The 225,022-nt window shown below is 52.0% G+C and overlaps 83 protein-coding genes across 83 annotated transcripts; 44 read left to right on the forward strand and 39 right to left on the reverse strand.

Moving 5' to 3' along the window:
• Window positions 1-247: 247 nt before the first annotated feature.
• On the forward strand, window positions 248-1,334 carry PSV08DRAFT_359641 (uncharacterized protein; the record flags this gene model as incomplete). The annotated part of the gene is made up of 2 exons (XM_014221187.1): window positions 248-363; window positions 422-1,334. 2 exons carry the CDS (start codon window positions 248-250, stop codon window positions 1,332-1,334), a joined length of 1,029 nt encoding a protein of 342 aa, XP_014076662.1.
• Window positions 1,335-2,389: 1,055 nt separating this feature from the next.
• Window positions 2,390-3,941, reverse strand: PSV08DRAFT_174389 (peptidase M24, structural domain-containing protein; the record flags this gene model as incomplete). The annotated part of the gene is made up of 2 exons (XM_014221188.1): window positions 2,390-3,690; window positions 3,740-3,941. 2 exons carry the CDS (start codon window positions 3,939-3,941, stop codon window positions 2,390-2,392), a joined length of 1,503 nt encoding a protein of 500 aa, XP_014076663.1.
• Window positions 3,942-4,207: 266 nt separating this feature from the next.
• On the forward strand, window positions 4,208-5,483 carry PSV08DRAFT_272383 (DHS-like NAD/FAD-binding domain-containing protein). Its single transcript, XM_014221189.2, has 2 exons — window positions 4,208-4,633; window positions 4,690-5,483. Exons 1-2 carry the CDS (start codon window positions 4,288-4,290, stop codon window positions 5,304-5,306), a joined length of 963 nt encoding a protein of 320 aa, XP_014076664.1. The 5' UTR covers window positions 4,208-4,287; the 3' UTR covers window positions 5,307-5,483.
• A 463-nt stretch (window positions 5,484-5,946) lies between these two features.
• Window positions 5,947-8,733, reverse strand: PSV08DRAFT_385628 (uncharacterized protein; the record flags this gene model as incomplete). Its single annotated transcript, XM_066093447.1, has 6 exons — window positions 5,947-6,314; window positions 6,371-7,077; window positions 7,173-7,222; window positions 7,272-8,096; window positions 8,151-8,250; window positions 8,306-8,733. 6 exons carry the CDS (start codon window positions 8,731-8,733, stop codon window positions 5,947-5,949), a joined length of 2,478 nt encoding a protein of 825 aa, XP_065949515.1.
• On the reverse strand, window positions 8,714-9,966 carry PSV08DRAFT_272393 (glyoxalase-like domain-containing protein). Its single transcript, XM_014221191.1, has one exon. It carries the CDS (start codon window positions 9,842-9,844, stop codon window positions 8,969-8,971), a length of 876 nt encoding a protein of 291 aa, XP_014076666.1. The 5' UTR covers window positions 9,845-9,966; the 3' UTR covers window positions 8,714-8,968.
• A 1,602-nt stretch (window positions 9,967-11,568) lies between these two features.
• PSV08DRAFT_244449 (uncharacterized protein) lies at window positions 11,569-12,726 on the forward strand (the record flags this gene model as incomplete). The annotated part of the gene is made up of 1 exon (XM_066092314.1): window positions 11,569-12,726. One exon carries the CDS (start codon window positions 11,569-11,571, stop codon window positions 12,724-12,726), a length of 1,158 nt encoding a protein of 385 aa, XP_065949516.1.
• Window positions 12,727-13,195: 469 nt separating this feature from the next.
• Window positions 13,196-15,820, forward strand: PSV08DRAFT_368740 (uncharacterized protein; the record flags this gene model as incomplete). Its single annotated transcript, XM_014221194.1, has 1 exon — window positions 13,196-15,820. One exon carries the CDS (start codon window positions 13,196-13,198, stop codon window positions 15,818-15,820), a length of 2,625 nt encoding a protein of 874 aa, XP_014076669.1.
• Window positions 15,821-16,218: 398 nt separating this feature from the next.
• PSV08DRAFT_28539 (putative amidotransferase-domain-containing protein) lies at window positions 16,219-17,583 on the reverse strand. Its single transcript, XM_014221195.2, has 2 exons — window positions 17,116-17,583; window positions 16,219-16,774 (listed from the first exon to the last, which is right to left on the reverse strand). Exons 1-2 carry the CDS (start codon window positions 17,455-17,457, stop codon window positions 16,346-16,348), a joined length of 771 nt encoding a protein of 256 aa, XP_014076670.1. The 5' UTR covers window positions 17,458-17,583; the 3' UTR covers window positions 16,219-16,345.
• A 973-nt stretch (window positions 17,584-18,556) lies between these two features.
• On the reverse strand, window positions 18,557-19,056 carry PSV08DRAFT_272410 (heavy metal-associated domain-containing protein). The gene is made up of 2 exons (XM_014221197.2): window positions 18,870-19,056; window positions 18,557-18,814 (listed from the first exon to the last, which is right to left on the reverse strand). The coding sequence occupies exons 1-2, from the start codon at window positions 18,952-18,954 to the stop codon at window positions 18,663-18,665; spliced, it is 237 nt and encodes a 78-aa protein (XP_014076672.1). The 5' UTR covers window positions 18,955-19,056; the 3' UTR covers window positions 18,557-18,662.
• A 783-nt stretch (window positions 19,057-19,839) lies between these two features.
• Window positions 19,840-26,440, forward strand: PSV08DRAFT_407746 (bro1-domain-containing protein; the record flags this gene model as incomplete). Its single annotated transcript, XM_014221198.2, has 6 exons — window positions 19,840-19,847; window positions 19,898-21,660; window positions 21,710-22,112; window positions 22,170-22,433; window positions 23,874-25,114; window positions 25,163-26,440. 6 exons carry the CDS (start codon window positions 19,840-19,842, stop codon window positions 26,122-26,124), a joined length of 4,641 nt encoding a protein of 1,546 aa, XP_014076673.2. The 3' UTR covers window positions 26,125-26,440.
• Window positions 26,441-28,352: 1,912 nt separating this feature from the next.
• On the forward strand, window positions 28,353-29,433 carry PSV08DRAFT_272434 (uncharacterized protein). Its single transcript, XM_014221200.2, has 2 exons — window positions 28,353-28,860; window positions 28,919-29,433. Exons 1-2 carry the CDS (start codon window positions 28,459-28,461, stop codon window positions 29,138-29,140), a joined length of 624 nt encoding a protein of 207 aa, XP_014076675.1. The 5' UTR covers window positions 28,353-28,458; the 3' UTR covers window positions 29,141-29,433.
• Window positions 29,434-30,968: 1,535 nt separating this feature from the next.
• Window positions 30,969-32,205, forward strand: PSV08DRAFT_359651 (uncharacterized protein). Its single transcript, XM_014221201.1, has 2 exons — window positions 30,969-31,396; window positions 31,492-32,205. Exons 1-2 carry the CDS (start codon window positions 31,282-31,284, stop codon window positions 32,082-32,084), a joined length of 708 nt encoding a protein of 235 aa, XP_014076676.1. The 5' UTR covers window positions 30,969-31,281; the 3' UTR covers window positions 32,085-32,205.
• A 229-nt stretch (window positions 32,206-32,434) lies between these two features.
• Window positions 32,435-34,763, reverse strand: PSV08DRAFT_217216 (uncharacterized protein). The gene is made up of 3 exons (XM_014221202.2): window positions 34,278-34,763; window positions 33,783-34,228; window positions 32,435-33,737 (listed from the first exon to the last, which is right to left on the reverse strand). The coding sequence occupies exons 1-3, from the start codon at window positions 34,754-34,756 to the stop codon at window positions 32,455-32,457; spliced, it is 2,208 nt and encodes a 735-aa protein (XP_014076677.1). The 5' UTR covers window positions 34,757-34,763; the 3' UTR covers window positions 32,435-32,454.
• Window positions 34,764-35,124: 361 nt separating this feature from the next.
• Window positions 35,125-35,836, forward strand: PSV08DRAFT_272476 (DASH complex subunit Dad2-domain-containing protein). Its single transcript, XM_014221203.2, has 3 exons — window positions 35,125-35,394; window positions 35,481-35,540; window positions 35,592-35,836. The coding sequence occupies exons 1-3, from the start codon at window positions 35,184-35,186 to the stop codon at window positions 35,735-35,737; spliced, it is 417 nt and encodes a 138-aa protein (XP_014076678.1). The 5' UTR covers window positions 35,125-35,183; the 3' UTR covers window positions 35,738-35,836.
• A 401-nt stretch (window positions 35,837-36,237) lies between these two features.
• On the reverse strand, window positions 36,238-36,966 carry PSV08DRAFT_272486 (phosphatase inhibitor-domain-containing protein). The gene is made up of 2 exons (XM_014221204.2): window positions 36,732-36,966; window positions 36,238-36,675 (listed from the first exon to the last, which is right to left on the reverse strand). The coding sequence occupies exons 1-2, from the start codon at window positions 36,937-36,939 to the stop codon at window positions 36,386-36,388; spliced, it is 498 nt and encodes a 165-aa protein (XP_014076679.1). The 5' UTR covers window positions 36,940-36,966; the 3' UTR covers window positions 36,238-36,385.
• Window positions 36,967-40,152: 3,186 nt separating this feature from the next.
• PSV08DRAFT_28581 (uncharacterized protein) lies at window positions 40,153-42,511 on the forward strand. Its single transcript, XM_014221205.2, has 2 exons — window positions 40,153-40,460; window positions 40,507-42,511. Exons 1-2 carry the CDS (start codon window positions 40,243-40,245, stop codon window positions 42,353-42,355), a joined length of 2,067 nt encoding a protein of 688 aa, XP_014076680.1. The 5' UTR covers window positions 40,153-40,242; the 3' UTR covers window positions 42,356-42,511.
• A 958-nt stretch (window positions 42,512-43,469) lies between these two features.
• On the forward strand, window positions 43,470-45,049 carry PSV08DRAFT_196492 (SUR7/PalI family-domain-containing protein). The gene is made up of 2 exons (XM_014221206.2): window positions 43,470-44,091; window positions 44,146-45,049. The coding sequence occupies exons 1-2, from the start codon at window positions 43,656-43,658 to the stop codon at window positions 44,631-44,633; spliced, it is 924 nt and encodes a 307-aa protein (XP_014076681.1). The 5' UTR covers window positions 43,470-43,655; the 3' UTR covers window positions 44,634-45,049.
• Window positions 45,050-45,269: 220 nt separating this feature from the next.
• PSV08DRAFT_399500 (uncharacterized protein) lies at window positions 45,270-46,030 on the reverse strand (the record flags this gene model as incomplete). Its single annotated transcript, XM_014221207.1, has 1 exon — window positions 45,270-46,030. Exon 1 carries the CDS (start codon window positions 45,978-45,980, stop codon window positions 45,270-45,272), a length of 711 nt encoding a protein of 236 aa, XP_014076682.1. The 5' UTR covers window positions 45,981-46,030.
• A 785-nt stretch (window positions 46,031-46,815) lies between these two features.
• PSV08DRAFT_217227 (centromere protein Chl4/mis15/CENP-N) lies at window positions 46,816-48,545 on the reverse strand. Its single transcript, XM_014221208.1, has one exon. It carries the CDS (start codon window positions 48,466-48,468, stop codon window positions 46,966-46,968), a length of 1,503 nt encoding a protein of 500 aa, XP_014076683.1. The 5' UTR covers window positions 48,469-48,545; the 3' UTR covers window positions 46,816-46,965.
• Window positions 48,546-49,616: 1,071 nt separating this feature from the next.
• PSV08DRAFT_272537 (uncharacterized protein) lies at window positions 49,617-51,536 on the forward strand. The gene is made up of 2 exons (XM_066092522.1): window positions 49,617-50,346; window positions 50,711-51,536. Exons 1-2 carry the CDS (start codon window positions 50,067-50,069, stop codon window positions 51,262-51,264), a joined length of 834 nt encoding a protein of 277 aa, XP_065949517.1. The 5' UTR covers window positions 49,617-50,066; the 3' UTR covers window positions 51,265-51,536.
• Window positions 51,537-51,706: 170 nt separating this feature from the next.
• On the reverse strand, window positions 51,707-52,640 carry PSV08DRAFT_359660 (Tctex-1). The gene is made up of 4 exons (XM_066092986.1): window positions 52,548-52,640; window positions 52,441-52,488; window positions 52,299-52,373; window positions 51,707-52,235 (listed from the first exon to the last, which is right to left on the reverse strand). Exons 1-4 carry the CDS (start codon window positions 52,551-52,553, stop codon window positions 51,951-51,953), a joined length of 414 nt encoding a protein of 137 aa, XP_065949518.1. The 5' UTR covers window positions 52,554-52,640; the 3' UTR covers window positions 51,707-51,950.
• A 238-nt stretch (window positions 52,641-52,878) lies between these two features.
• On the forward strand, window positions 52,879-53,848 carry PSV08DRAFT_399504 (uncharacterized protein). The gene is made up of 2 exons (XM_014221211.1): window positions 52,879-53,147; window positions 53,212-53,848. The coding sequence occupies exons 1-2, from the start codon at window positions 53,114-53,116 to the stop codon at window positions 53,568-53,570; spliced, it is 393 nt and encodes a 130-aa protein (XP_014076686.1). The 5' UTR covers window positions 52,879-53,113; the 3' UTR covers window positions 53,571-53,848.
• Window positions 53,849-54,128: 280 nt separating this feature from the next.
• PSV08DRAFT_217228 (glycosyltransferase) lies at window positions 54,129-55,991 on the reverse strand (the record flags this gene model as incomplete). The annotated part of the gene is made up of 5 exons (XM_014221212.1): window positions 54,129-54,913; window positions 54,961-55,098; window positions 55,152-55,696; window positions 55,750-55,835; window positions 55,881-55,991. The coding sequence occupies 5 exons, from the start codon at window positions 55,989-55,991 to the stop codon at window positions 54,129-54,131; spliced, it is 1,665 nt and encodes a 554-aa protein (XP_014076687.1).
• A 162-nt stretch (window positions 55,992-56,153) lies between these two features.
• PSV08DRAFT_28618 (uncharacterized protein) lies at window positions 56,154-57,175 on the forward strand. Its single transcript, XM_066092580.1, has 3 exons — window positions 56,154-56,284; window positions 56,367-56,866; window positions 56,917-57,175. The coding sequence occupies exons 1-3, from the start codon at window positions 56,171-56,173 to the stop codon at window positions 57,026-57,028; spliced, it is 726 nt and encodes a 241-aa protein (XP_065949519.1). The 5' UTR covers window positions 56,154-56,170; the 3' UTR covers window positions 57,029-57,175.
• Window positions 57,176-65,423: 8,248 nt separating this feature from the next.
• On the forward strand, window positions 65,424-66,604 carry PSV08DRAFT_385665 (uncharacterized protein; the record flags this gene model as incomplete). The annotated part of the gene is made up of 3 exons (XM_066093448.1): window positions 65,424-65,785; window positions 65,870-66,270; window positions 66,312-66,604. 3 exons carry the CDS (start codon window positions 65,424-65,426, stop codon window positions 66,602-66,604), a joined length of 1,056 nt encoding a protein of 351 aa, XP_065949520.1.
• Window positions 66,605-67,585: 981 nt separating this feature from the next.
• Window positions 67,586-71,381, forward strand: PSV08DRAFT_385667 (ras guanine nucleotide exchange factor domain-containing protein; the record flags this gene model as incomplete). The annotated part of the gene is made up of 3 exons (XM_066093449.1): window positions 67,586-68,182; window positions 68,247-69,935; window positions 70,005-71,381. The coding sequence occupies 3 exons, from the start codon at window positions 67,586-67,588 to the stop codon at window positions 71,379-71,381; spliced, it is 3,663 nt and encodes a 1,220-aa protein (XP_065949521.1).
• Window positions 71,226-71,909, forward strand: PSV08DRAFT_272590 (uncharacterized protein). The gene has a single exon (XM_014221218.2). The coding sequence runs from the start codon at window positions 71,465-71,467 to the stop codon at window positions 71,714-71,716; it is 252 nt and encodes an 83-aa protein (XP_014076693.2). The 5' UTR covers window positions 71,226-71,464; the 3' UTR covers window positions 71,717-71,909.
• A 547-nt stretch (window positions 71,910-72,456) lies between these two features.
• On the forward strand, window positions 72,457-72,867 carry PSV08DRAFT_399507 (uncharacterized protein; the record flags this gene model as incomplete). Its single annotated transcript, XM_014221219.2, has 1 exon — window positions 72,457-72,867. The coding sequence occupies one exon, from the start codon at window positions 72,457-72,459 to the stop codon at window positions 72,865-72,867; it is 411 nt and encodes a 136-aa protein (XP_014076694.2).
• Window positions 72,868-73,387: 520 nt separating this feature from the next.
• Window positions 73,388-74,899, reverse strand: PSV08DRAFT_173462 (ammonium transporter AmtB-like domain-containing protein; the record flags this gene model as incomplete). Its single annotated transcript, XM_014221220.1, has 4 exons — window positions 73,388-73,499; window positions 73,547-74,379; window positions 74,432-74,766; window positions 74,815-74,899. 4 exons carry the CDS (start codon window positions 74,897-74,899, stop codon window positions 73,388-73,390), a joined length of 1,365 nt encoding a protein of 454 aa, XP_014076695.1.
• A 597-nt stretch (window positions 74,900-75,496) lies between these two features.
• On the forward strand, window positions 75,497-76,404 carry PSV08DRAFT_217234 (putative methyltransferase-domain-containing protein). Its single transcript, XM_014221221.1, has 2 exons — window positions 75,497-76,169; window positions 76,217-76,404. The coding sequence occupies exons 1-2, from the start codon at window positions 75,517-75,519 to the stop codon at window positions 76,242-76,244; spliced, it is 681 nt and encodes a 226-aa protein (XP_014076696.1). The 5' UTR covers window positions 75,497-75,516; the 3' UTR covers window positions 76,245-76,404.
• A 151-nt stretch (window positions 76,405-76,555) lies between these two features.
• Window positions 76,556-77,963, forward strand: PSV08DRAFT_196505 (uncharacterized protein; the record flags this gene model as incomplete). The annotated part of the gene is made up of 2 exons (XM_014221222.2): window positions 76,556-77,283; window positions 77,374-77,963. 2 exons carry the CDS (start codon window positions 76,556-76,558, stop codon window positions 77,951-77,953), a joined length of 1,308 nt encoding a protein of 435 aa, XP_014076697.1. The 3' UTR covers window positions 77,954-77,963.
• Window positions 77,964-78,225: 262 nt separating this feature from the next.
• Window positions 78,226-80,041, reverse strand: PSV08DRAFT_217237 (peptidase M24, structural domain-containing protein). The gene is made up of 4 exons (XM_014221223.2): window positions 79,952-80,041; window positions 78,881-79,890; window positions 78,574-78,822; window positions 78,226-78,517 (listed from the first exon to the last, which is right to left on the reverse strand). Exons 1-4 carry the CDS (start codon window positions 79,989-79,991, stop codon window positions 78,461-78,463), a joined length of 1,356 nt encoding a protein of 451 aa, XP_014076698.1. The 5' UTR covers window positions 79,992-80,041; the 3' UTR covers window positions 78,226-78,460.
• A 160-nt stretch (window positions 80,042-80,201) lies between these two features.
• PSV08DRAFT_272667 (uncharacterized protein) lies at window positions 80,202-81,236 on the forward strand. The gene has a single exon (XM_014221224.2). The coding sequence runs from the start codon at window positions 80,218-80,220 to the stop codon at window positions 81,136-81,138; it is 921 nt and encodes a 306-aa protein (XP_014076699.1). The 5' UTR covers window positions 80,202-80,217; the 3' UTR covers window positions 81,139-81,236.
• Window positions 81,237-81,504: 268 nt separating this feature from the next.
• Window positions 81,505-83,046, reverse strand: PSV08DRAFT_399511 (eukaryotic porin/Tom40). Its single transcript, XM_014221225.1, has 6 exons — window positions 82,907-83,046; window positions 82,808-82,841; window positions 82,669-82,757; window positions 82,586-82,613; window positions 81,909-82,417; window positions 81,505-81,856 (listed from the first exon to the last, which is right to left on the reverse strand). The coding sequence occupies exons 1-6, from the start codon at window positions 82,988-82,990 to the stop codon at window positions 81,707-81,709; spliced, it is 894 nt and encodes a 297-aa protein (XP_014076700.1). The 5' UTR covers window positions 82,991-83,046; the 3' UTR covers window positions 81,505-81,706.
• Window positions 83,047-83,939: 893 nt separating this feature from the next.
• On the forward strand, window positions 83,940-85,706 carry PSV08DRAFT_359670 (chorismate synthase). Its single transcript, XM_014221226.1, has 3 exons — window positions 83,940-84,136; window positions 84,187-84,548; window positions 84,599-85,706. The coding sequence occupies exons 1-3, from the start codon at window positions 84,102-84,104 to the stop codon at window positions 85,447-85,449; spliced, it is 1,248 nt and encodes a 415-aa protein (XP_014076701.1). The 5' UTR covers window positions 83,940-84,101; the 3' UTR covers window positions 85,450-85,706.
• A 1,055-nt stretch (window positions 85,707-86,761) lies between these two features.
• Window positions 86,762-90,113, forward strand: PSV08DRAFT_217247 (fungal-specific transcription factor domain-containing protein; the record flags this gene model as incomplete). Its single annotated transcript, XM_014221227.1, has 5 exons — window positions 86,762-86,893; window positions 87,063-88,069; window positions 88,120-88,461; window positions 88,531-89,303; window positions 89,358-90,113. The coding sequence occupies 5 exons, from the start codon at window positions 86,762-86,764 to the stop codon at window positions 89,810-89,812; spliced, it is 2,709 nt and encodes a 902-aa protein (XP_014076702.1). The 3' UTR covers window positions 89,813-90,113.
• Window positions 90,114-90,411: 298 nt separating this feature from the next.
• On the reverse strand, window positions 90,412-95,648 carry PSV08DRAFT_368754 (transcription factor 25; the record flags this gene model as incomplete). Its single annotated transcript, XM_014221228.2, has 5 exons — window positions 90,412-92,492; window positions 92,542-93,035; window positions 93,440-93,441; window positions 93,595-94,718; window positions 94,769-95,648. The coding sequence occupies 5 exons, from the start codon at window positions 95,646-95,648 to the stop codon at window positions 90,412-90,414; spliced, it is 4,581 nt and encodes a 1,526-aa protein (XP_014076703.2).
• Window positions 95,649-95,837: 189 nt separating this feature from the next.
• Window positions 95,838-98,074, forward strand: PSV08DRAFT_196521 (phosphatase 2C-like domain-containing protein). Its single transcript, XM_014221230.2, has 2 exons — window positions 95,838-96,521; window positions 96,570-98,074. Exons 1-2 carry the CDS (start codon window positions 95,878-95,880, stop codon window positions 97,699-97,701), a joined length of 1,776 nt encoding a protein of 591 aa, XP_014076705.2. The 5' UTR covers window positions 95,838-95,877; the 3' UTR covers window positions 97,702-98,074.
• Window positions 98,075-98,212: 138 nt separating this feature from the next.
• On the forward strand, window positions 98,213-98,966 carry PSV08DRAFT_399516 (uncharacterized protein; the record flags this gene model as incomplete). Its single annotated transcript, XM_014221231.2, has 2 exons — window positions 98,213-98,292; window positions 98,350-98,966. The coding sequence occupies 2 exons, from the start codon at window positions 98,213-98,215 to the stop codon at window positions 98,831-98,833; spliced, it is 564 nt and encodes a 187-aa protein (XP_014076706.1). The 3' UTR covers window positions 98,834-98,966.
• A 392-nt stretch (window positions 98,967-99,358) lies between these two features.
• PSV08DRAFT_407759 (PLC-like phosphodiesterase) lies at window positions 99,359-101,285 on the forward strand. The gene is made up of 2 exons (XM_014221232.1): window positions 99,359-100,770; window positions 100,839-101,285. Exons 1-2 carry the CDS (start codon window positions 99,663-99,665, stop codon window positions 101,045-101,047), a joined length of 1,317 nt encoding a protein of 438 aa, XP_014076707.1. The 5' UTR covers window positions 99,359-99,662; the 3' UTR covers window positions 101,048-101,285.
• Window positions 101,286-101,663: 378 nt separating this feature from the next.
• Window positions 101,664-104,660, reverse strand: PSV08DRAFT_407760 (major facilitator superfamily domain-containing protein; the record flags this gene model as incomplete). Its single annotated transcript, XM_014221233.2, has 2 exons — window positions 101,664-104,307; window positions 104,358-104,660. The coding sequence occupies 2 exons, from the start codon at window positions 104,658-104,660 to the stop codon at window positions 101,899-101,901; spliced, it is 2,712 nt and encodes a 903-aa protein (XP_014076708.1). The 3' UTR covers window positions 101,664-101,898.
• A 1,950-nt stretch (window positions 104,661-106,610) lies between these two features.
• Window positions 106,611-107,535, reverse strand: PSV08DRAFT_272769 (CHD5-like protein-domain-containing protein). The gene is made up of 3 exons (XM_014221234.2): window positions 107,384-107,535; window positions 107,141-107,327; window positions 106,611-107,068 (listed from the first exon to the last, which is right to left on the reverse strand). Exons 1-3 carry the CDS (start codon window positions 107,468-107,470, stop codon window positions 106,692-106,694), a joined length of 651 nt encoding a protein of 216 aa, XP_014076709.1. The 5' UTR covers window positions 107,471-107,535; the 3' UTR covers window positions 106,611-106,691.
• A 116-nt stretch (window positions 107,536-107,651) lies between these two features.
• PSV08DRAFT_399520 (uncharacterized protein) lies at window positions 107,652-108,732 on the forward strand (the record flags this gene model as incomplete). The annotated part of the gene is made up of 1 exon (XM_014221235.2): window positions 107,652-108,732. Exon 1 carries the CDS (start codon window positions 107,722-107,724, stop codon window positions 108,730-108,732), a length of 1,011 nt encoding a protein of 336 aa, XP_014076710.1. The 5' UTR covers window positions 107,652-107,721.
• Window positions 108,733-108,769: 37 nt separating this feature from the next.
• On the reverse strand, window positions 108,770-109,868 carry PSV08DRAFT_385678 (uncharacterized protein; the record flags this gene model as incomplete). Its single annotated transcript, XM_014221236.2, has 2 exons — window positions 108,770-109,585; window positions 109,638-109,868. The coding sequence occupies 2 exons, from the start codon at window positions 109,866-109,868 to the stop codon at window positions 108,770-108,772; spliced, it is 1,047 nt and encodes a 348-aa protein (XP_014076711.2).
• Window positions 109,869-110,686: 818 nt separating this feature from the next.
• PSV08DRAFT_359681 (heterokaryon incompatibility protein-domain-containing protein) lies at window positions 110,687-111,664 on the forward strand (the record flags this gene model as incomplete). Its single annotated transcript, XM_014221237.2, has 1 exon — window positions 110,687-111,664. One exon carries the CDS (start codon window positions 110,687-110,689, stop codon window positions 111,662-111,664), a length of 978 nt encoding a protein of 325 aa, XP_014076712.2.
• Window positions 111,665-111,706: 42 nt separating this feature from the next.
• PSV08DRAFT_348270 (uncharacterized protein) lies at window positions 111,707-112,567 on the forward strand (the record flags this gene model as incomplete). Its single annotated transcript, XM_066092806.1, has 1 exon — window positions 111,707-112,567. One exon carries the CDS (start codon window positions 111,707-111,709, stop codon window positions 112,565-112,567), a length of 861 nt encoding a protein of 286 aa, XP_065949522.1.
• A 527-nt stretch (window positions 112,568-113,094) lies between these two features.
• Window positions 113,095-113,934, forward strand: PSV08DRAFT_244485 (Alpha/Beta hydrolase protein; the record flags this gene model as incomplete). Its single annotated transcript, XM_014221238.1, has 1 exon — window positions 113,095-113,934. The coding sequence occupies one exon, from the start codon at window positions 113,095-113,097 to the stop codon at window positions 113,932-113,934; it is 840 nt and encodes a 279-aa protein (XP_014076713.1).
• Window positions 113,935-114,018: 84 nt separating this feature from the next.
• PSV08DRAFT_217262 (general substrate transporter) lies at window positions 114,019-115,902 on the reverse strand (the record flags this gene model as incomplete). The annotated part of the gene is made up of 3 exons (XM_014221239.1): window positions 114,019-114,731; window positions 114,785-115,586; window positions 115,676-115,902. The coding sequence occupies 3 exons, from the start codon at window positions 115,900-115,902 to the stop codon at window positions 114,066-114,068; spliced, it is 1,695 nt and encodes a 564-aa protein (XP_014076714.1). The 3' UTR covers window positions 114,019-114,065.
• Window positions 115,903-116,134: 232 nt separating this feature from the next.
• Window positions 116,135-120,314, reverse strand: PSV08DRAFT_196531 (uncharacterized protein; the record flags this gene model as incomplete). Its single annotated transcript, XM_014221240.1, has 5 exons — window positions 116,135-116,842; window positions 116,893-119,304; window positions 119,354-119,627; window positions 119,687-119,873; window positions 120,166-120,314. The coding sequence occupies 5 exons, from the start codon at window positions 120,312-120,314 to the stop codon at window positions 116,634-116,636; spliced, it is 3,231 nt and encodes a 1,076-aa protein (XP_014076715.1). The 3' UTR covers window positions 116,135-116,633.
• A 1,325-nt stretch (window positions 120,315-121,639) lies between these two features.
• On the forward strand, window positions 121,640-124,786 carry PSV08DRAFT_174271 (actin interacting protein 3-domain-containing protein; the record flags this gene model as incomplete). Its single annotated transcript, XM_014221241.1, has 3 exons — window positions 121,640-121,708; window positions 121,781-121,850; window positions 121,914-124,786. 3 exons carry the CDS (start codon window positions 121,640-121,642, stop codon window positions 124,784-124,786), a joined length of 3,012 nt encoding a protein of 1,003 aa, XP_014076716.1.
• A 1,028-nt stretch (window positions 124,787-125,814) lies between these two features.
• PSV08DRAFT_244489 (WD40 repeat-like protein) lies at window positions 125,815-129,404 on the reverse strand (the record flags this gene model as incomplete). Its single annotated transcript, XM_014221244.2, has 8 exons — window positions 125,815-125,927; window positions 126,328-126,345; window positions 126,381-126,792; window positions 126,854-127,360; window positions 127,481-127,548; window positions 127,989-128,267; window positions 128,321-129,235; window positions 129,293-129,404. 8 exons carry the CDS (start codon window positions 129,402-129,404, stop codon window positions 125,815-125,817), a joined length of 2,424 nt encoding a protein of 807 aa, XP_014076719.2.
• Window positions 129,405-130,067: 663 nt separating this feature from the next.
• PSV08DRAFT_272827 (phosphatase 2C-domain-containing protein) lies at window positions 130,068-132,456 on the reverse strand. Its single transcript, XM_014221245.2, has 7 exons — window positions 132,055-132,456; window positions 131,591-131,897; window positions 131,458-131,531; window positions 131,326-131,410; window positions 131,068-131,274; window positions 130,757-131,017; window positions 130,068-130,688 (listed from the first exon to the last, which is right to left on the reverse strand). Exons 1-7 carry the CDS (start codon window positions 132,088-132,090, stop codon window positions 130,303-130,305), a joined length of 1,356 nt encoding a protein of 451 aa, XP_014076720.1. The 5' UTR covers window positions 132,091-132,456; the 3' UTR covers window positions 130,068-130,302.
• A 1,106-nt stretch (window positions 132,457-133,562) lies between these two features.
• On the forward strand, window positions 133,563-135,925 carry PSV08DRAFT_399528 (uncharacterized protein). The gene is made up of 3 exons (XM_014221246.2): window positions 133,563-133,995; window positions 134,044-135,087; window positions 135,140-135,925. The coding sequence occupies exons 1-3, from the start codon at window positions 133,633-133,635 to the stop codon at window positions 135,815-135,817; spliced, it is 2,085 nt and encodes a 694-aa protein (XP_014076721.1). The 5' UTR covers window positions 133,563-133,632; the 3' UTR covers window positions 135,818-135,925.
• A 176-nt stretch (window positions 135,926-136,101) lies between these two features.
• PSV08DRAFT_272866 (uncharacterized protein) lies at window positions 136,102-137,123 on the forward strand. The gene is made up of 2 exons (XM_014221247.2): window positions 136,102-136,549; window positions 136,721-137,123. Exons 1-2 carry the CDS (start codon window positions 136,195-136,197, stop codon window positions 137,041-137,043), a joined length of 678 nt encoding a protein of 225 aa, XP_014076722.1. The 5' UTR covers window positions 136,102-136,194; the 3' UTR covers window positions 137,044-137,123.
• Window positions 137,124-137,170: 47 nt separating this feature from the next.
• Window positions 137,171-137,947, reverse strand: PSV08DRAFT_399530 (uncharacterized protein; the record flags this gene model as incomplete). The annotated part of the gene is made up of 3 exons (XM_014221248.2): window positions 137,807-137,947; window positions 137,318-137,731; window positions 137,171-137,183 (listed from the first exon to the last, which is right to left on the reverse strand). The coding sequence occupies exons 1-3, from the start codon at window positions 137,878-137,880 to the stop codon at window positions 137,171-137,173; spliced, it is 501 nt and encodes a 166-aa protein (XP_014076723.2). The 5' UTR covers window positions 137,881-137,947.
• Window positions 137,948-138,083: 136 nt separating this feature from the next.
• On the forward strand, window positions 138,084-139,134 carry PSV08DRAFT_399531 (uncharacterized protein). Its single transcript, XM_014221249.2, has one exon. It carries the CDS (start codon window positions 138,173-138,175, stop codon window positions 139,022-139,024), a length of 852 nt encoding a protein of 283 aa, XP_014076724.1. The 5' UTR covers window positions 138,084-138,172; the 3' UTR covers window positions 139,025-139,134.
• Window positions 139,135-139,535: 401 nt separating this feature from the next.
• PSV08DRAFT_359692 (uncharacterized protein) lies at window positions 139,536-141,532 on the reverse strand. The gene is made up of 4 exons (XM_014221250.1): window positions 140,954-141,532; window positions 140,630-140,903; window positions 139,769-140,576; window positions 139,536-139,707 (listed from the first exon to the last, which is right to left on the reverse strand). The coding sequence occupies exons 1-4, from the start codon at window positions 141,155-141,157 to the stop codon at window positions 139,575-139,577; spliced, it is 1,419 nt and encodes a 472-aa protein (XP_014076725.1). The 5' UTR covers window positions 141,158-141,532; the 3' UTR covers window positions 139,536-139,574.
• A 527-nt stretch (window positions 141,533-142,059) lies between these two features.
• Window positions 142,060-143,523, reverse strand: PSV08DRAFT_348282 (uncharacterized protein; the record flags this gene model as incomplete). The annotated part of the gene is made up of 5 exons (XM_066092807.1): window positions 142,060-142,175; window positions 142,233-142,561; window positions 142,616-142,734; window positions 142,838-143,092; window positions 143,377-143,523. 5 exons carry the CDS (start codon window positions 143,521-143,523, stop codon window positions 142,060-142,062), a joined length of 966 nt encoding a protein of 321 aa, XP_065949523.1.
• A 1,603-nt stretch (window positions 143,524-145,126) lies between these two features.
• On the reverse strand, window positions 145,127-147,293 carry PSV08DRAFT_217277 (Mur ligase). Its single transcript, XM_014221253.2, has 3 exons — window positions 147,071-147,293; window positions 145,513-147,026; window positions 145,127-145,464 (listed from the first exon to the last, which is right to left on the reverse strand). Exons 1-3 carry the CDS (start codon window positions 147,247-147,249, stop codon window positions 145,397-145,399), a joined length of 1,761 nt encoding a protein of 586 aa, XP_014076728.1. The 5' UTR covers window positions 147,250-147,293; the 3' UTR covers window positions 145,127-145,396.
• A 435-nt stretch (window positions 147,294-147,728) lies between these two features.
• On the forward strand, window positions 147,729-149,342 carry PSV08DRAFT_359694 (uncharacterized protein). The gene has a single exon (XM_014221254.2). It carries the CDS (start codon window positions 147,744-147,746, stop codon window positions 149,268-149,270), a length of 1,527 nt encoding a protein of 508 aa, XP_014076729.1. The 5' UTR covers window positions 147,729-147,743; the 3' UTR covers window positions 149,271-149,342.
• On the forward strand, window positions 149,343-149,771 carry PSV08DRAFT_272915 (uncharacterized protein; the record flags this gene model as incomplete). The annotated part of the gene is made up of 1 exon (XM_066092523.1): window positions 149,343-149,771. One exon carries the CDS (start codon window positions 149,346-149,348, stop codon window positions 149,577-149,579), a length of 234 nt encoding a protein of 77 aa, XP_065949524.1. The 3' UTR covers window positions 149,580-149,771.
• A 37-nt stretch (window positions 149,772-149,808) lies between these two features.
• PSV08DRAFT_407771 (glycosyltransferase) lies at window positions 149,809-151,869 on the reverse strand. The gene is made up of 3 exons (XM_014221255.2): window positions 151,490-151,869; window positions 150,305-151,431; window positions 149,809-150,233 (listed from the first exon to the last, which is right to left on the reverse strand). Exons 1-3 carry the CDS (start codon window positions 151,798-151,800, stop codon window positions 150,037-150,039), a joined length of 1,635 nt encoding a protein of 544 aa, XP_014076730.1. The 5' UTR covers window positions 151,801-151,869; the 3' UTR covers window positions 149,809-150,036.
• A 105-nt stretch (window positions 151,870-151,974) lies between these two features.
• Window positions 151,975-153,280, forward strand: PSV08DRAFT_28742 (60Kd inner membrane protein-domain-containing protein). The gene has a single exon (XM_014221256.2). It carries the CDS (start codon window positions 151,991-151,993, stop codon window positions 152,993-152,995), a length of 1,005 nt encoding a protein of 334 aa, XP_014076731.1. The 5' UTR covers window positions 151,975-151,990; the 3' UTR covers window positions 152,996-153,280.
• A 1,260-nt stretch (window positions 153,281-154,540) lies between these two features.
• On the reverse strand, window positions 154,541-157,572 carry PSV08DRAFT_385721 (RAM signaling pathway protein-domain-containing protein; the record flags this gene model as incomplete). Its single annotated transcript, XM_014221258.2, has 4 exons — window positions 154,541-155,152; window positions 155,218-157,119; window positions 157,180-157,291; window positions 157,355-157,572. The coding sequence occupies 4 exons, from the start codon at window positions 157,570-157,572 to the stop codon at window positions 154,625-154,627; spliced, it is 2,760 nt and encodes a 919-aa protein (XP_014076733.1). The 3' UTR covers window positions 154,541-154,624.
• A 930-nt stretch (window positions 157,573-158,502) lies between these two features.
• On the forward strand, window positions 158,503-159,701 carry PSV08DRAFT_359698 (uncharacterized protein; the record flags this gene model as incomplete). The annotated part of the gene is made up of 1 exon (XM_014221259.2): window positions 158,503-159,701. The coding sequence occupies one exon, from the start codon at window positions 158,503-158,505 to the stop codon at window positions 159,589-159,591; it is 1,089 nt and encodes a 362-aa protein (XP_014076734.1). The 3' UTR covers window positions 159,592-159,701.
• An 8,409-nt stretch (window positions 159,702-168,110) lies between these two features.
• Window positions 168,111-169,436, reverse strand: PSV08DRAFT_174421 (RGS domain-containing protein; the record flags this gene model as incomplete). The annotated part of the gene is made up of 2 exons (XM_014221403.2): window positions 168,111-168,833; window positions 168,897-169,436. Coding segments are annotated over 2 exons (1,263 nt in total), but the record flags the coding sequence as incomplete, so codon positions are not given.
• A 3,718-nt stretch (window positions 169,437-173,154) lies between these two features.
• Window positions 173,155-175,132, reverse strand: PSV08DRAFT_359700 (vitamin B6 photo-protection and homoeostasis-domain-containing protein). The gene is made up of 4 exons (XM_066092987.1): window positions 175,057-175,132; window positions 174,866-174,929; window positions 174,444-174,781; window positions 173,155-173,993 (listed from the first exon to the last, which is right to left on the reverse strand). Exons 1-4 carry the CDS (start codon window positions 175,126-175,128, stop codon window positions 173,190-173,192), a joined length of 1,278 nt encoding a protein of 425 aa, XP_065949525.1. The 5' UTR covers window positions 175,129-175,132; the 3' UTR covers window positions 173,155-173,189.
• A 1,962-nt stretch (window positions 175,133-177,094) lies between these two features.
• Window positions 177,095-178,607, forward strand: PSV08DRAFT_368772 (uncharacterized protein; the record flags this gene model as incomplete). The annotated part of the gene is made up of 2 exons (XM_014221262.2): window positions 177,095-178,167; window positions 178,217-178,607. 2 exons carry the CDS (start codon window positions 177,095-177,097, stop codon window positions 178,605-178,607), a joined length of 1,464 nt encoding a protein of 487 aa, XP_014076737.2.
• A 974-nt stretch (window positions 178,608-179,581) lies between these two features.
• PSV08DRAFT_385742 (uncharacterized protein) lies at window positions 179,582-180,518 on the reverse strand (the record flags this gene model as incomplete). Its single annotated transcript, XM_014221263.2, has 1 exon — window positions 179,582-180,518. One exon carries the CDS (start codon window positions 180,516-180,518, stop codon window positions 179,628-179,630), a length of 891 nt encoding a protein of 296 aa, XP_014076738.1. The 3' UTR covers window positions 179,582-179,627.
• Window positions 180,519-182,395: 1,877 nt separating this feature from the next.
• On the reverse strand, window positions 182,396-185,548 carry PSV08DRAFT_359701 (uncharacterized protein; the record flags this gene model as incomplete). The annotated part of the gene is made up of 3 exons (XM_014221264.2): window positions 182,396-183,189; window positions 183,243-183,590; window positions 183,658-185,548. The coding sequence occupies 3 exons, from the start codon at window positions 185,546-185,548 to the stop codon at window positions 182,657-182,659; spliced, it is 2,772 nt and encodes a 923-aa protein (XP_014076739.2). The 3' UTR covers window positions 182,396-182,656.
• Window positions 185,549-185,821: 273 nt separating this feature from the next.
• PSV08DRAFT_217293 (Aspartate/ornithine carbamoyltransferase) lies at window positions 185,822-187,204 on the forward strand. Its single transcript, XM_014221265.2, has 2 exons — window positions 185,822-186,251; window positions 186,313-187,204. The coding sequence occupies exons 1-2, from the start codon at window positions 185,901-185,903 to the stop codon at window positions 187,036-187,038; spliced, it is 1,077 nt and encodes a 358-aa protein (XP_014076740.1). The 5' UTR covers window positions 185,822-185,900; the 3' UTR covers window positions 187,039-187,204.
• On the reverse strand, window positions 187,151-189,895 carry PSV08DRAFT_385748 (AFG1-like ATPase-domain-containing protein; the record flags this gene model as incomplete). Its single annotated transcript, XM_066093450.1, has 3 exons — window positions 189,382-189,895; window positions 189,010-189,318; window positions 187,151-188,958 (listed from the first exon to the last, which is right to left on the reverse strand). The coding sequence occupies exons 1-3, from the start codon at window positions 189,479-189,481 to the stop codon at window positions 187,151-187,153; spliced, it is 2,217 nt and encodes a 738-aa protein (XP_065949526.1). The 5' UTR covers window positions 189,482-189,895.
• On the reverse strand, window positions 189,677-190,544 carry PSV08DRAFT_359704 (Sedlin). The gene is made up of 5 exons (XM_014221267.2): window positions 190,477-190,544; window positions 190,388-190,426; window positions 190,039-190,329; window positions 189,946-189,992; window positions 189,677-189,890 (listed from the first exon to the last, which is right to left on the reverse strand). The coding sequence occupies exons 1-5, from the start codon at window positions 190,486-190,488 to the stop codon at window positions 189,749-189,751; spliced, it is 531 nt and encodes a 176-aa protein (XP_014076742.2). The 5' UTR covers window positions 190,489-190,544; the 3' UTR covers window positions 189,677-189,748.
• Window positions 190,545-190,700: 156 nt separating this feature from the next.
• Window positions 190,701-191,695, forward strand: PSV08DRAFT_273012 (uncharacterized protein). Its single transcript, XM_014221268.2, has 3 exons — window positions 190,701-190,803; window positions 190,862-191,063; window positions 191,152-191,695. Exons 1-3 carry the CDS (start codon window positions 190,761-190,763, stop codon window positions 191,600-191,602), a joined length of 696 nt encoding a protein of 231 aa, XP_014076743.1. The 5' UTR covers window positions 190,701-190,760; the 3' UTR covers window positions 191,603-191,695.
• Window positions 191,696-191,739: 44 nt separating this feature from the next.
• Window positions 191,740-194,457, reverse strand: PSV08DRAFT_368777 (deoxyribonuclease tatd; the record flags this gene model as incomplete). Its single annotated transcript, XM_066093150.1, has 4 exons — window positions 191,740-191,788; window positions 191,843-192,104; window positions 192,169-192,766; window positions 194,371-194,457. The coding sequence occupies 4 exons, from the start codon at window positions 194,455-194,457 to the stop codon at window positions 191,740-191,742; spliced, it is 996 nt and encodes a 331-aa protein (XP_065949527.1).
• Window positions 194,458-200,063: 5,606 nt separating this feature from the next.
• Window positions 200,064-200,378, reverse strand: PSV08DRAFT_273031 (uncharacterized protein; the record flags this gene model as incomplete). The annotated part of the gene is made up of 1 exon (XM_014221272.1): window positions 200,064-200,378. Exon 1 carries the CDS (start codon window positions 200,367-200,369, stop codon window positions 200,064-200,066), a length of 306 nt encoding a protein of 101 aa, XP_014076747.1. The 5' UTR covers window positions 200,370-200,378.
• Window positions 200,379-200,773: 395 nt separating this feature from the next.
• Window positions 200,774-202,977, reverse strand: PSV08DRAFT_196566 (uncharacterized protein; the record flags this gene model as incomplete). The annotated part of the gene is made up of 3 exons (XM_014221273.1): window positions 200,774-201,278; window positions 201,361-202,691; window positions 202,870-202,977. The coding sequence occupies 3 exons, from the start codon at window positions 202,975-202,977 to the stop codon at window positions 200,786-200,788; spliced, it is 1,932 nt and encodes a 643-aa protein (XP_014076748.1). The 3' UTR covers window positions 200,774-200,785.
• Window positions 202,978-204,232: 1,255 nt separating this feature from the next.
• PSV08DRAFT_244515 (uncharacterized protein) lies at window positions 204,233-205,338 on the reverse strand (the record flags this gene model as incomplete). Its single annotated transcript, XM_066092315.1, has 7 exons — window positions 204,233-204,484; window positions 204,572-204,654; window positions 204,714-204,775; window positions 204,828-204,845; window positions 204,894-204,960; window positions 205,038-205,163; window positions 205,293-205,338. 7 exons carry the CDS (start codon window positions 205,336-205,338, stop codon window positions 204,233-204,235), a joined length of 654 nt encoding a protein of 217 aa, XP_065949528.1.
• A 763-nt stretch (window positions 205,339-206,101) lies between these two features.
• On the forward strand, window positions 206,102-208,425 carry PSV08DRAFT_217303 (protein-tyrosine phosphatase-like protein). Its single transcript, XM_014221275.2, has 4 exons — window positions 206,102-206,511; window positions 206,678-206,899; window positions 207,245-207,577; window positions 207,666-208,425. The coding sequence occupies exons 1-4, from the start codon at window positions 206,462-206,464 to the stop codon at window positions 208,033-208,035; spliced, it is 975 nt and encodes a 324-aa protein (XP_014076750.2). The 5' UTR covers window positions 206,102-206,461; the 3' UTR covers window positions 208,036-208,425.
• A 945-nt stretch (window positions 208,426-209,370) lies between these two features.
• On the reverse strand, window positions 209,371-212,319 carry PSV08DRAFT_359711 (T-complex protein 11-domain-containing protein; the record flags this gene model as incomplete). The annotated part of the gene is made up of 1 exon (XM_014221276.1): window positions 209,371-212,319. The coding sequence occupies one exon, from the start codon at window positions 212,317-212,319 to the stop codon at window positions 209,371-209,373; it is 2,949 nt and encodes a 982-aa protein (XP_014076751.1).
• A 2,443-nt stretch (window positions 212,320-214,762) lies between these two features.
• On the forward strand, window positions 214,763-216,722 carry PSV08DRAFT_385758 (uncharacterized protein; the record flags this gene model as incomplete). The annotated part of the gene is made up of 3 exons (XM_066093451.1): window positions 214,763-215,242; window positions 215,359-215,534; window positions 215,594-216,722. The coding sequence occupies 3 exons, from the start codon at window positions 214,763-214,765 to the stop codon at window positions 216,720-216,722; spliced, it is 1,785 nt and encodes a 594-aa protein (XP_065949529.1).
• A 2,212-nt stretch (window positions 216,723-218,934) lies between these two features.
• PSV08DRAFT_244519 (uncharacterized protein) lies at window positions 218,935-219,285 on the forward strand (the record flags this gene model as incomplete). The annotated part of the gene is made up of 1 exon (XM_066092316.1): window positions 218,935-219,285. The coding sequence occupies one exon, from the start codon at window positions 218,935-218,937 to the stop codon at window positions 219,283-219,285; it is 351 nt and encodes a 116-aa protein (XP_065949530.1).
• A 556-nt stretch (window positions 219,286-219,841) lies between these two features.
• Window positions 219,842-221,373, forward strand: PSV08DRAFT_273080 (uncharacterized protein). Its single transcript, XM_066092524.1, has one exon. It carries the CDS (start codon window positions 220,120-220,122, stop codon window positions 221,044-221,046), a length of 927 nt encoding a protein of 308 aa, XP_065949531.1. The 5' UTR covers window positions 219,842-220,119; the 3' UTR covers window positions 221,047-221,373.
• Window positions 221,374-225,022: the final 3,649 nt, after the last annotated feature.

Consider the following 225,022-nt stretch of genomic DNA (forward strand, 5'->3'; position numbering starts at 1 on the left):
TCTCGCTAGAATGTAAGACGCCTTGCATTTGGCAACTGCATGCCTATCTCCCATTAAGGTAGCATACCGTATACGCTTCCTACTTCCGTGCCTCAAGCAGATGGTAGAATTCATGGTGGACTCAACGACCATGTCAGCAAGTGGCGTATATAAAAGGAGAGGCATCGCCTTTGCCTGGATGGACAGACGTGCTCGTTTCTCGTCTCATTCAAATCGTTGACGGTAACTCGTAATACCATCGCCCATTATGGTCAAGCTACAAGTCATCACTTCTGCTCTGAGCCTTGCCTCCTTGGCATTTGCAGCAGCACTGCCTGCTCCTAATGTCCCTACTTGCAAGAAGCCTGCAAAGCGGCTCGAATGGTGAGAAGAAACTCGTAGATAACACCCAAGAGTCATCTGCTAACAGTAATTTCTCTAGGAGACAGATGTCCAACAGCGAAAAACGCAGCTACCTCAACGCCGTCCTCTGCCTACAAAAGATCCCCTCAATCACCAGCTTCCAGTATGCTAAAAACCGCTACGACGACTTCCAAGCCATCCACAACGACCAGGGCGACTACATCCACTGGGTCGGCTTCTTCCTCCCCTGGCACCGCTACTTTGTCTGGGCCTACGAGCAAACCCTCCGCAACGAATGTGGCTACAAAGGTGCCCAGCCCTACTGGGACTACACGCTCGACGCCGACCCGCAGAACCTAAACTCGACCCGCATCTACGAAACCGAAATTTTCTCCCCAACACTCGGCTTTGGCGGCAACGGCCCTAGAGTCGTGCCCACACCCGAGCAAAACCCGCTCGGCGTCAACAGCACCGGCGGCGGCTGCATCCAAGACGGCCCCTTTGTCCCCGCGAACTTCATGCTCAACTTCCCGGGCCCCGAACCACAGTGTCTCCGCCGCGACTTCAGCCCCAACCTGCTCAACCGCGGCGCAGACCCAAAGGTCGCCGAGGACATCCTCTCCAAGCAAACCTACATCGCATTCGACCGCGCGCTCCAGGGTGCAAAGAACTTCATCAACCCCAACATCCACGCCGCAGGCCACTTTGGCGTCGGCGGCGTCTTTGGACAGGCCGGTGACGTGAAGAATTCGCCTGGGGAGCCCTTGTTCTGGCTGCACCACGCCTCGATTGATCGGCTCTGGTGGCTCTGGCAGCAAGGAGATCTTGCGACGAGGAATCTTGAAGTCGGCGGCAATCTGGTGCCCGAAGTTTACGACGATGAGACAGAGGTTACGCCCGAGTTTGAGATCAATTTGGGGGCTGTTGCGGGGTCCGTCAAGTTGGCGAAGCTGCTGAATACGAAGGGAGACCTGTTTTGTTATAATTATTAGGTACGACTAGTAGCTTAGGCGTAGTGTAAGAAAAAAAATGGAATGGTTGTATGGGATGTAATCATGGGCACATCTTTCTTGTCTATTCACTTTTTCCTCGGTTCGCCCCCCTTTTTTTTCATATGCCTGCTTTCAATTGTGTGATATCTAATCCTTTTTTTTCTCGTTGCCCAATTGTCACTTGCTATCCAAGCAAAAAAAAAAGTAGAGAGCGACAAGAAACGTATAGCTTGTACTTCAAACTAATCAGCACGACCTGATTCCATATCCAGCGCGATCAAACGTTGGCAGCTATACACTTCTCAGACGCAGCTGAGATTGATCACCGCTCATCATGTCAATGTCTTACTCCAGTGCCCACGACTCGTAGTTTTTCAGGCGACCCGGTAGCGGGGACTCTCAGCATTGCATTTATCCAAAGGCCCGGAATGAAAACATGCAACGCGGCTCTAGAGCCAGAGAGATCTATTCCGTATATAGTAGCGTTTTGCGCGGCTCAATCCTCGCCACTAGATCCTACCTCTTTTTTTTTCTCCCACTTACCGACTGCGGCTGGATATTGAGGTCGCCAATATCCTTGTCGTTGCATGCATGATGCATGGGCTTTTTGGGGTCGGGGGCGGAAATCGGGTGCGCGTTCCGTTTTGTAAAGTCGCTCGAAGATAGCGGGTAAAGCCGCTGTGAGTAATCTTGATTCACCAATAGGCTTTGCATGACCAATATTCTGATATGGTGAGCATCAGCGCTTCTATCATCCTCCTAATTGCATCGACAAACATTCGCCCCACAGAATGGCCATGGTCAATTTTTCTCGTCTTCTCGCTAACTGTGGCATTTTCAGACAGCACTCGCTCTCCTCATGCAAACAGTCGTTACAAAAGCGTGTAAGAGCACAGTCGAGCTATAGAAACGGTAGGACAAGTGCATACACACATACCTTTCAAGTGATGTAGATACACGACAACGAAACGTTCGAGAATTTGTTCATACTCTTTTCTTCATACAATTTTACAAGACTAATATTCATCTATTCTTACACTCATCCACTTTTCTCCTCACCCCTTCAACGCCTCAATATCCACAACCTCCTTGACCGCCTCAGTAGTAAGAACATAAGGCCCCTCTTCATCCACACAAACACTATCCTCAATCCTCATTCCAATGCCGCGCGCCCAACTAGGCCACCGCTCATCATCCGGGACGTAAATCCCTGGCTCAACCGTAACACACATGCCCGTTTCCAGTTTTCTGTCTCTACTAAGACCAGGACTATCATGTACGTCTAGACCGACGTAGTGGCCGACGTGGTGGGGGAAGAGTGTTTGGATGCTATTTGGTTTCATGTCAAGGCCAAGGTCTTTGAGACCAGCGGCAAGGGCGTTGGTAGCTGTGTGATGGAGCTGATCGAGAGTGAAGTTTGACGAGGAGCGGCAGAGCGAAACACATGTTCTTTGAACGGCGAGGAGTAAGTTGTATAGATCTTTTTGGGCGGGGCTGAATTTCCCGGATACAGGCCAAGTGCGCGTGATGTCGGTTACGTAGCCACCGTATTGCGCGCCGGCGTCTACGAGAACGAGGTCGTTGGGTTTTAGCAACATATCATTTGATACGTAGTGTATTGTGTTTGCGTTTATGCCGCCGGCTACAACGGGAACGTAGGCTGGGCCGTCGCAGTTGTCTTGTTTGAACCAGTAGTCGAGGAAGGAATCAAGATCCTTTTCTGCGGTGAAGGATTGCCGCATTGCGTCAGTGATGGCGCGGCCAGAGTGCTGACCTGCGTGACGCATGTTCTTGATTTCAGCCTCGCTCTTTATGACCCTAAGCTCATTCATAAGAGGACGAAGGGGTTTGATGTTTGCTGGAGAATCGCGAAGGGGACTGTATATACCACCAGTCCTCGAGGGTTCTGCACCAGCAAGATAGCGGGAAAGAAAGTTCTTCGAAACCCGCGACTGTGGGAGATCAGTGTATATGGTCTGCACGCGGTTCACGATCTCCGGGAGAAGACGGGGCAGATCATAGACGCTGCCACTAACATCAGCGTTAAAGACGTCTTCTGCAGCATCAACACCCGACCGCGGGCCTTCCCACGCCTCCGCACTGGGGTCCTTGGGCCTGACATATAGATGAAATGTATGCTCTCCACCCTCGTGTTTCTCTATAATAGCCACAGCATCCTGCTCCTTGAAGCCTGTCAGATACAGAAAGTCTGGATCCTGGTGGAACTTGTAAAAGACGGCACCCGAAGCAAACTTGAGTTCGTTGGCGGCGAGAATCGCAACAGAGTTGGGTGCAAGGTCTTTGGCGAGGGCGACGCGACGCTGGTAGTACTCCAATGCGGAGATTCCGGGAGTGACTGTGGAATGTGTTAGTAGCAGTACAATGGATTAAAGGGTGGTCATCACCTTCCCCAGCCTTGAGTAGATGTGGATGTGTCTCGTGCAGCGGCTGTCCGAATCGAAGCTGGGCAGCGGGCACTGCCTTTACGGCAGTGTACGACCTCGTGCTAGCAACGGACTGGCCATTGCGTAACTCCACAAAAGGTCTCGTGTTGCATCGGCAGCGCAGTCGCGTGGTGGGCCGTAGTAATCTGGAGACCAGAGTCATTGTGATATTAATGCAAAAGTCGGAGGCTCGGTGGTTCTTACTGTTTGCCGGCGAATCAAAGTCTCGGGCGGCAGTGCCCCGAGCCCCGGTTGAACGTCGAGCGGGCTGGAGCAGATCGGGATGGCCGCTAGCGGGCGTATTCAGTGGGGCACAAAGCTTGGCTCGGTCTGACGTACTGCCCTGCATGCCACTTTTCCGCCTTCCCCGCAAACACGTCTGCCTTGCACGACTACGCCGCCTACATGATACGCCTACAAACCCCACGCCATCTGCGTGCATACAAAGAAGCTCCTTGGAAGCCTCCATAACCGCCGCCATCGTGTTACTCTCCCACATCTTCCGAAGAATGGCCTTTTCGGCCACCAGACCGAGCCTGGTCCCACAGGAGGAGCTCGAGAGCTTCCAACAGCACTTGGCCAAGTCGACACGCATTCTCGCACTGCTGGGTGCGGGGCTATCAGCTTCATCAGGGTTACCAACATTCAGAGGTGCAGGTGGACTGTGGAGGACACATGATGCAACGTCGTTGGCCACACCAGAGGCATTTGAGCGGGACCCAGCACTGGTATGGCAGTTCTACAGTTACCGGCGGCACATGGCGCTCAAGGCAAAGCCCAACGCCGCTCACTATGCTCTTGCCGAGCTGGCGCGCAAGAAGGACGAGTTCATCACGCTGAGCCAGAACGTCGATGGTGTGTGGTGTCCCTACATCCCCTCACATCTTCATAGCTCACAGTAATTCTAACAGGCCTCTCTCCCCGTGCCCAGCACCCACCCGAGAAACTCAAGCTTCTCCATGGCTCACTATTCGACTTAAAGTGCTCCGACTTCTTCTGCAAGCACTTTGAGCGTAACAACTTCACCGATCCCATTGTGCCCGCCCTCGCCATCCCTAGCGACGAGTCCGACCCCACGACTGACTCGGCCATCGCTGCCCGCGAACTCGACATCTCAGACATCAACGTGGATCTCCCTGAGCTCGACTACTCACACCTCCCCCGCTGCCCTGATTGCAAGCGCGGCCTGCTGCGGCCCGGCGTCGTCTGGTTCGGCGAGGCATTACCGAGATCCGTTATCGATGATGTGGACGCTTTTATGTCAGACAAGCGAGGTATAGATCTCATAATGGTGATTGGTACATCTGCTAGGGTCTACCCCGCTGCGGGTTACGTCGATCTTGCGCGAACAAAGGGCGCAAGGGTTGCCATCATCAACATGGACCTAAATGATGTGCCCGCTAGTGGCCTGCATGAAGGCGATTGGTTCTTTCAGGGTGACGCAGCGCAGATTGTGCCTGATTTGCTGAGGAGCGAGATTGGGGATATTGATCCAGAAAAAATGGGCGACGCGGCTAGAGAAACTTGAATAGGAGGGGATACCCAGCTCGACATGGTGCAAAAGGCACACCTATGTTCAGGAGTTTTGGCTGCAAAGCGGTATTTTGTTGTTGTCCTTTGGCACGAGACGCACACATGTGCTTGCGATGGGTTATTTAGGTATTAGTAGTAATATCACAATAGGAATAAAAGACGGCCAATTCTCAAACAGCATGTGTTTCCATGCCAGTAAATAGCTCAGGTGATGAGAATCTTCTTTTTCTTTGTTACTGATCATTCCATATATCCATTGAATCTTAATCATTCAGGAGTAAGAGCAGCCTGAAGCGTCTCCCCAAATGCCCGTATCATGACGGCCTACTCTTACACAAAGGCGATTGGTGCTCGTAGGTATCATCTTGCTCTGACCTTTTCGCTGTTCCCAAGGAAATAGAAACGCCCGGTTCTTGTCTATCCACTAGCCATCGTAATCGTCTTAATAGTCTTTTTTATGCGCGTCCAACCCTTATACTTTCATCAGACATGATCTTCTCAGATATTATACTCTAAGTCGAAATACTGTCACATGTTACTCTACTACCAGGTTGGCACGAACGTAGCGCCGTCAACCCTTTGCAAGTCCTTTGCCGTCTGAATCTACACCGAATATTCAAAACTTGGCCATGCCCTCACGTCGAAGTAGGGTGATTGTAAACAAAGAAGTCGTTCAGATCATATTCAAACAACGCATCAATTGGCGATTCTTTGGCCGGCCACGGCACGTACTTTGGGTCGACAAGGACGGGAGAAGGCTGCAGAAGCACCATGCTAACATCGTCTGGAAAAACATCTGCTATGCTTTCCCAGACCTGCGGGTTTGATGTCTTGACGAGAGAATACACAAGTTGGTGTGCCCTCGCCGCAATGACATTGGTCGCACGCATGGCAAGCAGCCAGCCAACGAGCTGTCGTACACCGTGTGCCGACACCGAATATGAGTCAGCGAAATGGTCTGGGCATGCAATTGCGTTCATCAAGATAGCGAGCGCTTGCATCACTGTATGGGCCTTTACGTCAGCATTAGGAAGCTGTACACAGATAAGGAAGACTTACCGTTATGAACAATGGTCCACCATGGCCCCTTTTCGTACAGAGTCGCTATGTCAGGAACTGTCCCCAAAAGTGCCACCACATCGCTAGCTGCTTGAATGCAGGCCTCGGCCATGGATTGGTCCAAGCTGGTGAATTCACCCGACCCAGATTCCGTGGAGCGCTCGATGCGACGAAGCGAAGGGCGTGTCATTAGGATCTTGACGCGGTAGTACTGGAATTTAAGTAGAGAGTTATCACGCTGTTGGTTGTAATCCATGGCCGAATTTTCCGAATGCAAGTGGGGAACGCAATCCACAACCCATTTGTCCAAATCCCCTACCAACGCAACCATTGTCTGCTGGACGCGAGACCATGGGGGAACCAGTTTTCGTTGGGTATACAGACTGTATATTACCTGCTGCGTTAGCATGTGTAAGCTAGAGTCAGCGTCTAGGAACGCCATGTTTGTTATTTTGGGAGCACCTTGTCCATAGGCGCTGGATATTGTGTCAAAAAAAGTTTTTGATGAAGGAGTCGTGATTTCATCACCTGGCAGAGTATTTGGGCGGCCCGTGATTGAGCCCAAGAGGCTCTCTAGTGCATGTAGACTCCACCATGTGTCTATTCGACTTTGCTGTCTGGCTGCAGACATGGAAAGGTCCTCCTGTTGAACATGGAGTCCCAGGGAAAGTGCAGATTGCATGGCTCTACGGGCCATCATCCAGGCTCTATCGATGCATAGTCAGTAGGCGAAGATTTTAGATGTGAGGATATGACAAAGTGAAGCATTGGTCCAGTGCAGACTATGCATAGTGGCACGTACCTGTTGAAATGGCCAACACTCATGTAGTAAATACTAAAAAGACCAGCTGCCTGTAGGCGATTAGCGATATTATAATTACCTCAAGGAAAAGCGAGCTACCTGAGTAGAAGACAGATCTGGAGTTGAGAAGCCAAAGGCAGAATCATTCATTGCGAACAACTGATAAGCACGTGATATGTATGTGACATGATCGAGAGTAGCGGCGCGCCAGTCATTTTGGATAAGATGGGAGAATTTGGCTCCAATGGCGAAGACGAGGTTGACCAAGGCAAACCAGTTCTGTGGATAATGAACTTCCTTGTGGCTGTAGCTCAGGCTGTAATACTGGTGCAGCTGTGCCTCAAGCATGGCTGGTAGGATTGGAAAAGATTTCTGAACAGTGCGTTTGAAATAATGGAAGAGAAAGCTTGCGATTTGTTCTGAGGGCAGCTCAAAAGGATTGCCGCCATGGATAATCTTGTCACCTTCGTCATCCATATAATAGGTGATGGGGGCAATATAGGAGGGAACCTGGCTGGCCGTAGTGAAAGCTGACGATGAGATAGGGGCCGGAGGTGTCTGGAATGCCATGGGCACTGAAGCACTTGTTGGTTCTAGGCCGAGGGGGCCGACAACCTGGACCCTGTTTCTGAGGCTCTGCAGCCATTGAACTTCAGATACCTGGCTTGGGAACCCTACTTCAACTACATCGAAGAGATCTGCCACTGCTTCTTCACCTTCATCGTCTGACTCGTCGGGGAGGATACCGTCTAACCGGGGCAGTGATGATTGGTTGCAGTCGATTGATGATCCTAGAACCTGGGTCGAGGAAGAAGTAGTAGTAGGCTGTAAGTGCGAATGCTCTTGCTTTTGGTACAAGGAGGCGACGGATAGCTGAGAAGAGGAAGAGGGTGTGAAGGCTGGCGGGGTGGATTCGTCGTCGGACTAGGCCAAGTTAGTTTTGGCTTGATATTGGGATATGGAGGGTTGGAGACTTGCATTCTGGAGAGCATCTATAACTCTTTGCCTGTCATCGCCTTCGAGACGCAGACTAAGGTCCTTGAGGATGGAGACTAGCGCATCATTGCGTGCATTGGCACTGCGTGCGAGTCAGGGCATGCACAGCAGGGCAAAAAGGGTCCGGGGGTACTCACAGAGCCAGGCGGTCTCTCCGTGGACGCTCATAAACACAGGGCTTGTCAGTCTTGTCGCAATGGTTGCACCGGGGAAGACCGCCACTGCATTTGATTTCTGGAAATGTCTGGTTAGCTGGGGGTGAAGGGTGTAGATGCCACGACCCACTTCTTTTGTGACAGTTGCGGCATGCTAGTTGGACCCGGTCTCTCGGACGTGACTTGGAAGTGGTTGTTGGCAGAGCGCGTCGCGAAGAAAGACGCGGAATAGCCACCTTGAACTGTACTGGGTAGGGTCCGGTCAAGGCTGAGCCTATGGGCCGCTGGTCGTCTTGCATCAGAACCGGCCACTGGCAATCTGTAGGTTGCAGTGGGTGATGTGGCGAGAGCAAGAAACCATGGGGCGCGGAGCTTGGATGGTTAGGTATTCTCTTTCCTGCCTGCGTCATGGCAATCTACTGCACGTACGAGGGAAGGTCGGGCTCTATGTGTGCCTGCCCTGTGATTGGCTGCGGTGTTCTGACCCGACGCAGCACTACGTCCTATCCGCGTCCCCTGCTCACGCCTTCGCACTACTTGACCGCAAGAAACAGCCATTGACACCTCAACGAACACTGAAAAACAGACCATATCAACACGGCGTACAGTCAAAGGTTCCTACATGTTTGCAATACGGCCACAAAGTCACAGCCCTGCCACTTCCTCCAACCACAACCCGCCCACTCCCTCCTCCCTGTCCTTGGCATCCATTCTCTCTCTTATCTTGTCCGTGTCACCACCTTCTGCCGTTCTGTAAAGGACAACGTCGCCATACCAGAATCCTCCTTCTGCAACACGCGCTTCCTCGTCTTCATTTCTCGGGAGCCGCAGCACAACTTCTGCGCCCTCGTTGAGCCCTGCCACGCCTTGGACACGACCAAGCCTGAATCTCGATACGCACTTCTCTTTTTGGCCTTCGTCGCCGATCATGGCTCGGTACACCTTGCTTGTCTGCTCCAGCATATCTTGATCCTTCACGATGACCGTCAGCTCTTTGACACCCACTGCCCCACATGCATGCTTCGTCTTCTCCTTGCTCATCGGCACTCTCACACTCCTTTCCGTCTCGTCGTGGCAGAAAAACGGTATCCGCCCCCTTACGTCTTGTCCGCCCTTGTCTCCTCTCGGGAAAGTGACACTCCACTTGACTTGGACACCATCCGCCCTCTTCCTCCCTCCATGAATCGGCTCCCCATGGCTTTCCCTCACGTTGTTGTAGTTCTCTGACGGAGGCAGACTGTTTGTCAGGCACCAATCTTTCCAGCCAACAAATGTAGAAGAAGGGCCCCACCAGTGGCTAGACACGAGTGATGCCGGGGCAGTGGGAACAAAGGAGATAAGCTCGATGTAACAGCCATCCGAGAGGATGATCAGAACATTAGATGTTGCACCATCGGCATGAAAGCCACCAGGAGTCAGAGTGAAATTCTCCGACAAGTACGAGGGAACGCGGGGGAGTAGCGTCTGCGGGTCTGCGGGCACAAAGAGAATCAAGTGGTCCAAACACTGGTTTGGCGGCATGTTGAAATCTGGAGCTGATTGTATCTTCTCTGGGTGCTGTGCCCAGGTACCATGATGTTAGGTAGTTTCTGCGCATCATACATGCGGGGTTGTAATAATACTTTGCCAAATATGGAAAGGAGCTATGCCGTGGGGGGAATGTGGGGTGGGGGTAGTAGTAGCACTGTCGGATTTCTTCCCTTCCTTGAGAACTTCACTTTCGCACACTCAAACTCCGGTCACTGATTTGATTGTCGATTTCGCATTCGGCGCCTCAGCAACACCTCTACCGTGAATGCACGCCTCCGAAATAACATAGTGCACAGCTCTGGGCAATCCTACTCTTAGTCAGACGACAATGCCTTCGATAGCACCATTGCCAGTCCAAAAATCGATCCGGGCCGATCCTCTCGCGCCCTGACTTGCATCTTTTGTGGATTCATGAACTACGTCATTTGCTGCGCGTCACAGCGTTTCTGGTCCCATTATCTTGTACATGTATACCTTGACAGGTGTGTCAGACGTTACGCAACGCCCTTCCGGCCCAATAACAAAGCGTACGGCACATCATTGCCGTCGCGCTTGACGGAACGAGCCGCTAGCACCAGGAACTGCACGGAAACTTTCTTGCGCCCCTACATATGCCCCACATTCATGCTCTGCCGACAGACCGTTGTTGCATTATCGGTATAACTTGATGCTGCTAGTTCGACGGTCCACATGGGCAATAGATATTTTCTGTTTCCGCTATCCTGACACATACGACCATCGGCAAAGTAATTCACTGGCTCTCGTTTGCTCGCCGCACGTTAAGCCTTTGACCGGCGGACTAGTAGTCAGGTGGGTGACCACTGGCGAATCCCCGCTGTTGTATGTTTTTTGGATTTCTTTTGACTTTTTTGCATGGGTCACGTGGTCGTGTAATACCTGGGAATGCTTGGATTATTGCGCATTTCTTGGCAGAAAATGATACAAGGTAGGCTTTTGGGAGTGTCTGGGGATGCCCATCGGCCTTTGAAAATGACAGTTACGTGTTCAAGTACTGAAACACATGAGACCGAGAAATCAATATTCACAGATTTTGAGAAGCCACCTTCGTATTGTTGTAATGATATTTGAACGCGACTGTAATCTGAAAGTGATTTTGCGGTTCGAGAACGAGAGGGTAAGAGTATTCGTAAAGCGACGCAATCACCAGCAGATCAATCACTTTGAAAATCAGTTCCCGAACAATCGAATGACAACTCTCATGGCACTTTGTCCAATCGCAGGTACATCTTCGCCATCACCTAGCGGAGAGACATGCGCCTCGAAACAGAAAAGCTTAATACTGTGCTCGTGGTCATGGTCATGTCAACATAAAGATCGCTAGTATTGAAACCATGAAAGTAATTACTTTTGAGTTCAAGGCACAAGCGTCCCAGACCATGAACATGTAAATTCTTGTTCACTTGGTAAACTCAACGAAACTAAATGTGGTGATGAATCCCAAAAGTGGCCATACTCCTGACCACCAAACTGTTTCGCTACAGCCCCCTTTTCGGCCCTGTTGTATGTCATTACGTGGAAAAATATCGAAGCAGCAAACATCTTTCTAATTATCTTTCATGGAATTGTTTTCCTTGAAATTTTTGTACGTACAAACTCACTCATACTTCAACTGGACACTTCGTCACTACAGCACCTTTTACAGGCCACACTACAGTCTCGTAGTACCGTTAGGAGAGCTCAACCCAACTGTCAATATGTCAGCTCCTCTTAGTTACAGTACTGGTAAGAAAGAAGACACCGAAGAACATGACTCCAATGACAAGACTTCCCCCCAGCGCGGAACATCAACACCAATCGATGGAAAGTTGGCGAGGCTTCAAGGGATCTCTAACAACGTCGATACTGACAACACACCAGCCGATGGAGAACAAAGTACAGGTCAGTCGTTCAATACCAGCAGCGACTCATTAACCCAGTCGGTCGAGGGCAGTGAGGGCGAATTGTCGGACGATCCAGCGCCTTACATTGACCGTGAGCTCATTAACAAACCACGATGGCCAGAAGAAAATTTTGAGCCCCACGAAACGGATGTAACCAAAATCAGAGCAGTGTTTCATCTCAAATTGACCGATGGTAGCGGATGGTACACGCAAAGAGACATATTGCCTGAGCAGCGCCAGTCAGCCGAAGAAGACGAGGACAATGACCACAATACTTTTTTCGTTCCTGAGCTCACAGCATACAAGGTTCCCCAGAGGCCCAAAGCTGAAAATGGTGCCACCTATTCCCCTTGGACCAGGGTCTCCACATGGCGATGGAAGCGAACTGCAGATGACGAAACAGAGTTCTGGACTCCGAAATTTGCCTTCCGTCGATTTCACGCTCGCACCCATAAATACGAAGGGATTTATGTCGGCGAGACGCGGATCAAAAACATCGAGCCCAATAACAAGGCCTGGGTCTCCGCATACCACAAATGGATCGACCAAATCAAACGCCGTTCAGATAGCAGTTGGGTGCACGAAAAACGACGGGATCACTGGACCGTACCCGAGATTTGCGCCATGTACAATGGCATCAACGAGTTTGTAAACACCAATGGTATCGACGCTTACCACGGGATATCGAATGTTAGTCTGCAGCCGACACTCGATGCAATCAATGCGGCGGGGAACAAGAATCGCGGGATGGATGCACTGCGCGGGCAGATGAGTTCTGCGCACGAGTTGAAAAATACAAGTATGGCTTATCTGCGTGAAAATGTGCGGGATCTGGTCAAGTATTTGGAGGATGGGGGGATACTGGATGATGAGGAAAGGTTTCCTGAGAAGTTTATTCCAGAGGAGGAATTTCCGACAGCTCCTAGGGGGAATGCGCGGAGACTTGGGAACAAAAACACGTCTTCAGGTTAGAAGGTGAAGGATTTGGTGGTTAGTCTAGAGGGTGATGCTCCCAGTAACATTACACTGGAAGATAGGGTATAGGTTTGTATTTGCTGAAGAAAGAGTTGGGAATCTTGCCTACAGCTGATGCCTCAGAAATGACTTCTTGTGGCGGACGAGGATCATCGAATACCTAGTTTTGCTATAAAAAAAATCGATGTTTGCATTTCCTATCCTATCCTATTATGCTAGCGTACCTTCCTCACGACCCAGGTGACTTCTTCCGCGGAATCACATGAGACCTCACCCCCTATCAATCCGTAGTCATTCATGGAACGACGCAGCATATCAGATGACGCTACAAACAATGCATTCAGAAGCTGTAAACATGGCTGACAACCTTTCATCTTCTGTTTTGCAAGGCCCATTTGAGGGAACCAGTTGTGCGCTGGCGGACACCCCGCAGAAATTGCCCGGAGAAGCCTGTGAGCGAAAGGAAATGTGCAGCAATCAAGACTCAGAACCTCAGGAGGCCTGGGATGAGATCAGTGCAATATGTTCTAAGAGAAGGCTGAATCGCAGTGAGGAAGAGGACAGCCTGGATGATCCTCCGAAGAGCACGACTGGATTCGAAGTGAACTTCTCTAGCGATCTTCCAGAGCCACTGGATCCAGAGCCATTGGTATCAGACTTGGCGGCTTTCAGTGAAAGCAATCGGGATATGTCAGAAGATTGTGTTGCGGTGAGCAACGAGAATGTCGAGCAATCGAGCCACACCATTACAGAACTGAGCAATCGCTATGGCGCAACCTCCACAGTCAATGCAATCGGATTGGGTCTCGCTAACGACTCTTCACCGTCATTTCCTTGTCGTAGCGAAAACGTGACTACCAAAGTATCTGACTGGCTTGATTATGGATTCTTGAACCCTTCATCCCCTATGACTGACTATTTGAGGCCGGACAACAGGGGCACTGATCGCCCCTTCCCCTCTAGGCGTGTTGCGCTATCAATGTTTCCACCTAGATCGCCATTTACAGGGAATCGCGAGTATACACCACCTAACAGCCCATTTCTTCAGTCATTCAGCCCGATTTCGCCGTTGAACAATGGGAGAGACGTTTATGGCAATTACATCCCTTCGAACACACGTGATTACTTCACTACACAGCTACTGTCTTCTTCGCCAAACTCTCAACCAATCAACAAGCACAAGACTCCATCTGTGAGCGGGAAGTCATCATCAACAAGTCGGCTACATGGCTTTCGCTGGGACAAGCTGAAATCGCTTTGGAAAGTAGCTGATACTCAGGTATTCGGCCCACGAACCAATCCTCATCCTCTGCAACTCATCCCCAACGAAGACTTCATACCGCAGGAAACACCCATAGTCACATATGCAAGATGGCCTATCAATCAAGCTCCACTCAGTATCTGTTCGCGGTTGCTTGCAAGTCAGCCTAGAACAGACTTGCAGGCGGTGGACAGTGTGAAAAGCAGACCCTCTACCTGTACTAGCAGAAGTGATGCAAAAGAAACTAACTCACAAACGAGAGCACAACAATTGGCCGACACAAACTGCACTCCAACTCACAATATTCACTCTAATGCCATAACAGGCAATGGCAAAATTACCCCCAGAGACGAGAAGAGATGGCACAAAGACAATCTTCCGCCACCACCTAGATTTCTACCAGCGCCGCCTCCCCAAAGCGTTCGAGCTCAACAGCGAAATGTCAACTTGTCTCTGTATGCAGAAATGCAGAGTCATGGAGTTAAATCGCTTGCATGTAACAAGAAGGACTGTAAACCTAACAACGGACCTAGAAATGAATCACCTGGTGCTTGTCGAAAAGACGAAAGCATTCGAGAAATGCGATTTACAGAGAGGCAGGAGCGGCCATCGAGAAAAACAAACGGCGAACGCCAGGAGAACCTCGGGTACCGAGAAGAAGCACACAAACAAAAGCATGATCTGATCACAGCTGGATGTGAAGATGGCACCACCAAGACAATAACAGAACGCGATTTGGATAGCCGCTTCGAGTTAAATCTCATAGTAGACTCGGATCCACAATCTTCCAAGGTTCCAGCCGCATCATCACGATACTTGCCTCTTCATAGCCCCATTCCTGTTTCTCCTCAGTACTCGAACGAACAGATGAGCCACACGGGAACATTTGGCCATGCCGCTGCTATCCCATCACCAAAACCTGTCGCGTCGGCTACTATCCAAAAACATCAAACTTCGCTTCATTCTGCGCTTTCGAAAGCAGGAAAACTCTCACGCTCTGTCCTGAATTTACCTTTTGTAACTGGATCGAAATCTGGTTCACAGTACCATCGACTGGTAGACTTGAACGAGAATGAGCCGACAAGAATTAGTATGAGTGCAGATAGCAATGGGTGGCCTCGCACGTGTGATTCGGGCCCAAGAAAAGAAATGAAGAGATGCAGCAGGGAGAAGGAAAATGGAACGAGAAAGATTGAAGGCCTAGATCCCGAGAGTTACTTTGATACAAAAGGCTCTGGAGGAAACGAGTACTTAATTGCACCAGCAGTAAGTAATGATGCTGATGGGTCTCAATCAGCTGGTTTTACGAAGCGACAGAATGTACCTACTCCCGGTGTCGAACTTGCTCCTACCTCCAACCTGAACGATACACCGGATCAATTCCAAGCAGACTTCGCTACGCGGTACAAGGCGAACGGCGCTATGCATTCTCATCAAACGACTCAAGAATGGCTTGATAGCATCGTTCTCAGAGCCAGTACTACGACACAACCCAGACTCAACAGAAGCAGCGACTCCAACGATAAAATTGATCACCCATCTCACCCTCCATCCACCCCGATATTGTCTACTCACAACAGTCACGCAAGTCTCGACAGTGCCACACAAGAAGCTCTTTTCGTCGCTGAACGTATCCGCCAACACGATGCAAGATTTAGCGCCGACGGCGAGGGAACTATGATCCGATCGAGTTTCAGCTCTGATTCTTCAGACGAGTTTACACAGCAAGAGGAAGAGGAAGAGAAGCAGAAGCAGAAGCGGGAAAAGCAGAATTTTTGGGGAAGGCAGGATCTTGCTAGGGTTATGGCGTCGATGCGTTCGTATGAGTAGATTCTATGCTATGCTCTCTTACTACGAGGCAGGGAGTAGCTTTTATAGGATCTCAATGGAAGGTGAATAAGGGAATGAAGGTGTGGTATATGATTTGGAAATATCAGAAAATATATGCATTTTTTGAGAAACTTGTTCTAGGCAATGGAGATGAAATAGTCCAAGATGATTTACAAGAGTTCCCGACTCAAACTTGCTCCACGGAAGTATCTTCGTGTAGTGCCACTACAGCAATGCGTAATATATGAACCAACACGTTGGGGGGAAAGGCGTGGAAAAAAGGAAAAAAAATTGATAATTTACATCCCTTTCTCCTAGCAAATCTACAATAATGTTACATCTCCTCTAGAGAGCAGCCAAAAAAAACCGGCGCTACGATCCAGTGAAGCCCCCCCCCCCTCCCCCGCAAAAAAAAAGAGATACAAAATACAAACCCAAAAGTCTCGCAAAGAGTAGAATTTGCCTCTTGCACCAAAGAAGAAGAAAAAAAAGACTCGCAAGCCCCAGCCATCCGCAATCCAACCCTCAATAATCACAATGACTATACTCATACAAGCTGCCCACCCCGGCAACCGCGACCACACACGCCAGGGCGTCGTGGCGATCCCAAAAATATTCCTTCATCCACTCTACGACCATATGCAGGGCGGAGACGGGTGAATTGCAGGTCCAAACCTTGCCATGCCTGGTCCAAGGCGCAGACTGCCACTCGGTTTCGGGAAAGCGGTGCTGCAGGCAGGGCAGCAGCGAGCGAGGCGCGGCAACGCGGGTGCCGTGCAGACTCCCTGCTTGGACTAGGTGGGCGATGCCTGAGGAGATGGTCATGATGGCCAGGAGGTTTGTGTTGAGGCATTGGGCGGTAAGGAAGGCAGAGGCCGGGGGAGGGAGGTTGGTTAGGGTGGAGGTGCCGGGGATAAGGAGGATGTCGAATTGGGGGGCGTTGATGAAGGAGTTCTGTGGTTGGGAAATCGTCAGTTATTTTGTTGTTGTTGTTGTTGTTGTTGTTGTTGTTGTTGTTGTTGTTAGAATTTTTTAATTTTTCGAGGGAGAAGAAGGGGTGTGGGAGAGAGGATATGAGGAGGGGGGAGGGGATCGTGTTAACCTTTGTCTCCCGTGCCAGACTTGTCAGAGATGACTACTTTTGATACGGAAAAAGAGCAGCCAAGACCGGGCGAATCCAGCGGGGCCAAAAAGGAGGCTTCTTCTTGGCTGGGAGAATGGGCGGTAACGGGAGGATGGATGGAAAAGGCATGTCGGTGTTGGTTTGTGGGAGCGAATTCAAAGGTTTAGCTCACCGTCACCGGCATTCGCGAACCAGCTGTGACGGGGAAACTTCCTTCTCCCGTCATGCTAACGTATCGAATGTCGATCTCGTCCACGGCTTGATCCAGTGCTGCAGCCGTGGGGTTGAATTTGCTGACCCGATTTTTGCTAATCATTGCGAGAAGGTCGAGAGCAGCCAAGTCGAGTAGTTGGACTTGACCCAAAATAATGACGCCAATTTTGAGTGAGGATCTTGAGGGAGCTGCATAGTGGAGGTTGAGATTTTCTTGGGAGGTCGATGATGTAGTGCAGTAATAGAAGAGGTCTGCTTGACTCGGAAAGGAAATACTAGAATTTCCTGTAGGAGACGACATGAAGGTGTCAGGAAGGACCGAAAAGAGACTTGAATATAAATTTGGCTAGACTGAAATTTCTGAATCTGTAGAGCTCGGTGTGAATAATGTATTCTCGCCTTGCGGCCTGAGAAACAGCTTTATATCACACATTACATACATATGTGATGAGCCATCCTGCATCACTCAAATCCACGTAACGTCGCCAAGGATAGCAGGCGCCACGCCCAAGCGTCATACGGGGATAAATGCCGCGCTTACATGGCGCTCCTGCGCTATACTGATGATGTACATAGGTGAATTGCGATGCGGCTGAGCCCCTGGAAAGGTTGATGACTTTCCGGTTAGGGCCCGCTCGCGAACCGACAGTTCCCGACCCTCAGCATTAACTCTGGACATGACGTTGTATGATGGACTTGCAGTGATTCATGTGGTGATTTTTTTAATGTCAAAACCCGCGCATTCAATGCATCTCTGGTGTACATTTCATTGTTTGTTTTGGGCGACTGGAGCGTAAAGTTGTTGCCTATGTGCCGTCCTGATGCTGCACAGATTGAGGATGCTAGGCATCACTATTTGCGACCATGTCAATGGACCATGACTCTGGGTAGACGGCACAAGCAGCGGCAGCGCCGAACCGTAATCGCGTATTAAGTAACCATGGACAAAGTCGAGTCTGGTCCGAAGGGGCCTAAAAACGGAGGTGAAGGGAAGAGTCGGAGGTGAGTGTGGTCAGCTGCCATGCAAGGACGAGCGTGGCAGATGCCATGGCGACAAGTATAGCACTGGGCGTTGCGAGGGGCCAGGCAGGGACGGCGACCCGGCTTCAACTCGTGGCATGTGACCTCGACGGGCCGCTTGGGGCAGAAGCAATCTGGTGGAACACCGAGATGCCGCGAGCAGGCGGTGCGCAATACGACGTCAAGCCCACACTACAGCTCTGACGTATGTATAGCATACGGGGTTGCATCTGCTACAGTCTCTGCAAAACGTGATGCGTTGCACTTCATAGGCCATCATGTGTATGTACGCATGTTATGGTGCGGGGTATCCTTATTCAATTGCAACATCTAGGTATACGTTGCTCGAGGTGTACAGGGCCGTCGCGGCAGCACAAAGGCTTACTCACAATGCGACCGTAGTAATGTTCACCGCGTCTTGTCCAAAAAAACAAACAAACAAATGTACTAGAAAAACCAATGCCCGTTGGCGGTGTATGTTCTGCCCTAGACCTCCTTGGCCTCACCGTCGGCCTCGCCCGACTTGACCGTCTTTCCGGTCTTCTTGATCTTCTCCAGGACGGTGTCGTAGTCGAGCGAGTCGGCAGCGGTAATCTCAGCAGTCTGGTTCTCGAGAGAGACATTGTATGACTCGACACCTGCACGCTTGTTAGAGTCTGTCGTGGCGCAACTGCTGCTGAGCACGGTACTGACCATCAAGCTTCTTAAGCACGCGCTCAATGGCGCCAGAGCAGCCGCCGCAGCTCATGGCAACGTTGAACTTGTATGTGTGGGTCATTGTGTAGGTTGTAGGTGTGTGATATCGGCTTGGTCGGAGGGTTGGTGGTGGTGGTCTTGAGGGTTAACGTGGATTTGGCGAGATTTTGTGTTCAATGTTAGCAATCATTAAAGCGGTCACGCAAGAGGTACTTATATACAATCGACTACATCGCGCGCTAGCGTATGTAGGAACTTTGACCAAGGGATATGAGCAAGTTTCAAGACAATGGTGCAATTCGGCTAGATTGCAATAGATTGTGGTCGTGCTCCGCTGACATATCCAGCCTTTGCCATGACAGTCCGGCAGGTGGAACCCGTTGCGCCTCAGCAAGGCGCATTTCTCATCTAAGGTTTGAGGGTCGGACAATTTAGTGGGGTGAAACTTGCTCACGGAGAACGTCCTTTGGCCCAGAATGGAAATTATGCCATCGCTGATCTTGTGGACAACACCGTGTCCCCTGCCGTGCCTTTGTAGATCAAACTGTCGCTCCGCATCTTCCGCATGGTGAGCATCAGCAACGAGTGTGATGGTGATGCGATGCTCCATATCGTCCGGACAGACTCGAGATGGCAACAGTAGTACTGAATACCGGTCCGATCAGAAATGCCCAATGACCAAGCTGCGGAAACATAGCCCATGAGGTACCAAACGGTTTCTTGCGCTGCTCGCATGTTGCAAAGATCTAGTTGTTTCCTCTATAGCCAAGCAGAGAAACGCAGAGTCGCCCGGCATCATCGGGCCCATGTCGCGTGCTAATCTTGTCTTGTTCCTGATGCTGAACCCTGAGACTGAGCGGCCCCACGTTGGCTAGCGCGGGGACCTGGGCTGGCCTGCGACTGCGGCGGTGACGTCTTTGGGCAGAGCTTGTGCTGTCCATGCCAGCCAAAAAAACATTCCTCTACCATGGCTTCGTAGGTACAACGCAGGTCTCGACATGCCCCTCCACTTACCAAATGGCCAGCAATATCCTCTTCCTTCCCTTCCGACGCTCGCACTCGGTCAACCTCAGCGATGCCGTCAAGCAGTACATCTCGTCCAAATATGACCAGCACCCGGACATGTTCACCAAGGACATCGAGACGTTCGAGAGGCTCCGCTCCGTCGCCACACATGCTCAGGAAGCCCACCCGAGCAACATCCCCAAGTTGCAGCAATACGCCGCGCAGCTGATATGGCTGAGCGGCAAGTTCCCCATCGACATCGGTGTCGAGTTCCCCTGGTATCCTGCGCTGGGATACAACACAAGCCGCCCGACATCGCGCAACAATCTCCGGTTCGAGCTCGCCAACATCATGTTCAATCTCGCTGCCATGTACTCGCAACTGGCAATGTCGTCCAACCGAAGCACGCCAGACGGGCTGAAAGCGGCCGCCAACAACTTCTGTCTCGGCGCCGGCGTTTTGTCCCACCTGAGAAACAACATCTTGCCCGATCTTCGGACCGAACCTCCAGAAGATATGGATCTCATGACACTCGAGTGCCTGGAGAAGCTTCTGCTGGCTCAAGCCCAAGAGTGCTTCTGGCAGAAGGCGGTCAAAGATGGGCTGAAAGATGCCACGATTGCAAAACTAGCCGCACGTGTGTCGGATCTCTACAATGAAGCGGGGGACGCAGGTATACAATCGGACGCAATCAGCAGTGAGTGGATACACCACATGACAGCAAAGCATCATCACTTTGCTGCTGCTGCCCAGTACCGTGCAGCTTGCGACTCCCTCGAGAAGCGCAAGTATGGCGAAGAGGTTGCAAGACTACGCGACAGTCTCACATGCGTCAATGAAGCCCTCAAAGAACAGCGTTACATCAATAAGGCCGTGTTGGCTGACTTGAACGGCTTGAAGAATCGCATAACCGAAGACCTAAAGCGTGCCGAAAAGGACAATGACATGATTTATCTGCTGCCCGTTCCACCAAAGGCAGAACTCAAGATACTGGATAGAGCAAACATGGTGGTAGCAAGGGTTCCAAAGGAGATTGCAGAGTCCAACTCAATGCTAGGGGAGCACGGCGAGCTTGGCCCAGCACTCTTTTCCAAATTGGTACCATACTCGGTACACCTGGCAGCAAGTATTTACGTCGATCGCCGCGATCGATTGGTCAACGGTCAGATCGTTGAGCAGTTGGAAGCGTTGACGGACAAGATCCACGAGGTACTCCGTAGCTTGAACCTGCCGGGGTCGCTCCAGGCTCTCGAGAAACCACTAGGCCTGCCGCCAGGTCTGGTTGCCCACGCTGATGAGATACGCCAACAAGACGGCATCAACCGACTTCTACGCTCCATGGAAGACACCAAGAAGCTCATGTATACCGACCAAGCCATCTACCAGGAAGGTGTCGACATCCTGCGCTCAGAAGCTGCAGAGGATGAAGGCGCACGTCGGAAATTCGGCACTGAGCAATGGACCCGACCACCTGCCGCGCAGGCTGCGCCCAAACTACACGCTCAGATTGCTGAAATTGATGGCTACTTCAAGGCTGCAACAAACAGCGACAACATTGTAAAGACCAAGCTCAAGGAAAACGAATACTTCATCAAGCTACTTAGTGGACCAGACCATGAACTGGAGAACTATGTGCCCAGTGGTCGTAGACCTGCCATTACTGGAGATGTAGAACGTGAAGCCGTCAAGTTACGGGGCAGCTTCAATGAAGTGAGCCGACTTGAGAGCAGACGGCGGCGAAAGATTGAAGCGCTGAGGACCAAGGCGAAACAGGATGACATCAGTAGGTGTTGCACTGCCATGTCGCTGACCAAACCCTGACAAGACATTAGACCCGGAGCTGCTACGCGAAGCCGCTCGCTTAGAGCGGGAGTATCCTATGCAGACGATCGAGGCTGTACAGTTTGAGAGCTTGTTTGATAAGCGACTACAGATGTACGATGCTGACTTGGACATGGTTCAAGAAGAGGAGAAGGAACAGGCCGAGGCGATCAAACGGCTACAAGACGCAAACGCTGCCTTTTTGATTGCTCGTCGCGGAGACCAGTCTACTAAGAAACGTGAACAGGCATTGCAAAACTTGGAGAACGCGTACTTCAAGTACAAGGAAATCATCTCCAACCTTGATGTCGGCCGCAAGTTCTACAACGACCTTGCCAAGATTGTGAATCGGTTTAGGGATGAAGCGCGGACTTTTGCCTACAACCGCAAGTCGGAAGCATCCCATCTGGAAAGGTATGTGTGTGTGTTGGGGCAGTTGGTGGTTTATTGCTCTATACTGATGACAAATAGCGATCTTACGACCCGGATGAGCTCGCTCGGTCTTCAGCAAGCAGCGTCAAGCTCGCTGCAGCAGCAGAAGCAAGCCGACGCACAGGATCCCCACTATGGCGCAAGTGCACATGCTGAAGAGCCACTGACTGCACCAACGCCTACGAGGGCAAGTATGCCTCCGGCTGCAGGCATGTGGACTCCAGAAGTAGGAATACGGTTTGGTGGTCCCCCAACAGCGTCTGGCAATGCTCGACCTTCGGGCGGACCTCCGCAAGACGGGAGGTGGGATCCTGCCCAAGGACTGAAATTTGGTTAAACACGCCAAGGGCGCCATCAGCATTGGTCCATTTTTCACGGACGACTATATTGGATCATAGCCATGACCGACAGGAAGACATTTGTTTTGGACCAAGCCAATGCATGTAGCCCTTCTGATCACACGAAGAGAAGGCGGGGGGTCAGGCCATGGCAGCGTCGTAATCCAAGGTAGGGTGGTGGGTTGTGAAGTAAACAGCAGTGCTGCCGAGACGTTGGGTCATTGGGCCCTGGCGGGTTGTGGGCGTGTAATTGTGTAGTCGATGCAGCACATGAAGAGGACATTACGTGTGCATGCGCATCATCCCAAGAAGTAATGGGCCGAAGGACAAATGCTATAAATATCGCTGCAGAAGGCATGTTATGCTGCACTGCACATAGTTTGCCGAAAAGGGCATAAGGGCTTGGTGTATGTACGTATGTACGTAGAATGGCGGGGACGTGGTCATCAGCCCTGAGGGAGTGTGCCTTGCGACATGTGTGGAAGCGAGGCAGTGCACAAAGGGACCGCCCACCGGCCTTGGACGCCCTCTGCCAAGAAGTAGCGCGACCCGTGAAATCAAATCTGCGGTTTTGCACGTGCAGCTTTGCCGCCGGTCAGCTTGATGCCGACCGTTTCATGGCCGTTCGGCGATACTGGTCTTCTGCAATCCTGACGGCGACCACTCGTTGCAGCTGGTGGGAGCGTGGGCCAAGTGAGGAGCCTGCCCCAATTCACACCTGTCATTTGCAGTACACGGTCGACCAGAAGCCGTCTGGGTGTATAAGATTGGGGCGGTCGGAGCATCGAGCACAATGATTCTGCAAAACGTCACAGCTGTCGGGTAGCGGTCAGCTCAGCTCCCATTCCAACGGCGCTGCCAGATTAGCCCGCCGCCGTTCGCGCAACACCAGTCATCTCCTGCCGGCGTGTCTTGTCCTTGTGTGTGTGTGTGCGCGCGCGCACAGTCTCTCCCTGCTTCGCTCTCTCGCTCTCTCGCTCTCTTGAGTTGCTCGTACCGGCACAAGGCCACGGCAAGCAAACCACCTCTCCTCCAGGGTCGAGGACAACGCATAACTCTTCGCTCAGCCTGGCCGTTTCACTGCTCGAGCGACTGAAACGCGGGAACTCACGAGAGAACTCTTGCAGTGGGATTCCCATCGCGGGGCTAATAATAGCAGGCTAGACCGCTTCGAGCGACATTGCTCTTCGTGAGGTGGGCTGTGTCTGCGACCGACGACGACACTGCGCCTCCTTCACACTCACCAGCCCCAGCCGTCAAGCCAGTCAAGAGAATACATTGCGCGTTCCTGGCGGGCTTTGGACCATTCAGCGTTCGTGCCTGTTTCTTGGTGTCGTTGACTTCTCCACGCGGGCCCAAGCGCGGCTCTCAGGGCTCACTCCCTCCACATCCCACCTATTGTTAGGAACGCGAATACCTACATCATGGACATCCAGCAACGGGGGCGCTCCCCCTCGGCTGGCCAGCATGCTCATAAAGACCACTCCCCCTCGCCCACCTCACACCCGCCATTCCAGCACCAGCCCAACGCCGTCTTGGGCTTCGACGCCATCCAGGGCCCTTCCTCCTACGCCGTCACAAGCGCGGGGTTGAGCAACCCACAGTTCCTCACTGCAAGTCAGGGCCAGTCCTTCGGCCAGCAAACCGCCTTTTCCGACTCAAGCTACCTGCAGGCCTCGCAGAGCCTCTCGCAAAACAACACGCCGCATTTTGGCCCCCAAGGCAACAATAACAACATCTCGCCTGACCCCCTCGATCTAGCTGCCCCAAACAACGCCGACTTCAACAACTTCTTCCAGACAAACGACCTTGGGCAAAACCAGCCCTTGTCTTCGTACCTTGGCCAGACGCTTGATCCCCACATACTCGACACGCAGTCGCAACAGAACCAGTCCGTCAACCCGTCAGATCTCATGCATCAGATGGCAGCCGCACCTCACAACGCGCCGACACCACCCCACCTTCTTCCCAACATGAACAACCACCAGGGCTCAAGTCCGCACGCTTCGCCCAACATGGCTCACGGCGCATTCCGGTCCCCAGGTCACTCGCGACACACGTCGCTTGACCCTAGTGCGGCTTACGGACAAAGTTCAGAATGGGGTCAAATGGCGAGTGCAAGCTTCGGAGGACCCAGGTCCAGAGGAGGCAGTGACGCTGGCTATTCAGACGTCGCATCCTCGGCGCACAACTCGCCGTACTTGCACCAGCATGATAGCTTCGACAATGACCAGCCATCACCTCTCCTTCACGCGCAACACGACCCGCAGCTATTCCAGGACCCCGTGCCTGGGTTTGACCGATTCAACTTGAACAACAGCAATGCGCACATCAGCGCCTCAAACACCCCCAACATCTCACCTCGCCTGTTGCCCCAGAATCAGCAGGCTCTGCCACAGTTCCAGCCTGATACATTTGGCCTCAACCAGAGCATGAACCCCTATGCGCCTCAAGGTGTGAATGGCTTCTCTAACCAGAACTCGGAGCCATTTCCATCGCTGAACCAGCCTATGCCTGAATTTGGCCACGCAGATGCAATGTCACCACCAGAAATCAACATTGACTTCGCACCGCCCTCGCGACAAGCAAGCTTCGAGCCACCAAAGACCGAACCCCAGTTGGATGCATTGAGCCCGCCCGACCGATGTAAGCAGCTTAAATTGCATTGTATGAGTTATGCTGACAACAAGACAGCACGCAGTCGAAACAGGTCTCGTGCCAAATCTGACCCTTTTAGCAGTGTCAGCTCGCGCGCTTCTACTCCTGGCTCGGGCGTCCATCGGTCACTTTCTCCCAATGCTGCAAAGTCTCGTTCCCCCTCACCCTCTGGAAAATCGTCCCGCCGATCGTCCACATCCAGCATGCCTAATCGCGACTACATCCTAGACCTCGCAGACCCCACGCGGCCCGCGCCTGCCGACGGGTCAAACCCAAAGCGTACGCAAAAGCACCCAGCGACCTTTCAGTGCACTCTGTGCCCAAAGCGCTTCACACGAGCGTACAATCTCCGATCGCATCTACGCACACATACAGACGAGCGCCCTTTCGTTTGCAGTGTTTGTGGCAAGGCGTTTGCACGCCAACATGACCGAAAGAGACATGAGGGTCTCCACTCTGGAGAGAAGAAGTTTGTGTGCCGTGGTAACCTCAAGGACGGCAACAGCTGGGGCTGCGGCAGGCGCTTCGCCCGCGCAGACGCTCTCGGTCGGCACTTCCGGTCCGAAGCAGGTCGTGTTTGTATTCGACCTTTGCTGGAAGAAGAAGCACGTGAGAAGGGTGAATGGAACGGCCAGAATCAGCAGATGAACAATGGCAATGGCATGTTTGCATCGATGCCTGCTCAGAACTTCAACAGTATGATGCCTGGACAGCCTGGCTTTGAGCCGTTCGCCCAGGCTGGTAGCATGCAGGCGCCACAGCCATTCTTGCCTGCCGCTCTTCTGGCGCAGTACCCTGCGCTTGCAGGTATTCAGTGGGATCAGCTTCCTGCTGGGCCGCCTGATGAAGATGGTGACATTAGCGGGCGCAGCAGCTTCGATGCTTCGAGTGGAGGAGAATATTTCGAGGAAGAAAACGACTATCAGCAGAGTAACCAACAGCCCATGTATGCCGGTAACAACAATGGGTGGGTGAGCGACTCTTATGACGGCCGATGATGTTTTCCAACTCTGCGGCTTGTTTACACTTTCCTCCTTTCAGGGTGGATATCTGGACAACATTTCTCACGCGTTTATGACCTGGGTTTTCTTGCTGCGTTGCCGCTTGTTCTGTCGCTTCCTTGTATGTACTGCGCTTATATACCACTTTCATTGCTTCATGGCGCGAAAGCAGGGTTCACTTATACCCCCTTTGGGCTTGGGATTGAACAATATCTGGGAGTTTTACCTAAGGCGATGTGGAGAGCACTGTTTTTTTTCTTTCATCTAGATGATTGCAGATACCACACACGAAATGCACCTTTGGGAGTTTGCACTGTGCCTGTAGTAAAATGTGACGTCTCAGCCGCAACAGTCAGACACGATGAACGCCCAAAGGAAATTTCTCGTGGCTTGCTGAGGCGTACCAAAAAAAAAAGTTGAAAAAAACATGCCCTTCATCTCGACTTGTCATTTTGCTTCTCCTCGATGTGACTACAACAAAAAAGATGCTGGCTTGTGACATTAACAGGGCTCCGTAGGCCGAGCAAAATGAAAGGCAGTGCCGCCCATCCCTTCACCACCCGAAGCCACGCAAAAGAAGATGCCAACCATGTACGCGAAGTCATAGGTAGCAGAAGCATCATCATTTTCTTTTTTCAAAAAAGGCAAAAAGGATGCAAAGGGCCTGACCGGGATTCGAACCCGGGGCCTGTCACATAACAGATACACTGTATCCAGGTAGAGAAACCCCTAGATGGTTGTTAGGACGGTGTTGGTTGGGTGTTGGTGGCGGCGGCGGGGCAAGCTTACGAAGCGACAATCATACCACTAGACCATCAGGCCGATGCTCTTCGTCTGATTTGATGGCAAATTTTGGGGCAGCACCATTGTTGATGTTGGTGAAATGCCATCACGAATACATGCAGCTTGGCGGGGTTGATGGTGGGCAGGGGCTTGTGGTGGGGCATCCGTATGTTAGTCAGGGCAGTGGGACGTGCTATTCATGTTGACCAGCCTCACTTTACTTGTTTGGGCAGACCTTGCGACGTTGCAAGAATCCAGAAGAATCTTGGTCGACAGGAACAAAGTCTGTGCAGACGCCTTGTCCAACGCGGTGCGGCCGGAGTAGAAGCTTTGGATCCCACGGTCCCAACAAGCACCAATGGGGCAGCAGGCAACGCACCAGTAAGTACACGTACAGAAAGACGACGACACGCAGGCATGCAAGACACCATCATGCTGCCGTCATGATTAGGGCAGGTTAGAGGCGCCGAAAGAAGGACCGCTGTCTAACGTCTGGGTGGGGTGCTGCCATAGGCTGGTGGTGAGGGTGCAACTGCACGCCTCATTCGCGCCCCAAAGTGTCACGCAAGGCTTGTGTCGACTAGGTGGAGAGCCGATCGAAGAGGCACAAGTCCAAGTCGTACTACTTATGTAGACTGTGCATGGTTGCGGGAAGGAGCCGACATCGCTAGGCCTATGGCGATCCCCCCTGTTGACTGCGCGTCCAGCAAGGCCCTACACCGACATTTTCGGAGCGCCATGATGAGGCGACAAGACAGACGGCAGTGCGGACGCAGGTCCGCGTCTTGGGCGTTTTGGAGCGTTTGGCCACCCCTCACCTTTGATGCGAAACGCAGACGACATGCCGGTGACCTGAGATGGTTCGTGAGGTGAGCAGCACGCGTTCGCTGCAAGCCCAAAAAAGTGCGGGGAGACGAGCGGCGCATATGCTATAGTGGGGCGCGCCCATTGGCTCGGGAGCGCCCTTATGCCCCTTCCTCTCTAGCCCGGACCGCCCAGCTCCACTCGACCATGCAGCCCATACAACACGCGCCTCGGAGTCCGTCGCTGCATCCCCGAACACTCCGCTCGTTATGAAGTGAACACACTGGAGGGGGGAGGGGCTGTACTGAGTCACCCGACAACACACTGACCGCCTTGTGCAAAGCAATCCAGGGCCTCTGGGCCGAGAAAATCCGACCAGGCGAGGCGGTTTGGGCGAGGCTGCGCGGGGGGGTTAAAGGGCCAGCTTCCCCTCCCCCATCGCGACCACCCTCTCAGCTGTCACTGTCATCCTGCCTGTCAACGCCTACCTGTACCCTACTGCTGGATAGCCTGATAGCACTTGCATACTCCGAGAAACTCCGGGACGTGCTGACGTTTACCAATCCCCCCAACCTTATCTCTTCCCAATCTAGTCTCTGGGCTACGACCAAACCGTCTTGTTTCCGTTCTTACCAATCACCATATCTGCTGCTTCACCCTCGATTGCGCTGCCCCTCCTGCTCTCTTCTTCCTCTCTTACACTACCATACCACACCACACCACACCACACCACATCTGCTCACAATGGCCGCATCAAAACCTAGCATTCGCGCCCTCAGCGCTCTTGCTGCGGGTCCCCGCCTTCTCGGACCCCGCCTTACCGTCCGACAATTGTCCATGACTGGCTCGACATCATCTTCCTCCCTTCTCACAACCGACAAGCCATACGGCTCAAATCGCTCTCGTGGCCCAATTCGTCTCTCTGGCGAGCACTCGTCCGCTGTCTCTGAAGCCCCGGAGACGGGCAACAACGTCCGCCGCTTCAACACTTCCAGGAGTAGGAAGGCAGTTGGCGACAGCAGCACCCTGGACTTTGCCTACATTCCCGGCTTCGACCCGGAAACCAGGAGCGCCCCTCTGGGAATCAGGGTCCCCATCTTGCCATGGGCTGACGTCCAAGGTCACTCTGCCGAGAGCGAGGGTGTAGTACGTTGACTCCATTTTCTCCACCCATAAACATGTGACTGACTTGAGATATGTGTAGGTACCCATGCAGCCCACCATCTACGCCGTCGGCAGTGACGGCACACATATCCACTCTCCCTCGGCCATGTCCGACACCGCCGACAAAAGCTCATTCGGCTACCAGAGCATCGCCAGCAAATTCTCCTCTACCCGCCAGGAGGGTGAGGGCATGGCAAGGCAAATTTGGAATGACCTTGTAGACGACATCATGGGTCCTAAACGTGGTTCCACCAGGGCCTAAGCCGGACTGGGAATGGGGTTTGACATGCACATAAAAATTGCTTCCTTTTTTTGTTTACTTGATACTACTACGACATTTCAAAAAACAACAATGTATGTGTATGTGTGTGCATGACACGCTTCATGTTCTCCACAGGTGACAAATGAACGGAACGGAGAATGCCCTTTTTGGGGGGAGGCAGGCGGAGAGTGGGCAAGTTTTTTCCAAACGGATCTGGCGCGAAGTGCTCGGGCATATGAGATCACGACATTACAATTAACTACTTTAATTGAATTTTTTTCTTCTTTTTTTTCAATACTGGAAGAATATGCATGACTTTCTAACGTGTTCGTACGTGACGTGTCGACTGTAGGTCTAATTGACTAATGCATCGTCTGCTTGTGTAGTCCTTGTTTGTTGTCTCATACAGGGAATACTCCTGGAGTAAGTAGACGCAAACATGATCTTGACCGATAACCACAAAACAGGGGACTCCCGTGTCCTTGGACGAGTGAGTTGTTCACAGTCCGGCAGGATTAAGGATTCAAGAATTCGGACTCCGAAACACAACGAAATGCCAAGTTTGCAAGTCTTTTTTTTTCTTCTTCTTCTGGGATCAGAGGGGGGGGGCTGCTGCTGTTGTTGTTGCGTTGGTCTCTCTCCCACGTCAAGTGTACTATTCAAGTCAATTTTGCAACCTCAAGTGAATGGATATGCCGATTGGTGTTGATCAATCGGTCTTTTATCGGGGTAAAACAGCACACTGATTTACGAAAGAGAAAAACATGCACGTATTCGTATCCATATCACCGTCTTCATCTTCAACGGAGCTTTCCCTTTCCACTTTCCTTCTCTCTCTCTCTCCTTACGGCCCTTCCTACACCGTCACTAGGCGTATTCTCCCCGAATGACATGAAACCAACGCTATAGGGATTGCGGGTATTCGTCCTTATTCGGCCCAATTCCGAGTTTCACGGTGCTAGAATGGGCAGTGTTGGGTGTGTGTAGTAGTACGGAGAACTTGCCGATGGCGAGATTATCGGGATAATGGCAGAAACGTGCCGATGGCGGAGCCCGATGTGGGTATCCTTTTTCTTTATCAAAGAAGAAACAGGCCGAAGGGGGAGGTGGCTGTTTTGGGTATGTGGGTAAGTGGGTGGATTGGAGGGGTGTGAGAGGGAAAGGGGAGTGGTAGGGAGAGATGCATGTAGTATCAAAGCATGCAAGTGGAGGTTGCAAGTTGAAGTGATAGTAGCAAATAGTATTACGTATCTAGTGTTCAATAGGAAAAAAACGCATCGCAAAGAGTGAGTGGAGTTGAGTGACTTGGGTCGGTGTTCGCTGGAAGGAGTAATTCAGTTTGTGGTATGTGGTCGGACCAAAACAAGGATGAGAATGGTCCGTGTGTGACATGTATAAGAAGCCATTGACTTGTACAACGATACATTACTCTTCTGCTGTCTTCAGCGCCTCTGGGTACTACGAATTGTGGAGTCAGAGCATTTCATAGTGTGCTTAAGAGTAGGAAAGAAATTTGTGCCAAGTACTAGTAGTAACTGAACTCATTCACTCTGACACAGCACGGCAGTAGCACAAGAAAAGATACAGTAGAGAGGAGCGAGATTTGGACTTTGTGTACATGAAGCGGACACCACAAGTCAGTATCTCTCATCGCAACTCGACAATGATGAATACCCTGCCTTGCACTAAAGATGGGCGCGGCTATGGTGGGGCATCATGGTAGTCGGAGCATTGCGTCTGTAAGAGCTAGCTTCGGACGAAAAGGGTCTTACTAGCCAACAACCTATCATATAATTCGATCGTGGAACGCAAGATCAACAATCCCATAAAATAACCTTCTCAACCCCGCAAAGAAAAAAAGGTACCGCTAATCTTACTGCGGTTCTCAATAGCCGCCTGGCGCTAATTGTAGGGTCTGGAATCCCCAGTTTCCATCCCCCCACACACACAAACGTCATTCGCTTCGTCCGAGGCCAAACAAACAACTGGTGCCTTGCGCATAACTGCCACATTTCACATTCCGCTTCGCACTCCACAATCGCATTCCTGCATGCAGAGTATTTAAAGCGCCACTTGCTTCCTCTCCTCTCTCACCCTCAAACCCCGCTACATAACAACGTACATGCCACGATAAAAAAAAGATGGAAAAGCTGCGAGGCGCCGAAACCGCCGCGACACAACGTCTCCGCAAAACATTCAAGTACCCCTCCGAATCCGACGATGAAGATGCTGTAGAAGCAGGAATGGATGAACAAGGCACATATCCCCTTCCTATCCATTCATACATTTTAACTTTCCCCCCCCCAAAAAAAAAAACCCCCCATGTACTAACCACCAAACCAAACAAACAGACCGCGCAGCCCTCCTCCAAACCCTAAGTGCACACGATACATCCACAACCCACAAATACACACTCTTCCTGCTCGTCCTCCCCTTACTCCCCATCCTCCTCTACATCCCCCGCCTATTTTCCCTTTCCACATTCCTCCCCAGTCTCGCTGCGATAGCAAGTTTCCTCGCCTCGGCATACACCCTGTACTTCCTCCCACTCCCACCCACAAAGGGCGCGCCAATCGACGACAACGCCGCGTCTGCGCGCAAAACGAAGAATAAAACCCGGATCGGCATTTACAACAAGACGCCTAGTTGGGAGAAGACGACGGAAAAGAGCGTGAGGAGGCCTGTGCCGTATCTTTCTGAGAGCACCGCCGATGCCATTGCCGACAACATCGTGACAGTTAATCGGGCGCTGTGTGGAATCCTCGCTCTGTCCGAGGTCTGGATAGAACGAGAATGGAGCCAGGGATTCATGGTGGGCGGAGGTTTCTTGCCCGGCCTTATTTGCTTCGTGGTATTATGGGCGAGAACAGAGTTACGCATCATTGACATGGATGCCCTCGAGGAAATGAATAACAAAGCTGCCGGACAATCAAAAGCCAAGTAAAGTAAAAAAAAATTCCGAATAATCTGATCACTTTTTCATCATGATAAAATAGAGATAACTACCCCATAACGCAATGTATTTTTCATGACAAAGATGCCCAAATAGAGAGACTCTTTGGTAGCTTCTTGAAGAGAACCAAATAAAAAAAATGATATACACGCTACAAAGAACGAGCGACCATCATCTCGACATACAGGAGGGGAGGTCTAGGTATCATATGCGCAAGGAGAAGAAGAAGAAGAAGAAGAAGAAGAAGAAGAAACAACGCCATCATCCAAGTCTAAGATCAGACCGTATCAACGCCCATTATGTTAACCAAATAACACACGTTGATGCCCGCAAATTACATGCTGACTTTTTTTTTTGGTCATTAAAGCATCATACTCTTCCTTCTGCTGGCAGCTCTCTCGGCCCGTAATGCGCTCATCTCCCTTTCCTTGTCACGCACTTTTGACTCGCCTGCATCATCGCCCCTTGCCTTGGGGCCATTAATGCCAGCGCTATCGGCGAGTCCTCCTGCAACGCCGAGCTTCTTATCCTTGATTTCTATCATTCGAGCACTCGATGTACTCCTGGCCACACCGTTAGTACTGGAACTCCTAGCCAAGCTGGAAGTGCTGCTACTTTTTGTAGTCCCGCTCCCAGTACGCTTGTGGAGCGAAGGAAGTGCACCCTCCGTCTTTTCCCTCTCTGCTCTGCGCTCCTCAGACGTGGATGACGCTCCTGGTGCGGGCATAGCAGAATGGCGGCGTGCATTTCGGGCTGCTTTGGCGGCTTCGTTGACGCGTGTGCGCTGACTGGTAGCAGCTTCAGCAGGTGGAGAGTCCGTAAAGTCGAAAACAGCCAGACTGTCCTTCTGCTCTGACTCTACCTTTACCGCAATCGTGTCTTCTGAAGCAGGAACATCTTCGGCTTTCGCTGCAGTTGACTCGGTGGCAGATTTTGAAGCTGTAGAAGCCATCTTTCTTTTAGCAGTGCTTGTTTCGTTGATGAGTGCGGATATCGCTTTCGAGGTAGCTGATTGTTCTTCTGGATCAGCTGATGCTTTCGAATCCTGGTCTCTTCTATCCAGTTTTTGTCTTAGAGGACTCCCCGCCTCAGCCTCTTCCTCGGCTGCTCTTCCAGATACTGCAGACACGGGCTTCCAGGCAATCTCCCCGTTGGCTTCTCGCTTGACAACCGTCGAAGGTGGGTTGTGAGATTCGACACTTGTCCGCCGATCAACCACTGCATCAACAAGCTTTGCATCTGGGCGTCGCATCTTTACATTGAGGCTGGGCTCTTTGTAGCTAACTTGGGGACGTGCTCGTCGCCCCGGTCGCCCAGCTTGCCCAGTTTGATCGGCTGAAGATAGATCGCCAGGTGGTGGCGTATCTTTGTTTTCTGGCCTTTGGCTCGAGGGTTCGGTTGATGGTGGGGAAATGATGGCATCTGCAGCTGGCGTCTTAGGGGGTAGGGAGTCCAGAACGATATCAGCGGTAGGGACGGGCTCCGGTATGGGTATAGAAGGAAGGTCTGGCGTGGTATTCCGCGTTATATTCAGCCGAGGGCGGCTGCGAGCTTTTGCGGTTGGCTTCTCCAACTTTCCTGGTTTTTCTTGCGCCGAAGAGCGTTGTTTTTTTGGTGATACAACTGGATCGGTGTTGACAGGTTCTACGACATTAGCTTTGCTCATAAAAAGGTTAGCATCATGCTTACTGGCTGAAAGGACTGGAAGGCGATCCAAAACGGGGAGTCTTGGTTCTTCGTTGGATGTCTCAGTTTCTGCGGTGTTCCGACGAGAAAACCTAAAGGCATCGCCCTTGGCTTGATTTGTATCCTCATCTTCCTGAACACTGAACTTGCGCTTAGCACCTGTACGCAAAGGCTTCGCAGGTGCCTCTTCAATTTCTTCTGGAGACTCAAATACGGATACACGGCGTATGCTGAGCTTTGGCCCACTCTCTCGTCGCTTCTTACGCGTCTCGAGATTGACCGAAAGCGACGGCTCGCCATCATCGGCTGTCTCTTCTTGCGGCTCTTCTGCAACCGGACTGGGATCAAACCCAATGGGATCCTCGTTCTCGAACCGTGATATGGGGGGTGGGCCAATATCTGGCGATTGGCTATCAGGGTCTTCCAGTACTTGCTGAAGCTCGTCCGCACTACATACGTTAGTAAAACTCAGTGTGCAGATACATAACATCTACATACCCCATGGTCCTTCGAGGATAAAACTTGTCCTCCGTGATTGTAGGCAGCATAGCATTCTCAACTTCTTGGAGTCCCAAACCACTCCTCCACTGTCTTTCCTCTCCGCTTCTCCTCTTCGCTAGCAACTGGCTTTTCCGCCTGCCTGCATCTTTTTCGCGTCCGTTCTTGGTCTGCGTTAGGCTTGCTACCAAGCCTCCAAGTTCTTGTAGCTTCGATTCAAGCTGCAGCTTGACAGCATCGATGTGGTCAAAAGCTGGACGCGACTCGACGGTATTATGAAGGCTGAGCACTTGCTCGCGCAGTGCCAAGTTTTCAGCGAGAAGTCGCGAGCAATCATTTTCGAGGCTGCGGATGCGTATGGATTGGGTCGAGTTTGTCTTTGCCAGTTCGCGGTTCTGTCTGAGAAAGCGTCGTTTCACGGCTTCGATGGTTTCCGCCGATGGCTGATTTGCTATCGGCGGCTCGTTGAGTCGCGCCATTTGCGCAGATAGGTATTTCGATGGTAATTATACTATTAAGAGACAATCGCGTCGTCGTGGTGGGCGGGATCCTGTACGTCGTGAGTCGTGGCTGCCGGTTCGTCATACTGTTTGTTGACAACTCGAGCGGCGGGCCCACGGCAACAGGAGCTAACCCAGAATGGGCAAGACGACAACACAATCACATGACTAGAGGGGCAACGGCGCCTCTACATACAAGCAACGCATCGTCGACTGCAGTGAGTCTTGTGAAAGAGTCCAGACATACTCTTATAGAAGTTTCGCCATTACCTGCAATCGAAGAAGAAAAGCCCGTATATCTACACATCAGAAACTCAACATTGTAAAAACATCTGCATACTTTTCGCAACAACAATATCGTCAAAACACCCACCGAACAAAGAATTGAACCCAATTCACTGCTAAAATGTCGAATTTTGGACGTCCTCTCCCTTCGCATCTGCGTAATCAGTCTTTGGGCGGCTCACAACAACAATCGCCGGTCTTACTCGCACGTATCGCGGAAAAGAAAGCTGAACTTGCGAACCTAAAAGACCTGCAAGCTCTTAGTGGAGGGCTTGCGGACCAAATGCAAATGCTAGCTGACAAGCTCTCGACATTGTCTGATGGCACAGAAGGTATGTTCGAATTGACCTTGAACGGATTTGCACATGCAGATAAGGGAAAAGCATCATGGAGATGTCAGGCTGACATTGAGGCGCAGCGGTTGCAGCAGTACTGTCGAATTGGCACAACGTATTGAGGGCTATCAACATGGCGTCGAGTGAGTTATCAAGCCGTATACGTGATGCTATCTTGATCTAACCAGTGACAGCAAAACTGCCAAAGCCAAAGGATGAGGGGGAAGTAGAAAAGAAATTGGACGATGGACCACCTCTGCCGCAGACACTTGTTCGCATTCCCACTCAGCACGCGCCCACGGTAATTGAGCAAGCCAACGCAGCAAATGCAGAAGAGTGAATCCGCGTACGGGATGTAGACATGTGCTGGCACGGCGTCTCTTCTGCGCTAAAGAATGTGGTGTGAAGGATGTGAAAGGAGGTGTGGTGAGGCATGAGTGCACGATCGAACTCGAGATGAGACTGATGTCCGATTCGCGGAACACGGCATATGAGGGTGGCCGAGCAATGTTCCAATACGTGCATATGCAGTCGAGCCCAACATCATTGAGATTGCTTTTCCCGCTGGTATGCTGGAAGCGAGCTAAGTCACGGGACCTGACATGCGTAAAGGGCCAAAAAGGACGTCACCGCCAAGGTAGGAAAAGGAAGAAGCAGGAATGGAGGAGGCCTGAAACACAAGCTACTGTGAATTGTTTGCGAGCTTACATGTGAGATTCTAAAGTGCTTGAAATTCATTGGCAAGTATAGGCCTTGTTACATAACGCCGTGATGCGTCTACAATCTAGCATCCAAGTTTTACAGACTTCCAAGTCCAGTGTCCCATGCTATGCAAAATAACGCAGTCTCAATCAAATTGTGCCGATCGGACATGCCAAAACTCCGCGCGAAAACAAACCCCACAGAAACAATGAAAATCGTGTTCACTTCGTATGCGCCAAAGCCAGGTGCAGCAGCTTGAGCGCATCAATTGAGGCGCTGTAACAGTCTACTTCTTCTGCTTCGGCATCTTCTCGTAAGCATTTGGGCTGGGCTTCCTCCGCTGCCTCTTTGTTTTTTGTGACTGGCCCGAGCCCTCATGACAGCCGTGATTTTCTGCGCATCCGTCGTGGTCGTGCTGGTGCGGCCGCCTTCCCCGCGCGGCACCAATCCTGCCGGCGGGCCTTGCGGTACTGTTGTCAGGTTCGGAATCTGAGTCCGAGTCCGATGAAGAGGAATCCGAAGAGTCGTCGTCGGAAGACTCATCCACAGCGCGAGGTTTGTGATAGATGCAGCAGACTTGTTCAGAGGTTAGCGGGTCTAGTAGCAAAATGACGTGGCGCAGCTTGCAGTACCTTTGGACGACTTCTTGCCCATGCCTTCGTTGTCAACCACGTCCTCTGCCCACTGGATATGTCGTCGCTCGGTAGGCTCTGCCCGCAGACGGAGCACGCCTGATGGAGCAGACAGGCGCAGGACGGGCTGAGGACTGATCTGTATTGTCCTGCTTCCAGCGCTTGGTGTCACAGTACGCGGTGACGCAGTACGTTGGTGGGCGGCCATGTTGTTTGAAGTGCGCAATGTTGGGTTGGAAGTGAATACGAGGAACGGGACCTCCGAAGAAGCGGTGTTGCGGGCAGCAGGCGGGGTGATTGTTATGGAGCTACGCAGGGACCAAAAGGAATCGCGAATTGCCGTGTTGAGGATGAAAGAAGGCTGACGGGGTCCAACGTTGATATTTGAGCAAAGAATCGGCGATGGGATCCAGGGATGAGGCGACGAGTAAAGAAGGAAGGGGTGTGGTTTGGTATTATCGGTACCAGGGCAAGGTCGTGTGCATGTACGTCTTCGCTGGCTGACGATGATTTGCCTCGTGATGGTAGAAAGCTGGTTGGTGCGTCATTAGCAATCGGCACCTTTCTCGGCTCATCCTTCCCTCTGCGCATCCGGGGATTGGCCCACGATCGCCCGCGTCACCCTCCCATCGTCTTCTCCACGAGAGTGCAGCATGCACGCCAACCGGAGCCCACACGAGCCCACACCTTCATCTAGGTCACGTTGCATATTCATGGCAGCAGCGCATCTCCTAGCCTGCGCACTTGGCACGCTTGCGCTGCACGCAATAGCGCTGCGAGAACACCTTGCCGAAGCGCTGTCAGGGCCAAAAAGACCCATCGCTGCGCTGCTATCGTGGCCGCTGCCCACGCAAAGCATTCGGGCCAATGCGAAGCAGGGCTGGTCGCAGGGTCTGGCTCAAAGTCACCGGAACCGTTGACTGTCGACATGGCCCAGAACGTCAGTCTGGAAACGTCACAATGGAAAGGTGCTGGCGGGGTTCCACCTGTCTTCGACCGAGTATAAGTAAGAAGCAGCACCAATCATTCCAAATGGATTTTGCTCCCTTCCCCTTGCAACATGACGATGCACATTGCCAGGCCTCTGACTTCGCAACGCCACCAATGCCACTCGGTACCGGATGGCCGGATGACCGGACATTCACCCCACAGTATGCCACATGAACACCGGCATACCTACGTATTCGGCTGGGACGAGACCTTTGCACCGAAATCTGTAACCGAGACCTCGGAATGTCGAGTGCTCTGTGTTGGCGATGCAAGTAGACCTTCACAAGTAGGTCAGTGCCAATGAGGCTGCTATACACACGTACGCATAAAACCAATCTTCGTACATGCGCACAATGGATACAAGAGCTAGTGCCATCAAAGTTCATATTCCACCGCATTGGCTCGTATATGTAAAGACTCGGTGTTTGCCAAGCCGACTCGCACAGTGCAGCCGGTGAGCATCTCCACCTACTGTGTACAACCAGAGCGACGTCTTGGCCGCGAAGCCTTTGGACACTCAGGAGGTGGCTTTGCTTCATTTCGTGGCACCCTAGGGCCTGGATGCCTATGAAGATACAAAGACCTGTCCTGTTGGCCGTATAGACCTTGAACGTTGGGTGTACAGATACGTAGAAGCGGGAAACCCGCGCAATGCCTGGGATTATCACACCCACGAGCTATCGAAAAGAGCCAAACGCACGGCAGTATAGCACCGAGAAGCAATGGCGGCCTAGTGGTGAGGGGAGAGAAAAATCAGATTGAAAAGTCCGGGGGGGGGCATAAACGGACAATGGCGAGAGTCCCCCAGCATCAACAATGACCTCAGCCCATGGGAAAGGCTCTGTGCAAGCGAAGAATCGCACCATGATGAAGGAAGCCTCGTCATGCTAGGAACCATGAGCGGATCAAACGGGAGGAGCCTAAGTAAGTATGCGAGCTGTCAAAGAACAAGTAATTTCACAGATATGAAGGGATGCTGCAGGGTGATCATGGGTGGCGGTGAGCGAGATGAGCGACTCCTTGGGCAGCTCACCAGCCTCAACAGTCGTCTGGCGCAGGCGAGTAGTGCAAAAGGCGCCATGAGTCGTTGACAGTACATAAGCTTCTGGACGGTAGGGCTTGGACGCGTCATTGTGAACGGGCAGAAGGGGGTGGCATTGCAATATACTACATAGGCGGGTGGAATAGCAGGCACAATCTTGATGGGCAGACTACTGATAAGCGGCATCGGGGGTAGCCCGAAAGCAGCGGACGACTCCGCCACATGTCGTGCAGTACGTATCTGTGCGCCCGGCCGCTTTCTGCGCGGAAATGAAGAAAGCGTGGAGCGCCGTAGGCTAGGCCGGCGTGGACTCTGCCGGGCCGTGGGAAAAGGAGTGGACCGGATTTCCACGGAGGCGGCGGGTGGTGGTGATGGTGGTGGTGTTGGTGGTGGTGGTGGTGTTGGTGGCGGAGAGGCTGGCAGAAATGAAACGGCAGAGCGGACCAAAGCAGAGAGAAGGAAGGAGAAGGCAACAAGCACTTGGTCCGCTGCTGGGTGCCAACGATGACAGTGCTATTCACAGCGAGGGCGGATCCAGAATTGGGGTTCAGGGGGCTGTGGACGGGTCGAGTGGTGCTGTATGGCCTGGAGCGGACAAGGCCAGTCCTAGTCGCCAATCTGCTGTTCTCGGATGCGGGCGAATCAACACGGGCGTCTAAAAGGGTTCCTGCATTAGCAGCACCGCATCGGGCGTAGAGGCGCCGCAAGGAGCGATCAGCACGCAGGCAGCGCAAACGGTCGCCGCGGTTTTCTCCTGGATGCGCCTAGGGGTGTGCGGTGCGAGAAGGCCGCATGCCACCCGTACGACGACAGCTTCTATCGATTGCGACGGGGCGGCCATGACAGAGGCAGCACAGGCAGTGGCCGTGCCGCGCGACAGCGGTTGTGTACTTACTGAGCATGCAATTAGCAACATCAAACAGCTTGGCCCGCGCTAGAACAGGAACCCTGCGCTGTGCCTCTTGTTGTTCGGCTTAACAGGTCCTGTCCCCTGCACGGCTTGGGCCATGGGCCAATGAGGCTCCCTGTATGCCACCGCCCGCCATTGAGCTCCTGTGCGGCGCCTCATCTACCCTTCGCGCCCATCCGCCTTCTTTCCTTCAACCTCACCTCTCCGTGGGCCAGTCACTCTTTCAGTCCTCGTACCCCCCCTCTACACCAACGCTCTCTGCTCCGTTGCATCTTACCCCAGTCATTCTTTTTTTCTTTTTTGGGCTCGAGATCGTTTGGTCGTGTCGCTACGCTACCGCCTTCGCCTACTGCCGTGCTTTCGCTCCCTACCCGCACCCGCACCCGCATTACATGTACACTCCGTTGATCAGCAGTCACGACTGACTTACGACCTTACGTTGTTAATACATACATCTTGAATCTCAAAAACTCCCTCGCATCCGCGACCCCGTTACCCATCGCCATCCGCTCGGGTACATCATTACCATTCCTGGTTACGATATTGTATGAGACAGGGGTTTTGCAACCATGCCACACTCACATCACCAACACATGCTCCACCATGTGCGCGACAACGTACGCCATTTGGGCTCTCCCGCCAGCGCCGCCACCCGAACTCTCAAACTCGTTGAAAGAGCGAGCCCCGTTCTTCTCGCACGCGACACCCTCGAATGCACAAGCAACAGCGAGCCCGGCTGCACAAAGCCAACCCAAGTGCCTATGCTGGCTATCGCACTAGCTATCGTGTATGTGATACGCTGTCATTCCGCCGACTCCACTAACCATGCCTAGTGTTCCTGTTGTTGGTATCGCTGTTGTACTCGCCTTCTTACATCGTCGCAACAAGCAAAAGCTTAGGGAGGAGGATCAGAGAGACAAATACAAGTCGAACGATTGGGGTATGGAAGGCGTCATACCCAAGACGAGTAAAAAGGGTGGTCCTGAAATGAGCATCTCTGAGAAGGAAATCTCTGGAGGTCACGACCGCGGTCTGTCAATCGAAACTGGAAGCCCCTACATCCTGCCCCCTGGTCTACACGGCTCTCGTGAGTCGTTCCACTCGCTTTCGCGCTCGACACACGACCCCCATGACCCCTACGGACCAGTCGCTTTCTTGAGGGATGACCAGAGCCTCCGCAGCCATGGACCATACAAGGGCGAAACCAACTCCGTGTACACTGCGTCCAGCTCAGGAACAAAGAAGGAAGGTCTTCAGGCTGGTCTCCTCCAGAACGCGCAAAGAATGTCGACGTCTGCCCCAGTCCGCGGCGAGTCTCTGTCTCCTGACAGCACCAGGTCACCGGATAGCAAGTTTGCCGAGGCAGGAATTCCCCTGAGCCCGTTGAACCCGCGATATGAACCTGAGGCCCCGGCTGCCGCTCCTGCTCCTGCCCCTGCCCCTGCCCACGCTGCTCCCGTCGCCTCCAAGCCTACCGACGTCCCGACCATTTCTATCCCTGAACCCCAAGTCACCGAAAAGCAAGTCAACAAGTCGCCTGTTCAGACCACGAACGAGATTCCCTCATTGCCCCGTATCCAGTCGCAAGCTGTTGTACTAGAAACCGCCAATACGCACCACAGCATCATCAGCACCTCCAGCTACGGCGATGGTTTCGAGGTCACACCGCCTTCTCCTCGCAACAGCGACCAGCCAACGATTGCAGCGCCCAAGCCCCGATACTCAACTGGCCCACAGAACCTTGGTCTCGGAGTCGATGACTTTGGCCACAGCAACAACCGTCTGTCAATGAGCCTGCGTCCTATGCCTTCCGAAGACCCCATGGAGAACCCAGAAGAGCGTGCCAACCGTATCCGATCTTTCTACAAGGAATACTTTGACGACTCCAAGCCCGAACCCATTGGCGGACACCAATACACTGACTATGTCGAGGACTATGGTTCTGAATACCAGGATGGTACTGTCTTTGACCCACGCACTGGTAACTTCGTCGTTGCTCAGCCCAACGCACCCTTTGCTGAGCCGATTACTCGTCGTGCCATGACTCCTCCACCTCGCGCACCTCCTCGATTCCGAAGCAACACAGCTACCGGTCCACGTGGTGCTCACATGTCCAACGGCTCCATGGCTTCATCGCACTACCAACCCCCTCGTGGCATGTCGTCGATGAGCGGCCGTCTACCCCCACCAATGAAGAAGCCTCTGCCGCCACCTGCCGCTCTCTCATCACTGCCAACACCTGCCAAGCTCAACGAGAACTCGATGGTATTTGATGCTGCGGACTTTGCGCCTCCAGTTTCTTTCCGTGATAGGCAAAACGGTATGCGACCAGACAGTCCTCTTGGCAACGCTAGGCCGTATAGCCCTTCTGTTCGCCCCCACACGCCACTTGTCGGTTCCTATGATGAACTCCCAGTGCTGCCCAGTCCCCATCTGATGCGCAAGTCTGGTACCTTTACTGCCCTTGACTTTGCTCCACCTGGCCGTATCCGTGACCCTGCCGGTGCCGGCTCAGATGCCGGATCTATCCGCTCAAACCGCTCTGGCATCTCTGCGGCTGGTCGATTTGCAGTCCGCAGTGGAGCCAACCGGGTCAGCAGGATACCGCGAGAAATCATGGGTACCAAAGATGACATTGCTCTGCAACTAAGGCCCAGGATGAACTTGGTCGAGAGTGCCTAAAGACGTGGTGACCTTGCCGCAGGGCATTGTTGATGACTGACATTGAGCAGCTCGCTGGAAGAGCTTTGGGCCCCGTTGCCTGTACCAAACGCCAAAAGCTTGTGACGTCAAGTTTCTTTTTTGCTTGGACAGTATGCCATTTTGGGCGTACATGACAATTCTTATCGGTATCGTGGGACAAATATAGCGTGCGCTGGCTATACACACAGTGTCGTCTCCCAGTCTTTGTTGCTACAAGGGACATGCAAGCCTCTTTTGTCTACTATTTCTCCATCGCGGTCATTGCCAGACCGGCAGATTATACTCATTTTCTAGGGCAATTCAGCGAGGGAACCGGCGTTACCAATGTCTAATTTATATTCTTGTAAGCAGCAGTTGGGGAGGAGAGAGTTGGAGCAAGTGGTGGCTTGGTGATTGACAGCACGGAGGCCACGGCCGTGTGTCGACGTGTGAAATATTCGAGCAAAACATATAGAGGAATGGAAAGGAAGAGGTATTTGAAAAAAGAAAACAAGCATGCACACCTGGTTTGCCTGCTATTGAGTGATGTTATTGTGCTGGCTGCGCGGATGGCATGCTGGGCTGTTAGCGGGGCCAAGGTCGGCAGCGTTTCTGGCCCCTGCCGGAGCACTCTCGGCGGCCTTGACGAGGCTGACGATCAACGCGGCTCTGCGACAGTGGCAGTCTTACTACATGGCACCTGCAAGCGTCTATCTGCACTGCACCTTGTTTGCATGTGGCTGCAGACACAGCCACAAAGGAGCCGCCTTCGTTTTATTGTCTGCTCGCATGTTTAGTTAGTACGTTACTCGGGGCCAAAACCAGGGCAACCGGACGAGCCAGCCGCGTGTGCACACCGTACTTGCATACGCGGCCAGGGAAGGCCACGACAGTGCTAGACCAGTGTCGACGCCGGTGCTTCAGGCCAGACGTCGTGTCGTGTCGAGACCAGTGCATCCATTCTCTTGTCGAGCCCCCAACCATGACGCCTGTGTGGCTCGCGCCTGCGTCTACTTAGTTCTGTTTTTGGCGCCTGGTACGTCATGGCTTCAGATCTTCGGAAAGGGTCCATAAAACTCGCCAGTGCTGCTGCAGCACGCGCGTATGAGGTTGCGTCTGGTCTTCTTATTGGGCTTCGCTATACTTGACCACTGGGTTTCACCATTTTTCCCCCATCCTCATCTTTGGGCTTTGCATTTGTTTCGTCGTGCGTCTGCTTCTCCCTTTTGCAATCAACCAACCACCCTCCCACTACTCGCGCCACACCCGTCCGCCACATCTGCTGCACCCTTCCACCATCATGCCATTCTTCTCTCGCAAACGCCAGTCGGACAACACAGCGGCCACGCCTGCGCCCGAACTAACCAAAGAGCAAATCAAGCTCGCAACCCGCAGGCGCAAAAGATGGGCGCTGGCAACCTCCTTTTTCCTCTTCCTCACCTTCATCTTTCTGATCCTTGTCAACATCGCCGGCGTGCGCAACAAGCCCGTGATCAGAAACTGGTACTTTCTTCGCCTCGACCTGAGTAAAATCGTACCTGCTAGCGTCCCCAATTTCGCCCTCATCAACACTATCGCCCAAACGCTGGGTCTTCATGATTTCTACCAGGTCGGGTTATGGGGCTTCTGCTCGGGGTACAAGGGCCAGGGCGTAACCTCTTGCAGCAAGCCCACGACGCTGTATTGGTTCAACCCCGTCGAGATTCTGCGTAACGAGCTGCTTGCGGGAGCGTCGAGTAAGCTGGCCTAGGTCGTTGCGAGTCCGGCTGCGAGCTAACCATGTCCACTAGTCAATCTTCCTGCAAACATCAACGACATCTTGGACCTGATCCACCTCGTCTCCAACTGGATGTTTGGTCTCTTCCTTACCGCTACTGTTCTGTCTTTCGTCCTCATCTTCGTCATGCCCATCTCCGTCTACACACGCTGGCTCACCCTCCCTGTCGCCATTCTCGCCTTCCTCAACGCCCTCTTCGTCACCGTCGCGTCCGTCATCGCTACCGTCATGTTTGTCATCTTTCACAACACTATCACTGGCGTGTCAGAGCTCAACATTGGGGCGCAGATTGGGACAACGCTATTTGCCTTCATGTGGGTGGCCAGCGCCTTTGCCATTTTCGCATGGCTTGTGCAGACGGGGCTTTGCTGCTGTTGTGCGTCGCGACGAGACGTCAAGAACGGCAGGAAGAGAGGTAACGAAGAAGCATACCAGATGGACGCTGTCCCGGTAACCGAAAAAGCACCAAAGAAGAAATATGAGTTCTGGAAGCGTGGATAGAGTCCTCTTCTCGACTCAACCATCATTGTACATGACCGTTCTCCTACCAACATTACTATCATACAAATAGATACACGGACAAAAGGATTATTGCCACCGAAACAAAAACAAAAAGATCAGGCATAGATGACAGCTATTTTTTTCAACTGGGTCATTGATGACCAGAAATTTGGGCCCCTAAAAGATTGATTTTCCTTTGTTTTGTTTTCATAGCGAGCGCGGCGTTGAATTTTCTTCAAGCAAAATCTTTCCGACATGGCAATGCATAGTGCGGCGCAACATGGGCGATTTGGCATATGAGCACGACACACATACACACACATACACACCAGCATGAACATATCTCTACTGTAGACATATATGGACCTATATATATGCCCAAAAAAAGGCATAATGATATTTTTTTTAGTTCAACAGTCTTCGTCCCGATCATTTCTTCCACCCGTCTTTGGATTTTCCGGTTGAAGTCGCTGAGAAAACGGCAATCAATCATTGAAATTTCGACACATGACTCAGCCTAAGCCGTCGACAATCACTGCAAGTGCAAAAAAGAAGCCTTGTTGTTTATATTCCATTCTGCCCCATTGTCTATATATTCCCATCTCCCCCTTTCCCTTATCAAACTCGCTCCCTTGTCTACCTCTCCCTCTCCTCATACCAATCCCTCCCCTCCTTATTGCCGCCAAACACCCTCCTAAACCCCTTGGCCACGGCGCCACTAACGCTGAAATCATTGAAAAGCCACTGGTTTCCATGGCGCCCATAGTACTTGAACTGCGCCGGCTCCTCTCTTTCCTTCCTTCCGCCGCCGCCGCCGCTGCGGATGCTGGTGCTGCTCTCCATGGTGTGTCTGCGGCTCCGCTTGGGGACCCGCGGCTTGCTGAAGTCGCCGGGCGCAATGCCCACGCTTTCCGCGTGCAGTCGGCTGCTGGGCAAGGCGTGCAGGCGCGACGAGGTGCTCCAAGTGTGCGAGTCCAAGGTGGAGATTGTTGAAGATTTGGTAAAAGGACGTGTGTTGGTGCTATCAATGGAGGGTCGGGGACGTCCCTGGGTGGCTCCATGTTCGATGCTTGAAGTGTTGTTGTCGTTTGCAATGACAGCAAGGCGGGAGTGCAGGGCTCGCGCGTCGATGGGTTGGCGGTACGAGGAGTCTGTCATCGGCAGGGATGTTGGAGATTTGGTAGAAAATGTGGTTGCGGTGTTGAACTGGGGGATGAGAGTGTGTGGTTGATTGGTGTCCCAGTAGTAGTAGTGGTGGTGGTGTTGGTCTCGAGAAGGTACGTAGTATTCTTCTTCTTCTGATGTCAAGGTAGAGTAGATGCTAGTAGTAGTTGGATAGTATGGCATAGATTGTTTGTGTGTGTGAGAGAGAGAGTTCGCTCGGAAAGCAATCTTCTAATATCAGGGCATCACTCAACCTATATATGCTCCATCCATCCCCATCCGCCAAGCCGCGGTATCGTCCTTCGTCGTACGCAAGAAGCACAAACCCTACCATATCCAAGCGTCTTGGGGTGGGGAAATGCAAGCCAAAAAAGGGCTTAACTCACCGGGTTTCCGCACAGCGTACATGACTTACATGTAATCGTTCATTGCTCCTTGTCTAGTCCAACCACACGCGGTTTCCCGCACCCACCATCCACTTCAACCCCTGCCCACGGGTTCAGCAGACGTAGCCGCAAACGCTTTGATCAAGTCGGGTAGAGCACAACACGAGACCACATGACCATGTTTTCGCCCTCAGTATGCAATGCAATACTGTAAATCTGCCTTACTGGGTCGAGTCGGAAAACCGGCAGCGCAATCCTTGCTCGGGACGATAGCCCGTGCACCAGCCACAAGTACGCCACACCCAATCCGGGGCAGCGAACGGGCCTGATGGATGCAAGGCCGCGAGGCGTCAACGGCAGCAATGACATCAACCCGCCGCTTTGCCTTTACGCGCGTATCATACAGACTTTTGTGCCTTCCGTCTTTGCCGGCTAGACCGCCAACAAGACTAGCTGTGGCTTGTGAGCGTATACGCCAAGATACGCTCGGCGGGCCTGAATGACGTGGCTTGAACGCGGGAAACAAGAGGCTCGGGGTCGGATGCGCAAAGCCACATGAGGCTCACCTGCAGAGGGTGGGTACGTGAGAAGAAATCTACACAAAGTCCAGGGACATGGTGGAGGCAAGTTATAGTGGAGACGGCCGATGCCTTGTAGGTAGCTATAAGGAAAAAAAACATCGCTGCGTTGGTCTCTACACGGAGAAAGCAAAAAAAGCCGGATGGGTATACCGATATCAAAACACCTTTGAGCGCCGCGCATTGAACTTTTTTACGACTCAATCAAACACCTGGGACACCATCCTTACTTCGTATCCGTCCATCTTTAACTGATCCTATCGTGATGCCTGCCTCACCAGTCATCCAGCCTGGCATCTTTTCGCCATCTACAATGCCTTCTTCGACTAGTTGCCTCATGCCGGCAAAGACATGGGTGCCTTGAAACGTAATTCGCACATTAGGCACCCATCCTTCTTCATTCCCAATCTCCTCTAGATCTTCTTCGCTTCTCTCAAGGAGCGAACGGCGACCCCGCCGTGTGCGATTTGTTATTTGAACCCCGCGATTAGGTGTTTCGCCGTCAACTTGTACACTGCTGTCAGTGTCTGAAGTAGCTGGGAACGGATCGTCAATTCGAACTTCGACTCGTTCAAGACCTTGTCCGTCGTCTGGTTGGGCAGAGGTACCGAACCTGCCAGCAGCCACCTCTTTCCGTCGTTTGGATTCTGGAGGCTCTTTTTCGTCTAATGGCCTTTTGGGTCTTCCTGGGACCGCCTTATCCGCACTGGCCTTGTCGCCTAGAGACTTGTCTTGCTTGTCGCCTTTTTGCGTTGTGATAAAGTCTAGAGCATTCTGACTGAAACTATGATCCTGAAAGATGCTCCAGCCACCTGCTGCGGCATTGCTTTTACCCGGCCCACGATATGTCAATAGTGCGTCTAGCGACTTGGTTGTGAAGTTGGTGCCGGTTAATTGGTAGCGTGCAGAAGGTCTCGAAAAGGCTTTGGGTATTGCCTGCTGTACAATCTCTCTAAGATGCCGCCCATCGTCTCCAACAACCTGACCAGTAAGCGTTGCCAGTGACGAGTATACAAAAGGCGAGCCATTGGGCCAGACGAAGAAGACGGCTTTGGCATGGTCGGTATTACTCGATTCAACTGCCAGTGATGCCTCGCTGCTATACGGCGAATCGTGTATATAGACCCGAAGTATAGTCATGGGTGAAGTCTTTATTCGTGTGATAAGGTAGTGGGCTTTCATCAGCGGAGTCAGTTCTCTCGCGAGATTCGACATGAAAGTTTGTGCTTGGAACCGGGGAAGGTGGTCAGAGTCGTTTGTGACCTCCATGTCCGTCACTGGCGATCGCGCATTCGGTATCTTTGTGAGGCGCTTCGCTGTCCAACGTAGGGCATTGGGGTGGTCGAGCAGGTACTGTATCTCTGCTGTGGCCAGTTGGTACATGGATATACCGTGTCTCCAATCTCCCTCGAGTATGCGATCCAGAACTTCTCTCCTGCCACCTTTGCGTGCAGCCAACTGCTTGTAGATTTCCTGGAGCACCTCATAGCTTTGCGCTGGCTCATATATCTCCTCCTCATCTTCTTCTGCCCGATCGTCGAGAAGAAAAGGCTTGCAAAAGTCACGGTTCTTTTTACTGAGCCATTGTAGTGCGAGCGATATGAGCGATTGGCGGGAGAGCTTGGTGAAGGTGCGCTGGACTTCGCGGTGGTTTACGGGCAGACGGTGCGAGTGCGGGATATTCTTGTAGTCCGGGGCGGCAGCCATTGCATCTGTGCTTTTCTCGTCGGCATGGGAGGGGCCAGGATTGTTGTTGATGGTGAAAGCGTTTATCGATAATATCCAGTGAGGGAGTCGCGCTCAGGCGGTCAGACGCGTTAACCCTGCTGCCACGTGACGCCCTCGGTTGTGTGTAAGAACGTACGCAAGTAACGCCATGCTTACACCAACACACTTTGAAGAGAACAAGCGTCTGTAACTGTTTGAAGGTCCGAGCTAAGATGTAAACAAATACTTTGTTTATCCGTAAACGCCCCCATGCTGCAAGAACACATCATGAAGCGTATAAAGCAGCTCTCAAGTATGTGGTTTTGACTACAACCAGAATGATCAAACTACATACTCACTCTACAATCTCTTTGCTACTACGCACTGTATGTCTGAAACGTTGCTAGGCTCAAGTGCTTTTGCCAAGGTTTGTACCTCGCTGATTTTTGATAACCATGTAGCGTAACAGCTGTGTGGCAAGCGCTTTGTTCTAACACGCAACGTACTACTACAAAAGCAGTATGTATATACGACGTCAGCCCCGCATCAACTCCAAGCTGACCAATACGTTTTGTTACTGCAGAACAATGGGTTACCTTCCAGAAGTGTGAGTGGAAACAAGCCTAACGCATTACCTAGCCGTCATAATGACCCGATCCACACCGCGAGTATGGCTATGGACATGTGAAATTCGAAAAGTCCCACCATCTTGACTCCCCTGCGATATGTGGGTGCAGCATATGCTCCTAAGTAATGTGCTCAAACTTTGTCACTTATCCGGTAGTTCTTCGGTGTGGCGGGCATATAAGTGATCATTTCTACCCTTTTCTTACTACTTACAACAATGTGTGCAAGAGTCCAGGGTGATGCCGCTACTGCATGTGAATCTGCCGATGGATTACGGCCGCGAATCGATGGAGAAAAATCGGGCGGAACTGAGTGGCCGCCTGATCAGTAGGCGGTTAGCGCGATGGTCTTGATTACAAACTAACAGCTCTGAGTAATCCAAAAGTCAACGAAAGGGCGCAAAGGACAGCGTAAGCCCGTTGGTATGAGAATATGAGATTACCTCGCAAAGTGTGAGAAGAGAGTGTTGCTCCGTTACATACATGTGTCTTTTAGGTTTGGATATACGAGCGTTGCGATTAATTCGAGGTGTGGTGCTCCTACCCGCACGTGGGGAGATTCTCTCGGCCATACTCCGGCTGCGCCCATTTTTCCAACCGCCGAACACAGTAACCTGAAATTCCTCCGCGGGGGGTGTGGAGGCTCTCTAACGCCCTGCGTATTTCGGCAATCATCAAACGTCACCACTACTCTCTCTCACTCACCCACACACACAAAGCTCTTTTTGCGCATCTCTCAGAGTCTCTACAAGAAACTCTTGCATCCACCGAGCACCAGCGGGTCACATCATCCCAAGGCCGTACAATTTCACTCAAAGCGGAGCCAAAAGCGCACTCGGACCCGCTATCCCTCAACACGGGTTTGGCCGTCGAAAACCCCCTCCGAAGCCCACCCCCAGTTACTCCGATCATAGACTCTAGCAGCTTCATCCTCCCCATCTCCATTTCGACTGGAAACACCACAAAACGCTCATGTCATCCTACAAGGGGCAGCGAGGGCCCAACGTGTCCCAGTACATCGCGACGCTCAACCAGCCATCGCCCCAGCAGGACCTGCTCGCCGATCCGGCGCCAGCGGAGGACTTCTCCGACTTCCTCAACGCCGACTTCTTCGACGTCAGCAACGCCAGCATCGACTTCGGAAACTCAGGCAGTTTCGATATCAATTTCGACAACCAGCCATCACAGCCGTTGAAGAGTCCCGAGGGATTCCAGCCCGCCACGAGCGCAAACATGGATTTCAACTTGAATGGTAAGTGTGTGTCTTGTTGCTATTGTTCACATTGTCATTTTCTGTCGCAATGGGCTGGACCCTCGTCGAGGAAGAGTCGCTGCAGCTGCCATATAGTGGTCTGCAACACGCCGTCCAATGGCAGGCTGAAGAGACGCAAGCCGACCCCAACCCCGCCATGCTGTGTTGCCTGCATTTGTTACCCCCACACTATGCAAATCAACCAGTTAGCGGACGCCGTCGCTATGCAGCCCTGTTGCTAAGCATGGTCTGAAGCACGCAACACTGCCTGGGCTGCGTGAGACGGATCATTTACATGGCGCCCTCCACACACCGCCTTGTGGTCTGTCTTGTTGAGCCATGACTGACCTTGATCTGCTTGTAGGCGACTTCCCCTTCACCGACTTCAACAGCTTCCCTACCAATGCCGCCTTTGATCCAGCCCTGCCGCTGGCACACGCTCAGCCCAACCAATACCCGCTGGCCCCCGACTTCGCCTCGCCCAACTCATCACTGTCACCAATCACACCAGGCTATGATCAAGCATCTAAGAAGCGCAAACTCGATAATATCCCGCCCGTGATGCCGCATTCGCTCGACGAGAACGCCCGCATCGCCGCAGAGGAAGACAAGCGTCGCCGCAACACAGCCGCAAGCGCCCGCTTCCGCATCAAGAAGAAGCAACGTGAGCAGGCTCTCGAGCAGTCGCAGAAGGAGGCACAGGAGAAGGTGGCCAAGCTCGAAGCCACTATTGAGCAGCTGCAGACGGAGAATGCGTGGTTGAAGAGCCTTATTACGGAGAAGAGCGGCGGCAAGAGCACAACGGAAGAGATCAAGGCGCTCATGAACAAGCGAGAGCAGGCGGCAACTGGACGGAGTAGCTCGGCGCACACAGACGGTGTGGGAACACAGGCCAAGAGCCCAAAGGCGGAGGCCTAACCTATTCGATGATACCTAGTTGGCCGTGCTTGCTTTTTTGTTTCCTTTATCGTTGATCTTGTTTGGTACGAGAGTGCTTTGATATACCTCTTTGATTGTGGCCTGGGTGGCTGATGTTATTGTGTGTGTATGGGTTGCACTGTGCTTCCATAGGCTGGTGTGGGGGTGGGGACGATGGATTTGGGTTGCGGGATGCATGTGGCCATGATGATGTTGATGCAGACGAAGGAACGAGAAGATGACTATTTTACACACAAATACATACCATGTTCAAACACAGCGCACGTCATTCATGCAGGTGCCCGCTGGGCTCCACTTGAACACGCACGGTATGACACGACACGACACGGTACGAGGGGATCGGTACGAGAGGGGTCTGTCGTTGGACTGTGCAATACGACGAGGTAGAGCCACGGACTGTTCACTGGTAAGGCACGGACAATCAAAAGGTAATAGGTATCAATTTCGCTGCCTTGAGCTTTTCAACGCCACTAGCCATGAAGAAAAGCAGAAGTAGAAGGAAACAGCACTCGGACAGCGTATCCAAGTCAGGCAGGCAGCCAGCAACTTCATCCACGCCCTGTTTTTTTTGCGACAGCCGGTGACTCGAGCAAGGTTCATCTTCGGCTGGGAAAATGCAACCTCGCCCACCGATTCCTGCCATGACGCTTTCTACGGGTTGCCTTCTAGATGGCAATCCAGGTAATGGTGATGACAATGTCCATGCCCTTGCTGTCGGCAGCCTCCCACTTGTACGTGTACGTTCCGTCCTTCTCGTTGTTCCAGAAGGCACCAACAGCGCTGTGCATGCCACGGCGGCCCTGCTTCTCAATTTCTGCGGGCGAGTTGCCGTGGTGTTGGATCACTGTGCTGTTGGCAATGTACTTGTAGGCGGGTTGCGAAGGAGCGTCTGGGTTTGACGAGTCTGCGGCGGGCGTAGTTTTGCTGATGAGGGTCTTGAGAATGTATTGCTGAAGAGGCAAGTGAGTCAGCCATTGCGTGTTGAGGGCTGCATTGGCTGCGGATGAACCTACAATGATCTCGCTGTTCCAGTCTCCTACTTTGGTGTGGTCGTATGATGTTGCGGCTCCAACAGCTTGCTCACAAGCCTAGGGGTCATTGTCAGTCCGTGATGTCTGAGATGCCTGGGATGGCAGGTTTGGAGACAGTGCTTACTGTTTTGGCAATCTGCTGGAGGTCGTCGGTGGGGAGCGGTGAATGAGACTGTCTCTGTCAGTTAGCAGGCTGCTCTATGCTGTGTTCTTGTGCCAGGGGAGACCGACAGCCATGGTGGTGATGGTGATGTTATTGGTAGGAATGCAGGTAGGGGATGCGCAGAAGGGCAGAATTGGCCGGGCTTGAGGCTATAGCAGAGTGGTGCGTGGGGAGGCTGCGATAAGTGAGTGTTTACGTGTTTGGCAGAGCTAGCGTCGAGGTCAGTGCCCGTATGCCGACGTGGTTGCTTTCTGGCGGCCTGCCCTTGCAGCTGCCGCACCACCCCAGGCATGCCCCGACACCGACGGCGACAGCCAATCAGCAGCGCGCATTCCGTCGCTATCACATGGGCACATGCCGGCTCGCCATTGGCTGCAGTGCCGTGCTTTGCTTCGAGGCATGGGTCTGTTATTGGGTTCATCGCGACCCGCAACCAAAGACAAGCTCTGATGCCTTCTGACGCACGTTTCCACTCCTCTCGCCTCTTTCTTCTTCTCGACTGAAACGGTGCGAGCTGCGCAGACTTTTGCTTTGTGCAACACCCGCCCATTGACACCCAGACCGCGTACACGAAACCCTCGAGCAGCTCTCAGTTGCGATACACCAGTAGCGCACTACATCATCCACTTTCGTCATGTCTACCCAACCACTCCTCCAGACCGCGCCGGGTAAGCTCGCGTCCTCGCCAACGGCCTTTTGACCCATAGCGCCTCTCTAACCCTCTTCCCCCAGGCAAGCGCATCGCGCTCCCCACCCGCGTCGAGCCCAAGGTCTTCTTCGCCAACGAGCGTACCTTCCTCTCATGGCTCAACTTCACCGTCATCCTCGGCGGCCTCGCAATCGGCCTCCTTAACTTTGGCGACAAGATTGGAAAAATCTCCGCCGGCCTCTTCACCCTTGTTGCCATGATGGCCATGATTTACGCCCTCTTTACCTTCCACTGGCGCGCGAGGAGTATAAGGATGAGGGGCCAGGGCGGCTTCGATGACAGGCTGGGTCCCACCATCCTCACCATCGCTCTGTTTGCTGCCGTCATTGTCAACTTTGTCCTGAGATTGACCATGGGAGGCGATGAGCACAGCAAGCACTAGATTTGTGTAACTAAACCATCGAGCATACAAGCCATCTTGGGCGGAAGCATGCGGGCGCACCGAGAATATCGTGCCAGAAAATGAATGACGCGTCAGAGAATGAAGAAAAACGTGGCCGGCTCGTTGTAACACGCACTGTTCTGTAAGATTTGTCGGAGACGAAGGGAGTTTGGACCAAAAAAAAAAGAGATGGGCGTTTCTTTTGGTTGTTCAAATGGAGTTTGAGTTGTTGCTGTGGATTTTTTGTATTAATATGCATCAATGCGAGTGTACTTCGTCATATCTCTAGGTGCACATGGCGGGCCATATTTTCCTTTGTCCCAAATATATGTTTACCCATTACTTCAAGTTAACTGGTCACAAAATATGGGTTTCTCTAGTACCTCAACACATCGTTCGTATGAGCAAGCATGGTCGAGATCGAGATCGAATGCTGTGCAGCAATGATGTTCGATAGATACAACCAAAACACGATAATAAAGAACTACATGTACAAGTTCTAGTACGTTCTGTTGTTCCCGTAACAACAAGTATTTGGTACGATAACACATACCAAATCTACCAAATGAAGCGCTGCAAGTTTCCAGGCTCGTTGGGCCATGTAAATGTCCAGTTCAAGAAGACATACGATACGGCCAAGTTGATGGCAAGCAGCCAGATGGTTTCCAAAACCAGACGTACATCGAGTACCGATTTCCAAGTCGATGATGACGATGATGCTTCAGTGTTTGGTGTTGTGTGACGTGCAACATGCAACCGCCAAATAACCCAGGGAATGATAAAATATCGTGGTTCGACCAAAGGAGCTGTGATCACGGATAAAGTAGTCGCAGCTATCCATATAACGATGAAGCTGACGCGACATGATTGATCATCTACCAATATTGGGGGAGAACCAGTTTTGCCTTTATCCTTTAACGTGCCTTCACTGCCTGAACGAATAGTCCTTCTCGGTGTCGCGAGAGCGCTGGTGATGGACCATGCGCAGATGAAGTAGACCGGCACTGCAATATATCTCAATGCTGGGTATAGACGGAGGATTTTGAACACATAAAATACGTAGTGTCGGTTGTCGGCCAAGGTATACGGGTGAATGATGGTGTTGAAGTGGACTGCGAGTAAGGCCCAGGTAATAAACATGCCGGATGCGAGGAGAGATGGCAGTCTATAAGTAGAAGTGTTCAAGGCTTTATCGCAAGTAGCCTGGACCTGCTTTGGTAGCACTAGGATGACGAGCCTAAGAAATGGTCCTACCAGAAGTGGGATTGAGAAGAACACAAAGTATGGCCAGATGTACAGCATTTGCGGCATGTTTATCGTTGCTGTATGTGCGGATTTATCGCCTATTTATGTGAGCTTTATTTATATCCGGCATGTATCGAGAACTTACCTAGAACAACACTGCCGTTCCAAACAACGAAGCCCGCGAAGAGGGCCAGAATAATTGCGTACGGCAAAGCGACCTTGACTACAAGTAAAGGCTTGCCGAGAGCGGCGACTACAACGGATGCCAGAAATATGATGACATCTATCAATCATTAGCTGCTATCGTATGTCTCGAGCGAGTACAGGTCTGCTCACCTTGAACATCAGCATCCTGCACTGGGGGGTCAACGATCCTTCCTGTAGCCCAACTATCTTGTAGAATCTCTGTAACGTCTTTGGACTTCGAGGCAGACGAGGGCCCATCAGCCTTCAAAGCGTTTACAACGGCAAGGCCGGCCGGAAAGACAGCAACCCAGAAAACATTTGTTTGTCGAAAAAAAAGGGCGACGATTCCAGACAAAAGAACACCGACGGCAGGCAAAGGGCTCAAAGATGATGATGGGCTGACCAGGTGTGTAGTGTATGCGAATAATACGACCAGAGTAGACATTACATCAGTGTAGTAAAGTCCAGAGAAGAAGAAGAGTGGAGGAAAGAGGGCGATGTTGACGGCAGAGTGAACATCGGTAAAGATAGTCGAGTCCCTAGCGGAAGGTTTATCTGGATTGTTGCGAGCCCGTAGTATGCGTAGGATGAGGTAGCTCATGGGAAGAATAGCGCATAGAGCAACGGCATTTTGCATACGTAAAAACCGTGTTTCACAGCCTAAAAAAAGTTGAAAGAGTTTTGATACCAAATATCTAGGCCAACGGTAAGTTCATATGTCCGTTATGGCTGCGCAAGTTGATCGTACAGGCCTGGTGGGGTGGTAATCTTCGGGTCCCATGAGTAGTCTCCCTCACAATACTTCTGGGCCTGCGGAACATGAAAAAACTCATCCTGATATCATTAGTAGTATATCGTCACACCTGAATGCAGACTTACGAGGTAGGGCTTTGGCACTCGACTTGACACATATTCGGTCCAATTGACAGTGAGACAAATGATGAACACGAAAGCACCCGGCAGGGACCACACTTCAAATAAAGAAGCCATTGGTGGTCACTCTACTTAAGGTGCAAAAAAAGAAGGTCACAGGGAGAAGTGAAAGTATCGGTGAGATCAATTGGAATGGAGATGTTCCTGAGCGAGCTAGTCCCAAGACGGCGAGTTTCCGCGGCGCGTCTTCACTCAGCCTGGACAACAATTCAAGGTGCAAGGCAACGCGTCGCAACATGGCATTGCCCCTCCCACCGGGGCTGACGCCCCCAGAGATTGCATTTCTGTGTGAAATGGAGCTCGTCACCATCATACCCCGCCAAAGACTCGAGGGTCTTGAGCTTCTTGGGGTGCGTATGCCCCTCCAACACCCCACCACTAACCCTCTCACACTGCGTCCCGTATGGTGCCATGGTGTTGATCAATCCATAGGGACCTATAAGACCTCTGAATCCACCTCATAGAGCCAATGTGCCTCTCTGGCTCGCCCTGTTGCTCAAACGCCAACGACGCGCAAATATCCTTCCTCCACCATGGCTGAATACCCACTCTCTTACCGCAATTCTCGAACACGAAACAGACCATGCAGAGACCTTCTCTCCACCTCCACGACTACCTCCGCAGCCCTCGAATAATACTCTCCCCATCTCCCCACCCTTCTTGTCCAACTCGACAGCAGATGGAGCACCAGATGCTTTGCCTTACCACTGGCTCGAGCTAGGCGAGATGTTGTTGGAGACAGCCTCGGATGACTTTGAAGACCCAGACAACGTACGAAAACTATTGCGGGGGCTCAGGGAAGTACGTATGGCAAAGCTAAGAAGCGGAGTGGACGTGCTAGATGCAGGAGGTGGCTTCAAGATGAATGGTGTCGGGGGTATGGAGATAGGAGAAGGCAGATCATTCATTACTGGGGTGATTGATGGGTTAAGGTTTGTACACCATTGTGTCTCGATAGTGCTGTTTTGCTGATCTGGAGCAGGAAAATTGCAGCTTCACGGGAACAACAGCGCAAAGACCGAGATCGAGAAGAACTTGAGAATGGGTACTCGGGCGCGGCCGACTATGACGACGACGAAATGGATATGCAATGAAGGCCGATTCAACAGACACTTGAGGAGCCATAGAGCAAAATAACGCCATAATGAGCAACGGCCTACACAAACGCTCGTAGGCCTTGCTGATGCGCTATCAAGGTTGAATATCTTCGGCGATTCCGTCCGATATCTGACATGAATCCCTCGACATCGGCGAGGCGACGGAATGTGGAACGCTCAACAATGCATTCATACAAGATGCATAGCAAATAGCTCGAAGAAGACAAGATGGCTCAGATAACAGAAAAGGTCACATGGGGGAGCGCTATGTCTTTGGTCGAATGACTGGATTCAAAGCACGAAGTCGCGGCCATTGATGATCTGCAGCGAAAAATCTCTGCCCTCGCACCAGAAAGAGCTACGCTGGATGTTGCACATACGTACAAATATCGTATGACCAAGCAACTTGTTCCATGAGAAACGTCGTAATCCCCTGAATGTATGTAACACACGCCGGAGCGGAAAGCACGGAACGAGCGTAGTCTTCATAGCAATCAAAATAAAAAATAAAAATGAGGCCAATGGCCCCGTGAATTCATAGCCAACGGACCCCTCACAACCAAAGCGTAATTATCCAACATCCCACCAAGGGACCCGTGTCTGACACGCAGCACGTCAATGCCCCCCCCAGCAGCGTTAAACTGAGCAGCATTTCCGCTGACGAGACCCACAACGACGCGGGCACAGCACTGACCGAGGGCCAACGCCAAAACGGCTGAAAACGCACACCCGATTATCCACATGGCATGACCCATCTCCCTCTCTGCCTCTCTCCCCCAATTAAGGGACCCTGATACCCAGACAAGAACAAGCCCATAATATCCTGCGACTCATGCAAGTTAAATACCGCCGAACCGGGGCAGTTTGGCGACAAAAAGGTGGGTCCTTTTCGTGCGTGCTTAGCCCCTCCAAGATAAAAAAGGTCCCCCTACCCCCCCCCCCCCCTACCCCCATCGATCTGACGGACCAACGCACCGGACAACGGAGAAGGAGGAGGAGGAGGAGGAGGAGGAGGAGGATGGGAGGGTCTGTTGACGCGAGCAGCGCAAAGAGCAAAAATTATGAGTATTTGATATACTTGTCATCCAACACCCAGACACGGGGAAAAAAAGGGTTTATTTACCATACTCTCGATAATGAGTAAATGTGAATGTGTGTCTGTGTATGATGTGCGCGCATCCATCACCCTGCTTCCCCCCCTCCCCTTCTCCCACCCCCAAGTTCCTTAGTCCAACACCTTCCGAGGTTGACAAAGCTCGGAATTTCTCAGGAACAAGGATACGACCAGTTTCCGGGTTTCCCGCATCCTTACAACCCCCCTCCCCCCTTCTCCCCTTCCCCGTGGATCAGCGTTTTGTTCGGGTGTGCTTCCTTGTGTTCGCGTCATCTGCTGGGAAGGGATGATGGTTGATGAGGGGGGGGGGAAGTTAGGGAAGGAAGGACAAGCGCGTTTTGGATATACATGCATCCGTGGACTTGTCAGCACTACTACTAGTAGTGCTCTAGTAAACTCGAGTGCTGGTTTTTTGGGTATTTGGGGCCGAGAGATGGGGTTTTCTGTGCTCCGTATTAGCAGGTTGGATTTCCGCATTCAGGTGGCGTATCCGTGGCGTATATTTTGAGTCTAGATTTTTTTCTTTCTTAACAATCTTTTGTCTTTCTTCGAGTCCTTTAAAACTTGTATTGGGAATGCGTGGGAGATGGCATGCTGGGTTGGGGCTGGGTTGTGAGATTGCCAAGAGCGTGATACGAGGGCTGCCGCGCATGTACGGCGGCATGTTCGTATAAACACATGAACTAAACACCAAATCGTTGCACTACCATTGCTTTCTTTCTTTTTTCTGAGCAAGACTATTGAAAGTCGATTTCATCTACGAGGTGCGAGGCGTTAACATTTCCCGTCCCTGAATTTCTCTAAAAATAAACGGTCAATAATGTCGAGTCTACGGTAACGACATGTCGCCTCGAACAGGAAGAGATATTAACAATCTATTTAACTTTATTAACTTTGGTCTTCTTCAGCCCTGTAGGGAGGGGTGATTTCCGCCTTGCACACAAGCTTACGGAATACAGTACCACTTTATCCTGTTTCAATCTATATCTTCATATCATATAGACAGGCAGACGGGCTTGCTGGCAGAGTGGACGAAGTGTGTTTTGCATGTTTACGTCTCTCGTGAACTTTCTTGTCAACACCTATGCCTGATACGATGCGGAAGTGTGTTGCAAAATATCAATACGTCAATGGTCGCTTTAGGTTCGCATGTATCCTGTGATCAGTCGGATAAGTGATACGAGGGGCATCGATGACGGTAACGATGATAGTAATGATGGCTGAAGTGGTGACGGAATCGATTCCAGCCGAATGAAAAGGTCAAGCATCGACTATGGTACATCGCAGCATTGCCGAGTTTGCCATCCTATCCAAAATGAAATGGGTAAGAAGAAAAATATCATGACATAGACTTTGTCTCTATGGGTTTGGCGTTGCAGTGGCGGATGTGGCGGCGATAGTGCAAACATCGTTTTACGTACCTTCCCACGCTGGGAACACGAGTAGCCATAATCTAACCCCTTTTCTTCTTAGCGAGACGTAGAGAGCAAGCGTGTGCGTGTAATGTATACGTGTACTGCAATCTCGAATTGTAACGGAAAGTGAGGAATGAAGGCACAATCGCTCAAGTACAGGCCAAGCAATGGCATGGCAAACTTTACGCACACACATACTATATATATGTGTGTCTATATACACAGACATGTACATGCCCAGCGCGGCAAAGTTCTCGAACCATGTGTGCGCAAGAATTAAAGTTCATATATGGTATTGCCTATAGCTGAGTTGCAGGGTTAAGGCGGCTGAGTCGTAACAAGGCCAAAGTGCTCGGGGAGGGTTAGGGGACGCGAGGCGAGACCGAGGCGAGACGAGGCGCGGCGCGAGGGGCCAGTGGGCGAAGAAATCCACGTGGATGTGGATGTGCATGCGGACCAGGAGGCCTGCCGATCCCAAAAAGTTTCCAGCCAACAATCAATGTGCAGAGTGGGAGCCAACGAGCGAAAACAATGCCATGTGGATGAATGGGACGCCATCGGTGATATTTCGGTGTGTTTGTGATTGATCCTGCCGCGAGTATTGAGGAGAGAAGCAGGAGGTGGGGGGAATGTGATGATGGACATGAACAATGAAAAAAATCAGGCAAGTATTGTACAAAATAGGTATGCAGGGTGCGAGGATAAAATGGTGTGTTGGAAGGATGTTGGTATTAGTGGGTAGTCATGATACATACTGGTAGTTGAGTGTCGTAGATACACTACCTAGTATCATGTCACCAAGTCACTCAAGAACCTGCCTATTCACTCTATTGCTCACTCATTTCCTTACCTACTCGATAGCAACCCAGCATGATAGTCTACCCTTATCGATATATCGCACGGTCAGCTTCCAACAAGGTAAGTAACCCAACATATCCCTTGTCAGGCCAGAGGCGGACTGACTCGCCACCATGTACGAACCCTTGACCACTGTGCAAACAGCGGCAATCCCATCAACGATTCCGTCTGACGCGTGGCTAAGGCCATGGTCTATGGTCTGATACCGACGATCAAGGTTTGAATAAGCATCCAACACGGTAACTTTGTTGGGGCCGCCGGTGACAAAAGTACGGTAACTCGTAACGGGCGAAGGCGCTCATTCTCTTTCCGCCTCACTCCCACTTTTCCGCTCTCCCTGGTTGGATGGCAGTCATGTCCGGTTATCCCAGCTGCGAGCTGGGCACACGAACGTGGAAAGGAAGATCCCAGGGAGGGATTGAAAAATCATATGCTTGCGTTGGAAAGTAGCCTTGATTTTATTTAATATTTGGGAGGATTTTTTATTGGTCCACCGTGGGTTCGCATTTTACTACGGTTCTGTTGCCTCTTGTGGTAGTCATGTGCCGAGGGATGGGGAACGCGAAGCTACTACATCAGCGTAGTTAGTCATGTGAAAGATTGGCAATGCGGGACGCTGAATCTTCTATGACAAGTACATACACATCTTTCCCGTTGCATATGACAGGAAGGCAAGTGAGTCGTGTGGGTTTGCGGAAGCCGGGATTGTGAGTCGAGATAGGTAAGACAGCGTCATTGTCTTTCCTAAGCGACGAGGCTGCAGATTTGAATATAGTGAAGGGGGGATATAGGGACCTAGTTCAAGATGCAAGCGACATAGTCGGTAGATCGCAAACGCAAATGCATTGTGATGCTATACTGGCTGTATATTGGCATTTGGGATTTGAAAACAAGAAGCTGTCATGGCGAGGGTAGCTGTGTGTCTCGAGTCAAGGACAGAACACGAGACTGGGATACCCTAGAAAGAGAGCCATTTGCGCGGCAGTTGAGTTGAATGTAACTAGTACACATGCGCGGGAGGAGCATGGTTGTCAAGGTTGTAGTATGTTGTGCGGAAGATCATTCTAGGGCTGTGGTGTGAAAGTCGGCGAGATACCATAGCGCCTTTGTCATGGGAGCCGATTGGTGGTATTGTGTGCTGATCTAAAGAGGGTAGGTACGGTAGCTAATCAGGCAAGTAGTTGCGGTTCCTTAACCGGTAATTGAGTTGTTACAGCCCTACTCTGATAAACAGTGAAGGTCCTGGTATGTCTAAGACAACTGCTGCAGTGCGTGTATGAGGACAACTGCCGTGAAGAGAATTGTCATGAGTTTCTTGTCCCTGCATTCTTAATTCCAAGCCTGCAGACGAGTCATACCGCAGGAATGATGCAATATCCTTTATATACCGACTTTTTGTCGTCGACTTGAAGAATTGATACAGAAGGCTTAAACTTTGGAATGCAGTGTGTTATGGTGGGGCCGGATGAACTCAAGATTGCTTTTGTACTGCGTTTCTGAAACTTGACCGATGGTGCAATCAAAGTTACATCGCGTTGGGCAGGACGCAACGAAGAATCGAGAGATCTGGACAAAACAAAATCAATCGTTCAGGTGGTACTGTGGAGTCGAGAATACCTTTGCAGCGGCTCTTGCATATCGGCCCGGCATTGCGACGTATTGCTTCTTTCCAAAAGCAGATTGCTGCGCATGGCCAAGCTCCGAAAGAAAAAAAAAGATATGCATGCACCTACGACCAAAAAAAACAACCCTTGACCGTTTACCCAGCAGATCACATGTTTGCTTTTGTCGCAACCAATTACCCATGATACCGTGCGGTGAAGTGTGCTCTTTCTTCCTCCCTCGCAAGCGGCTCAACTAAAGGAAATGCTTCAACAACAAAAGTGCAATCCCCACCGCAGATCAGGACTTAGCTTCCCCATCCCATGCTCTTGCACTTTCTCCATCTGCAATAACCTACCAGGGTGGCAATAGCAGCCATCGACGTTATCCAGCCATCTTGCCATTTTGAGCAGGTTTAGTCCAGGAAAAGGAAGAATGTGAGACAGATCCCATACGCCTTGAGAATGATCTGATACCAGCTACATACGCCGCGTTCGAACATGTGGGTAGGCCCCGAAATTTGAGGTTGCTTCGTCGTCTATTCGAAAGGTGTTGGCAGCAATAATGATTTTCCGCGAATGGCGGAGAGACGGAGGGAATCCTCATTGCCGGCTCGATTGGGAATGGTGAAACGTGGACCTGGTAAACGGATGACATGGGAAGCAGGGAATCATCAGAGCCATGAGTATGTACCTACGGGCGACTCTGAATGCAACGTGAAGAGAGAAAAACACGCCTCTCGTAACTTCATTAAATCTATGATGAAGAGCAATAGCTCTCGTATTAATTGGCAAGATAGTTCCAAGTATAGACAGAGCCGGGTGCTTTTCCGAGATGTGGAGTAGAGATCAGCCATGTTCAGCAGGGGCCGGGCACTGCAGCCGAAGATCGACTTTAACGCCATCGTTGTAGCAGGGAAGAAAAGCGGCACGCAGAGGCCGGGAGGCTCGATGAGATGCAAGACAGAGCTTGAGTGATGCGAGAAGAGGTTGAATGCTAAGCACATGCGTAGTATGAGTAGCGTCTTGAGAGTCGCTTAGGAGGATCCGTTGGAGCGCGATAAAGAATCGGAATTGGCCTGGACCCTTGAATTAGTCGCCTATGGAGCCAGTGGAACGTTGCGAAAATAGCACCTTGGCTTTGATTACCACTTAACACCTCAGCGAGGATGACACATATATCTCAAACCCGAGATTCTCGCCGTATACATATATAGAGTATTGATTTGTTGCTGCTGGGGTCTATATTGCCCACAAAGCTTTTTGTCTTGGAGACGGGCGCCAGTGAAGCATGTCGTGCAATGACAGACTCTTCATGACACTGCAACAGGAAAACTCTACCATCAGCACTGATTTGGGGATGAAGGCCTCGTCATGCAACTGAGAGCATAAGAGCTGGGGATCAGCAAATCCTGCGACGCATGGAATACTCCTCGGAGAAAAGACATCTGACTGTGCCGCCCTTGCTGTGCCGCAAACATGCATTCAAAGTCGTTCACATGACGCTCTGTCACCATGGGCAGGAGGATATCAGTGCCCAAGCCTCGGCAATATTGCGTCGGAGTAGAGTAGGATCCGTTCATTGGAAGACCCACAATCCGGCCCGCGCCCTCGGGTCGTCGTCGGTCTTGCATGCACACGGGATGTGGCTCAGCTACACACCGGAGATCGAGGTCTTACAGAAGTGCAACTCGGCCGACGAAGAGTCTTGGTTCTAGCACGTTGTGTTCGGCTGGTAAGACCCCTGGGCCGGATGAGAAAAACTTAAATGTACATAATTTGATTGGCGGACGGCAGCAAAGTAAGTAGGATATGTGGATAAATTTAGAGTGATAACCTGGCTCACACAAATTGTGCAGCCATCGGCAATGAAGTCGGCGATGCGAATACCGGCAGCTAACGTGTGCCCGCGGCTGGTAGCTTTCATAGCAGTCGCGCTACGGGTCTCTAGCTTCGGCCAATGAGACACCCGAACGATGAGTTCGCAATGAGTTCGCAATAGGAGGTCAAGTTGCCTAGTGGTTGGTTCATTGAAAGAGAGGTTTATGATGGCAAAATGCTGTTACTGGTAAACGATGAGCGGGAGTGGGTTGCCACCTTGTGCCATGCGTCTCAAAAGTAGGTCGATCAAAGCCCTTCAGAGAGATAGGGGGCACTTGGACTAGCCCCGATATCCACAGAGGGGTGAGATCAGCGCGCTTCGACGACGATCTTTGTCTACACGGAAACTGGACCTCTTATGTGGCGCACTACGATACAATACTACTTTGGTCCCTGATTATCAACCGGGCCATGTCGGGTGTCAAGATCGCCAGCATGCCATTTGAAATGTGCTTGACGCCACAAGTCTACTATGCCTGACTGTCATGCGCTACCAGCGTCAAGAAGCGCCAGCAGGCCAATAAGGCATTTGGGCCATGATCTAGGAAAGACACCTCAAGTGACACCAAATGTCATTTGTTTTACCTAGGCGGGCAGAGTATGTAAAGACATACTGCTGCATATCTGCCGATCCAAAGCCATGGCGTTTGAATGGCATATTGGCTGCCAAGTAGGGTAGTGGGGCAATTGTTGAACGACTGGCTAGTGCCGTACTTACGTTGTAGAGATCGGATACGGATTACGATAGCGAGGTGTAGAATGAGGCTGGGGTGTAGCTGTGAGTACCTGCATTGCGAATAGCGCTAGCATGCACTGTTGATCAAGTTTGCAGCTCGTAAAAGCAAGTCGGGTTGCACGTAGATTCCCCACGGGCTGTGGGGGAAGCAAGATAGAGAGGCATCTGACGATGTCGGAACGGAGATGAGTCCGACGAATGCAGATTTTTACGCGGAGATGAACGCGAGGAGCATAGCGTCGTCATGATGATGCCGAGAGAGTTGCCAACACTTTTTTTGGTCGGCCATGTCGCAGGTTATTTGCAGGCGCAGCCTATGGCACATATGTATTGTAGTGTGAATTTAGGTCAAATCCCACACCTCCGGCGGTCGGAAGGTTTCTGGATGGCGACGCGATTGTGCAGTATATACTGTGGGTGGTGCAAAATTAAGTTATTGCCGGCATGTTGAGTGGATTGAACAGGGCTGAGGCATACGAGAGTTTACTTGTTGGGCCTGTTAGCATGGTATGGATACGACAGCAAAATGGGTTGATTCTTGGCAGGATAGTTTTGAGAGCCAGCATGAAGCGTAATACAGGGAAATGCTGTCCAATGGGCGTTGTGGACTGCAGCATGGCCAGCGTCGTCACTGTACTACATTGCCCCAAGTAGTGCGAGAAGACGCATTAATGCTAGTCGGGTACCGGGATCTGGAGCATAGGGTGCCGAGTCGAGCATGACGTGTGCGCGGGCGGCATTATATATCGTGTGGCAGTTTGGAAGCAGGACCAAGAGCAGTAAGAGAATGGGTAGCACTGCAGTAGCAGTTACAGCAGTTGCAGTAGTAGCAAGGCGCATGGTGCAGACGCCATGCGGTCGGTCAGTTGGTGTGCTCGCGTGCCATCGGGCCGGCCGGGGAATCGATGACAGCAGCAGTAGTATTAGCAGTAGTAGCAGTACTAGCAGTACTAGCAGTAGCAGCAGCAGCAGGATGCAGCAGCAGTGCTATGCCAGAGAGAGCACTATGTACAGGACAGCCATGTGGTCGAGACGAACGTGTATGGGATGGAGCAACGGCCGTGGCAACCGGGGAGCGTGGGCCGCCGGAAATTGCCCTCTCGGGCATAGAGGGGCGCATTCGGCGCGGGATGATCTTAGCTCTGGGCTGTAAGTGCAGCCATTCCAGGCCCTCGAGTCTGCGACTGGGGGAGTGGATTCGCAGTGGGGCTTTGGGCAGGCCTGTTGCTGCAGGCCGTCGGTCGCGTCTGCACATGTGCCCTGCGCTAAGCGGGGCCTTGATGCAAGCCACCGCACCGCACCCGATTGTGCGCTTGGTGTGCGCGTTGCACGTCGAGGGCTGGGCACGTCACAGCACCGCACCGCACCGCACCACGCACGGGGGGACGAGGGCGGAGGTGACGCCAGACGCGTAGTGCCGTTGCTGGCGGAGATTTGGTCCATACGACGGCCACCAGCGATGCTAGCGGGCGGCAGCAGTGCATTTGGGCCTCTTGGGCTATTGCACGCCGCCCACTCAAGCCTGTCACTGCCGCGGGTGGTGAAGGCGGGCGTGGGCGTGGGCGCTGGGCGCGGGAGTGGACGTCGATGTGGATGCGGTCGTCGAGGTAGTGGTGATAATGATGGGTGGGTGGGTGAGTGTGTGCGTGCGTGTGCAGGGGTGCGGCTATCCCAGCCGGGGGTCGTCGGCTGGGTGAATGGGGGTGTGTGTGTGGTGGTGGTGGTGGTGGTGGTGGTGGTGGTGGATGCATAGTAGCAGAGCGCAGTGTCCCCCAACGTCGACGGCCAAAGCACAGCAGCGCCAGGGCCAGGGAGAAATGCCGGGGACAACCCACGGGCTGCTCCCCTAGCACTGCACGGCCGCCGCGCCGCGAATCAGCGTCACGCCGCGCGCTCGCAGGCCATGGAGAGCAACGCCGCCGCCCGCCAACGCTCCTTGACCCTGGCCAAGCACCCCTGCACCACTGACAGTCGACCCCTGTCCGACTATTCATGAATCTTTTTGCACAGCAGCACCCGCCTGGCCCAAGGATTGCATCGTGATGTGATAATAACACACGTCCAGCCAGTCTGTCCAGCCTCGACGACTCTCCGCCTCGCCGCCTCTGCAGCCTCTCCCTCGCCGCCGTGCCAATTGCCCGCCGCCCGTGCTCTTGCTTTCTTTTCCAGTCGCTCCTTCCCTGGCCTGCAGTGCGCCTGCCTCGCAAACGAACCGTTGGAAGGAGCCGCCGCCGCCCCAGCCCTCCCCTGCAAACATCCTCGACAGCCAGGCCGACCCTTGCAATCCTAATCCTCTGCTTCTTTCCTGCTCCGCGCCGCAATCGCCATTACAAGATAGAGCCCTACACCCTCTCTCCCAGCACTGGCTCCTGCCCCTCCACAGCAACCACCCCCCTCTCAAACGCCTGCACGCCTCGACGAGAGACAGACCGTGTCTGAGCTTCTTCTTCTACTCGCTCCTTGCACAAGTCTACCCACAATTGCCCTGTGCCATCTTCTGTGTCCCGGAAACACACCCCGTCCCAGCTTTCTACCCGCCCGCCTAATTCACTGTTGCCATTTTCCCGGCAAACACAAACACCACTGGCCTATTCGCCCATCCATTTCTTTCACTGCAGCATCTGTCACGCTCCGCTTCATCCTCACCCACTTTGCCTTCACAGCGCGCTAGTCGCTGTCACATCGGGTATGTCACTTTCCGTTTGCTCCCTCCATCTCCTGCTCCACTTGCCTGCTTGGGCTCTCCTCGCACCATTGTCGTCGTCCCTCCCTCCTGCATCTATCACACAACATCATAGTAACCAGTCAACAAGAAGCACACTATACCACGATTCCACAGCTCTCATTTTACATACACCAGGCCCGTCTACCAAATGCTAGCTATACATGTATGCTCGTACAGCGCCTAGTTAGCGACTTTTCCTAGGACCATTTCGCCTCGCTTTTAACATGGCGTCGCCCAACCACGAGCAAGAAGACATGGACAAGCGATCCAGTGCACTCGTAGCACCCTTAAACATTCACAAGTCACCTAGCAGGTCATGCTCTCGTACAGCCATCCGCGGCCATAGTCGACAGTCATCCTCAAGGGGTACTCTTGGAAGCCACTCGCAAAAGCACATGTCGCCTCCATTGACCCCAAAGTGTTCGACTGAGGCCATGGCTCCACAGCAATCACAGCAACAACAACAACCCCAATTCCACAACTATCTCCGCGCCTTTTATCACTACAACCCGACCTCGACTGTTTCATCATCGTCGACAGACGAGTCTTCCATCACCGTAGCCATTAAACAAGGCGATGTCATCCTCGTCCATTCCGTTCATCCAAATGGATGGGCCGATGGCACATTGTTGGCCTCAGGTGCTCGTGGATGGCTCCCGACCAACTACTGCGAGCCTTATGACCATCCCATTATTCGAAATCTGCTAACTGCTCTCACATACATCTGGGATCTTGTCCGCGACGGAGAGAATGGCGACCTGGTCGCCTTTTCGAGGCAAGACTACGTCCGAGGCATGATCGTCGGCGTACGACTTTTCCTTGTAAGTTCGGCTCATTCAGTACATCCACATTTTCATCTTTTACCCTCCTGCTAACTCTTATCAGGAAAGAACCGAGTGTCTACAGAAGGACTCGCCGCTCGTTCTGGCCCATGTAGGTTTGCGTCGTATGCGCAAAGCCCTGTTGGGCGATCTCTCTACCCTCGTAAAGACGGCAAAGTCCTTCCAGGAAGCCTTGCAATCAGACGAGCTACCCCTCCCCGTATTTGAGCACATGGATGAGCTTGTGTTCAAATCGTTCAAGCTCGTCACCAGGGCAGTTCGTTTTCTTGACATCTGGACAACAGATGCCGTCTCTCTGTCACTGTTTGAGCTAGATGATGTGGACAACCGCCCACTCACCCCGCCTTCGGACGCTGCAGTGGAACCCATTACAACATCGGCCCCATCGACCGACGATAGTGTCTCGGCGAATGCTTGCGATTCTCCAGTCACACAGGCCAGCGGATCGACCCAGGACGACTGGTACACTGGATCCGCCCAATCGTCGCGAAACTTCAACCGCCTGTCCGTCGCCTTCTCCTTACCGTCCGAAGCAGACTCTGTCCAGTCATCAATACTACATTCTCAATCCGGATTCCAATCGAAACGCACCTCTATGACGCATCGCTTGTCATACACGGGCAAGTCTTTTTGTGCGCACAGGGGAAACCTCGCTTCCGAGAAGCTCAACACTGCTCACGACGCTTTTCTGGGCTTCATCGGCTCTTTTATCGGTTTGCACCTGCAATCGCGCTCTTCTGATGAGCTAGCTCAGACGACAAAAAACTCTGTCGTCGCTTGTAAACAGCTCCTCACAGTTGTTGAGGAGGTATGGGAACGCGACTCTCGAAGGTCTAACCCGCTCGAGGAAGCACGAGACGCCATGTACGCCCGTCTGACCGAACTTGTGCAAGCTACCAAGGACATGTTCATCCAGGCAGATGCAGAGGGCGAAGAAGTCGTGGCGCCAGATGCTGGGAAGCAGATTGTCAAGGCTGCCACAAGCTGTGTACGGGCCGCTGGTGACTGTGTCACCAAGGCTAGGGTTGTGATTGAGAGGATTGGTGACTTTGAGTTTGAAGCTGAGGCTGCTGGTTTGGGACTAGAGAAATCAATATTCCAGGAACCCAGCCCCAGCGAGCAGCAACAACAACCAACAGTTGAGAGGCCTGCCTCACCTAAGCCTAACGAAACTGCCATGGAGACCAACAAGCCACTGCCAGCACCGCCAGCTGAGGAGCCTGAGAAGCCCCTCCCACCTGTCGTCTCCGAATCGAAGCCTTTGCCCGAAGTGCCACTTCCTTCGCCCATTGAAAAACAAAGGATTAGTCTACAGCCGACTCCTCAGCCAGTCATCGTCGAAAGTCCGACTGCCGCATCCTTCAGATCGTCGCGTGCATCTCTGCCGCCTCTCGATGCTGTGCCTACCCCGGTACTGAATCCGTCCACTCTGTCTGAGTCGGCCGAGAGTCCTGCAAGCGCTACTCAAGAAAGCCTCGCTGGCTCTTTGAACGCTGAAAGCGTCATCGCATCTGTCACCGACAGCGCCAGTACCTATCGCTCCAGTGCGCGAGACGGCTCTGTGAGTGTCGAGTCTCTTGTCTCGACTCGTGCCACTACCCCAGACCACTCGCCCTCGAAGAAGCAAAGCTGTCAAACCTTGGTCAGCAGCGTTGGTAGTTGCTCTGAGCTTCAGCAGTTGGCCAATGAGGATGTTGCTGCTGGCGAGGAGCACTTGTTGGAGACAACATACGTGCACGAGCTAGTTTACAACAAGGATGGCCAGATCTCTGGCGGTTCGCTCCCAGCCCTTGTAGAGCAGCTGACGACGTACGAGTCCACACCAGACATTGTCTTTGTCAACGCCTTCTATCTCACCTTCCGCCTTTTCACCACACCGACTGAGCTTGCACAATGCCTGATTGACCGTTTCGACTACATTGGCAGCAGCCAAACCGTGGGTGTACCGGTCCGTCTCCGAGTTTATAACGTTTTCAAGGGCTGGCTTGAAAGCCACTGGTCAAGCGACACGGATTGTGCCGCCTTGGGGGTCATCTTGGCATTTGCGACTGGAAAACTCCGAGCTGCCATGCCCGGTGCCGGTAAGCGACTAGCCGAATTGACATCCAAGGTAACCGAAGTGAGGGCCGGAGCCCTTGTGCCTCGTTTGGTGTCGTCGATTGGCAAGACTGGTGCCTCAAATGCTACATTTACACCCGCAGACAGCAACGTCCCAACGCCACTCGTCAGCAAGAGCCAACTCAATGCTCTCCGGGCCAGCAAAGACGGAAAAGCGCAATGCAGCATCATGGACTTTGATCCTCTGGAGCTTGCCAGACAGTTTACCATTATTGAATCGAAGCTCTTTTGCGCTATTCAACCAGAAGAGCTTCTTGCTCTCGAGTGGACCAAGAAGAAGGATTCCAAGGCACACAACGTCAAGGCAATGTCAACTCTTTCGACCGACCTTGCAAATCTGGTTGCTGATACCATTTTGCAACTTGAGGATGCTAAGAAGCGAGCAGTCATTATCAAGCAGTGGGTTAAGATCGCAGCCAAGTGCTTGGAGCTGCACAACTATGACTCACTCATGGCCATCATCTGCTCCCTCAACTCTTCCATGATCATGCGTCTCAAGCGGACGTGGGACCTCGTGTCAACGAAGACCAAGGCTCGCTTGGACGAATTGAAAGCAATCACCGATGTTGGACGTAACTACGCCGTACTGCGACAGCGTCTTCAAGACCATATTGCGCCATGCATTCCTTTTGTTGGCATCTACCTCACAGATCTCACATTCATCGATGTTGGTAACGGTACTACACGACAGCTCCCTGGTGACTCTGGGTCTGGTAGTGTCTCTGTTATCAATTTCGACAAGCACATGAAGACTGCGAAGATTATCTGCCAACTGCAGTCGTTCCAAGTTCCCTACCGGTTAGCCGCCGTCCCAGAAATGCAAGACTGGATGGATAGCCAAATACAACGGATGCGTGCGAGCGACCAAGCCAACGTTCAAAACTACTACCGTCGTTCATTGCTTCTCGAACCGCGCGACACACAGCATTCCACAAGGGGTTCGCCATCCATCGACAACAGTGCTCAGAGCATCTTGTCAACTGAAAGCCGAACCACCTCGAAGGACAAATTCGAGTTTCTCAATTTCAACTTCTCGACCTCGAACCTCAAGGGTTCCTAGACTTGTTTACCTTGCTTCATTGCGCGTTTTCTTTTCTGAGCCGTACTCTCTGGTCTCCCCTCCCAGATCGATTCGATGCTCACATGTATACCGGCTGGCACTTTTGGTTCATATACGTTAATTCTTTTTGCGTTTATTTTTGTTTCTTTTATTCTCGTCCGTCATGCTTCGGGCACTTACGATACCAATGCCGCAGTCTCTTTTGTTTGTTTTATACCACTTCAGCGATTTTCCTTTTGGGTGGCAACTGTCTTTTTTTTTGGTGGCAGACTACAATCATCTGTCCAATATCTCTTACATTTTGCATAACCATTTGGACTTGGAAAAGCCTGTAATAACTTGGGTTTTTTTTGGCGTTAGAAAGAGAGAAGATTCCGCTATCGTAGCAAACGGCCTATCAGTGTGATGGCAAGGGAAAAGCATCACAGTAGGAGATGCAGGAAGAGAAAAAGGGTTTTCCTATAGCTGTGTAGTGTCTGGTATCAGAAGTCAATCTGGCCAGTACTTTTGCAAATGAAAGAAATCATCAAAGAGTGTTTCATTTTGAAAAGTGATGGATGCACACGTGATGGCAACGGCGTTAAGGTTGATACAAAAGGATTGTGGAGATACGGATGTGGTTCCAGTACTGCTATGCATACCTTGGCTGCTAGATAGTCGCCGATCATACATTTATTCGGGGTCTTTTGCACTCACGATGGTTTATCCGAACCAGGGCATACGAGTCCTAAACACCGCAATCTATACCTGCAACTTCCTAGCGCTTATTTTCTTCTTTTTGAAATGGGGGTCTTTGTAGAGCATGACGAGGCATAAGGACGTGGTGGTGTATGTACACACTGGCTACAAAACTAGCGCGCTCCGAGTACGGCGAAGTCTCTCTCTCTCTCGGGGTTCCGCAAATTCCCCGCGCCGATGACGAGCATCAGTCACCCGTTTAAGAGAAAGCACAACGAACATTTCTATTCCCTTCAACCACAAACATAACACACAGGCTCAAAATATATATAAGTAATATCATATTCAACAAGAAGGGACCAAAAAAGAAAAGAAAAGAAAAGAAAAACAACCAACCATGGCCCCCCAAAACCTCCTCATCGACGTCCGCACCCCAAGCGAATTCTCTACGGGCTACCTGACCTCGGACCTGGCCCCCACCATAAACATCGAATACCAGCTCATCTCCACTCTGCCCGCCGTGTGCGCTGAAAAGGGGATCCAAGTCGCCAAAGACGACCACATCACGCTCTACTGCCGCAGCGGGCGCCGCTCCAACCTCGCGCTGCAGACGCTGAGGGACATGGGGTTTACGAATGCGCGCGATATCGGGGGCTACGACGAGGCGCGCAGCGTGTTGGATCGGGAGCAGGTGGAGAGGCAGTTGGAGGAGGGGTTTGGGGAGGCGGGACAGGAGCAGGAGAAGGGGCAGGAGAGGGTCAAGAGTTTTGGGGTTTTGGTCGAGGGGTTGAAGGAGTTGGAGGGGTGATTTGTTGGGTTGTTGTTTTTTTTCCTCTTGTTTTTTTGGGTGGAGGAACTCTTCGGGGGGGTTTTTTTTTATTGAGGAGTGCTGTTTTTTTTTTCTCCGACTTTCTGTAAATGGTGTTGGGGGTTTATGTTTTGGCGGGGTACAAAGGAATTTGGTTCTGGGTGTATAAGTTGATGGGTTTGTGTACGCATATATATACGGGTTGGAATATTGAAACCTTGCCAATTCAGCAAAGACGATGCCCCTGTCTTCTTGTTGATCTAATTGTGAAAGGGAGATTTGCAGGAGGGGATTGGGACCGAGTAGTTGGTACGCGCACGTGTCCTCGTATTCTTCTAGTATCATCTCTAATTTCCACTACCTTGGGACAAACATAGTGTTTTTCGTACCCAGCAATGAACATGGGAATTTAACTTCGGCGCTTGGTGATCTCGGTTACTCTTGTCGAGTTTCCCCAACATGGCATGTTGTTTTCCTTTTTCATAACTCATATTCACACATTCGAAATTCTCCCGCTATATCAATCGAGATGTAGCTCGCCCTCGAGTTCAGCATAAGGGTAGTATTTCTGCGTCTCCGTCCACAGCGTTTCCTCATCTAATTGACTTGCGTCTAGGCCTGCGATGATGTCCCTAGTATATGTCAGTAATGTAGTCTCTTGCTCCGTGATACTACTCACTTGTCCTCGGCCAACACCTCGAAGCCAGGAACGCAATCAATCAGTGCATAAATGATGTAGCTTCCGATGAATGACCACATGAATCCAACAAGAGCCTCCACAATCTGAATACCCAGCTGTCGTGCGTTGCCATCGAAGAAGACGCCCCCAACAATCTCAGTCACTCCATCATAACCTGCGACTTCTTTTCGAGCGAAGCAACCGGTTGATATGGTAGCCAGAACACCGCCGATACAGTGTGTTGCAAAAGTGTCGCCATGGTCTACCCAGCGCCAGCGCCGAGCAAAGTCAGTGAACTTGATTCGGAGTGCCTGGCGGCAGACAAGTGCGCCTAGAATACCAAAGAAAAAAGAGGTTGGTAGATCGATAAAGCCAGCTGAGGGCGTAATCATAATAAGCCCTGAGACGGCGCCCATAAAGCACGAATCCAAACTCCAACGACCAACTTCCATGTACGTGTACAACATCCACGTCAGCGCACCGGAAGCGGCACAGAGGTTTGTAACGCAAAGTGCCATGACTGACTTGAAGTTGAATGCCAGAGTCGTACCAGCGTCGAAAGCGAGCCATGAGCCCCAGATACTAATCATAGCCAGTAGCTGACAGAGCGAGTTGACGGGACGATGGATAACCAGGTGTGCTGGTGTTCTTGTAGATGATTTGCGTGAGCGGAACAGAGGATAAGAAAGGTAAACAGACATGGCAGTTGCTGTTGCTCCAGAGTTGATGTGTACCGGTGTTCCGCCGGCGAAGTCCAGGACGCCCAGATCCATGAGGAAGCCTCCGCCCCAGACCATGTGTGCTAGGGGGTTGTATATGAATGTTGACCACAACTACTCAAATCAGGATATGGACCGAATTCCCAAAAAATATTACTCAGCTTACGAAAACAAAAGGTATCAGTGGCAGTATGCGGCCTCTCTCACAGGCACCCCCAACGGCAATTGCGCACACTGTAGCCTGGAAGACGAGTTGAAAGAAGCTGAAGAGGACTGCAGGTATAGTTCCCACAGGCTCTGCCAAAACACCCTTGTGCAATGCATATTTGAAATCTCCGAAGACGGCGCCTCCTTCTCCGTACGTTAATGTGTATCCGATCAGAAACCACTGTATTGAGCAAACAATGACGGAGAGAATTGCAGGCATAATTGCCGCAAGAGAGTTGGAGCGCGTAGTGTAACCACTGTAGGCAATGCCTACTGCCGGAATGATTCCCCAGCCTTGCGCAGTTAGCAAATACCATCTACTGCTATGAGATGCAAACGTACAAAAGACGGAGCAGACCAGTACGAAAAGAGTGTCAGTACGGTCGCAAGCAGCCCAGGCCTGCAAGACCTCTGTTGGAAGACCCATGGTAGGCTTCTGGGTTCGGGAATGACGTTAACCACGAACTATCTGCGAGGTTTCTTGTGGAAATGTCGTGACGATGTGGCTTTGAGGAAGGCGGGAGACAGGAATTTAAATAAAACCGATGCGAGCAAGCCACTTTGGCTGAGCGCATCGTGCTATTGGTATCCGCTCCACCCACAAGAAATGCCTCGCATTGTGGCTTTCCTTGTGCAATGGAGTTCGCTAGGACTTGCCTTCAATTGGTAGAGCCGAAGCGCGAGGTAGATCTTACCCGTGCTTACAAGATAAGCAATGGGATCGTGACGGGTGCAGATAGCCGGCCGGAGGCGTATCACTAATCGATGCTAAGTACGGATGGCTGCATCTCGGGGGTTTGCGACAAGGTGCATCATCGCCATTCTGGAACGGCATGTATAAGATCCAGTTCCCTGAACGGTCCAATGACCGTAATGATGGGACAGGATGGTATACTACATAAGGCCACAACGGGCCTTGAACGCCCCCGCATGTCCCGCCACTGCGGGCCGCACCAACGCACTAATTTGTTTTGAGCCTCCACAAAGATAGGCAACCTCACCTCTCCATTGCTAAACATTCCTTACCCCCAGGCTTCCCAAAAAATGCTTGAACTTGACGGTTTCGCGGTAAGTCAGGACTTAGTGCCTGCCGCACCCATCAAATCTGCTGGGGTCTCCAAAGTCGATTTTGACGGCCTGTTATCACCCCCACTAAGCCTGCATGAAGATCTGAAGAACGGTTGTGGTGGGCAGCTATGGCCCGCAGGCATGGTACTGAGCAAGTACATGCTGCGGAAACACCGCGATGACGTCGCTGGAAAAGAAATCGTCGAACTCGGTGCAGGAGGAGGGCTAGTTGGCCTGGCTGTCGCAATAGGTTGTAACGTGGACAAGCCAGTACACATTACCGATCAGATACCCATGTTTGACCTCATGGAACGCAATATCGCTCTCAATGGCCTGGAGTCACGTGTCAAGGCATCAGTGTACGACTGGGGTGAACCAACGCCATCGCAACTACCATCTCACCCGGACATCATCCTCGCAGCCGACTGTGTGTACTTTGAACCGGCTTTCCCTCTCTTGCAGCAAACACTCAGGGATCTGATTGGCGAAAATACCGTGTGCTACTTTTGCTTCAAGCGAAGAAGGCGAGCAGACCTTACCTTCATGAAGACAGCGCGGAAAATGTTCGATGTGCAGGAGGTCGACGACGATCCAGACAAAGATGTCTACTCAAGAGAAAAGCTATTCCTGTAAGCATTGCGAGTGATACGGGACGCGCTTTCACTAATTAAAACAGGTATCGTATAACGAAGAAGAAGGCTTGACGAACTATGGTTGGGCAGTCCGCAAGGCCAATGAGTGGAGAGGTGTTGATGCACAACCATTGCACTGGATCGCAAACCTCAATAAGAAAGACATCTTTTGGCAAACGCCCTTTTGTATTTCCAATGTAGTACTTTAGAAAACTGACGTACTGGCGACCAGACTTGTGGACTTCCCTCTTCTCATTCTCTCCAGTACCCGAGACGCAGTAACTTTCGCACCTCCCAGGCCTCCCTTGAGCCTTCCCACAGCGAACTCGCCAGAAAAAGAAGCCCTCAATTCTTCTTCCGAGAAACTAGTTGTTATCACAAACATGTCTTCCCGTAGCACATGCCTGAGAAATCTGAATGCAGATCCAGGGGCTGATTTGGATTACTTACAAGTGCTTCAAAGCCCTATAATCACTTCAGGAACTATACCATATGGCTGGCGACCAAAACTAAGCAAGGCTATCAGCCTCCCACAGATATCCCTTGATACTAAAATCCACCCGCTTTTCCAGAGGCCCAGATGGCCAGAACTCAAACCAGAAGACTACACCCTACTACTTCCTGCCCTCCGAATCGCCACAAAATTCATGACCGAGCCCGTAATTCTAAAATGGTGGAAGCACACTCTATTCGGCCGAGTAGAACTCGACAGAAACCGCAGACGATACTTAGCAAACACACCCTACGAAACCAGCGATTATGCAGACAGCGAACTGCACGTCTTCCTCACGAAAAAACTGCCTCATGTACTTGAACTCAAATTCGAAAACCTCGACAAGAACATGACACGGATAGATGGCTGCGCATTCAGCAGCAACTCAGCATACATAAAATTCCGCCACGACCTCGCAATGGCGCCTGCATACCCCTTCTTCGACACTCCACGCATCATACTACACACCCAATACTGGCTCGGTCTCAAGTACCTCTTGAGCCACAGCGGCTCGGCCCACGAACTCAAAAACTTCTATCTGCGAATTGCCATCACACTATGTCACGAACTCGCGCACATCGTATGGCACTACCGTATTAGTAGGCAAGTCATGCCTTGGTAAGTTTTGAACCCCCTCCCTACCCCTACCCCTACCCCCTATCGCGTCTCTTTCTCGAAGCAAATAATCTAACTATTTCAATCACGAAGGGCCCCTGCGATTGACTTCACCGAGCCCCTGCACCAAGCCTCTGAGCATCTCGCCGAACTAGGCCATTCCTGGGAACTCTACGTCTTCGGCGGCAGCATCTGGACCTTGGATCGCCCGGGCTTCTTCACAACGCTCTACAAACCACACCATCTCGGCGCTGCAGCGTCGTCGTTTTCGAGAGTATGCATTGTGGTGCCGCACTGGTGGGTTGATATGTGGTCGTCGACTCGAGTGTGGAGTCAGTTTGACGACTTGTACCGGCGGGGCGAGTTGCGATTGCCTGGTATGTGGGAGAGCAGGTATGCTTTGTGTCAGAGTAACATTGGCAATGGGGAATCGGGTTGGACGCTGTATAAGCGGAGTGTAGCTTTGTTGGGCGAGTGCCGGACGCCGGAGTCGAGTATCTTTTATCTTTGGCATGCGGTTAGGCCGATGCTGCAGATTATGCTTGCAAATCAGCAGAAGATGGGCGGTTCGGGGGCGGTGCAGAGGCTTCGTGGAGAGTTTTATGAATTGCTTGTGCAGTCTGAGTATGTTGATGAGGCTAGCCCGGAGATTCTTCGTCGGAAGGGGAGATGATAGTTTGCTTGAAACACAGCATTGGAAATTAGGTAGATCAAACAAAGAAGATTTCTCTGAATAGCCGTGTATATACGGGATGATGGACACGATGATCTTTTCTGTCTAGTGTACTTTACACATGAACTTGGAATCATAGGATGACCAGGAAATGGAGCATGTTCTGCAAACTTGCGTCTTCTCGCCACAACCAATCAGTTGCCGAAAAAGCAAAAATAAAAACATGACGTCTCGCATTTAACACACACACACACACACACCATTCGCCATCTTTGATATTCATGAATGTTCTTCTTTCATTTTCACTTTATTCTTAATCGAGTATGTACACATAATCTTCATAATGCTGTTTTTCCTTTTCTTTGGAGAAGACAAAATGAAAACATGCCTAGTAATGATATTTCGTCGTTGGCTTCACTTTCCAATGTAGCTCTCTGCTATTTCTCAAAACCTGATATGCCCACCCTCCCTTTGGACTTTTTGTTTTTGTTTTTAAGGACGAATGGCCTAGTAGTCATCACCACGGCTCAGCACCTCCTTGCATGTTGGCCTTAGCACAAAAGTCTACCATAAAGTTAGCAGGTGTAATCCAATTTACATTATTCATTATAGGAACTTACATGTTCACTCTGCGCGGTATAACTTCCCTTGATGTCGCACAGCGGCGGATATGCCTCTACAATACCTGCGCTAACCAAGTTGTTCAAACCCAAGAGATACTTGTCGTGGCCCAGACGATCAAGATATCTCCTGCAGAAAGGCAGGGTGCCAAAGTTCTTGGTAATGGAGTTGAGTAGTGTCTTTGCTGACGAGACACGAAGGGCGACTTTGGGTGCATCTGCTATCTTGGCATAATGCGAGGTTTCCATCTGCAGAGAGGGGGGATTGTTAGTGAAATAGTAGGAAATAGAGTGAGAGAAACCTTACGTCGTCCCGAACATAACCCTTTCCTGTGCTACCAAAGGTCTCGATGGCAAAAGTTTCACCTTCTTCCATCTTAGTCTGGTCGCCTCCCTTGACGATAGGTACCGTTTTTCCACCGTGAATGGTAAAGTGGCCGATGGAGTGTCCGTTCAAGTTCCTGATACACTTTACGGGCAGCATCTGGCCTTTGATTTCTACCTCGTAACTCTCCATGACTTCCTGAATAGCAGCACCAATATCGCTCATGCGGACATCGATACCGGCCTCCTTGATACCGGCATTTGTAGCAGCCTTGCACGCGTTGATGAGGTTATCGTAGACGGGATCAAACGTCAGGGTGAAGGCACTGTCGACAATACGACCATTGATGTGGACACCAAAATCGACCTTCATGACATCCTCGTAGTTGAGAACCATCTTGTTGCCTGCGTTTGGCGTGTAGTGGGCAGCGCAGTGGTTTATGCTGAGACCAGTGGGGAAGCCCATGCCCGCTTTCAACGCATCTCCGTCCTCGAGGCCTTGATGTCCCGTCAGAGCGCGGACTGAGTCTTCGATGCCCTCGGCAATTTCAGTCAGCGACATGCCAGGCTTGATCCAGCCCTGCGCCCACTGTCGTACTTGACGGTGAATCTCTGCACCCTTGCGGTATTCGGTAAGGAAGTCATTGTTCATGCGGTCGAGGTGGCGCTTCTCTTCGTTGGTGGTTCGATACGAGTTCTCGTTGACGTATTCCTGGATTTCACCCTCTGGATATGAGTCGTTGGGGAAGAGCTCGTCGACACGGACTCGAGGTGGTGCCGTCTGGACTTTGGGTCCGCCCGCACCTGCAGCACCAGCCTTCTTCTTCTTTCTAGGCTTTCTCTTCTTCTTCTTTTTGGCTGCCCCTTCACCGGCCTCTGGTGCACCATCCTCGGCTTCATTGTCGTCATCTGAGTCTTCGTGTTCTGCGTCGGCTGTGGGCTTGTCGCTATTTGGCGCCGCGCCGTTGGCTGGCTTGCTCTGAGAGTCGTCCACTGCACGTCATCAGTCGCTGTGGCGATGTATAGTCATAATCTCTGCAAAAAAAAAACATACACTTCAGGTTGGCGACATCGTCTGCTACCTTTGCGGCCATGTTGACTGTGCGACGAGAAGAGTGGTGCTGGGATTGCGGGTGATCTTGAAATTTACGAGGGCCTTGTAACGCCCCCCGCTAAGTTGCCCGATGGCTCGGAGTTGAGCTGCAGACTAATCCGACCTGGTGCTAGCCTCGTGACGGGCGATGACGTTCTCTATGCACTGCAGACATTCACTCAACCACCAACCTTTCATGTAACCCTTTTTTATGCTGTTTTCGGGCAATGCCATCCCGCCCATATATTCTCCTGCGACCATTCGCTTCATCCTCGACTCCTCGGCCGGCGACCTTGAACGCGCCATACGTCTGCCACTCATGTCTCCGTCGCACAGTACCTGCACCTCCGCGGCGCACACAACAAGTCTCCCACTTCCATGATTCGACCCCACGATGTGCAGATTCGCTGAAAAACCATTATGAAACGCTGCACTTGACATCGAGTGCTTCTGCGTCCGAGATTAAGCGCCAGTTCTACACATTGTCCAAGAAAAACCACCCAGACCATAACCGCAATGATCCCGACGCCTCCACACGCTTTGTCGCAATAAGTGAAGCATACCATGTCCTTTCTGTCCCCGAAAAGCGTGCACAATACGATGCGCAGCTGGAGTCTGCGCAGCGACAATCGCGCTGGGGCAAGGGTGGCGACAACATTCCCCAAGGGAGTTATAGCTCGGCCGCATTCGGGTCCCGCCCAGCAAGCGGGCTCAACAAGAAACGCAGCACCTTCCGGGGCCCTCCACCATCGTTTTACAAATCAGGTGGTTACGGGAGGCATGGCGCGAAGAGAGCTGAATACGCATATTCGAACCCACATTCAGAAGGGGCAAATACCAAGGATGCCGGCCAGGAAAGCTACGGCGACTATGGTGGCTTTGGGCCCGGCCAGCAAAGCCAAGGTAATGCGGTACCGCACTTTAACGACCAACAGCATAGAGAGATGCACGAAAACGTGCAAGAACACATATGGGCCCGACGGAGAAAGATGCATGGGTCAGTCAAAGTGGAACAGGAGTGGGAAAAGGGCAACATGCTCGTCAACTTCCTCATGGTATCGGGCGTCATTGCGCTCGCGGGGCTAACGGCAAATATTTTTGGTGATCGCCACCATGGGCATACTACCAAGAGGAAAGAAACTACCTGATTGATACATGTATAGATTTCGTTTACTCCATCTTAGAAATCAAAGCACACTAGACCCATTCTGTAAAGGCTCTTCGCGTCTTTAACGGAGATCGACTCAGGCAAGAGTAAAAGCCCTGCATTATGTACCCCTGACCTCTTGCAATAGGCCAAGACCAGGTGGCTGGTAACTTTTATGTGTGGTGCCATGTCATGCCATGCCCTGCAGGTGCATCGGCATCTCCACAAGCCTTGTTTCCCAGCATACGGGGAACTACTAGCAGCGGTGCCTCCCGTCTCTACTAGTAAGGGATCCGGTTCTAGAAACTTTCCGGAAATCAATCGAAGCATGCATATCTACAAAATCACATCTCACAATGTCCACATTTAAGCATTCGGAATATATGTGAATAGTCTTGAAAGGCTCGCGTTGAAGAAGATTATCCTACTGCATAACGCACAAGACTACTAGTCTTCTTTCTAGACTATATTCATATGATAGCGCTTCGCGAGAACCAAAGTAAGTCAGAGGCTCTGCTCATTTTTTTCTCCATCCTGTCATCTAATACAGGTGCATCTCCAAGAGACGCTTAACCCTCAAAGGTGAAGCTGGTGCCGAGCTTGTGGCCGGCCTCGTTGAGCTTCTGGGTATCGAAAGAGCCACCGATGCCAAAGGTCAGGCCGCTGTTGACCTTGGTGTTGTAGGCGAGGGAAGCAATACCGAGGTTGTTGATCTTGGCCTAGAAGGGTTTAGCATACATATCCATGTGCATGTCAGGGACCAAGGCGTACCTTAGCGAAAGACAGAGGGTCAAGCTTGTACTTGGCAGCAAGCTCAAGGCCGACGTTGTTGCCGGACTTTGAGTCCCAGACGGCGCGAGCACCGGCCTCGACAGCGGGGTTGACGCGCTGGTAGTAAGAGGCAGTGAAGACGCTCAGGGAGTTGGTGGCAGTGACAGCGGCGTTGTAGAGAGGAGTGGTGTATCCAACGGCAGCCGAGTACTTGGTGATGGCAGCCTTCTGGACGTCGTAGCCAACCTCACCACCAACAACCATGCCCTCGTGGCTAACGACAGCGTCAGCCGTGGTGCCAATGGCACCAGCAGCAGAGTAGTCGACGAAAGCACGGCCGTGAAAGGCAGGCTGCTTGAAGTGAAGGTTGACCTTTTGGCCCTTGTTACCAGCCGCGGGGCTGAAGTTGGAGAGGACCTCAGTCTTCAAGCCGCTAGCGAAGGTGTCGTTGAGCTCAACCTTGGTAGCCAACAGGTTGGCAGTGTTCCACGACTGGGTGATGCTGATGCCTGCGCGGTTTGTCGTCAGCCATTTGAGTCCGTAGCCTGTGATGGACGTGCCCCAGATGCCTGGAGGCTGCGCCGAGTGAAACATATACGAGTGCAAACCGGGTGATGAATGAAAAGGTATTGTTAGGCTGACAGAGCGGGGGAAAAATGCACGAGTTATTGCCGTACCGTTGGAGAGCGACTTTTTTCCCTCGAGCTGGAGTGTCTGTCAGCGAATTGTATCTTTTAGCGACTGATGGCAGTGTACTGACAGAGGAGGTGACGGGGCCATCATGGGCAGAGGTTCCCTTGGCAGTGAAGTTGACACCGTTAGGGGCCTTGAGCTTGACCTCGAGGGCAGCTGGTGGGGGGTTAGCAGACGGGTGCGCAAAGTCAATGGGAGCGTCTGACCTGCGGCAGTGTGGTAGAAGTCCTTGTTGATGAGCTAGAGGGGGCGCGGGTTAGCAATGGCGCTATTGTGAAGGTCGTCGCGGGGGAACCAAAACATACGTCGTTGGAGGCCTTTGCGATGTCGCTGAAGGCCGGCGGTGGGACCTTGGGGACGATGCTCTCAACCTTGACGTACTCGGGCATGATGGCGGCTTGTTTGGGATGCAATTGGAAGAATAGAGGGGTGTTTTGGGGGTGGTGTTGCTGGCCAGGCGCAAAACTTCTTGAGAGGTCACGGCAAGGGTCCGCGCTAACATCCCGGGCGATCTTCGTGCCTGCCACAGCCTGCCACTTGGTCGCCAACGTGCGCGCATCTGAGGCTCATTGTCGGTCTGGCTCACGGCATTGGGACTCGGCAGCGTCTTTGGCAGCTTCACCCGTTGCTGTCATGGCGCTGTACCTTGCATGGTGGGCATTCCGCCTTTCAATGAGCAATGAGTACTGTAGCAACGGGAGGTATCTGACGCCATTCTATCAGCCATGCACAGCTGCACGATTGGCCCCTTATGGCATCACCCTTCCATTTGCTGGACCCCCACCTGATTACTCACCAACCACGTCCTGCCCACAGGCAAAGAACAATGCAAGAACAACGCATGCGTACTTGCGTACTAGTTGTGTCCACAAGTACATACTCATGTATGTTGATTAACCGATCACGTGACCATGGCGACATTCGGCATCCATGACTCCACGTTGTCGCTCATGTCAGAGATGGAGACACGGCATTTGCCATGTCTTGTGTTACTGTATGCAGCTATTGACAGAAGACGTTATTGCCTGCTTCTGGCTTGAGCACATGCTTACAGCCATGTATAATGCACCTGTCGCGAACCCATCCAATGGCATTGCAGCAGGTTGTCAAATCACACAACCGGCGCTCCTTTCAAGCATGTCTCCATCATTTATCCCATCTTCTCTTAAACCTGGCTGACTTGTGTTGTTGTGTCTCAAGGCGTCCGATGGGGAAGCAACATGGCTCTAGTCAGAGCAGCCTTGCCATCGGCGGCCGACTTCGGAAACCCAGACGACCCTGCTCCAAGCTCCACTAAAATAAAACTCCTAGAGTGACTCTGACGTTGGTCGTTCTAGCCCACGCGTTTGGCCCGACTTGCAATATACTCTACACGCACACAACCCTTATAGACTCCCCAGGCAGCTTCTGTGGACGTTGATCACAGCTTCTCCTTGTTTTCCCATATCAAGTCCCGTCCGCACCCGGCAGTCGAATCGGTACCCCTCCGCTGAAGCCACCATGTCCACGTTCGGAACACATTTCCGGGTCACCACGTACGCATCCACTCTACATACACAAGGCGCACATACTGAATTCACGATAGCTATGGCGAATCCCACTGCCTGTCGGTCGGTGCCATTATCGACGGCTGCCCGCCTGGTATGGCGCTCACAGAGGCGGACATCCAACCCCAGATGACGCGCCGCCGACCGGGCCAGTCAGCCATCACCACCCCACGCAATGAAAAGGACCGGGTTGAGATACAGTCTGGCACAGAGTTTGGCATAACATTAGGCACGCCGATTGGCATAAGGGTTATGAACGAGAACCAGCGCAAGCAAGACTACGGCAACCAGACCATGGACAAGTACCCGCGACCGAGCCATGCCGACTGGACGTACCTGGAGAAGTACGGAGTAAAGGCTAGCTCTGGAGGCGGCCGGAGTAGTGCTCGTGAGACTATTGGTACGTCGTCGATTGCACGTTCAAGGCGCATTGCGGCTGACATAATCCAGGACGAGTAGCGGCTGGCGCGATTGCCGAAAAGTACCTGCGTGAAGCCTACGGTATCGAAATTGTTGCATTCACAAACTCGATTGGAAACGAGTTCCTATTCCCCCCTACGCCCGAGCATCCAACTGCATCCACAAACCCAGAGTTCCTGAAACTCGTCGACACCATTACGCGGGAGAAGGTAGATGGGTACCTACCAGTGCGCTGCCCGAGCGACGAGGTTACCAGGCGCATGGAAGACTTGATTGCCAAATATAGAGATGCGCAGGACAGCATTGGCGGCACAGTGGCCTGTGTCATCAGGAACTGCCCAACAGGTCTGGGGGAGCCATGTTTTGACAAGCTCGAGGCCAAGCTGGGGCACGCCATGCTGTCGATTCCAGCGACCAAGGGATTTGAAATTGGATCTGGCTTTGGAGGGGCACAGGTGCCCGGGTCGATCCACAACGACCCATTCATCAAGGCGCCCGCAGTGCCCGCGGGGGAGAACCCGTCTGCAAAGGTGTTCCGCTCAAAACCCAAGCTCACCACCAAGACCAACAACTCGGGAGGCATCCAAGGAGGCATCAGCAATGGGGCACCCATCTACTTTAATGTGGCATTCAAGCCTGCGGCGACTATTGGGCAAGCCCAGTCGACGGTGACATACGACCAAGAGGACGGGATACTGGAGGCCAAGGGCAGACACGATCCGTGTGTGGTGCCCCGTGCCGTACCCATTGTAGAGAGCATGGCGGCATTGGTGATCATGGATGCAGTGTTGGCTCAACAGGCGCGACAGGGCGCTCGGAGCCTGCTGCCGGTGATCAAGGGTGTGGTGCCGGTCCCGACGCAGGGCGGGGGTGACGAGTAGGCGTGGCAGAGGGGCGGCTGCATGTACTCTAGACAGGAGTTTTGGGCGTTGAGATTACCAATCGAAGGCATTACATCGACCGTGTGCGGGTGCGGATGCGGATGCAGCTGGGGCTGGGGCTGGGGCTGGACGTAGCGGTGCACGCAACCACGGTAATGGGTGGGCAGGCTAGCTAGCGGCCGCGACGTCTCAGTCTAGGGCGGGTGGAGGGCAGCTAGGCGGCTGCGATTGTAGAGGTTGGGATGGAGTCGGAGTCGCGGTCGCGGCCGAGGAGCGGAGGAGCAGGCACTACGAGCACTTACTATGTAGACCAGTACTTGCCGGCACTCAGCCACCGGGTGGCGGTCCACCAATCAGAGACAGGCAGCGGGCTCGCTTGTAGTCGCCCACCAACATGGCCGTCGCACATCTGCCCTCATCATCTTTCGTCTCAAACAAGCTACCCGTCCACACATAGTTTTGCTGCCACCGATGCTGCCACCGCGGTGCTGTCCTCGCAGGTCGGCGGTGACACCGCGGCAGCAGATCCAGGTTGTCTGGTGCCGCGGCATGGCGAGGCCTTGATTCCCACGGAGCGCATTCGCTCGGTCTAGTGTGCCGGAGCTAGCAGCAGCAGCAGCAGCAGCAGCAGCAGTTCACGCCTGAGTGCGGAGGAGCAGCGACCACGACGCTCAGAAAATCTCTGCTCGTCCAGGACCTGAGGCTGTTCTGTGTAGAGGCAAAACCGCCCAGGCACCCCCACTCGATGGCCCGATGTGGCTCCCCTGCCTGGGCCCGCGACGTCGATTCCGGTATCGCGTCGCTCCCATATCCGCGAAAGGCTGGCGACGGGCTCGGGCTCCAAGGGCGCGCCAACGGGGCGATCAGCTGACGGGGGGGCTCATGGGATTCTAGCCTCTCGATTCGAATTCCCACTTGCGTGCCACTTTGCCATGTTCCTTGCCCTGTCCGCCGCTTGGCTACTGCACAACATCCTGTCCATACCTGTCTGGCCATGCTGCTAGCCTCAGCGACCCTCTTCGCCGCCCGCCCGGTGCTGGCCCATCCCTGCTCGCCACCCGGCCATAAAATCCATACATGTAACTGTATCTTATATCCAACCCGCCAAGGCACGCCCCAGGGCAGGCACATTGGATGCCGCAACAGGCTTCCAACGTCACAACTACCTAATTGGTCATCGCCTTTCTCTCTCCCTCCAAGTGGCTGATCTCCCGTGCTACATACTTCTCCACCTTAAATCAGACAATGTCATAACCAGATTCGCCCTCGGAGCCTCGTGTGGTCTGACATTCCTCCTGCTCGCTGACCAACAATGCCTCGCGGACCTGCTGCCGCTTCCTCTGCCAGAGACAGCCAAGACCACGCTCCCCCTCAAGACGCAAAGACAACCAAGCGTCGCTGCGTGCAATCTGCCTGTGTCCCATGTCGTAAACGCAAGTCCAAAGTAAGTAACCTCTCGGTGCACAACCTCGTAACAATAAACAGGGGCATAGCTTCATCTGTCAATATTCGCCTCCGCGGACTGCTCCACGCATCGTGATACTGACAAGATTATGTCTGGCCACCTGTCAGAGCCTTGTGGGTTGCTCCCTTGCTGACGTCTTTGTCCACAGTGTGACGGCGGCACGCCCGTCTGCGCAACCTGCACAGCCGTTTACAAGACTGAATGCTACTATGACGCTGAAAGCGAGAGCCGGCGTACCAAGGCCGGACAGGCAACCTCTAACAACGCAGGTACCAAGCGCGATGCTTCCTCTGTCACCAGCCTTGCCCTTGGAGGCCCGTCCAATGCCGATTTCATCCTCAACTGCCTCCGGGAGCTGCCAGAGGACCACGTCACCGAGCTCATCCAGCTCGTTCGAGGCAACCCTGACCTTGACAATGCCGCCCTGGCAGAGACATGGCGTAAGAACGTAACCCTGGCCCCCAACACGCCCACAGAGGGCCAAAGCCTCGAGTCTGATTTCAGCGTAATACTCGGCAAGCCCGCTGTAACACTCTCTGGCCAAAGCCGACATTTTGGACACTCTGCCAGCCTGAGCCTCGTCCATGAAGAAGAAAACTTCAGTGGCGGTCAGCTTCGTATCAGCAGTGTCCAACCAGAGCGTCAGGGATCAACGTGGACAAATGTTACTGACGACCTAGCCTTTGTCGAGAGACTACTCGACATCTACTTTACATGGAGCCATCCATTCTACGTCCTCCTTAGCCGAGAGTGCTTTTACAAAGACTTCAGAGCTGGCCGCGACAAGTACTGCTGCTCTCTGCTCGTCAATGCCATATGCGCATATGCTTGCCACATGACAGACGACCCCGCTGGTCGTACTGATCCATCCAACTTCCGCACAGCAGGAGATCATTTCTTCGAAGAAGCCAGGCGGTTGTTGTTCGAGGATGAAACCCCGAGTCTCACGACAGTACAAGCGCTTTGTATAATGTCACTTCGTGAGCCCAGCACAGGAAGAGACAGCTCTGGTTTCTCCTACATCGGGCGATGCATACGCATGTGTGTCGAACTCGGTTTACATTTGGATTATGGTGTAGAAAATGCGCTTGGTTTGACACCCAGCGAAATCGAGGTCCGGAAAGTTACTTTCTGGGGCTGCTTTACCGTAGAAAAGTACGTATATTTTCACAGACACCATTATAATGTTGGCTAATGCAAGAAAGTGTGTGGACAATCGCCACAGGACGAATCACCCAAATCCCCCGATCTGCAATCACACTAGAAAAGCCTATTCTTGACGAGATAACAAGCGGCCCAGAAGCGTTTCCTGGTACTTCACACACCGGTAGCGGTGTTGTAACCTCTCGCATGTTCCTACAAGAGCTCTCAACGCTTTCAGAACTCATTAACGACAACAACCACATGTTCTTTGCTCCAAAAGAGCGATTTACTAGCACAAGACTTCTCGACTGTTACTACAAATATCAAGCCTGGTACAGAAAATTGCCAATCTCGTTGGGAATCGAGGGCAACAAAGAACCCCAACCGCACATTCTAGCATTACAGTATGTCCAACAGCCCTCTGTTCCTCTCTCTCTCTCTTGGAATTGTAAGAAAGCTCACAAAGCACATAGCATGTTCTACTATACAAATATTATTCATCTCTTTCGACCCTTACTCAAGGTCGATCTCATTCAATCCGACATCCGCCCACGCGACATCTGCATTGACGCAGCCAACAATGTGTCCAGAATTATCAGGATCCACCGGAAATTTTACACTTTCCGTCAAGCGCATTTGGTCGTCGTACATGTGCTGCTCACTGTCTGTACAATACATCTGCTCTATTCCAAAGAAAACCAGGTGGCTCGGCAAAATCTCATCGAAGGATTACAAGGTCTTGAAGATATTCACGAATGCCATTACTTTGGCGCAAGGGCCTTTCGAATCATCCACAACTTGGCAAAGACTTGGAATCTGCCGTTTCCGGAGGAATTCAGTAATTCAACATTGCTACCGAAGAACGACTCAGAAAATTCACATCGGCATATGAGTCCTCCGGAAGATGCTCGTCTGATGATGCCGAACTCCACGGCCAGTAGTGTTAATCATACAGGGCCTAGGACAGTCCATTCCGCTCAGTCTCAACGGCGAGAGAGTTTGTCGATGTTTGCCCCTCAAAACATGATGCATTTGGCTACACACCCCGCACACTCGAGACCAAGCAGTGTGGTAGCTACCCAACGCCACGCATCTCCCGCAGTCAGGCACGAGCCTATCCAAAGCAACTATAACTCCAACATGTCGCTTCCGTACCAGTACGCGCAGCCCATGTCGTCAGCCACCAACATGTCCGCCTCAATAACATCACCCACTGCAGACACGGCAGAATCCATGTTCTGGAATCGTAAGTAGACCACCTCAAACCCTAGTTTGAGCATATTCTGACACTACACGCCAGCCATGCCCAGTATGCCTGGCCCCATCCTGCCCCGCCACAATTATCAGCAAATAGGTCCCATGGGCCTTGAAAGTGTCCTACATGGTGGCACCAATCTAGATGACCGTCTAGTACGAGATGGCTTCAGGATAAACGAAGACTGGCGTTCCAGCCACGTCAACGGCTTCAACACGGGCGTTGCATCAAACGTGTATTCTGCTCCAAACAGCCAGCACGAGCACTCGTATGCACCCCGACAAACGTATGCCGCGCCAACAGATGGCGTGGGGTACCCTTCAGATGCACACGATGGACATCATGGGCACCGCGGGCATCATGGACAGGATGAATATAATAGCACATGGTGGCAGAATGCGGACGCAGCGCCTGGGCACATGGGCTGGCAGACATCGAGATCCAAGGCTGAGGGAGAGGAAGAGCATACTACGACCACTGTCTTCGGAACTCATGGGTAGTTTCCATCTTGTCGGGCTGGTGTAGCTGAAGAGGGAGGGAACACTTTTCTTTTCTGCAAGGCATACGGAAGTATGGACATGATTGTACCGTACGTATGGCATAAATCTTTTGTGCCCTCGTGCTTGCAAGAGCGAGTCTTTTTGTATCAAGGCCTGTTATGCTTTTTTTTCGGTATTTGTGTACGATGTGTTTGCTTTGAGATACGAAATGCATGGTGCAAGTCAAGCATGGGGTGGCATAGTGTGTACTGCATACGTAGACAGCTTAAAGTACTAAAGCATTGGATTTATGTTTGTCGTTGATCAACGTGTTCCATGTTTTTTTTTTCTTACGTCTTGTGATTTTCTCACTACGTACTATTACACCAAAGTCATGTCAAGAAACACGAGGCAAATTCAATGGAATGAAAAGTAATACATGAATACTAACATTATGTGTATGTTCCTAACTCAGATATAACAAGTATACATTATACACCACCCAGACACGTCCCCCTTCTCCCTCTGGCCCCCGAATAGAAGAAGCATATCCCATTATGTACAAGCGAATGGAAAAAGAGAATAAGAAAAAACAAGAAAGAAGAAACTAAACGCCTTAATCATCCATTTTTCTGCTTGCCCGCCTGCACAAGCGCATTCGCTGTCCCAGCACGCTCCTCATACAACCGCCTCAAGTCCTCCACAGACTGTTTCTTGAGAGTGATCTTGGTGGGCCTCAGTGTCGTTGGCGGCGTCGCCCTGCCCCTTGACACGCTTCCATCCGACAACTCGGCAGCGTCATCTTTGGGCGATGACGCAGAGTTCTTATTAAACTTTTCGAAGCTGGGCATGCGCTGCATGAGGCTCGGGCTCGGGGTGCGGAGACGTGGTGTGGCAGATGGGACGGGGAGAGTGGATGTCGACGTCTTGTTGTGCGGCACGGGGTGGCTTATTATGGGGACTTGAGGGGTAGTTGGAAACACGGGGCGCGCGAGGGAGTTGATACTTGGACTACGGCTTATTTTGGAAGGAGTTGCAGTGAAAGGGACGCTTGGACGGCGGAATTCTGATGCTGGTGCTGACACAGCACTTTGAGGTGACGGCAGCTGCGGCGAGGTGGCTGTGTCATCTTTGACAGATGGGGTTATAGAAGACGGACTGCGCTTCGTGTCTGCTTTGTTATTGTTGTTATAGTTACCCGTGAGCCCAGGAAGCGCCATGCCGCCTACAGGCTGTGCTCGGTGGGCTTCATTGTTCGCGACGACGGCCTTCTCGACATTGTCAATCTGCGTCGCAGTCAGGGTCTTCCTCTTAGGAATATTGAATTGAGACACTGGAGAAGTAGCAGAAACTGGTGAGCGCGCATCTTGTTTTGTGCGTTCAGAAGCGGACATAGGAAGAACTGGAACTGGGTTGTTCATACCAGACTTCTTCTCATCTGATTCGGCATCCCGTCGTGGTGGGAGCTTTGGAGGCTGATCGGCGCTGTTATTATCATTACGGGGAGCGAAACCATCGGTAGTAGCGGCGAAGGTGACGGGCGACTCGGCAACATCGTCGGGGGCATCTGATACGACAGTAGAGTAACGTGGAGGCACTGTGAGTGGCGGTGCAGGCTTCCGCTGAATGGAATCTATAGAAGACCTGGCAGATGGCATGTGAGATCGAGGTGGAAGAGGGGGTGGCTTCTCGTCTTGTTGACCTCGACGCGGATCGTGTGAAGCCGACGGTTTCTCGTTGTCAAGTAAGGTGATGCCCTTTATCTGGTCAGGTAAAGACACTTCACTGTCTGTTGAGTCTCTTCTATCCTCGACAGGATCGTCCCAGTCATTCTGATCACTGGGTAGCTTCAGCTCTGCATAAAATGCTTCTTCTTTCTGACCACATGCTTCCCTTAATCCATCAGTCCACATTTCAATTGCTTGAGTGAGGACCCTCCTTATGATGGAAGACACTTTGGCGTCTTCAAGCTGATCAGGACCGCAGAGTAGCCCTGGAGCGAAACAGACAGCCAAGTTTTCAGCAGTCATTTTGTTTTCTTCTTGCCGTGCCGCTATTGCACTCGTGAGGGGCAGAAGGTGACGGCAAAGGATTTCACGGGATATTCCAGGCAACAAAGACCATTCAGACTTTGGCGAGAAGAGATCGGTCAGCTTTTCAAGCTCAAAAACCTCCTTGCCGTTTCCATATAGCCGACGTAAGTCCCGGTAGGATTCCGTGGGGAAGATTGGTTGGCGCAAAGCAGCATACCAGGCCTTGATGAGTGCGGCTGCCATGTAGACTGAGTATGCATCGGTGGGAGGCAGCTCGGCTAGTATCTCATCCTGATGTTCTGCATGAGGGTAGGGAGGCACTGGCAGCATAATATCGTTGTCTTTCCAGATGATGTACTTTTGACCTCTATCATATGCTTCTTTGAGCGAATCGCGCAATCTGGAGTGGGGAGGCACGCGAAACAAGCCTTCCGAAGTGATGTTCTTTTCCATGAGAACGAAGCTGGTCGTCTCTCTCAAAACACGTGGAAAGCGGGTCTTGCCATTGCTGGTCGCAGGGAAGGGATTACGGGTCCCAAAAGCGCGCCTACCGCTGCTATTGAATGCGGAAATGTTTTCAGTTACACGGCGATCGGCGAGATAAGTGGAAGGGGGAATCAGAAGGTTCTCGATAGGAATTTCACGGGCAAGTTGAGTGAGACTGGACACTGCATCTAGTCAGTACGGAGATGCGCAGAATGGTATGGGCAAGCGTACAATGGTATATCTTCCTCCTGAACTTGGGGCTGACAATGGTCGAGAATATTTCAGTCAGGATTCTCACCCATGCTTTTTCGTGCACGATGTATAGTCGCTGAAGTCTCTTGCGCATGGCCCTCGACAGGACGTGATAGGCCTGCAGAAACCAGCCCCAGCCCGGCCTGTGCTTCTTGCTGGTTGCGGAGCCATCGCCGTCTCCGGCAAAGAAGACGACTTCATATTCATAGCCTTTTAGCAATTCGTCTTCCTCGGGCAGACGGGCAAGGACATAGGGCAGCAGCTGGTCGTAATCGGCGTCGTGGGAGTCCGGGAGGGCAGCAGCGTTGAGGATGAAAACAGGCCTCCCTTCTTCCGAAGGCAGCGGCGAGCGATAGAGGATGGAAGACGCAATCTTGGCCAGGTCGTGAGAGTAGTTGGAACTGTGCTGTGGAGGGGGGACTGCGGACAGGGAGGAGCTGCGGAGCCGGCTGGCGAGGTGAGCACGCACGCCGCTCATGGCGACAGGTGAGATGGGCGGGGAACTGGAGCGATGAGGGGGGAGGACAAGTGGCGGCGATGTGTGAGTACAAGAGGGGATGCAGGGCGATGAGAGTATGTTCGCACGTGCAGACGCGGGCGTGTGGGTTGGAGAGCGGGCCCCCAAGGCGATATGGAAAGGCGGCTATCAGCAATCCCTGGGTACGTCACAGTCGTGAGCGCCATCAGGGTCTCTCGGCCTTCTTAGCGAGCCGAGCACAGACATGGCCGTCTCTCATTTGGCTCGACAGCGCCACACTCGCCATGTCTCGAGACTTGCCAGCGGCGCAGCGAGGCTGCACAATTACTTAGTCATGTCTGCTATACATAGCACTACTACATGCAAACTACATACGTACATAAGTACGCACATGTATACGTCTACATGTACGTGCAATGCCATGTCACGGCACCACCATGCTGGCGTCATGTCTCGCCAGAGTGCCTGTGCTCGTGCCCATTTGCTTATTGCTCGTCCTCATCTGTCTCCGATCCAGGCTCATCCCCCCGGTCCGCAGCACGCTCGTCGAATACCACTTGCACGCCCTCCTGTGCGAGCCTCATGCGCACCAGCTGAAAGCCCTCAGTGTTGGCCCTAAATTCCTCGACGTTGCTGTTTGCCTCCTCCAGTGCTTCTATCAAGTCGTGCTCATTTAGCCCTTGTTGCATCAACCGGTCGATGCCTATCCTCTCAAAGTATTCCCGGTACCGCTCCAACTCAGCCACCAGCTGCTGTCGCACGGCCGGGTCTCGTGGACGCCCCGCCGCAATACCGTTTATTGAAGCGTCATAAGACTCCAAATTGTCGTCTGGAGGCAGTGGATCGGACACAGAGGTATATTTGGACTTGACACGTACGTCTAGAAGTGAGATGAGTGCTTGGTTGTCTGATAATATCACATGCCTCGCGAGATCGTTTTCTGGTATTTGAGCAAGCAAGTACGGATTTTCGCCTGCCCCTAGTTCCCCTTCGGATGCAGATGCAAAACACATCTCCACCAGTAACGTGGTGCCTTCTGTCGTGTTCCACAAGTCTTTTGCTTTTGGCACGTACATTTGACAGAGCAGCTCTTGGTAGTCGTCGTTGGGTTCCTTGCCCCACACAGGCTTAGGTATTGGCGATATATCGAGCTCCTTGCACAGCCTCGCTGCTAGCCATGGGTACTGTTTGATGGCAGTGCGGAGTGCGGACCGCGCCTTCTGTGGTTCCTTCATGCGATCGTGAGCGAGCGCAACACTATAGGCCAGGTTTGGTGGAATCTTCCATTGCCGCTGTAAATGGTCTGATTCAACGATGCTGACCAGCCCTTCAGCATCCCGACCTCTTAGAGCTAGTTGGTCAATTAGAAGTCGGAGACAGTAAGGGTCTTGCTCGGGGTCCATGGCGAGCAGCAATTTAGCCCACTCAAATGACGTCCGCCATGTTGCACGTGTGCTCAATGCACCGAGATAACGCCAAACAGCAAGCCAGAATTCACGATTTTCTGGACGGCGAAAATCTAGCCGTGCTTTGCCAGCCGCGAGATTAGCAGCAAAGGTTGAGTGCACAGAGCGACCAAACGTAAAGAGAGCACGTTCCAACATATCAGACGCAGCTGCATTCTCGCGTTGCTGCTTCGCAATTTCAGAGACCTGAAGCAATGTCGAGATATGGAATGCTGCAGGGAGGGTTAATATTGCACATAGTCAGGGTAACGGGCCAGCTTACGGTTGTGCTGGAGGAGTGAAATCATGCGCTCGGGATCCATGCTTGCAACGCATGTCTGAAACTGTCGCTGAACATCTTGGTACATGCGATTGTGCACAAACTTGTACTCAACAGTACCATCTGCCCGCTTCTCAACAATCTCCATTCCAAGACCACCGGATGTAGCACGCGGCCACTCTTCCTTGCCTTGAATGAAAATGTTTCTACGCAGACTCAGAGATGCAAGGTTGCGGCCACCGGGAGCGTTGCGTCCTGCAATGGCAGCTGCAATCCCACCCTGATGGCCCCGCTGTCTGGGGCGCGCTTCGTCGTCAATGTTCTGCAGAGCAGCTCGACCAAAGAGTTTCTTCATCTCGTTGGCTGAGTGCAGATGTTGAGTGTCAACACTCAATGCGGAAAACAACTGCTTCTTCTCTTCACTGACCACGGCACCCTGGTGGTCCGACTCAGCACCTACTTGGCCGTTCGCAGTCAAATTGAGCGCAAGTAGAGCTTCATCAATCTCATCCAAATCCGACCTTCTCTTAACTGGGGCAGCATTCTGGGCTGTGCTGGCAGCCTTGCCCTTTGCTTTTGCCTTCTTTTTCTTCTTTTTGCTCTTTTTGGATGGTTTTGGAGCAAGTACAGACTCGGCTTTTTCTTGATGATCGGGACCGCCGGTATCGGACTCGACGTTACGCTCTGCATCTTCATCGTCCTCATCTTCGTCGTTGCCGTCGTCAGCGTCACCTAACATAGCAAACAAACTCGGTTTTGCGCCGGTCCTTGCCACCACCTCGGGCTCTGACTCTTCTTCATCCTGGCTGTCCTGCGCTAACTTTTCCCGAATCTGGTTCTCTTCGAGTTCTCGCTGGGCTCTGCGCAGCGCTCGCGAAGACATCTTGTTGTCCGGAGAATTGTGTGTCAAAGGCAAGGTTATGACGTACTCGGGAGTGTGGCTTCAGTGTTAGTCGCCATTTGTACGGTTAGGGCGTGATTGGGCCCACGGCGGGTAAGCGCTTGGACTAAGCGTTCATCCCACGCTGCACCATGATTTCACTGCTCGCAGCCTACCCTCGCTGTCAACCTCACCTACCCTTCCAGTAACGCCTATCCACGCTATCAGCCAGATGCGGGCTGCCTTTCAAGCGCTTCGCTCTGCACGCCGCCCGTGCCTGCGTAAGCTCGCTCGCACCCGTGTCGGCGTCTTTGTGCCAAGCAATGGCCTAGCCCACCGGGCTCACCATGCCTCCCGACAGCGTGCCACTCCCCTCCTTACTTCGTCCATGCAGTTCCGCGCCTTGACGGGTGCCCTGGTGGCTGCAGCCGTTGCCTCTGGGGCCTTCTTTGCGTACAACGGCAACGACTCCACGGGCCATTCGCATTCTCCCGCCGACCAAGCCAGAAATCTTACCAGTGCTGCCAATAGCGAGACTACGCGGAAGGCGCTCGTCGTGGGGCCTGGAGAGCTGTACACGGGCACAATCACTGGAACTGGGCCCATCTCAAAAGAGACAGATGACTATGGCAGGAAAGTGCTCGAGATGCTGGACCCGGACCAAGCCACAGCCAAGCTGAGGAAGAACGAAGAATCATGGTTGGTGGGAAGGGGTCAGGGCGTAGTGCGATACGACGTTGTGCAAATACCCAGCAATGATCCTATTGAAGACGACCACGCCGAGAAGATTATCGAAGTCCCGTCCAATCTGGCTGCTACCGACAATGGCGCATCTGCCAGCGACTGGATGTTCTGGGGCGTATTCGACGGTCACAGGTATGCCGAAAGCCAACAAAATACGAATGCTGTGCTAACTAGATGTAGTGGCTGGGTCACTTCAGCCAAACTCCGTCAAACGCTGATTTCTTACGTTGCACGCGAGCTCAACACGACTTACAAATCCGCCCTTGCGGACCCTTCGCTGCACTTTCCAAGTCCCGAAGCAATCGACAAAGCAATCAAGACCGGGTTCACCAAGCTAGACAACGAAATAGTCCACGAGTCTGTCAAGAAAGTACGAAAGGCTCAGTCTAAGGTCGCCGCCGCCGAGCTACTTGCCCCTGCACTATCCGGATCATGCGCTCTCCTGTCCTTCTATGACAGCCGGTCGAAGCTTTTGAGGGTTGCCTGCACAGGTGACTCTCGTGCTATTCTTGGTCGACGAGGCGAAAATGGTAAATGGACAGCAACCCCTCTATCAGAGGATCAGACTGGTGGAACGACAAGTGAAGCAGAGCGATTACGCCGAGAACACCCCGGCGAGCCCAATGTAGTCCGGAATGGCCGTGTTCTAGGTGGATTGGAGCCCTCTCGCGCTTTTGGGGATGCCTACTACAAATGGTCGCTCGAGACAAATGCTGAACTGAAGAAGTCCTATTTTGCACGAACGCCATCAGCGCTACTCAAGACCCCACCTTATGTTACTGCTGAACCCATTATCACTACCACCAAGATTGAGCCTGAAAAGGGTGACTTCGTCGTCATGGCTACAGATGGATTATGGGAAATGCTTACCAACGAGGAAGTTGTTGGTTTAGTTGGCCAGTGGCTCGATGCGCAGAGCAACTCAGGGGGCCAAGGTTCTCAGACCCAATCATGGCTAAAGAGCTGGTGGTCTACCCAGAAGCAACTGCCTGTCGAACAAAAAGCAGGAGACACGGCAGAAGGTCAACGTGCACCCATCCGCCAACAACAGTGGGGCACTAAGACCAGCCTGAACGAGCGCTTCGTAGTTGAGGACAAGAATGCCGCGACCCATCTTGTGCGAAACGCACTTGGAGGAAAGGACCAAGATCAGCTGAGCGCTCTGCTCACACTTCCAAGCCCCTTCTCTCGACGATACAGGGATGACCTGACGGTAGAAGTCATTTTCTTTGGTGAAGGTACCGGCACGGGTAACGTGACTCGAAACCAAGAGGCTAGCGCAGCAGAGCCTGAGGCTCAAGCCAAGCTGTAGGACATATTGGTTTCCGTCTTGTGGTTTTTTGGGGTAGGATTGCGCTCAGTCATATTTCGACTGTTGGCAGCTTAGCATGTATCGCGGCGTTGAAAGGCTCTGAATGGATATGGCGTTTGAGGGGAATGTGACACGCACGGTGGAAATCTTGTTTTAATCAGATCATAGCATACCTAGGTTTAGCATCTGGAGCTCAAGCCAATCGATTCTGTTTTGAACCATGTACCCCGCTTACATTTGCTAAAGAGCATGACAGCGGGTTTCATATGCTCGAGCAAGCTCGATGATGGCGTGGTTCGGTTCGGTTCCGTCAAGTCCGCATGATGTCATGGTTGCGAACTAGAAGCATCTTGAACTTTTCGACCATTATATAACAAAACTACGTGCAAATTTGGTCACTGTTCAATAGCATATATGTATATGGCAGCTGTCATCTGAGAATCATCAAGACCTGTCGATCAGTCAACCAACCACAAAGAAAAAGGTGCATCCATAACTATACACACACACCATGGCCGAATCACTAGCAGCATTCCGCGACCGCCAGTCCAAAGACCTGCAGAAATTGGCTGAAGAGCACTTGCAGCATGAGTAAGTAAAAAAGACTGTTGGTTTCCTGGAGAAGAGGATCAGACTAACTCAGAACAGCCTCCAACAGCAAGATCGCGACACGCTCAAAAGTGCGGCCGGAAAGGTGACGAGAAACGCGACCATCGGGTCAGCACTAGGCCTTGGTCTTGGCATCTATACGGCATTCCGTCTACGGGCAATGCGGCTGGCTTACTTCAAAGCGTTCCGGGCCATGGAGAAGCCTGTAGAAGTGCGTTTTGCTGACGGGCGCACCGAGAAGATTCCCGACATCACGGCGCAAGTCAGCGGCCCGTCGCGCTGGGGCGACGCAGCGGCTTACTTCTTCTTCTCCGTCGGCGGCTTGTTTCTTGGGGGTGAGCTAGGGCTGCTGACAGGAACAGCGAGCGCATCAAGGGTTATTACGAAGGATCCAGAGAGTAGGGCGAGGATTGAAAAGGCATTCAAGAATTACCGAATCGATGTGCTGCAGAGGGAGATTGAGGCGCTACGAGGCAAGAGTAGGTTTGAGGAGTTTTTTCGCAGTGGAGGGGCCAGCGCGTGAAAGTGAATAACTGAGGAGGCCTTGTGAAAAGCGAACTGAATTGTATTGATGTACATAGTATGTTACGCGTACATATGCCCTGTTGAGGATTGAATGTGGAGATGTTGACCGCAACTCAGCCACGCTAGCCACATTACCCCGAGTGCGACACAGCCACAGCCACATGTCAGTACCGCACTAGTCAGCATCGTAGCAAGTGAGGAAAACATAGAAACCAATATGGTCAAGTTTGATTGTAGTTTTGTACTATGTCTATCAAGGTTCAATAGGCCATATTCTCACAAGCTAGCCCTACCTAGACGCTCTGGTGCAGACCCGGCGTTTCAGGCGCAGCCTATACATGACGTGTCGTAAGGAGACCCTCTGCGCGCCTACTGCAGATCGTTGAGTGGAAAAAGGCCCGCCAGGTCTCGAATTGCCGGACGACGTCACGCCCAGCTTCTTGCCGATGGCCCGTTCGCGCGCTTGGAAAACAATCGCTGCAGCCCATCGCCTCATCTGCCCCCAGGGCCCCCCTTCACTTGTGTTACTTTTATTCCTCGCTCAGTGTTTATCATATCTTGGCAATCCGTTTGTTGTTGAGCCTGAATCCTTTTCTCCTGCCCGGGGCTGCATGGAACCCTAATATAGACGACCAGGCCCTTCACCCTGAAACGGTGCCGTACACCCACCTGATTCATTCGCCAATTCCTCGTTCCTCGTCTTTTCCTCTACACAACTGGACTGTCACCGTCACCGCCTTTACTGAGCCGCCCAGTAGCTGCTTGCTCTTGTTTCTCCAAAGCGTTACCGAAATAAAGTTGGAGAGCGTCCAACCCCTGCGACGATCATGAAAGGAGCCCTTCTTTCGCTGGTGTGGCTTGCGGGTCTTGCTGCAGGCCAAAGTAGCTCATCCGTGTCGGTTATCACACTATCTGGATCCCAACCGAGTCTCACAGGTGACGATGCTGTCCCCAACCCAACTGTGCCCTCCGATTTCGAAGGCAGTACTTTTGCGACAATTACGTCACCTGCCTTCTCAGCCTCATCAGGCGCCACACTGTCATCCAACGGCACGATAACCTCTGGGGAACCTGTCACCAACATCGGACAAGGGAACAGGACCATCACGCCAACAGGTACCGGCACGGCTCCTGCGTTGCCGTCTAACACACAGCCATGCAACAACTACCTTGAGTTCTGTGACCGCAAGTACTCCAACATCACCGAAGTCTGTGCCCACAACTCACCCTACACACGCAAGAACAACATTGCGCGCAACCAAGAATACTCGGTAAAGCAACAGCTTGACGACGGCATTCGAATGCTTCAGGGCTCAGCCCACTATGTCAACGGCACTCTCTACTACTGCCATTCCTCGTGCGACCTGCTCAATGCCGGCCCTGTCGAGGACTACCTCCGCCAAGTTACCGAATGGGTAGAGGACCACCCCTTCGACGTAGTCACCATCCTCTTCGGAAACTCAGACTGGGACAAGACAACCGCAGACGGTAAACCCCTCGTCACGGCCAAAAACTTTGCCGACCCAATCGAAGCCTCTGGTCTCCGCAAGTACATCTACCAGCCGCCCAAGACCGCCATGGAACTTGCAGACTGGCCCACGCTCGGGGAACTCATCCTCCAAAACAACCGCGTCATCACCTTCATCGACTACAACTACGACACTGATGCCGTCCCCTACCTCCTCTGGGAATTCTACAACATGTGGGAGACTCCCTTTTCCCCTACCGACCAGAACTTTCCTTGCAACCTCGGCAGACCCGAAGGCATGTCTGAGAACAAAATGAGAGACGTCCTGTACATGGCAAACCATAACCTGAACGCTGAGATTTCTTTCGCTGGCCTCAATCTCCTCGTGCCAAATGTCGCTCAAATTAAGCAGACGAATGGCGTAGAGGGATTCGGTAGTTTGGGTCTTATGGCTAATACTTGCACCAGTAAGCTTCTTTCCTGGAACATTTTTAAATCAGACCAAAGTAACTGACATGTCTGGCTTTTTTTTTAGGTGATTGGGGCCGCCCTCCGAATTTCCTACTCGTCGATTTTTATAACGAGGGTCCGACTAATGGCTCGGTATTCGAAGTTGCGGCTCGCGCTAACAATGTCACGTATAATCGTAAGTGCTGTGGTACTACGTCTGCGGCAAATGTGCAGTTGCAGCCTGCGTACTTTGGTCTCGTGGCCGCTGCTTTTGCTGCTGTCTTGGCCTTGTGAAATATCTGAAGTTTTGGAATCGTAGCATTGCACGCGCAAACTGTATAGTTGGAAAAGGCATAAGAGAACAATAGACATGTGGAATGGAGGCATGATATGGCGTTTTTCACTTCATTTTCTTCCTTGTGGCATTAGACACGTTGTAATTCTACAGCACTTTCTGTTCATAGGAAATAACGATAGCAAGCACATAACTCGATCAAGCATAGAAAGCATATACCATTCTTCTGTTTACTCATGATAAGATTGTGAATGGATGACTAGCCAGACTTTTTATTTTGTTTAATCTTCATGCCTCGATTCTCCCTTGATCAAACATACACACTTCACTTCTCCATAGGTATATTAGTCGTTTCCCTGCCACGTCGAGTAAGCACCACAGCACTATTGACCAACGCCTCTGCACTTTTTTCTTTTTTCTTGATTTTCATACCCTAACCTCTACCCCATACCATACACAGGTCTAACCGGTCAAAAGACGACCAATCATCCGACCCGTATGTTCCCCACGGTATATAAACCATAGAATTACCCATCAGCCAACCCAACCCCATACCATAGTCCGTAAACTTACATGCCGACCCAGGAATAAGAAGCCCTCCCATCCTTCCCATGGTATCTCTGTAAAGAAGAAAAGGAAAACGGCCCAGGTACAAGAAAAAGTACCAGAAGGGGGAAACGCCACAAAATGCAAGAATGCACTATTGTTACATGGACCAAAGAAAAGATAAGAAGAGGTAGAAGAAGAAAAAGAAGGGAAATTTATGGTATCATGCGTAAGACGTTGACAGAAGAAAGAAAAAAAAGGAAAAGAGATAAAAGATAGGATAGAGGAGGAAGTACGGAATACTTCACCTCACACTCAAGTTACTACTACCACCGGTAGTAGTAGGAGTATTCGTCCTCACGGGCTCAATAGCCAAACTATCATTTCTGGGCGCTAATCCCTCTGGCCAACTGCGCCGCTCACGATGCTCTATAGACGGCAACTCCTGGTTCTCCTTTGAAATGCTACTCTTCTTCTTGCCCTTGCTCCATCGCCTCAGCTTCTCAACGTGCGACGAGCCGCGCCGCTGCTTCTCCTCAGCCTCGGATTCGCGTCTTGTTTTCTCGTCGCGCACGGGGTCCGATAGCCTGCGGGCTGCGGGGACAATGTTGAGGTAGAGCGGGTAGAGGGCGCCGGCCGAGTAGGTAGCGACGATGACGCAGAAGGCAAGTTTTGAGTTTTCCGTCTTGAGGATGGCGAACATGATGGGCGGGAAGATGGCCCCGCCGCTGATGGCGGAGACGAGGAGGGCAGAGGCGTCTTTGGTGTGCTTGCCCATGCCGCGGATGCCTTGGGCGAAAATCTGCGGGAAGATTGGACCTTCGAAGAACATTACCATGGCAATGATTGCTACTCCTGTGGAGCCGGAGACGTGTATTGCTGCTGCTGCGAAAGCAATCGCTCCAAGGTAAAAGAACAACAAGCTGTAGCGTGGCTTGACCCAGATATCGATGAATGCAGCCAGAAATCGAGAAACAGCAAAAGCGGTGTGACCGTAGGCTTGTTGGGATACAGGATCAATAGTGGGCATGACGTGACTGAGATAATCGTTGTATGAAGTAGAGGTAGACTCCTGACCTCCAACATAGCAGAACTGCGAAAAGACTGCCATAGCTAGACTTATCCATAGGACCTTGACGGACCTGGATCCAAGCTTGACTGTAGCTTCGCGTGCATGGGGCACAGTACGCTGGCTAGCATCTTCGAGCTGATCATCTGTGGCTTCTGGAAGTGGTACGTAAAAGTAGATAACGGCAAGGGCGATGTTGAAAAACGAGATGCCGAGATACGTCCACTGCACATCAATCAAACTCGCAGCGTTTGCGGGAAAGAGCACCTTTTTCGCCAAAATTGGAGAGATGATGCTACCGACTGCCTGAACAGCTTGCGACAAGTTCAACCGTGCCTCTGCATACTCTGGTGGCCCACAAAGAGCTATAAAGGGATTTGCACCGAGCTCCAAGGTCGAAAGTCCGGCTCCAACGATGAAATTGGATATCAGGAATGCTGGAAAAGAATTCAGCACGGCGGACGGCCAGAATACGAGAGCCCCACAAGCATAGACCGACAATCCGACCATGTAGCAGGCTTTGAATCCCCAAGTCTTGAATACAAGTCGCCCAAAGGTCAAAGGCCCCACAAAGTAGCCGGTATAGTAGGCAGAGTGCTGGCCTACCGTCTGCCAATCGTTTGTATGGGCAACCTCTTGGAACCGAGAGTTCAAGACGTCCAGAAATCCATAGGCAAATCCCCAAACTGCAAAAAGTACAGTCACCATAAGTACGGGATATATCGACTCTCGATTGCTTCGCAAGGTGATGTTCTTCTTTTGGCCTGTATTGACAAAGTCGAAGAACGTCACTTGTTGACGTTGAGTGCGGAATGTGGCGTTTGTATTCAGTGTTCCCAGTTGCGGCAGCTCGGTCATGTCGGGTGTCGTAAGAAAATCCATCATAGCCATCGGCTCGTCACCACCGCTCCTACGGCCTCCACCAGATTTGCTTAGCGGGGACGTGGGAGGTGTCAATAGATCTGAGTGCCTTCGGGAATCGAGTATATCGGGATGGAGGACATGTTCATCGCTTGTTTGTGTTGTTGTGTCGCGAATTGTGTGGTCAAGAACCCAGCTGGGGAGAAATCTCCTGACTAGTGGTTTCAGAGCAGGAACGCAGCCACACATTATGCCCAGGTTGATCTCGACAGCGCTCCACATAAACGACAAAGAGGAAAACCACGAGAAATCCCCCGTGTTTCTTTGTTCATTTCCTGATTCTGTAGTTTGTCGTTGGGCTGCCTCGAGAGTGTTGCGCTGAGCTTGCTGAAGATATGCGATACGGATGACATCGACAACTGCTACGAATATGCCGAAACCGAACGTGATAACCAGGATAATTTTCTGTTTTTTAGGCAGGCGCATGCTGGTGAGTATAGGCATCGGGAGGAACAGGATGGCCAAATCGGTGATGATGTTTAGCGGTGCCGAAGAGAGGTAGATTGTCACGATGTTGGTACAATGTGCTGTAGTAGGAACTCGAGAAGCCCATGCAGCACCAACGGGCCGACATTGCAGAATGTTAAGAATTGTTAGCGCCAGTCCGCCAACATTGACTACGACAAGGGTTGCGATAGTAGCTCTTCGAAACAATTTCTGAGTCTTGGAGAGTGTCAGGTAGAACAAGAGAATCGAGGTCTTGGTCGCCATAAGAGCTGGGTTCTGCTGCATCTTAGCTCTGGTATTCGCAATGCAAAATGTCGAGTACATACATAGAGTACAGAGAAGGCATAGGATGATTCTTTCATTGGCCCCTGCCATTCTTGTGGTATGTTTTCTTGTTTGCGTCCCAATCCTTTTGTCGTGCCATAGCATATGGAAAAAGAGGCGCCAAAAGCAATTACCCATGCGAGGATCATCGTATAGTCATCCCATCCCGGCTTTCGCACCACCAAAAATCTGGACACCAGGCGAAGGCCGACGAATACTGAGCATATTGCCAGCGTTGCGGCCGAAACGCCCATGACAACTGGACCCCGCGTGGGAAAATCTCCATTGAAGCTGGTGGCGGCCATGTCGTGCACTGGGCTATACCGTATCCAGCGATGCCATAGATGAAGCGAAGATGATGGATTGCGGAGAAGCGTCTTATCGCGGTCGCGGGCGTCTCGGAATCTGGCGTTCGGGCCACGGCATTATCTGGCGCCAGCCCTACTGTCAAGGGGAATTTTGACAGTGGGTGTTGGTGTTGAGGAGTGGCGAATGCGTAGAGGTGCAGGAGAGATGCAGGAGAGACGGTGTACGGGGACAGGCGGGACGATGCGGTGAAAAGACCACCGACCCCAGAAAAAGGCGGAGAATTCAGTCAGGGCGAGCGATGTGGAGTTGACGTTGCTAAATGCGCGACTTGTCCACGAGTTGGACAGGGCTTGCGCCAGAGCGAAAATCCTCTGATCGTCATTGGGAGAAACACGTATGGATCGTGCGGAGAGCTGACGCCACTTCGTCACAGCGCCTGTCCCGGCCGAGTCTCAGCGAATACGTCGCTTTCGCACTGGGCGGCCTCTTGGCGGATCACAGGGATCATGGAAGTTGAACACCTACAGGCTGAAGGACGAACAGGCTGCCTGACGCTTGCTCGGCTCGAGTCACAGACGCAGACGTTTGCTGGCTCCGCTTAGGGTCTGGACAGCGTTGGATTCTGTGGGGTGAATTAGGTTTGGGCCGAAAGATTTTCGCTCAGCACCAGCCGTCATGGAGAAGACGGTATGCACGAAACGGGCGGCGTTCTCAAAGCGTCAGGGCTATGGTTTGTTGTATGTAGTACGCGTCCAGCAATCTGCCATACCCATGGTCCCCCACCTTGCCTCGCCCAGACGCCTCAAGAACTCTATTCCAACCACGGGCTTTAGGGCTGGGCGGCAGCCTGCGTGCGATGACTGCACGTAATGCCTTGATCTCAGATTGCGGGGAAGAGGTGAGCCGCTCGTGTGGGGTCGGTACAGTCATGTGCCTTGGGCAGCTGCAGAGCGTCTCTGTCACTAAATTCCCGTCATAGTCGTCTGAGCGGCCCAAAGGAGAGCGCGATTCAATCATCAGCATCGTCTGACTTTGGTGCGTGCCTTGGAAAACACGGCACGTAGTGATACCGACATTACCCCTCGCACTCGTATACTGCCTGTGCGTCGATGCGAGCCGTGAGGCCTTTCCAGAGGCTTATGCGTACATGATTGGCCAGGCGAAAGAGAGAATGCTCGCCTGAACGGCGATCAAGGGCTTCGTACCGGCAACTTTGCCTCAGGCTACCGTATCCAGCTAGTCAACAGCTGACACACCGTCAGGAAGAATGGACCGGGTCGGTGCTGAATCGGATTCTTCAACGCCCACTGGAACTTAGTGGTAATAAGCGCAAGGCTTAGTCGTGTCGTCAGTGCCGTGTGCGTTCCAGACCAATACGGGCTGGGCACACTTCAACATCTCGAGTGCAAGAGGAAAAGAGCGCAAATCATGATCTAAGCAGCTGCAAGAAGAGACGAGGTGTAGATTGTATGTGTGTAGTCAAGAAAGCGTAAGTACATCTGCAATTGCGAAGCGTGCTACGACTTGACAAGGTCATGGTCGCGGAACAAGCAGGAGACCGAAAGCGGGTCGCGGATCATTGTCGGTCCGTGATACCTTAGCGCCTAGTTCTCAACTTTTCTTTCTCCAATTCCTCGCCGCAACCAACTACCGAAACATCACACTCAGAACTCTCGACGCAAGCGCGGGCTTGCTGTACAACTGCGCAGCTTCATGTTCAACTGCTCTGTACAGCGCCGCCAGTCCTTACTTCTTGCGTGCATGTTTGTCCTTGACATTTGACATTGGCTCTTTCGAAGACTCGGTGATTCGCTACTCCTCCACGATCACGGGTTCAATTTGTAGCCTAGAAGAAGCCAAACGATCTGCCAAGATCATCCCACTCGTGTTGCAGTGTCAGAGCGAAAGCCAGGACGACTTTGCGTCTTTTGATGGGAGACATTATTGATTTCAACACTTGTATTTATAGAATACCACCAGAAACGTGGCATCTGCACCGGCATACGCCAAGCACAAAGGCAAAACTACTATAGTTCCTTCTTCTCTGCAGGTTTCTGATTGGCGCTGAATGCCATGGCTTCTTGCTTCTGGCGCTGCTTCTCTGCAGCCACAGGTGTTGGCTTGTGCATAATGAGTACCCATGCTGCCGCAACTGCCTCGGCAACAAGAGCAATCATACTTGCGCATGCAATACCCCATACGTTTATGCTCACACTGCCTAGCGGCGCGCGCGGGAAACTGAGTATCCATTCCACATAGTACGGAACCCAGCCCGCCGGTATCCAGAACATGGGCGATTTCGCGAACCAGAATTGTAGGACGAAGCGGAGGCCCTGCGTTCCGAGCCAGCGAAGGGTCGAGACGGCAGACGTGAAAGCTGAGTGATGCGAGCGCAAAGAGCCATCTGGAGCAAGGCACGTCAGTAATCATACGCGAGTTGGACAGACCAAATGCTGCCGAGCCGACTGTAACGTACCCAGTTTCTGATACTCGGCCATGGCCTTGTTGTGCTGTCTGTCAAGTTTTGCCCATTTGGAGAAGTTGTCCTGAGGCGACGTGTTCCCTAACTCGCGCTTCAGTTGAACAATCTCCTTCTTCAGAATTTGGCATCGCTTTGCAGAGCCCGAACTGGGCGTCGGTAGCTTATTGTAAAGTATCCATAGCTGGAGCCTTGTCAGCACAGGGTCCTCCCGTGTTTGCAATCCAAGGCGGGGCTTACCAGCTCGTTGACGGTGTTTTTGCCAACCGTGTTGATGACATGGAGCAGCAGCTGGAGTATGAAGACTACCAAGAGAAGCGACGGCATGGTTGACGGCGGTGGAGAAGAATCGCTATGCGGGGTGCTCTCATCGCATGGTGTTGTGTCCAGATGAGCGAAAAGCCGTTATGTCATACGGTGGAATTTAGTAGTGACAAGCTAGAGCAGTGGACCGTGCGTAGCCATGCTTCCTGCGCTTACCTGTCAACTCTTCCTACTTCCTTAGCTCGACAGCTCAATTTCAACTTCAGTCAACACTAAAATTGACCAAACGACTCAATGTGCTCAAGCTCTGCACGATGGATTCAGACGTTTCCAAGAGATCTCAATTACAAAAACTGGCCTATACATCATTGGCCGAATACTTTCAAGAGCATGACAACGAAGTCGTGGAAATCGCAATTCTTCCGCCATCCGTACAGCCACCAGACGGTGTCTTGATACAAGAAGAGTCATCACTTGGAATATCAAAGAAAGCTCTTGCTTTGGCTTACATGGAAGCACGCAGACTATTCTTCGCGAACAGGCAGAGTAAGGATCCTTCCACAATAAATCAGACAATACAGGCGACAAAGGTTATCCTTCTCTTTGACCCGGAACATCTCACTGCTGCAAATTACCGTAAGCGTGTGCTTACCCAGCTGGAGTCTGAATATGGACTCCACGCTGGGAACACATTTCACAAGGCTCTACAACGAGAGCTTTATTTTCTAGACAGCGTCCTCACATCTCCACTGCATCGCCAGTCAAAGTCACCGACCCTATGGTATCACCGCTCCCGTATTGTAGACTCCCTCATACTTGTCCATCTGACAGACAAATTGGATGATCAAAAGGCGGTCTTTCGGAACAAGGAACTCGGAGCTGTGTGCAAATCTGGGGAGCAACATCCTAAGAATTACCATGCCTGGCAGTATGCTCGTAGACTGGTGCAAAAAGCCCGTGGTTTCGGGCCGGATGACCAACTTTCTCGACTTGTCAAACAATGGTGTTGCAGACACCCAAGCGACATATCTGGTTGGTCTTTTCTTTTGTACTTGATGCCTCAATTAGCGCCATCACTGAGGCAAGAGCTGGTGAGAGATGTACTGGATTACGCCATCAAGTTCAGTATCGAGAATGAGTCGCTATGGGTTTTTATTCGCACAGCTCTCGCACAAGACGTATCCAGCGTGGACCACTCAGTGACCTATCGACGTCTTCAAGATTATGTTCAAAACTTGGCAAACGACGAAAGACCACAGAATGAAGCCCACACCGCTTCTAATGCTCTCAAATGGATCGACACTTATGGAAAACACATCGGATGATCACGAAGAGATGTTGCTTGTTAATGTTATTTGATTGCTATATTGAAGCTATGATGACTGCCATTACACCCTTCGCATTCACCCAGATCTGGCTCTTCTCGCGTTTCTTGAGATGGCTTCGTGTTATGGCAGTGCTTTTGAAACCATCAGTAATGTGTCTCCACAAGCAATCCAGTGGGTGTTTCAAGGTCCATATCGTTGAACTATGTGTCGCCGTTTCGCCCGCTGTATCTTTTTGAGCTTCTGCCATAGAGTTGTTTCGACATTCATGCCAACCGACTCTTGATTGAAGGCTTGACGAAGAATAACAAGACTCTGAATGCCTAAATGATTTTGCCGAGCAAATGTCCGATTCTGAGAACCTCCGACGATTGACTGTTCGAACATCTTCTGCTGACACCCACAAGGGCTCTGAGATCGATCTTTGCAGCGCAGGTATCATATCTGCAATATCAGAGCTCAAACTTATGCTCTCCAGAGTTTGCGAGGAAAGTGTTTGATGCTGCGCACCCGGTTCGTACGTGGTGAGAATGGCGGATTTGGCCAACAACCGTGTTGTCGATTCACGATCGAAGTAAAACTGTTTGACATCCGGGGTCTCTGGATTTGTGTACCGTTTCAAGAGCGACCAGTCGATTTTGTAAACGTTCCGGATGTTCACATGTGAATCCAATTGCAGTTGGGCGCCGTTGGCTAATTGCAGAGTTGAAGATCGTTTCATGGTCCTTCTCAAACTTGCGTGTGAATGATCTGGTGATTGCTCTATCGGTAGGCATGAGGTGTGCAGGCTGATATGGAACTCATTTGTCTTGTTGTACAGGTCGCCAAGTGTTCTTCGTTGCCGTGAGGAGATCTTCGGCATGTTAGTAGTGGCATCTACGAACTACAATAAACATTTTACTCACAACTTGAAAATGAGCAATGTGGCTATCCTCTGCAGGCCTGGAAACTACAAAAACTGGATGCGCATGAATGCCTTCGACACCACCTGCGCCATGTGCTCTCTTCACCGCCTGCCTCGGCAAGTCCTCCTCTGCTGGCAACCAAAATATTCCACCTTGGACTACATCAACGTCCTTTACTGTTAGTTGGTTATTTGGCATTGTCCTGGATACTGATTTTTGTAATGTTGTCATGGTAAGAGGATGTGTAATGATATGACTGCTTACATTGGTGACTGTCCCAACTTATAAGTACAGGCGCCAGTTGAACTTGCGCATGCCGTCATGACGATATGAGCCACGCTGCAATCAAGAGCATTACGCGCGCCTGAGCCTCATTGGACCGTTAAGGCAGAGAGGGCTCGTTCCGCACGATCCATGGGAACGGCCTTGCTTATTTGATTAGCAGAAACGCTCTGCTGAGCTTGATTTGACAGTTGTGTGTTAATACCGCCGGCGTACGGCGAAACAGGCGCATGGATGATCGCGTCACCTGCTCAGCCAACGACAATAATAGGAGCTTACAAAAGTGGCTGGGTTAAGGGTGGCTGAGCGCAGCAGTACGCGATGTGATTGGCCGAGACGGAGAGTTGGCTGCTTGAGAACGTCGCTCGGTGAGATAACTTCGATCACATATACGCGCGGCCTTACTTCAGAAAGTGGCGTTGTCGACTCTTTGATCAACACATGTTACGGGCTGTAATTTCACAAGGCTCAAAGCCATAATAACCGCAATTTACTTTGCCCTACTTCGGCCAGAGTGATGTATGACCCCTAGATAGCTTTACTAATCAGGAACAGTGAATGAGCACTAAGCCTTTATAAGACATGCACCAGTCAAATGGCCCACAGGAATTGCATAGCCTTGGTGTGAGCTCCCCACGTTTACAGCTCATGCATTTACGCTACAACATCCGGGGTAGGCAACGGCTGCTACCGTCTAGCCGCATACCCCGGCAGCATCTCTTCGGGAAAACCCACATCACGCATGTTAGGAACGCTCTCAAAATAAAATGGACCCACTGCCCAACCATGTTTATGAGGGCCTCCCGACGAGAGAGGCAATCCGCATTCTGATATCGTACCCCGCAATAGACTTCCAGGCACCACTCGAAGCTCACTTCGAATACAACAACGAAGAATTATCCGGTGATACCACAATCTCCTCCCAGGGCTTCGATGCTGTATCATACTGTTGGGGTGACCCCAAGTCTACTCACATTATCTACTTCAAGAACTTCACCCATGGACACCTACCTTCACTCACAATTACCGCAAAAGTCGATTCCATGCTACGCCATTTGCGAAAACCTCACAAACAGCGTCGTCTCTGGATCGACGCTATATGTATCAATCAAGCCGACGCGGAAGAGAAGACGCTTCAAGTGCCCCTAATGCGCAGAATTTACACAGCTGCCTTAAAAGTCCATGTCTGGCTCGGCGCTGGGGAGACATTCGACGCACAGGCAGCTTTCATGTACTTGAAGAGGATCGTTGTTGCCGATGAGGTAGAGAAAGAAACTGTATTCCTCCCAAATCAGTTTCGCAAAGACTGCGCGGCTACGCGGTCAACCTTACAACAATTGTTCCTTAACCCTTGGTTTACGCGGCGTTGGGTCCTGCAAGAAATCGCCCTTGCTCATGAGATCACAGTGCATTACGGACATGACAAGATTGCATGGAATTGGTTTGCAAAGGGGACCTTGCTTCTACCGGAATTAGACGAACAACACAAGACTCAAGGTCGATGGGCCAGTTACCAGCCTTACATAGTGGCCAAGAAGACTATTGAGACTTCGCTGAAACGTGAGTTATGGCTCCCAGACTCGCTCCTGGAGCATGTATCTGCAGAATGTAGCGACCCGAGAGATCGATTGTTCGCTCTGTATGGTATATTGGGCCACAACTATAGTGGCTCAGAAATGGCGGTGGGGATGTACGATCAGAGAAACTCGTCGGTGCCCCTCCAGATACTTCCGGAAGTGGATTAAACCAAAAGCTGGGTAGAGACATATAAGCGCCTGGCAGAAAACATGATACAATTACAGCCGAGCGAGTTCTGGTACCATCTCCAGATTTTCGGATCCATTCGCGAAGATGAGCTGATTGCCCCGTCATGGGTGCCGGACTGGAGACAAGTAAACATATTCATTCAGCCGCGTTTATTGTACCCAGAAATCGATGTTGGAACACTTATAGATTCACCGAATGATCGTTGCCTTCAACTCTCTGGCTGGCTCTATGGGTCTATCATCAAAGTTTGGGAGATATCACCGCAGAGCCAGTCACATCCCGCCAATATTGTCCCCGAAATTGAGGTGCGACAACACCCTGTGGATGGAGAGTCAGTATTGCAGATTCGAGAGCGAGTGAGACAGAATCTAGCATGCCTTCTCTTACTGGCAGCCAACATCATCAATCAGAAAGATCTTTACGCGGATGACTTGGAACCCTTCTGGTGGGCCTTGCTAGATGTGGAAACTTCGCAATTGTTTCAATCTACCCTAATGGACTGGCTGAACGAACCGTACTCTGTATTCGCTTATAATTGGCCCAATAACCTATCGCGTATCGTGAACAGCGTCTTGGTGCAGAGCCGAGTTTTTCGAACAATGCGCAAAGCTGACGACTTTGACCTTTCCTATGGGACATTGGGAATCACACCTGCAGACATTGAGGTTGGTGATGTGGTATTTCGCTGTTCCGCAAGCCGCACCTTGGTGGAATGGGAGTACGAACGGGACCTCAAGCTAGTGCTGCGACCAACTTTATATGATGGCTTCGAAAATGCGTTTAAGTTTGTGGGGTTCTGTTTCCTCAAAGAAGACGATACTACGCTTAGCGAACAAGATTACTGGACTATGTTTTCTGAAAAGAATGTGGTCCTAGTGTGATGGCGATGACGAGGCATGATTAAGGTGGAACCGTTCCATCTTTTTCTATGGAAAGTGATCTTGTCCATATACTAGAGTGACTCCTTACCTTGCACGATATTCGGAATTGAGACAACGAACCGCCATTTCGGGTAGTTTACTAAGCACTCAAGCCTCTTGGCTGCATTCGAAAGAGTAATCAAGGGAGCGCTAGGAACAAATGAATGCATCAAGTCTGATTACATGAGCTATAACCCTTGTTTCCTTGACAAGGCGCAAATCAAGTGTTCTCCCGAATGTTTACTCAACAACCGAAGTCCGTGTATCGAAGTACACCACTTTGAAAAGAAACTCGGCACGCATTCAGCTTACTTCTATGCAGGAACATCACGAGCAGTCAGTTTTTGTAAGCTACAATAATAAATAATCACCACCACAATACTACACATAAGAACAGGAATTCATACACGAAAAGAGAAATACACAACTACAACACTCTGCAACATTTCATTCCTGCTACCCTCCATACCTATCGCAGACCCCCAAGAATGTCTGCCCAAACAGCCCAAACCCACTATGTCGATGTCAAAGGCAAGACCCTTGCCTACCGCCGCTTCGGCGTACCATCCTCCATCCCTCTACTCTGGATAACCCACTTCCGCGGGACAATGGACCTTATCGATCCTCTACTGCTCAACAGTATCGCATCTACGCGTTCCCTAATCCTGTTTGACAACGCCGGCTGCGGCCACAGTTCCGGCACTATCCAGCCCACCATTGGCGGCGCCGCCGCCACAATCGCTGATTTCCTCTCCGCAATCAACGTGAGCAAAGTAGATGTCCTAGGTTTCTCCATGGGAGGATTTACCGCTCAAGTCCTTACACTGGAGTATCCGCAGTTAGTGCGGAAACTCGTGCTCGCGGGCACGCAATCAGCGTATACGACTGGCTTCGTGGCGCCAGACCCCAGCATCATGATGAAAGCGAGCCAGCCAAATCCAACGCTAGACACTATGCTCGACCTCTTCTTCTATCCCTCTGAAACGAGTCGGGCGCTGGGCGCAGCATGGTGGCACCGGCTCCCCGAGCGTCACGTCGACGGCGAGCAACGCACGACGTTTGTCGATGAAGCTGGAGCACAGGCGCAGAATGCAGCAATCGCAGCGTTTGTGGGTGACGCGACGTTTTTTCAGCGAATGGAGGAGTTGGACAAGGAGGTGCTGGTTACGAATGGGAAGACGGATGTTATGACACCGACACCGAATAGCTGGCTTATGCAGCAGAGGATGAAGAAGGCAGAGTTGTGTGTTTTTAAGGATTCGGGACACGGGCATTTGTATCAGTTTCCAGAGAAGTATGCCAAGTTGTTGGATTTGTTTTTGGGATAAGATTGTGGTCAGGGGGGGGGGGTGGGCACTGTGATGAATCGATGCGCATTTACGTGGGTTGTTACAAAAAACACATCGTCAGAATTACTGCTCAAATACTCTTGATTCTAAGTTCATCTAAAACACCTCTTCTATATTACCGCAACCCTCTCCCTCTCTCGTTCCCTTTTCCGTTCTTCAAACCCCCTCACACTCTCCCTAACCCCAAATCCTTCTCTTAACAACCCTCCCACATCCTCAAGCCCCAACCCCGCCGTCTCAGGATAGATCCTCCACACAGTCCCCCACGCAACCCCACACACAACTGCATAGACCGCAAATGTGCCCGCAGGACTAAAAAGATGCAACATGGGCAAAAAAGTAAGGCCAACCAGCGTATTCGAGCCCCAATTGGTGGCAGTCGAAATGCCCGATCCTAGGGAACGTACGGATAAAGGAAACAGCTCGGACTGCTGCCAGGGTACGTTTCCCATGCCAATCGCATAGCCAGCTACATATGTAATCATCGAAATAAGAATAACAAGGGGCCACGTTTTCGTTGCCGCATCGTTGTTAGAAACTGCTTCTTCTTCGACGGGCAGGTCGACGTAGATGAATGCTATGGCGCAGAGGATGAGGCCCAGGATCATGATTGCGATGGAGTAGAGGAGGATGCGGCGGCGGCCGATGCGGTCGATGAAGTGGAAGGCGACGAGGGTGAAGAGGAAGTTTGTGAGGGCGATGGAGAGCGAGGTTAGGGTTGGGGAGGAGAAGCCTACCATGCGAAAGATTGTGGCGGAGAAGTACATGAGGGAGTTCTGGGGCGTGGTTAGTATGGAGGAGGAGCTTGGGGATAATAGGGATTACTTACGAAACCGCATAATTGTTGGAAGCCTTGGAGCATGCAAGCGATTATCAATGCCCTTCGGTTTCCTCCAATGACAATCAGTTGAGACAAGTTGTCTTGCGCTCTTTCTACCTTTGCTCTCCAGCCAGACTTTGCAGACTCGGGCATGCCCCGTAAACCAGCCGCGTCTTCCTCTTCTTCAATCTCCCTCTCCACACGCCGCAGCACAGCGCCCACCAACTTGGCTCCACCCTCGTCGCTTTTATACACCCTCCCCAGCACCGCCCTCGCCTGCTGCGTCCTTCCAGCCTTAACAAGATACCGCGGCGTCTCCGGCAAAAAGAACAACATGACAAACTGCACCGCCGCCGGCAACGCCCCCAACCCAACCATCCACCTCCACCCATGCACCCGCTGCGAAAAAAGCCATCCAACAACATACGCGACAACCTGCCCGCCCGTCACAAACAAACTACTCACAACCACCAACCTGCCCCGAAACGGACTCGGACTCAGCTCCGAAATATACAGCGGCACAACAAACGACGCGCTTCCCACTGCAGCCCCGACAATCGACCTGCCCACAATCATGCCGCCCACACTACGCGTCCAAGCCTGACCCAGCGCGCCAAGCACGAACAATACATCCGCTACGAAAATGACCGTCCGGCGCCCGTACGAATCCGCCAGCACACCCGTAAGCGGCGAGGCCAGCAGCGCAAAAAACGAAGTACACGATGTTATTAAGCTCTTATCGAGGGTGGAGAGGGGCCGCGACGAGAGATCGGTGCCGATGGAGACGAGGGTCGAGGATATGACGCCCGTGCTACGGGAAAGAATGATTAGGCTTCGCGACTCTAATGTTAAAGGTGGAGAGAGAGAGATTCATGAGAAGAAGAAGAAAAAAAAACATACTCGTAACCGAATAACAGGCCGCTGACGCCGGCGCATATGGTCAGGATCCAGATGAAGAGGCCGGGGGAAACCAGGGCTGACTCGTCGACTTCGTCGTCGTTGTCGTCGTCGTCGTCGTATGTCTCGGTGTCGTCATCGTTGTCGCTGGTGTATGGGTTGCGCGGATCGGGAGGGAAGTCGTGGTGGGCATTACTGGGGATTAGTGGTTCGGCGGCGGTGTCGGTCATGCTGCTCAGTTTAAAGTTTTCATGAGGAACCGGCATGCAGTACGGAGCGACATCAAGTAGTAAGTATAAGGAACGGTAAGTCTGGCGAGCAGATGCCGTTCGTCTGGGGTAGTGTCGGAACAACGGCGGGAGTGTGGACCCTGGATGCACACGCTAGAGGGTGGGTCCGTGTACCTGCTGATTGATCCTTGTCACCTGCATATCTGCATTTAGATCAGATGGACTTCCTTGAAAGGAAAGCTGATGGATTAATACTGAAGCTAGTTGCATTGATGTGCTGGTTGGAAACCATGTCTTGGAGAAAACATGCTCTGCTAGCTACCACCACCACCTATCATCCACACACACACACACACACACGTCCCTCGCCCCCTCCACTTCACTGTTCAATCATCTCCCCAGTAATCGGAAAAGCCAAGGCACCCCTCTCGATTCCCCCATAGTACTTTGCGGTCGTGTTCAAGATAGCGAACTGCGGTAGTTTCCCACCCCGCACACCCATAGCCAGCAATACCATTGCCCACACCGTAATCCTTTTGTGCACCCTCCATGCCCTGTCAACGCCGGTCGCTATGCGTCAAGCCACTCATTAGAGAGAATATCGGCCCACCCACGCTAATCGCATAGCAAAATTAAGTAAAACACGTGTGGGAAGCATCTCGTGGAGCTCAAGCGGTAACCTTCGAGAGATGTCGCTAGAGTTAAGATGCGAAGCTTCATCTGTGAGACTTTCATTTGGTTTCGTTGACGGCTTCCGGACCATGGTTAGCGGGGCCGGCTGGTGGAACCTGAGGCCCTGTCGAATGCTGCTGCATCATAGGTTGAGAGTAGCTTGCACTTGGTGTACCACGATGTTGTTGGGGGAACTGGGGATGCTGCTGGGGTGAGCCGTAATGCCCACCCTGGTATGGCTGCTGATAAGGTCCTCGCATCGGAGCCACTGCCGGCATGTTAGCTTTTGTACCGTGATTCTTCCATAAGCTGACTTACTGGACCCTGGCTGCATCTGGTACATTTGAGGTGCTGGTGCTCCGGGCTGCATGTACATCATGTGGGGTTGCTGGTGGTGACCTTGTTGTGAGCCTTGGTGGCTCATCATCGGAGCACCTGGTCTCGGACTTGGGAACCCATTGGCGCCAGGCCCAGGCATGTGGCCGGGGTATTGTGGGTATGCAGGTCCAGGAGCCGGAGAGTACATTTGCATTTGAGGATTACCAGGCATGCCCATATAAGGCCCATTTGAAGGCTGGTTCGTCATCATTTGCCCTCCCATGGCTGGGCCAGGGGGTTGGATGAACTGTCCACCTTGCGCGTTACGCATAGGCACATGCTGAACGTTAGGGCTCATGCCGTATTGAGGAACTTGGACAGGCTGAGGATAACCTGGCATTTGCTGGGGTTGTGCTCCATACATGAAAGGTGCCATGGGCCGCGGTGAAGGCTGGACTGACGACTGCGAGTGCGAGTATTGCATGTGGGGCGCCTCGAACTGGTGTGGATTCTGGCCAATATGCGGCTGCACTGGCGGGCCTCGGGGTGTGTGTTGGGGCGTTGGGCCTTGTGGCATGCCTTGTGCGCCCTGGAGATGGGGAGGGATTTGATGCGGCATGGGTCCGCTGGTCATTACGTGTTGAGGGGCTGATAACGGCGCTGCTGGAGGAGCATGTTCAAATAACTGCTCATACCCCTTGTTTGAATTGGATGCAGGGAAGTCCCACGTGGGGAAAGTCTTGTAAGGAGGCGCGATATCAGAATGCGACTTCTCACTCCCTTGTACCTCCTTTTCCATACGTCCAACAGCGTTGAAGGTTGTTGGGCCGTCCAGAGACTTTACATTTGGCCGTTGACCAGTGAAGAAGTTGGTGACGGGCGGCTTACGAACTTCTTGCCGTGATGAGTTTGGTCGAGGGCTGGAGCTAGCGCTTGGGTTTCCACCAGGCTGGAAAGTATTCGCTGCTGGGTTTGGCTTAAACTCATGTGCACGAACATTGAACCTTGACACACTGGAAGGTGTTTGAGCGCCGCTAGAGGGCTGTGAAGAACCAGTAGGGGGCATCCGAGTATCTTGAGGTGGAATTGGCTGAGGAACGCCATTGTAGGGCACTGCACCCTGTTGTTTGTGTTGCTGATGATTCATCTGTAGACGAGTGCTGAGTAGTCCCGGGTTCCGAGGAGGGATGTTCATGTTCTGGTGCGCACCCCGCATGCTAGCTGATGCGTAGGGCTGCTGTCTCTGTTGGGGACGCTGAGCTTGTTGGCGGTCGACATTCGTGCTTGGGGAAGCCTGGGTAGGCTCAGGCTTAGCAGATGGCCGTGGAGCAGCTTTGGGGTCGGCAGTGCTGGTCGAGGGCTTCGCAGGCGGCGAAGCCTTCAATTCAAGCGCTTGTCGGTTGGCCTTGTCGACAATAGCTTGCTGCTTAGTCTCGTCCTTAGCAAGTATGGGGACCAAATCTGATGGCACTGGTGTGCTCAGCTTGAAGTTGAGCGCAAACTTCTTCAAGTCATTCAGCTTGACTGCCTTGTTTTCGCGAGCGAAGGCCCTCTGGCGATCAGAGATGCGCAGTTTTTCGGCGGCTGAGAACTGCTTGAAAGAATCCAGCAGATCATGTTCCACATTGGTTGTTGCATCGTGTGGTCGTCCGGCCTTGCGAGGGGGAATGGCAGCCACTGTGGACTTGATGGTACTGCTGGGTTTCTGTAGTTGCTCCGTGATAGCTTTGTGCACATCTGCTGGCTTGGATGCTGGTTTGGGGGTCTCCTTGGGGGCCTCCTTGGAGGTTTCCTTTGTGCTTTCTTTGGGTGCCTCTTTGGCGGCTTCCTGGGCCTTGGGGGCTTCCGTTGCAGGGGCTGCTGGCGCGGCGGGACTGGCGGCACGTTGTGCGATCTGTGAACCAGGTCGTGCGACAGACGAGGAAATAATGGCAGGATCGACCGGAGCGCCGGGCACTGTTGGCTGAGCGGAAGGTGCACGGCGCGCAGGCGGGGTATACCGGTTGGGTTGGCCCGTTGCCAGAGCTGGAAAGTCTCGACGCACGCCGCTATACTTGTCTTCCTCGTCACCGTTGTCGTCGGCAGCAGAATATCCTCCTCGCTCCTCGCGGACGTGCGCGTTGGTTGCAGTGCTGCCTTCAATCTCTCGAGCAATCTTCTCAGCACGGGCAGCCCTCTCTGCATACTGTGGGTCGTTCTTGTTGATAGTGGTGGTGTAGAAAGTCTCATCGTAGTTGCTCTTTACACCAAACAGGCGCTCGTTGGTGGAAAATTGGTCCCATTCAGTCGTCCGTCCCGTTGACTCAAGAGTGAGGCTTGGGTCGACCTCGGATGGCTCCCATTTCTGCAGGTCACGCTCGCGGAAGGCCATCTTGCCTGAAATGTCGGTGTCTGTGCGGAAGCCCGATGTTCCTGCGACAGTCAGCTTGGTGCGAGAAAAGACAGTTACCAAGAGACATACCGTTCTGGCCCTTGGCGCTAGACTTGTCAAGCACCACGTTGTTGACATTGAAATCGGCAACGTCGCTCATGTCAAAGGACATGACGTGGTAGTCACCCGCACCGACGTAGTCGTCGGAAACGTCACCAGTGCCATTGGTCTGGGCATTGCTGGCGGGCATCAACTTCTTGACCATCTTGAAGACATAACGCAGCTCGCTGGGGTCCAATGAAGTACCGGACAGCACGCCCGAGTACTTTTCACCATTCTTCAGCGTAATGATGCCCGGAAGACCCTAACCATGACCGTCAGCTGTGTTTGTCGGCTTCGGATTGAGCAGCACCCGCCACTTACAGTGAGGTTGGCCAACAGGTACATCATCCGATCGCTGAGGTGGCGCATTGGAGACGCAGTTTCGCCCGACGAGGGTGTCGGGGTGGGCTTGGGAGAGTTTACGAGGCCGTTGGATGGGGAAGGGTTCGTCGGTCGCTGGGTGAGGGGATTGGTACCCTGGGTCCATGCCGTTTTGGCCGGCTGCTTCCTACAAGGTGCCAAGTCAGCATTGGGCCAGGCGCAGGCAGGTGCAAATGTATCGAGCATCGGGCAGGGCAAGGTGAGGCAATTGGACAGAGGACAGGGCGCGAGGGCCGTCTAGTGGACAGCGCAGTCGCACCGTGGCTCCATGTGACCGCCGACAAGTCACACGAGGATATCCCGGCGTGTGGTAGCGGTGTCGGGGGCGGGCGGAGGGGAGCGTGGGCAGACATGCAGCTGAAGAGCAACGTACGATGGGAGGAGTAGGCGGGCGGGGCTGTGGGAGAGGGACTAGTTACCTCTGGCTACCTTCGCTGGGGCTTCCTGGCTTTCGCTGTGCGTCGGTAGCGGCTTTGCCAGCTGTGCTCATTTTCAGTTGCCTGCCGGGAGTGGAGACGGCGTTCAGAGCATTGGAGGAGGTGCTGGTCGTGGCAGCGGCAGCGGACATGGATGGGCGAGGAGGGCGCGGGCGTTGGCGGTGCGGTAGCGGGCGTCGGTGTCGGTGTCGGTGGTTGTGGGTGGGAGAATGGAGCGACGGGCGGGGGGTCGGGACAGGGCAAGCAGCTCCAGCTCTCTACTTGGGGGGGTGCTGTCGGGGCTGTCGACGTTAGCGCAGGGCACTCGATGCAATGCGGCAGCAGGCACAGAGGCAGGACGAGCAATGCGAGGGAGAGCCGGCGGCGGAGGTCGCGATGGTATAGGAGGCTGTGCCCGAATGCAGAGACAGATGTCCACGCTGAGGTGCCAAGCCTGATCGACTTATGAAACAGATGCGGCAGCTAACCACGCCTGGGGCTGCCGTAGCCGTGAATCCAGTGCTGCCACCGCCAACGTTGCTACCACACGGCCACACGGCCAAACGGCCTGCCCGTGAGCTTTGTCGCCTCGCTTGCTGGCCCCGTCCCCGGCCTCTTTTGGCGAGGCGACCGTGGCCATGCACAAACTCTGTCGGCTGCTTGCAACCCTGCCCGCTGGCCAGAGCATCTGCTGGTGCTGGTGCTGGTGCTGTCCTGCCTGCCTGCATGCCTACATACACTACACCACACAATGCCGCTCCTGCGAGCAAATACGGGGCAAACACCTGTTCATGACGGCTCGCCCATGCTAGAGACGCATGCCCACAATGACTACCCCAGCAGCTCCAGGGAGTAGCGCCAGCGTAGGCCCGTAGTACGCCGCAGTAGTCTGCAGTGCTGCAGTGGCTGCCCAACTGATGGATGCCATGGATGCGCTACTACACTACATAGCCAACGGACCCTACCGACTCGTTGCGGACCTCGAGCCTCCCAGGCCGTCTCAGGCACATGGCAACGTGGTGCGCTCGACCTTTTTGGGACAATGCCTCTGTCTCGCTCGTCTTCTTTTGCTTGGCCTTGAGATACTTGTGTCTATTTTTGCCCTGCAGCACGGGCTCCGTGTCAAGAGGCGACCAGCGACGACAAAACCCCACGGCACCCTGCTATCAGGAATGTCTGGCTGTGCAGATAGCCCGTCATGCCGCAATGGCAGAAGAAAAAAAACCGGGTCTGCAGGGCACGTGAATGGCCCAGCGGGCGGGCGGGCGCAGGCGCAAAAGAGATGTGGCGGGTGTGAGACGGCGCCACGTGCAGCCCCAGCCACTCAGGCCTTGGCGGGAGCGGGCAGCCAGACGTCGGTGCACCCAACGTGCTTGCCAACACTACCGAGAGAGCGTGTCGTGCCCTCAGGCTCCGTCACTCGGCCATCCACTCTGCTGCAGCTGCTGCATACCTGCGCCCCCCCTCCTCCCCCATCATGGCCGAAGAGCCCTCTTCCATGCGCTCGTCCCAGGGGTCCTCATCGTCACGCCGTGCGCCCAAGAACGTACGTACTGACCCTCTCGGCATTCCGCGCCCAAGAGTCCAACCGCGCCCGCTGACATGTCATGCATCCTAGCCCCAGCAGCAACTCTCCCAGATCGAGAAGTCCGTCACACATCTGCTCGTCGCCACAAAGCAACTGCTCGGTCAGTCTACCGCGCATCCAGGCCCCACCCACTTCCAATATCGCATGCGCTGACACGACCCAGAGACTCTGACCTTATGGTCGCGTGGGACCGCCACCGAGAGCGAGGTCTCCGACGTCTATGTCCGTCTGGGCTATGAGTTCAACATCGCGTCGCGTGCCTTCAATGCCATTGGCGTTGACACAAACGACCTGGGAAATGTCCCGGAACTGTTGCGCGGCATACTGGAAGAGACCCTGAGCCAGGAAGCATCCCAGGCCAGCCTCGACAACTTCCTACCTCGCATACGAGACATCATCATCAACCTCCTCCACGGCCTGAAGAAGAAGCAGCAGCGGTTACGGCAGCGTACTGCAAGAGATGGCTCACTTAACGGCGGCGGCAGTCCCCGGCAGGCCAGCGTCGGTAGTTCCAGTGAAGTCGAGGACGCACAGCAAGCCCGTTCAGCAAGCCAAAGACTGCCCTCGAGGGGCGACAGTCCATCTTTTGGCGGCCCCGGCCTCCCCCCACGCTCCTCCTCGGTAGCAGGAGGCGGCCGAGCATCGCCAAGCAAGTACGACTCACTGCCCTCGAATCCGAAATCGAACCGCTCTACGAATGCAAGCCAGCTCTCTACAGACTCGTCTATGTCGAGTAACTCTGCCCAGCAAGCGCCTGTCATCGCTCCTTACCCCTCAGACGACGCCATGCCCAAGCCGCCAGAACACGCCCCACAACCGCAACCCAACTATCCCGTCGACTTCCCGCCCCCTCCACCCCCGCCACAACAAGAAGACGCGCTGGCTGCATTGCAAAGAGGAGGAGAGCTAGAGCGGAGGGCTTCACGGAGATTCTCAGCCTATCAGATCCAGAAGCATCTCGGTACAAATGGCATACCACTTCCGCCCGTTCAGAACTCACCCATACCGAATAGGGGTCGGGATGTGCGCGAGTCTATGAACGCAGTCCGAACAAGAGCACCCACGCTGCAAGGTCGGCAGCGATCAAATCAACAACCCGTCCAGCAGCGCCCAGCAGTGGAAACCAAATTTTCCTATGATCAGCACAATGACAGACGCATCTCTGAGGAGAGTTCTCAGGGCAAAGCACCAAGCCTGCCGCCTCCCCAAGAATCTGGAGCAGAAGACAGCCCTATTCAGAAGACACCACAGGACAAGATTGGTCCACCAAAATTCACTGAAAATGATCAACTCGCACTAGGCGCCACTCTCAACGGGCCATTGTCTGAACCAGCCGAAATCGCGCCTGGCTCACCAGCCAAAGACGGAAGTCCTAGGCCAGCAGCAAGCCGCCACAGTTCTTACAGAACAAAGACGCCGTCTCCGCAACCTTCACATTTCATTCCAGAGCAATCGCCTCAACAAGGGAAAGAGCTCACAGTTTTCCTTCAGTACAAGAGCAAGATCAAGAAGTATGTGTTTGCTGATGGTTCCGAACTCTCTTCTGCTCGACTGCAACTAGCTTTTATCGAGAAGTTCGCTTGGGACACCCACCGCTATGGCGACCTACCCGAGATTCATATTCAGGACCCAGTTTCGGGTGTACGATACGAGTTGGAGGACATACGCGACATCAAGGACAGAGCCGTCCTTGTTCTGAATGTAGAGCAGCTTGATGAAGTAAAGAACCATATTGACGACAAATTTGGTGGTCTCAGCAAGTTAGTGGAAAGTATAAAGACCGTTGTTGAGGATCAGCAAGCGACTATACAGCGCGTTGCAGAACGCCAGCAGCAAACTAGTAAGGAGCTTGCTGGTATATCTGCAGCGCCACTTTCTTCCAATCGCAACTCTGCTCTATTGGCTTCACGCTCCATTCCAAGTGGTGGACCTTCTGAAGGTACAGTTACATCGGCCACTCAACTCAACGAAGTGCAGGCGCTACGTCGAGATTTAGCCGTTGTCCGCCAGACATATTCATCATTCGTTTCGGATATACAAGCGAGCATGGCGACGATACGTACAAAGGCGGGTGCCGTCAAATCTACTGCTATCAAGGTTGCATTGCCTTCACTTGATGGTGATAGTGGTCGCGCCTACATCAACAACGGAAAGAAGGCTTTGCAGGACGACTCGGAGAAGATTGTCAACAGGGTTGATGATCTCCAGGATCTTGTAGAAGATCTCAGAAAGGACGTTGTCATGCGTGGAGTTCGGCCCCTACCTCGCCAACTCGAGACTACAGCCAAAGATTTGTCCATGGCTACTGCAGAGCTTAAGAAGTTGCAAGACGTTCTGGCCAAGGAGAAGCCGCTCTGGACCAAGATTTGGGAGCAAGAACTGCAGACTGTCTGTGAGGAGCGAGACATGCTTACTATGCAAGAAGAACTCGCAGCCGATTTACAGGACGATCTTGAGAAGGCGGCCCAGACGCTGGAGCTGGTTGAACAGGCGACGAAGCAGCAGAACCTTGAAAGCGAGAAGGAGAATGGCAAGGGAATGCGCTCTGCAAGCGGTCGCAGCATGCTCAATGCAGTTGCTGCGGATAAGGTCATCGACCCCCGGCAAGCTCGAGATGGTGTCCTGGGCGAGGTCAAGGCTCTGCAACCAAATCACGAAGGCAGACTGGAAGCCATCGAGCGAGCTGAAAAGGCGCGTCAACGCGATCTTGCGACAAGAAACGACGACGAGTTTAAGCGCGAACTGGGCAACTTTGTTGAAGAAGGAAAGTTGAAGAAGAGTGGTGGCGTGGAAGAAACAGAGCGTCTGCGCAAAGCAAAGGACGAGCGAGCCCGCAAGGAGAACTTTGAGCGTGAGGCTGCACGCCAAAGAGCAAAGGCAGAGAAGCAGGCGAGGGAAGCTGAGGCCGCTGCAGCTGCTGCAGCCGCCGCCGCGGCTGCCCCTCCTGAGGGCGATAGCGCTGAAGGACAGGTCGGAGAAACTGAAGATGCACCTGAGAACTCAGAGACGAAGGGAGATGAAGGTGGTCCCGCCTAGACAACGGCCACTTTCCATCTTCGTTCTTAGCCCTACCTTTTCGGGGTATCTTACACAAAGAGCTGATATCTTTTGGGGTTTTAGATCTACCACAAAGCCGCTCTACAACCCGGCCTTGGATGCAACCCCATCACGCTCCGCTATCCATGCAGACGAGATGTACAGAAACTACAGCTTGAGATCTCCCTGTGACGCCCAGGAGCGTCATCACTTCCACCTACACATACGCCTTTATCTGCTACCACTATGCCACGCTTCGACTCCTCGCCATACGTCCCCCATGACGAGACGAGTATGAAGCGAAACCACTGCGCCGCCTCGATACCCCATATTCTTGCCAGACGTACCACCAGTCTCCGTGCCAGGAGAAATGTTAGATACTATACCAACAACTACACTTTTACCTTGCCCTACTCTTTCTTTTTCTCCTTCTTCCTCGCCAAATCTCTCGTCGTCGTTTTCTTGTCCTCTTCCGCCTTATCGCAGTCCCAGTACGGCTACAATCCTACATAACGACGCGCCCTTTTTGTTATCGACAGGTTCAGAACGCAAGACTTTGGTGGGAAAAGGCCATGATGTGGCAAGAGCATCACAACGAAAACACCCCCAGCACGCTATTCTTCTTCTCCTTCTACTTACCCCCGAGTGTGTCCGGCAAGAAATTATCGTCTTGGTTCTCGGCTTTGATACGCAAATAAGAAGTCTTGTTGTAATGGGACCACCGGATGCTGGTTGATGGTTCCGTGGGGAGGGGGTTTTTTTTTGGTTGCAATAGGAGGGGAAAGGGGGAAGAGGAAGAGCAGGAGTCATGGATGGGTGAGTGTCGTGGGTGGTGGTGATAGTTACCCTAGGGGATGTGAAGGAATGAATTATGGATTAAAGAATTTTTACGCCTTATGCCCAAAGGGTTGTTGCTGTTGTGTTTGTTATGAAAGGGAGTTTTAGTTCGGGAGCATTTGTTCGGGCGTTTTTTGTATCTGTTTCTTCCTTGTCTTTTTTTTCTCTTTGATCGTTTTGGCAACCAACGTTCAACTGTCCCCTTTCCCTGTTATTGCTACCAAGTAGTCGGTCATGCTTCTTTTGTTATCTCTATCATAGAAGAGTAAAGGGAGATCATGCATAGCGATCATGGCGTTGGGTGCTGTAAATAGGATCAATTTATCATGCGATTAAGAGCAGAAAAAAAAGGGCTTGTTCAAAGAGCGAACGAGAGAGGGCATTAGTTTTACCGTTCACTGAGAACGATATACCGTCGTTGCATTCTCTGCCCTTCATCTTCATCTGTACACTATGCAACAATGATTTGTACCCTTATATCTCCACAATCCAGATTACCGCTCAAACAGACACATGTTGTATATGACTTGATTGTCACTTCCCAGACCTTGATGATTAAGAACCCTCCTTGTTTCGCCATAGATGCCCATCTAATATTTGACTAATTAACCTCCCCGTTACTGAGTATCATTTCCCCGCCAAAAACGCCAACGCTGATGCAAATACATGGATTCATGCACATATCGTTCACTAATCTTACTTACCGAGTGAAGTCGTGATCCCTAATTACCAACAGCAGTGTCGTTCAAGGCCACACAGACGGCTCCACGATGATGTCCGTTGTATTGCCGAATAATGCTTTGACTGCCTAGTTCCCACAATCGCGCATAATGGTCAGAACAGGCAGTGACCAGATACGCGCTATCTGCCGAGAAGGCACAATCCCAGACCCATCTCTGGTGGCCGTGTAGTGTAGTCTCGAGCGGGAAAGCTGCTGGGTCGCGTTCGCTGGCTGACGGGAGATTGTCGTTGGGCGTAACGTTATGGGGAGCTGAGGTATCAACAGACCAAATGCGGGCTGTGTGGTCAGCGGAGCAAGTGGCTAGATGGCGGACATCGGGGGAGAGGAGAACGCGAGTGATGTAGGTGGTATGTGCGACAAACTTGCATATGGGCAGGATGGATGTAGTGTCGCTACGTTGGATCATTCGCCAGACATAGACATTACCCTGTCGCTCTTGTTAGAATCCATTCCCAGAGTTTCCGCTCTGAAAAGATAGGCAAACCTACAGCGTTGTTTCCAGCACAAACCATGCTGCCATCGCTGGCAACAGTCACACTTGCGACACTGACATCATCTTCGGGAATGAGCTGATGCGAGCACTTGTTCTCGCCGAGGTCCCAGATCCTTACGTTGCCGCCACGATCGCAACTGATTAATTCTCCCTGGTTTGGGTGAATCACCACATCGTTGACCGGAACACCGTGGGTGTAGTTGCGTTGGACATTGCCTGACCGTGTATCCCAAATCTTAACCGTGCCATCTTCCGATGAAGTGACTAACCACTTGGATTCACAGTGAAACGCGACACCGGTAATGTTCGAAGTATGGCCGTCAAAGGTAAGAATCGCATTCGGGTTGGTTGATTTGATGTCGTACAGCTTTACAGTGTGGTGGCCGGCAGCAGCGAGGTAGCGCTTATCAGGCGATATGCAGAGGCGATTGACTTGCGAGTCTGGGTGAGGAATGGTGCGGGAGCAGATTCCAGACAGCGCTTCCCAGAATCTGGCGTTGAGCTGTCAGTATAGATTGCGAACAACGCGAGTTCAAATGTATGCGGACCGAATAGTGTGGTCGTAACCAGCTATTCAAGGAGTCAGTATCGTTCTTCAGAGCTTCGTAGCACTTCCACGTACCAGTACAGAGAATGACCGACATGATGGGCAGTCAACGCGGAGATATTTCTGGGCTGGCCGGCTCCGGTCTGTATGTCGAACAACACAAGTAGATTTAGGTAGCGTCGCAATGGCTTCTTGTTGAATAATTCCGTGATATAACAAAATCAATGAATCGCGACGATACAAAACATACTGTTTATGTGTATTGTCTACAGTCACAGGAGGGGAAGCTGCGCATTGAGGGGAGTGGGAGTTGAGTTGGAGTGGCTCGGGAGTGCTTGGACCATCTCCCAGCCCTACAGCGGTCAGCCTTTCCTGGCCTAGCGCCATGTGATCACACCCACTGGCCCATTGGCTAAGATACATCAATTACTTCTACAGGCTTTCAAGCCGCTAAATCAATGTGGGTGATATAGAAGTGCTTTTCGAGGAGATAAATGCAAAGTCTTTGTTTTGCGGAAAAAACATTACGTCTGCAAATACGCGGTAAGCAAACAAATGCCATCCACTACGCTCTAGAGCTTACTAGCTGTTGGCAACAGCTGGTATCCCTTTGGCTCACTGTCCAGTGCATCTCTTGTTATCTCTTCAATATTCTTGAATCCTCCAACATTCATCAAGATATCCAAGTCTGCTAACAAGCTCTTCATGACATGGGTGACACCAGCCTCGCCCATAATGGCAAGGCCCCAAATCCAGAGCCGGCCAACGAAGACAAACTTTGCGCCCAGAGCAAGTGCCTTGACAACATCAGATGCCGAGCGAACGCCAGAGTCAAACATGATGTAAATTCTATCGCCAACAGCTGGAAAAGGGTTAGCGAGGGAGGCGACAGAATCTGATATCTGGGAAGCCTACTGTCGGCAATCTTTTCCAGAGCATCCAAGCTTGCAACTGCCCCATCAACCTGTCGTCCAGCGTGATTGCTTACAACGATGCCGTCGAAGCCCAATTCCACAGCCTTTTTCGCATCATCCACACTTTGAATGCCCTTCAAAGAGAATGGCTTGCCTCCGCTAAGTTCCTTCCAGAGCTTCATTGCCCATACAGCCTTTTCCCATGTGTGCGCGCGTCCATGCCATACATTGTCAATCCAGAGTGCACCTGCCTCGTTTGGCTGGGTTGTGGGATCAATGCCCTTCTCTTCCAACCTCTTTTGGAAGACCGGGTCAGTCAAGCCCAGGTCCGCGCCTATGCCATGGTAGAAAGCATAGTTTGAGTTTGCGACATCGTCGTGTCGCCAGCCGAGTTGCCATGTGTCTACTGTGAGAATACATGCCGTAAAGCCACTGTCCACTGCGCGCTGCAGGAGTGAGCGTGTAAGCTCATCGTCATGTGGCATGTACAATTGGAAAAACCTGAGGCCCCTTTCACCACCGCCGGCAGCGGTTCCGACATCGCCTCGGCCACTCTTCACGCCTTGGTCATTAGCATGACCAACGTCCTCTATGCTTTGTGAACCTGCTGTTGAGAGGCAGTATGGTAGTCCTAATACTCCCGCAGATCTCGCTACAGGTAACTCGCCTTGCGGATTATAGATCTTGTTGATGCCGACAGGTGCAAATCCAATTGGTGCAGGAACTCTGTGTCCAAAGATCTCGGTTGTAGTGTCACGTTGATTGGTATCAACAAGCATGCGCGGAATGATCCGGTGCCGGTAGAAAGCCTGTCTATTGGCGATGTGGGTGCGCGATTGACCAGCATTGGAGGAGGCATAGAACCAGCCCCCTTGACTAAGTTTCTCTTTTGCCAACTCTTCAAGCTTACCAGGATCTATTACATGTCTTAGCATGGATGAAGTAAGATGTCACCAAGGCAAGGTGACCATACCGGTATTGAAGACTGGGACTTCGCCTTCATTCGATTTCCAAAAGTTCTCACGCTGGTACAATGCCCACTGTGGAGTTTTACGAACTTTCTGGTTGGGGTTAACGGGGTCCATTGTGAGAAAGATTGGGCGGATGGAGTGCTTGGAGATGCGGAAGGAAGTGAGACTAAAAATCGGTATGAACTCTTTTGAATCAGTGGCCAGATCCAGTCAATTCAAATCATAGCTTGTTATTTCCGGCACTACCAAAGTCACACTATAATCGTGACGTTTACACCGACATCACAAATTATGACCAAATGTGATGATGCGCGGACATAGACCCTGGATATCTGTGCTATTTCTGGTGTTTTGCACACGAACCAACACTCCCGAGAGTTGCAAGTATTAAAATTGAAACAAGACTGCAAAAAACATGAAAACTGTGAGTGCTGGGGCCTTTGATTGGATCCGTCGTTGTGGTTGCAATGCCGTCTGGATGACGCATGGTGATGTTCAATGTATGGGATAGTGCGCAACCGACGATAGCATGAGTGAGCACATCCAAAACTTGTCTACAACCCATGAACGGAATCCCTATTGGGTTGAGAAAGCCTGGAATAAAACGCATATAGAATACTGATGGCATTGCTCTTGAGTCCGTGCGGACAACAGCACATTCGGATCAATATGACGTCATAGCTTAGTGGTCACGGTCTCTGCGGGGAAAAGTACATACACACACCAATGGTAAGCTCTGTTTCAGTAGAACAAAAGTATCATGAAAAAAAGATATAGCTAGGCATAGGAGATGGCGATTCTAGTCCGCCAGGTATCATTCCATAACACTACCCGCATGGGTTCCGTGAGACTTGTTTCCATGGCCCACTACTTTAATCCTGCAAGAAACCAATACCCGTCACCGCTTGCAAGACAAAAAGATTCGTAAGATAGGCACCACATGTTGATATGCATCGAGGTCGGTCTTTCATGGCCCTGTGTGAATGCTGTGGCCAGGTCAAGTGAGCACAAGCTACTTCTCGCTTGTCTTCTTGGCTTGAGCCTCTTTCGATTGAGGCTCGGGAGCATCAGACTTTTCAGTCTGCACAGAGGACGGTGACTCGGTTACTTGGACTTTGCTCTCATGCTGAGGGCCCGGGGTGCCTTGGCGGTCCTGGCGCGACTTGTTGTCGGCCTCCTGGTTGTACTTGTTGACTTGCGAGTCAAGATCCTTGTCCTCATCCTCGTTGTCAAACATTTCGTGCTCATTTTCTCCAGTAGAGACTTCTGTGCCATCACCGAGGAGGATGATGCGGCCACCATTGCTGTTATTCGGCCGGAAGCGGCTATCGAGCTCCATGTCGATGTCATCAGGAGAATCGTCAATGCGATGGTGAACACCGGGACCGCGGAACTCGGCTACACGATTGTATTAGAACTGAACTACTCTTCCGCCTTGGGCGATTCGGCTGGATCTTCTGACTTGCCATACTCTGGCGGCGCACATGGACCCTCTCCATTCGCAACCCGCTTTGCGATGTCCTCGTACCACTGCTCCTTTGTCCTTCCCTGCAGGAGACCAACAATAATCATCGTCATGTTGTCGCAGCCAACACCTCCAGTGTCGCTGTTAGATGCCAGGCAGTTGTCCATCATGTTCTCGCAAATGGATGCGAGATCCTGCTTTGCAACAATTCCGCGCCTAACAAACTCGACAACGGCTTGAGAAGACTGGCAGTCCCAGATACCTGAAATCCAGTTAGTAAAGAGATGTGGTTACAGAGACTATTCCTCTCACCATCACAAGCCACAATCAGGAACTCGTCATCCTGGTTGATATCGTGAATCTCGACGTCGGGGTAGGCGGTGACTATTTGCTGTTCTGGGGGGAGATCGGCGCTCTTCTTGAATTCGAAATCGCCTATTGCGCGCGACAAAGCAAGGTTACCGTTGACGCGGCCAAAGTCGACAAAGCCACCTGCGGCTTGGATACGTGCTTTCTCGGCTGGAAGATGTCAGCAGTGACCGATCGCAAACTGTCGGCGTATCTGCCTACCCTCGTTCTGCGGCTTGTGGTCGAATGAAAGGGGCTTTGCCCTGCCCTTGACTCCTAGAACAGTGCGCGAGTCACCTGCGTTGGCCTGTCTGTGTGAGCGTCGCAACGTGGTAGGATGCGGGGTTGACATACGACGTAGATTTTGTCTTTTGTCAGGACGCCGACTGATGCCGTGCAACCAGACACTTCTTCTTCATACTTGGGATCTGTTGGCAGGTGTCAGGTGGCCCGTGATGGATAGGGGTGATGTTGACAGTCGACTTACCACACAGAATCTCGCGATCTGTTGCCAGGAAGCCATCTTGCAGAGCCTTCTTGATGTCTCCCTGTTTGAATGCTTCTTGCTTTGCGACAATCTTGTGCAGCTGCTCGCCAGCATACAACGCCACCTTGTCACCACCGTGTCCGTCGTACACGCCGAAGAAGGCCAGTCGCTTGTCGGTAGGTGTGCCCTTGGTGTCGTCGGCATTGAAGTCTAATACGGTGGCATGTGCGTCCTCCATGCTGATGCGCCAGCCCTGCATCGAGGAAACACCGTAGATGAGTGACTCGCCCTCGCCATTTTCAGATTTCTAGGAAGATGCAATGTCAGCATTTCAGGCCAGGCAACACAGCATGCGCGCCGTGGCCGGGCGATGCAAAGCGACTGTCGCCACGGTTTAAGGGGGGCGTGGAAAGAAGGACAGAGTGCGGGGGCGGGGGTGGGCGGCAGCATTGGGAGGCAATTACCTTGTCGACGACGGGCTCGGAGAGTGTCTGGCCCATCTTGTCCGGTATCTAGGAGGACTGGTGGGAGAAGAGGAAGCGGAATCTGAGGGTCGCCGGGGTCGTGGCCGGGAGCATAGAATTGCAGGCAGTGTCGAGGGTGGTGAGTGGGGGTATAATTCGGGAGAGGTGTAGACGTAGGGCCAGACAGGAGGGCGTCTAGTGCCGTGCGGTGGAGCAGAAATGAAGTCCGGGCCAGAGGGACAGGGAAGAAGAATTGCGTGCTCTAGCTCGCAGAGGGGGGAAAGGGAAATTCAACAGGTCGGCTTGGTGTTGTAGGCAAAGAAAGTGACGCTGCGCTACCTGACAGCCGCCAGCAAGGCCGTGCACGCTAGGGGCTGTGGCTGTTTGTTCGAGGCCAAACGCGATGACGACGGGGAGCGCATTCTCTGTGCCGTTGTTCCCCACCAGCTCTCTTGTTGTGCACGACTGATTTGATGCCTCGTGCTTCAGCCTGCAAATACGCGCTGGCCTAGGCCTGGTCCGTCGTCTTCTGTGCCGCCTCGAGGCTGTGCACCGCAACGGCTCGTCAGGCAACCGGCACAGAGACGCTTGCTTTTGTCCCTCGCACGCTTGCAGGAGCTCGCGTGCCACACACGCACACACACAGACAGCAGTACTGTCGCTCTGCCTGGCCATCCTTATCGGCTTGCTCCGTCGAGAAAGGAATCTCTTTTTGCTCGTCACGGTCAACCGCCAGTCCGGAACTCCCAGAGGGTCCACATGCCGCGTCGGGGTCCGTTGCGTAGTCCGTCGGGTAGGCCTGCAGAGGGGCCAATGGCTCCAACAAGCACTTACTACATGCTCCCTGCCCATACTCACCTCTACTTGAGACACGCGCATACTGCTACACTCGCTTTGGGCACCCTTCTGGCAAGGCGGTGCTCGCTTGCGGCGGGGCGGCGGCTGTCTCGACCAGCATCGTCGTACCCATCGACGTCTCACCAGGTTGCCATGACAGAGGTCGAGGGAACACGCGCTAGCCCCAGGCTTGTTGTACCTTTGCTGATGGGTGCCATCGTTGTTCAGGCAGGTATGCCTGTGTACTTAGTTTGTATCTACCTACACATGTGAGCGCGACCTCGAAATCTGTCCGTACATGGCTGCATACATATACGACCGGTCTCGGGGGAGCCCGTACCGACTCTGCACTGTCGGGTCGATATTCCAAGAGCTCGCTTCTACCAATCGCCTGGGCCAAATCCGTCCCAGATGCCCCATTGGTCAAAGTAGGGTCTTCATCTGACGCAAGGCTGGGCTTCTGGGCTTAGCGGCACCTACAACATCTGCATTATCACGAGCGCAGACACAAGTCATTCTATGGCTCTGGTTCCAGTCATGTTCACCTCTCGGACTTTCATCTGATCGCAATCGGGCCTGACGCGCGCCTCGTGCGGAAGATAAACCTCGGACCTTGGACTAGCGCGTCATGGACCTTCTGGGCACCGATCGACAGCCGAGGCTCACCTCGTAACCCATACTTATTCATTCCCCCAGACAACTTTCCTTCCCCACGAACTCAACCATCACTCACTCATCACAATGAAGCAAACCCCAGACTGGGTCAAGCAGCTCAAGCCTTCGGGCGCCCAAGGGCATGAATTGCTCGCAGCGGAACGCGCCGGCTCAAACGTGCCGGTGCAGGACCTGGAGGTCCTTCTGCACACTCAAGAAGTCATCGCCATGAGGCACAAGATCCTCGACATTCTCAAGTCCGAGAAGGTCTTTGACAAGTCCCAGAACTACTTCATGGGTAGGATAGACAGGTTCGAGCGTGCTCTTGCAAGAGAGAAGAGGTTGAGGATCTTGAAGAAGCAGCACAACTGGAATCTCGAGGAATTCCGAATGGCTATGGAGCTCGTTGGCGAGCCTGGTCCATATGGTCTCCACGACTCCATGTTCAAGGCATGTCTCCTTCGCCAATCGAATTGACCATTCATTAACAGTACACAGGTGACATTGGAAGGCCAAGGCACCCCCGAACAGCAGGAAAAGTGGCTCACAAAGGCCAACGACTACAAGATCATTGGTTGCTATGCTCAGACTGAGCTCGGCCACGGTTCCAACGTTCGTGGGCTTGAAACAACAGCTACCTGGAATAAGGACGACAAGACCTTCACCATCCACTCACCACACCTGACAGCAAGCAAGTGGTGGATTGGATCGTTGGGAAGGACGGCCAACCACGCCGTCGTCATGGCTCAACTTATCATTGACGGAAAGTCCTACGGACCTACCCCATTCTGTGTCCAGATCCGAGACCTGAAAACACATGAGCCGCTCGAGAACATCCACATTGGAGACATTGGCCCCAAGTTTGGCTACAATACCATGGACAACGGTTTCCTTCTGTTTAACAAGGTCAAGGTTCCCCATATTAGCATGTTGGCTCGCTACACGCACGTGGATCCCACCACCAACAAGTTTGGTCGCCGTGGCTCACCATCTCTCGTCTACGGTACCCTAACTTGGGTTCGATCGACGATCGTCATGCAAGCCGGTAGCGTACTCGCTCGTGGTGTGACTATTGCAACTCGTTACTGTGCCGTTCGTCGTCAGTTCCAGGATCGCGATGCTCCTGCTGGTGAGGCTGAGACCCCCGTTCTCAACTACACTATGGTCCAGATCCGTCTGCTGCCCCTCCTTGCAGCAACTTTCGCCCTTCATTTCACAGGAAAAGCGATGATGGATATGTACCAAGAGAACCAAAAGAAGATTGCACAGGGCAATGCAAGCAACGCACCAAGCAACCGCGGTGCCGGTCCTGAGGAAGTTCAGTCTGGCAGTGATATGCTAGCGGACCTCCACGCTTCATCTTGTGCGCTCAAGTCACTCAGCAGTTCCATCGCTTGTGAGGGTCTTGAGGTCTGCCGACGTGCCTGCGGTGGTCACGGCTACTCTAGCTTCAGCGGTATCGGACCTTGGTACTCTGATTACCTCCCTACCACTACCTGGGAAGGTGACAACTACATGTTGACACAGCAAGTAGCTCGCTACGTAAGTTTCATCCCTTTTGATAAAGGCCGCATCTTACTGACATTCTTTACAGATGCTCAAGTCCGTCCGCTCCATCCTCAACAAGGAGAAGCCCACAAACGACACCACTCAGATTCTCTCTGAGTTCCACGCTCGCCGCAACATTGGCTGCGCTTTCGATATCATTGGCTCAGATGAGGATCTTGTCGCTGCCTTCGCTTGGCGCGTCTCTTTCCTTGCCTTCGAGGCCAGCAAGCACCGTGATGAGCAGAAGAAGCCGTGGAACGACCTTCTCGTTGACTTCTACCGCCTCAGCAAGGCTCACGCTCAATATATGGTCGTCAAGACTAACCTCTCTACGCTCAAGAAGATTGAGCAGGAGGGCAAGATTGACAAGAACCTTCTTGAAGTCCTCATGAAGTTGTTCCGCCTTTTCGCTCTGCACACACTTGAGCAAGAAGGCTCCGAGTTCTACGCCTCGGGTGCCTGCAGCAAGATCCAAATCATGCTTGCAAGGACAAACACTGTTATGAAGTTGCTCAAGGACATCCGACCACACGCTGTCAGGCTCGTCGACGCATGGGGCTTCGACGACTGGGTCCTGGACAGCAGTCTGGGCCGCGCAGACGGAAAGGTGTACGAGGATATGTTTTACAGGGCCAGCGAGCTCAACCCCCTCAACGACATTACTGTCGACCCATACCCTGAGAGCGATGTTTTGTTCAAGCGTATTGAAAAGAGCAAGTTGTAGATAACGTTATGTCATGAAGCTGTCTTGGTGTTAGATGTATTTGTAAACAGTTAGACACGATACTCATAGAGAAGCTTTTTAATAAGATTACTACTTTCCATCTATTGCATTTCTTGCTTCGACCTCATTACAAATGTTTGGCATACATGCTGTCTGTCTCAATTATTCCTTTTCCCGGAAAAACTAATCCGGTTAAAGTGGGGACAAGGCGTCCTGCTTCGCTATTACATACTAACAGCAGCAAATGAGATTCGAATAAACTAACCATCCTACTACTTATTTCTTCTTTACTAACGATCTCACGCATACAAAATACCAGTATTAAAGTCCGCTCAACACCCCTCATAATCACCCTTATCCTCTCCCATATTCCAACAATGGCTTCTGCCCCCACTACCACCACCACAGGCCTCATCCTGTCCTTCATCCAACCTACATTTTCTTCCTCTTCCTCCCCAGACAGCAAAGATAGTACAGAATTCGCCCTTCTCCCCCAGCTCTTCACATCACACGTCCTCGGCACAACCCGCTCAACCCTCTACAAAGCAGCCAACCCCTCATACCCCAAACAACATCTTCTCGTTAGCTTAATGGACAATGTCGAGCACGTAAATGTGGAGCAGGTGGCTAAGTTTTGGGCGGGTGAGAAGGTGGTGCAGGGGGAGGCGGATGTTAGGGGGTTTAGCGAGGTGGAGGTCTATGAGAAGGAGAGGGGGAAGGAGGTGGGAAGGGGTAGGTTATCTTTTCTTTCTTGGGGGTGGTTGGGTATGACGGGGGGGGGGGCGGTTGGGTGAAGAAAAAAGGAGGGGGGGAAAGTGGAATGGTAAAAAACAAGAAGGATTAGTGGCGGTTTTTGAAGCACTTTTAGAACATTTACTAACTTGCATCCCCCTCGTCTTCAAGATAATCCCGCCCACACTCTCCTTGTGGCGCTCATGCAGCCTGGGCCGGATGGTGCTGCGGACCTGGATGCTTGGTACCGCGATGAGCATAATGAGCAGATGTCGAAAGAGCCTGGTTGGCTGCGTACGTGTCGGTATTCGTTGGTTGCACAGAAGGGCGGTGATGGGAAAGAGAAGGAGCTGTCGTTCTTGGCTATTCATGAATTCAACGAGAGTAATGAGCTGGGGGATACGGTCAAGGCGCTTGAGCCTGTGAGCGAGTGGACGAAGAAAGTTATGAGTGCGGCGGTGGGGATTGATGCTGCTATTTATCGGAAAGCTTGAGAAATTTGGTTGCTTGAAGTTTCCTTTTGACGTGATTCGGATAGCAGGCTCATGTTGTATCTACATATATACCCCTAGCCGCCAAACCCCTTGCGCAAAAAAAAAAGTATAATCCAACGTAGCGTAATCAAGCACTATGTCTGCTCAAAATCATCATGTAAAACGCACCTCCAACCCCTCCCACCCAAAATACACCCGCAGCGCCCTAACAGCCAAATCATGACTCACCGCCAACACCCCAAACACCACACTGCTATCACTCACATACACATACCGCAATGCCGGCAGCAAATCCCGATAACCCGTCTCTTTCACACCACCCTGCTGCATCCCTACCGCCAACCGCTTCGCCAGCCTCGGATCCACGCATATACTCCTAATACTCCGACATATGTCGGGTCCCAATTCGTATGCTGCGGCCATGCAGTTGTAGTAGGGTGTTAGGTCGAAAGTGACGAGTGCGTTGAAGGTTGGAGTTGCCTCTTTGCGGGTTGTTTTGCAAGCCAGGAGAAGGGCGATTACTGATTGGTATTTTCGGGCCCCATATGGGTGTAAGGGGGAGTTGAGTCCGAGGGAGGAGTAGGATTTTGGGTGCACGTGGATGGTTTGGTGGGTGAAGGTGTGTTCGTAGATTAGTAGACGGAGCTCAGCTGGCAGACTCAGAAGGCTTGAGGCCGGGATGGTGTTTCTGTTGTGTGGAGGTGGTATTAGTTGAGTGTGGTTTTACGGGGTTGAGTTTGTTGGTATTTTTGAAGTCACATACGAAGAGTAGTCTTGGGGGAGAGTCTGTGTGGCGACGCCTGCGGAGATGCAGAATTCGGACTCTACATCGTTCATGACGTGCTGGGAGAATCTCAAGTCACTGTGCTTATTTTATTTCATAAAGGACCAGAGAAATGACAAAGTAGGTAATATTAGTCTGGGGACTAGATGGGATGATGTATGCATGTGCCGCCATTCGGCGATAAGAACATGCGGCGTGTTATCTCCGGCGCGTCTCTGAGATTTTGGCGCGTCGAGCTTCCCCAAATTTCGTCCCTGCGCCGTTTGCTGTGGAGTCCCCAAAACCCTCGGAGGTTCATGTCAGATAGATCCGGATTTTCCCAGAAAAACTCGAAAAGTAGTAAATATGGCCAAACCAAAGCGTATGAGCGAGATCTTTGCGTCATCAGAAAAAGACAATGACACAACCACAATCACGGCAACACCACCCTACTCAAGCGAAGGCCCTACACTCCCCATCATCGGTGCCCCAGAAAACGATTCCAACCCCGCCAAAAAGCGAAAAGCCCAAAATAGCACTTCAGGCACCGCTCCAAAGAAACAATCCCAACAAGTCTCCCCACATACCATCCACCCATCTCTCTACGAACCCTGGACCCGCCTCCCACCAGACCTATTCAAGCTCGTCGAATCCCAGACACAACTGCAAGCCATCCAAAACATTGTTCCCGTCGTCTTCTCCAAGAATCAAAATGTAAAGTCTGGTATCAATCGCCTCAAAACCTACTTGGGTGCCTACCATGATCCCGCATCTACCATCGACATGCCCGACGCTTTAAAGCGAGATGACGTTGTCATAGCAGTCTCAGCGCAAGGCGAAGGAACGACGAAATTGGTTGGTATCATAGACATGGTCCGCAGGATCGTCGCGCCTAGTAGCAAAGAGGAGGTTGGGGATGGGGTGGTGGAGACGTGGGCTATGTATACGATGCTTACGAGCATCGATGTCGAACGGAAAGCGAGTGTTATGGAAGTGAAGAAGAAAGAGGCGGAAGAGATAGAGAGTGAGGAGGAAGAGGAGGCGTTTGAATCTATGGACGTGGATGGGCGAGGAGCGCAGAAGGAGAAAGATGAGGTGAAGATGAAGAAGGTGCCGGTGCTGACGGTTTGGATGACGAGGAAGAAGATTCCGGCATTTAGGAATGCGTTTGGCGAACAGGTGTTTGAGGTGCAGAGGCTGGTGGAGGAGGAGGATTGAACGCCTAAAGGAATTTCTGAGGAAAGAGAAGTTTTGTTATGTGATATCAGGGATTCATCCATTTCCCAATCGATGAATACTAGGCGCCAGAAATGCCTCTGGGATTTGAGACAGATATTTTCATACAGCATTACAAGATGTTCGGACATACGAACCTTCATGCCTTGACCAAAAGCCAGGATGCAAGGCTAGGGGCTGAGCGGACATTATGAATCATGTATACGACGAGAAGCACGCGATAGAAAGCTCCTAGGAACGAGTTTACCGATGTCCGCCATAGCACAGGTTTCACTCTTGATCAACTTGCTATCTACCTACTTTTCTAGGGAAGCGCAGGGACACCGGGAGAAATTGGGATGAGCATTCAGTTAGCAATTCAAAGTCCAAAAATGACTACGGTCCAATAAACATGACGTCACGAGTACAATCAATGTACTCTGGGAACACAATGTCTGGAACAGAGGGAACAATCCTAATGTTTGCAGAATTAATATACTTGGATTGTTTATTAATTAGGTAGTTTTAGTCAAGGTGACCCGATAACTGGTGCCTATACTTGTATCGGGAACCACTGGTTAAATTGTCCCTTGGGATCATACTTTTTCTTCAGCGTCTGCAACCTCGGAAGGCTAGATCCATAAATAGCCTTGTTAGTCTCGTCACCAAATGCGAAATTAGGATATCTACAAATTCTGTTAGCCAACCACTCTCTCCTAGCCATGGAAAACGGGAAGTTAAACTTACGTAGGATCGTTCTTGGGGTCGCTGCTTCTTGACCACAGCGCCCTAACCTTGCTTCCAAAATCCAACGCTTCAGCATCCAAACTCGCGTCGTCATACCATGGGATGACAAGAGCCTGGGCAAATGCATCGCGGCGGAGTGCTTCATTCAAGGCGACCGAGCCAACGGGCGCCGATTGAGCCTTGGTTAGATTGTAGCGCTCGACGAGCATGGCGGAGTTTGGTCCCTTGGCCTGGAAGCCCTTGTACAAGTCCCAGATCTGCGGCCACTTCTGGGCGTTCATGCCCTTGAGTGTGGAACTGAATGCGGGCTTGCGGCCGCCGCGGGTGCAGAAGCCAATGTTTGCGTCGTTCCAGTGGTCATACGTGGTGACAATGCTGGAGTTTGATAGAGGGCCCAGATCGTAGAAGGGGGCGAAGGCCTTGCGGCCGCTTTCAAGTGTGCCCTTGCGGAGGAAACCGGTTACAAGGATGGATGGTTCGTTGAGTGGTGGACCGCCAGATGTCAAGACGAGGTAGACGCGTTGTTCTGGGGTGAGAGGGAGATCTTCGACTGCTTGTGCAACTTGCTCTAGCTTGTCAGGTGAGAAGAAGAGATTGTTGATGAAGGCGGTGCGGTCTTCAGCCGTTGCTGGCCTCGCGTTGACGGTTGCGGAAACGACGATACCGAAATTTGGTCCTGCTCCGCGAAGCGCCCAGAAAAGGTCGGGATTCGATGTGGCTGATGCAGTGAGCAGTTCACCTGCTGCAGTGACGACGCGCATAGAAACGATGTTGTCGACTCCGAAACCGACTTCACCCATTAGGTTGCCTAGATACCAGTCAGCTTAATTCTCTTCATGTGGCTGATCGAAACAAACGCACCATAACCACCACCAAGCATAGCTCCCAGGGCGCCAACGCAGTTGCAGTTGCCTGTAATAACCAGAGCACCTGCAGCATCAGCTGCCGCAATGACATCTCCGATGCTTGCGCCACCACCAATAGTCGCAGTGTTCTTGTCTGCAGCCACGGTGACACTGTTCATGCCAGCAAGATCAATAAGAACACCCCATTCGCCCAACTTGAAGGTCTTGCCCCATCCAATTCCCCCGTTCTGTGTCAGAAACGATATCCCGGCCTTTGTGCAGTATTTGACCTCGGGTGCATGTTAGCCACTGCAAAGGCCCATTGGCGGGTAGAACTTACGATTTTCGCGATATCGTCTTCAGCCTGCACAGTGACAGTGACAGAAGGCAAGGGTGTGTTGAAGTCACTCCATCGTGCCTTCACTTGGACGTTGACCGAAGATCCTGGGACCAGATTCTTCAAGTCGGATGCGACATCGCGTTGCTTGAGGGCGAGCGCAGATACCGCGGCAGCGAAGGAAACCAAGAGTGACAAGACCTTCATGGCGACAGGAACAAGGTAGTCGGTGCCGAATCCATGGTAGACGGCTCAACGGCTTTTTAATTCCATTAGGCCTTCTACTCGGTAAGCGTGCATGCCGAAATGCAATCCTCTTTGAGCCGCGAGCTGCGAGCACTGCGCAATAGACGTTGCCGCTTTGCATTGACGACCGAGTCGGCAAAATCTCATTGTCGCTAGCGAACAGGTGCATGTCGAACTACGCTGGCCTAGATCTGGGAATCATGGCCGTTGTGCAAGACATGGGTTAATTTATTAATATGTATGCTCAATGGCACTTACTTAGTCCGACGCCCGCGGATGTAGCCGCATTAAGGACCTCGCCCTCTGGAGCAAGCCGCTCCCGATACGCTCCCCCACCTCCATTGCCGGCTCGTCCCCGGCCCATGTGCCGCTCGAGAGCCCCACGGCTAGAATTGAGCAGGGCTAGCATGCACAAGATCCTCGTTGTAGCAGCAGTTTCATTATAACGTGAGCGGCACTGTGGGGCGGAGCTGCGTGGGGTCCGTGATTTGTGTAATCGGGATCAGATATCTTGATAATGGTACGTAACTGAGGTTACATTGACGCAGAGTATTCCCTGAAACATCCTGTCGGAAAAAGGGAAAGACGGCGTGTCATTCATGACTTGGCGTTGGGGGTGAAGGGGGGCAGGTGGTGGCGTGGTTGAAAAAAGGCCGAGTGAACCATGTAGCTGGGAACGCCACCCGCCAATCACCAGTTAGTGTGCCTGTCACGTTCTGGCAGCAGACTACCCGTTTGAAGATTAATCCGTGGCGTATGGAATGGACGCAGCGACATACTATTACAAAAGCCAATGCGCTAAATGTCACTGCTCGGGTATCTAAGACTATCGTAACAGCACGATATAACTGGCTTCGGACTTATCATTCAAGGGTTTGATGGATAGTGACCTCCTTCCTGATCCCTTGTTCGTCGGTGCTGTTTGGAGAATCATGTTCTGCCGATGATGGAAGAATCTCCTCAGATCGTGTTGTTAGCTCTGCGTGGCATTAGCCCGTGTGTTACTTGCATAGTCTTGTCGAGTTGCATTACGTACCCATCTCATCAATTGACTGGTAGGGCTTACGTGCCAACTTGGCACTGAACGAGCTGTTTTTCGTGCCATGCAAGCCCGACGATCCATAACCACGTCCTGAAGACCCGTAGCCGTAGCCGTAGCCAGTCCGTGTCTCTTCTTTCGGGTAGAAGAAGAACCAAATGGGGCGTAGAGTGGGCAAGCATGCGCACACGAGGCCCAGCGATAACTCGATGTTCGTCCAGAAGAATACGGGGGCTGTGTAGTAAATGACATCGTCGGGGTGTTTGATGTACTCTTTTGCTATTGAGTACGTCGCTACAACTCGGGTGATGCTTACAGCGCAGACACTGTTTTGTCAGTTATGCCATGGCTCTTCGTCCTTGCAAGATTAAATGACTTACGCCGCGCCCAACGAAAGCATCACTATGACTGCCATCTTTTTCTTCATTTTCATGCGCACGCTCATGACCATGGGTATGGGAAGGAAGAGGATAGCAAGGTCCGCTATAACGTCAGTGTACTACAGCACCGGTCAGCATAGGTTCTGAAGTCGCAATTTCAACCGGACATGAACCGGTCCTTCGCGTGGAGGAACCAAGTAGATCGTGTCGTAAGTGACTCACAAGTAGTGCCAAAAACATTGGTACGGTTTCAACGCAGCTGTTCCCGTAGTAAGGCTCGATAAAGACGGTGATAGGGTAGCACGTAAACAGATGCGAGAATGTGAAGCTGATGGTCCAGCCTACCACATACGCAAGCACGATGTATACGCAAATACGGAATTTTCGCACGTCGAAGATGTTCTTGTATAGGATTAGGATTGACGACTTGACGAGTCCGAGTCCAACAATGGAGATCATGTTGATAGCAAATTTTGTCTGGAGACCTGTCAGCACAAAGAGTTACGCAATCCCCAATCCAACTTGCCCTCTCAAAGAATATTAATCCAGGGTCGTCCATAATTGGTTGGCCATTCTCGTCAAGAGGCTGGTGGGCACCCAAGTAGCCATGTATCGCCGCTTTTCGCAAAGTTAATGGCTATCTGCGGGGTTGATCAAATTTACTCACTGGCTAGTTGTAGAAAACAGCATGTTAAGCAGACCGCCTGAACTTAGTTAACTGGCTATCTTTGCATGCATGTACTCTCCGCTCATGTACTTACCAATGCACCTAATGTGAGGAAGTCGTCCCATCCAATGCGTTTAGATATCCGCTTCGCCCATATGCGCAAGCCGACAAAAAAGGTTGGTAGAATGGCGAAAGCGATCGCCAGACCAATCATTAAGTCCTTTGAGTAATTATGGTTCATGGTGACTATCGCAGTGCAGCCTGGATGAGATATGATGGAGGATACAAAGAAGCCGCTCAGCGGATGGCAAGACGGGTCGTCGCTGCAATAATCAATAAGTGCTTAGACAAAATGGAAAAGCAAGGACATAATACGAAGTAAAGAACGGTGGTTTTTGTGAAAGCCGGCCAAACGGGCAGCCACTATCTACATAGACGGCATCAAATGATCAGGTGCTAAGCCCAATACTAAGAAGCGACAATGGAGAGGGATCATTCCCTGAAACACCCCTCGACTATAGCGGTTTGCGGCTCGATCTGCACCTTGAACAAGCGACTATTCCATTCCTCCATGCAAAACTGTACTGGACATTTCCAGAGCCTCTCTGCACCTACCAACCTTTTCTTCTTCTATCAGCCATGTATCATGTAGGGGGTGAAATACCATGCTCCGTGTAATCTGCGGACCAACCAAAAGCAAGTCCTAAGCCCTAGCGGCATTTCTTAGATGGCCTGCAACACCGAGGGAGGTGAACAGGGCTTGCGACGGAAGTGACTAGGATGTTCGAAGGAGCCTGGGGATGAGTTTTTACCACTGTGAACAGGTCGATAAGTGCGCCGACAAGTAACCGCGTTACAAATCTTCGAGTTGGCGTGTTTGCCAATTCGCGCACTGCTTACTGAAGAATGCATCGATCACATGGAGATGATATGTCATTTACACAGCAACAACAAGCACTCTCTATACTTTTCACATCTTCTGTATGACCTCAGGAGACTCAATTTTGGTGTTTCCGAAACTGCATAGCCTAGAGGGCAGTAGCAGTAGCGTGGTGACTGAGAACGACCCCACGCATTTGTGTGATGAGGCCAAGATTATGGTGCTTGGAAGTGGGCCCCCCCGAAACGGGAGGATGTTGCAGCGCCAAGGCACGGGATGCTCAGGATCCAGTCGGGCCAATCCTACTGGCAGGCGATCATGCCCAGTTTGGCTTCATGTTGACTGAGCAAAGACCCGAGCGGTCTTATGGCCATGATCCTGGACCCAATCCTATCGGGAGAGCGGCTGAGGCTTGAGAAACTTGGAACGCATACTTATGTCTCTGGGCCTGGGCCGCATCTTAGTTCCAGGAGAACATCGTTTAAGCTGACGTAGGATTGGAGGCGGGAGTGTGTGAGAAGATGTGCCAAAGGATGAGGACGCAATTACACTCGGCCAATCTTGGAGAGACTCCCTGGAGTGATGTGTGCATGGCGGTTAGCAGATCCATCACATGAAGGCCATTCGGTATTTTCCCCCGACTTGCTTTTTGTGCCTCAAAGGATTGAATGTAGGTATTCGGGTGGATCTGATTCATGGGCAAGAAAGCAGGGTCATATTAATCTGGGGCATTATTTGCATTATTGTCCGAGGTGCTGCCGCCACACCTGCTACTTCTACACACACTGCAGCAAGCGACGTGATCTCGGGCCCCATACATGTATGCAGGTCTTGCCGCCCGGACGGGAGTGTGGCTTATTTTGACAATGGTGGCCGTTGAAACTATGAAGATGAACCGCTGTCTGTGGGTATTGTTACGGCCTTGGCTCGGAGGCATTCTCTTCTATGTTCACAGTACCAGGAGGACAAGTGTCTTGGGGCATATGTAATGCTAAAGCCTTTTATTTTATGGGTCACCGACAGGGTCGTCCGTCTTTGAAACATACCGGGAAAGTCTCTCCCTCCTTCATCCAAATTGGCTGGGTAACTGAGCCCCCTCTTCGGATAGCCATGATCTTGTGACGCACAATAGACATCTTCTTGCTCCGCCTCTTCATCGATCACATCACTTCTTTTCGGAAAGTGTCTGGACTTCGGAAAACTCATCTACCGTTCTGCCCGGCTAAATGACCTTTCAAACTTTCAATCTTGTACTTTGTTCTGGTGTTTGGTCATTTTCACGTTTTGTCTCATCTTCCTGGACTATGTGACTATGAGTGCGTGATTCTTTGCAAGGTTGGATTGACTCACCAAGTTCATCTGCATTGTCATCATGCTCCTCTGTCGAGGTTTCAAGCTCATCAGTAGATGTAGCGCCTTCTGAATCCGCTGGCTCGCCAAGGTTTTCAGCGTCTGGAGACTTTCGATGCCCAATACGCTGCTCCTCTGCTGCAAGCAGCTCCATTTCTCGATCGAGGGCCTCTATTTCTTCTTGAATAGCTCTCTTCTTTTCCCGATTGGCAATTTGCTTGTTCCACTCTGCATGCACCTTCTCATCTTTGGCGCTGGCTTTACTGTCAATGTTTGTAGGATAACCGCTAAACCAGTTTTTGGCCCTCTGTTCTTCTTCCTTCACCATGGCCTTGAAAAGTCCGCGGTCATATGCGAACTCTGGATCTTCCATGTAAAATTTGCCACGCCGCGATCGGAATTCACGATGGAAGTCACCAACAAGGTACAGACTGCCTGTCAATACCACAGGCCGGTGTCTTTTTGAGATGAACTTCGCTGCACACAGTGCTCGCAGCGCACCCTGTTTCGGCATCGCCATTCCTGTAACCCCAGGTTGTACAGACTTTGCTATTTCAAGTAGTTGTGTTGGATCCATTGGTTTCACTGAAGGCATGCCATCGACTGGACCGAATGTCGTAGTGACGACAGTGTCTCCTGGCTGCAGTAGTATCCTCAGGTACTCGTGTGCATCCTTGCCTTCAGTCATAGCAAGCACCCAGGTAATTGGCCATCCATTTTTACCTGGAAAGCCATCGCCCTTTATCTTACTCTTACTGTGAACAAGACGAACATATTCTTTGAGTAAATTGGCAGCATTTGGATTATGAGCTCCATCGACTAATATCGGCGGGCCCCGCGAGTCTTTGTCGTCTCCAAAAACGATTGGCACTCTGATCAATTCCATGCGGCCAGGGTTGACATTCAGCCGTGACTTTAATGAATAACGCCCGATTTCAAAAGGTCTAAAATTAAGCCCTATGCTTTCCACAGCTTCCCTGGCAGCAATAGCAGCCAAGACTACATTGTCGCGTTGGATAGGTAGTAAAGGAGCAGTAAATCTTTTCCAGTAGTTTTTGTTGAACAAGCTCTTCTGTAAATCTAAAGGTTCGTGGGTGAGACGTGGGCCTGCTTGGATGGTGGCTGCGTATTCGTCAATTACGAGTTTCAAGTTTTTCTCGTTCCTCGGGTTGATGATATAGGGCACATTGGGTCTGAGGATGCCAGCCTTGTGCAGGGCGATCTCTTCGAGAGTATCACCAAGAAAATTTTGGTGGTCAAGAGCGATTTTTGATATGACGGAAATTGCTTGGTTGTTCAGAATGTTGGTGGCGTCCTCTTTGCCGCCCATGCCAACCTCGATCACACCAATTTGGATCTTCTTTTCATTGAAGATGTGGAATGCAGTAGCGGTCAAAATCTCAAAAGGAGAGGCAGGAATGCCATCTCTCTGGCTGAGATCCCGGTAATGGTTCTCGACCTTTCGGAAGAGCGACTCGTCAACGGGCTTATTGTTGATGGTGATGCAGTCCCATCTGCGGAGGTTAGACAACGAATGGCCAGGCGACGGTGTGCCTACCTGTCTACAAGATGGGGAGAAGTGAATTTGCCAACCGTGATCTTCTTACGTACGATCAGTTCCGAGGCATGATGGCAGATGGATCCCTTGCCGTTGGTTCCAGCAACGTGTATCGACCTCCATGGGAATTCTGCATTCCTCAGGAGCTGGCTGATCCTTCCCAGGCCGGGCTGGATCATGGCCGTCTCTACGGGCGATGGTCTGAAACGAGGTTCCTGCAGGTGGTGGTTGACTCACTGTGGCAACTGGACCAGAGGCTGCGCGCAAAAGCGACTATACCGCAAGAGGCAATTATGGCTTGGCGAACACCATCGCGCCTGCCAGAGACGACCAGCTGTTAGGCAGTCGCAGCCTGTGGGCTGTGCAGAGTGTGAAAGGAGTATCGGAATAGCATGGCGAGGTGATACATATAACTGGTCTGTTATTTTGTGTATTTGAGGGCTGTCCAGGCACCTGTTCGCTCAATTGCATCTTGACGGCGGTTCTCTGCGCATCCCCAGACGCTTCAGCCTTACTGCCGCTGCACTGTTTTAGGTGGGTGCGACCTGCGCCGCTCCGCCGCCTTAGTTCCCTCCTCCGACCATCCCCAGCCCACCCGTACACGCGCGTCACCATCAACAACACAGCTCCACTCATCTTTTCCAAACACTTGCAATCCACTCTTTGATGCGCAATGGGCATTCCCATCGGATGGAACATTAAGCGCGACGAGGCAAAGGACAAGGATGTACTGAGAGCCGACTTGACGGGCCATCGCTCACCCATTCGCCGTCGCGTCAGACCGAACAGATCGCCACGACCGAATGGCACGCTCGATACTGAGTTCCTCATAGCCACCTCTGGCTCTGCTCCCGTCATCGAATGGATACCACGCTCGTCGCATCGCACGCGCCTGGCGCCACCACCAGTGCCTGAACTCTCGAGAACCGACTACCGCAGCAACGAGGCTGCGGCCAACTCACCTGCACCCCTGGGCCTCAACAGCACCCTGCATCGTTCGCGCAATCGCCTCGATGAATTCATGCGTTCATATGCGGCGCGCAGGGCCCTGGAGACTGATCGCCCCATCGCTGTTTTTACCCCCGGCTTTGCACCCGCAGCAGCTTCGCAGAGCTCAGAATCAGACACGACGCACAGCGCGCGAGAGTTTTCCCGCATGCGGGAGAGGGCGTCGTATCGTCGCGCTGCCTCTCCGAGATTGACCCGTTCACGGAGCCCCCGCGCTGACCGATCTGCGGCAAGAAGTGATACTGCAAATGCGCCCGAGGAAGACCACGAAAGCAGTGACAACAACGCTGTAGCCTTTCCACCGCTGCGCAGGATGGGTCGCCGCACTATTGCCGACGGACCATTACCCAGTAGCTCGTTACGTGAGTCTTGGAGTCCAGTGCCTGCTCTTGATGGCTTGGGCGACCGCAATCGCAGCGTCAGTCCGCTCGACGACCAACTGCACTGGGACAGCTTCCTCACGACTGTGGTTGATGACCCCGTTGCACCAACTGCTGCATCGTCATTTGCGTCAGCTGCAGCCTCAGCCTCTTTCTCAAACTCCAACTCAAGCTCGCGATCGGGAAGTTCAAACTCGGCGGCATCTTCACAAACCCACCTTACAGTTCCTTCGCAGCTACCAAGTCCTCCACAGAACGACCAGTTCCTGCGCGCTTGCGATACTTCAGATAACGACACGGCTTCGGATACCGAAGAGGAAGAGACAGACGTGCCTGCTCCCATGCGCCGCCCCCAGGGGGAGCGCTCGAGAGATGGCTTCATTCTCTCAAACTCAACGGCTCCCCGTCGCCGAATGCGTCCATCGTACTTCTCCAGCGACCCTCCAGCCCGAGACGCAGACCGCTACTCGCTCCGTGTGATTGACCGGTCCCGCGACTCCAGCGACTACGTCCACAACTACTACAGCCGAGTCAACTGGAGACACAGCCAGACAGAAGAGCCGCAAAGACTTCAGATGTCCTCACAGCTCGACGGGCCGGCTGACGAGCCCGCGAGCACAAGTGAGGCAGAGACTCCCCCGCTCACACGGGCCGATTCTACGCCGTTGGACCAGGAACTCCGCGACGCACGATCATTGCTTGAACGCCTTGCTTCTCGCGAGGATATTAGCGACGACTTTTGGGCCTCGGTTGGTCTGACGAGATCTTTTGCCGATCCAGTCCAGCGCTTCCAGGAACTTGAACGTCTTTGAGACGAAGAATCAAAATGACTTTTTTTTACCGTCATGTACTGCACGATGTGTCGTTTGGCTAGGCTGGCTCAGCAAATGACCATCATCTCTTTCTTTCTTGCTCTTCTTTGGATGTCGATGATAACCAACTATCTCTTTCTCTTTCACTCTACATATCACAATCCGGTGGTCTGCGGGGTCTTTTTTTGGGCACCTCGGCGTACTCAGACTACCCTAATGCTTTTGTTTTCTATGCGAAAACTTGTTGATAAACAAGGATACCGAGGGGAAGGCGGCGGAGACAGGATGAACAATCATGGCATTTCATGAATTGTATACCCATTGGACTTTACTGCAAAGCCAACAATTAGAAGAGGAGTGTAAAGGCAAACTGCTCGTGGCCTATTTATATGTTATCTAGACAAGGCTATTTGCCGATTGGATTAGGAGAGGAATGGATGAATAGGGAATACCAAAAGCTTTATTCTGCAACGTCCTGATGGGCTGTTGCCTTTTTTCTTCTGATCATTTGTCTTATAGAGCCATGTTGCACAGGTGATGATTGAACTTATGAAGCTTCGATTGAATGCTGTATTTTTGTTTCCTCTTGAACAAACATGCAACTATGGTACAACCTTTGCCAAATGCTAACTCTAACGTGTGGTATCAAAAAGGAAGGAAAGAATGCAAAAAAAAAAAAAGTTTTGGTCCAGTACGAACGCCATAATCACATCCTGTTTTTTTCTGACTGCGGAAAGGTAGAAAGATGGCAGAGTAGCTTACTCCTTCACTTGGACGTCCGTTCAATCTGTAGAGCGACCAAATTCTCTGCGTTCTTGGTCCATTTATCGGCAAACGTTTTATCTGTGAAGCGCTCAGCAGACTTGCGCGCACGGCGGCGCATATCCAAAGTCTCCTGTGGCGACAGCGTCAGGGCTTTGCGGAAGCCATCTGCATACTCTTGTGCAGTGGTAGCATGAAAGCCTGTATAATTCGCGTCAACAACCATTCAACTTGCTTACGAAAATTCTGATATCACATATACAAAAACTTACCTGTAGGCTTTCCGTCAACTTCTACGACAATATCCAGCTTAGGGCCACCGGTATTGTTGACAACAGAAATCATACCCGCGGCCTGGTATTCAACCACACCAATGCCAAAATGTTCGTTCCACATGGCATTGACTCCCACGCTAGATTTGCGCATCCAGTCCAACATGAGGGGCCATGGCGCATCGCATATGAACTCTACGTTGTCCTTGATGTGCAACTCGTGCGCAAGAAGTCGCAGCTGGTAAACTCGTTTTGCATCATCGTGCGAGTTACGCACCGAGCCTATCAGCACTAGCTTTGGGATCTCGTTGTGGTATGCTGGAATTTTGGGTTTGGATTGCACAAATGACGCAAAAGCCTCGAGGATGAGTTGGTGGTTCTTCTCAGGTCGGAATTGCGCAATGTAGAGGAGGTATGGGCCACGGTTCTTCTCACTAGCCTCGGAGACTTGGACGGCTTCTGCGACTTCTTCAACTGCGACAGGTGGGAAGACGACATCGATCTCAGTTTGCTTGCTTCGCTTGTTGCGGTATGGCCCCCAGAGCGATTTGACGTGACCTTGTGTCCATGTGGAGTTGGTCATGACTACATCGATGGTGCTACCGACTTTGCTGTAGAGCTTTGCGAATAGTTCCCAATATATCTTCTTTGCTTGCCCACGGTATCCTGATCCAGTCCCTGCATGAACGCCCTGTCCCCCCACTTGTAGCGAGTCGAGCATGTCGGTCGAGATGGTTGGGTAATGTACGTATGCGCCGGTCGGGACAGTGGGAAAGAGGAATGAAGAGAGGCCGAGAGCAAAAGCGTATCCCATGGTATCTATGAAGATGTCTGGAACGAGGAGCGAGAAGGCATCGTAGGCAAGAATCAATGACCCAAGAGACTGCCCTAGCAAAGTGAAGCGTGGCCATCTACTTGCGAGCACCCAGTCGCGAGTTGTCAGGTAAAGGAAGTGGACGGTTGGCGGGTACAGTTGGATGTTGAAGCGATCCTTGACTCGCTTGAGTATCTCTGCCTTGTCAACATCGTGGTCGCCGGTATACACGATACAAGTAGACTTTGGCCAGCGCTTTTGGTGTGCTCGAATGGCAGCCCAAAGGACTCGTTCGCCGCCACCACCTGCATTGCTATGGAAATGAACTATCAGCGACTATGCTCCTATATTCTGAGGCTCGTCATGCATACCAGAAGGGGTGAAAGAAGCCCACGATGCCGTCCCAGTCGCTGTTCGTTTGGCCAACCTTGACTGCACTTGTTGGAGGCGTAGTCCCTACCTGTTCCCAGTCGTCATCCTCCTTCTTCTTGTCTTTCAGGTCGGCCTCATAGGCTTTTGTTTCGCTTGCCACCCTAGCCAGTAAAAGCTCGCGTCGTGTACGGGAGGATCGACGGAGATGCTGTCCCACTAGTCCCGCAACAAAGCGTAGCGTCTGGGAGAGAAAAAGAGCGGCAACAAGTGCAGGCACAAATAGCGACAGGAGGATGAGCAGCACACTCATATTGGTCAGAGCAGTGGACTGTCAATCCATGGAGGGTGAGAGTTCCGGCAGCTGTTCATGCGGTGGGATGACGGTTTCTGGCGCCGGCCCGGGGAGCATGGGACCCTGGCGCTAGTGGTAGTGGGGCCATCTTCGTCTCGGGAGTCCGACATGTTCTTGTGATGCCGCGACGTGAAAACATCACACTACCATGCTATCCTCTTGCTCACTACGGCATCCAGCATGCCAATTACTTCGGAGGAACGTTTTGGTATCCAGAGCTTCGCCATGTCGTCCCTCGGCACGCTCATTTCATGCTTCGACACCACGGCAGGATCCCATCATTGATACTATCCTCTACCTTCCGCACGAGATGATATCGTTGATCCACACGGCTGTCCCCTGGTATGCCGCCATCCCTCTCAGTGCATTTATCGCTCGCGGTCTGCTTGTCACTACCGCTGGAACACGTGCGCGCGCTCTCATGGCACGATACATTGGTCTTCACCCGTTGCGACAAGCTCTTGCTTTCCAAAAGCGAGACGAGATCTTGAAGCGGGGTAATTTCCGGTCGCCCCAGCAAGCACTGGTTACAGTCAAAAAGGAAGTCAAGGACGTCACATCAGCATTGGACAAAAGGTGGAATGTCACACTCTCGGGTCAGATCAGTTGGACATTGGCGCAGATACCCATCTTTTTCGCCATGGCCGAGACTATACGCCAGAAATGTGGCGCCCAGGACGGATTGTTGGGTATGACCATGTCCATTTTTAGAGGCGAGAGTACGCGGATGACGACAGAAACGGGCCAAGTTGTTGCACGAGTGACTCCCACCGACTGGTTTGAGCCAACTCTGGCCACAGAGGGTATGCTCTGGTTCCCGGATCTGCTTCTCCCAGACCCAACTGGTGCCCTGCCGTTCATTGCATCGGGTATCATGTTTGCAAACATCTACACCTCGAAAAACACCGTTGAGAGTGGTGCCAAATGGCCAAATGTCCTCCGGCGAACCCTGCTGTTTGTTTCGCTTTTGGTTGGTCCACTCTGTCAGAACCTTCCCGCGGCTCTAATGCTCTACTGGTCATCAAGTACGGCTTCGGTCATGCTGTGGAACGCGTGGCTGGACCGAAAACATCCTGCACCACGAGGCTACACGGCGTGCAAAAGGCCACTTCTCCTTCCGCCAACACCAACCTCAAAATTACGCAGGGTGTAGATATTTACACCCTTGTCTTACATGGTTTGGATTCTGCACAGCCATCTGTCTCGGGATAGAGCACTCTGCACGAACCCCCTTTTTCGGTTGGGGCAAGGCAAAAGTGGATGTCTCAGCGAGGAATTTACATGCAAGACACCCGGTAACTTTGTGCGTCTCTAAACTTACTCGGTGTCTGCACTAGAAACCAGTGCACTTTCAAGATGTTAGCAAGATCCGATGGACAATGGTCATTGTTGTCATGCATGATCAGTTTTGAGAACCTGACTGAAGCCAACGCAACTACCACGTCGGTCACTCAATATCACCAACCAAACCAGGGCAGTGGACACTCAAAGTGAATCGCCCATAGTCATTACGTAACAACTGCTCAACTGGTGGAGCCGCTACCACACAGTCATAGTACATTAACCCATTATACTACTAGACAGTCCAGGCTGTGATCCACCACTTTACGGCCTGGACTCCACACTTCGATGTGCCATACTGATGGTTCCACAAAGTACGCTAAATTAATAAATATGATATAATACCAAGCAATTCATCCTGGATTCGGAACTGTACAGAATTATGGATACATCCCATCTGAACACAGGCGTTCCCTACAAAGTCACGTTACTAAGAGACTGTGGGTGTGCGGCTGCAGTCTACTTTTCTGCAACTAGAACCAGCACTTTATCTGTAAAGCCTCTTTTTGATATCTGGCCCTGCCAGATCGGAGGAGGGCGTCTTGAATCGTTTCTTTTTTTTTCGAGAAAAATAATCTGATATGCTGTACGTCAAACGGATAGAAAAAGTCAAATCAAGGGCCCTCATAGAACAAAAGTAAATGAAGCCACTGTTGACAGAAGCTGAGACTCCCAACTTCAAAGAAAGCAGCAATTGTTTTATTGAGAAGTTGCTTTTTTGGACACGTATTTTCCCTTTTTGGAGAGAAATCAGGACAATGGACACTTGTCGACACCAATAGATAAAGAGAACACACACATGCATGGTCTGCTCTGTTCTTATTTTCCTTCCTAGTCCATAACCCCCCTACCCATTCATGACTTTTAATTAAGAAGAAATGCCAGCAATTCCTCTTTTAATCTATACGTATGGTCCGACGTCCCACCCACGCACCCCCATGACTACTGCCATTTCATACAAAACATTAAAATGCACATCCCATGCATAGCCCATTCAATCACGTCAACTCCACCAGTGCCCCCATCTATCCAGCTTTGCCATTCCCACCAACTAACCCACCCGCCAAAAAAAAAATCCCATATTCAATCAAGCAAAAAGACGCCTAGTACATGCAAACGACGAAATAAAAACACAAAACTTCAAACGCCGTGTTCCCCGGTATGCAAATTTGCAAGATGCTATCCATGCGCAGTAAGACAGAACAAGAAAAGGAGTGAAATCCGGACAAACGCCGTCGCTAATATTGTGCAGATAGCCGAAAACCAGTTTTAGGCAAGCAGGGAAAGCATAATAGAAAGGAAGTGTATACATAGCTTACTGATGTTAGGTGTGAAACCTGGATGTGCGAACTCCCGTATGCTGCGGCCCAAGAGCGGACATTTAGCAGTTACCGTGATTTGGAGCAGGACAGCATCCACCCTCAACCCTTATCGAGCATAATCACACGCGCCGGCTTGTCTGACTCAATAGGCGATCAGCACGCTCAAAGACGTTGAGTGTGTTGGAACCTTGTGAAGGCATCCTGGGTGTATTCGGGATGGTTGCTTGAGCTGCCGCACCCAACGCAGCACTCAACGGCGTCGCAGGAACTGGTGTACTATACCCGCCCGACCCCTGCGATCCGAAGCTCGCCGTGGAGTAAGGCTGTCCAGAGAAGACAGATGCCATTGCAGGTATTGCCGTGTTGATTGGGCCAGGGAACGATGGTCCGCCACTCGACGACATGGTTCCATTGGGCTTATGTAGAACCTTGGGTGGTTGGGTCCGTGATGTAAATGACGCTAGGCTCGGTGGACCCATCAAACCGATGTTGTTACTGGTAAGGTGTGACCATGGACTGTCATTGATAGCCAGACTGGCTTCTTTGACCATCTTGTGAAGCGGCCGCATGAGCTGTTTGACTTCGCTAGTGAGTAGTTTGTGTTCTCTGCCCTGCTGGGTGTATGCTGCAGCGAGTTCCTGCCAAGCCTGCAATGATTGTGTTAGTTGCCAGTCTTAACAGCTTGGCCTTGTGTAGGCGTGATTGTACATACCTTGACGAAACCCATACATTGCTGCCAAAACTCAGGCTGATCCCGGGTATAATTGTCTTTGAGCTGCATCTGTGATAGGCGAATTGCAAGAGGGTTTGCCATTTGTTGGACTTCGTTGCTCTTGTCAATGAGGTTCGCTAGTGCCTTGATTCGAGGGTCCTCAGAGTCGAGATCACGCCGCAGACTATCAAACTGCTCTCGCATCATGCGCGTGATCTGAGCCATGGAGTTTCTGCAGCCTTCAGATGCATTTCGGAGCTTTGTATAGATTCTGTCAAACTGGGCGTCTTCGTCCGTTTCATCAAAGCTACTAGTAAGCGTATTGGATCGTGTCATGCCTGGCGCAGTGGTAGAAAAGGAGCCTCCTGAGCGAGGGGTTGCGGCCCCAATGCTTGTCAAGGTGTTTGACCGGCTATTTTCGTTGCTGTGGAGAATGACAGGTGGGGGCATTTGCCATCCGTTCCGCTGTTGTGGTGGTGATGTCGGGAAGCGACGAGCTCTCGACGGCCGCGCGCGTACTGTGGCAAGGTTATCGGCACCAGCGGGTCTCGTTGCTGCAGCAGAAGTGTCTCTGAACTGTGCACCTAGTATTGAACAAGCATTCCTCATCTCGATCAAACTTCCTTGTTGGAGCAGTACAAAGGTCCGCATGATACGTGCATTCGCATTTTGAGCAATCTCGATGCGATTCTCGGCGACCGAAAGAGTAATGGACATGAAGGAGTCGAGACACCTTAGCGCGTACATGTACACACTTCTCGACAGCTTCTGCGCCTCTTCTTCGTCCTCTTCGACCAGTGTGTCAAACTTATGTAGGACCTCGTTAAGTGCTCGAATATTGAGATAGGTAGTTGAGTACCTGCGATAGAAGTCTTCTTTGCGGCGCAAACTTTCCTTGGTCTTAGCTGTCAGCTTAATTGAGCGCACCATGTGCGAGACACAATCGTGGAGCTGGGAAATAGCATAGAGGAAGTTTTTTGCCGCTTCAACAACAATATCAGGCGCACGTGACCCACGTCGATGTTCACGGACATCAGACAGGGGACGGTTTGCGAGATATCGGACGGTGCCAGTGTCTTCGTAGGCTCCAGATGCAGGGAAACCGTTTGAAGCAGCATTAGCAGGAACCAGGACACCCTGACTAAAGCCGCGGAAATGATTGCTTTGTCGCAGCTCGTTGACTGATGCCAGCTCAGACGTCTTGTTGGTGTAAATGCCCATACGCTTCTGGCGCTGCGACGAGGGGCCGGAGCCTTCGCTCTGGCTACGGTTGCGCTCGTTGTTTACGTTTGTCAAGATTAAGGGGGCGACCGGGGGCCTCTTGGTAACAGTAATGCCAGTACTGGCACCGTTACTTGTCGTAGACGCAACGCGAAAGTGGGAACGAGCTGGTATGGGTGGAATGGAATGTCCGGGAGAGTCAGGCTTGGGTTCGGAGAAGCCCTCTATGTTGCCTAAGCTGGGTCGCACCGGGAAGCGTCCGCCGTTTGCTCGTTTCGAGGGCCGGGGGGTTTCTGGGTTGCTCTCGGTCCAGCTCTCGTCTCCTGAAGATTCGACTCGCACTCTTTCTAGTTCAACCCGCTGGCGTTCTCTGGATATGTGTTGGCGCATAAACCGCTTGACCTGCGTAGCTATGACGGCATCTCGTTCGTTCTCGTTTGCGGGCGAGGGGGCATTGTCCTTGATGGTGCACACTTCGGGCGGCGGAAAGACCAGTGGATTACCATCGAGCTTGAGGACCTGCAGGCTGTTGATCTCTCCCAGACATACGGGCAGTTCCTCAATCTTGTTCTTTGCAATTGCCAGCACCTTGAGCGAGGTCAAGTTGGCAATCTTTGTGGGGACAGACCGGATCTTGTTCCGACTGACGTCGAGGATTTCCAGCGAGGTCATCTCGAGAATCTGATAAGCGTCAGCGGTCTAGTCGCGACATGTGTATGCCAGAAGGGGGGGCCAACACACGGCATCGGGGATTTCGCGCATGGTATTGTAGCGCACATTGAGATAGCGGAGGCGTCTGCATTCAATGAGGCGGGAGGGGAGGGTGGCAAGGAGATTGTGGGAGAGGGCGAGCCTGACATGTCAGCATTTCCCCTATCGAAGACAAAGGTAGGGCGGGGTTGTGTATCGCATGTACCTCTCAATCTCTGTGCGGATGACATCGATGACTTCGTCTGGTAGATGGGCAATGTTCTTGTGGCCCAGGTCGATGGTGATGCCGGGCTGCTGCTGCAACTCGCGGGGCGCCTCTGCGGCGGCGCGTTGGGTGATGTCCTGGCGGGAGTGCTCGAAGGCGGCCTTTGTAAGGGCCACGACTTCGTCGTCCGAGATGGGCGTGGGCGTGTCGTTGCTCATGGCGAGCGGGCACGGGATCAGCGCGGCGGGAGTGGTGCGAGGAGGGTCGTTGCATACATGCTGTTCGCGAGGACAGCAACGGTGAGGTGAGGCTCAAGCACGGGGGGGGAGGGAGCGCCCAAGAAATCGTCGTAGTCGTCGTGGTTGGTTGGTTGGGGTTAGAGTTGGTGGTGACGCCGACGGCCAGTCTAGCCCGTTTCCGCTGTGCGGTTGGCTGGATGCTCTCCCCTCTCCCGGCCTGTCAGGGCCCGCCCGCCATGAAACATCTCCTTGGAACCGCCTCTGACACGCTCCCAACACTTGAAACGAGCTCCAGCACCCACTCTGCTTGGCCTGACACACTCTCGTATATCCACCCACAATGCCATTGCCAGCCACTACACATGTTGCGGCGGGTCGACAGGGCACGTGACGGCCCGTCCGAGAGTCGAGGTGGAGGGGCCGGTCACGTGACCGCTGCCACCGCTGGGCGGGCTGCCCTGAGTGCAACGGCTTGAAACGGCCGACGCCCTAGCCACCCGCGTAATCGACCTGTAAGTATGTACTTACCTGGCGGTCCACCTCTATTTGTATTCATTGCTGCCATCCACATCCGGAAGCACATATAACGGGCGCGACATAATGCCCCGCACACAGGCTGCGGATGCGGTGTCGATATCCCTATTCAATAGCAGACGATACCTGGTCTCGGTGCCCGGTATCTATCATCATGAACTATATGCAAGGTACAGCCATGTTCCTGTACTTGCGCTAGCCAACGCCATGAGATTCTGGCAGGCACAGCTGCGTCATAGCTGCTCGTCCTGGCGAGGTTGAGCGGGACCTACTCAATAGTTGGCAATCGGCGCATTTTTTGCGTTGGGTCTCCTTTCTTTTTCACAATTGGTCATGTTGCAACCTCACCCATCATTCGCCCATTCGAGTGCTGCAATGGACATTGACGATGCATTGCCTCCTCCGATTCGTCGCTCACCCAGAGCTGCTCTCGAAGCACGGAAGCAGCGCAGAGAGTACCGTTCGTTCATATTTGACGACATCAACGAGCAAGGAGACGAAGCCCCACTGCCCCCAAAAGCGCCAGATGAAGCAGCCTCAGTCAATCGTGACGCATACAATGAACCCACGCTTCACGGATCCGCTGCATCCGGTGTTAATCCATTGCGGTCTCATCCGGTTGACGCACCATTGCCCCGAAATCTAGCTCGCAAATACTCATATCCGCTTCTGGTGTCGGAACCCAAAGATGGGACATCACCTGATCCGGCACCTGTCATTGAACCACCAGCCTCACGCCGACATCCGCGCGGGCTCGTTTCTTATCGGAACAACAAGAGAGAACTCAAGATCAACAAGAAGCTGCCCCCGCATCTGCGGCGACAAACCTCTTTGGAAACAATCAATTCAGTGACGACGACTACTTCTGATGACCAAAGCGAAGATGCCCATGACCCTCCAGAAGCTGAGGCTCCTTGCTCGGAATGGTATGCTATGAAAGATGACTTGTACTCCAATCCACCGCCTAGTGTCGTATCCAAAGCATCATCAACACATTCTTCGATTTCCAGCTCAAGACAGTCAACCACGCCTGTAGAAACGCCTCTGGAATATGCAAGTCTTGATCATCACACGCCTCAGTCACTGTTCCGGAAAATGATGCCTCGCAAGCTGTCTGATAAGATGCAAGACAGTTCTCCCAGTCCTAGTCGTCTAGTCATTGAAAAGACAACGTCGATTAACCGATCATCAAGCTCGTTTACGCTGTCAGGATCCACCACTTCACCAAGCGAGGGGTATCGCTCGCTCCATTCGATACTTGAGGAAGTTGGACGAGATCGATCTGCGTCAAAATCTAGTGGAAGCAGCAAATGGAGCGCAAGTGACTTTGACACCAGCACGCTGTCTGAGGCGGAACTGAAGAGGTGTAAGAAAAAGGGGATCAATCCAGCTCTGTACGCTGAGATGCGCGCAGCAAAGAAGGGCAAATGGGCCAGTCCAATCGCCGGCAATACGTTCCTCTAGCGCTGTCGGTGTTCTGCTTCATGCACACTGTCATTCTACCCGGCGCCTCGTACGCGAGTCTCCTTGGCCGCATGTTACGGATAACGTGCTTGCTGCTTTTACCTAGCATACTACTATGCCAACTTGCGGCTTGATGCTAGTGGCATCGTTAATATCTGCTGCAGCGAGAAACCGCCTCATCCTTCCCTCTGCTCGGACACCAGATGTGGTCATTGACGTCCTTTATGGGCTACCCACGCCTCAATCTAACATGGACCAACTGGGCCATATCCCTCAAGACTCCGGCGCTTGGTTATGGCGGAATGGGATGCAGTGGAACAGGATGTGTCTAGGAGCGACCATGTTCCACCATTAACATACCCCCAAAGGGCATTATCACAAGTGCTATTAATGTACCGTCGACGTGGATTCAGATCATTGCAATCTCGACGAATACGATAGAAGGCAAGCAAAACCCGGGACGCAGGTCTCGCGCACCGGGTATATGCAGTGTTGTGCATGTTGCATTTTCCCTTATCAGGGCGCGCATTTTCGTCCTTGCACACCATGCTTGCCTAGCTCGACGACGGGTTTTTGGACATGTGGTTACGCTTTGAGAGTTGGACAGGACAATGTCCTCAATTCCCAGGATTGTTTATTAAAGGCTATTTAGACATTTGAGCGATGGCGTTTAGACTCGTTCTGGGCCGTTGGTGTGTCGCTTCTAGCTTCATCGGCTAATGCAACGTCTTCATCTATTCGTACGGGAGGAACACGTGCTTGGGTCAGTCCTTCTGCGTTGCAAGCGAGGCTTCTAGAACATGTAAGCTAGATGAGACAGCATTTGTTGACGTTACCGTCACGCGACAGAACAATATACGGATGCTTATTTCTTTGTTATTTCATTGTTACCACTGCAAATGCATTACATCATCACTATGCCCATTTCCCCTTTCCACCACACTGCACGTACATGCTCAACGTGTCTTTTTCATCCCAGTGAAGAAGGAAACAGAAGCTCTGCGATTTTGACATGATGGTTTCGATCGCGCTAACCTTTCATCCTTCGATTTTTTGCCTCCCATTCCGCACCGATAAGCCGTGTCGTCGTACTACCTTCCTAGAAAAGAAGAAACGCAGTAATTTTCCTGATCACCACACATCTGACTCGGCACCGTGTTTTTTTCTTCTTCTTCTCCTCAAAGTCAACCTTGGACGTTGGAGAAAAGCAAAAAAATAAAGGTTAAAGTAAAAAAAAACACGAGAGCTCAATCGGGAAGGAATGCAAAACAATGCTTGGTGTTGGTCGTTTACCTTCCTCCTTTGCCATATAACCCATTGAAACTAGTCCCGCGCGCCAATCCACACACACACACACACACACACACACACACACACACACACACATACGCATGTTGGTAACTTTAACCTCCCCGATCGAGGTGCAAGGACCGCTAAAAGCAGCAAGAGAAAATCAAAAGGAAGACTGGAATTTACAATGACATCTTTCTCACATGGCCCCCCTAGTCTCATGAAACAGCATGTGGTCACTGTCACAGATACAGTATATGGATGCAATATCACAAATTAAACAAAGGCTCTTGGCATGCACGCCCCGTTTGGCCATGTGGGGGAGGGGGGAGTAGTATAGAGAGGTGTGTGTGGGGAGTGAGCAAGTAACGTCTGGATTTCGGCGCGATTGAGCCCCATGGTGTAGGTAAAGGGTGTGTGGACGGCATATGGAGAGGGTTGGAAGGAAGGGGTTCGTGATTGTTGGGTTTCTTTGCATCTGACTTGGGAGCGAGCACTACCATGCATGTAACTTGGTGCTGCTACTGCTGCTACTCTATGTATTTTAGAATTTGGCCGCGGTGCAAGTTTGATGGATTTGCCCGAGAATTACTACCTCAATATAATATAGTTCATTGGCAGGCTATAGTAAGGAAGGTGGTGAGATGAAGGTGAGTTTTTCGCTCGGACTTTGGTTTTTTTTCTACCTACGTGTGTACATTATGGTTCTGTGCGGCTGATTATGCCGACCGGCATGCCGAATGGTACGTACAGGACTAACATAGTGTTTTAATATATGCAAGAATCTAAGGACTGGGCATATCGCCAAGAGGCCGGTGACCAGCGTCGCTGCACTTTTAGAGTTTTTGCAGTATCTCTCGTTATGCGTTCGTGATCGCAACAAGCAGAATGACAGCGGGTGCGCGAATCGCATCACTGGTGTCGGTTGCACACCGCCGCCCGTTTGGAAGGAGGCGCCGAGACAAGCTCTCGGTGTACGGGTAAAATCTAGATAAGCACGTGTATGTGGCTTTCCGGTTGAACCTTTTGGTTGCGGAAACGCCTCTTCTGGGCATGCCGGTCTTACCCAGTAAGTAAGCAGAGGTACCGAGCACGCAAACCACACGGCGGAAATGTGTATACAGATGATACGGGCCGTTGTTTACGCCATCTGAAACGATTGAGATGACACAAACCTAAGTAAGCACCCAGAACTGGCAAAGAAACGTAGCCGGTATGCAATGGTCAGCCTACTTCGATCGATGTGTACAGACATGACATTGCTGATCCATCCGCATCTCCCTTGCTACCACTGCAAGTTGCAACGCCCAAAGCAGGGGAGATGGCAAACTAATACTATCAATACAGTGGCAACGGGCATGCAACACAACCCGCGCCCTGCTTACTTACCACAAGCCCCGACCCGTGCCTGACGTCCTTAGCCTTTGGTTATATCCGCAGCGTGCCGTCGCCTTACCCTGAATCGCCCAAATGTCCGAGAACCACGAAGATGACAACCCCCCCCCCTGACCCGCCGTCATCATCGTCATCACCATCACCATCCATTAGCTGAGTAAATATCAAATCGTTTGATTAGTTTTCAACCACGTCCATCCTAACCCATGCCGTCTTCCGGGCCCCTCGGGGCCCGATCGAACAGCAGTGCACGCGCACACATACACACAGACGCGCGCACGCGCGCTCGCTCGAGACGGAGATTACGATTCTATAACTACAAGCATTTTGCTAAACTCTAACAAATCAAATCGCCCAAACTTCCTTCTTCTCCTTACCCCAAAGCGGCAAGAGCGGGGGCAGATTGTAAACACGCGGAGAAAGAAAGGAGCGGGGGTTGGAAATGATGCTACCACTTAGACAACAAGCCTTCTCTCTCTCTGTCTCTGTGCGCTGCACACATCCTTGTTGTATTATGTATAATCATGCTAAGATAGCCGTGTGTATAATCTTGGCCCCCAATTAAGGGTAACAATGGCCTTGCTACCTAGCAAGTCCGGCCCATTGCATCGCCCACCCCATCGACCGTACCGTAGCGTGGACCAAAAAAACGCACAGATCAACAGAAAGTGTGCAGGCCTGTCCTGTCTACATACCCGCATCCTCGCTTGCTTGTCGAAAAAGAAAAAAAAGAAAAAGAAAAGCAGCGACTCGATAGACGAGCGATAAGAATAGTATGAGTAGAAAAGCGTCGGACGAGCAGCAAGCAAGCACTGCACACACGTGCGGACTCGGGGCTCAATGCTCCATCTCGCTGTCCGCTAGCTTCCGCTGACCAACCCAGAGCATACGCCTTCTCCTCTCACAGAAGGGTGCAACTAGGCAAGATGGACATGTGCATGTGCATGCGCATGCGCCCTATATCGACCATATCTTGGCTGCTTGCGGAAAGCGCCGATCAATGCATTGCTGCTTTTACGCAACTAGCTAGCATAAGTGGTTTCCCCCTCCCCCCCCCCTCCCCTCTCTCCGCTGGCGCATCCCTGGTGCCTTTTGCGTCTGGCCAGGTTAGGCCGGGGGCTTGGATGTACCAGGGGGTGGGCTGTGTGTAGGGGAGAGAGGGGAAGCATGAAGGAGAATGATGGGGATGAGAGCATGGGTTTGGGGGTTTGGGTTTGTGATGCGAGCGGAGTGTCGAATTAGAGGCGGGGACAGAGTTGCGGGGGGGCTTGGATTGGGGGAGCCAATGCGGATCAGTGCGGGGGGATGGGAGGCGAAAAGGGGAGCATGGAGATAGTATCGATGCATCGTGATTTTCGAACTTGATTGCTTGCGCATGTCCTATCTTGTCTTCTTTTTCTTTTGGTTTTCTTTGTTTCTTGATGGTCAGAGAATGCGCATGTTTGCATACGTAGTACCATTACTTGCTCCGTGGAGTTGAACTTTTGGTTCAGAGCCCTGATTGGCTGGGGAAGTAGCGAGGAGAAACGAAACAAGCTGACTATAGACTCGTATCTACGATGAAAAAGTAGCCAATACCATAGTTTTCTTTCTCTATCGGGTACAAGCGAGCACGCGTATCTTCGTATCTTGAAGCCGTGCGGGGTCAGAGTAACCAGACTGAGTAGTTGAATCAGCAACGTAAAAAGAAAAAGAAAAATAGGGTTTAGGCTTGATCCGCCGCATCTGCACTATGCCGTTGCGTTCCAATTGGGGAACTTGGGAATAGCTACAAGGCCTTGTGTGGGTCTGATCAGAAAGCCTGATGCTGCTGCTGCAAGGCATGTAGATGCTATTGTGTAAAAGAAAGAAAAAAAAAAAAGAGTGAAGTTTCGCCGTAAGATATGGTGACACGTAAACGGAGATGCGATGAATGTACTGACTGCAATAAGTGCAACAAGACTACCTATTTATTTCTACTATATCGAACTCTTGGCTACACTACCATACTCTAATACCCTTTACTCTACTCTACAATAGAGCATGTACATACATATTCCCCCAAACAAGCCTAACCCCTCGACACATCCCGCCCTCCCCTCTCTAGAACCTTCCCGAGCAACCCGAGCAATTGGGCACCCACACCCACCGCCTGGATCCGTATGCGTACATAATCAATACCAGCAAAATTACGATTCTCATACGTCAGTATATGCAATCGCGAATCGAGTGACGTGCATTGGCCCATCTACTTTTCCCTTTTCAGCCCCCGCCCAAGGCCCCAGCAAAGGGAAGCATATCGAATTCGAAGAGAGAAGGAAAATAACCAGGGCGAGAAACACGTGAAAGAAACCCCAAGGGGCGTAAGTATTGGTTACTCTTCTGGAAGGCTTCGAGAAAGTTGGCGAAAAAAAAAAAATCATCAATTGCCGTGATCTACACGCCTCTCTCTACTCGAAGGGGGAATGGAAATGGGGGGATCATCAGTTCACAGTAACACAGCAGTTGCTGTATCCACTGCCCTATGTCGTGCTGACGCGGGAACGGGGAGGGAGGTGGGGTGGACGCGCTGCTTTGCCCATAGGCTTCCAGGTGTTAGGCATCGGTTTTGCATAGCACATAGCCCTCCCACCACCACCACCTCCTCCTCCTTCTCAGATATTTCGTCATACCACCCGCCCTGCCCTCTCCACCCATGCAAACAGGCCTAAGCACACACACAAAAAAAGAGGGGTTCTGCAATGTCCACTAGTTCTTTACTTTTCTGCGCCCCGACCACTCCCCCCTCCCCATATCCCCATCCCATGCGCGCATGCGCTCCGCGAAGCAAACCCATGGATGGGCCTTTGCTTTCTTTGCGACCCTGCATTACGGACTTGGGTAAAAGGAAAGTGAAATCATGGGCTTTTTTTTCTGCGTTTTGACCTTGACACACGCACACGCACACGCAATGCCCGATGATGTATATCCTTGTTCATTCAAGAATGTGTAAAAGAGGCAAGACACACATGAACCGGGGAAAAGGGGGGGGGGGGGGGGGGGGAGGGGGTGTTTAATTATCAACATATAGGTTTTTTGTTTGGTCAGACTGATGATTTGACAAATCTGTAAACTGGGAAGGGGGCGGGGGGAAGGGGCCGCGGGAGAGAAACGGTTTGGTGACGTTTTATCGCTTCTTTTCCTTTTCAATGCGGTATTTTGACACTTAAATCAAAAAACGCGTAAGCAAAAAGCCCAGAAAAACAAGAAATCGTGATCGCAAAGTTGTTAATAAAATATCGCAAAGAACAAAAAAAATCAAGCTTTCTTTGTTCACGCGGGAGTTGCCGAAAAATGCGGCGGTCATTCTCTTGGGAGAGAGAGTGTGTGTGTAAGAGAGAGAGAGAGGGGCCCACTAGTTAGTTAGGTGTACTACTCGGACCGTACAACTGCACATCTATTTCTTTTTTTGGCAATGGAGCGGAATAAAACTAGGCCAGGCCGGCCGCGTGATTGCACCTGCGGCAGGTTCAAGGGAGGATCGGCCTCCGTGCGTGGTTTTGCGGCAAGAGCATGTGCGATGCCGCTCAAAATGCCGATAGCATGTGTACTATGTGTGTATGGACTTGGATGGATGAGGAAAGTGCAAAGCTGCGGGAATAAGGACCAGGCAGTGGGGAGGTTGAAGGGAAGAGGGGCGAAGTGGCATCATTGGGTGCAACCGTAACGATACCAAGGGAAATTGTGGGTATAGTGACGTCTTGGGGGTGTCGCAAGTCGAGTCGAGTTAGGGCGTACTGCTGCTTGCCTAGGTAAGTAGTGTGAGTTTGGTTGGTTGTAATTATGTCGTGCATGGGATTTTGGTTTAACGGCGCTGTGACGGTGAAATGATTAGCTGAAAAGAGCGATTTCAAAGCCCACGGCGGGCTATCCAATCTTCTTTCGCTTGCAAGACGTAATAGTCTCGTTGCTGAGGACGACTCGGCTTTGGGGGCTTTGGGGGGGGCCATGTCCTCCCAACCGGACTTTGCACGCAAAATCCGTTGTGCTCCACACCAATGAACACCTGACTATCACGCCATACACCGTATCCACAGCGCCCGTTGACCTCTGGGCTTGCCTCCACTACGCCCACCTCACCGCCCGTGCAGGCCCAGTCCACTGACTCATGCGACCGTCTCCCATCTCAAACATGTCACGCCTGACGACCCGTATCATACCAGCCCGCCGCCCCGTGCCTAGGACCCTTTTTTGTTTCACCACCCCAGCTGCAGAGCACTGCCAAGTGCTTGTGCCTAATATCTGAATTGAAGGGCGCATGCTATGTTACTCGACTGCCGCCTTATTAGATGGATTTCCGCGATAAGCGAAAAATGGATTCTCCAGGTGCCGAAATTTGCTCGTGAGAGCGAGTGACGGCCAATACAACACGGGCCATGTATAGAACCAGTATGATATTGTAGAGATACGGCGAAATGTGGAAATTACTCTGGCTAGATCTTTGATAGAGAGGGCGGATATAGAGAGAAAAAGGGGAAAGAGTCATGTACCGAAGAGGTAAACTCGACGTTGCATTCTATGCATTTCCTTAATGCAGTAATCTTCTCGTTCATTGAATGAAAAAAAAATTTGGCATAACGAAAAAAAAGGGGAGCGGTGGATGCGTGGTTCTGATAGTAGAGGACTGAAAGTGTTGGAAAAGATGTGCATGATCGGTGTGACTGCGGAACAAGTTGTAGTCCCGAGAACCAAACAAACTCGTAGTAGCCTACTTGCTTGGGTAGTGCGCATTCAACACCACAGAGGCAAATTCTCTCCAACACACAGTAAACCATCCTCTCCAACAGTGTCCCCTATAGTTGCCTTTCTCATCTATACACAATACCCCAACCTCCAACCCATTGTCAACCGCTCGACCCCAAATCGCTGGGTCCGGCCACCCCTTGCATATCAAAAAATCCTTCCCGCACCACGTCGTTGAGTGGGCGAACGGTGGTCTCCAAGGCCACGGGATTGGGGCTAGAATGTTGAGGCAAGGGGGTGGCGGGGAAGCTTTTCTGGCTGCGAAGTGCATACCCGGGATGAACAAGGCTGGCCAACTGGTTAGGAGGGGAAAAAATAGGCGCCCTATTGCATATGCCTCGGGAAGGAAAACTGAGTGACATGGTAGTTCGGCGCCAGCGCAGCTAGCACTCAATCAAGTACCAGCAAATGCAATGCAGCACAAACAGTAATGCAAGAACAAGTGTTTTGTTAGGTTGGAAACCAACCGAAATGTAGTCATGATCCTCTAGCGCTTCTCTTGCGCCTTTGGTATCTAAATTGAATCCGACTTTGCTTCAACCGTCGTCAAAACCTTATGAACAAGAAAGAAACGCCTCTGCTTCCCAACTGTAAATGACTCCTCAGGAGCGTGTTTGGGAAAAGCAGCAAGAAAAGAGAAGCCGTAATGATACACGTCAATATGAAATAAGCCAGTATCAAAATCATACCCCTGCCGGGTTTCGGTCGTGATACACTCTTGATCAATGTCAAACTGAAAAGGCCGCCAAATTGCTCAGCACCAAGCCACAGTGGTGCATAAGCATGAGGACGAGTTTTGCAACGCCCGTGTGAATGTCTAGTCGTTGGAAAATGGGGAACGCCGAAAACAAAACAACCTCGCCGGGTCGTGAGCCAGTTGCGCCGTTGCATGCCGAGGACTGCAGATAGGGAGAAAAAAAAGTAGTGACGCCGGTGGACATGCAGCCCAGTATGCATAATTCAAATGATGCAAGTCGCTCTGATTGCATCGTCGTAATCGTGTGCTTTTGAACATGGAAATGAGGGTGAGGGTGTGGTGGTGGTGGTGAGGGTGAGGGTGCATTGGGCAAGGCTCAGAAGAGGCCTCCCTCAATGACGCCAGGCTCGTCGTCACGGAGCTGGCTACCACTCTTTTTGCGGGGCCATAGCTTGCTACTGACTCGCTTCCAACTATCTCTAGTAGCGCTAGCGAGACCATTGTGCTCTCCGCGGCTGTTGCGGGGGCTGGGGGTGCCGCTGCTCGGAGCATTGTCATAGTAGGCATGGTGGAAGTCAGTCATGGGGTATTCGCTCACAGGCGGAGTACCGGGTGGGGTGAGGGGATCGCTCATGCCAGAAGGGCTGCTTGCACTGCCCGAGTCGTCGGTCAATGCATCGCTGCCGCTTGTGTAGCCCGAGGTGATGCGGGTTGCCGGTGGCGGGCCGGACGACGTCGGCTGAGAGTGGAAGCGGGCATGAGAGAAGGGGCGGGATTGCATGAAGCCAGAAGTGAGCGAAGACGGCGCAGATGCGCGCTGGTGGGCGGCGACTGGCGGGTGTGAAGCACGAGAGAGCATGCTTCGCTCCTCGTAGCTACGGGTCGAGGAGCGCGAAATGTTACTTCCGGCATAGCTGTCGTGGCCGATGGTGGGATGTGCGCTCTGTGGGCTGACCGAGTTGAGGAATGAGACCAATACACTCTCTTCCATGAGTTCGTTGATCTTGGCCACGGCACTGTCCAATGACGATGGGTGGGGAGGGACGTAGGAGTCGGAGAGGCTGAGCAGGTTGTCGCGGACCTCGGCTGGAAGGTTGACCTGGGGGTTGGTTAGTATGTTGGCGGGGGAAGGAAGGAGCGGTCGTGGGCAGCAGTTGCTTACTTCGCGCGGGCCTGACTCGCGAATGTAGGCATCGATCAAGCGACGCCAGAGCATGAGGACGTAGGCGCACTCGTCGGACAGAGGTGAGATTGGGCTGCCAGGATGGCGGCTGACCATCTTGGAGTAGTGCTTGCGATAGCGGGAGGCGTCCATTGTGAATTCGAGGTTCTCGAGGCAGTGGTTTTGGGAGAGAAAGGCCATGAAGGAAGTGAGGGTGTAGGGTGGAGGGGCGGTGTTGTTGAGTATCTCTGCGAGGTTTGGTTTGCGGCATTGTGGGCTGGGAATGTTCTTTGGAATGGAGACGGTCAAGGGCGCGGGCTGCGCATGGTGGTAGTCGGCCATGGCCATGTTGGAGTGGTGGCCGTCCAAGTCGACGGGGGAGCGGGCGGGGGAGCTCGAGGCGGTCGACGACGTCTTTATGGAGAGGGCGTGTGCGGCGGGCTTCCGGGTGACCATGACGCTCTTCCAGAATTGCTTGTAGACACGGCGGGCGTTGTTCCTGCTCTGCTCGTCGAAGCCGTCGCAGGGACAGAGGTGGACTTGTTGGGCCAGCTTGACGGCGGGAGGGCACTCGGTTCAGCGAGAACCTAGTGTCGACAGGCCAGCGGGAAGGAGGGTGGATTAGGACGTCGACGGCAGCAGCATCGAGGGCTGGATTGGCGGAGGGCGGGCGGGCAGGCGTGCTTGTACAGTGCGGGTGTGTGTAGGGGTGTGTGTGTGCGTGTGTGTGTGTGTGTGGGTGAGTGTGTATGTGTATGTGTGGTGGTGGTGCTAGTAGGCCAGGCAGGGCGGTGGATGTGCGTCAGGACAGGACGTGGTGCATCTGCGGCTCAGCGTGGTTTTGAGCGAAGCGCCGTCGAGAGTCAGGGAGTCGGTCGCTGGCGTCGGCGGGCCCATGCGTGGGCAGAAAGCTCAGTCAGAGGGCACGGGCCCGTCCCCACCCAGCGGTTTGGCCATCACGGAGCATGAGGACAGGACGGCTTCGTCTGCTAAAAGCGGCCACGCGCGCCTGGCCTGCCATTGGCCGCCGCTGCCTTCTGGAAGACGCACGCCCGCCCCAGCACCGCTGCACCGCACCACCACCACCACCACCATCCCGGCCGAAACTGCACGCCCCTCGCCTGCTGGCGCCCTGCTCCACCATTCGCCACGTCCGATGTGGTCATGGTGCTGCTGCTGAGCTTGTCTTGTGTACCCGTCCCTGTATGTGCGACTGCTGATGCGACGCCCGCTGCTCCTCGCGGCCGGCCATGGAGAGGCGGCGGCGGCGACTGCGACTGCGACTGCGACTGCGACTGCGGCCATCATCTCACTCCATCCTCACTCCACTCGACTGCTCCCCGCCCTCTGTCCCGTGGCCGGTGCACAGAAGGAAAGAAAAGACGCCAAAAAGAAAAGCAGCCGGCATGCTCGACGACGACGCTACCTCTGGCCTGCTCCGACGGCGTGGTTGCCAGTAGACGAGTACCACTGCCACTGCCACTGCCTGCTGCAGCCCAGCACGGTTGTTGTTGTTATCTGACCCCAGCAGCCTTGTCCGTCGTCGGCTGCTCTGTCGCTCCGCCGCCGTCATCCTCTTTCTCTTTCTCGCCCTAATGTCCGCGCCCTCGCTCGGCCCTTTTCCACGCTCCAAGCATCAAAGGCCTACTACACACACCATGGCCCCCGCCGTGTCGACTCCTTCCTTTTGCAGTCGCATTGTTGCGCGTACACCCGCTGCTAGCTGTCTTGGGTGCCGCAGCCGCCGCCTCTCCACACAGACAAGACTGCTGCCATGTGGACAGGTATGGGCGTGGATGGGTAAGAGCGCCAGCAGTATGCACGCCTGAGGCCTGAGGCCGCCGCCCGACTCGCCCGACGGCATCACTAATCCACCCTATGACTCTGATGACTCTGCCACATGTGCCCGTCCTGGCCGTCTGCTTAGATAGACTGACTCTGGGTGGACCGAGTGTAGAGCAGGTAGTGTACTCATGTCGGTACTTGTCGTGCTTTGTCCATGAGCCCGCCACACAGCAACTCGCTCACGCACTCGTCCACCCGACTCGTCCTACCGCCGTCGACACGCTTGCCAGCGCCGTCGGTGGTGCAATGCAACGCTCGCCTTGGGCCTCGTCACCCACGGCCAATCATGCCCACGCGCTCCCCTCAGACAGGCGAACGGGCCGTGCACGGCCACTTGCTTGGCATTGGCCCTATGCCTGGGGACAAACGCGTCCCTGCCCACACGTCTGGCCGGGAGCCGTCTCCGTGTAGCCACAAATACCTGACACAAGACAATCCTCAGCCATCCGTCATCCCCACGCTGTCTCTACTTACTACTACTTGCGCAATCGAGATTCCGCTCTGCTGCCCTAGGCCCTTGCCTGCCCTTCTAGATGCCATGTTTCCCCTCCCATCTTGCCTCTACTGCATACCTTCCCCCTCTGTGCTTCATGCCTTGCCCAAGCCTCTTCTCTCTCTAGACTTCCATGGCCCATCCTCACCCTCCGCCCCTCCTCCGGCCCTCCGCCATTGTCCGTCGCGGTCCGACTCTGGCTTTTTTTTCCTGCTAGCTGCCACCATGCCCTCCTACGTAAACCCACTTGGTCAGACCACACACCGCTTACCCCTGCCTGCTCACCTTCTGCTCTGGCAGCCGTGTCATCGAAGAAGACTTCTCGAAGCTTTTGTGCTTTTCTAGAATCCTGCCTGATGCCGTTTAGGGCCGTCTGCCCGCTCTTGTCTGTAGATCCATCGACCATGCCGCATAATACCCGGCCTAGTAACACCAATGCCTGTCATCTCATCTTCACCTCGGACAAGCCCACACACCCGACGCATCCTTATGCTGTTGGGATGCTGCTTCGGCCCATCTGGCGAGCCTCTTGTCGCTGCTGTTGCGCGTTGCATGTCCTTGCCTGCCTGCCTGCCTTGTTTACACTACCTGCCGTGTTCGCTCTTGCTTTGCGCCTCGCCGCTTCGTGTTCCATCTTTCCGACAATAGCCGACTCAAAGATTCAGTCCTTACCCAAGTTCCAGAACTTGTTCCTACCGAAAAAAATTTGTGTTCCGCCCAAACAAAGACAAACTCGGCTCAGTAGCCCCAAGAGAACACCTGCCATGACGCAGCTTGTGGATCGCCTTTGTGCTCGTTGGTTCCAAGTCGGAAAGAAAATCTCTCTCATCTTCTCTCCGCTTCACCGCTTCGTGGCGTTTGCTTTTTTTTTGCCTTTGGCTTCCCCATTTCTCACGTCTGTTCAAGCACCATGGATGAAACTAAGTGGCTGACTTGGCATCCATGTGCACACACTTACGTTCGAGCCTGATGTCGGCACGGCTTATCCCCTCCTTGCATATGGTGGCGCCGACTATGCAGAACATGGCTGCTTTTTTCCTTTCTCTTGCTCTTGCTCTCTGTCTCGCTGAAGCCTCTCAGCCGCGGGCTTCCCTTTCCCAACGACCACGTTTTCGGGAAAAGCAATCTGGACTGCACCGGCCGCTTGATTGCAAACAATATACCCGTCTTATATGACCGTGTCAACCGTGCGTGAGTTGATGATGTTGCATTGCATATTCGTCAAAGTGGAACCTGAGGCCCTATGCACTGGAGAGAGAGAGAGAGAGAGAGAGAGACAGCGACCGAAAGAGAGCAGAAGCTAATTCCTGCACTTCAACTTTAACCTACTAAGCTCTTCACAAAGAGCTTGGACCGCAATCACCTCTCTCTGCCTCTTTTTGATTTTCCTTTGATGGTTATGGACCTGGCGGTGGGTAGTCATAGCTGACCGGACCAAAAAAGGCCAGGTATATTTGAAACCGGTCCAGATGGAGCGCGCGCTAACACCATTCCTCTCCAGGCACGGATCAAGGGCGGGTGAGTAGCAGAGTATTGATTTGACAATAACCTCCCCCCCATCTGGAGTAGAGCGTAGAGAAGGGGGAAAAACAAAGGCGGCAAAAAGGCGACATGCTGACGGTCAATCAAACATGCTTCAAACATCTGTCTCGAGCCACATGCCGGCGTCGATCCTATGCGGCTAGTTCGAGCCTCGCTTCCCCCCCAAGCCGCGCGTGTGATAACAACGATGATGGAATCTAGCTGACTAGTAGCCGAGCGACGTTTTACCTAGGCCGCCTGTAACACGTCTGTGGAACCGCTCGGGCTACCTGTCTCCCCCGGAACATGACTTTCGTGGGGACTCCCATGCCTCCCACGCCCTTGGTTTGTTTCACACTTTTCTTAGGAGTGTGGGACAGACAGGGTGGAGGGTCGCTCTAACTACTATGGTATACCAATAGTTCAAATGCTCGTTAATCGGAAGTGCATGGTCCCGTTGATGAAATCTGCAGCCGCATCCCAGCCTTGGTCTCGAGCGCAGCAACATCAAGATGCCATCCTTTTGCCCTCATTTCGTCGCCGTATTTGTCAAACATCCTCCGCACCTCATACAGCGTATCTCTTAGCTCGCCCATCAACCCATTCCTTGCTGCCGCCTTATCCGACCCAGACGCTACTACACAGTCCGGCTTACCCCCTAACCCACCTCTTGTTCCTCCACCATCACCACCACGTTGCCTTCTCTCTGCAACAAGCAGTGCATGTGCCCACGCCCTAAGCTGATCGATCGGCCCGCACCCAGCCTTGAGCACGATGACAGCTTCATAAGCGGCAGGTCCCCCTGACGCCCAAAGCACGTAATCCTCGGCCTCGAAAATGCTCAGTAAATCGAATACATCAACTTCGCTTTCGCCATCGGCGCCGCTGCTGCAAAACGCCAGCGACCCGCTCAGCTTATCACGTCTACCAATCCGGCCTAGCAATTCCGACAGAGAGGTACCAATCCTACACTTGCCGAGTACCTCGTCATCTGCCCACCGCAGCACACCACCTCTTTCAAAGATGCGTTCACGCGCAGACACCTCTTTAGGGCTCAGCACTATTCCGTGCTGCAAGATGTGACTAAAGAGAATATTGGCTCTCTGCCGATTAAGTGATTGCATGCTGACGGCTCGCACTGCGGCGTAATTCGTGGCCAGATGTATGACCAGGAGCAGTATAAGCGTGCACCAAGTTGCTATATCCGATGTGATGTGCGATACCACAAAACTCCCTGCCTGTGTGTAATCATCCGTTGTTAATACAGCGTTTTACTTTATCTTTTTCGTTCGTTCATGACTCGGGACAGACGGGAGAGAGAGAGATAGGATAAATGTGGGTAAGTACTTACCAACATACCTAGCAGGGATATGACTGTTTCCTGGCTGGAATCTTTCTATTGAAACTCCCGTTAGCTTCGCAAGTGTATCGCCGTATAGGTGTTGCTGTTTTAACAACCCCTGGTTGAGATTTCTCCTCTTGTCCATGTTCTCATGACCCGGATTTTACTAACTACATTTATTGAAGACGGGCTTACTGTCTTTATTGACTCATTTCTCTCCCGTTTTGCCCTTCCAGCTTACCCGGCGATAATTGAGAAGAGACGATGAAACCTACCAATGCACGACATGTGTTCGATCGATGAAGAGAGTAGAGAGGAACAAAGAAGAAGGGGTAATCAAACTTACGGCATTGACTTCTCCCAAATTTCCCGCAGTAGCAAAATGCGCGCTCAAACTCGCCTTTGAGCTCCCCGCACAAACACCACACAGTGACCTCAGACAGCTCGCAAAGCTCAAGACAGCTACCCGCAGCGGCTTAGGGAACCCAGGACTCAAGCAGTCGAGAATCATGCCTGAGTCATTCAAAATATCCGCTGTAAGACGATACATTTTGCACTCTGGCTCGAGTGCAGTACCGAAGCGATCGGCAAAGGCTATTGTTGCCATGCGACCCACGGATTCCTGGAGGACGGAGAGAAGCAGTGCAGCCGTGGGTGTGGCATTTGAATCGCCCACTCCCACACCTTTAGGTGAGTCAGAAAAGGGTGGTCGAGAGTTGAGGGGCATGGGTAAGATAGAGCAGGTAGAAAATGAAACAAACAACCTACCTTGTAACACCGCCCTTGAAGCCAACATACCCGCAATTGACGACGAAAAAGCCTGAAGTGAATCCTGTGTTATATCGTTAATTCCCTAATCCACTCCACGTCATTCTTCTCTCCTCTTCTTCTCAGCCATCTCTTCTTCATCCCTAACCCACCACCTCAAATCAACAACAAAGAAACCCATCCAAACCTACAAAAATCTGATACTCGACATAATCCTCCGTAACACTCTGTGGAAATCCACTCGGCAAAAACACATCAATCATGTACTGGAGAATGCTTTTGTGCGCTTGCTCGGGTACCTAGTACTGACGCATCAACCAAAACTCAGCACCACAAACAGCAAGCATCAAACTAAGAAAAAGAGAGAAAGAGAGTAACTCCCCCGCATTCAAAACACAAACCAGTAAAAAAAAAGAAGAAGAAGGAGAAATTGCTCACTATAACATCAACCCTCTTTTCCCCACCATACTTCCCAGCTTTCTTATCCGACGATGCAGAGGAAGAGGAAGACAAAACATAGGTTCGAACCACCTTCCCCGCCTCATCTTGCTCACTCATTTGAGCCAGGATAGCGGGTTGCAGCGACATGTTTTCTTTTTAAATACGTCGCTCTTGCTTGTGCGATTGTTTGGTGTGGTTTTGGTTGGCGGCAAAGAGGTGTGCGTGGAGGACGCATTGGTGTTGGGCTGGGTTGGGTGGGGGCGGGTGAGGGCCGTAGTAGTAGTGGGGTTGGGGATGACCCGGGGTTGTGGTACTGGGGACACGGGGAGGTTAGGTGAGATGTGCATGTTGGTGGGGTTGCGCGGGTTGAGGAGGGGACTTATGTGAGGCTAGGGGGGATGGAGGAGGTCAAGGGGGTTCGTTTGGGGTTTGTGTATTTTATTTTGGGGGGTTATTGAGGTTGTGATGGGGTTGTGGTAGGTTTTGTCGCTTGACTTGGTACTGTTATTTGTACAACTACTACAGTACAAGAAAGCGATCAAGATATATTTACAAGCATTGATTTTAGATTCGTCATTCAAGTTCTTTTCAGTAATTGAAGTCATTGGTCTGCTTGTAGGTCTACTCTTTGGACTAGTTGTGAGGAAAGCAGGTTGTGCAACACTCACACTTAAATTTACATTGTACCCGAATTGAGATGATTTTCCTCATTTTTGAATCCACAGGACCAGTCTGCCGCTGAACAAAAGTGTAAACTGCGCAAATGGACAAGTAACTGTAGAAAGCCAGCGCATACTCATACATACGGGGAACGTTGGAGATACAACCTACATCACTTTTGTCGAGATCTTATACACACCTAATCCTTCGTTAGACAAGAATAGAGTAGCTGATATCACCCTATCACCCTATTACTAACAGACTAAACTCATCTCACCAGCTACGGCGCTGCACATCTCGAAACTAGTATAAAACAACTCGTACAGCCCGCCTCTAGCTTCTCCCGTTGTCTATATTAGATTATCAACTCTACAGCGTGCGCAAAACGCCTGAAAAGTTGGTTTTTTTCGTCTGTGCATAATCTATATAGCAATTCAACTACACGCGACTATCTAAAGCTTTGAAGCTCTGACCCCCAAAGTCTCCACACTTATATAGCTTGACCACGATACCCCCTTCCCCAGAATAAGTGCCTTTTAGTACTCCATTTACTCAATCACCGTGACGTAAAGGGCGCAGGTAGCCCGTGAGGCTTTGTCGTCATGCAGTCTATTTGCTTAGTCACGTGCTCAAGCGCTTTCACAACAGTATATCACTTCACCTCACTTGCCAAGCTTTCACACAAAACGATCAAAATTTGCATCAGACTTGTACATAAAGTCTATTTGTCGCTTGAGCTTTCTTTACTTTGCAACACAACCGTTCATCTCCCGTACTTTTGCGTAGTCCTTCAGTTCGAGGCTCACGCGCTTTCGTGTTTATGTATCCAATCTCAACAGAGTGAGTCTTTATCGAAGTTTGACAGGGTTTTACTGAGAAAGAACCACAGAGACGCCGTCATAACATAGTCAGAAAGTGAAGCCAAGACCCCTCACCAAGCTCACAATAATCTGATACCGCGTCTGAGTACAGCTCGCCGTCTCCACTCTCTGAGCCTTGAGGAGCAATTTTCGATAGTTGTTCGAACCACGCAATAGTACTTTTACAGATCATAGCATATTCTCACCTCAACATAAAAATACGTTTATCAGTCGTCACTTGTTATAGTGCACAACCTCCCAAACAATCATGGGTATTCACCCAAGGACAGCACTACTGGCAATTCAGTTGCAGCTTGCCGACGTCCAGTCAGCTCTGCAAGAGTTGAACGAAGGGGATGAGTGGAAGGCCTGGAAGATATTGCAGCATGAACTGGAATACAGTTTGTCACTCTTGCAAGATCAAGTCTTTGCTATGGATCTCCTCAAAGAATGCTCCAAAGAACACCGAGACAATCAAGCTGTGATTGCTAAACTTCTTCGAGAAGAGAAGCAAGCGGAAGAGGATCACGACCTCGCGTGCAAACTGCGTGGTATCGCTAACAAACACGTCCCGTTGTCGAAGCGAGGCGACATGATGCAACCACTGAATATCGATGATGATTGTGACCAGGATCTAACCATGACAGAAGGTATGGACCTACCGACGGAGACATTAGCATTAATCGACGCTTACGAGCACACAGAACACGATATTGAATCAGCTGCCGCGTCGAACTATGATCTCTACAGCGAATCTGGCCCTTCCAAGTTCAAGGGAAAAGGCAAAGGAAAGGCAACAACTCCACTCGACAACGGAGAGCATGCAACCCATATCTTGTGTTCTGCCTGTATGGAATTGCATCCGCGCTTCGATGCGCTCGAGCTTTCCTGCAAACGCTCGACAGAAGTCTCCGCTCACGCTTACTGCAGGACGTGCTTGAGTGACTTGTTTCACACTAGCCTGGCAGATACGACCCTTTTTCCACCTCGGTGCTGTGGCGAATCCTTGCCGATGTCTCGTTGCAAGCAACTATGTCCACCATCACTGATGGCAGAATACGAGGACAAACAGATGGAGCTGACGACGCCGAATCCTGTATACTGCAGCAACCGAAGTTGTGCCAAGTTTATTAAACCTTGTAATATCACTGCCGATATTGCAGTATGCCAAACTTGCCAAAAAGAAACTTGTGCTGTTTGTCAAAATCCAAGACACAATGGGGTGTGCCCAGAAGATCCATCAATCCAGGCACTGATCAAAGTGGCTACCGAAGAGGAGTGGCAGCGATGTCCCAACTGCAGAACAATGGTCGAGCTAACCTTGGGCTGCTACCATATGCGGTAAGAACAAAGTAGAGCCTGAAATTGACCATCACTAACAGTGGGCTAGATGTCGATGCGGCAAGGAGTTCTGTTACATATGCGCAAAGCCATGGAAGACCTGTACCTGCCCTCACACGGATGTAGTTCGCCTCCTCGCCGATAGAAAAGCTACTAGGGTTAGCCGGCGCAAACAAATCGCGATGCCCGAAATACTCGAGGCAGGCCTGCGCATGCGACTCGCAACCGTGGCTGGAGGATTTGCAATTGTCAACGACGAAAACGCAGATGGGGTTGCCAAACAGTCCTCTGGCAAATGCGACCACCAGTGGGAACGAACATTTGGTGAGGATGGCGAGTGGGAAGTGTGTGGCATATGCGATTACCATCTGAGGTTTGTGAACACTTGTAGGAAGTGCAAGACGAAGGCCTGTAATCGATGTCTGAATAATAGGTTCTGAGCATACTCAACACTACTGAGAGACTGTACTTGATTGGGAGAATCAAGTACAATGATAAAGAGCTATCACAGCATGAGTTCCGAAAAGCTCGCTCGAGGCAAAACCCCTGGATATGACACCGCCACCGCGTATGTATTTGATCATAGTCCGAAGAAGTAGTTGACTGAATGGCAATACCAATATCACACTGTTTCTACTATTCTTGTCCTAACTATATACATGGTCTATTCACGAGGTTCTATAACGAGCCTCCTTTCACCACAGCCCGTGTCCCTTTGACAAAGTCACCATCAAATAGCTTTGCTCTACAAGTTACATGTCTGTGATTTCATCGAACCAACGCTGAAAACCCAGATATGTATTAAGTATTTGGCTGCACCTAGACGCCCATGCTCTGCCAGAGACAAGGGCATTCGTCTGTGATTGTAAACTAGTACATTAGTTGCAGCACAACCCGCCTCGACTAACCCCTCTATAGTATGATTCCCAAATACAATCCTTAACTCCTAAATATTCTCACATCACCAACCCATATATGCGTATATATAGTAATTTTTTTTCATTCCGAGAGGCCCAAGCGAAAGGCTCTCTCCATGTGCTCGAAATTTGATATATAATCAAGTGGGTATCCGTGTTCTCAAACAAAGTACAAAAAATAGAGAAGGAAAAGAAAAAAAAAGAAAAAAAAAGAAAAAAAAGAAGTATCCTTCTTCGCCTCTATGTCCAGAAGATAAATATGTTGAAGAAGGTTTTCCCCATCCGTGAGAAGCACAGTTTTTACCCCCAAGAAAACAAACATGCTCCTGTGTCTGTATGTTCTCCACACATTTCCCCTCAAACGAGTGGAGTTTTCAATGTCGAAAGGCGCTGGAGGGTATGCAAACGATGATACCAAATTAGGTAAATGAAGTCGACTTTTTTTCTCTTCAACCCCCCCCCCCCCCCATCTCCCCTCTCAAGGACAAAAGAAAAAAAAAGGGGGAGGGGAGGGAGGAGAGGAAGAAGAGAAGGAAACTCAACTCAACTATCCTCACTCCCCCTCCTCCACCCTCCCACCCGCCCAAACTTGACCTTGCCGCCTAACCGCTCCACCTCCTCAACCGCCAAATCGCGCTGACGCTCCAGCTCCTTGATGTAATCAATAGCAACCGCAAGCACCATGCTCTTACTCGGCTTGACGCCGCCAGACTCGGACGAGGCATCGCTCTGGGGCAAAAGCGGCACGGCCTTGCGCAACCGCTCGAGCTCCGCGTTGAGCTTCTCGCGGTACTTGCGCTCGACCTCGGTGTGCGGCATGCACTGGGTTCGGGCGTGCTTGGCGGGGCTGGTGCTACCAGTGGCTGAGGGCTCCGAGGCCGGGCGGTGGATGCGAGGGCGGCCGCGCTTGCGGGGGAGGGGTTTTGAGTTGGGGTCCTGGGGGGAAGGGGTGGGATTGGTGGCTACTATGGGGGACAGAGAGGCGGGGCTGCCTTGGTTGCTGGGGGTGGGCAGGGGCGAGGGGACTGAGGGGAAGGCTGACGCCGTGTACTCGGGGGATATGTAGCCGTGCTGGAAGTCGCCTGATGTGCTGAGAGGGGTGCGCACGCCCGTTTGCCACATGGGAGCGAATTTGGGACTCGTGGGCAGGCCGTGGGTGGCCGGTGGACAGACTACGGCCGAGGGGGGGCTCATGAAGCCATTGGGTAATGGGGCGTTCCAGTTGAGAGAGTTTGTGGGATCCACCGGTTCGCTGGGCCGAGTGAAGCAGGGGCCGCTGGTGCTGTCTAGGCTGCTGTACTCGGATAACGAGGGATAAGTGTCTCCATAGCAGGGAGATTCGAGGTCGTCTGGAGATGGAAAAGTGTCACTCTCTGGAGGAGAATACGTCGGATCTGGTCCTGCGGTGAAGGCAGGGGGATTGTGCACAACCATTGCCAGAGAGAGAGGCGGCGAGGAGGATTGAGCAAAGTAAGTAAGCAATAGTAGTAGCAGTAGAGACGTGCAAAATGTCTGGGAAAAGGTACCGTCTCATATACCTATTGCAAGCCGACCCTTTTTTTGGTAAGACAGTAAAAGAGGAATTCACAATAAGCAAAAGCTGAACATTCTTAACTCGTTTAATACTAGAATATTCCCCCGCAACAACCCGGTCTCTCAGGCCCTGTCTTGCGAGGGCACATGCCAATACCTTGGGATCGAGAATTAGAGGCACAATCGCAAAAACAATGCAACTCGCATCGTACCAGTGTCAGGGGCCACGCACACACCGGCGTTTCCCATGCCTTTAACTCGAAAGACAAATGCATCACAACGACGTCAGCGCGGCTATCTGCTATGCTTGTCTCGAATCTTCCCGACTAGGCGAGCACATTGTTGGATGTTCGGTGCAAAGGATGGGAGGTGAGAGTGTAACAACAACAAATCTGGGTTTCTTCCCCCTCCCTTCCGCCAGCTGCTCTTGGTCGGTACTGCATACACGCTTACAAAACACTTAGCAGGCAGAAATCGTACGAGTGTGGATGCGTGCAAGATCCACCCTTCAGAACTGCAAAAGGGTGTTTTTTTCTTTTGGCCATTGCGCAACCGGGCAACATCATGATCTGATCTGCGCCAGGGCTTGGGGGGGCGTGGGGTGGCCCATATTTTGTGCGCAAGAACCCCTTTCGCCGTTAACGATGTGAGGGGGACGGCATTTGTCGATGTTGGAAGGGTGCTGATTGTTGAAACGTCGATGGCAGCGGGCATGCTAAAGTCGAATGAGGGCGGCTCGGCTTTACTTTATGGGATTCCTGGCCTAACCAATCAGCGGTCCTGCTCGAGTCCCCACCGCGTTGGGCCCCACCTTAGGTGTGACCGACAGGATCGGGTACGATTGCCGGTTTCTTCAGACTGCAACGACACCAGAATATGGCCGATATCTGCTTCTAGCCATTTCCATGCTCATCCTGCCGGCTTCGCCCAATCTTAGCTGTGACAGCTGTCCGCCATCTTCCGCGCCTGGGAGCAGCCTTGTGCTCGCCTCGGCCTGGGTCCATGTTGCTCTTTGATTGATGGCAGGAGCTCCTTCGGCCCTTCTCGTCCCTCCTCTTGAGGGGCACAGCACTCGACATAAGCCAAGCCATGGCTACGTACTGCCACTATGCTGCTGGCTCGAGACAATAGCGTCCGATGTTCTCTCGTATACGCAACAAGCAGTGCCGCCAGCATCCTGAAGGGACAAGCGCTTAGTACTATATCGCCGTCGTGCACATCAATGTTGGACAGTTGGCCTGGGTCTAGGCCGTGGCCGTAGATCGAACTATAGACTCGACTGTGGACCTGTGGATCTCGAGAGCATTTGGGCGCATCGCCGTCGGGACTGACGGCACAGGCTTTTATACTTGTGCCAAGACTCCGTATCACGTTATATCACAACACCCCGAGTCGGCTTCGACGAGCCGGTGGCAGTGTGTGCCTGAGTGTCGCCAACAAAAACAACCCTCTCGTGCATCTAGGCACAACGAACAGCAAGGCCCGTTACACTGCGCAGGCACACACCAACCCCTCTGCTGCAGCATCTGACACGAAACTTTGTCTAGACCTGCGTGTACACAGCTTTGAGCTTTGTCCTGCAGTATACTCGAGTCGTGCTGGAGATGCATGGCCGACGTGGCACTAACTTGTCCAGGAGCCAATTGCGCCAAAGCAGCCGACAACCGCCTTAGCTGCGAGACCCATGTTGCAATGTGAAGCCGTTTCTGTTCCCTCTCCCAAAGAGAGCAAGAAACGCAAGTGCCGGAACCTTTACCATAGTCATTCCGTTGCCCGTCTTGTATGAGTGAATCTTCATATTCCATAATGCCTGACATATGTGCCTTAGTCAATTTGATAGACATAACCCATTCCATCCGTAAAACGCCAAGTTGCCAGCCCACCCCTCTCCCTACCAGTACAATTCCAACCCTTCTCTTCTCAGTTGTAAAACACGCAAACGCATCCAGGCGTACAGTTCTCTTCCTTGTATCCAGAGGGGGTTTCTACAAAAACGAAAGAATCGAAACGTGTGTCCAGCACCTTCAAGCCAAGTAAACTCAAAGTCTAACATTGGCACCAATCTTACCGCCCTTGAACCAAACATTTTCTCTCCACTCGCCAATCCGTACACCTACATAGGCAAATGCGCTGAGTTTGAGCTGCCCGCCAAGCGCCTTCTTAATCGCATCATAGCCCAAGCTGCCAAAAGACCAGTCGACGGGCAAATGCGGAGACTCGGACAGACCCGGCGGTACGGCAAAAGGCAGGTCGTATAGGATCTTGCCAGCCACATGGCCATCGTGGTAAGCTGTTGCGTTCATCTTGGTGATGTACAACGTGGTGGAGCGGAATGGCGAAGCCAGAGTGAAAACTGCCGTGCTGCTGATGAGATGCATCGTTGTGCTGCGGATAAAGTGCGATTTTCCATCGTCATCTGGATCTTCATCCTCATCTCCATCAGATGGCTTCTTGGGAGTAGCCAAGTGCGGCATAGGACGTTCAATGGGAAATTGTGAGAGGAGACGGCCAATATATGGTGCGGCTGGCACAGACTGTTCGTGTGCTTGGACGGTTATGGATGTATTCAAGCCTGTTTTCGTATTAGTATGCTACGTGTGCCATGGTATGCTCATCCGGCCCTACCCGAGATGTACTGAGAGAGTAGTTCTGCGCCAATCTCTTTTCCTTTGTGGCCACCATACTCATAGGGGTCCCAATGAAGAGATACGAGATGGTTGGTATTGTTACCGGGAACCACTTCCATGTCCTTTACCGTTGCACTGCCAATGTGTGAACCATTAGCCAGGACATTGACGTTGAAGTAAGGAACTGTAGCCGAGTAGTTGGTAGGGTTAGTGAAATTGACCATGGCTGTGATGGTAAGAGAAGTTGGCGAAGTGTCGATGATTGCCATGTTGCCAACTTTGACATTGAGCGCACTCTCTTTGCTATCACCATGACTGGGCTCACTGTCGTTGCCATGACGGATTGCTGGACACAAAAAGTTAGCTTGTTGGAGGTCAAATAGTCAAACGTGGATCACGAACTGGCTACGAACGTTTGACTGGTACGACTCCTTGCGCTGGAATGCCTCGCACGGCAAGTTTACCCATAGGTGTGTCCACACCAACACTGACGGCTGCCTTGAGATCCATCAAGACGGACTTGCCGCCAAAGAGAAGAGCCTGTACAACCTCGCTAAACAGATCGTCGTCTACAATTCTAATGGGTGCGTCTTTGATGACGGACTGAACCAGGAGAGAAGGTCCCTCGGAGCCATGGGCCTCGACGCGCGTCGAGTTTGCCTTTTGCCATTTTTCAAGGTTCAGCTTTCCAAGTATCTTCTTGTGATAGAAAATGTCGGCGTCAGCTTTGACTTGAGTAACATCGATAGGGAAGTTCATCTCGTTGGGTAAGCCAATGTCGACGTTGACGATGCCGGAAATCTTGGGCGCAGCCTCGGGTGTGTCCGGCTCGGCAAATGGGTTGGGCAGACTGAAATGCATGTCTGCAAGAGAAAAGTTTTTGATGAGGTTGCCCATGGATTTTCCAGCGAATGGTACAGGCACAATGATGTCTTTCAAAAGATCACGAGCCCAATCGGGTGCGGCTGGGTCTGGGAACTTGCAGCAGTTGATGTAGATGGTCGCATCCTCGCCTTTCATATAGTCGCCCAGGAAAGCATCGAGCGGTGATTTGGCGGTGTTGGGACATACTTCGGTCACGAGATTGGAAATTTTCTCGACATTGCCGTTGACATCGACCTTGACATCTGAATTTGGCTTGACATGGAGCTGGCCGGTCTGGGCAGTTCCGACCATGAGAAATGTGTCAGCCGAGCAGCCTTGAATGCCCACGTCGACAGCCACGGATGGGAGCGTAATGTCAACAGGGAAGTCGTTTTCGACGACTATGGTTGCGTCTGCAGCGAGACCCTTGTGGCCATCCTTGGCCTCGCCGAGATTGAGCTTTGTGATGTTGTAATGTGGAAGGGCGGGGATATCGCCACCCTGGAAGACTACAGATTGCTCAACAAGCTGCTTGCCAATGTTGATCAAGCCTGACTTGAGCGGGACCAGTGCCTTTGCCTTGAGCCGTATCTGTCCCAGCCGGCCATCGATCCAGTCTTCGGCAATGTTGCGAATGCCGTCAAGAGATCCTGGCTGCACAGTGGCATCGAAGGCTACATGTGTGGTGTGTCCGTTCCTGATATCCACCTTGACGCCTGGAAGCTTGGCGGTGCCGACCAGAATGTTGCCATACTCGGGCAGGTAGATTTGAGCGTCGAAGGGGCCCGTCTCAGCCTCGTGGGCAACCCATGTGCCGAAGCGGCCGAGGTTGCGCACGCTCTGCTTCTTGACCTTTGACGCGTCCATGCTAAAGTCTCCTTGAATGTGGATCTTTGCGCCATGGCTGGTCAAGCCATCCATGGAGAGCTTGGTGGGCTTGAAGGTGGCAGCCTGCATCGAGTACTCCTCGATGCTCTCTTTGGCAAGAAAGCCGAGCATGATGAAGATGACGAGCAGACAGAGGGTGATGAGGGCCAGTATGCTCGGCCAGCGCTTCTTCCACAGCGAGCCTTTGGAGTTACCACCCCTATCAGAGCCGCATAGCGACTGGCGCAGTGAGCGCGTCGCCGGCGTGGTCTCGTCGCAGTCTTCGTCATGGTCGTCGTGGTCATCGTCTACGTCCTGCTGGGACAGCAGGGGTGTCTCTTCGGTGGTCCTGCTCGACTGCTGCGAGCGGACTGATCTTGCTGATCGTGCTGAGCGTGACGAGCGGGCAGACCTGCGCGAGGCGGGTCGCGAACTGGGGGTGCGAGTGTTGGCATCGGCGGTAATGGTGTTGTCGTTGTTATCGTTGTTATCGTTGTTGTTGGAGGAGTTGGAGCCCCACGCCTCATCGGGGTTCTCCATCTTCAGCCGTAGGGGAGTCCAGGCGAGAGCCATGTTGGGCAGAGGGTGGACGGAGAGAAAGATGTCGAGTCCACGTCCAAGTCCAAGGGACGGGACGAGATGGTGTTCATGGTCTCGTCATCATCTACTCAGCCACACGCGCCCACATCCACACACAGCGCAGCAGGGTGGCGGGCCGACGTGTGCCTGTCTGCCGCGCCCGCTAGCCCCTTCCGACCCCAGCATTTCTGGTCATCCCCACTGTCATGCGTCAGAATGTTAGCGTCTTCAAACATTATATCGGTCCTCTGGTGTACTGTGCCTTCTGTGACTCTTTCGCTGCAATTGCGGGCTTTAAAATCCCCAGACCGCCTGCTCTAACTTCCTGCACTGCAATTGATACACCATGCCCACTTTCCGCCCTACAACCGCGGCTCTGCGAAGCTTGCGCCGCTGCTACTCGTCGGCCTCGCCAGCAACGCCTCCCACATCGCCCTTTGCGCCGCGACATCTCCTCTCCATAGCTGACCTCACACCCGCTGAGCTCACTACCCTTGTCCAGAATGCACAGCGCCACAAGACTACCATTAAGCAGACAGGAGAAGTCCCTCACTCCATGCGCGGGGCACTGGCTGGCCGCACCGTTGCCATGACTTTCAGCAAGCGGAGCACGCGCACCAGGATATCAACGGAAGGCGCCATTGCAGCATTTGGCGGCTCGCCCATGTTCCTTGGAAAAGACGACATACAGCTGGGTGTATGGCCTGCCTACCAAACCCGCGATTCCCACATATGTCCGCTGACTTCAAGATGAATAGGTCAACGAATCTCTCTACGACACCTCCCTCGTCCTCTCCAGCATGACTGCCGCCATTGTTGCCCGCGTGGGCCCCCACTCCGATGTTGCAGACCTCGCAAAGCACTCGAGTGTGCCCGTCATCAACGCCCTCTCTGACCTCTACCATCCCCTCCAAATCATCGCCGACATGCTTACCGTTTCCGAAATCTACCCCTCAACATCCGCCACTTCGCTCGGTCTCGAGGGTCTCAAGATCACATGGATAGGTGATGCAAACAACGTCTTGTTTGACCTGGCTATTGGCGCTACCAAGCTGGGCATCGACATGGCTGTCGCAACACCACCAGGCTACGAGATCCCCCAGTCTATGCGCGAGGTCATCTCCCACGCTGCGCAAACCTCTCCTCGTGCTGGAAAGCTCCTGGAAACAAATACACCCGAGGAAGCCATCAAGAACGCAGACATTCTCGTGACAGATACTTGGGTATCCATGGGCCAGGAAGAAGAAACCGCAAAACGTCTCAAGGCATTCGAGGGCTTCCAAATCACATCGGATCTGGCCAAGCGTGGCGGTGCAAAGGACAATTGGAGCTTCATGCACTGCCTGCCCCGTCACCCAGAGGAGGTAGCTGACGAAGTCTTTTATGGACCGAGGAGTGTCGTATTCAAGGAGGCGGAGAATAGGCTGTGGAGCGCCATTAGTGCGCTCGAGGCATTTGTTGTCAACAAGGGCGAGATCCAGTGACTAGATCCTTGGTTTGAATGACTGGAACATGTTGTATGGATTTTACGAATCGAAAAAAAAGAGTTGCACCTGTATCTTAGAAACATTTAGCAAACAAGACCCATCTAATCTTCTATGCGTCTTTGTTCTTGTTCTTCTTCGTGTCTTCTACACCCTCATCCACCTTCTCCTTCGCCTTCTCTCCCAAGCCCTCTACTCCCTTCCCCCAAGCCCCAGCTTTCTTTCCCCACCTCACCATCCCCCACGCATGCGTCCAGCTAAACTTTGGCGGCGCATCAGGATGCACCCGGAACGGACTAGCCCCATGCTTAAACATATCCTCCATCTCCCTCTGCCTATCCCTCTCACGCTCTTCTGCAGACAAGACCTTGGTATTCGGCGGTAAGGTATTCGATGTCGGCCCAGCAGGAGAAGCAGCAGGCGACGAAACGCGGTGTTCCCAATGCCGATTCTCCAGTGGAAGTGGGCGCCACCAATCTACCGCTTCAACATCAGCAGCACGATCCCACCATTTTCCCGAGCACATTTCGTAAATCCTGCTTTCAGCTCTCTTAACTGCGAACTTCTCGTCTTCACCCGTTAGTCCGCCTATATTCGCAAAGTCGGGGGATCCAGGACCCAAGCGGCGCTCATCCGTGTACGAAGAACCTGGTCTGCGCATGCGGTTTGGCGGGTCATCTTCGAGAGCGTCGTCAGATAGCATGTTGTGCGTAGAGCCAGCGTAAGACGAGATGTTTGGGCGAAAGGGAGAGTTGAGGTCTTGGTAGATTTCAGAGTAGGTTTCGGGGTGAACGGCGTCGGTTTCTTGCGTTTCTCCGTCTGTTGCTGAAGCAGAAGGTGGGCGTACGGGAAAGAATATTTTATCTGGGCCTGCAGCAGCGGTAATCATTAGTCTACAGCGGGCTTCGTACATGGCGTCAAGCAAGGTGATGAGGCGCCTGGCTTCGCTTTTCATGAGTAGACCCATGATAGGTACATCGGTGATGATGAAGGTGTGGTATGTAGATGCGAGTGTAATGTAGTCTGCGGGACCGAGTACGGCACCACATAGCTCAGCAAAGGTGAAGAAAGCTACGCCATTGTACTGTGCGGGGACATGGAGAGCGCGGTTGTATACAGTTAAGGTGGCGGGAGCCCAGGGAATCGGGTATTCGTGGCGTGTTGCCTGCTCAACCAGGGAGTTGAAAGCTTCGCCGAATTCGATCATGGTTTCTGCGGTTTGAGGCTGGATGAGATAGTTCTTCGGTAGAGAGGATGCAGTTTCGGTCGATGCAGAATCCTCTGCTGTACTCATTGCGCCAGTAGCAGTCAAAGTCGCGGCCGAATCAATAGCATCCAGAGTCTCTGACATGAGAACTTGTGCACTGTCCCTCCGCTCAGAAGTCTCCTTTACGTCTTCTGATTCCAGCTTTCGATAATCCTTCTTTCCTTCCATTTCCCAGACCTCACACCTCGCTCTTAGCACTTCTAGGAACGCCGAAAACTCGCCCAGCTGCCCCGCTCCATCATCCCTCCTTATGTACGAACTCTTAGTCATACCCCAGCCTAGTCGACTAAGACGGTGCACTGGTCGTGAGAACTCCATTCCTGCAGCTTTAGCAAGCTCTTCTGGCATGCGGTTGCTAGTTGCAATGAGGACGCCGCCGAGCTGGAAGAAAGACGTCATAAGGTTAGACAAAATCTTGCTCGCGGCACGATCTGGAAGTTGAAATTCATCTAGGAATAGAATCGGCGACTTCTCTATGAGATCGCGTGCAACTAGAAGCAACGAATATTCGTCGTTGGGTGCTCCTGGGCCGGCTACTAATGACCTGGATATTCGAAGTTGCTCAAGTCGGGAGATGGTATCGAGCATGAAAGTATTGAAGTGCCAACGCCGCTTCTTGCGATTGGGCAGGCACTCTTGAAACAAGTCGATAACTAAAGAAGAAGTGAGCCTTCAAATCTACAGAATGTTGTCTCCAATCTTACGCATCGATTTGCCAGTTCCAACTTCACCGTGCAGCATGAGTCCTTTGGGACTCTGGAGTTGCATGGCCTCGTCATGACTTGTTAGAACACGAGTCAAGGCTACTGAATCTCTCTTCTCTTTCTCAGCAAGTAGCGACGTCCATATGCCCCTTCTGCCAAAGCGGTTGGCGTGCGTATCTGTTGGGGCGACAGCAGCAGCAGCATTTTGATCTGAATCAACTGCCCGGGAAAGTTGCTGCAGTCGTTTCGAATACTCTACAGTCGGTTCATAGTCAATCAGTCGATCATAGAGTTTCTGTAAGTGCAAGGCTGATGGTCACAGTTAGTCCATGTACAATGTCCTTGGCGGGTCCAAAATGGTAGACGTCATACCGAGGCGATGCTGAGCGGGATCAGGTCGGATCTTCTGCGTAGCGATGAGACTGCGATATAGCACCAAGGGGTTGGTGATCGCAACACCGGTGGACGACATTGGTAGTCATTGGTTTGAGGAAGTAGAACTTGTGTCGCATCGTCCTGAGGACGATATCAAATGGCCGAGGTGATCTGCTCTCACATTGGACTATACTGCAATCGGCGCTAGCGCTTTTGGGAAGTGCCGATACATGAACTGGTCGCAACATCGGACAAGGGACATGGAAAAGGCCAGTCCACAAACAAAAGGAACAGGGTCAAAGCGGTTTGATTCTAACGCCTGTAAACGAAATGTGGTATCATGGTAACCCCAAGTGGAAATTGCTTAAATACTCGTGACACCCGGAGACCATGCATCAGCAATTCGTTTGACTTCTTGAATAAACTTGCGGCTTGTGATCTGCGTTGAGCCAATCCTTTGCTCTGAGTTGGTAGTGATTGGAGAATGTTCATCAGGGTCGTAGAACCTAGGCGTTGCTGTTAACGGTCGCAACTCATCAGCTGCCCCGCATCTTCACTTACGGATTTCTGAGCAGCTTTATGTACGCCGTCTGCAATGCTCTGAATGCCTAGAGAAGGTCAGAAGATTGTTTCATTGTAGAGTATCGGGCTTACAGGTTTCATGTCCGCATCTCGCAGCCCAACAGCAGCCGCAGATTTGTTGTCGAGAGGGTCGGCTGGCTTTCCCTCCATATCCACGACAATGATGAATTTGATGCCGGTGTTGGTGAGCCAGCCGTACATGGCTAACCTCTCGTCGACAGCTTGCAGAAGACCAAAATCCTGGTCTGCTGTCTTATGCGGTAGGCGAGCCTCAAAGATATCTAGACATGACGAAAGAAGAAACTGGAATTCCAGTGGTGCACGCTCTTCTGCCGGAAAGAGTGAAATGTGCAATGGATTGTTCTTTGCCAATACTCAGTATAGGAACAGGTCAGGAGTAAGTAAGTGATGAGGTACTCACGTGTTTTCCGACAACGCCAATGCAAGCAATGGACGGGACCTAGACACAGTCAACACATACTCTGAACCCTGACCGCATCAATCACCTACCCGGCCTGACATATTTCGTGTGATATCAAAAGACTAAGGCAGCCTTCAAGCACCCTGGATGTAGATGCGGAGTAGTCTGGCCGAAGTAGTCCGAAAGGGTGTTGGCGAAGGAGTGATCGTTGGCCGGCCTATCAGACGGCGCCAAAACCAACGACTAATCGATTTCCGCCAAGCATTTTGATGCACCTACCTCATCGATCAACTTCGCGACTCCCTCAACCGCCACCCCACATCTCGCCTCTCCACTCCTTCGTCCACGCCTTTCCTTACTGTCTGTCGCAAACATGCTTTCGACGACAAGGTCTGCTGCCTCAATGGCTCTGCGAGGTTTGTCGCCGCACGCCCGAAAAAGCTCCCGGTCCCGCCAAACTGACTCCATGGACAGCCAAACCCGCGACGGCCTTGATGCCATTCCGCGCCGGAAGCGTAGCCTTTTTATCCTCGAGCTCGCCCAACAAGGCGACGACCATGAAGTCGCCTGCCACCATTCCCGGCAACCCCGGAACACCGCCACCGATGAAGTCAGCGCGAGTTGAGGTTCCCTTGCCAAGTCAGGAGGGAAAGAAGGGTGCTATGCAATATGCATTGTATGTGTTTTCTCTCTGGATTTCTCTTGAATATTGAAATCGGAGGCAAAAAGCGCAGTAAAGGACATTAATTGACTTGCGTCAACAGGACAACACTTGACCAAGTAGCCAACTGGGCCCGTCAGAGCTCGCTCTGGCCCATGACTTTCGGCCTTGCATGCTGCGCCGTCGAGATGATGCACTTGTCTACTCCACGATACGACCAGGATCGTCTCGGTATCATTTTCCGTGCCTCTCCTCGACAGTCCGACGTCATGATCGTAGCCGGAACCCTCACCAACAAGATGGCACCAGCGCTGCGACAGGTCTATGACCAGATGCCTGACCCCCGATGGGTCATTTCCATGGGCAGTTGCGCAAACGGAGGAGGATACTACCACTACAGTTACTCAGTCACAAGAGGATGCGACCGTGTTGTACCTGTAGATATCTACGTACCTGGCTGCCCGCCAACCGCCGAGGCACTCATGTACGGTGTCTTCCAGCTTCAGAAGAAGATGAGGCATACCAAGATCACCAGGATGTGGTACAGGAAGTAAGATGTGGCTGGTTTGGCGTGGTCTATTTTGCAGTCTTTGTACATGCGAGTTTGGGGCATACATCCCTTCTGTATAAATCGATCTTCTATATGCATTGCGTACACCAAATCGACCCCATATATGGCGGTATTTTGGTATTACACCGCCTCACCTAACCCAAACATCTTGACTGAGTTCTTCCAAGCACTACACTCTCATTAGTTACTCCTTCTGTGCACCAAGGATACAAACAATACTTACGCATCACAAACCTCCTCCACGCTGATTTCCTTAATCTTTGCAATGGCATGCGCGACATGTGGAATTGTAGCTGGTTCGTTTCGCCCCTTTACCATCATACCTTTGGCCCATTTCTCCTTCTTGACTGCCTTTGGTAAAGGTGGGGCGTCTGTAAGAAACTTGGCTGATGCGTGACTGGGCCGCATCTCACACCATGGTCCATCTGTTTCAATCTGCAAACGCTCGAGCGGTATCTGTTTTACGACTGCAATATTCTCATCCGCTAAGCAGAAACGTTAGTCAGTGTTGGTAAACATACCAACATAGGAGATGACAGAAATACATACTCTTCATGCTGCAGCCGTTAACACCAATATCAAAGCCTAGATCCACAAGACGCTGCATCTCTTCTGCAGTTCCAGTGAAGCTGTGTACCAGACCTCTCTTGGGTAGCTGGTCAAGCTTCGCAGTCAATAATCTCTCAAAGTCCTCACTCGCAGCACGCGAGTGTAGGAAAAGCGGTAACTGAACTTCAACCGCAATCTCCAGTTGTGCCTCAAAGTACTTGAGCTGTGGCTCCTTGGCCGTCAGAAAAAGTCGGTCGTAATCGAGGCCTATCTCTCCAAAAGCAACTGCATGACCTGTTTCCTTGGCTTCAATAGCCAGGGTTTTAAGCGCGGAGAGAAGCTCTGATGCACCGCCGGGATGTTTGTCAAAATGGTTTGCCGAGCAAGGATGTACGCCTACAGTAGCATAGCAAAGCCCTGGGTGAGCTTTTGCTATCCCGATAGCGTGCTTTGATTCTTCGAGATCAGATCCTGTTACCATGAACTTCTTGCAACCAGCGCCGACCGCTCTCTGGAGAACATCTTCAAAATCATTTTCGTGACGTTGGGTGCCGTGGTATTCACCCCTGAAGATGGGATCGGTGAGGTTGATACCGATCTAGATTTCGCGGTTAGAAGTTTGGCGCGGGGTAAAGGCGTGAAATGTGGACTAACATCAATGTACTTTAGTTGTGTCGAAGCAGCCATCTTGTTGTATTGCCGATGGGATTTTAGAGAGAGAGGATAATTGTCTAATGAGAGTGTTAACTAGGAAAACTAGATGTTGAAGCGTGTTAAAATGACGCACTTGAAAAGTTGTTCGACAGCTTTATAATGCTAGGGACTAGACGTATCTGTGTTGATTGAATTGTGTCCCTAAACAGTTTTCGTAGACCATATACCCGTACAGTCGTCGAAAACATGAGTCAAAAAAACTGTTGGAGAGGAGAATGAGGAATGGTCACAGTTGCCTGCAATGTATAATACTAATCCGTTTTAAGCCTAGTTTGAACCTTTGCATCTCTCAATCTTGCTCAGCCACTTCATCACCACCGAGCATCTCTACGCACATGCAATAACCATAGCAAGACATTACACTTATGTATGAGTGAACTTGATATCTTCATAACAATTGAATAGCGGAAGAAATTTAGCCTGAGCCAGCATTGCAGGCATCGATATCCGCCTCATACGACCCAAGGGGTTTACCTGTGCACTGTGTACTTCCGGTACCCTAAACAACATACAAGGCGGAAAGTTCTAAACTGAAACAAACCAATGGAGAATTTGTGGCATCTCCGCCGCGTTGCGGACAACGCCGCCAAAGCTTGTTGGATATGCTATAAACCATCCACAAGTGTCCTGATTACACCCTCCAATAAGGTGCGTTATGACTCTGAAAAAGGGATCTAGGTGCTCATTTTATTTCAGGACTTTTTCTACATCTGTGCTGGACACTTGACTGATCGAGGGTTCTGTCAGCCAGAGGCTGAGGAGGCTAAGAGGGTTGCGGATCAGAAAAAGCAAGAAGAGTTAGATCGCGAGATCGAAGCTGTTAAAAAGGAGTATGAACAGAAACAGCAACTCAAACGTGAAAAGAGAAAATCAAAGGACAAGGAAAAGGATAAGGAGAAAGAGAAGGAAGAAAAGGCCAAGGAAGAAGACGAAGACAAACAGGATGAGAAAGCCAAAGAAGACAAGGCCAGTATAATCAGAGAATCTCAACTCCTTGTACTAACTGCCAATAAAGATCAAAGAGCTCTCAAAGACAAAAGAGAAGACTCAAACCGAGCTCAGTCCTCGTATATTCCAACTAAACAAGTGCGCCTGTCTCGGGACACTTTCCCCATTATACTGACGTTACGCAGAAGCTTCTACCAGATGAGGTTGGACAAACTCCGAAATGCCGAAATCGCCAAAAGAAACCGCGAACGGCTAAATGACCCTAAGAATTTCCCATCGGTACCTAGTGGTAATCCTTAGTCGCGTGTCATGGTCAGCCACATTGGGGACAGCAGTAATACAACAGCAATGCCTCAGCTATCAGCTGTGCTTCATCTGTATAGAATCCTTCTCGTATCTATAGTTCATAGGTGGGGGTGGGGGGGGAGTGCATCTAGCGGACTTTGGGAGGGCTGACTGCTGCCAGTCATCGATCCTTCGCATACGATGCGGTCAGCAACTAGTGGCTGTATAGAATGCCAGGCTTACTGAAATTCACACGTGTCGTGCATATTGAACTGTTTTGGTATACCATTCATCTGGATCTTGGGTGCTTGAACGTCTGCTGACGGAATAATTCGTGGTCATTCCGGAGTCATAGAGCCTCGCATCCACCAAGAATGACATCGCTCTTTGCATGTATTTCGCCGAGGACCCATCGATCCAAGTTCGCAGAAATATTCTAATGAAAATTGAAATTCATGCGTCATGTTTCGTGGGCAAAACTTATGTGTATAACTCTCTTATCCTATCCTTGTTTACCAGGTAGCTGATAGGAACTGCTCCCTCATACATGGTACTTAATCACGCCCTAAAGTAGCAAATGGATCTGGAAACATACTGTTCTCGGGACTATCTGCATTGATGAAAACAAAAATGCGATTCGCTGATTTCACCTTTGATCATTGCCTAAATCCCATGCGCTTGACGCGGTAGCCATACGCATGCCCTCATCGGACTGCACCAATCATACTACATCGAATCTTGCTATACGCATGCAAGTCCCCACTATTTGTAAGTCATAACACGAGCTGCGCAATCATGTACCACTCCAGTTGGTGATGTTATGTGATTCGGCCATTGAAGCTACTATCCGTAGGGCCAAGATGATATTGCATACCAGCCGTGTACGAACAAATAGTTACCCAGCATCCAGCCCACTTGCATCCCGGCGTACATTGATACTACAATTGCCGAGTCACGGGATAGATGTTCGCTCCTAGGATCGTCCATTTCCATGCGATCGGTAGTTGATGCGTCTCTTGGCAGTTCCCAGCCCGGGGAGACTTCTCTAATAGACGCATAGTATGAGGCATGACGCAGTAGCTGCAAAGACACGTAAGTATACATCCTCAGATGAAGCACCTTTTGGATACTACCCATGCTCCATGGTAGCATTTGGTTACGGTAGTTTCCACATGCGCAAGGTGCTATCCTTGGGCGCCATCCACTGATACTATTCTCATGACACAAAGTATTACGGAGGCAGGGCCGCTCATGAACCGAAGTCATGATCGACCAGTCAGCCCTACATATGCGTCGCCTTGCATGTTATTCCAAGCCATGTTTCAGCTGTCTACCGTTTTGTCGAAAGTTGACGCTTATGCAGTAACACAGCCCGTCTCCGCATCCAGAATTGGAGTACCATATCTTGAACGCGCATACTTGAGCTGACGACGGTCAGCTCATTGTACGGTATGATTAAAACTATGACATGAAAAAGCTTATCTGCTACGACGAACGGAAGGCAAACATGATGAACTTTCGCTAGAACACCCAGCGGGTCAGCATCGTCCCGCGCGGGCTTACTATTACATAGTAAGACACCACATCATTCGATGAATCATACACAGCGTGCGGCTTCTTACCGTTCCATTTCCGCACAACCAAAGAAGTAGTTGATAAATCGTGCATACGATGCTGGCCTAACCAGCCCTATCGGAGGAAAGGATAGTTGGGTCTTGTCACCTTCCTAAAAAAGTATGGACCTACCATGAACACATGGCAAGACACCAGAAAATGCATATCTGTGGCACCTAGCCCTACCATAGGGCAAACGCAACAAAAGGCGCAGATGGATCTCTTGTCGGAGAGGCCGGCTCTCCACTCTTTTTCGACCCGCTTATCAGGCGTCCAAGGGATGCTGCAACTCTTTGCATCTACCGTGTCTGCCGTCAGCCAGAACGCGGTGAGCCTGGTTTTGGGGACGAACAAGACGCGACAGGTATGTCACTGATATTCTGTTCCCTGTTTGTGAATGCACTACGAAGAGCTGTCCCAATTGGACTGGCTCTATTCTCCGACTTTCGAGTCATGTTTGTATTCAACGAGGCTGTCTTACCATCCTCGCTTGTGCCATATTGCTGTACGTGTAAATTGACGCAATTAAAGGTATGGGAACCTCGTCCCTCCAAGTTCAGGATCCATGAATGTGGAGACTTATGATAAGAGTTATTGCTGTTGGCCGGGGGGGGGGATGAAGAAGAAAGTGTACTTGCGTTGTCAGACGGGCATTTTGCGACTCGAGAACACTGGGCCCGCGCATATGCGAACACATGGGACGGCACGTTGCCCACAACACTGAACTACTATGAGCACATGGTTAACCAGGATAATCAATGTGTAAGTTTGCTCCTTCAGCTGGTACATCTTGATCCGGATCTAGTCAGGTGATGTCGAGTTATTATGGCGCAAGTACGAGGCAAGGAGTGCGCTTTCGCAATGCGTCGGGCTTATTCGAGCGATACCAGGTCGTGAGAATCTTGTTAATCGTTTGGGGTAAATCAGCTCTTGAGGAGCTGGTTTTTGAGATGCGGAAAAGATCCGAGGATAACTTAGCGCGTAAGCACCGTTTCTTACGTACATACGTAGAGCATATCCTTGAATAATCTAGTGCACGGAAAGAAGTTTGCCCGATCTGTCAAAATCTCATCTCGCACCTGGAATGCCCAGTGCGCCCTCCATCTGAAACTTAAAAAAAAAAATAAAACTGAAAGGTTCATGCAGGGCTGTGACTATAATCTACTATCGAATTAGTTCGAGTTGTGTGTGCTTGGAAATCAGAAAAAAAAAATATAGTTAGTATCCTTGAATCAACCATGGTCACTACACAACTACCGGTAAACTTTGTTCAGCCACAATAACAGACATGACTCGTCTCGCTGTTCTCTCACCTCAGAACAGAGTAAGTATATACTAAAGAGGAAAGGCGTGACCCAAAGACGGCATACCACGCGATTGGCCAGACTAAGTATGCCGAGACGACAATGGTAGAGTTTGAAACCTTGAAATATGTACATGCTATGCACACACATACACATGTATACATGATTCATCAATAGTACGGAGGCTACTTTAACTTCCGAACTAAACCTACGAACCAGAGCCAGCAACTTAACAAAAAAGAGTGGAATTAAGTCGAATTTTGATTTTCTGGCTGAGTGCCCAGCGAATCAGGACCAAGACAAATGAACTTTGTAACCCGTCTTACATACACACGCCAGACAACCCCCCTCCCCCTTCCCATGCCAATACTTGCCTCCTCATACAAAACACAGGTTGCATGGCATCCAGGAAAAAGGGCAAACTTTGACTCAGCCAAAAAACGACCCGACGATGCCTAACCCCCAGCAAACCAGCACGTTGCGATGCAAAATCATGCGCACACCCACATCCGCCACCGCCGGTAACATTCCTTAGTATGCCTTTTAACGTACAGCTTCACAGGAAACCCTAATTTGTACCACAACAAGCCATCCTACCACGCTCACACACCCTCTCTCTCTCTCTCTCTCTCACACACACACACACACACACACACACACACACGCGCGCGCGTCCGGCTCGGCAAGTTCCCACGTCGGTGATTACCTCATCTCTAGTGCTCACCCTTCTCTTTCTCCCTCTTTCTCCCCTTCCCCACCTGACACACTAGTCGACTCCCCACAGTCTTCCCGTATTACGCCCTGGCGCGAGAGGGCGCGCGGGAAGGGCGAAGATCGGTAAGAAGGCAGTGAGAAAAAAGGGTCCGGCCTGTTCGGCAGAAAGACAGGAAATGCGCCGGTCGGGAGGGAGGGTATGGAGGGCCATAAGTACAGGGTAAGCACTATGAGAGTGGGGTTTGGACAGGGTTAGGGGTGATCCCAGGCGAGTGAGTACTCAAGAGGGTCGGGTCACGTGGAAATGGGAAGCTGGGGTCAGGTTTGATGCGGGATGTGTTGTTTAGTGTGGTAATTTCTTGTCCCTTTGTTGATCTCAGTCTCGGCCTGGCTGGGAGGTAGTAGCATGGGAGGGGTAGCGGAAAGGGCCGGGCAGCATGACAGTGGCGGATCGTCCCAGCACTTGTTTTCTAGTCCACTAGAGACACTTTGCGTAGATAACGTTGATGTTTGTAGTCGCATGTAACTTGCGCTCTTCGCGCAAGAGCCATGATCAAGTATCACAAGACAGGGCAAGTCGCCGAAGACACGTCCTCACTTGAACAGAGTGCGCAATGCTGGAATAACATGCTCAGCCCAATATGACACATAGGTCTTGTTTCTCTCGCAAAACACCCTAGAAGAAGATAGGTTCCTAAGATACTAAGCACTTACCCCATCCATAAATAATAACCCCGAAATACCAGCCCTATACTAACCGCCGTGCACCATCCCCACTAAACCTCGGAAAACCCAAAAAGGAAATAAAAGCTTCAAACACGAAACATAATCATCATCGTCATCGTCGTCATCATCACCATCATCGAGCTCCACACTGTCCTATTCTACTTTAGTTAGTGAAGCAATACTAAGTGCCAAAAAAGAAAAAAAAGGGTCCGAACATAATAAGTTAAAGTAAACTAAAGAAAGCCCGCAACCTAATGACTACTAACGTATACGGAATCTACCAAATCTAGGTTTGAGACCCCTACGGGCGCGGGCCTGCTAGCCCAACCCAAACTAATCCAAGCAGGGTGTTTTGGCAAGAAAAAAAAAGTGTCAGTACTCTCAAGTCACACACACCGTTTAGTGTAAGTACGTTCCCCCCCCCCCCTCCTTTGCAACCGAAACGCAAGGCAAGAAAGCCACATAAACGGAAACGCACTAAATATGCCAAATTACCAAGGAAACCCCGAGTATTGGGGAAAAATAAATAAACAAATAAATGGTATATGTATGTACGTATAGTACCTGGACCCTGCTTTAAAACACAAGTACAAGGCATAGCCGCTTTTGCCCCCTCCACTCCCCAAGAGGGGGGGGGGGGAGGGGAGGGGGAATGCCTACACAAGTACATAGCGCAGGGCGTGGGCGCTTGCCTCGCGCAAAAGAACGCATTTGGACAAAACAATACTGTTACTTACTTACTCAGCCTAACGCTACTTGACATACGTGGTCCGTTGCAATTTTTTTCTCTCTCTCTTTGCCCCGAATCTTTAACTTCGGAGGGTTAGAGTGAGTGAGTGAGTGCGTGTGTGTGTGTGTGTGTGTGTGTATGTGTATGTGTGCAAGTGGGGAAATCCCACCGTTTTGCACTACAATGTACTACTACGTAGTAGTACGTATTTTCTATTTTGCCCTTGGGGGGAGGATTTAAACTGGATAGGGAGTAGAGGAGGGGTTGATCATCAACAACTTGCGAAACCGCTTACATCCGGGGTTTTTTTTATATTGGAGAGGGGAAGGGGGACCGAAGTGACCGAGGGGACCAGGGGTTAGATATATGTTTGTGTATGTGATGTGTGTTCTTCTGGGAAAAACCTCGGTTAAAAAATTGACATATGATGCTTGTCTTGTAAGATGATGTTTTGAGATGTTGGTGAGGAAAGTTGATTATACGCAAGGCTTGGTGTCACCGGGGGTGATGCTGACAACGGATACGAGGGGAGACCCTGAGAAAGTAGTTAGTGGAGTGTTACGTGGAACAACGTTTTTACCAAGGACATCATGATCAGTCCCTGGCTGATGCTGATGCAAGTCGAGGTGGCGACTGATATGCGTGTACATCACTTATTAGACTAGTAAGCGTACTTCAAAAATGACACTACCAAGAGTTTACTACTGAGGCTGACGCTCACTTGTGCGTCTGCTAGGCCCTGAGGCTGAACGTCAAAGTAAATGAGCTGACAGATGAAAAAAAAAGGGGGAATGCACGTTGCCACTATCACGCTACACACGCACAGCCCTAGGACGTGAATCAAGATTTGACGTTTCTTTTCATGACGTTGTTGTTCTAGTTGAGCCTCGTTTCCCATACTGCCTGCCCATTTTAATTGCTGGGGTATTCCAAGCCAAGAAATCAGCCGAGAACGGCGAAACTGAAAATTCGAAGTAGGCAATTATCAACATGACATTCGGCCACTCCGTAGTACTAATGAGAGAGCGAAAACTTTTTTCCCTTGACAGGACTTTGACAGTTGTTGTTGTTGTTGTTGTTGTATTCGTGAAATAGTTTTTGTATAATAGGTCAACAAGGAATGTAGTCGCAAAAAAGAAGCTGCCTATAAAGATGATCCTGGACATGTCTGCCCTATCGACGCCGCCGCTGAAACAAAAACACCCATAGAAATGCATCGAACGTGTCGTTGAACCAGCATCAGAAATTTTCCTGATACCGATATGTATAACCAAATGCCATCATCAGTGTCGTTATGCCGAAGCGCCCTGGCCTGGCCGGGAATGAATGGTAAATGCAAAGACAATTTGCGACTGTAAAGACTTTTTTGCTAGATTAAAACCATGCCTGGGAATGCTGATATGTAAAGCCAAAAGCAATGGTTTGGAGAGAATGCTACTGTCGAATGGAACTGAATATCATCAGAGACTGCGCTTCGTTGAATAAATTCCGGTCAGATCAGCCTGGAGATGGGTATGCCGCACGTGTCTCCTAGGTGTTTGGTAACTCTTTTTTTTTTGGGGGGGGGGGAGGGGGGGATGAATCAAGATTCGTCGTGTGCTTCGCTGATGACGCCAGGCTTGGTTGCAAGGCTCGAAGGGCCGGACATGGAGGCAATGGAGCCAACACGCTCTTGAGGCGGCGGCTCGTCTCTCATGCAGGCGTTTTCCAACATGTTAGTCCACTTTCCACTGGTCCCTGCATGGCTATGCTTCAGGTGCTGTCGGAAATGGTCTGCACGGAAGAACTTCTTGGCTTGATTGCATTCGCCGAACTTGTGCACGTGGTTTAAGTGCTCTGCCCGAGCCTCCCAATCCGCAGGGTTAGGGAACTCTTCACCGCAGTACCCACAGACGTCTGCGGCAGCCGGGCGAGTAGCTGAGGGGTGGAAAGCTGCATGAACGCCGGCAAGTGTTGCGCATGACCACGAGTGTCGCCGTAGGTGGAGAGAGTTTTGGTGGCGCTCGGCTTCGTTCTTGTTCTTGAAACGATTAGGACAATACTGGCAGATATACTGCTTCTCCAGCTCGTGCAATCTGTTGCAGGGGTCAGCGCATGGTCATCCGGGCATGGGTAGGCCAAATAGCGGTGGGTAAGACGCAGACCCATGTCACTTACCGGAGTTCCTCTTCACTGTCGAATTTTTTAGGTTTCTTGGGGCAACACTCGCAAATGTAAGCACCTGGCAGGCGGTTTGCGATTGAATTCTGTCGCGACTGTAGCATGCCTTCTGTCGACATTTTTCGGATTTGTGGATGCTCGGTCTCCGAAAAGCCTCGCTGATGCGGAGGTCGCGACAGGGACCCGCGGGGGCTGGGATCCAACGACCTGTTAGCTGCATAAGGCGACACGGGGCCCAGTTCCGTCTCCCCTAATGGTGACAACGCATTTGGTGACAAGCGCTGATCTCCGCCGTAGCTTGTTATACTACTTGGGGCCGTGGAGAAGCCAAACGAAGACGCAATCGAGCCGCTGCGTTGACTTGCAGATCCGGTTGAAGACAAGGAACTTGGATTCGAATGGAACCGCGATGCATTGCAGTTCCGGTTGACCAGCATTTGGGCTGAACGGCGGTGATATAGATCGTTATGGCCACTGGTTGTAGGGCGATCGTCGCGCGCAGCTTCAGAGGGAGGCGACGAGGCGCGCCGTTTCAGGCCACCCTTTGGGCCCAGTTGGTACTCTTCTGACTCGGCAGGGCTGCGCTCGTTGATGTTCAAGTCGCGCATGCCGTTTTCCTCCATGCTGAACTCTGGATCGGAAAATATGCTGTGATCATAGCTACCACGATGGGTCGAAGAGGTGTCATCCAACGGCCCTGGAGTCGAGATACTACCGTAGCGTGCCCTGGACGGCTCTGTTGGGTCGAATATGGGGCTACGGAAGCCGGTGTAGCCTGGTGAGAGGGCAGGCACAGTCAACGGCTTCAATTGACCATTGTGCTTGTGTATCGAGGAGTGCGGGTCAGTGGCGGCATCTTGCGTGTTAGTGGAGGATAGTGGAGGTGCAGTGGTCCTTGTGGGTGTACTTGGGCCGCCAATCTTGGAGAGCAATTGCTTGTCGTAGGCCTGCGATGAGTTTTGTAGGGCCTTTTGCCCCAGCTGTCTTTCACTTGTGAAGCGGTGACTTGCGAGCGATGGGCGAGGGTTGGTGTTGCGTTCTTCGTCACTGTGGCCGCTGTGTTCGGAGCTCATGTCTTCGAGTGACCTGGAGATGGAAGGTTCTCGGTTGCGAGAAAGAATGTAGTTGCCCGCGGACTCGCGTGGGTAGTTGCTTGGGGCTCCACCGTATAAGCTCGAGCCAGGTTTAACTGTCGCGAGCCGATTTCCGCCAAAACCTGTGTCCCTTGGACTATTCGTGTTACCCCATTGCCAACCAGGGTCTTGGCCAGTCCTGAGGTCTTCGATGTGACGTGGTGGAGGCAAGGGTGGTGGGACTTGGTCGCGAGCCTGTGAAATTTGCGGCACGGTCAGTCAATTGTTTAAGATATGGGACGGTGAACAACAAGGACCTGACGTGCATTGCAATGTGTTCGGATGCTATTTCAAGCATGCAAATTGGGCAATACCATGCCAGGCCCACACAAGGGAAAAAAAGTGCAGCAAGCAGGAACACGAGCTTACGTACTCTCGGTATAGCCATTGCTACGGCTGGACTTCCTATCGAGGCTCGGGTATGGTGTGGTAGCGGATAGCGGTGGGAATCATATACGCGAATGCTCGGCGTCGAGGACATGGTTTGTGGATGGTGCCGATATTTGTCTGCAGGCCGCCACTAAGGGGGTAGTAGCAGCTGAAGCGTACCTTGCTGCAGACGAGCACCGCAAAAGTGGCGAGTCGCGACGAGCAAGACGCGTGAAAGGCAGTGGCTACTGGATAGTGTATGCGAGCACGGACCTAGACGCAGAAGAGTTAGCCTGCCACCACAGACGGCATGACCGAAACCGGCAGGGAAGAGTGCAGTGAGTGCGTAGGAGAGCGGCTGAAGGGTGTTGCAAAGAGTAACAGTGAGTGGCTTACCTGGGTATGGGGGGTGTTACGTGTCGTTGGGGTGTTTCCGAGGGCGAGGCTGATAAGTAGTAGACGGAGCGGGGGCGGTTTCTTCGTACCCGTTGACTAGCGATTGAGGCTGCTCGTAGGGCTGAGACCCTCGTTGGTGTAGGGTCGAGCTGAACAAACAATTCTGGCCCGCACCGCCACAATACTTGCTTCTTGTTGATGCAGACTATAGGTCATGGGACGTTGGCAGCGGCGGCAGACAAAAGCTCAAATTGCTGTGGTGAATGCAATGCTCATGGTACACTGCAGCAGAGCAGCCCAAGCAGGCATACGGGTAAGGGCCCTGTTTTTTTAGCGTGGGCCGGAGGCGAGTGGAGTTGAAGGGATGAGAAGCTTTGCTGGAAGGCGTTTAGCACATTAGAAACGAGGCAGTTTTTCTTCTTCTTCTCTGGTGTGTGTGTGGAGAGAGAGAGGCACGACTGGACACGACAATAGCAGAAGCAGCAGCAGCAGCAGACGGATGAGAAAAGAGATCCTCCACCGGGGACTGGGTTAGACATTAAGCACGACGCTGGGCAGGCTCACAGGCAGTGATTGGTTATTGCGTGTTGCTCCTGGCACGGAGCATCAAAGTGGAGACGCTGCCGGGCAGGGGTCAGGGCATGCAGGCCTTAGTCGTAGGCGTGGTTTCTGGCTTTTCCAGAAGCGTGAAGCGTGAAGCTCACGCCGGCCCTCTTGCGTGCATAGGGCTTGCCCAGTAGTCGCAACGAAGCGTGGCCCTGGACACTGGCACTGGCAGGCGTGGATTTGCAGAGGGCTGCGGGCGACGGCAGAGGTTTCCCGGCGGCGGCGGCGTGGGGGGGAGGGGGCGTGAGTGAGTGCGTGCGTGGGTGCGTGGGCGGGTGCAAAGGAGGGGAGTCGAGTGGACAGAGGGCAGGGCAGTCAGCCAGAGGCCGACCAAGGGGGCTTAGCCAGCATATTGAGACGACAATCTATCGTGTGGATTGGCGCCCGCCTGTGGCCCCCCCTTCTGGCAGGTAGGAGGCAGGAGGCCAGGCAGAGAGGCAGGGCGATGGCCTGTACGTCAGGCCGGTGCAACGGTGAGAGGGGCGGTGGTAGGGCAGGACAGTGCCGATGGGGCAGGCCGGGTTGGTGCTGGCTAGCTGGCCCTGCTGGCCCTGCTGGCCCTGCTGGCTGACGAGGGTTGCATGGCCGGGATTGGACGGCCATGGGGGGGCGACGAGCTGCAGGCGGCACAGCGTCAGATTCAACGCTTACAGCTTAGCCTGCAACGCGGGTAGCGGAAGCGGTCGCTGCGCACAGATGCTGACCAGCAGTTCCAACCCACCCACCACGGGCAACCTCCTCGCAGCCCTACCGCCCTGCTGCTGCTGCTTGTCTTTGGCTGGCCTGCCTGCACCCCCCAGTGCGTCTTGGCGAGGCATTTCCGCCGTCTGCTATTCACATACTTACGTACTGCCGTACTTGTACACATGTCATAGATACCCGGCTCTTGTCCATGTGTGTGCCATGTACTTGTACACACATACATGCCCAGGCACATGTACATGTACGAGGTCTACTTACAGCTGTGCAGACATGTATCTGTCCAAGTAAGTACGTATCTGTGTATGTACACATGCACGTACGCACTTGCGTACATGTCCATCTAGCCATGTCGGTCTGTATCCATCTGCCCACACGTCAACGTGCGAGCCAGCTAGTGTAGAATAGTAGCTTCTTCCTTCCTCGCCATCATCATACCATGGCCATGCATGTACTAGAGTGCACACGCACACACACGCACACGCTTCCCGGCCCTCGACCGACTGCTGTCTGCTGCCGCTGCCGCCACACGTCTTACCGATCTGCTGTTCGGGGCTGAGTCGTCTGGCCTCGCACTCGCTCCATGGGTGCCTCGTGCTGCCACGAGCGGTAGCATGCAGACACACTCCGGGGTATCGGATTCAAGCCCAAGTCTGTGCTGCGAGCGCCCACGAGCAGTACCTCACAAGTAGTGTAGTGTACCTACACGGCACTACCAGTACGTACAGTCGTAGCCTGTTTCTGCTGCGTGGGCCGCATGCGCATAGTCCATGGCCAGGTAAGCGGCGGTACACCTCGTTTGCGACACGGCGAGGCTCCAAAGTCATGGGCCATGTCGTCCAATATCGAATTTCCCGCCCGCCCTACCAGACACCAGCGTAGCATATCCTCTAGCAGACCACTCCAACACCACTAGGTCGTGCCACTCCAAACTCCTGTTTCCCACATCCTCTGGGCCAAAACACTGATGCGCTTCGCCGAGATGCGGGGCGAGGCGCCACGGCAGCCTTGCACCCATCCGCCAGCCCGCGCAACACGAGCCACAGGCCAGGGCATGCCAAAACTCCAGGATTCCATGACCCCGTCTGTCTGTCGCTGGCCCGGTCTGGTCTCGCCCGGCTGTCTTGAAGCGGCATGGCAGCCCGCGTGCTGGCCTCGTATACTTACAACGTACATGCTCTCCAGCCAGTCTGGTCTACCGGGCACTGCAGACAAGACGCCATGAGCAAACTAGCACACGGGGCTTTGGGGCTCACCCATGGCCAGGGCTCTCAGTCCCTGATCCGCGCACTGCAGCTCCGCGGGTGTACGGAAGGTTCCGCTGGCGAGACGACGACGACTACGACGACACACCTGACACTGGCCATGGCCGACGGTGCAAAGGTAAAATGGTCGGACGCGCTGTCGTTGACGCCCTTCTGCTCCGGATCGTCGGCAGGCGCGCATGACAGGGAACATGGGCCGTCTGCCATCTATTACTTACACTCGTCGGCGTCGTCTTAGTCGTCGGCTTCTTCCATGGCCTTGGCTGGGATGACATGTACATCCGCCCCCTCTAGCATCTCTCTACACACATCAACCACACATCACATCCACCTCCGTGACCCCAGCCCGCCAACCCCATGCCTGCAAAAATCTCCGACGATTGTTGCCCCCCCATGGTCGCAGCACCGTAATCGCCTGGCCACCACCATCCGGCCTTGGGCGCCAGAGACGACGGGTCCGCAATTTGGGCGGGTGTGCGCCATCACGAAGCCTCGGTGAAAATTAGACCCTCACTTGCACACCTTCTTCACCAGCTTGTGCTTCGTCCCCCCCCCAAGCCCTTGGTCTTCTCGCCCCTCCTTTCGGGCCTCCGACTATTTTCGGGTCCCTCCGCTCTGAGAGCTGCCATAATGGCCCTCCTCGACAGAGTCCCCGGAAACCTCAATCTGTACATTGGCGGGTACGTAATGTAGACGCCCGCCGTGGTTTCGAATCACACCCACACACACACACACACTCCCCCTCTCCCTCTCTTTGCAAGGCCATGCTGCATCGTCGTCTTCGTCGTCTTTGTCGTTGCCGCTGCCTTGCCGGTCCACTGTCCAACTGTCTGACCACCGAGGTAGCATCTTTACGCTGCGGCGGCGTGAGGCCCTTGAGCAGGCAAACATCACCCACGTCCTGTCCGTCCTGCGCACGCCCCTCGACGACGCCCTGTTTGCCCCGTTCAAGCACATGGTGGTCGAGGTCGACGATGTCGACGACGAGAACCTCCTCCAACATTTCCCGGCCACGAATCGCTTCATTCGCGACGGCCTCGACGCAGGTGGTGGCGTTCTAGTGCACTGGTAAGTCAACACCCTTGCTGAGCTGAAGCCTCGTGCACCCACACAACCCTGGATCGCCGCCCCCGACTGCCTTGCTTGGCAGTTTTGCCCTCTTCACCACACCCGCCGGCTCCAGTGCCCTGTCGCTGGGAGCAATGCACCACAGTCCAAGTCCAGTTATTCTCCACCACCCGCGTCGTGTCCTGCATCCTTTGACTGCAAAGCCCGCCTTTTCTTTTCCTCTTTGCAACTGCCTGCATTACCCTTTCGGCCATTCTTTCCCCAATTCCACACCGCTTCCCTGCCACTCGTTCGATTCCATTCCCGCTACTCGTACCAACATGCCAACCATTCCTTCTTCCTTAGTGCCATGGGCAAGTCACGATCGGCTACCGTTGTCATCGCATATTTGATGCAGCAGCACAACATCAGCCCTTCCCAAGCCCTGTCCCACGTTCGGCAAGCCCGGTCCATCTGCGAGCCCAACCCAGGTTTCATGGACCAGCTCAACCTCTACGCTCAAATGCACACTCCACCCGACGTCGAGAGCACCCCAGCCTACCAACGATGGGTCTACCAGCGCGAAATTGAGTTGAGCCGCGCGTGTGGTCAAGCGCCAGACGCCGACAAGATTCGCTTCGAAGACGAACATGTTGCCGATGAGGCTGCAGCCTTTGAATTAAGGTGTCGCAAATGCAGGTAAGTGGGGCCGTACGATAAGGCTTTAATGCCACCCTATATTCTCTTACCGCCACCATTCTCCTGCCCTGCGCTTACCTTGTCTTAGGCGCGCGTTGGCAACCTCGCAATATCTACTATCACATGGATCCTCTTCTACTGCAAAAGACGACGAGGCCGAGGTTCCCACTTCGGCCAAATGTGCCCATTACTTCCTCGATCCCTTGTCATGGATGCGACCTGAGCTCGAACAAGGCAAGTTAGACGGTCGTCTGGAGTGCCCAAAGTGCCATACCAATGTAGGCAAGTATGCCTGGCAGGGCATGCAGTGCAGCTGTGGAGACTGGGTTGTCCCTGGCATCAGTCTTGCAAAGGGCCGGATCGATGAAGCAAGAAAAGCAACCTTTGGCATACGTCGGCCTCCAGGTGCTTCAGGCCCACCGGCAATAGGCGATTCCCATCCCAAACAAAATCTCTGATACTGCCCACTCAGTTCATCGGAGAATGTTGCTATGCACGTGGCTCTCCTCGTCCACTGCCTGTGGTACAGGTGAACAAGACGACGCACATCCCCAAACTGCTCAGTGAAAACCTATCGCTTTGGTACTAGTTTTCGCCTTGCAATCCCCCACTGCAAAGAAACAACGCACAGACATAACTCGTCCATGACTGGAGGAAAAAATGAAATAAGAAAAAAAACGCCCATTGCTGCACATCCAACAAAACGGACAATGTTGATTTCTTTCACATGTGGCGTGATCTTCACAAAAACCAATAAATATTCCATGATAAGACGATATCGATCTACCATATCTCTATACAACAGACAGAAGAAAGAAGTACATTCCTTTCAATTGATAGTGTTGTTCGATTGTTGCACCCACTCAAAATGTTCCGAACCCTCTGAGCCCCTGAGCACATGACATCTCGGTCTATGCATTTTGTCTGATCTATACACGGGCCTTTCTATTAGAAAGAAACGGCAACAAGTATGTTGTCATGACTGGTGCTGAAACAAAACTGTGCGCACCATGAGTCGATGCCCATACAGACACAGTAATTGCACTTGGTCAACTGACCCAACTGACGGTCTATACATGAGCGCTGTTATCCTCACACAATCTAGACAAAACAAGACAATTTGACTTGAGCTTACTCTCATTCACGTCACTTGCCTTGCGCTGCGCCACTATCTTGACATTAAGACACAGACTTCAAACCCCGTCATTATCATCACACACACACAGCTGAATCAAGTGACAGGAGATGAAGAAGAAGAAAAAGCAAGAACAACACAAATCTACGCAAGCAGAGTGAAGATGAAAAAAAAAAGATTTGGTATACGTCTAAACACGACTTGCTTCCGCTCCAAACAGCAAAAATACCAAGAAAAAAACAAAAGATACAAACAAAAGCATCCCGTGTCACGACCTTGGTATATTACTCATGAGTGAAAGAGATCGAAAGAAGAAAAAAAAGAAAGGGTCATAGTCTAGACTTGATGAAAGCCGAAGAATGGAGAAGGAGAGATAGAGAGATAGGAAAAAGAAGAAGAAATAACACCTGCAGCGCCTCGCAAGTAAACAACGACACAAAAAAATAGCATGAACAAGAGAGCAACATAGAAACCCCCCCATCCATCCCAAGAATGAAAGGAAAAAAAAGCCAAGAATACACCTTGAAAGACTCAGAAAAGAGACAGAAGGAGAGGAAAAGACGAAACGCCAAATCCCCACATTATCCCATTAAACCCCTTCCACCTTTCCCCCCAAAGAAAAAAAACCCCCCCTTCCTACCGTCTCACATCTCACGTCTCACACCGAAGACGAAGAAGACGAAGACGCAGCACCCGAACTCTCCACGCTCTGCGAGCGCACAAGTTCCTCACCCCCTTCCACCCCCAACCTCTCCATCTCCTCTGCAATCTCCTCATACCACTTGCCATGGCACTTGCGATCAACCTCGCCCACTTTGCTCAGCTGCTCGCAAATATCCGCCACTTGAGACACAAATTCCGGTAGACCCGTGGTCGCGAGGCCCTCGGTCGCCGTGCTCGCAGCTCTGACTCGCTCGCCCGAACTACTGGCGCTGACGCGGTTGAAAATGTGCGTCTTGAGCCGCTGGAAAAGGACCTTTAGCACGGGGTCGGAAAGTTTGCCGGCCTCGGCCTGCGTGAGGAGCCTCGTGATGGTCGACGACAGCTGCGAGCGTGTCGACGGCGGCATGTTGCGCGATGACTCGAGGAGGGACGAAATTTTGGCCGCCGTCGAGGTGTCAGACATGTAGCCGTTTTCCTTGAGCACCACCCACATCTTGTTGGCTTCGGATTTCCACTGCGACCGCACATCCCGCTTAAGTAGATTCTTGGCTGTAAGGAGGATCCCCCCGATAGTCGTGATGCGCAGCGCATCATCGCGAATCCGGGCAATCCGGGCTCGGTCCAGTTCGAGTGTCTCTGGTAACTCAGACTCCCGGAGAGGTGGGGTTGCGATTGCCAGATCGACCAAACCACGGGCATATATTTTGTGCGCAGTGGGTCGATTGAGGGGATTGGCCTGGCTCCATGGGTCACGGCGATCAGCCTCAGTGTGCATATTGACTGCTGCACTACGCCACCAGCGGCGTGTGCGATCGAGAGTGATCTTGTTTTCTTCCAGGTCTTGTGTGAACATGCGTTGTTCGTAGCCAACAGCCTCCTTGATTAGCGTAGGAGCGGCATTCATCAACAGGAAGTTTGAGTAGTCTAGTGAGAGCAGATCAATGATGTGGAGGATCTTGAACAACTTCTCAATCATGCTTGATAGGTCTCCCTCCTCCTTTAGTTCTTCAGCAAGTGCTTGAATCTCAGTGTCTCGGAACGGTGCACATAGCTTGGGCAGGATGCTGGCAATAAAGTTGAAAAATTTGCCGTATGAGAAGACACCTTGGCTGCATTGCCGGTTGACATGCTCTGGATCAAGAGTCTCGGAGATGAGGGTGTGCATAGAGTTGCCAGGCTTCAGCAGCCGTAACAGTTTGCCGCGTATGTTTTCCGCCATAGCAGTGGTCCAGTTTGCACTATCGCCCTCCTCGAATCCCCGTCGCATCGCATCACACAGCTCACGATTGAGAGCATCGCGCAGGTCGGCAGTCGGTGAAGGATCGATGCGGTACTCCTTGTCAATTGACAACTCGTGAACCAGTATGCGGTTGTCAGGCACCACCGTAAAGACCTTGGATAGCGACTGGGCTTGGTGACCCTGCGTAGTGGGGTCTTCAGGCTTAGCCTGCCCAGAAGCTGCCAATTCAGAAGCTGCTTCAGCCTGTTTGGCAGCGCTTTCGGCCGATAGTGGAGAGTCTGGTGTGGACTCGCCAGCCACACGAGGTCGAACAGTATCGCCTGCGGGCCTCTTCTTTGGCTTCGACCTTCGGCTTTCGCGTATAGCCTTCCTGATCAGCATAAGGGCTTTGTCAGGGCCGGCCAGCTTCTTGATCCTGCTAAGCAATATAGCTTGATTGTCCCGAATGCCGTTTCTGTATTCATTGGCTACTTCATCGACTGTCGCATCCTTGACACTTTGCCATATCTCGTCCAGGCTGACAAACGAGGCAACCATGGTCTCCACAAGCGCCGACGAATCACGAGATTTCCAGTCGTTGAAGGCAGCAACGAATGCACTGTGGGCTAGCAAAACCGTTTCTGTGCGTGTGGGCGATGGAGTGTAGGCATTGAGCTTTGTCAGTTTGGCCAAAGCAGACTCAAAGCTAATGACAAGGTCCTTGGCTTTGGTAATCAGATCCTGCTCTTGGTCACCGTCTCGGCTGAAGACATGGGTAGGGTGTGCCAGAATAAGATACGAGGAGAGGAAGGTCCTAACAGCGGCGCTACGGGGGGCTGGATCTGCATCGGGGAGTAGCACAAACAAGGTCATGATCCTATCAGTCGTCTTCAACAGCTTCTCATCTGCAAGCATGCCTGTGATGACGTCGAAACTAGTCTCCTGGACCATCTCAATAGACAGACCAAGTTTCAGCCATTCTCTGACAATGTCACGCCTGACCTTGCTTCTCCAGGCCGCTTGAATTCTTTTGGCTGCATCTTCGGTAGACAAAACGGGACGTTGGGTGCGTGGCTTGAGGCTAGCCGGAGGTGAACTGGCAGTTCTCGGCCGTCGGGGATTGCGTTTGTATTCCAATCTTCTCTTTTCAGCTTCTGCCAACTTCTCCTCCATTTCCATACGATATCTACGCTCCTCAGCAGCCTTGCGTTCTTTCATGTCTTCAGCAATCTTCTTGGCTCTTCTAACTTCTTCGGCACACGAGGCAGCAACTTGGGCGAGATGCTTCTCGCGGGCCTGTTTTGCTGCGAGGGCTCGCTCTTCACTGTTTGAGCCACGAGGGGCAGCCTTGGCCAAGGCAGCACGCAGCCTGACCTGCTCGGCATGCGCTGCCCGATCTGCCAATCTTGCCTTGCGGTCTTCGAGTATGGAGGCGCGGCGAAGGTGCTGGGCTACGTGATGGCTTTGGCAGCTGTTGCGGAACGATCGATTCGATGTGTGTGAGTGTGTCGAGGATATCGAGTTGCGGCGCGACGATGTCGCAGACGACTTGCGGCGGTTCGCTGAATGCCGATAGAAGCGCGCCGCAATGCGCGGTGGTGGAGCGAACGACTCGGCGTTGTCGGCGTCGGATGAGAGTATCATGTCGGGCTCTTCTGGAATGTCGTCGCTGTTACCCCGCAGCTCAGAGCTGACCAGCTCCAACTCGGAGTCGGTGAGAGACATTATGTAGGATGATGATGAGGGTGCTGTCTGGCACCGGGAGTCGCGCGAGTGTATCGAGTCGGGAGTGGGAGCCACCAGTCGTGGTGTTTACAAAGAGGTGAAACGGAGCACGGGCTCAGTGGTGGTGCTCAGTGCAGCAAGCCACAAGCAGTAGGCAATGCAAATAATAGCAAGTCCCTTGGCGCGAGACCTGGATATGGGGGCGAGAATGGAGGAGACTGTTATCCGTGGAGGAGGTGTGGTCAGCGCGCAGGATAGATGAACAACTGCGGCGGGCGTATGTAAGTATGTGCTCAGGGTGCCTACAAAACGGCTACAGAACGTGATCACGGGCGCGCCGCGTATATACACAGCCTTCAAGGTAGTGGAGAAGATGGGCGCGACAGCACTCGTCGCAGAGAAAAGAAGGCAGACGCGGTGGCTGGGGAGGGGTCCATGGGATTGTGCTTGCCTGACAGAAGATGACGAAACCTGGATATGCACAGTAAAGCCGCGTGCTGCCCGGTGCCAAGGCCTTTATTACGGCAGCTAGGAAGTTCATAGAAGATGATCGACACATGCCCACGCCCAAGAAACCTCCACTCTCAGCCCTATCCAGCTGGCTCCTTACTCGCCGCCAGAGCTTCCGGCTCTCCCATCCACGCTGCACCATGTGCGATGTTCCAACGGCTGTGTGGTGCGATTGCTCGACGATGCCCTAATCACCGTCCGTACCAACAGTGACCACTCTCAACTGCCTTTTGTCATGTACGTCGAAGATCCTCATCTCTGCCTGGTTTCAGACCGCTACCGTCTGAAGGTCCAGACCCGTTGGCTATACGATGCATGGTTTTTATTCTCGTATCCTTCGCTAAGAAATGCACTAAGGAACAAGGCGCTGGTCCAGAAGGACAGTTGTGTTTTACATTAACCAAATTCTATTAACTATATCAAAAAGGTATCAAATGACCAGACTACTGATGGGACTCGTTGCGCAGTACATTTGCGCACCCATAGGAGGTATTGTGTATTTACACCTATCTCTTCTTCGACGTTTATAGGCCCTGAAGCCTTGGCAGAGCCCTGTCACTTGTACCAATCTACTATTTACTGCATCGTGTTCCGTCTGACTAGGCAGCCAAATGCTCACTCGCCCATGAATGCCAGTCCGGATACCTTGTTTATCTTTTGAACTCTCCAAGCGCTCTTCCTAAAAACTGGTCAGCTTTGCCCCTTGTGACTCAGTATGTCCAATCTTACACGGAAGCTCGTACACCTCAACTGTTCTTTTTGAGCGTGACATGCGTCGAAGCTGTAAGGCAGCTATCAATATACCTGCCACCGCCACAACCAAGCCCAGTACACCAAAGCTTATCGTCACACTAAGTGAGTCAAAATTCTCGTTGCCGACAATTGTATCGTTTGACGAAGGGGCCATGGTTGTGTTTGAAACGTTCATGGACGGCGTGGGGGTCACAGTTGACCTCATCATATTTTTAGTGAGCATGGCGGATAGTAGTTTTGGCAGATCGAGCAAGACGAGGCTTGACTTGTGTCGTAGAGTACGCTTGCGAGAAGAAACTCAAAATGAAACGGAATGGATGTTTATGAGGGATCAATCCAAACTTGGTTGAGGGTAAGAGGCTCAGGATCATCTTTATGTCCATTGCAAAGGCAAGTGGACTCTTGCCTGATGGTGTCGCGAATTTGTGCGATGCGACCGGGGACCTGTCAGCCTCAAGGCAAAGAATGGACCCACAAGGTGCGTTGCTCATCTACCGGTATGGCGTCGGTTACACTTGGTGTGATTTGAAGTGCGATGAGATGCGATGACGAATGAGCGGATGGAGTTGATCCAGGTTTCCCTACGCGACACCCGCAGTTGACACTGGAAGGATGCGACAAGATGCGATGACCAATGGTAAAGCTAGGAACTCGATACCACGCCAATATGTACCTTCAATCCGTGACTGCGACGATGTGCGACCACCAATGAATGAGGTTGAGGTAGGCGGTAGGCGGTATTGAGGGGGGCTCAGTTAACCCTTCTGCAATCATACCGCACAGAAGGATACTAGTCAGCGGCGGCTTGCAACTGCGATAAAGTGCGACAGCCAATGGCTGCCCATGCTGCGGATAGGCCAAGTTCACAGCCATGTTGTGGCTTGCATGAGCTGATGTTGCCAGCGCAGCACGGATGCGTGCTGGTCTTAGTATCGCACCTTGTCGCAGAGCTTATTACATGCTCTTTTCGCGCTTTGTCGCACCTGGATAGTCACTTCCAAAAGAGTGGGTTTCCACATATTTACAAAAGGCGCAACTCAAATCTCAAGTTCCCTCTCTCTTCCACCAGGTTGATGAGCCTATCGCAGTCAATTCTCTTCTTTCGCGAATTTCCTCCGTCTATACACTTTTTCTCGAATCACCCGCCGCTTCGACCTTGAGGAACATTCCGATTTCAATCATGTCCATGAGCACCAACGACCCAAACGCCGGCTCAGCAATTCGTTTGTATCAAACAGAACGTATCCCCCGGAATACCGGCAGGATATGCTGTGCATGTAACATGTTATTTGCCAGGGCTTCTGTTCCTGCCTTGTGCTTGAACTGTGGTCATGGAACATGCGAAGCGTGTCCGGTGATTGAGTTTGTGTCTCATGGTCACAATTTGAGTTCCTATGAAAGTACAAATAAAGGGCCTAGAAACTTGCTCAGACGAATCCAGCCTGCTCTCTGGGAGCCAGATCAGGCTCAAAACTTGGACGGACATAATGGACAAAAGTTACGAAGACAGGTACAATACGAACGGGACCATGAACAGGGAAACCAAGTGGAACCACATCGAGAACATCTGGAAGAGCAGCAGTCGTCATCAATTTCAGGGCGCAAAAAACGCAAGCTGAACATGACCAAGTGCCAAAGGTGTCGAGATGACAAAAAGGCTGTAAGTGATTGCGCACATGCATAATTAAATTCCTGGGGTGCAAGTCTCCGTCCAATGGCCATATAAAAACAATTCGATGCAAGTTTTTAAAACTCGTACTGACAGTCAAAACCCAGTGTATCCGGCAGGGTTCGGAAAAATGTAATCGCTGTACTGAAAAGGAGCTTCATTGCTCAGAAGGAACCCGAGTAATACGCCCTCGGAAGCTTGCATCGAGGTCTTTACCACCAACGCAAAACGTCATTCCCTCGCCAGTCGATTCGGATGTCTCGAAAATCAGCTTTGACCAAATGTACGTTGATGTCCCCTGAGTTTTGTAAAACCAGACCAGCAGAATTGAGATGTTCACAGTGCTCTTCTCGTAAGCTACTACCAAATGATGGTCAAGGCTAAAGAAAAGCTCATTAAACTCGGCAAACATATTCGTTCATTATTTGGAACTCCTTTGTCGCCCACCTACGACATTTGGGATCCAGATTTTATATCTTTTGTCGTCAACATCTACGATGAAGTAATTCTCACATGCTTGACAAAACTCTTGACGGAGAAACAGTTCTCGAAAACCCTTCCGACACGCTCTTCACTTATCAGCCTAATTCTCGCTGTGGATGTATGCTGCATCGATCATATCTGCCCTATTTGCCAGGACTCCGATATCGAAGTCGATATCGAACTACCGATGTATGGACTTAACGATTCTATGGATTTATTCAGAAATTTCGTGGTAAAGGAGCACCTGATCCTGCGCCACGGCCTTGAGCTCAATAAGGACAAACTGGAAGAAGAAATCCAAATCTATACCACGTTGTCAACTAAAGTGCCACGGGAAATCAGCGTGGCGCTTGAGTCACTGGGCTTGTCTGAACTTGCCGAACAGAGTAGAGCCATCGGACTTTACTATCCTGACACGTCAGATTGGTCGGATGAGATGCTACCGAGATCGCACACAGGGGATTCCGACTGCTTAAGAAGGACAGCCCTACATTGCCTGTTTGATGGCATTTTTGAAGATAATTATCGTTATTTGTATTTGCCGGCAGAGGATAAATACTTAAGGGATGGCGTCAGTGTATGGAATAGTCAAGACATACTTGGGAGAACACCGCTGCACATATTATGTCAGTTTATAGAGGATAAGCATTTAATTGAGTTCATACAGAGGGTATTGGAATTAGGCCCGGACTTGGGACTTGCTACAGTTTATAGGACTATTCCGTTGCATCACGCTGCTGCGATGGGATCTATTGGAATATGCAAAGTATTGGTAGGACGTGGAGGCGAATTCGATATGGGGGCTGAAGACTTTAACCAGAGAACCGCACTCGACTATGCAGTGATCAGGAAACATCAAGAAGTGGTGGATCTGTTGACAGACTGTTATCTTGAGGCTGGCTTGAATGAAAAGGTGGCGAAAGCACACAGGATCGCAGCAGCAGTGAGGGATGGAACGTACGAGTCTTGGAAAACGTACGACTACTAGCATGTATGTCAATTAAACTATACTTCCTCAAAGCCTTCATTTCAATATCGAGCATATGATTGTTGATGATTACATCAACCAAGCAAGAGTCACAAGGGAGATACGAATAGCATATAACCAAAGTATCTGTAGCAACACCAGATTCCATACATATCAATCATCCCATCACATAGCATTAAGTATTATTGTCCGATTTTCTTTTACTCGACTATCTGAACCTCGTTTCATCTTCTATTACACTTTCGCATTACTCAAACCATGAGATGATGGAGAAGATCCGTACTTGTTATATGAGAGCATTTGATTTTTGATATCCGTTGGGCTTACTTGATGTCAGGGTCTTGAGCAAACCAAAGTCAACTCCAGGAAAGTAGATAGGGAGGACCTGTTTCAGCGACATCGGGATTGGAAAGCCAAAACATACTTTATATGTCTCGGTTTCTGTCGAGAACAATAACATATCCAAACCATTTCCCAGTCGACCAAGTGTCCAATCATCGCTTACTTGCCGCACCAAACAAGAGGGAGAGAAAAGTAGAAGAAGAAAAAGTCATGACACATCGTCATTTCATCTCCTCAGCACGTGGTGCAAACGAAGATACATGCATCAGCACAGCCATTTGCACTCTGGAAATAAGAAAAGCAGGTACCGTCACAGGAAGAAGTAGTCAGCAGCAAGCAACCCAATTGCCGTAAAGAGGACACTTGGAGCCCAAACAACGGAACCCGTCCCGAGGCAAGAACAACAACAAGGCGTAGCGATCGGGCCCTGCATGTGAAGCCGAAAAAGGAAACAAAGAAACCGGTCAAAAAGAAGCATGTAAAAGCAAAGTAGGATATGACGGAGAGTGATGGGAAAAGAGGTAGATTTAGCCGGGTGGATACATAAGGAATGGACTAAGCACAACAGACCTCTCAACACGCCGTATTAGGTAATTTTTTTTTGGGGGGGGGGGGGGGGGGGGGGGGGGAGGTGAGGCAGGAGATGATCGAGTGCAGGCACATGCTACACGTCGGTGCCTGAGGCATTGTTTCGGACACGAACAATGTGTCCAAGTGGTGGTCTGTCTGTGGCGCGTGTGAGAGAAACGAACATGCTTTGTTCTTGTTTTGTGCAGGCAATCTCCGCAAACAGCCAGAAGAAAGAAAAAAAAGAGAAGGGAAAAGAAAGGAAGAGTTAGGTCGCGGGGTAATGTTCGCATACCCGCCCTTTCCCCGGTGCCGAATTTTCACTTTTTTTTTTCATTTTTCTGGGTGGGTGGAGATGATGGTTGTGGTAGGGCGTGGCGTGTGAGTGTGGAGATGATGATGTTAAGCGTGCTGAAGAGTGCTCCACGCCTTCTGATGTTATTGATTTGTAGAGTGCCTAGAGCACACATGGCAAACTACATACACTAAATTGTGTTACGCACTACAAGAAGTGAGTTTGCACTAGGAAAGAGCCAGAGAAAAATGCCGGAGAAAGGAAACATGGTGGGCATGACACCCTGACCCAGAGTTGAGCCGTTTGGGGGGAGGATCTTGGAAAGGAAAAAAAAATCACGAGTGCATTGTTCGGCAGAAGCCTTCGATGGCGTCTAGTGTACCAAGATGCAACATGACGAAAAGATGAGGTTCAGGCTAGAAGAGGTGAGGGGAACCGGATGATTCTAGACCGTGGCGGGTTTTGTTGGACATGGGGGTTTCTCAACGTAAGAGGCTTGTATGTACGCAGCTATGACGGGGGATACGCTAAGTGTAGTAAGGGCAAGGTGGAGATGAGCAAGCGAGAAAATTCTGACGGAGTAAGGCGTTTGAGAAATCGGGTAGTGAACCATGGAACAAAAGAAACCCTTTGAAGTTGACATCTTGGGACGACGTGTGCCGAGCACGGTAGCATTGCGATTGCACGGGTTTTGTTCGGCAAGCATGTTAGAGGGTAGGACTAGAGTAGTTTTTTTTTCCTTTTACGTGGACCGCATGATGTAGAAGGAAAGTTGGTCGGGTTATGACGACATTGTGGTTGTCTAGACGTAGCAGTCGGAGAAGCTGTAAGGACGCGCGGTCGGGTAAGATGGGCAATGCAGTGGTATGACGGATAGCTATCCTATCGTAATCGATAAGTGGATAAGGCAAAAGTCAAAATTCTCGCGCATAGCTGGCGCGCGGGACGAGAGCTGCCCAGTCAGGACGGGGAACAAGGAACAGACGGCCCACAATTCATTTCGAGTGCATGGCCGTGGGACGGGGAAGGCCACCAGCTGCGGAGTGGCAGGGCTCGCAGGACAAAGAGCGAACGACGAGCGTCGATGACACTCCGGCAAAAAAGACACGCAGCATTCGATGTCACCTTGGGGACGTGATGAATTCTTGGATGGTCGGGGGCCACGGCGCGCAAAGGGGCGCACAGCGGGTTCCGGGCGGAGCAGAGGCGGCCAATGGAGGCGGGGGATGTGCACACGGGACGGTGGCAGCTGTCTTTGCTGTTGCTGTTGTGGTGCGCCAGCGCAGGCGGGCGGCGACTCGAGAGGCTACACGTGTGTGCCGGTATAGGGAGCCGGTGAAGGAGAGTACAGCTGGGTGAGGGTGTTTCGTTTAGCGGACTCAGCTGGCAGCTGTGCCCCTGGCCGCCGACGGGCCGGGCGCTAGTGATCGTCAGGCACAGCGCTGTGATTGGCTGCCGCGCTGGCCCCCGCCCTTGCCGTTTTCAGACGCATGAAACCAGCATGCGCCTTGTGTGCCCTATTTGCAGCGCAGCCTCAATTACACCCACACAAGCACACGAACGCACTGTCAGCGCAGGAAACACAAGGCCGAAAACAAAGACGGCGCATGTGCCCAGCGGGGGCGGTCATGCCGGCAGCCTGTCACGGCGCATGTACACCAAGACGCATATAAGCAAAGAAAAAAGTAGACGGCTGCAGACTCTGCGCACTGTTGAACGCGCCAGGGACACGCCGTTCGACCAGTGGCCGGGCCGGCATGGCAGCGCCACATTCACTCGGCCTCGTCGTGCGCGGAGGATGCGATGCAGGCGGGCCAGGCACGTTGCAAAAGGGGCCGTGCCTCGGCGCTAGCGTCAAGGCCCAACCGAACCCACCCACCCACCCTCTTGCATGCCCTCACCTCTCTCCTCCGCTAACCCACACCACGCTCTCTATATTTCACTCGCCCGCCCTCCTCCTGTATCATTCTTTCTACAGGCTTGAGGCTTTGTTCTACCTTCGTTCATTCCACTCTCTCTCCAAGACACTTTGTCTTCGACTTGTCAACCCGACAACCTCACTCTTGAAACTGCTAGCCAGTTCAGCCATTCCCTGAGAAACCTGTCACCAGAAACACCACTCGCCCACTCCTTGGACCACCAAAAACAACAATACCAACCTACTCTCATATCATCATCATCATCATCAACAACATGAAGGCTTCCACTGTCATCGCCTCTCTCCTTTTCGGCTCCATTGCCGCTGCCGCCCCCGTAGACAAGCGCGCCCTCGTCTACAAGACCGAGGTCGTCACTGAGGTCGTTGTCATCTACACCACCGTCTACGGTGACGAGCCCACGCCTACTCCCAGTGCCGTCTCTTCTACTGCTGCTGCTGCTTTCTACGAGCAGAAGAAGCCCGTCCCTACCAGCACCCCAGCTGCTCTCCCGGCCTACACTCCTGCTCCTGCTCCTAGTGCTCCTGCTCCTCCAGTCTACACTCCTCCAGTCGAGGAGCAGCCCAAGCCAAGCCCAACACCTTCTCCCAAGCCTGAGCCTCAACCGGAACCCCAGCCAGAGCCTCAGCCATCTCCTGAGCCATCTCCTGAGCCATCTCCCGAGCCTCAACCCGAGCCTCAGCCAGCTCCTTCTTCCCAAGCTCCTTCCCCAGCACCTCAGCCTGAGCAGGTCTACACCCCGGCTCCCGCTCCTGCCCCAACCCCCAGCCCATCACCTGCTCCAGCTCCAGCTCCAGCTCCTGCCACGTACCCTACCACTGAGTCATCATCCTCTGGCGGCGATGTTCACCAGGATGTCGACATCACCGTCTATGACAACAACGGTGCCGCTGGTGCCTGCGGTGAGCCCCTCACCGACGACATGATGGTTGTCGCCATTGCCAAGGGTGCATGGAACGCCAAGGGTGGTTCCACGTACAATGTCATGACTGGTGCCTCCAGCAACCCATGGTGCGGTGCTAAGATCAACATTGAGTACGAGGGCAAGACGTGCGAGGCCACCATCATGGACATGTGCCCTGGCTGTGATGGCCCTTACGATATTGACCTGTCCCGCGCTGCATGGAAGGCTCTTGGTATCACCGAGACCACCCGTCTCAAGGCCAACTGGAGCCTGGCCTAAGCTTGTCCTAGAGGCGCTTCTCGCCATGATCAATATACCCAAGATTCTCGCAATCTAGCTAGCGCAGGCCGGGTCAGCGCTTTGCACGACCTTGTTACGACTCATCTTCTTTTCTTCGTCACTCGTTTACCAATCAATGCCTTGGCTTTAACCCCAAGCATGCTGGGACCATGTATTATCCATTCACTTTCATGTACACAGCTTTTAGGGATCCGGTGTATGGGCTCAAACCTCTTTCTTTAGATACCCATATGCTCGTCATCTTCAGGCACAATTCAGATACCACAAAACAATCAACATGACAATTGCATTGTCTAAAAAAACATGAACAAATTTCCCGCATTTGCACATCGTGATTTCCCTGTTTCTGCCGTGGCTTCCAAGATCCGGCGCACTGCCCCCAATCTGGGTACTCTAATATCACGCACATGGCCAATGACACGGCTCCGCGTCTCCGCGAGCGAACATCGTAATCCAGCTAAGAGTGAATACGTGTGCCCTAACAATAGGAACCTGAGCTATCGTATTAACGCGCAAGCATCCTTGACTCGTAACTAAGTACACTCTTTCCTTGGTCTAGTCTTGGGTCTCGAGAGGAACCAAAAAACTGCCGAAATGCGAACAAAACGACCCAAGCCGGACAAAGACGACGACGACGATGACGACGCACGTCCTTTTTTTTCTATTTAGTTGGTCCGTACTTTACTACGTTGCAACTGTGCTGCTGCACAGCCACTGGCTACTACACTGCGCCACTTGGTACGACCGACGGACGTTGCATTCCCGGCCCCGAGTTCGGACTATGCACATACGCTCTCACTGCACTGGCCCTCTCTCTCTTCAGCCACAATGACCCGGCCCAGCTCTCTTTCCTTTTTTTTCCCAATCTTTTTTACCCCGGGCCCTTGCGTGCGCAGCGGAACGGCATGGGACAAGGGCAAGAATCCCCCCATGCTACTACTCTTACAACTTAAACCTTTTTTTCTTACGTATCTCGTGCGACGAATGTGAAATCTCTCTCGTGTTTTGCCTCAGGCGCCCACTCAAAACACCAAAAAAAATAACGGATAATTTTTTGGGGGTAATAGCTGGGTGAAAATAAACAAAGGTAGTGTGTAGCAAGTTAAACACATGAATGAAAACAAAATGGGGTTGGGGTTGTTGCTTAATTAGCCACCATATTACATGCGTGACGGGTTTGAAACAATGGTTTCCCTCACTCTCCGGTTTCCCCGTCCAACGGCCCTCCACCCTTTCCACCCCTCCATCCCCCCTTTTTTTCTCTCTCTCTCGTTCGTTCGTCTCTTTGCTTGCTAAAAAATTCCGCGCGACTCCGGGTTCCTCTAGTGTTTCATTGGTTTTGCCTGGTTGCCTGAGAAGTTTTGGGTGAGAAGAAGGGGGGGGGGGGTGGTTCGACACGGGCTTTTTTTTGGCGCCATAGTTTGGCACTAAGGGGGGTAACTATGTAAGGGAAGGGGGGAAGCGGTTGTGTTGTGGTAGGTATCATCAATCAACAATGGGTGTTGTTGTTTTGGGGGGGGGGGCCAAAATAAAACTAAATCGCCACCCCCCCTCCCTTTCAAGGTTCTTCCTTCCTTGTAGTTTCTCAAATCGTAGACAAGTCAATGCGAACGACTGGGGCAGGGAAAGAAAAGTTCATGCATGCAATGCATGCGCATGTTCGTTGGCAAACAAAACTACTACTTGTATACACACCATCGCGCCCCCCGGTTTTGCAAGGAAGAGGGATTGTGGGGGGGGGAAAGAAGAGAGCTATGGTAATACCGCGACGCATGCACTTAGTAGTATACCATGAAAGAAAAAAAACTTTGAGTTTCAAGCAGGCAACTGCGACGATTCATGCCCCGTGGGGTGTTTAAACTTTGCAGCACAACAGGCACACAGAGACACAGATGTGTGTATCCCTGGTTTTGTTTTTCTTGAGATTGAAATCTCACCTCATCTTGCTTCTCCCTGGTTCCCCGTTGCCGCGCCATTTCTTACTTTGGCGCTACTTACCTTACTTCACTTACGTATCGCGCCATTCCGCCCCCAATCGTTGTCTGCTTACGAGCACGGACGTGGGCGCGTACGCATGCTCCTACCACATTCGAAGGAATACAACAGGGGCCTTTTTGGTAGGGGATCCCAATTCGGTGTACACCGTAAGAATAGGTTTCGCAATCAAAAAATCAGAAACAGCTACGTAGTCGCGTGTTCGTCAGCGTTTTACTGCCAAAAGCTGGCTGGCTGGTTGGGGGGGGGGTTTGGCTGTCGTTTTCTTGGTAGTAGTAGTATTGTATTGGTCGGTGATACCCTAAGGGGGCGTGAAGCTATATAGCTATAATGAAAAAAATCCAGTGTTGTTCTAGTAATAACTGTTGAAGCTAAATCACTAGGCTACAATCGACTGATATAGGAAAATGCTGGTGGTAAGGTAGTACCAGCTGTCTACTCACATCAACCAAAAAAAGATACCCCTTGCTAATATCTGGATATGGACTGGGAATATATAGTATGTATGTATTCATCTATACATGTATAATTTTAACGTCCTATCCCATAAAGCTAAGCGAATACATATAGGAATAGTCGTGGATTGGGAAAGAGTCGGTATAGACAGCTAACTCGTTGTGTTAGAGTATACACAACAACACACAACAACAGTCATGGAAAAGAGTCTGTATAGACTGTGATTTCCCTTATGTGGGAGTATATTCTAATAGATGTAGCCTGCCTGTAGGGATGGCCTAGCGGCGAAAAACCACTCCATCCCCAAGCTCAGTGAGCTCGTGGTTGTACTCGTTGTGATAAACAGTCTTGCTCGGGATGGCCGAGTTTGTGGAACAAGGATTTCAGCTTGTCGTCCAGATGAATCCGCACGACGCACCGCTTTCCATCTCTTCCTCCACTGCCCGCCTCCTGGCTCCAGGTCATGGGATGATCGGGCTCTCCCATCCGCCTCGATGCTTGCTCCCACCATGCCTACCTCGTACGCGAGATTCGCGCGCGAGGTGCTTTGTTGAAAGGCAGTCACTTGTTCGTTCGACGCCCTAGGGTCTATAGAAGAATATCCTCGGTATCCTCCTCGGTATCCTCCTCGGGGTCAACGTCGTCGTCGATAAACACCACCGAATCTTGCGGATCGCGAACCGTGGGTTGATTTGCTTGTTTATTCAAGCTTTACGTCCCATCTAAAGGTATTTTACAGGACATGCTGACGGGCGAAGCCTAGGGGACACAGTAGTACAGCTCCACATAGTTTCGACTATTCGCGGAGAGTGTCTTCTAAAGTACTTTTATGGCTAACGCCGTCGTTGAGCGTGTGGAGCCGAGAGCTGTAAGCAGAATCTTGGTACTAGCCTATAGCTACGATACTGACCAAAAACACTGTTTTGTCGGCTTATTTGAGCTTTTTTTGTCTCACTGCTTCTTACGGTAGTTGAATGAAGCTAGACAAGCGCGTAGTAACATCATAATAGTGTAGCTCCTGAAGAGCTACTACTGAGGGGTACAGTTGTGCACGGACATTTCTGGTGTGCATGGTAGAGAATTGACCGCGTAATCCGTCCAGCAAATATAACTTCGACAGGAACCCCTGTCTGTTCTTCGGATGTGGTTGGAGGCAGTAGTACCTGGTTGTGTACGTCTTCCGCTCATCCCCCAGTTGTCTGATCCCAAAACTCCAAACCATGGAGAAATGGAAACTCCGGATGCTTTCTTATGCTGCTTTCGGTTATCCGACGGCATACTTACCCATCTTCCACACACACCCCTTGTTGTGTTAGTAGTTTCCAAATACGGACAGTAACCGCAAAAATGGGCCATCACTGTTTTTTTTTCATTTGCCACAATGTTACCATTTTCTCCCCTCACTCCAACATGCCATGGGCGCGCATAAAAGTTGGGTTTAAATTGGGGAATTGGGGGAATTGGAGAGGACAAAGGGCTAGGCCCGTCATCCCACACGCCCTTT

Source organism: Bipolaris maydis, assembly GCF_028858645.1.
Source record: "Bipolaris maydis strain C4 unplaced genomic scaffold PSV08scaffold_3, whole genome shotgun sequence".
Lineage (NCBI taxonomy): Eukaryota > Fungi > Ascomycota > Dothideomycetes > Pleosporales > Pleosporaceae > Bipolaris > Bipolaris maydis.

Coding starts and splice junctions, on each gene's coding strand:
- PSV08DRAFT_196521 (XM_014221230.2), top strand. CDS start 95,878: ATGCGGGCTGCCTTTCAAGCGCTTCGCTCTGCACGCCGCCCGTGCCTG. Junction 96,522..96,569: donor GGCGTATTCGACGGTCACAG/GTATGCCGAAAG, acceptor AACTAGATGTAG/TGGCTGGGTCACTTCAGCCA.
- PSV08DRAFT_272590 (XM_014221218.2), top strand. CDS start 71,465: ATGTATACCGGCTGGCACTTTTGGTTCATATACGTTAATTCTTTTTGC.
- PSV08DRAFT_272393 (XM_014221191.1), bottom strand. CDS start 9,844: ATGCCGCCAAACCAGTGTTTGGACCACTTGATTCTCTTTGTGCCCGCA.
- PSV08DRAFT_272410 (XM_014221197.2), bottom strand. CDS start 18,954: ATGACCCACACATACAAGTTCAACGTTGCCATGAGCTGCGGCGGCTGC. Junction 18,815..18,869: donor CGTGCTTAAGAAGCTTGATG/GTCAGTACCGTG, acceptor ACAAGCGTGCAG/GTGTCGAGTCATACAATGTC.
- PSV08DRAFT_359660 (XM_066092986.1), bottom strand. Junction 52,374..52,440: donor TCCAGCAGATTGCCAAAACA/GTAAGCACTGTC, acceptor AATGACCCCTAG/GCTTGTGAGCAAGCTGTTGG. Junction 52,236..52,298: donor ACTGGAACAGCGAGATCATT/GTAGGTTCATCC, acceptor TTGCCTCTTCAG/CAATACATTCTCAAGACCCT.
- PSV08DRAFT_359651 (XM_014221201.1), top strand. CDS start 31,282: ATGGAAAAGCTGCGAGGCGCCGAAACCGCCGCGACACAACGTCTCCGC. Junction 31,397..31,491: donor AGCAGGAATGGATGAACAAG/GCACATATCCCC, acceptor CCAAACAAACAG/ACCGCGCAGCCCTCCTCCAA.
- PSV08DRAFT_217303 (XM_014221275.2), top strand. CDS start 206,462: ATGGCCCTCCTCGACAGAGTCCCCGGAAACCTCAATCTGTACATTGGC. Junction 206,900..207,244: donor GGTGGCGTTCTAGTGCACTG/GTAAGTCAACAC, acceptor CTTCTTCCTTAG/TGCCATGGGCAAGTCACGAT. Junction 207,578..207,665: donor TTAAGGTGTCGCAAATGCAG/GTAAGTGGGGCC, acceptor ACCTTGTCTTAG/GCGCGCGTTGGCAACCTCGC.
- PSV08DRAFT_196492 (XM_014221206.2), top strand. CDS start 43,656: ATGCCATTCTTCTCTCGCAAACGCCAGTCGGACAACACAGCGGCCACG. Junction 44,092..44,145: donor GCTGCTTGCGGGAGCGTCGA/GTAAGCTGGCCT, acceptor CATGTCCACTAG/TCAATCTTCCTGCAAACATC.
- PSV08DRAFT_272434 (XM_014221200.2), top strand. CDS start 28,459: ATGGCCGCATCAAAACCTAGCATTCGCGCCCTCAGCGCTCTTGCTGCG. Junction 28,861..28,918: donor CTGCCGAGAGCGAGGGTGTA/GTACGTTGACTC, acceptor AGATATGTGTAG/GTACCCATGCAGCCCACCAT.
- PSV08DRAFT_217234 (XM_014221221.1), top strand. CDS start 75,517: ATGCTTGAACTTGACGGTTTCGCGGTAAGTCAGGACTTAGTGCCTGCC. Junction 76,170..76,216: donor TCAAGAGAAAAGCTATTCCT/GTAAGCATTGCG, acceptor TAATTAAAACAG/GTATCGTATAACGAAGAAGA.
- PSV08DRAFT_359692 (XM_014221250.1), bottom strand. CDS start 141,157: ATGAAGGTCTTGTCACTCTTGGTTTCCTTCGCTGCCGCGGTATCTGCG. Junction 140,904..140,953: donor AAGACGATATCGCGAAAATC/GTAAGTTCTACC, acceptor CATGCACCCGAG/GTCAAATACTGCACAAAGGC. Junction 140,577..140,629: donor TATGCTTGGTGGTGGTTATG/GTGCGTTTGTTT, acceptor ACTGGTATCTAG/GCAACCTAATGGGTGAAGTC.
- PSV08DRAFT_28742 (XM_014221256.2), top strand. CDS start 151,991: ATGCTATCCTCTTGCTCACTACGGCATCCAGCATGCCAATTACTTCGG.
- PSV08DRAFT_359704 (XM_014221267.2), bottom strand. Junction 190,330..190,387: donor TTGGCGTTGTCGGAAAACAC/GTGAGTACCTCA, acceptor GTATTGGCAAAG/AACAATCCATTGCACATTTC. Junction 189,993..190,038: donor GAGATGCGGACATGAAACCT/GTAAGCCCGATA, acceptor GACCTTCTCTAG/GCATTCAGAGCATTGCAGAC.
- PSV08DRAFT_272383 (XM_014221189.2), top strand. CDS start 4,288: ATGGCCTTTTCGGCCACCAGACCGAGCCTGGTCCCACAGGAGGAGCTC. Junction 4,634..4,689: donor GCTGAGCCAGAACGTCGATG/GTGTGTGGTGTC, acceptor TAATTCTAACAG/GCCTCTCTCCCCGTGCCCAG.
- PSV08DRAFT_272476 (XM_014221203.2), top strand. CDS start 35,184: ATGTCGAATTTTGGACGTCCTCTCCCTTCGCATCTGCGTAATCAGTCT. Junction 35,395..35,480: donor ATTGTCTGATGGCACAGAAG/GTATGTTCGAAT, acceptor ATTGAGGCGCAG/CGGTTGCAGCAGTACTGTCG. Junction 35,541..35,591: donor GGCTATCAACATGGCGTCGA/GTGAGTTATCAA, acceptor AACCAGTGACAG/CAAAACTGCCAAAGCCAAAG.
- PSV08DRAFT_359670 (XM_014221226.1), top strand. CDS start 84,102: ATGTCCACGTTCGGAACACATTTCCGGGTCACCAC. Junction 84,137..84,186: donor ACACATTTCCGGGTCACCAC/GTACGCATCCAC, acceptor AATTCACGATAG/CTATGGCGAATCCCACTGCC. Junction 84,549..84,598: donor TAGTGCTCGTGAGACTATTG/GTACGTCGTCGA, acceptor GACATAATCCAG/GACGAGTAGCGGCTGGCGCG.
- PSV08DRAFT_217216 (XM_014221202.2), bottom strand. CDS start 34,756: ATGGCGCGACTCAACGAGCCGCCGATAGCAAATCAGCCATCGGCGGAA. Junction 34,229..34,277: donor TATCCTCGAAGGACCATGGG/GTATGTAGATGT, acceptor TAACGTATGTAG/TGCGGACGAGCTTCAGCAAG. Junction 33,738..33,782: donor CCTTCCAGTCCTTTCAGCCA/GTAAGCATGATG, acceptor CTAATGTCGTAG/AACCTGTCAACACCGATCCA.
- PSV08DRAFT_272866 (XM_014221247.2), top strand. CDS start 136,195: ATGGCTTCTGCCCCCACTACCACCACCACAGGCCTCATCCTGTCCTTC. Junction 136,550..136,720: donor GGGGAAGGAGGTGGGAAGGG/GTAGGTTATCTT, acceptor CTCGTCTTCAAG/ATAATCCCGCCCACACTCTC.
- PSV08DRAFT_28618 (XM_066092580.1), top strand. CDS start 56,171: ATGGCATTGCCCCTCCCACCGGGGCTGACGCCCCCAGAGATTGCATTT. Junction 56,285..56,366: donor AGGGTCTTGAGCTTCTTGGG/GTGCGTATGCCC, acceptor ATCAATCCATAG/GGACCTATAAGACCTCTGAA. Junction 56,867..56,916: donor GGGGTGATTGATGGGTTAAG/GTTTGTACACCA, acceptor GATCTGGAGCAG/GAAAATTGCAGCTTCACGGG.
- PSV08DRAFT_399504 (XM_014221211.1), top strand. CDS start 53,114: ATGTCTACCCAACCACTCCTCCAGACCGCGCCGG. Junction 53,148..53,211: donor ACTCCTCCAGACCGCGCCGG/GTAAGCTCGCGT, acceptor CTCTTCCCCCAG/GCAAGCGCATCGCGCTCCCC.
- PSV08DRAFT_28581 (XM_014221205.2), top strand. CDS start 40,243: ATGCCACACTCACATCACCAACACATGCTCCACCATGTGCGCGACAAC. Junction 40,461..40,506: donor GCTATCGCACTAGCTATCGT/GTATGTGATACG, acceptor AACCATGCCTAG/TGTTCCTGTTGTTGGTATCG.
- PSV08DRAFT_217237 (XM_014221223.2), bottom strand. CDS start 79,991: ATGGCCGCAAAGGTAGCAGACGATGTCGCCAACCTGAAGT. Junction 79,891..79,951: donor CGATGTCGCCAACCTGAAGT/GTATGTTTTTTT, acceptor GATGACGTGCAG/TGGACGACTCTCAGAGCAAG. Junction 78,518..78,573: donor ATACCGCGCAGAGTGAACAT/GTAAGTTCCTAT, acceptor ACTTTATGGTAG/ACTTTTGTGCTAAGGCCAAC.
- PSV08DRAFT_272486 (XM_014221204.2), bottom strand. CDS start 36,939: ATGGCCGCCCACCAACGTACTGCGTCACCGCGTACTGTGACACCAAGC. Junction 36,676..36,731: donor GGGCAAGAAGTCGTCCAAAG/GTACTGCAAGCT, acceptor CCTCTGAACAAG/TCTGCTGCATCTATCACAAA.
- PSV08DRAFT_217227 (XM_014221208.1), bottom strand. CDS start 48,468: ATGGCTGCCGCCCCGGACTACAAGAATATCCCGCACTCGCACCGTCTG.
- PSV08DRAFT_272827 (XM_014221245.2), bottom strand. CDS start 132,090: ATGGGCCAGACACTCTCCGAGCCCGTCGTCGACAAG. Junction 131,411..131,457: donor CAAAAGACAAAATCTACGTC/GTATGTCAACCC, acceptor TCACACAGACAG/GCCAACGCAGGTGACTCGCG. Junction 131,275..131,325: donor CCACAAGCCGCAGAACGAGG/GTAGGCAGATAC, acceptor GACATCTTCCAG/CCGAGAAAGCACGTATCCAA.
- PSV08DRAFT_272667 (XM_014221224.2), top strand. CDS start 80,218: ATGCCATCCCGCCCATATATTCTCCTGCGACCATTCGCTTCATCCTCG.
- PSV08DRAFT_28539 (XM_014221195.2), bottom strand. CDS start 17,457: ATGTCGTCTCCTACAGGAAATTCTAGTATTTCCTTTCCGAGTCAAGCA. Junction 16,775..17,115: donor GTTCGCGAATGCCGGTGACG/GTGAGCTAAACC, acceptor TCCCAACCACAG/AACTCCTTCATCAACGCCCC.
- PSV08DRAFT_272537 (XM_066092522.1), top strand. CDS start 50,067: ATGTCATCCTACAAGGGGCAGCGAGGGCCCAACGTGTCCCAGTACATC. Junction 50,347..50,710: donor CATGGATTTCAACTTGAATG/GTAAGTGTGTGT, acceptor ATCTGCTTGTAG/GCGACTTCCCCTTCACCGAC.
- PSV08DRAFT_399511 (XM_014221225.1), bottom strand. CDS start 82,990: ATGCCCGAGTACGTCAAGGTTGAGAGCATCGTCCCCAAGGTCCCACCG. Junction 82,758..82,807: donor CTTCTACCACACTGCCGCAG/GTCAGACGCTCC, acceptor ACCCCCCACCAG/CTGCCCTCGAGGTCAAGCTC. Junction 82,614..82,668: donor ATGGCCCCGTCACCTCCTCT/GTCAGTACACTG, acceptor CAGACACTCCAG/CTCGAGGGAAAAAAGTCGCT.
- PSV08DRAFT_359694 (XM_014221254.2), top strand. CDS start 147,744: ATGGGCATTCCCATCGGATGGAACATTAAGCGCGACGAGGCAAAGGAC.
- PSV08DRAFT_217277 (XM_014221253.2), bottom strand. CDS start 147,249: ATGATCCAGCCCGGCCTGGGAAGGATCAGCCAGCTCCTGAGGAATGCA. Junction 147,027..147,070: donor TCTCCCCATCTTGTAGACAG/GTAGGCACACCG, acceptor TAACCTCCGCAG/ATGGGACTGCATCACCATCA. Junction 145,465..145,512: donor TGACAATGCAGATGAACTTG/GTGAGTCAATCC, acceptor ATAGTCACATAG/TCCAGGAAGATGAGACAAAA.
- PSV08DRAFT_407759 (XM_014221232.1), top strand. CDS start 99,663: ATGAAAGGAGCCCTTCTTTCGCTGGTGTGGCTTGCGGGTCTTGCTGCA. Junction 100,771..100,838: donor TATGGCTAATACTTGCACCA/GTAAGCTTCTTT, acceptor CTTTTTTTTTAG/GTGATTGGGGCCGCCCTCCG.
- PSV08DRAFT_273012 (XM_014221268.2), top strand. CDS start 190,761: ATGCTTTCGACGACAAGGTCTGCTGCCTCAATGGCTCTGCGAG. Junction 190,804..190,861: donor TGCCTCAATGGCTCTGCGAG/GTTTGTCGCCGC, acceptor CTCCATGGACAG/CCAAACCCGCGACGGCCTTG. Junction 191,064..191,151: donor GGTGCTATGCAATATGCATT/GTATGTGTTTTC, acceptor TTGCGTCAACAG/GACAACACTTGACCAAGTAG.
- PSV08DRAFT_273080 (XM_066092524.1), top strand. CDS start 220,120: ATGAAGGCTTCCACTGTCATCGCCTCTCTCCTTTTCGGCTCCATTGCC.
- PSV08DRAFT_359700 (XM_066092987.1), bottom strand. CDS start 175,128: ATGATTGATGTGTTTTTGCCGAGTGGATTTCCACAGAGTGTTACGGAG. Junction 174,930..175,056: donor ATGTCGAGTATCAGATTTTT/GTAGGTTTGGAT, acceptor GATATAACACAG/GATTCACTTCAGGCTTTTTC. Junction 174,782..174,865: donor TTCAAGGGCGGTGTTACAAG/GTAGGTTGTTTG, acceptor ACTCACCTAAAG/GTGTGGGAGTGGGCGATTCA.
- PSV08DRAFT_272769 (XM_014221234.2), bottom strand. CDS start 107,470: ATGCCGTCGCTTCTCTTGGTAGTCTTCATACTCCAGCTGCTGCTCCAT. Junction 107,328..107,383: donor AAAACACCGTCAACGAGCTG/GTAAGCCCCGCC, acceptor ACAAGGCTCCAG/CTATGGATACTTTACAATAA. Junction 107,069..107,140: donor GGCCGAGTATCAGAAACTGG/GTACGTTACAGT, acceptor GCCTTGCTCCAG/ATGGCTCTTTGCGCTCGCAT.
- PSV08DRAFT_407771 (XM_014221255.2), bottom strand. CDS start 151,800: ATGAGTGTGCTGCTCATCCTCCTGTCGCTATTTGTGCCTGCACTTGTT. Junction 151,432..151,489: donor GGCTTCTTTCACCCCTTCTG/GTATGCATGACG, acceptor TCATTTCCATAG/CAATGCAGGTGGTGGCGGCG. Junction 150,234..150,304: donor AGTTGACGGAAAGCCTACAG/GTAAGTTTTTGT, acceptor CGAATTATACAG/GCTTTCATGCTACCACTGCA.
- PSV08DRAFT_399531 (XM_014221249.2), top strand. CDS start 138,173: ATGGCCAAACCAAAGCGTATGAGCGAGATCTTTGCGTCATCAGAAAAA.
- PSV08DRAFT_217293 (XM_014221265.2), top strand. CDS start 185,901: ATGCCCACTTTCCGCCCTACAACCGCGGCTCTGCGAAGCTTGCGCCGC. Junction 186,252..186,312: donor AAGACGACATACAGCTGGGT/GTATGGCCTGCC, acceptor CAAGATGAATAG/GTCAACGAATCTCTCTACGA.
- PSV08DRAFT_399528 (XM_014221246.2), top strand. CDS start 133,633: ATGAAGCAAACCCCAGACTGGGTCAAGCAGCTCAAGCCTTCGGGCGCC. Junction 133,996..134,043: donor TCCACGACTCCATGTTCAAG/GCATGTCTCCTT, acceptor AACAGTACACAG/GTGACATTGGAAGGCCAAGG. Junction 135,088..135,139: donor CACAGCAAGTAGCTCGCTAC/GTAAGTTTCATC, acceptor CATTCTTTACAG/ATGCTCAAGTCCGTCCGCTC.